The following is a 281269-nucleotide window of genomic DNA, read 5'->3' on the forward strand; positions in this document are numbered from 1 at the left end:
CCTAGAATAAATCAAATTCCAAGAAATTCCAAGACTCACAGACTGCCAACATGTTAATTGTGCGCTTTTTGGGACAGATAGATGCCCTAAACTTACTGCTTTGAAAAGCAGGAGTAACAGAGCAGAGCAGGCAGCTGTCCAGCCTCCCAGACCATGAACATATCTGCAGCTCTGGAAAAACAAAGCGCCTCCAACCTTGGTGTTTATTGTTTGATGAAAGATACATAATGGTGCCTGAGGAGTTTGTTTCAGGAGTCCATCTAATCACTTTAGAAGGCTAATTTATGAAACAGCTGGAAAATACCAGGGTCTTTGGAGTAACTTAACATGTATGTGTGCAGAGTGCTCAGAAACCCAACAGTATTAAAGCATAAAGGGCGAGAAAACTATTTGATAGTTTACCCATTACTTAAAAACACAGTAGATTGGAAATCAAGTTGTATTAGGAAAAACATACTCTGGTCTTTCTTATTTAATTTTGAAAACACAGACTGGTGGTAAAATGAATTAGTGGTAAAATCTATCGATTTACAGTCAACTGAGACTTTTAAAATGTAAAAATTAAATGGTTCTTCACTCAAACATCATTGATAAAGCTTGCTGGTGTGGGGATGCCCTATTATTGCTTTGCTTGGAAACAGTTCATGGAGACATTCTCAAAACTAAACCTTTTATCTTGAAACAACAGTGTTATTAAAAGTCACAGAGATGTTAAGGAAGAGGGACTCTGAGCTACAGAAGGGATTTAACTTTGGTGGCATTTCTCCATGGAAAGTAACAAGTTCAGGGGTGGAGGAGAAGTTAGGTGCCAGTTGCTGGATAACATCTCTTACCAATACAGCAGTGGTTGGACTCCATGATCTGAAAGGTCCCTCCCAACCAAGACAACTGATTCGATGGAGGAGGATGCACAGCAGGCATAGGAAACTCCTGCAGGGGCCTTTCTGCTGATTGAGAAGTGATCCACAGTGACTGTAGGATTAGGAGTGTGTGCCTGTGGTCCTGGAAGACAGTAAGTCCATGGCTGACAAGTGCAATTGTTGTGAGAACAAAAAAACGAAGACAGAAAGAACTCTAAGCCCAGCACAAGGATATTTCTTAGACTTTAAACAGCTCTTTTGGGGGGGTTTCTTCACTGCAAAGGGTTTAGTTTCTAGTTTTCTGTTGGCTTTGGTATATTGTCTGTAAACTGCATGACATTCCCACATATTTATAAAGAAAAAGCAATTGATACATCCATTTTTGGTCTTCTGAGAACCAACAAGCTCCCAGCATGTAACATTCTCTGTAGTGCATGTAAATACATCCCTCATATTCCACTGAAGGAGCCGCACAGGTTCCACTGGGGCTGGAAGGACCCAGTGCAAATGCTGCTCTCAGAAACAGTGTTTCTTGATGCACCACTGTGAGCCCTCAGGAGGCTTCCCAGGCTGATGGTGTCCTCACTATAGTTGGACTTCTAGATTTACAGCTTTTAGTGTAAAAACTCCCCCCCAGCCTTGCTATCTCCATGGTGACCCTTCTCCTTACTTGCTAATCATGTTACCCCTGCAAAGAATCAGGTAGAATGATTGGTAGGACCTTTTTCATCAGAGAGACTGGCAGGACGATTCACCCACCCTGGCTTTTATACAGGCCTGGGGAGGGGAGCGTTGTTCTTCATGGGCATTTTCTGCCCCATCTCATTTAATTTTATCACATCCCCACAGGAAATGACGTGCATGTAACAGATCAGATCCAGCTGTGACAATAACCACTGGATCTCCCCTTCCCACCACTGGAGGATTCCTTGTCTTCTGCTAGAATCTGGCCCTTGACTCCGTGTGTACACAGAACACCCCAAATCCCCAGCACCAGCACACCCACTTACAGAGTATTATCCTTTTCTCTTTTCCAGGAGCAGAGCATTTTTCCTTACCCCTGCCTGCAGCTCCTCCCATCATCAGCTGATGTGTTCCAGAGGTTTCCTTGGTTGTAACCTACAGAACCATTCCAGGGAAGGACAGTCCCACTCTGCCAACCCTGGGAAAAGAGAAGATGTAAAATGAATCTTTATTGATCCCACGGCTCCCCAGCGCTGTCACACTGTCAGGGTAAGGTGTCCTCCACACTGCCATGAGTAATTTACTACACATTTTTCTCTAGAGTGATGTTTTATGTGATACCCCAGCAACTGACTCTTTTTTGGGAGCCTTTGTCCATCGCTGCTCATTCCAAATCCCCGATGTACACAGTTCAGCACAGATACATCAATGTTTGCTTCACATGAAAAGTTACTTTAAAATAAGTGTAAAAGCATATTTATCCCCCATTACTACCAGATGTGTAGGGGCACAAAAGGCAAAGTAGTGCAGGAAAGCTGCCTCATGGTCATGCTAATTGGATGTTTTTCTGCAGAGCATACGTGTGTGTATTGGGGGGGGGCATGGGGGGCACACACAGACCCTCTGGACATGTATTCCGAGCCTGGGAGCTTGGTACTTTGCCTCTTTCTGTATGTGGTGTGTCCCTGCTGCTACATCATGATATTTACAGCAAGTCCTGGTAAGAGTTTGCCCTACATAGTGCCATGAGAGCTGGAACTTCAACATTCTGCATCATCTTCGAGTAATACTCCAGCCAGCCAGCCTGCTTGCAGCCAGCACCTTTCAGTGGGAGGCTGCTAACCTCATTTGCTACCATGTCCTTCCCCTGCTCTAGCCTGCGGTCCCACCCATGGCAGACAGTCCTCCACCAACTTCCCCAAGGGGAGTCCTTTCCCAGGGGGCTTCAGCCCCTCCCCTTCCACAGGAGCTGCAGGGAAACACTTCAAATGTCCTTTTCTCCTTTGAATTGTTTTGGCTCTTGGCAATTGCCACAGCAGCAGCAGCACAGATGCTGCCAGTGCACAGAGCACACTGCCCTTGCAGCAGTGTGCTGGGTGTCAGGCACTGTATCCTTCAGGGCCCTGGGGAATCCTGGGGTGAGGGAAGCAAGCCCCAGTGAAAGGACACAAAAATCAATGCTCTCAGTCTCCCAGGACAGCGGAGGCACGAGGCAGGCCCAGAGACATCACTCCTTACTCCCCTGCCTGGCATGTCCAGCCATGATTTCATTGGAAATCAATTTTAAGTGCTATCTCAGATGGAGCTGCTCCTGACTATGCTTTTCCCAAGTCCTTTGATTTTGGGGTTTTTTTTTCATGCAAGCTTTAAGAAAAAGAAAGGAGCAAAGTCAGTGGCTGACCTCTGGCAAGTGGTGAGTTCATCGGACGCCTCTGGACAAGTCTCAACGTTCCAAACCACAGAATAAAACCAATTCACCCAGGGGGTAAAAGTACCAGTTTTTGTAAAGAGCATTTTAGAAATTAAAGAACAAAGCATCAAAAGCCACGTGTCTGAGCTGCAGCAGTTGATGTCATGCCCTGGCTTTGCATCACGTTTTGGGAAGCCGATGAGTCACTGCACAGCTGCTGAGTGCATCTTCAGGGATTAAATTACAGCCTCCTGTTACGTCATACGCACACTGCGCATGAGGTGAAGTCGCTCTGCCTTAATCTGCTTTATCATCAACCACTACAGGCAAAAATTAACTACAGGAGCAGTTACCATACACACGGTTTTGTCACAGGAATGTGGGATGATGCCTGCTTGGTGTTTGCCTTTGCTAAGGAGTATCAAGTCCAAGGACAAGCCCCAAGGGAATCTCTATCGATTTGGGGTTTTTGAGGTATAAGCACCAAGAGGCAGCTCTGTGGTCACTGACAGAGGAAGAACAGGACTTAATTCTTCAAGGACTTGTCAGGGAGGACTGTCAAATTGGGCCACGCTACTTCGAAGCACCATTTGAGGTTTCTTTAATACAGTGTGTAACAGTCTGGCTTGAAACCATTTTTTTCAGCAAAGACTGCTGAAGACTTGAGGCTCTTTGTTCATTTCAGTAGTACAGGAGTCACTAACGTGCTCTGGAGGCTGGTAATAATGTGAAAACATTTGAAATTGTCCTTGGCCAGCAGAGAGGAATTTGGAAAATAAAAACTAAACCTGACCACTTGACTGTCAGTGTTCACGGAGAGAAAAGATTCAGCTTTTAATAGTCAGTAAGAAGTCAGCCTAGATGGCACAAAAATTACCTGGATGGCTTTCCTGGGAGAGAGTAAGGAGGCAACCTCTCTGACTCTGTATCTCTGCAGAGTGTCAGGTGAAACTGAAGAACCTCACTGTGCTAATGTCTGTGGGAGTGGAGCTCCAGGGAAGCTGGATTTTAAGGCAAGTTCAGTGATGACTCTGTGGAAATCCTCCTTCTCCATCTAGTTCAGCTAATGTCACCGGCTGGAACGGCTGAGGAAGGGAGTGGTGCATTCAGCATCCCTTATGTGTGTATTACCAACCTCCCACTATCAAGTGCATCACTGGTAAGCCCTCGAGGTACCACGTTAACCTGCAGAATGGTCAAGGCAGCATCACAGAACCAACACCCACCACTAACCTTCTGGTGTGGTTTTGCCTCAGCCAAGAGCTGAGCACCACGCAGCCACTTGTTCTTTAAGGGGGGAGAGGGGGGAATTGAGGGAAGGGGAAAGGGAGGGAGAGGAAAACCCAAGGAACCAAAATGTCACAGGGTGGGATAAGGAGAGTTTATACTGGGATAGCAGAGAGAGAAAGACAGTAACAGTAACAGGACTTTATAGCAAAATACTGGTGATGCACAGTGCAGTGTCTCACTGAGCCACACAGCTCAGAGCTGTCCCAAAACCAGACTGTCCCGAAAACCGCGCGTCCTGGAACCCTCCTCCCCCCACCAGCCCCCCCCTTTACGCTGAGCATGAGGTACCTGGCATGGGATACCCGCTCTGGCCAGTTCGGGTCACCTGTCCTGGCTGGGTCCCCTCCCTTCTCATTAGCAGGAAATATGAACACCTGAAAAGCCCTTGATTGCTTGGGAACAACTGGAAACATCCCTGTGTTACCAGCACTGCCTCATCCTAACTCCCAAACAGGGCATCCACCACTGCTAGAGAGAGATTAACCCTATCCTGGCCAAACCCAGGACACCTTCCTCTGCACGGATCTGGCAGCAGTTGCACCTTCCAAACAGAAGCACCAGCAAGTTTATCAGCTCTGGAGTTCAGATATAGCACCTTCCGCTCTCTCCAAGGTGTGAAAGAGGGTTTTGTGGGCTCAGCTCAGCCTGCTGCTGAGCAGCAGCTTGGGTACCCTGTAACTGCCACAACATTTAAAACAAAGGATCTGTTCAATGTTTGACTATTCCTGTTGTAACTGGGGCAGATGCAAATACGCTGCTTCTCAGGAAGGAAGAATGGCTCATGACAGGAATATAAAACCCGTGAGTGCTTACCTACTCCTGCTGACAGATGTAATACAGGTCACCCTCTGGCATAAGGAAATCAAAGCCCTGCAAGCAAAAAGGAAACTGCAGCTAGAAAGGAGCCATATTCTACATTTTCTTCCCATCATTGAAGTGTATCGAGAGAGAAGAGCGTGTGATCCGTGACAGTGCAACAAGAACCAGTGGGATTGAGTTCTCTTCTCTGCCTCTCACAAAACAGTCATGAGGGAAACTGAGGAATGGTTCCAGGCTGGGTGAAGTAGGGGGGTTTCTAACACAGTATTTTATAGCATGAGAATTTTTCTCTCCAAGTTATATTCTGGTTATATTCCCCCCAGGACAGACAGAAACAACGCTTAAGTGTGGTCAAAGTTACAGGACAAATTTGTCACTGACCAAAGGTGCCTTTTCATTTACACAGCCCTGTTGCTGCAAGTTTTCTGTGACTCAGCAAGCAGAGCAGCTCAGCTGTCAGAATAAAACAGTTTCACGGCACAGTGACAGAGTTCAGTGTTACCAGAAGCTAAAGTCAAGGAAATTTACAGCAGCAGAGTTTTCCAGCACCTCCATGACCTTGCTGGAGAAAGTTGTGTATTCAGCAGTGCTCACAAACGTCTCTCAGTGTTCAGAGGTTCAGTCTTCACCGTGCTTTGTATTTAGAGCACCTTTTGTACAGAAAGGAAAGGATGGAGCTTGATCTCATTTTAAATTCTACTCTTATGGCATACTGCAATATACAGAACCATCAGATCACAGACTGCTTTGGGTTGGAAGGGACCTCAGAGATCACCCAGTTCCAAGCCCCTGCCATGGGCAGGGACACCCTCACCAGCCCAGGGTGCCCAAAGCCCCATCCAACCCGGCCTTGAACCCTGCCAGGGATCCAGCGGCTCCCACAGCCTCTCTGGGCACCCTGTGCCAGGGCCTCCCCACCCTCAGAGGGAAGAATTCCTTCCTAACGTCTAACCCAACCCTGCCCTCTGCCAGCTTGAAGCCATTGCCCCTGTCCTGTCCCTGCACTCCCTGGTGACAGCCCCTCTCCCACTCTCCTCTAGGACCCCTTGAAGTACTGGTGATCTGCAATTAGATCTCCCCAGAGCTTCTCTTCTCCAGGCTGAACAAGCCCACCTCCCAGCCTGTCTTCATAGCAGAGGTGCTCCAGCCCTCTGTTCACCTTCGTGGTCTCCTCTGGACTCTCCCCAAGAGCTCCATGTTGTTCCTGCACTGGGGACCCCAGAGCTGGACACAGTGCCCCAGATTATACGCTGTAAAACCACTACGTACTGAACTGGTCTCCTCATCTTGCTTTATCAAGAAGTGCCAGGCAGCAGCTCTCTATACACATTCCAACAAGGGATCATTTGCTTTCTGCTGGAAGAAGCAGGGAGAAGCTTCAGGGTGCAGGAACCTGGCTTGTTTTTCTGGACACCCCATGCATTGCTTTCTAGCTGGAATAATTTCCACTACTTCATTATGAAACAAGTCCTTAAGTTCATTAAGGCATTTGCTTTATTTTCTGAAAATATTCTGGGGAATTAAAACCAGATTTTTTTAAATTCAAGAGGTCCTACTCAAAGGTTGCACAGCCTGGAGAGTGCAGCCCTTTTCAAGAGTCTGATGAAACAGACACTGTGTGGCTGCACAACAGCAGCTGTGGCTCACAGATGGGGTTTCTCAACTTCCCTATCATCTGGATGCTCTGTGGTCTCTCTCCTTAATGGGATGATTTCAATAAATCCAATACATGGCTCACAAATCAATTGGTGAGAAACGTCATCCCATTCCTGCCATAGAAACACTGCAATGGATGCCAGTGTTCCATCCCATGTCCTTGGAACCCATCCCATGCAGCATTTCATTACCTTTTCTCTTTCTCTAATTAACTTCACCTTTACCTAGATCATTTTCCCAGCTGCTTCAGCTGCCTGCACACACCCAACAGCAAAGCAGCACAGTCCCTTGGCCAGGGGAGGTGTCAGATGGTGTTAAGGGACCATGAGCTTTGTAAACATTGAGCCTGAGTGCCAAAATGTGTTCTGATCACACCCCTGCTCTTCGCTGGGAACAGAAGATACCTGCCAGAGCCTGGTGTCAAAAAGCAAAGACACGGATTTCAAAAGGGCTCTCTGCAAGATGCTCTTGTGGAGCCCCTGAAACAAGGCAGCCTCTCAAGGAGGCGAGCACAGAGTTTTCATGAATAATAAAGGCAATTAATATTCAAGAGCAAAACCAGCTTCCTTAACTCACAGCTCCTGCAGCAATTGATGCATTTAACATCTCAGCCTGAAGCAAACCAGACCTGGTTTGATGCTCTCCGGTGGAGAAAACCAAATCTTATTTTGAAGATAAGATTAAGTGGAAAATTATGGCCTCAGAACAGAGCATAAATATAAACATCATCTTCTGCACGACACTATCAGATGCATCTGCTCAGCCAGGGCTTGTCATATTCAGCAGCACTATGCCCACTTGGTCCATCCAGCCTGGAGATGCACTCTGAAGGGGGATCATTGCAGAATAAATAGGATCTGTGCTGCTGCTGAATGCATGGCCAGAGAGCAAGAGCACTTCAGGGTGAGATACTGCAATAGTTTCCCTAAGATCTACTTTAATTGGAGATAATTTGCTCTATAAAGTGAGCTATATAAATAATTTGCCCCGGCTGGCACTTCCCCTGCGGGAGGCGGGGCAGGTCGGCCACGGCTGCGGCCGGTGGGTCTCCCCAGTGCGGGTCCGGCCGAGCGCCACCAAACGCCCGCCTCGTGCCTGTCCACGGCGGGAAACGAGGGAGCCCCCGAGCCTCCCCCTCAGGCACAGCTCGGTGCCGAGGTCCCACCGTAGCCCACACCGCTGGTCTGAGGGACACTTTACCTCACGAAGACGCATACCCAGTGCTGCCTCCCCTGAGAGGCCGCTTCCTCACGGTAAGAACTGACTCGCCCCTGCTCCAGCCTCCTCCCTGGGAAGGAGCCCTGCCGCGGCTGCGATCTGATCCTCCGGTTAACCACCCGCTTCATCGCGGGGAAACTGTGAGGTAAAAGGGCCGGGACACCTCCCGCCTTTTTTCTCCGCCCGCGCTTTTGCTCCGCCCCGTAATGGCTGCCCAGGTGTGCTCTCCTCAGGCGGTGAGCGGGTTGCCCCAAGACCACTGGATTGCAGTGGCAGGTTCATAAAACGATGCCGCGGTTGAGAATGGAGATAAAAATCCTCTCCTACAGAGGTAGGGGAGGGTCTGGGTCATCTTGCTCACAGTATGTGCTCAGAATGGTGGCACATTGCGGGGGGAAGATGACAATGATGACCATGAGCTGACTCAAGGCAGAAATTGAGTGAGGAGGCCTCCTCCTGCCAGAGGGCTAAAAAGCATTTTCCCAAAAATCCAGTTCAGGACCTAAAATATCTTGGTTTTTTACACCAACCAGTCTCCTCAGACTGGGCTTTCTGAACTCCCAAAGGTGACTGACTGCCTGACCAGTCTTTTCGATTCTCAGGGAGACAGTGGGTGCAGAGTCATGAGGCGATTGCTCTACTTCAGCAGAGAAAATGGCGTGGCCAACTGTCCCATTTTGGATCTTGATTTCAGGAGTGCACCTGCAAACGTCAACAGGCTGCCTCTCTTGTTTCAAGTTATTCCAAACAACAATCAACAGCTTGTATCAGACATTCCATGTCACAAGTTTCCAGGAATAGGATCATGAACTGGGCCCACAACAAGAAATCATCGGGGAGCTGGAGAACTTAAGTCAGAGCAAAGTCAGGAGACAGACAAGTATGTTTAAATATTTAAATACCTGACTAAGAAGAAAAGCACATAACCCTCTCCCAACAGAGAACACAACATTTTAATTTATAAGAGGAAAAAAAAGTTCATCTGGTGCTAAAAGACAAAGGAGGAAAAGTGGGTTTATGTGGGCTGCTTCAGACCAAGGAAAGAAAAGCCTGCATTAACCAGCCAAAAACAGGTCTCTGGTCTCCACTCTCCCAGCTGCACCACAGTCCTGAGTTGTCAGTGCTTCAGCAGCAAAACACACATGCAGAAGATGGAAAACAGCTCGAGGAAATACAGGCTTTTTACTGTGCCATGCAGGAAAAGAGGCAGCACTGAAAGTAAGAATTTTTCTTCTATCCACGGAGAGAAGAGGCAAAGGGGTTTATATGCCATACGATATCCTGAAGCCAGATTTCCGTGCTCAAACTGTCTCAGGCACTAACAAAGCATGGAAGCTCATCTGGGAGGCGGGCTGCACCTACCTCTGACGGACACTGGTGAGATTTGTTTCTCTTGGATTTTGGGTGGTATCTCCTCGCCATGGGGGCTGGGAAAGGAGGGGGTCACTCATCACCTCATATTCTTTCCTGCCCTTGCCGTGCCCAAGCCCTCCGGAGCCGTTGGGAGCCACCTGCCCCTGACCCCCTAGCCCCTCTGCCCGACTCTGTAGCCTTGGGAACAAACTCCTCCTCCGGAGCCGATCATGTGCATGAGGGGGAGCCAATAAACGCTGTATTCAGCGTTTGATGTCTACGCAAAGTGACATTCAAAGAGCAGATTCAGTGAGAAACGCGGTAACTTTTTCCCATCAGGGCCGTGGCAGGGTGCTTTCTGCGGAGCATTCCCTCTCCCAGCAGCAGGTGCCTCTTTTGTTCAGTGTTTCGTGGGAGTCTGGGCCCCGAGCACCCCAGGCCACTTAGCTGCTTCCCGCAGCCACCAATTACACCCTAGGGACAGAATCCCTCGTTTCAGATCTAGTTCCTGAAAAACTTTTCTCCTATTTTTGGGAAAATCTCTGGGATTTAGAAAAAAAAAAAAACTTAAAAATCACTACAGGTTTGCCAGCAAGAGACAAATATGAACTTCCTGTGTTTAAAATAATCAATTCCTCCTGCAGAGACAGGTATGAGCTGTTCAAAGGATGGTGCACCTTTAGAGGACGGGTGATTTATGCGAGGAGAGGCTTTACTTCTAAATTACCTGGGCCATACCCACCAGCCATTTCAGATTTGGTTAAAGGCATTAATAATGGCTTTAACTGATAAATAATAATTTTATTTTTAAGCAGGGGGGGGACCCCGAAACAAACAGGAAATAAATTGTCTGAACCTCTTGCAGATTTTTTTCATGTGCCACATTACACATAAATATCTACAGAATTTGCCCAGCTTTTTACAGGATGAACTCAGACACAGGGCTGTGTCATCACAGCTTGTTGCGATGTCTGGCCTTACAATTAGAGCATCTGCCTTGAAGTGATTTACAAACAATTGTAAGAAATAGCTCAGCACAGAAAAACCTCTGAGCTCAGCAGATGAGGAGAGCAGATCTAAAAGCTGTGTAAGGCCGGATACGATAGAGATAAGTACTACACAATGCAACTGTTCAGGTCCTAGTAAGGGAAGCCCTTACAGCTATTGTATTACACTAGATAATTCCAGGTAGTTGTGGAATCTTTTACTAATTTAGTGATAGAATGAGGGCTCATCTTTGATGTCGCCATTCAGAGTGCAAAACAGACAGTTGTGTGGGAGGATTTATGGTAATCTACAGAAATCCAGGGGTTGTTACTGTTGATGTGGCCTCTGTTGCTGCAGTTATAATCCTTGTGTAGCAACAACCTACATGTTGTAAGCTTTTGGCAAGTTTGTTTCCTGGTTCTTGATTCAGACTCTTGTTTCAGCAGGGTGATTCTCCATGCCTTCCATCTGACAGGTGAAAATTCAGATGCAGAGAGAATATCTGCCATTCTGAATTCAAATATCCCAAATTCACCTCCTTCAGCTGTGACGGCACTTGTGCTCTCCTCGAGGGATAGATCTGTTCCTCACCTCGGCTTGTTGCTTTTCAGTTTGCTTTGAATTACTGAGAGACCCAGAGCTATTTTGTGCCAGAGACAATATTATATGGAGAGGCTTTTTCATGTCCACCAAAGAAAATTCTTTCTTTTCAGACTTGAGAAACAAGTGCCTTTTCCAACACAAAAAGTATGCAGATTCATGGATTTTGCAGCTTACTTCTGTTTCTCAGCTTTGTTCTTCCCTTTCCTTCTCAGATGTCTATCATGGCCTTTCTCTGTCTGATTTTTCTTACTGTACCTCAGGCCTGTCCAGAGAAGCAGGCTTATTCTGCAGCCTGGAAGGAATGGTGAATTCAAATCCAACCTGGAATCTGAGCAGAACCTCCCTGCGTAGCCCTAGGAATGTCTCTCTAGCAACAAATTTTGAGCATTGGCAGTTGATGGCAGTCTTTTTGAGGCCATACAGAGCCTTAATGCATGTTCCTTCATTTCCTTTCTTCTTTTAGATGCAAGACTGATATTTTACTGAGTTGAGTGGCTGGATATGTTGCAGTCAGCTCAAGCTGACTGGAGGTAAGTATAGAAAAGCCGCATTTTCTATTATTTAGTTGTTTCTAAGGTTTTTTTAGACCTTCAGTGGAATTGTTCCGCTTAAGAAGGAACGATTCACTTCTTAAAGGATCCTGGGCTAATTCAGGAGGGTTGTGTCTTTTGACACTTGTGTTTTGTTCCATCTTGCTGCAGATTTAGGTGAATGGCTTCAGGACTAAGGGAGAGAGGAAGAAGCTGGAACAGCCACTGGTGCTTGAAGGCCATCTATTATTATTTAAAATTCCTCAGGCTCTTCAGCTTACACAGAGCCCTGTCTGTAAGACAAAGAGTAGTTAGTCTGTGATAAAACGAGTGAGCTAGGAAAAAGAAGCACTGCTTTCATTTTACAGCCATTTCATGCTTTGTGTATGACCATGAGCAAGTCAGGCATTCCCTCTGTATCTGTGAAAGGTAGGAAGACCCACATTTCTATCCCCTTATTGTCCACCTTGCAAGGCTTTTCTTGCAAGACTCTCTCAGAAGCAGTTTGCACACAGCTAGAAATACAAAAGGCCACAGAAGCAGGAATGAATGCGAAGTGATCCATCGACAATTTTCAGCAAAACACAACCCACTTGGATAACTGGTTATACTTCTGCTCTTCTCATGTCTAGCTCTTGAGTCATTTTGGCATGTTCTCCTCAGAAGCCCCTTCAGTACAGATGAGATCTGCTTTATTTCATAAAACTTCTTGGAGAGAAGTTGTGACTTTGCGCTCTCTGAACTTACAGGGTATAAGTAAACAGAAGGTAGATTTGAACTAAGCATAACATTTCATTCCTCAGGCAACAAGACAGGAACAGATGTATACAAAATTTAAGAGCTGAAGTCCCTTTCTTTGATTTGTAGGTCCACCTTTAACCTGACTGGCCAGCTCAGGAAGCCAGGTAAGATCAATAAAACCTCTCTGATTGGTAAAGATTGTGCTTCTTTTCTGAAGGGGAAAAACACAGCAAATGCCCATTAACTAAACTGTGAAATGTTTGCAAATAAATCAGTGGACTTAAACTGGTGCAACTGGTAACTGCTAGCAGATGAGGGCAGCATTGCTCTGACGAACTTCATTTGCAAAAGAGACTTTGAGTGTTTGAAGGAATTTAGGACAAGTCAGCAGCCGCCAGCAAACAGGCAGTGCCTTTCTTGATGATAAATGCAGGGCTTGATGGTGAGATCTGAGAAGTGAAATAAATGGTAATTTTTCCTGCTTTAGCAGTGTAGTACTTGACAATTGAGGGAGAGTGTTCTGACACGACTGTATTCCATCTGTTTTCACGCCGAAAGCGTGCACAATTTGAATTCAAATACATTCTATTGCACAGACAGTGCTTCTCTGAACCCGAGCCTCTGCTACTGCACCCCAACAGAGACTCTCTCAGCTCTGTCCCTAGAGGAACTGCTCATAATTCCTTTCTTGTAGCAAACAGGGCTGAGATGCTTGTGCTATTTGAGGGTTTTGCCGGAGACAAGATGAGGAGAAAACGTTTCTATTGAATATTTTGAAATGTTTTTATGTAGGTGAACGGAGAATATTGCTTTATTGTGTTCAGCGCTGAAATCTGAACTACTCAGAAGAATCGGTGTTCAGCTGAAGCCCAGCAGTGCTCACCTGCACGTTGTTAATCCCACTTTCTTTATCGGTCGTTGCCATATGCTATTAACTTATCTTTCACTGCTTTTGTTTGCATTGCATCTGGCAGGAAGTTAAATCCCATGTGTGTGGGCTGGAGTTGCTGCTATCTCTAGTGTTCCAAAAATCCTTTGAGTGTTCCAAAAATGTCTTCGGGCATTTCAGAGAGGTTTTAGCACTGTGAGGATGGCCCAGACAGTTTTCTCCAGTGGGAGTGTCTGAGTAATGCAGACGGGAACTGGGTTTTATGAGCACCTGGCAGATTTTAAACTCCTGTGTGGATTTACAGCCTGCTGAGAAAGCAAGCACCCTATCCGGCAGCCCTTTTTGGGTGATTGATCAAACCTTTTTCCTTAGCTGGCCATGGCTTCCTGACATATGCAGGCACCTGATTGTGACCTTTTTAGAGATGGATTAACAGCGTGAGGGGATAGCAAACCTGGAAGTAGCACAGGGAGGAAATTATGAGCTTGCAACGATGACAGATTTGGTGGACTTGGTCATAAAAACAATCTCAGATTCTGCACCTGAAATGAAGCGCTGGAGGAGAAGGAAAACTACCTCAGAAGTTATACTGATACCTGTTAACCATCAGACACTGTAGGCACCATGAGAAATATAACTCTTACTGGGCCTGCAGACATTAGGTGTAGTGACCAACCTTTTGTATTGGAAAATGAGATAATCCAGAGAAGTACCTTTGGCTTATTAACACACTGGCGTGTTCTTACATGGTCTTAAATAGTCCTGATGGCTATGGATAGGAGGATGTATGGCCCCAAGAGACAGCTGCCGGAGCCTTAGCCCGTCTCAAGAAGGCCTGTGTAGGGACAGAAATGAATTGCTCTTTGTGGTGACTTGGAATGGGGGGTTTTTACAGTGAAACATTAGGAGTGTAAAACTACAGAAATCTGATTTGAGGTAGGCTAAAGGCTGAGCTCTGGATAAAAGCAATCTGTGAGCCTGACCAGGATGTGGAGCTAATGAAAACTCAGCCCCTGGGAAGGAAGCAGAGGGGACAAAGCTCAATATAAGCAAGGATTGAGGATCATCTACCATGAAAAATAAAGGGAGGGGCCTTTTTTCTGCATTCCTCTTCAGGACTCTGGAGAATGAGAGCTGGTTGGCATGGGGCAAATGGAAGGCTCTGGGGAAATGGAAACATCTTAAACGGGGTGGATATGAACAAATGCAAAGATCTCTGGTTTTAGTCTCACAGCTCTTAAGTGTTTCCTCCGCAGCTGATGATGGGTGTTGTAACAGAAGATCTTCAAAATGAGAAATGAAGGCACTAAAAGATCCAAAGTCTGGGCACCTTAGAGGCATAGGTGCTACTATTTGTTTACTCAGCAGGAAAGGGAGTGATCTGTGGGCTATGCTCTCGATCATCCAGGTCAAGGGCCGATAAACCCCAGAATTTTTGTTAACACCTTTCATGATACATGCTGTCAACACTTGTTTAAGTGATGAGCTGAGTGCCTAAGCCTACATGTAAGCATGCAAGGACAGATGCACCCACAGCAGTAAGTTCTACAGTAGTCATTGCAAAGTGCCTGCATTTTATGTTCTTGATTTTATGTGTTACTCCATACACTGGGAAAGCACTGACCTTGTATGATAATGTAAATGGGGGAAAGAAATATGTCCAAGGCAGTTGGTCGGCTCCACACAGAGGAAAAGCACTTCATGAGAGCCAAATTATTAGCAGTGCTGATTTGGCACAGGTCCATTGTATTTTCAGCAACTGGCAGTTTGGATTGTTACAATTCCTTGGCAAGTACAATAGAAAGATGGTGGTTTCCGGGGCCATAACAAAAGGGTGAGCCCCAGCTTTTGCACACTGCATTTTATAATTGCATTCTTGATGTGCACAATTGGGCAGCGCTGCCTTACTTGCCTTAATCCATCTCTCTCTCTCACTTCCCCACCCACTCTCGTAGCAGCAGTAGCTGCTGCGGCTTTGGCAGACTGTCGGGGAGAGCACGGGAAATGAAAAGAGCTGAGCTATCATCTTAACATTTTTCTGAAAGCATTCATTTCACCTGCTTCTCCAGTTTTCCCGATAGACTTTTTTGCACTTTTAAAATCCAATAAACAGGGAGTGATTTCACACAGGAATGACTTTCTCTCTCCTCCTCCCCCAGCCTTTATTTTTTTCTTTCTCTTTTTTTTGACAAGTCAGAAAATTGTGAAGTAAGTGGACAGAGTAACTGAGGGCCGGGGAGGGAGAAGACAGAAGGGGAGGGAGAAGACGCTTCCATTCTTTTAGTGCAGTGGGCTGAGGCAAAAAGGCCATTGTAATGGTAAACCGCACGCAGAAAGGAAGAAAAGACTGATAATCAATCACAAATGACGCATTCGTTTGGATTTTGGCAATTTGCTGGCCAGAGGCTTTTAAATTTATAAACTTTTGGGAGTTTATTCGGTTTTTGCCCCCCAACTTTAAAAGCACGGGTTCGATATACTGAAGACAGGATTATAAATCTTTACAAAGCTGTCATGGCCAGAATACCTGGGAACCCGGAAAGCAGAGTGCTGAAAAGCCAGTAAAACCTCACGACTCTGAAGGAGAAACAGCATGCTGAAATGTTGGAGGAAAACATTTTTAACCCGTCACCTTGGACTGCGGCTCTGAAGAAAAAATTTCCATCTCGGGCTCTTCTTGTTTCACGTGTCCAGGGATGACGTGTGGTGGGCTTCTGGGGAGTGTAATTTGCAACTCGGTTACTCTGTGATTGCCTGAGTGGGTTTTGTGCTTGTCTGAGTATGTGATAGGACAGATGAGGATGTTGGACAATATTAACAGCAGCTTATCGTCTCCAGAGCCCGGCATCGCCCATAAAGGAAGATACATCTACCTGGAGGCACTGCTTCAGGGAGGTGCTCCGTGGGGATTCACACTGAAAGGCGGGCTGGAGCATGGGGAGCCATTAATCATCTCAAAGGTATTTTTCTCTTTTAAATGAAACGCGAGCAAGTCAGGAGCGGTGCCCCATTTAAAGGGTGAGAAGCGTAAAATAAAGCTGAAGTGTTGCGTGTGACACTGCATTTGGCTGGCTTGCAAGCTGAACACTTGATTCGAGTCGGTAGTTTTGCACAGGAGCTACGTATGTGAGCAACATGTGAGAGCTCTCGGCATTGTTTAACTCTCCAAGTGCAGGTTTTGTCCCACAGGAAGTGTCTCAGCTTGCAGAAATTGGCTCTTTCGCTGCTGTGAAGGGGAGTGAGTGGGGGACTTTCATGAGGTGATGTTGTGTCACGTAGTTGTAGCACATCTGAGCGTGTTCAGTAATTCATCACAGCCTCTTCTGAAGAGAAAAGAAAGTGCCTTAAGTCACATGATATGATGTTGGCTAATTAGAAGTGTGTGGGGACACAGAATAATAAATACTCGAGCCTATTTGGTATGTGGGTATTATGCTATGCTAGAGGTTTTCTCACCCTATGTACTCTCTATATACTAAATGTCTATTAAGTTTGTTATGTCTTCAAGATTTTTATTATTCTAATTATTCACAATTGAGTATTGTCAGCAGGCAACTAGTAGCATAGCACACACGGTTATTTAGGGGGGAAAAGAACTGGAGAAAGAGTTCCTCCCTCTCATCAGATCTGGGCTGTTAAAAGCAGCCGGGTACCTCAGGATGCAGGTGCTGGATTTCCAGAAGTATCAGACTTTATTTATAACTATCTAAAATATGTTTGACCTGTAGCCCTGAAACTGTTTTGCAAGTGGGATGTAAGTAATTCTGAGATGTTACCTGTATTAATCACATTTCTCTGTCATGGGCCTGCATTCTGCTTGTTTATAGTATGGATTTATATAGTGAGCTGCTGGGTGCATGTCCATACTCATGTCTAATCTTACTCTCTCACGTAAGCTGGGATGTATGAGGGGAATTCAAGGGATCAGAACCAACATGGGCTAAAAGAAAATGCTGATGCTCTAAGTCAGCGTTACTCAAATCCTGCAACTCCCTGTGCAAGCATGTTCACAGGAAGACTCTCAGCTGCTTGCACAGTTCACCTGAAAGAAAGTATTTGTAACTAGTGCATCAAACAAAAGAAGGGAGACTGTCCTAAAAGTTCTTTCAGCATAAAGGGATTGTAGGAGTTTCACATCATCGTGTTTCTTGCAGGACCTGCTTGGGGATAGTTTGGCATAGCCACGTGAAACAGAACTAGCTTCACCACAAAGGGGGGTTATCTTTCCATTTTATAAACACGAGGGGCTCACACTTGCTTTTACTGGGACCGTTCTGCGTTTGTGAGGAAAAAGTTTCTTTTTGCTTTGACATTCTTTAGAGCACCACTTTCTTTTTCATTTTTTTAATTGGGGGCAGGGAAGCAGAGAGGAAGAGAGATGGCTCTGGCTGCTGAGCATTAATTAATCCGTGGGATTTGGTTTCCACAACAACCAGGCCCCTTAATGTCAAACACGCCTGGAGTGTGCGTAGTGCCACTGGGAGCTGTATGACTTGTGCCTGCCTTCTGTGAAACAGCACTGCAAAAACGTGGTGGGGTTTTTTTTTTGGTTGTCTTGAGTTTTGGTGTTTCTTTTTCTATTTTTTTTAAACTTCTAGCTACTGCTTGGTTTGTGCTATCAATGTTTGTGCCTCATTGTTTCTCTCATGCATCAGTGATGCAGAGCTGGAGCGCGTGAGAGCTCATGCAGCACCTATAGTTGTTTCCTGGTTTCCACTTTCAGCTGAGAAATTCCTCTTGTTTGAATTCATGATGTGCTCTTCATAAATCATTGCATATTAGTCATTTAACTAGTTAAGTATTACTCTTCTGATTATATGGTGATGAAGATCTGTGAGGAAATGATAAATTGCATCAAGTTACAGGTTAAATTCTGTACTTGCACAAGAGTACTGGTGGAATCATGATTTGGGTTGCAAGGGACCATTAAAGATTGCACTGCTCATGCATCTTAGCAATGATCCAATAACAGTACAAAATAGTATTACCTATAAATAGCAGAAAATGTGGGTGCTGGTTTTATCATTTCTGAAAATGTGGATGCCAGTTTTAAATTCCAGATCATTCATAATTAAGGTGGGAGTCTGACTCCCTATTCTGTTTTGGCAAATACATTCTATTTATGTCCACTTAACTGTCTGTTTGAATTGACAGAGTGGTGTTCAATGGCCCCAGTGTAAATAAAAATGTGGATTTCTGCAAATATTTAAGCTGGTACCATGACAGCTTGCAACATGGCTTGAAGCAGCCTAAGTAACAATGATGTATTGTTATAGAATACTAGAAAGAATTCAGACAGAATCTATTTGAATACAGTAGTTCTTTCTGGACAGGAGGAACTGCTGCTCGCTAGGGACCAGCAAGTGTTGGCCTCTGTCAGCTTCAGACCAGTGGCTGGGATGGAAGTTAAAAGCTCAGGTGAATGAATTTACTCAAGGCCCTGGATGCATGAAAACTGGTACTTGCAGCCCTGTGCAGATCTTTGGAAAGACAGATTTTTCCACCAGTAATATGCATGAAATTACCCAAAAGCAATGGGGGCAACAACTGGCAATGCAAAATGCAGAAGCCACCCGTGTGCTCAGCTCTCAGAAGGGGCTGGTTTAGAGATCTGATTACTGGAGTTTTAATGTCACCTGCAAAATAAGAACATATTATCTACCCCCTTTCAGTAGCAGCTCCTTTCCTGTGTAGATGTGTCACTGATTTCTCAGTCTGGGGGGGTGTTAGTGCAGAGATAGGGGCACTACAGTTAAACGTGCTAGTAAATGCTTTGCTGAATCAGCTGTGATGCTCAGCACATCATGTCATAGAATCATAGAGTGTGTGAGGTGGGAAGGGACCTTCAAAGGCCATCTAGTCCCACCCCTGCAGTGAGCAGGGACATCTTCACTAGAGCAGGTTGCTCAGAAACCCAGCAAGCCTGACCCTAAATGTTTCTAGGGATGGGGCCTCCAGCAGCTCTCTGGGCACCCTGGGCCAGTGACCCACCACCCTCAGAGTGAAGAACTTTTTCCTAATGTCCAACCTAAATCTGCCCTGTTCCAGTTTAAACCATCACTCCTTGTCCTATTGCTCCATGCCCTTGAGAACAGTTCTTCCCCAGCTCTCCTATAGGGACTGGAAGGCCACTATAAGGTCTCCTTGGAATCTTCTCCAGGCTGAACAAGCCCAAATCTAAATGAACTTGTCAGAAATATTGTGCAGCTAACACGAACTTAGGTAGTTAAAACAGATGTCCTGCTATTCTTTTTCCCTGTGGAAAGACAAACCTGTAGGGAAGCAGTTTCATGACAGCTAAATCAAAGTCCTGATTCTGAATGATGAATTGGGACCTGACTTCCTTTGGCATCAAAACCATGATAATACCTAGAAGAAGCAAACCCAGATTCCATTTGCATGTTACTTTTTTGGCTCATCCTGAGCTCTAAGGTCAGTATTGCATGAGTGAAAGCACTGACTGTTCCAACGGGTAACAGGAGTGTTCATTCCCTCTTGATTTCCTGCAAGAATGTTTGATTCAAGGCAATTACCTTTTTTCAGTCTCAATCCTTTTGGAGCCAGGCAAACTATTCTAGCCATCTGCTTCTCATTGCTCCACACAAAACTTTGGAATAGTTTTAGCTGTTGTAGGCCTCTGAAATGCCCTTTTATTTTGAGCTCCATGTTGATGATACTAACAAAGGAGTTGTTTGCTCTTGCCTAGGAATTGAAGCACCTAAAGTGTTTTTTTCTCTGATGGTGCCTGTGTGGGAACACTGTTCACATGCTGTGCTGCAGCCCATCGGTTCCCTTCACTCAAAAAGGATAGGTCATTTACGGGGGCCTCATGCCACAAGCATGACAGACTCAGAGGTTTACCTCTCAGCGGGGATGCAGGAAGCAATGGAAGTTTAATAATAATGGGAATAGCTCAGGACAGAACTTGAGAAATACTTCTGAATTCTTGTAAGGTGTTTAGACCTTGTTAGCAGCCTTTCTGAGAAACGAATAGCCCTCTAGCAAGCAGGGCTTACAGGACCTGGATCAGGCTGTCTTCCACAATGCTCCTGTGCCTGTGATACTTCTCTTTTCCATTATGATGCCTTGTTCACCTCACTTGGATGAGCTCATAGAACAGTTGGTGATACGTAACAAGAATTGTTCACCATTCTTGACAAAACAACCCGCAAAAAGGCCATTCTGGGCCTCAGCTGGCCCAGAGACACTTATCCCTGCCTCTGATCAAAACACCCAGAGTCAGTTTTCTCCCATTAGGTCAGTACCAGGAGCTTGTTGCTTTCCCCAGAATTCCCAGAGTCCCCATAAACAAAGTTAAACCTAGCTTATGTGCTGACAGGCAAAGTTTCTTTGCAGCCATTCCCCATATCCCTGTGTGTGACAAATGGCAATTTAGAAACTGCTAACCTTTTTGTAGTGGTGCAAGCCCATAAAAGATGGTTGATGCTCACGTTAGAGAGGCTTGTCCGAAGTTGGCAGAGACAGGAGACACTTACTTGCCTGTGCAAGAGGACCTGAAGCTGAGCCAGAGGCATGGTGACTCGTTCTGTGATTGTTGAGTTACTTGAAATTATTTCTATTTTGAAAGTTTCCACACGTACTCTTGTACTGCTTTATTTATTCTCCTCACTGCTGCAGAATAGCTCGGGGCCTCTCTGTTGTTTCAAAAATACCCCTTTATCTCCCAGCATCCTGTGAGTGGGCTGAGGAAGGTTTCCATTTCAAAGGCATTGTTATGCTCACCCCTTCTTGCAGAGCATTTTCTGCACTGGTTATGCATTTAGGGCCCTGGATAGGGATGTTGCTTATATATACAGAGGGTCGGTCCTTAAGACTGTGTTTTTTCTTGTGTAAGAGCTGCACCAGAATGGTGTTTAAGAGTCACCTTATTGCTGATCTTGTACAGTTTAACTACATCAGCTTACAGGACGTGGAGGGTCTGTTAGTCCTTCACTTCTTATATGCTCTGGGGAATGCAGTGAGTGAGTGAACATTAAGTGGGCAGTAATTTGTCCAGGACTAAACAATAATGTCATTGCTTGTGCTTGGTCTCAGTTGCAAGGCAGGTGGAAAAAGTGGTCCTGAGAGCAAAAAGAAATACAGAGCTGTACTGACCAGCATCCTGTGTGGGTTGTAGTGAAAAGATGAGACACCAAATCGACCTCATCAACAGAAATGATTTCTTCCTGATTCCCCTCTCCCTGCCCCCCAGGACTTCTTTTAGCTTGGGCACCTGAGAAAGCTGTGCTCTGTCTGCTGATGTAAGGGGTTCACTGTGCAAAGTCATCTGCCTGCACACCCGACTCCTGTTGCTGTTCTGTGCCCTGATCCTGGACAGCAAGGACACGTGGATGATGCAGACCTTTGCTTCCAGAGAGGCAAAAGGGAACCGATGCTGTAATTGTTTCAGAAAGCAGAGGGGTAGTTCCTCACCACTCCTCCTTGTTTCTCAGGGCTCAAATTAGGGCCTCACGAAAGATGGCTGATGCCAGTGTAAGGGACAGGATCATCCACCTTTCCTTAAAGCTGGGGAGCTGCTTGCTGAACAGGCTTCTATTGTCAGCCCCCTGCATTAGGCTGCTGATCGTTCTCCAGCACAAAACCACTTCTGTTCGCTTCCCCAGCGCTGAACTGGCGAGTGCAGACAAACCGATGGACTGACGTGAGCAGTGGCTCGCTGGGCACTGCTGCAGCACCAGCAAAGCCAGTGGGAGCTTTTCAGGCTGCAAATGGGCTGCCTGAAGGAGTAGGAGTAGTGCCAGTTGGTGATGCATCACCATGAGCCCATCTACCCAAAGTACTGTGCTGTCCTTATTAACAACAATCAGCATAGACACGTCCCAAGGTACACAGACAGCTCTGTGATGCAGCGTTTATGAATGTGCATGTGGAGGGAAATTACCCTTGAAAAAAGCCCTCCTTTTGCGCTGAGACCAGGTGGGGATGATGACTGACAGGTGTCTGTCTCCAGTTGGCCAGTCATGCTTTAGTTACCACCTTCCCAGAGATCGACACAAGCTACAAAGTTTTGGTTCAAATCCACAGGAATGGCTGGTCTGAAAGATCATTTCCCCACCTCTGCATTGCAAGCACCTGATTTACAGAGGACTTTATGCAGTGTAATAGCCTTCAAAGTCGCAGAAAGGTGTAATAAAAGAACTTTTTTCTTCTCAGGTTCTTGGGTAGGGAGGAATCTTGTGTGATTAAACACAACGTGTAGTCCGTAGGGTTAAGAAATGGACCCTTTGTAAATCCTGCCCTGGCTTTAGCTTACATGGAGATCAGACAGAAAAATGCCATGTATCCTTGTTTGCTTGGCTGTAGCAGGTGTAAGCAGAATTTAGATTTACACTGATCCTAGAATGAGAATCACAGAATGCAGTCTTTAAATCAGTGTTTGTGCAGAACAGGTGATTGCTTAGGAAAGGCTCTACGACATTCAACCTTTCCCACGCTTCTTGGGAGCCCAAGGCATAGAAAGAGAAACTATCATCGATTACAGAGCTGGAGCTGAGCTAATCTCATATTAAATTTCATCAGTATTTGCCTTCAGGATCTTTTAATGAAGCTGAAAACTGTGGAGCGTGAATCCAGTATGGATCCATTTTGCATGAACTCCTCAGACTTTGTGGGGGAGCTTTGAATGTGAAAATGAGCTGAGCTGTCATTTGTTTGCCAACAGACATAGGCTGTCAACAAAAAAACACCCAGAGGCCTTTGAAAATAGTCTGTTAAACCACAAAATCTTTGTCACCTACTCATGTATTTCCAAAGCCTTGAGTGGGTCACCATCTGGTAGCAGCAGACAGCACCCAAGGCCAGTGTCAGGAAACCCTTCCTGGCCACCCTGGGCACACTGCTGGCTTGTGTTCAGCCGGCACTCACCCAACACCCCCTGGTCCTTCTCTGCCTGGCAGCTGTCAGGCCGCTCTGCCCCAAGCCTGGGGACATGAGACCCTTGGGCAGCCCCAACCAGCACATACCAGTGATAGAGCAAGACTTGCAAGATATTCAGAGATTCCCTGAAAATGTGCCTTGGCTGGAGCAGGATGCTGATCACTGCTGTGTGTCAGGTGAATATCAGTTAGAAAGTGTGGATTTTCAGCGTACCAAATATGTTTCTCATTTCCCTTTTAATCTCATCTCACATAAGCTGCTGTATCTGTGTTTGTGTCTCACCCCAATCTTTCCTTCCTTCTTTGTAGGCCTGTTTAAAACCCCCAGCTTTGGCTCACTTACTAGGTCCCTGTTTCTGAGGGACATCTGGATTGTAGCCTTCAGACGGACTCGACAGAACCCTAGCCCTTTAAAGAGACTCAGCTCAGAAGTTGTTAAATGCCAAGAAGCATCTTTCCCCTGTGGAAATACAATCCGTGTCGGTGTGTCACACTTAGCACTTGGAGTGCAAAAACATCTTCCTAAAGGTTGCAAATCTCTTTTAAGAAAGAGAGGGCTTGTGTTGGCTCATTCACATGGCTGAGTTGGAAATAGAGTTGTGGACTTCCTATTTTCAGCCAGGCACTGCCTAAAGCTGTTTCCCAAGCTTTTGTTACATTGTCATGAACTTAAAAATACCCCAAATGAATAAATGATGCCAAGTTTCTTGGTCGAATGAAATTAGGAAAAGGACAACAGGAATAGACAAGACCAGCTTACCCAGGACACAGCTTGTTAACAACCTGACTGGTATTCAAGCATAATATTAATTTTTCACACTTGCATTAAAAAATCCCACCAAAAACTAAATTCAACCCCCAGTGAAGAGTGATTCCTGCTGATAAGAAAATCACTGTGCTTAAATTCATTAACAGAATAGGCTGTGGGATACATTTCAAAGCACAGGGTGAGAAATAAGCTCCCAAATCCCATTAAGAAATAACAGGATTTATGTGCATTCCTCCCATATATTAACTTTCCCCTCTGGAAACGTCTTGTGCTGAGTTGGTGCCGTTTTTCAGGCAGGTGCAGTGTTTTGCAGTTCCCACAGCCCTCTCCAGATAATCTGCCAGCCTGAAAGCCATTCCCCATTCTCACTCAAGAATGGGGATTTTCCAAGGCACGGATGACTGACGAGTTTGGCTGACAAATGTCGTAGCTCCCTGTGCTACAGGGATTCAGTTCCACATTCTGCCATGATTCCATACACAGCTTTGCCCTCTCTGTTTCAGTGGTTGAAATGCTTTAAACACCAGCCAGCAGAGACAGAAGAGAGAGTAGTTTTCAGTAGTGATTTTCAGTATGGAGTCATTTCTGAACAGGTCTTGACATATAGCGGTACAATTTCTGATACCCTGATCTTCAGGGACTTGGTTTGTATTTGTATTGGTTAGCTTGTTGGTTTTTGCTAGCAGGTTTTTCATCTTTTTATTGAAGGCAAGATTTTGAAAATATGACAGATCTTCACATTTGCTGTTTCTTCTAAGAGTTTTCAGGAGTTTGTTTCCTTTTAAGAGGCATGGATAAATGTCAAACGTTCATTCACATAAGGTAAAAGTATTGTGGATATATTTGCTGGAGAAATGACAAACAAATCCATTTCAAACAGTGGAAACAGCTTTGTGGGGCAGAAGGGAGCCACATGTGTCTCCAGAACCCCTGAAGAAGATGTGCAATGTAGCAGGAGGTGTTTCTTTCAGAAAAACTGAAAGAATAAGTTGCAGAAAATTTCCTAACACCTGTGGAGAACTAGTCCTGAACTACAGGTAACACTGATCAGAGTGTTACCTGTAGTTGTATGGAAGTGCTTTCCTTGGGTCGCTGTTCAACCTGTAATCAGTAGTTACTTTTTCCTAGTGTGGTAGTGCCAGCAGGTCACAGGTGAAAACCATGACCCCTTTATGCTGTTTATGAGCATAAGAAAAAATTCTGCTTCCAGGCATTTAGAATTTATAGTTGGTATCCAGTCATGAGGTGTAAATATAAAACCAGGGTGAGTCTGCAGGCCAGTGCTACCTCAGGTAACAGTGATGTTGCCTGGAGTTTATGCATTATTTAATGTTGGGTGTTCAGGTGGTTACAATGGCACAATAATCATGTCCTTGGAAACCTGCAGTAGTGCCGGGCACATGATTGCTGTATTTTAATTTGTCCTGGAAAAATGTGCATTATTTAAAAGAATGCTTCATTTAGAAAAGAGGATTGGTCCCTCATGTCAGACCTCATGTTTTCATACATTGATTGATGACCGGTCTTGCCACTGGACTGAGAGAGACCCACATTTCTCAAATGCAGTCTCATAGAAACTGGGAAATGAGCTGATGGAATTCAGACCAAAGATCTGGTTGTTTTCCAGGAGCAAATACATGGCAAGATGCATTTCCAGTTTCAAGAAAGAGGCTTGAAATGGAGAAAGAAATGCAAAACATTTAGACACAGAGGGGAGAATCTTCATTTTATCAATGATCCAGCTCCCTCCCTCCTGCCCTGCTCTGTTTCATGCTTGCTCAAAAGCAGTTGCCAGTGTTTGTTGAATAGTGTCAGCACAGAAGGGATGCAGCCACTGACCTGACTATAAGGCAACGGCAAAAGGTTAGTAGAATTAGTCTTGTACTGCAGACTTGTATTAATAGTTGTATTGTGGTGGTGTTGGCACAAACTCTGCAATTAAAGAAGTTGCTGGCACTCTTCCCTAGGTTAAATTACTACTGCTGTTCCCCCTGCTTGCAAGTCAATGAGTACAACACTTTTGGGGAGGCGAGTTCAAACATTTTTGTTCCTTGGGGATTCTGCACATTTGTGATTTTGAGCTAAGAGGTTTCTGTTGGCTTTCCAAGCAGACCTCTGCTGTTGTGCTGTCCCTGCTAACAGCCCATGCAAACTAATGCTGGGAGAACCAAGCAGAGGAGGAGGTGGGTGAGGGGGAAAGACACAACAAAAGACCAATGTAGAAACAAATGCCCTTAGACGGGGTCCTCGCTTTCTCTCATGCCCAGACCCACAGATCTTTCTTAGCACTGGGTTATTGTTGTGGAGGATTAGGTTTCCATCACAGCTTCATCAGAGGCAACTAACCCTTTTTATCAGTCCAGAAGGACAGCCACAGGGCGGGCTATCCCTGCCTATCCTTGCCCAAAATTGCAAAGCAGACACTTTCCAGCCCAAGGCCCTCCTTCTGCTCCTGCTTTAGTCAGTGGGTTTGATCTAGGGGCCCACGTACTCCTCTGAGCTGTTCTGCAGGGACCACTCACAGCAATGCACTTCCCCAGTCCTGCCTGCCAGAAAACTTTGTACTTACATTTATTAACAGTTCCTCCTGCTTTGGGTAAAGGAGTCCTCACGCTTCCTCCCAAATCTGTCTTTAATTTAGCAACAGATGTTGGCCTACCAGACAGTACCTATGTCTTCACCTGCCCGCTAAAGGGTAGATCTACAGATCGCTCTTCCTTGGCATGTCATAACTTTGTTCTTCTACACTGTTTCCAGTAAAGCTATGGAGTCACCTACAGCCTGACTTCTCCTTGTGACCTACATTAACACTAAGGTGCAGTCCAGTCCTTTGAGGTAGCAAACTGTAAATGTCAGACCCAAGAACTGGATGTACTTCAGGCTCTCATCTCCCCGTGGCCTGAAATGTGGCACGTTGGGGAGACTGTGCTACTTGCTGTATGAACTGAGAGAATGATTTTCTGAGAAACTGGTATTGTACAGAAAAATGTCTAGGGAGAAGCTTCACCTGTGCTTTCCTTAAGACTCGTGGTTATTTAATCGATCATCAGATGTTAATAACATTTAGAGGATCCCTCATCTGCCAGTGACATAATCTTTCTATGGCTTTTATCAATGATTAGTGGAGATTAATGGAGAGTGAGCCATTAGCACGTCAGTAGGAGTTGGAGATTGGGAGAAAAGAGTAAGCAGAAACAACAGCAAAAGTGCACTTGTGTGATCCTGTGTCTGTGGGACTTCTTGTGTATCTCATCAGCTACTAAAACAAAAGGTTCCTCTGCTGGTTAGAGCTGAAGAGAACCAGGGTGAGCATCTGTTGTTCTATATGCTTTATTATTCTGGGGTGTTTTTGTCAGCTCTCGTTAGCTTAATGGGTTGGACCATGTCACTCCTTGGATGGGAGACTCTGAAGCACAATGAGAAATGACACAAAGTGGTTTGGTCCATAGCCCTGCTCCCTCTGAGTCAGTGCTGAATCACTGACCCAGCAGAGGTTGAGGTGGAGAGGGTGCGATAGCACTGCCCTGTGATGAGATACTATAGAAGGTCAGGCAGTGGCATATTACACTGGGGGGGGAGGGGGAAACACCATCCCTTGAGTCAGATTCTGTTTGGGATAAACTGCACACCAATGCCAGCAGCGTTGTCTCATTTTGCTCTTGTTCTGGAGCAGCTAAGGGTGGCAGGTAGCTGGTGTGAGGCGCTTCGATAGCAGATGGCAGTGCCTGCAGTGAAGTGGTGTGTTGCAAGGCTCCCTACAGCAGTGAGATATCCTTGGCCATCTTCAGTAGAAGTACCTAGAAGTCTGCAAGGCAAGGTTACTGCACCAGAGTAGGTGTTAAAAGTATTTCCTGAAGTAGCTGGAGGTCTGAATAAATGCATGTTCTTAAAGTCAGAAATGTGGGAGCTAGGAAGGGCAGCCAGAGTTAGAAAGACACCTCTCTAGGCGTGAGAGACTGTGCCTTTCCCAACTCTGCATATATCCCTGCAACCTCCCTGGCAAAAAAAAAAAAGAATTAAAAAGAAGATGGACAAAAGGGAAGTGTAGTTGTCTCATAGCTGCTCAACAGGCAACTCTGAGATCCTTCTGGCAAGATCAACTGAAGCTGAATTTGTCATTGTTTGGCTTGTGTCACCCAGCTGGTCGGGTCAGAGAGCTTCTCTGACCTGAGTCCACAAGTGATGGACAGGTCTGTAGAGGGCATTATCACAACATAATCACATGGAATGAAAGAAAAACCGTGTGTGCCTTTCTTAACTTTTCCTCCCCTGTCCTGCAAATCTTTAGGATAATGCATCTTTTCTTATTTTACCCAGAATCTGTTAATGCTTCTGTTATGTAATAAGGTATTCACAGCAAAATATGGGCTGGAGAGCAGTAAATGGAGCTCTTCCAAGGACCCTCCAAGATGGGCAAAGATTCTGTTGTACTGCTAAAGGAAGCATTAATCATGGTCAGAAATATTTCCTGCTGGGTTGTAGTGCACTCTCTGGTTTCCTCCACCCCCCGGGCACCAGTGGAAGTTCTAACTGACAAGGAGGTGGGTTTGTTTTTTGGGTTTTTTCGGTTTTCCTCCTTTAAGTTAGCTAAATTGGTTTTGGAATAGAACAAAGGCTCTGTAAGCTCTTAGTGGTATTACCGCTCTTGCCAAAACCAGCAGCAGCCAGGAAGAAAAATGCTGGAAACCCAAAGCCCCTGATCAGAAAGAGACCAGAGGAAGAATACTGTTGGCCTGGAGACTTTGAAATTCCTCGTATCTCTTTGTATATCTGTACCTGTGTGTTGCTGGGTTGGGGGCAGACAAAAAGAGCAGAAAAAATTAGGGTTTTGTATAGAAATGAAAAGTTTTGTTCAACCCTGTAAAATAAATACAGGTGAACTTTGAAATGAAAATGCTAATTGGAAACAAACCTGAAATATTCCCCTTTAAAAATGCCAGAGTTAAAAGTTTCAGTGGTTTGGAGTTGTTCTTCCTTCCCTGCCTTTTAGGCATCAACACCATTTAAACACCGTTTCCTGCACTTAACCTGCATGTGGAAGCAGCCCTGTTCTTGCCACTCAGAATCAAACTGTAGCTACGTAATGATGCCCCACTCTCCTGAAAATACAGCTTTAAAACAAAGCTCTGCTTGAACATGGAGCATGTTGGACTTCAGATGACATGTGAATGATGTTCCTAGTTATCTTTGTGGCTTATTTTGGCCTTTTGTCTCCCGGTGAAACAGAGATGAAACTTCCCAGAATCCTCCTTTAAGATCTTTCCTTGATAGTCCCTTCCCAGAATCCTCCTTTAAGACCATTCCTTGATAGTCCAAGGGATATATTTCACTCCTAGGAAAGTTTAGGTAGTGAGGATGTGTTTTCATCGAGGAACAGATGGGGTAATATCCCAGGGTGTTATTTCTGGGCATTTTGTATTTCTAATGCAATTCTGATGCGTCAAAACACATCTTGTACAGGGGTATGCAGTGATACCCACCCGTTTGTGCTGTTCCTCCTTTTCCTCTTGTGTACAGCAGTATTAGGGGTGGATGGGAATCCTGTGTGCTGCGTAGTCCGAGCTGTAGCAGCTGCATGATGATGGCAAAGGCCTTACAGTCTTCGTACCTCAGTGTTACCATACCTAAAGGTGAATGCTTTTTACATCTCCTGGGCACATAGTGGACCAAAGATACATGTGTCCTGTTCTCTCTTCTTCCTGTGTTGGGAGTAAGGAAGATAAACATACACTGTCTTGTACCCTTTTGTTGGGAACAGTGTGGCATTGTATGCTTGGGAAAGATCAAATAAACACAAGACAGCAAAACAGCTGTGCTCTTATCCCACTGCCTTGTGTATGAAAGGCATTTTTAGCAGCCCTTCTCTGTCTGATACCATCCATGGAATTATTTCTGTAGCATAGCCATCCGAGGCTATCCTTGGCTGTCCATAAAATACCAGCCAGATGTAATGCCTATCCTGTCCCTGTATTGCATTGCCAGTAAATAGCACTGCCAAAAATCTGCAGGGAAGGTAGGGCAGAAAGATATTCATTTTTCTTTATTATTATTGGTAACAGGAGCTGAGTGAAAAATGGATTTTCAGCTTACTGGATCTTTAAAAAATATTTGTACTTGATCCAGATGGTTTGTTTCAATAACAGTTTTAGTTTTGATACTGCCCAGAAATGGCTTCAACTACTAAAACCAAATTAAACACTGACCTTTTAATTTAAACTGAAAATGTGAAACTTTTGTTTCAAAAATAGCAAGCTGTGGGCAGTTTGTTTTTAATGAGTATCTTATCAAAACCAGTATGTGTTTGGAAAATGTTGCTGCTAATAATATGTCACCAATTGGACTTAATCACCGAAGTCACGTAGGCATTAGAAAACTTGATGAGCATTCTTGAAAGAGATGAGAACTAGGTTTGTAGGAGCAGTTAGTGTCCAGGGAGGTTTCCCTGGTACTTAGTTGTAGGATTGAGTCCTCTTAAAAAATCTGTCGCTCTCACCCAAATTCCCTGCTGGCTACTGATTTTATTTGTTAATACTCAACAGCTCTCACCCATGGTCACCCAGAGGGGATACTGTGAATGCTGTGGTGGAGAGACGCAGGGAAAGAGAGTCTAGTTAGGTTACTCTGCTGTGATGACCATCGTCCCCAGGACTGCCAGAAGGACCCCCATGCAAGGACTGAAGGGCATGCTGCCTGACCTAAAAACCTCAGCTTTAAGCAGAAGGTTGTGAAGAACTGGGTAAGGCCAAGAAGGAGATGCTGTGTGCTCAGCATTAATGTTTAACCTCCCCTCACAGCCCCAGCTATCCAAGTATTATTTCAACTATTCCACATAACTTCTGGGATTTGCCTCTAACTCTGGGGGTAGCACTAATCCGGGGAAAGAGGTTTTGGTAGGGTAAGGCCTTGTCAGTAGAGCAGCTTGTGAGAGTGAAGCAGCTTTTCTTAAAGCTGGCATACATACACCAGCTGGGTACTCGGTGCCAGTGTGAGCTGGTGGCTTTGGGCTCCAATCACCCAGGTCTGCTCCGTTTGGATCGGTGCCGTATGCATGTGTTGGAGTGACATGGACACCCCAAACAGGCTGTAGCTCTCTGTGGCTGAGACCGGTTGGGCAACTGACACTCTGTCGTGTGCTTTGCCACTCTTTGCTCAGTTTTGCATGACCTCAGCCACTTAGCTCTGTCTCTGGCTGCACTGTGGGCTTCATGATTGGCATCTAACGACACGTCGCTGATTTTGATCAGCCTGGTGGAGCACATTACAGGAGTGTGAGTGACCTGGGTGCCTTTGCTCAACATAACCCTCCAGCAGCACAGAGCAGTGTCAGCTGGAAGGTCACGAGACTCGGTGTTTCTGCCCAGCCTTATTCTGGGTGAAATACTGAGATGGTTGTAATTCCCAGCACATGAGTTATCGCCCTCAAGTGCTGCCGAACTCCTCGGCTGAGGCGTCACGGCGTTACCCGACCGGGCCAGCTCTGGGGTTAACTGAGGACAGCTGTTGTACGCAGGATGCTGGCTTGCATCGCGCTGGCCTCGCGCATCTCCTCCCCACGTGAACCATGGGAACAGTCGGAACGCTATTTGAGAGGAGGATGGGATCTGTGCGTGTGTGTGCTAATGAGGCCCAGCGCTGATGCCAGCCAGCTCTCTCAAAATGTGGTTTGCACATGAGTGCACCAAGAATGCGCCAGCTATTCATCAGGAATAAGTTTTGATAAGCACACGTTTCTGACCATGTCAAATTTTGTACCCATTCAGCAGCTTAAAATCCATGGAATTTGACACTGGGGAAACAATCACATTTGAGAAGAGCTTGTACAAAGGGGAACTCACATTGCTTCCCAGCTAGAGCCAGAGCAGTTGATTGGCTTTTCTAACACAATATCACATATTTATTCCTTAAGCAAGATTAAAACTTTAGAAGAAGAAAGATTAGTCAGCAAGATTAGACTAGAAAACATTCTTAGAGAGTTATATTAACCACAAAGAACCATCTGGTCTCTACAACTGCAAAAGTAAAAGGAGATTTTTCTTCCACACTTTTGTATGGTAGAGTTCTACAAGCACACAAATGAGGCCTAGTGTGTTCTCAGCTCAGAAGTCCCATTATTTTCTCTAACATTACTTACTGGGTAAAGTAAAACGTGCTTAAGGGTGTGAATAAGATGAGCAAACAGAAAAGGATCTGAGATCTTAGTTTTAATTTCTAGAGATCTTAGTGTCCAAGTACCCAGGTGACTCCAGAAGATGCTGATGCTCAAGGGGTACTTCACTCAAATGTGGGGAATATGTTATCTTCTCCATTAAAAAAAAAGGAATCAAATGCTGCCTGCTATAGAAAATGACTGGTGAGAGAGACTGTACACATAAAGAGGGGACAAGGGAAGGGAATGGGGCCTGGGAATGAAGAGAGAATGGGGATCTGGGTGACACTAAAAAAGAAGAGAAAACCAAAAGCAAAAGTTCTCAGGCTTCCATCTCATTCAGGTGGGATGAACAGGCTGTGTCAGGTTTAAGCTGCTGTAAATCCACATCATTTCACTGACGTCAGGAGGCTCACCCTGGGGTACATCACCTCTTCCTACTTTTTAACACCATCTGGCAGCTCACATTGCTGCTCAGTACTGTCCATTCCTCAGTTTAAACCTAAATGCTTCTGGGCTTAAGTAGCTCCCTGACTGTGAGGCCACCATCACTGCACTAGCAACAAGGTGTAGTCCTTAAAGAGGCAAAAAAAAGCGCTTAGACTGACTCTGGTTTTCGTCCCCATGGCCTTCCTGAAGGAAGTACTGAAGCACAGGAGATGAATGTTCTGGAATCCCAGTTCCCACACTGCTAGCTCGGTATCAGTTACCACAATACCCGCTCTCCGGAAGAATAAACATTAGCTCAGAAGAAGGCAAACTACAAAACACAAAGAGATGAAATATTAAGGAAATTGTGAGCAGTCACTTGAGCTTGTACAGTAGCACTTAACTTTCTCACCCCAAGGGCTCAAGTGAGGTGGCCAGAGTTACTGAAACTCATTAACCATGAAGCCATTGTTCATGTTAAGCTTTGGTTCTGTGGGGTGATCGATACTTCAGACACTGCATGGGAACTGAAGGAAGGTCAGGAACAAATAATAAAAGTGAAAACATTGCAGGCCTGATCCTTTCTCCACTGTGGTTTTGTGCATTTTCATTCCTGGGCAGTAAGGAGAGGTCTTTTCCAACCCTGTGACTCTGTGAAAGCAGGATGGTTCAAGAGAAGGGGCCCTGCAAGATGACCAAGGAGCTTCTGCTTCCAGGCTGATTTCACATCTGGTCCCCCAGTCACACCATCTTTTGTCTCACTTTTGGTTTGGAGATGAAGGGACTCAGCAAACAAACTGCTCAGCTCTGCTGTGACAAACTGTATGTCACTGAGGACAGCATTGTGCAGTGCCTGCAGCAGTAAGGTGTGCTTTTTCAGTGGCCTGTGGTTTACATTGATTCATTTCAGATCAGATATTAGGGAAAAGTTCTTTTCTGAAAGAGCTGTGGGGCTGTGGCACAGGCTGCCCAGGGAGGGGGCTGCGTCCCTGGCCCTGGGTGTGTTTAACAGATGGGTAGATGAGGTACTGAAGGATATGGTTTAGCGTAGGACAGGAATGGTTGGACTCGTCTCTGACCTGCAGTCGCTATGTTACATGGCTTTAGTCTGAGTATAGAGAACCCCATGGCCAGCTTGTAGCCTTCTGCTGAAGCAATGGAGCTAGTCAGTGCAAGAACCAGTAGATTTTACAATGTGGGCTGGTTTTGGACTGATAAGGAAAATGTTAACTGGTTTTCATGTATTTTCCTATCACATGAGGTGATCTGGATGTATTTATTTCTTCTCCATCAATCAGATAGTCAAATTCTGATTTGACAGAAACATGTTCTGCTCCCACAGTACTTTAAAATCCACAAGGAATTGAAAATGCAGGTAGTATTTTGGTGCCTGACTCCAGACTGCTTTCACCTGCATGCATTTGGGGACCTGGGCCTTGATACTGCTCTGCACTGACTCCTTCCCTGTACTCCCTGGAGGAAAGAAGCTTTTATGAGGCTGTGAGAATATGAGATACTAGAGTATCTCGAAAGGCAGCAGACACCTGAATGTATTGTGAGCATCTGGGCAAAAGCCATTGTTTTAAACAACAGTTTTTAACACAAAGCAGTAGAATTCAGTTTTGCCAGAATATTTTGGTTTGGTTTATTTTTAATTGGGCCAGGAAAAAGCCATATTTGAAGTTGTAATAAACCTGCAGGTTATCTGGCTGTATTTCAGTCTGCCTGATCAGGGAAACTGGCATTTGTATTCCAGTTCCAGAAATGTTATTGTGGTGATGATGATGTGTGAGATGGAAACAAGACAATTAGTGTTTCAGACACGCCGAGCTGGCACTCAGACTGACTTACTCTAGCTCAAAGGGAACAAATCTGACATGGAGACCATTCAGTGTAAACAGCAGCTACAAAAGAGCAGTATGCCTTTATTTTCCAATCACTGTAGGTTAACAACTGCTTGTTAGTTCCAAGGTGTTCTCTCCTCCCCAAAAGTCCATTGCTTTGGAAAAGAAATGGATTTTGCCCTTATTACCCAATTTAAGAGTTTTGATCATGAATTTCAGTGATGAAACACGTATCACGAGCTACTGCAGCTTTACTGCTAAGTGCCAGGGCAAAGTTGTTTAGGGATCGTGAGCACAGGAATGGATAAGAGCCTTTTCATTTATTAAACACTTCAGTTCCCATCTGAAACTCAGCCAGCTGAAAAATAATCAGCTCTGGAGAACGGGCACAGGAGTGGAACACAGTCATAGCATGGTCTTGACATCTGCATTCTCCTGCCTGTGCTTCAGGAGGGTGTGCCAAGCTCTGTGCCTCGGGACAATGCTGAGAAAGTGTTCCTTATATGTGGAATGTTATTAACTGACTGGGAGACATTCTCTGAAGAACTTCAGTGAGACGCTGCCCATCCTGAGCCTTCATATTTTAAATCATGTACTAAATATTAGGGAAGGGGTCCCAGCCCCGCGCTGGGCTGAGGGCAAGAAGCACCTGGACGATGCCCTCAGTGCCAGCTCTGACTGGGCTGGGCTGTGTGGAGCCAGGAGTTGAGCTCCATGGGCCTGATGGGATCCTGACAGCTCAGGAGATTCTGTGATTCTCGGATTTATTTTATAAAATCTTTAATAGTTCATTGCCATTTTAGGGTTGCCACAGCCTGGTAGAAGTATGTTCATGTGGGCAGAGCAGTGCATTTGCAACCACATCCAAGAAGGCAGTTAGGTGACAGATACTGATCAGCCACACACAACTGTCCTTGTACCCAGGTTACCCTTGCTACTACTTGGAGTGGAGGGAGAAGGAGAGAGGATTTAAAACATTTTTGTTCATTAAAGTATGACAAAAGATCTTATTCTGCTCAGGCACACAGCCCACAAAGCTGTTTAGGGACTGAAAGGATCAATTGAGGCGATCCAGCGGTAGCAGAACAAAAGAACTCAGCTAGTGTAATTAGCTAAGTACTGCATGCTGTTCCTTCAGCCCGAACTTGCTTAATCAGTCAGGATACTGAGTGACCATACATATTTCAGGTGGACACAGAATCACAGAGTCACACATTGGGAAAAGACATTTAAGCCCATCGAGTCCAACCGTCCCTGTCCTGTGCTGACCCAGATCCCTGAGCACCTCATCTCCCCTCTGTTAAACACACCCGGGGATGGTAACTCAATCCCTTCCCTGGGCAGCCTGTGCCACAGCCCCACAACTCTGCCAGGGAAGAGCTTTGCCCTCCCAGCTGAGCTGACCCTGCCCTGGGGCAGCTTGAGCCCATTGCCCCTTGTCCCATCTCCTGTCCCCTGGCTGAAGAGACCATCACCCACCTCTCTGCACCCTCCTGGTAGGGCAGGGGAGGTGGGGAGAAGGTCTCCCCTCAGCCTCCTCTTCTCCAGGCTGAACACCCCCAGCTCCCTCAGCTGCTCCTCAGAGGATTTGCCCTCCAGCGCCAGCCTGGTTGCCCTTCTCTGGACATGGGGTGTCTCAAGGGGGGTTTATGCTGGCTGAGGTGCTGCCTCAGGGGGACGGATGGCAGTGTGTGCAGCGCTGAAATGTCATCACTTAAAAGGACCCTGCTAAATGGGGTGGGGAAAAAGGAAGCGGGGAAAGGGAAGTCCTCATATAATGAACATTTCCCCAAAAGGTAAGGTGGAGTGAGGTACCAGGAACAGGTTTGGTCCCTCGGGCTGCAGCAAAAGCACTCAAAAATGTGTGTTCCTGTGCTTAGGTAGGTAGCACAAAGCTGAGTGCAGTGATACATATCATCATGTGCCTTTGTTAGGTGCTCCGGTGAATGTTGCTGGGCAGCTGTGCCAGCTGTCCCACTGTGGTGACCATGAGCAAGTGGCACTGGAGACCACGAGAAGAAACTTAATTCCTTGACCCCAGAGCCACTAGCTGAACACGCCTGGCTCTGGCTCAACAAGGTCTATTAAAACCCATCTCTTTGTCTTACAGACTTGGGAAGGAGTTGTAGCAAGAGAGGAGGGCAGCTTTATGACATCCAGCTTCTGCTTCTCAGGGCTTTCTGAGGCAAAGGAAAGACAAGCCAAAGGGCAACCAGGAAGTTAAACATAGGGCTAGGACTGAGGAGAGGCTTGGTTCAGCTTCAGGGTGGCTTTGCAGGCTGTTTTATGCAGTCAGCAAATCCCTCACTCTGCCCACACTTCCACCCGGGACATAGTGTAACGCTACAAACCTGTCTGTGCTCCGCATGTTTTTTTGCCCTGTGAAGACACTGTTGGCAGCTGCAACTTTGGTTGGGATCTCTATGATCCACTGTTGTGCCAACAGGAACAGCCAAGAGGCCACTAACATCACTGTGCTGTTTCCAGACGTGGTGAGAAACTCCGTGTTTTGGCTGATTGAGGCATTAATCCTTGCACCTGTAAGGGCCAAAATGCAGTAGGGAATCAAACTGCTAAGCCTCTGTTTCCTGTCAGCAAAAGGGAAATTCAACAAAAAGAGGGTTGGGTGACTGGTCCTAATTCAGCTCGAGGAACAGATGCTGTGATGTCTCCTGTAACTGTTGGGCTGTGCAGCTTTTCAAAGGGCCAACACTGTACATTTTTAATTATTTTGTTGGCAAGAGTAAGAGTAAACAGCAACAGCTCAGTATTGGCCTCGACAAAAAGTCTCTGCTGGGACAGCTGGGAAGTCAGGCTTGCAGCTCTAAGGTTTGTTGTCCCATTTCCCTGGGATTTTGTTCTTCTCCTGCCAGGCCCTTTGAATGGGATCTGAAGCCTTTAAAGCTCATCCAAGCTTTTCACATGTTGGACACGGTCTGCTTCGGTACAGACTAGACAGTGCTTGTTCTTAACTCACTAGGTTAAAGACACAGCCTCTGAGAGAGCGGCTGCCTTCAAAGAGTATTGCCTCCATGAGCTACCCTGCTGCCAGTGTAGTGAGTGTGGGTCTGGGGTCACATCACTCTACACAGCACCTTACTCTCTGGGTAGTGCTGGTGGAGGGCAGTGGTGGTGCTTGGTGGGAAGATACCTGGGAAAAATCCTACCCAGGAGGTCAGTGGGACAGCTGACAGCAAGACTTAAAAGTCTTGTGAGTCGCTGCTCACTGCTCCTTGGATTAAGCCAGGCCTAGCACAGACAGGGGTTGCTTTTTTGAGGCAGGGGATCTGGCTGTTACAGAGAGGAGGCTGCAAATTTCTGGGTTCAAAGTGTGAGTTTGCTTTGGATTTGGAAGCCTCGAGGAATGGTTGCTGCTGTCTGTTGTCATAGCAGAGTGAAATACCCCTTCTGAGCCCTCTTGCAGTGGGAGGAATTCTTCTCTGAAGAATACTTGTGTAAAGGCTTCATCCAAACCCCATTACATGGAAAAGACACACTCTGAATTTAGCAATGCTTGGTCAGGTCCCCAGAAGGATGTTAGTTAAACTAATTCCAAACAGCCCAAGCAGCGTCTGCCACGATGTTTCTGCCTTGAGGTCCCAGTGTACTTTTTGTTCTTTCCTGTTAGAACTTTTACCCAAAGTTTGCTCCAGCTTGTTTGACTCAAAGCTGTTATTGCATAGTTGTTTGCCAGAAAGGACATTTTCATCATTCACAGGACCTATTTTTAAATTCCACAAAGATTTCTTAAGTGGGAATGATATCCCAGGGAGCTGTACAGGATGCTGTGGGTATGGCAGCTGATCTCAGGGATGCTGCCGAGCAACTTGGAGCTGAAACAACTGACCATATTCATGGAAGTGGCAGGGAAACCATAGGGAAACAGAATGTAGTTACCTTCACTGGGGTTTGGCCAGCGTCCCAGGTACCACTAATGCCTCTGCTCTTACAGGAATGTCCTGGGATTTTCATTAATGTAAGATTCAGCTTATAAAAACATGCCTGCTGCCTTAGCCCCTGGAGCTATGGCAGTTAAGGTAATGTTATTTATATTTAGCCAATGTGTAAGGCCTGGCTTTAACAGGCATATTCTCTTTCTTTCTAGCTCTTTCTCTTCCCCTCCCCTTCTTTCTCCTCATCCCCAAGATTCACAGGGCTGAAGGGGTTGGAAGGGACCTCCAGAGCCCATGGGGTCCAGCCCCCTGCCAGAGCAGGGTCCCTAGGACAGGGCACACAGGTCGGTGTCCAGACGGGGCTGGAATCTCTCCAGAGAAGGAGACTCCACACCCCCTGGGCAGCCTGTCCCAGGGCTCCCTCACCCTCACTGGGAAGAAGTTCTTCCCCAGATTGGTGCAGAAGATGCAGGAGTGAGGGTTCCAGTGCGTTGTGTGAACAGCTCACGTGGTGCGCCCTATTCAGGCAGCACTCTGAGCCCACAGTGTTCATGCAGCTTTCGTGGTCACAGAACTGCGCCCTGTAAAGTCAATCCAGTGAGTGGGGGGGGAGCAGTCTCTGAGATGGGCTGATCCTGGCTGCCAGGCTGACTTACCTTCTGCCAGAGAATGGGCCTCCCATGGGTGCTCTTGACCGCTCCCATCTTGTATGAAGCAGGAAGGTGATTTTTTTCAGCGCTTAGACTGCAGCTAGGAAATGGAAGTGGTTGTGCCATACTCAGATACAAACCACCCCTTGTACCCGGTCCAGCTAAGCCCGCTCCACTCATACATCACTTTGTGTCTTTAATGCCCATACCTCTGGGACTACATGCAAGACGGGACCGACAAGTCAAATGGGCCTTCTCATGATGCAGGAGTTGGGTCACGTTTTGTACGCTGCCCTGATTTAGATACAGAACTGGAGTAAGCCTAGCAGCACTCATGGAAAGCACAACTTTGTAATCCAATTCTGCCCGGAGATCAAGGGCCTTTCGCTGCCAGTAGCCAAACAGGCAGTTTCACACTGCCCTTGCTAGTGGGAACCGCATACTTGTTTGTCCTGTCAGTTTATTTTCCATGTCATTTTTGGAAACAGAAGAGGAGCAAACAAATGAGAGAACTGTGAGAAACCAGGAAATGGGCACCAAGTGCAGGAGCAGGCAGGAAAGGAATGCTTGTTTTCTGTTTGTATCTGAGACACTTGAGTTGGACTTTTCCCTGGCTCACAGAGCAGAGGAAGGATTTGAAACCCTCGCTCTAGAAAGGCATTTACATGTCCTACCGGTGGGTGTAAGCCCTGCATCAGGGCAAGGTGTGAATACAAGCTTCCACAGAGTTAGCAGCCATCTGGGCTGGACTTTGAGGTTTGTCTTCGCACAGAAAAGAGTTTAAAAAGCAAGAGCTCTTTGGCAAACAGGAAGGATGAAGGAAGTGGGCAGTGTGCCTGGTGTTTTTACAGGTATGTTCACTTCATCCACCTCCGTGGCACCTGACAGCAGCACTGGCTCTGAACACTTGGACATGCCTCAGCCTCAGCTGCCACTAAATTCATTTATATTCATTTATTTTAGCTGTGGCAGCTAAAAATAGTTTTGCCAAAAAGCACTTGGCCTGATAAATGAATAAAGTTGGAAATACAGCTATAAATCCCCTTCTCTAAATGAAGGGCTTGATAAGACAGCTGTGAGAAAAATGTAGCAGCTTCAGAGATGTGAGCAGGGAGGTTGGTGGGTGCCCTGCATGTATCTTAATGAACCTTGGTGCTCCTAGTACAGCTGGGATGGGAGAAAACAGCTGAACCTTTACAGCCTGAGCTGTTAACTTTATTTTCTGGGATGTATTCTGGAATCTGAGCTCCATGTTTAGGTCTTGCTACTGTCAGTCCTGTGCTAGCTGAGTTCAAAGTCACCCCTGTGCATCGTATGAGTTGCAACAGTTTGGGAAGCTTCTGTCTGCGGAGGGAGATCTTGAGGGGATAAAACTGCTGCCCTCTTGATAAAGGTTGGGCCTTAGCAAAACAGATGTTGTACTTTGTAAGGACTTCTTTGCTCTTCCCATGTGTCATCTGTCAGGACACCTGTAGAGACCAGGTGCTAGCATCTCTGCTTGTACTACCGGGAGGATGGCTTCAGGACGTACCTTTTTCCCTGTCATCCACATCTGATGGGACTTCTTCAAAGTAGAAGAGAGCAAAGGTGCTTCCTCTCATACCCTAGCAGCTTCTGCATAATTAGTGTCCACATCTGCAGTGTAAAGCTGACAAGAGTTCCTGGATTGCTATGAAATGCCTTGCTAATCACCATAGGCTGACATGTGGGCAGGGGATTCGGGGGTGTGCTTGGCCTCTTGGGCCCTAGTTAAAGAATTGATGTGGAACCCAGAGAAGGTGGATTCAGTTATCCAGTGTTTAGTAGCTGAAGGAGCTTTCAGGGCAAACTGATGGGGAACATCCTCAGAACCACAAGGTTAAGGGCACTATCAGGCATAACGTTAGTCCTGCAGAGCACAGAGACCACAGAGATGCTGGGTGGCAGAGCAGGAAGGATTGAAAAGTATCAGCCAGACAAGCTGAAGAGGTTAGGACGCATTTTCTCGGACTGCAGCATTCCCTGGTGAGTCTCACTGGGTTTTCAGGATCTAAATTAAGAAATAAAGTAAATGAAGTTATTTAACAGTTTGCTCTTGCTTTTCCATGGTATAAAATTTATTCACGCTCCTGCCTTTGAATTTGTTGGATATTCACTCTGCATTAAGTGCAGCAAGCACTTTGTTTTCACAACCACAGTAATAACTGAATGGTCTTTAAGATTAATTTGCTGCTCTGACATAACTCCTATCACTGAAAACCACAGGTCTGAAGGGTGACGTTCAGAGCTGCCACGATGTCATTCCTCTTCACAGTCATGCTACATGAGCTGTTCCTTCAGCCCATCATTAGAAGAACATCCCTCACGGCCGAGTCCCACCACCTACGAATGAGGTAGTGCGGAGAAAAGCAGCTGTCTCTTGCATTTCTCACTGCCGCAGGGTGGCAGCAGGGGACAAGGAGAGTGGCAGCAGGGTGCAGGAGCTGAACAGACCGACCAAAGCTGTGCATTTCCCTCGCAGAGTTTATTGTTTCATCTCCCTGACGCTCCCAGTAAGACCAGGAAACCCTGCAAGACATCCGCAAGGCCTGAGCAAGAACAGGCTCTTCAGCTTTCCATGCTTTGTCATTTGCATAGCCCAGTAGGACCCTGCTTAGGAAAACACTTGTGCACAGCTGAGACTGCGCAATTTCACATGGGTTGGTGGTGAGTAGGTTCTCAAATGCTTGGCCAGCCTGTCCTGGCACGAAGTCTGTGCAAGGACGTGTGTGCAGCAGTAGGTGGATGGTCATCAGAGTTACATGGACATGTTGAACTTTGAGATATTGTCAGGATTAGGATAGGAGGGCCAGGACAAAGCAGTTTATTATAACCAGAGTCCCAGAACTTGTACCTCAGTGCAGACCTGACCTTTGGAGACAGAGTCACAGAATGGAAGGGTTGTGCTTCCACCCCTTCATCGTCTTTGGGGCTGATTGCTGGTCTTGCTTGGGCCTGTCCAATTAATCACCTGTAACTAATTGGATAAATATAAAACTTGTTTGGAACATAAGAAGGACGTGGACCTGTTGGAGTGCATCCAAAGGAGTGCCATGGAAATGATCAGAGGGCTGGAACATCTCTGAAGACAGGCTGAGAGAGTGGGGGGGAGTTCAGCCTGGAGAAGAGAAGGCTCTGGGGGCACCTTACAGCCCCTTCCAGTCCCTGAAAGGTGCCTGTAGGAAGCTGGGGAAGAACTGTTCCAGAGGGCATGGAGCGATAGGACGAGGGGGGATTGTTTAAGCTGGAAAAGGAGAGATTCAGATTGGGTGTTAGGAAAAAGCTCTTCACTCTGAGAGTGGTAGGTCACTGGCACAGGGTGCCCAGAGAGGTGGTGGAGGCCCCATCCCCGGAGACATCCCAGGTCAGGCTTGCTGGGGCTCTGAGTGACCTGCTCTAGTGAAGATGTCCCTGCTCACTGCAGGGGGTGGGACTAGATGGCTTTTGAAGGTCCCTTCCCACCTAACACATCCTGGGGTTCTGTGAAATTGGAACTTGTTGCTCAGGTCCCTCCTGTGGTTTCACTCATTTCCAAATATTTGATTGTGATTCTTCATTGTCTGGGGGTTATGGTTGTACTGCAGAAAATACTGCCTTGGAATTCTTATCACGGGTCGAGTTGAGGTGAGAAGACTCTCACAGACAGTGTCCTGAAGTGCTCTTCACCTGGACACTGATCCCACAGGTAGCCATGACTTTGTTCCCCATGCTCCCGTGCTCCGCAGTGTGGGGCACCAGAAGCAATACAAGTCTGCTGCACGAATGCCAGTCTTTTAAGAAGAGCTGCTGTCCTTGGAGCTGTGAAGCTGGCTGTCTCAGCAGCAGTGCTGAGGACCTCAGAGAACTGGTAGTCTTCCTTTTGTCTCTGAGAGGCTCTTCCTTCGATACAGCACTAAAACACACCAGAGGTGCAGCAGGGAGAAGGGGGCAGGGAGGAAGGGTGACAAGCTGATGTGTAGGCAAGGAAAAAGAATCTCCGGGGCTGTGGGCCTGGCATCTCTCATGGCACTAAATTCACTTGAGAAGACTTTTTAATAATTAGGGAAGGCTGGGGAAATAAAGAAAGGGTTTGCCAAGTGTGATGTGCTGACAATGGCTGGGACCGTGACATTCCTCTTTTGTACCGGCACTGTCACTCTGAGCCGTGCGGTGTTGCCTTTATCTGGTCCGAGGGGAGTTCTGGCTGTGTCATTGTGCAGTGTGTGGGACCTGGCAGCGAGTCAGAGAGCAGCGCGCCGCCGTGCTGTGATGAACCGGCCCAGCTCCTCCTGCAGAGTCCGTTAGCGTTTCCTTCTCGTTACCTAGGGATGCCAGCAGTGCTCTCTTGCCCTGAAGGACACGTCTCTTGATGTTGAGCTGTGTTTTAATTGCTGCTCGCTGCTCTAAGCTTCTATCTTCAAAGAGGCTCTAAAAATTCTGATGTCTGATTCTCATTAAAATGAGCCAGAAGTGAATACATAAATCCCTTCGGCAGCTATTGGGTGCCTGGCAAGAGCTTCAGACAGTTCATCAAGCATGGCTCTGCTGCATCATCTGTTTTTCTTTCCTCTCAAATATAGACCATTTAGTGGTTATTAGTTTGTATTAGTAGGCTCAGGGTGGAAGGAGGAGCGTGGTAGGGAAGGGAATATAGGATGAAAGAATGGGAAATGATTGCACAATGAGGGAGAAGGCAACCACTAGAGAAGAATGATGACTGTGGAGACAAGTGGGTAGAGAGGAGGACATCTAAGAGCAGTTCCTCTCTGTTGTAGACAAGGGATGATTGCTGTGGGAGAAAATGGGGGACGTGGTAGAAATATTGAGGGGGGGAGGGACTCTCATTTGGCATCGGTACAGTGTGACCTGGCAGCTCCAAGCACTAATGTGTGGTTCTTTCTGTGACCCTGGAAAAGTTACATAAACATTGCTCCCTGTTTTATTCCTCTCTTCTTTGGGAACAATGCTTCCTGCTGTCTTCCCATAGCATTGAAAGGTCAAATTAACTAATGGAAGGAAAGTTCTCGAGGATCATTACGACTGTTGTCATTACTATTCTTAATAACATAATGACAGTGTTAATATTGGGGAGTGGAAATGAGGGAAAGAGAAGTGGGAAACATCAAAAGCAGTGACTGGCCATGCTCGGGCCAAGGATCTGTCTCCAGGAGAGATAAGTACTACCTGTTGCAGTAGCCAGAAAATCCTTCAGTTTTAGCTTTACCTAATTTATGGAATTACCTGATTGCAGGGCAGATTTTCTTGACATTTCTGCTCTGCCAAGGCAGGAAGTTCACTGTCTAATCACACAGTGAAAAAAACTCTCAGCAGCTGTACTTGGAGAGCCTGCTGGTTGCCTTCTTTCCTCTCTGAACCGATCACAGGTGCAGACATCTAGGTGGCATTTTCTTACACAGAGATGTTTTCCAGTTCCCAAAAAGACGTGATCCAAAGAAAGTCTCCTAGCAGTTGGTCACCCCGTCAGGATCCCACCTCTCGGGGTTATGGCAGTGTAGGTTGTAACTGCAAATACAGGAAAGCAATACAGAAGTCTGGAAAGAATGTAAAGCATCCTATAAAAAAGGGCACAGGGTGGTGCTTGTAACAAGGATCACGGGCAACTTCCAAATGTTGCCATTTGCTCCCTGGTTTTAGAAAACACAGGAGGGAGATCAAAGGGATAACTAGATTTCCTCCTGTGGCAGCTCCTGTGACACTACATTTGGCTTTCCCCAGGCTTGGAAATTCAGCCACAGAATAGTAACAAACATCATTTTGCAGACGCCTCTCTGACCGGTTTGTTTTCCTAGATGGCACGGACAGGAGGAGGGAGGGTACGTGAGGTCACGCTGCCAGAAGAGAGTATGCAAAGCAAAGGAAACTGCCACCAGCAAGGGAATGAAACCACGTTCCCATGCCTGCCCATGCACACACAGTGTGTGAGGTGGCGTTTCTTGATGTGGCCCTTGCACATCTTGTGTTTTGGCTTGGGAGCCAGCCTGCAGCCTGAGGAACCGCCAGAAGGGCTCTTTGGAGATGGGATTGGGGGCAGTCTGTACCTGTGGAAAGGGTTTGGGAACAGTTAATGCTGCTGACTGAAAATTCCTAGGGTTTGTAGAGTTCAGGTGGTGTCTTAACAGTACCTTACCTCAATTTTAGTAATTAGAACTATTCCCAGCTTTTCCTGGGACACGGCACTGGGTGAGAAGTGGCTAGTTCACTCGGCTTACTTCATCTCTGTGAGTAAAGCTGGAGCACGCTCTGTCGGCTCCTGCCACGAGGATCGGGATGGAGATGCTGACGAGGATGACAGGTGGCACCCTGCACACCCTGCACGCAATCGGAAGAGGAGTGGCTGGGAATGGGCTGTGAGAGGAGACCTGGCTTTGCCAGCCATCCTCAGCTGCCACGCTCTCCCAAGCTGCACTGCTGTGATGGACTGTGATGCAGTGACTTCAAAACAGTGCCCTCTCATATCTTGTGTGGCCATGTGTTTGATAGCCCACCTGTGTACCGGGCTCAGTGTCTAAATGTCATAGGAACTGGCTTTTTAATTAGTGAAACCTTGTGAGAAATGTGAGAAAGGACTCTGGAGTTGGGGGCAGGATGGCAACCCAGGCTGAAAAAAGGAAACCTTGGGTGGGTTGGGACCAGAGCACACCCTTCCAGCACTCTTTGACAAACAGCTAGTTTTAACTCTCACATTGCAAAGCAAATATTAACTCTCAGACATATGCAGTCACTGGCTTTGTGTGCTCCGGAGAGGGGTGAATTGTATCAGATACAACAGACTAAGAGGCAGTGAGTTCTTGTAGCCCCTTGAGCTTGTATCGCCCTGATAATCGCCGCAGACCAAACAGGATCGAGTTAACGTGGTGTCACCTGGTAATACACCCTCTGTGGCATGTGTGGAATGGATTGTTTGCAAAGACCCAAGAGCGGACAAAGAAGAGAGGCTCTCTGGTTCCCACGTGCACAGGTAGGGTGTGTTCTGCAGGCAGACCTCTCGGGATAAAAGCTGGCCTCAGGCAGGGAACTGAGAAAGAGCAGAAGAAAGGGATCCCTGAAGTTTTAACGCTGCAGAAGGGTGAGCGTTACTCTGCCCCCCACAGGCATCGCTCCCTCGTAGTCGCTGTGTCTGTGTCTGCGTTTCTCCCTGCTTTGCCTGATCTCCTTGCTTTGCTGGAGGGAAGGTAGGAAGAAGCATTAATGACGCCTGAGATACTGGCTCCCTGGACACCCTGACACAGAGCAGCAGGCAGATGAGTGCTGGACAGCCGGGAAAGAAGACATCTCCTGTCCTCTAACCACCTTTTCCTCTGGGCTGGCAGGAGGTGGACTGTTTGCTGCCGCTGCAAAGCATGTCAGAAGGTTGTTTTGCAGGGCACATCACAGCTGGCTTGACGCTGGCTGAAAACAGGCGGATTTTTCACCTACCCTGCAGCTGCTCCCACTTCCCCTTGCCTCTGGGTTCTGTCCACGTGTTGGAAATGTCACTGTGCAACTGTGGGCTTTGCTGCTGTCTTTCTGCTTGCCATTGCCACAGCTTTTTCACATCTCTCTTCCCTGCCCCTCTGGTTGTCTAACCTGCCCATTTATACCGCAGGGCTTGAGGCAGGAGCATGTTGGTGCCGTGCCTCGAAAGAGGGACCGATACGGCTCTAGGCGTTACCGTAGAGCAAACACAGATTAGTTCCTTGTCTTACATATATTGAGAGGGGTGGGGAAAACGTATTGTTAGTTTTGCCTCTTGTTACAGAAGAGATCCTGGAGGCTTCCTGAAGGTCTGGGTCAAAGCTTGCAGTGTGGGCCCATCTTCCTTTGGGCATCAGCTGAAAGAAGATTTGATTTTTCCCTGCCCCTTCCATTTTTAAATGTAAATATCTCTGTGGGACCCTAACAGTTCAGTGTGTAAGGAGGAGGGAAATTATTTTAAGAGCCAAAGTTTCTTTCTTCTGCTGGGTAAGGAATTCAGAGTCACCAAGAGGAGTCAGATGCAAGCTCACTCAAGCACATCTTCTTATCTCTTGTAGCTGAAGCTAGCAATCTGTTTTCCACTCGCTCCTTGCCTCTTTTTGCTGAGAGGCTGACTGCTGAGATTAACCTTGCTCCCAGGACAGGAAGCAATCATGCAGGAGATGGAAAGGTGTGGAAGTGTTGAAGCCTTCAGGGGAGTCCTAGGAATGACCTTGAATCCTCACCACTCGTCAGTAACTTGTATCTACCCTGCATGGCTCAGAGTGGCATTTCTGCAGCTGGATTGCTGCTCTGGTGCCCACAGCCCCTTTGCTCTGGTGTCTGCGGGAGCAGATTGGGTTCTTCAAAGAGCCTCTGCACTGGCACAGGGGCATTCCAGTGTATTTACTGCACTCCTGGTTTCCAGCTCATCTGGGTTTGGTGACCATGGGAGAACAGTCTGGTTACTCCTTTGACCCTGTGCTGGGTGTGTCCTCTGAAGTGGGGACAGCCATGTGCTCAGCAAGGCACTCTAAATGGCACAGGGTCAGTGATGCTCCCTGCTGTCCTGGGGTAGTGCATGTGCAGGCAGGGAGAGAAGGGGCTGGCGCTCAGACATCATGGGGCACTAGGTTTCCATCTGGGCCTGAAGCACTTGGTGGGGAACAGGCGTTGTTCTGCTGCTGTGCTGCTGCTGCATGTGCTTCATTTTGACTGGGAATACCAGTAACAGGTGGGGTCCTGGTCCCTTTGCATCAGAAGCTCTGTACCATTTTAACTCAGCATCCTGGACAGATTCCAGGTTGGGTAAATACAACTCTTACACCTGAAATCCCTCCTCTGAAAAAACCCTGAGCAGCTCCTGCTCATTCCAGCTTCCGTCAGGTCCGGCCTGAGGCACAGATGAAGGAGGGGCTGCCTCAGCACCAGAGCAGGGGGGCAGGAGAGGGGTAAATCCACGGGGGCTAGGAGTCATTTATCCCAACGGTGCCTTGAGGGAAGCTCCTCTGCCCCAGCGAGGGATGGATGGCCTTTCTCTCTGAGCAACACCTACCTTTGGCCACCTGGGAGTGGGGAAGGCAGCTTTGACAGCAGAAGTGCACCCCAGCAGTGGGGAGGGGAGAGGGAAGAGGCGGGGAGGCTGTGCTCCTTGGTACCCCACCTTCCTCTGGGCTAGCTGCAGCACTTTATCTGAAGCCAAGCACAGCTGCTGCTGGCAGAAGAGTCAAGAGAGGATGCTGAGCCCTTGCTGTCCTGACCTCTTCAGCTACCTGGGGTGGGCATAGCATTGAGGGAAGCTCTGCCACAGCCTTTTCACTGAGTTTTGCAACTTCTCATATTATATAGATTCTATTATATAGATCTTGCAGCATGAGCTGATGAATTCTGTGGAGGGGTAGGTGAGCTGATTTTGTCCTGACAGGTGGGAAAGAGATGAATCTGTCTGGCCCCAGAGACACACACACACTGCAAAGAAGCCATGAGCTGTCTGTGACAGCCTGGTGCAGCCCTGAGCTGGTGACTCCTCCCTGTATGGGGTCAAACACTGATGGTTTTCTCTGATGCTTTCAGCCACAAATCTGAAATCAGAGCTGGTGACTGTCACTGCCAACATGGTGAGTTGATGTCCCTCTAGATTTCCAGGGGTGCCTCTCTGATGTAGCATCTGGAAAACCAGCCTGGGAATGCTAGTAGTGTTGGAGTTGTGAAGGGTAGTTCTTCTAAGCCAAGCAAGTATATTCATTAACATGTTTCAGGCTGTGTGGAGGGAGAAAATAGCTGTTTTGCCTGAGTTAAATGACAGATTTATTTATTTTTTGAAGTGCAAGAAAGATTTCATAGCCTCCCAAGGTGATTTCATTCTATGTGAATCTTGGTACGACTGCTTGGAATAAATCAGACTCTCCACTATGATGCTTTGTACCTGGGAGCAGAAATGTTACTGTAGAAGCATCCTTGGCACTATGAGAAAAAAGCCCTTCCATGCTTCCCTGCAGAATAAAACAATAACTAATTTGGAAACACTTTCTTTGGCCTGGAGTAAATGTCAATAGCTAAATTCTCTGGGGATGCATGTCTGCATCAGGGATGGGGGAATCCAGCAGAGACACGGCTTCAGGGGCAGACCTTTGACTTAACTGAGTTTTTGATTGAATTGTCTTAACTGCTCTGTCACGCTGGCACAGGGCTGGGGGACAATGGGGAAGAATGTCTGTCTGCTGCATGGGGAACATTTGCTGCCCCTGAGTTGTGACATGGCCTTATGTCTGAATGAGGGGAGCAGGGTATTCTCTGCAGTAATTCAGCAGCTCTGCAGCTTTTTCTTTTCTGTATGAGAACCATCTCTGAACTCCACAGGGGCTTAAAAAGTCTCCCTCTCCAACATGAAGCCTAAACCAGTCAGCTACTCGAGGAGTTCACTGAGCAAGCCCAGTTTGGACCAGTGGGCCTCTCTGTGCGCTGCTCTGTACTGGGTGCAGTACGGGGCTGGTCTGATGTGGCTGTATTATGCCTGATGTACAGGCAGAAGGAAGACCCCAGATTCACCTATTCAGCATTTCAATTGCCAGTCAAGGGAGGTGATTGTGCTCCTGTACTGGGCACTGGTGAGGCTGCACCTCGAGTGCTGGGTCCAGTCTGGGCCCCTCACTCCAAGAAGGACATTGAGGTCCTGGAGCGAGTCCAGAGAAGGGCAACCAGGCTGGGGAAGGGGCTGGAGGGCAAATCCTCTGAGGAGCAGCTGAGGGAGCTGGGGGTGTTGAGCCTGGAGAAGAAGAGGCTGAGGGGAGACCTTATCACCACCTCCCCTGCCCTGCCAGGAGGGTGCAGAGAGGTGGGCGATGGTCTCTTCAGCCAGGGGACAGGAGATGGGACAAGGGGCAATGGGCTCAAGCTGCCCCAGGGCAGGGTCAGCTCAGCTGGGAGGGAAAAGCTCTTCCCTGGCAGAGTTGTGGGGCTGTGGCACAGGCTGCCCAGGGAGGGGGCTGAGTCCCCACCCCTGGGTGTGTTTAACAGAGGGGAGATGGGGTTGGTGGTACCGACCTGCTGCGTGGCACAGCTCTAGCTCATGTAACTGCTTACAAATTTGCTTACTTGCTTTTTCTTCCTCCCTCTTTTTATTGAGGAACTTCAGCAGCAAGTTTACAGTTTAGGAATCGCATCCGCCGTTCACAACATAAAGGACACAAAGAGGGAATAATCCATCTTAAGAGCTACGGAGAATTTGTTGGTACAAAAGCTCCTCAAAGAAAGGGGAAAGAGGAATAAATAAAGAGAACTTCTTTAAAATAATCAAGAAAGGCTCTCAGTTAGGCAGCATTCTCCAAACGTACAGTAACCATAGCAAGCAGAACAAAAGGCAGTAGTAATAAGTCTTATGTATCCTTGGTGATCAGCTTAAGCAACTTCTTGCTTTTACAGTAAGCCAAAAAAAAAAAGGGAGAACAGATGAGTTCAAAGTCTACTGCAGGATCTATTGAATGACAAGAAGCCTCCTCTAATACAAGAAAATGAACTGGGGTGTTCATGCAAAGCAGGACCAGGGGTGGCCTTTGGGATTTTCAGGAGAGGGCAGCGGGCTGGGAAGGCTTTCCTGTGGCAAAGGCTTTACTGAAGGGACTTTTGCATCTGCCCAAGGAGGCTGTTGAGGCGTTGGGAAGCGGGTGTGTTTCAGGAGAGGCTGGCTTGGCAGGGAAGATCTTGTTCTCTCCTTTGCAGACTGTTTGCCAGATATGCTTGTGGAATACAGAAAAGAAAGAGGTGTGGGAGAGGTGCTGAAATCACAGAAGTTTGATGGGATTGCACAGGAACTCTTGCAGATGGCTGGTGGAACATCCTCTGGAAGGTGGTACTTTCCTGTGGCCTGGTTGTAATTGGCACTGATTCTCCCTGGGGTCGGGGTCTGTGACCTAGGGATTCACAGAGATTCCGTCCTGGAATGGGAGCCAAGATTTGGATCGTCACCACCCACAGAGAGCTCACAGGTTAGACAGGCAGGATAGACAAGGGAGGTAATGTTTGTGTCCATTTTAGAGGCAGGAAACTGAGGCATGGAAACCAGGAGTCTTTACACCGCTGACAGATGTTCTGCTCTGCAGATGGTCCTGCTGGTTTCAAGGAGAGGGGTTCTTCCCCCACATGGCAGTGCAACTAGATGGAACTAGATGGGCTTTGAGGTCCTGTCCAACCCAAAGTGTTCTGTGAGTCTAGGATTCTATTATTTGCACGTATCTTTGCAAGCATCTTCCATCCTTAAATGCTGAGTGCATCCTGGACCCAGGGGATTCCCATCCCTGACTTTGTCCAGCCTGGCCTGCTGAAGCAGGTGTTCATTTAAAGGGGTCACACCTACGCTGTGTGGTGTGTTTGCCTTGTTGATAGTTGTTACACTGGAGAGCGATAGAGCTTTGTGTTCATAGTGTAGCTTGTTTTGTTTGAATCATTCAGTCCTCTCCTTGAAATATCACCACGCCTTAACCACAAATATTTTAAGAGGCATTCAGAGAGGAGATTAACGTGGAGCATCTGAGCGTTCCCTTGGGACTATTGTGGGAAACTCAGGACTCCTTTTGCCTCTTTTGCCTCTCTGAGTGGTAGTGCCAGCTCACAGGCTGTTGGGAACGTTTTCCTCCAGGAACTTTAAGGAATTTACCTCAGCCAAATAGATGACACAACTGTATCGAAGCAGTAGACAGATGAGAAAGCTGACAGACTGTGAACAGATGAGGTAACTGTGTAAGCAACACACGATCAAACTGTAGGTCCGTTCATATTCTGTCTGGGTACGTAAGTAATATGGTTTCAGTGCTGCCATCAAGAGCTTCTCATCTAATCTAAAGTGGGTCTTGGTTTGGGTCTTGGTTTAGGTCTTGTTCATGGATAGTTTAGATATACTAGAGCCAAGGAGATCATTCTCAGCCTCTGGCAGTACTTGTAGATGACTCTGTACTCGTGCTAGCAAGCGTTCCATAGAGGCATCCCTCACTATGGTGCTTTGGCTGGCAATGTGGCCTTGCAAGCTGCAGTTTAAGAATCCTTGGCATAGGCATAACTTGGAACACATCAGGATTTGCAGAAAGAGTTCTTTCAGAGCTGTGCATAACGTTAGCAACCTTATCAGAAGTATCGTGGGCTTCAGTCTTTCCTTAAAGTCTTTGTTTCCACATTTTTTATAAAGGTGATTATGGAAGAATCCAAATTTCTGTTTTCACTGAAAAAAGAGGAGAAGCAGCAGCGTAGAAGTGACTAACCCACGTGGCTGCAAAGGGAACCTTAAAACAGTGATCCAGTGGAGTGAAAACCCCCTAGAATGTAGAAGTGTGATTTGGATTATGAGAGGATAAAGCATAGATCACGATTTTGTTGATCTTTTTAAGGTCAGGGTTCATTGCGGCAACGTTAATACAGGTGCTTCTGGTGAGTAGCTCAGCCTTTGAAGTAGCTGGTGTTTGCTCTAGGAGACACTTTTCTCCACTATACGTGATCTAACGGAACAAAACAGACACAGATCCCTCCTGTTCACTACATCACAGCTAATCCAACCCATAGCATCCCCCTCGACTGTGATACCCACCTGTTTTCCCTCACAGCAGCAGCAACCCGGAGCAGCGCTGCATTTTCAGTCAGTTAGTTATTTGTGCTGGCAGTGGGGTTCAATGTTCCATCTCTCACCCTCCCTGGTTAATTGTGATACAAGGGCCTTTTCGTGAAGTCTCATTCCTGTGGTTTTATCCATTCTTAAGAACAAAAGAAAAAACTCATTCATCAGTGGAATGGCTTCCTGGTAGGGTGAATGACAATGGGGTTTACCCACCTTTGGAGGAGGTTCAGAGACTTTATTGGCTGATGTTTGGGGAAATCATATTCTAAGGTTTAGAATGAGCTGGAATATTGTTGTTCAGAAAAAAACAGACCAGCTTCACCTGTAAGAAGTCACCATTCAACACTGAAACAAGTGTTCTGGTAAAATACCTGGGCAGTACATCTACATGTGCTGAGTTACATGCCGGGGTTGTGGCTCAATTAACACGCTGCCTGATGTGACTTGCAGTGGAGGTAACTTCCAGAAGCACCTGGGCAGTTTTCCTGCTCAGGAAATGGGGCTCCTGCAAATAGCAACCCTTCCCTAGGCCAGATCAGAGTCCTAATCCGACTCAGATACACTTCCTGGTCTCAGGATGATGCCTGGGAAGGTGAAGGGTTGAAGAGCGAGGTTAGACTTCTGATGTGCCACAGGAGATGTTAAGTGTGGTTCACGTGACAGTCACTAACACAGGTCCCAGCTTCTGCTGAACAGGGGCTGCCAGGTGCTTTAAGTATCAGGCCTTCTGGTGGCAGGGTTTGTAATAAAAGCTGTTCCAGTTGCACCTGGAGCCAGCACTGCTCACAAGTCTCCAGAAACTTGGGATCTGCAGTGCCTTACCCCATACACAACCCAGTCATATGCTGTTCTAGTCTGCCTTTGCAGAGAGGTAGTGCACAAGGTTGAGATTCAAACATTCTGGCCCAAATGTTCTTGTCCTCTGCCTTGTCACTTTTACTTTTTTGCAGACTTGGTGTGCTTCTGCTGGCATGCTGATGGAGAATCAATGTGCATGGACCACACAAAGCAGAGGAAAATGCCCTGGGATTCTCCTTCTAGCTTTGCCACTACATAGCCTTGAGCAGGCTGCTTGCTTTCTCAGAAATGTAAAATAGTTGCCTACTTTCTTCAAATCCCTAGCTGAAAATCGCTGCAGAGGTGCTACAGGTCATTAGCTACACACACTTAGGTGCATCTGCTTTGTTGCTGGCCAGTAAGCAAGAAGTGTGTGTTAATCAGCCAGCTTGATCATGAAGAGGAGCCTGGACAAAAAAAACACATCCAAGCTCTTCTAAGCCCAGCTTTGCCCTTGAGCCTGTGCCTGGGCACTCTTATCAGGAGGTGTTCCATGGCTGTTCTGCTGGCATTCACTGCTTCCAAATACCAAAGACTTTTCTGGCTTATTCAGAACCATGCTTCTTGGCAGAGTTAATTTGGCTGGTGATCTCCAGCTTCCATCTATGTGAAATGTAGGGGAGGTGAGCACAGACCTTTGAGCGAGCTGGCTGGCAAAGGGAGACAACTTTTCTTGTTCAAAGAGCTGAGTTTGGGGCTGGTAGACCCAATTCCTTCACTGTAATGTATGCTTATCTCTGCATGTGATAACCAAACTGTGGCATGCTTCACTGTTTCTTTCTCCTCTCTCCCCTGTGCAGATCGAAGAGGGAGGTAAAGCGGACTCCCTGCCTTCCAAACTGCAGGCTGGTGACGAAGTGGTGAACATCAATGAGGTGGAGCTGAGCAGCTCCAGGAGAGAGGCCATCTCCCTGGTTAAAGGGTCCTACAAGAAGCTGAAGCTAGTCGTCCGCAGGTAGGCAAGATCCCGCACTCCTTCTCTCCTCTCCCAGCGTACAGGGTGTCCCAGCCGTTCCCCCTCGCACCTCCAGCTGAAAGCCTCTGTGACCCAGCCTGGTCTTGGCAAAAGCCTTGTTTGAAGCACACAGGCACGAGCCCAAGAGCAAACGTTTGCTCTTTTCAGCAGACATTTCTATGACACCTTTGTCACTGATACATCCGAGCATGTGAAGTCCTTATCCAAAGTATCCATACTCTTCCACCACTCCCCTGCCACATGGCAATCCAGGATTCCTGTTCAGTGACGTACAAGCCTTCCTATTATCCTTCGAAGTGCTTGGGGCCCCCAGTGAAGGTGTGGCAGTTCTGTACATAGCTCTTACCTCACTTGCTCTGTTATCACTGTTGCTGTGACAGGAGGAAGATTTCCACTGGCATCAGTGAGATTTCGAGCTGTTTCATGTTCTGTAATTGAAGAGACAGTATCAGTGCTAACCAATATTGTACTTGAGGTGTGGGCTGGGGGGAATAGATGCTTCACCTGCTTCATTTGAGCAACAGCCCTCGTGCAATCTCCAAATGAGCAGTGTCTCATGTATTCTGTGTCACTGTTGCCTGGCTGGTCAAGGGCCTTGTGAATGGTAATGAATAGTGACGCCAGCAAGCTGGGTTTGAGAGGAACTCAGCTAAGCAAATTCTGCTCATCCTCTCTGGTGGCATGAATAATGAATGTGTCTGTCTCAGGGTCAGGACACAGAACCTGAGTCTTGATGCGCCTATTGCATCAGAGGTGTTTGGTTCTGGAATTTGAGGGTGAATTTGAAGACCTTAACAGAGATGCTCCTTGTGTATTTTTCACTGGGGGCACATCCAAGGAGTTTTTTCTGTGCCAGTTAGGTGACAGCTGGTGTCACTTCATGGAGTGCTCTGTCCTGAATTTCCACACTTAGCCAGAAAGGAATCTGGGTCAAGATCAGCATAGCCAAGGAGCTGTCATTAGCCAAACAAAAGGTGTCAGCTTGGGTCCCTGAGTTGGAACAAGGGACTAACATCTGAGCGGTGATGCCGGAGTAGGGCAGGGATGAGCAGCTCATCCCTCCTGCTCACTGGGGTGTATTTCGTGTGTTGCTGGCTGTATTCTGTTGTTTGCCTAAAGCACCTCTAGGTACTGACAATGACCTCGTGGCAAATCCTGAATATTCATCAACAGAACTGTTAGATGGCTTGGGGAGGGTATTTGGGAGGATATTTGCAGAAGTGGTTCATTGCAAGTTGATTTGTTTTCCAAAAGTAATGGTTTATTATTTAAGACCCACGTAGATATCAGTCCAGCTGTACTGACTGGACAAAGTACTTGATTCAAACTATCTTAGAGAAATTGTGAACAGAGAGAGGACATGATACACTCAAGGACAACAGTGTCATAGTGAGGCCAAAATTCAGCAGTTCCTGTTATTTCTTTGGGAGAATCACAGGACCACATCTCTCAGAAAGCTTTGAGGCCTCTTTCTTCCAGCTACAGGAGAAAACAAGCCACTTTTCCATTTCCTTGACTGGTTTCTCACATGCAGCAGGACCCGTGAGAGGCAGGGCAATCCCAGTGGGCATCGATCATGTGGTTCTCATTACAATTGATGAGCTATTGAAAGCAGAGGTGATCCACCTCTGAAAATATCGACAGTCAGCAGCGGTTTATGTTCCAAAATTACACTTCACAGTGTAATGTAATAGTTTCTCTCTCCGTTATTTTCGAGTTCCCAAGACCTCTTCACCTTTTCTTCTCCTTTTTAATGACTGTGCAAGGGTATTTGATGCTTTCCTGCTTTGGAATGCTATCGTGGACTTGAAGAAAATTTGCTTCGGAGCCTTTCATGGTCTCATTTTATCACAGATAGAAAGATCAAGCACATCGACTTCAAGAGGTATTACATTTACATTCCGTTCCCTTGCCAAGGTACTTTAAGCCCTTCGTGCACATTTAAAGCTCACTGACAATCTATAAATGTGGAACTGAAAAACTGGGATTCAGAGCAAAGAGCCCAGCCTTCAGTTCAGGTAACCTGAGGCTGTCCCAGCCGAGCCTGTCCCAGCCAAGCCTCTCCCAGCTGAGCCTGCAGTGCTGGCACGAACACAGATACAGAACAACTACGTGAGTTCCTTACTGCTTTGGGGCAGCTGGTTACAAGGTTTCTTTCTGAACTCTCTCTGTCACCTAAGGCAACAAGACTCAGCACTCTGGCCAGCTGGTGACAAGGCAGAAGACAAAGATTTTGTCTCCATTGCTAAGAGAAGGTGGATGAATCACAGAATCACAATACTGTCAGGGTTGGAAGGGAGCTCCACAGCTCATTGAGTCCAACCCCCTGCCAAAGCAGGGTCCCTGGGACAGGGCACACAGGTCGGTGTCCAGACTGGGCTGGAATCTCTCCAGAGAAGGAGACTCCACACCCCCTGGGCAGCCTGTCCCAGGGCTCCCTCACCCTCACTGGGAAGAAGTTCTTCCCCAGATTGGTGGGGAACTCCCTGTGCTCCAGCTTGAGCCCATCGCCCCTTGTCCTGTCCCCACAGACACTGAGAAGAGGCTGCCCATGGCCCCCTGTATCCCACCCTTCAGCTATTGATACCCATTGATCAGATCCCCTCTCAGGCTGCTTCTCTGCAGGCTGAACAGCCCCAGCTCACTCAGCCTTTCCTCACAGGGGAGATGCTCCAGGCCCTTCATCATCTCTGTCCCTCCTCTGGACTCTCTCCAGGAGATCCCTGTCTGTTTTATCCCAGGGAGCCCAGAACTGGACACAACACTCCAGGTGGGGCCTGAGCAGGGCAGAGCAGAGGGGGAGGATCCCCTCCTGTGACCTGCTGACCACGCTCCTTTTAATGCCCCCCAGGATCCCATTGGCTCTCTTGGCCCCTTGGGCACAGTGCTGGTGTGAGAAAGGGTGCAAGAAGGATCCTAGAGGAGAATGGTCAGAAAGAGGAAAGCAGCAAGAGGAAAGTGAGCTTTTGTGTTAAATAAAATTTCCCACGATATGAAATGAAATTAAAGGAGTCAAGATGCAGAAAGCAGCTCAGTACAGAACCTGTTCTGACGCTGATTTGTGTATGTTGGCTGGAATGATGGAAGTGCAGTGGGTTAGGATTGCTTGCTGCAAATACCAGCAGTCTGAGAACTCATCGACCAGTCATTTGCAACCTGAATTCTTAGTCTGTGGCTTCAGCATTCACTCTTGCTTAGGAGTGACACAAATTCACGCTGACATGGACTTTACCCCTTAAAAGTCCTATGCAAACAATAGCAGAGTCTGCTTGGTGTCAGTGGTTTCAGTTCTTTCCAAAGCATATTCAAGGCCAGCATGTTTTTGAAGGTTTGATGTTTGTTTTTTCAAGTTAAAAACTTGGGACCTGTCTCCAGCAGTGTGCTGGTGACACCAGACCTTTCAATGGACAGCACAGATTTCTTTATTCAGTAGTGAGAGCATCAAACAGGACCAACAAAATACCAGCTCCATACAGCTGTGTAGCTCACAGAGCATACCCAGATTGCTGCTCAGTCTTGGTTTTTATTTGAGGACAAAGTGAAGCTTTCAGTACAGGTGGCAGCAGAGTGAGCCTCTGCTCCAGTACCAAGGAAAAACTGATGTCTCAGCACCTTGCTAGGTCTGTAGGCAGGCTGATGTCTTGGAATGCCATCTGCAAAGCTCAGTACTGATGCATCACTGTCAAGTCCTCATCAGTCTGTTATTGAGCAGTTTAGTGGAGGAAAAGAGTGGGAATAGTTTTGGTGAAGGGAATGGTTTAGTAGAGGACAGGGACAGTTGGACTCGATGATCTCAAAAGGCTTTTTCTGACCATGTGAGTTTGAGATTCTGTGAAGGGAAAATCCAGGAAAATTCAGGATGAGAGGAAGGACTAAAATAAACAGATGAGAAAAATTACTTTTCTCACAAGGATGCTCGATAATGATAAATAGGAATGGCTATAAATAAATAACCAGTCTGTCCATGAAGACCACAGTCTGCCATTCACTTCTCTGCAGATGCCCTGCTGACATCAGGGAGGAACTTGCCATAGGAGACATGTGAATTTGTGAATTGATGCCCCCTCTGCTTCCTTGCTCATGGACTTGGCAGGACAGTGGCAGGGAATGATCCAATGAGCGTTCCTGTGCCCATTAATTGGGAGATAACTCTGAAGGGGTTTTGATGGATGCTCTCTAGCTGCACTGTTTGTCTCAGCCTCAGCTCAGGTGCCCTCAACAGCAGCTTTCAAATGTTCTGCTTTCTTTGCTGCTTTAACAGGGCTGCTCCTACCTAACATGCTTAAAAGGCTGCTCCTGAAGCCGGGTCTGTTCTTCCTGCTCATTCCTCACTCTCTCCTGTACTTGTTTTGCCCAGTCATTGCCAGGGCAGTAGGCTCAGACACGTAGGTATTTGTTCCTCCTATGTATTTGTTCCTCTGTGCTATGAGGAAACAGGCTGATACTTCACGCTTGGTTGTGCTGAAGCCAGAGTAAGCCAGAGTGAGTGCTACCCTGCAGAGAATTACCTGCCAGAGAGTTAGAAAGCCTCATCAAGTGTTCCATAGGTGTGTTTTCCAGTCTCTGCCCAGTCAGGATTTTCTGCCTCGCCTACGCCTCTGCTTCTGTCTTTTGTGTGCTTGCTGCTGGGGAGGTGTGTCTGGCTTGGTGGTCTGTCCTAGTTCTTCTTCAGCCATTGGATTCTTAAGACCTTTAGATCCACAGCAATAAAATCACCTGGTTTTCTTCTTCCCCACCTTATAACACAGGGCTTTTCAGAGCACTTCCCTTTGCTGGCCCAGAGGAAAGCGCTTTCTTTTAGTTCTGAGAGCTTTCATACCTGAGCAATCAGGCTAAAAGCATATTGCTGCTTGGGTGTTCAGTCCTGCTAGCCAGATCAAGCTGTCTGGGGGAAAGAGAGTGAGCCTTTAAAATGACTGCTGAGCAGGGAGACAAGATACCATTGTTCTGAACAAAGGAGTGTTGCTCCACTGGTGTCAGATGATGGGAGCGAGCCAGAAAGCTCGGTCCTCTGAAGAGAGGTCTCTCCAAGTATCTCCCATGATTGTCTTCAGTAGAGCTGCATCACTGCTGGGGCCAAATGGCTCTCGCTGTGGGCATGAGCAGGGTGGGTTCCATCAAGCCTGAGGAAATCCACAGGATGATGCTGGGGAGATCCTTTTGCTCATGGTTTGCCAATTTGGGAGCAGTAGGTGTGAATCACTATGAGAAACTGGAGAGACCAGTTTGCAGCAGTGGGATGCTTGCCTACTGTCCTCAGCAAGACACCTTCCATAGTTTTCCATACTCAGTTGATCTTTAACCAGCTGTAGGTGACCAAGTGTGTGAAAGCTGAAGCTGCAAGCCCCAGAAATGAGGCTTAGCTGCTTAATTGTGAAAGATGGGTTTATTTTTCCCAACTTAGGGTTGTTTTCTGTTGCTTCCTAATCAGAGTTGGGCACATATGGAAAAGACCTGGGCCTTTTCAGTGGTATGGGCTTGATCTGATTGTGTTGTCCATGCTTCTGTCAGCTGAAGATAAGGCTCAAAATGTGGGCATTGCCTTGTCTGCTTTACAGCAACCAGAGTGGCCTACAGCGGTTGCCAAAAATAGACTTTGCCACAGGTCAGTAAGCAAGAATGGCTGTCAGAGCCTCACACTGTTTACACAGTTTTACATTCAGCCTGGTGGTAACAGCAGCAATTAGATCACTGAGGCATGATGGCAAATGTAGCCATTCGGGCAAGTATCGCGCTGAAGGACCCACAGTCCCGGGGACAACAACTCTCAGACACCCTTTTTAACGCCAAGGCTGTGGAAACTAAAGCCTCCTGCACGCCGTTCCGCCGGGCATTCGCTGCTGCCTGGTGCAGGGAGGGCAGAGGTGACAACATGAAGTCGTTCTTGTTGAGGTGACAGTATGTTGTGAGGGGAGCTTTTGCCACGGGCTGTTTGCTCCGGCGCGCTCGGTGGGTGTACAGCAGCTGCCTTGGCTTGAATGGGGTTCGGGTGAGTTACCTCAGGTCAGGATTCGGTCCTTTGATTCTTTAAAATGTTGAGTCGGGTAACGAATGCAAAGCTCAATGAAAATCTGCTGGGGGAACAGGGAGTAAAAATTCTCTGCAGGGAATTACCAGTGGTTTAGGCCCTTCCTCTGTACCGGATGACACAGAGCCCCGCAGAGCTCTTCTGGGGTGTTGGTTTTAGGGTTCAGGCCAGCACTTAGGTTCTGACTGGGGATGGGAGGGACGCTGATGGTGACACTTACATTTTCAGAGCCAGTGAGATCACATGAAGTAGTAATCTTGCAAGAGCTGTGGTTTACAGCAAACCTGCACACCTCCAAGACACGCAACATGTATGTTCTTAGCATATAGCTGATCAGACAGATACAAGCAGCCACAGGAAGCCTGTCTGAGTATTATTTACATAGTATATACAATATTATATCCGAGCTGAAGTACATTGTTGATGCCCTAACATCTTGGTGCACAAGCAACGTCAAGGTGCACAAGCTTAGTGCTTCTGAGACCACAGTGGCAAAATCCACCCCTCAGCCTTGGTCTCCTCCACAGCCCCCCATGAGCAAATCCTCTGCTCCCACAGACCAGTGGTAGTTGATCTGATCTGATGCTTTGTGCTTGATGCTAGCTAGCCATCAGACACTGCAGTAAAGTACACAGCTGCTGCTGCTCCTGATACTTGCTACAGCTTTACTAACAGCTTTACAGAATCACACAGAATCACAGAATCTTTAAGCTGTCAGTTTAAATGCTTCCATGTGCAGAAAACCTTCCTTTCTCCTGTTTCCCCAGTCCCCATCATGGAACAAACAAAACTGACCCCTCCACACAGCAGCTCTCTGGAAACACGCTCCCCCCTCCCGACGGAGCGGGGGCGAGTCAGCACCCAGTCAAATTCATTTCATTCACAAATCTTGAATTTATTTGATGCAATTTTTTTGGCACACTGACAAACACGATACAACATTACATTAGTGTCATAAGGATTAGTCCAAAGGGTTCTTTGAAGAATTGTGTTGGCACTTGGCTTTCTGTAAAAGTGCCAGCAGCTTCCCCTCTCTCTAGGAACAGCCCCTTTTCTCTCAGTCAGTGAGGGAAATCACTGCTCAGCGAGGGCCTGAGCCAAAGCCTTTCTGAGTCTGTGGGAATCTTTCCACCAATTTCCACGGGCTTGAATCAGCTCTGAGCATCAGATGTCAGCTGTACTGACATCTTCCTCCCACGCTTGGACACTTCGATAGGGTCGTTTATCAGGTAGAGTGGAAGGTTTGGGGTCTTTTTTTTTTTTTTTTTTATTTACTAAAGCCTCAGTTTTTAAAGCCTTCAGGGTCAGCTCAGATGGGAGGGAAAAGTTCTTCCCTGGCAGAGTTGTGGGGCTGTGGCACAGGCTGCCCAGGGAGGGGGCTGAGTCCCCTGGGTGTGTTTAACAGACAGGGAGATGAGGTGCTCAGGGATCTGGGTCAGCACAGGACAGGAATGGTTGGACTCCATGATCTTAAAAGTCTTTTCCAAACATGCGATTCTGTGACGAGCCCCTCCACAGCTTTCCAGCATGCCCTTGGTCATGTCTCCTCATTTCTCAACTCCCCATCTGCCAGGTGTCGCTGATGCTGTCGCATGAAATCTCAGGGCGGGGAGGGGGTGTTTTAAAGTGTGTCATTTCTGAGGTCTCCACAGCCTGCTCCCAGGTGAGTAAAGGCTTTAGAACTTCCTCACGTGTTGCATCAAGCTGGTAAAGCTTTAACTGTCTCAAGCATCAGTGTTTTGAACAGAGGTGAACAGCATTGAATTTTGAAACCACTGGCAACAGGCTTATTGTCTGGGATTTAATTAGCTACAGCTTAGGGCTGCCGGGCATTTAGGAAACTTGTCACAGTGAGTAGTGGGTGTGAGGAAGATCTAGATACGATTTTGGGGAGTGAAAAAAAAACTTGATTAAAATAACAAAAAAAGAAAAAGACAAAAAGATTCAGGATGCTGCTGGTGAGAGTGGGAAAATGCCTCAGGACAAAAAAGGCCATGCAGTGTAATGTGTTCAGCTACACAGGACCTTAAAGGCTGAGCCCTCACCTGGAACTGCTCTAGGAGCTGAGCAGCTCCTTGCACTGCTTTGGGTTAGCTTGTCTTCTTCAGGCACTTATCAGGCTGGGGGTCTGATTCTTCTGAAAGCAGCACTGGACAAGCTGGGCAGTCTCCTCCAGTGCTGTACCAAGTGCTTTTGGGTGCGAATCTCCTCCTGTTGGAGTTTCCCGAGGAGCCGGATCAGGTCGCAGTACCAGGACAGCTGGAACAGACCAGCCTGTGTTCCCTGGCGGGTCCACACCTCGCTCCTCTCTCTGTGACTGTGTCTCCCCTGTGACCTTTAGTCGATGGGGCGAATACCTGGGACCTGTTACCTGTCTGGTTCCCTGTACACGCACAGGGGTGGCAGCTTCGTCAGGCAGCTGCAGGGAGCACTGGGAGTAACCGAATTGCGTCACCGTTACGGGAAGAAGCTCCAGTTGCGTGACCCGACTATGAATACTGATTTAGGAGGGGGTGAGAAGTTGGGTGCCATTGGGACTTGCTGATAGATGCATCACCTTAGCCGGGTTAAATATTAATTTCTTCCAGATAAACTAGTTACCCAGAAATACCAAAGAATTTCTCAAAAATTTTTCCTGTGCTTTTCCTGCTTGATCCAAGATGACCTTCAGAAGGAAGGTGGAGTCAGGAAAGGCTAATGAATGCTAACGTAATCTCAGCAGCACAAGTGGAGCTTGCCTGGATTTGCTTCGGTCAGACAGATGTTAGGGTGAAGTGGTCACTGCTGTACCTTTTCCAGGAACGGGCTTCTGTGGGTCACTCAAATCCCGTGGCATTGTTTCTCCCTCATGGCTGGATAAATGGAATATCTCAGCTGAAAGAACAACAAAGAGCAGAGGCTGCACAGAGGGTATCAAATGATCTTTTACATGCACAAATCCTCCTGTCCATAGCAGAAGGCAGGCTAAGTCGCTCACACAAACATCGGTGGACAAAGAGTATTTACATGCACGCACCTGGCCGAAACTCTGGCTGTGCCTGTGGCTCTGGAATACAGATCTTTTCTTTCCAACACCCCTTTCCCCAGCTTGCTGACTCCTTTGGCTTTGGCGTTAGAAGGGAGGTGGGGTCGGTCTTCAGGACACGCATGGAAAATGTTTTCCTGGAGGTTATACCTGCAAAGTACACTGGTAGCCTTTTATTTCTATTGGAGAATGCCTAAGCTAATTAAAATTGGAAATATTGGTTAAAAATACATCTTTCAGATGCTGCAAAGAGCCAGTTAGCTCAGCTCAAAGTCACCTCTTAGCCTCCTGTGTTTACCAGGCTTCTTTAAAATTACTGCTCTTGTGAGGTGCAATTGCAAGAGGAGAATAGAGGCTGGAGGTGCCATTCCCTGTCTTGGGGAGGGAGGAAACTCCTCCAGGATGCTGGTGCCAGGCCTGGGGCACTGGGTTTGGTTCCTCCTGCTGATAGATACTTTTATTTGCTGTTACTCTTTATATTCACCTCCCTTATAAAACAGACTTGCAGCTCTCCTGCCTGTAGGGTGTCGGGAAGCTAAGCACATTGAAGAGGATGATGATGATTGAAGAGATGATGTATTAGGACTATTGAAGTGATTCATAGAATCGTCAAATCACAAAATCCTGAAGGGTGGAAAAGACCTCCAACATCATCTAGTCCAACTGTCCCCCTGCCACCCATATGCCTCACTAAACCACATCCCCAAGTCCCTCATCCAGCCTCTCCTTGAACACCCCGAGGGACGGTGACTCCCCCACCTCCCTGGGCAACCCCTTCCAATGCCCAACTGCTCTTTGGGAGAAGAAATGTCTCCTCATTCCTGACCTGACCCTCCCCTGGCACAACTCACAGCCATTCCTTTTGTGTCGGGATGGGTCCAGTGCATTGAGGGCCATGTGCTTTCCCGTGCTATTTCCCCAGACCCACAAGCCCACAGCCTTCTCCTCTGCCAGGGATCAGCCCTGGTCCTTTGGCACCGGCGAAGAGACGATGGGACCCGCAGAGGTGGCAACTGGCAGAAGGGAACCGCTGTGGGCTTTATTCAACACCCAGCCTGCAGCTGTGCCCTAACCTGTGGGCCAGCAAACAACAGAGACTGATATTCCTGCTATGCCTCTCCTCCACTGTGGGGTTTTATCTTCTACTCTCACTTCCAACCTGGAATGGTGAATTTCAAAGGAGCAAGAAACAATTCTAGCAGTCTGAAAGCACTTTTTATTGAATTTAGGGTTTTTTTCTCCTCCCTCCCCTAAAATCCCAGCGTTAATTATAAGAAGGGGCCAACCACCAGTCCCCTGGGGGTCAGGACAGAGCTGACTGGCACTTTCACTCTGTGGATTTCCCTTTCCCTCCTGCTCTTTGCTTCTGCCTGTCAGGCCTGCTGACGAGCGCTTGGTAGGAGGGCAGTAATCTGAGCTGCCTCTGCTGAGCAAACCTCCTGCTTTTGACTTGGGGATTAGTCCTGAGGTGCCTCTGCGTGCAGCACCTGTATCTGCAAACTCGTTATCTTAATTGCTCTGCTCCCCGTTTCTCCAGCTTCCCGGGGAAGCAGTGCTTACTCCCTCCTCCCAGGACTTTGCTCGCTGCATGGCAGGCTGCCTGCGCCGCGAGGATGGCAACACCTGAGACTCGCTGGGGCGTCTGGAAAGGTAAGCGGCCTCTCCACAGCCACAGCGAAGCACGCCAGCACGGCTGCGGGACCTTGCGGCGGGGCTTTAGGACAGGAAGGACGGGTGTCTTAAGGACCCTGTTGGTCTTAAACATCGCCAGCATCATAAACTTGAGAGCAAACAGGTGTCCAGGCAGCGCCAGAGGGGATTTTCCAGCACTGTTGTCAGCAAGCTTGCGGCAGACAGGGAGCCAGTGCTGAACTGCTGCTCAGCTTCTGCCACTGCTGAAGCTTTTGTGTGGCGTAAGCATATTGCTTGGGCTTCTGGGCTAGAAAAGTGCAGGAAGCTTGCAGAGGGGAACTGAGAGTCTCTGGAGTTGTAGAGTATGTTCCAGGTTATTCCCTCCCTTGGAGTCAAAGGGTGCTAATAATGTCACGGGCTTGGGACACTGAGTCTCATGAGTGGAGGACCCAAACCCCATCCATGCAAGGATGTGGGGGTGTGCTTTACAGTTTTATAGCCTGGAAGAGTCTCTGCTTAAGTAAGTGGCTTTCTTTTTGGCCTTCATCTTTTATAAGTTGAGAATTGTTTAAAGCAGGTATCAAACCGAGCCACCACGTGGCACTTGTGTTTATTACTGATGGGCTGGCCGTGCAGGCTGGGGTATGTTCTTGTCTGATTAACACGATAACGCCGCCGATACAGAATGCAGAAGAGACTCTGATTCTTAACAGATGGCAATCAGTACAGCTCCAGAGATGGCAATCAGTACAGCTCCAGGATAGGCCAGTGCAAATTTGCATCTGTTGTAGACCTGTCATATGTTACACACACCTCTACGCCCTTCTGGAGTGGTCGTGAATCATAAAACTAAGGTCATTGAACTCTGACTTTTTATTATCTCCTGAGACATTTACTCCTTTAATAAGCTCATTAACTGATCTTTAAACTCATCCCTTGTTCATTGCCATTAGGGTAACCTCAGGTTTGCTCCTGGTTGGTTGTTTTGTGTTGCTGTGGCTGTGGGCCAAGCCTTTAGCTGCTGGTTTCGGCTGAAATCCTGGTACCCGTATGCTGCTTCTGCAGTGTGAAATTTAGCTCTGGGCATGAAAACGAGTTAAGACAGTGCTAGTGGAATATTGGGGTCTATGTCCCTGTGCCCCCTCTAGGTAAAATGAAGTATTTTTTGTCTGCTCAAGAAAATCACCATGAAACAGCTGGTTCTGCAGTACAGGTGCAGCCACGACTCTGGAGTGCAGCACGCTGCCTTGCCTAACGTGTGCTCGTTACTCCAATATTTAACAAACAGGGAGATTTTGACAATAAAACTAGAACTGGTTACAGTACCAAATTCCCTGTATACTTTAGATTGCCCCAGATTTCCTCCTTTCACCTTGCCTGAGCCAGCTTTTTGGTTAAAACCACATTCAAAGAAGCATCTGGCCAGGGAAAAAGACTGTCCGTGTGCTGTCAGCGTCAGTCCTTGGAGCACCCCGCTGGCTTCTCACAAGCCAGTTGCCCCATCTGAAGGAGTGAGCACTTGTATGTCTCTGCCTGCCTATGTTTCCCTGCTCTCAGGAGTACACATTTGCTTAAGCACATCATCAGGGGTGAAGCTACTCAGCATGTGAGGAGCCCTAGAGGTTCCTGAGATAGAGACCCACAGCGTGTGGGAAGAGGTTGGTTTACAGCACACATCCCATCACCCTGAGCTGTGGCCTGATCCCTCCATGGATGGGCACGTTCCCAGGCTGCAGTGATGGGAAGAACCTCCTGTTCTTCACTAGAGGACCCACATATATTCGCTGCAAGGCTGCAGAGAGCTCTGCAAAGGATGGTCCTCCTGAGGGGGACTGCAGGGAGTATTGCAGACGAAGCGTTTGGCTATAAATTAGCATGGACAGTCATGTATGGGTAGGGATCATCTTGAGTCTTTATCCAGTACCTGTTTGAGGGATTTGACATCTCCTGTGGTCTTTATATCAGATGAACCAGATGTATTTCCCTCCTGTTCCTGGGAACAGCGTAAGTGGCGTGAGTCGGTGCTCTGTAGTACATTGTGAGGAAAGGTGATGTATGTAGGATCAGAAATCTGAAGAGATGCCCAAATTAAAGAGGTTTGGTGGTCACCTCCTTCAAAAATCAACTACGAGTGATGCTGCTGTTCACTGTGGTCTGGTTTATAGTCTGAGACTTTCTGGAGCCTTCAAAGGGTTAAAGGCAATACCTCCTAGAAACCCAAGTGGCTGAAGAAATACCAGATATATTAACATTTACTTCAGTTGCCAAAGCCTGGACGTTTCTTTCTGCTTTTTAGAAATTACAGCCTGCGGGGACCGTTTAACAATAAATCGTAGCAACTTGGCTGTTAGAGGGCAACACATGTGCACAGGCACTTCGGGGCCGTGCCAGCATCTCCTTTGTGCAACAGAAGTAACAGCAGGAATTTGATTAAAGACTGATAGAAAAGAGAGGGAGAAACATAGGAAAGATTAAAGAAAGAAAGAGCCACCTGGAAACTTCATTCCTCCTTTTATTTCTAACTTAAGCTCATAAATACCAAATCTAAACCATTGGGGGGAGAATTTCCTGCGTGCCTGCACCGAAAAGGCTGCACACACAGCCACATGGAATGACTTTCAGCAGAAGCCAGGCTCTTCTCAAACTTAATGCTTCGTCCTCGCCTGCACTGGAAGAAAAACAAACCAGAAAATAGCTTTATCCCCCCCACCCCCCGGTGCTTTGGAAGGACACCACTCAGGAGAGTCACACAAGTCATGGCCATAGAGGAGAGCGGAGAAGGATTCAGCATCACAACATCACTGAATCGGAAGGGCCCCTTGGGCTCCATCCTTTTGCAGCACACCCCCCCCCCCCCCCACACACACACACACACTCTTATGTGTAATCAGCAAGTGACAGGCAAATCCCGCTCCAATTCCATACCACAGCTCCCATGTGCCTGCTGTTCGGTGTAGGACACCAGAATGGTACGATTAAGCGTCACATAGTGCTGGGCTGACTTTCCTTTAGCCTGGTTGCACCCCGGGACCTGGGATGGCTTTGCCGTGCGGTCAGAGGCACACGTAGGTTCCCAGGCAGGATTCAGCAGGGTGCAGAGAGGAAGGCTGAGGTCATGAAGTCCCCAGCAGCAGGGGACTTCACAACCTCAGCCGTGGCCTCAGAAGAAAAAATGTGACATCTTGAGTATTTTGGGGGTTTTTGCAGGTAATCTTGCCCTACACTAGACTGGATGGAGCAGCGAGGCAGATACTGTACCTGGAGATTGTTGCTGCTTCTAGTGTCTCTCTCCTACAGATCTGGACATCTCTGCTGCTCAAATCATGCTTTTCCCCACCTGGTACTCCAGCTTTACATTGTTTTCTCTCTGCATACTCTGTCTCACACTTTGTAGCTGTTAGTAACACTCATTAGGCAACGACCTTGGCTTTGGACTGTGGTCTTCCGAAGTGTTTTGGACATGGTGATGTCCTCTGCAGCAAGGAGGATGTCTCTGCCTTGGTCCAGCCTTCTTTACCTCAATCTGAAGGTGCTGCCTCCTCCATCCCGGGATCGGGAAGATGCACAGCCCGGGTCTGGATCAGACCCGAAGGTGCTGTGTTCTCTCTCATGTTGGATGCAGGGATCAGCCCTGTCTGTGACTGAGCCTTCTGCTCACAAACTGCTTTCTCCCGGCCATTCAGACTCTCCAGAGATACAGCACTGAAACTCGGTGGTGGGAAGATGCAGGGACGGAGAGGGACAGTGAAAGGCAGAGGGGGTGGGAGGACTGGATTCGGCTCGCCGCTTGCCGTCCCGGGCCCCGCGGCTCGGCGCAGGCACCTCAAGGAGAGAGGTCGGTGGGGCGTCGAGGGGGACGAACCGCCCTGTGCCGAAGCGAAGCGGCGGGGCCGGAGGTATGTAGGGAATGCGAGTGGTATGCTTGAGTGGACAGCTTCAGAGCGGCGCGCAGGGATGGCTCTCGCTGCCATCTGTTGTGAACCCCGCGGGCCCATAGCAACAGCGCCTCAGGAATGGGGCTGCTTTCTCTTTTTTTCTTCTTTTCTCTCTCTCTCTTTTTTTTTTTTCCATAAAGCACCTCTTCCTTGCCCTCTTCCCTGCTCCCACATACGCACGCTCATGAATAAGCGGGACCGGCGCTGGGATTCCTGCTACAGAGTGATGCATGCTTCAAGGAGAAAAGAGTCTTTTCCAGCTCAGCTTGTATTTGGTTTGTGGAGGCATGTTCCTTTCTCAGCTGTGACATTGCAGGAACGTGTGCTGATGGGGGTGTAATTTATTGTTAATTGCCAAAATCTCATTCTATTCAAATCCTCAGTGGGTCTGTATCTGCCATGAGGTATGCTCAGTAAAGTCTCCAGTGCATGTGTAGCCACCTGATTATCCTTCTTGATAAAACAGAGACCGCTTCTGCCTAAAAATTACGGATGCCAAGGTTGTAACCAGTGTAAATAACCCCAGTGTATTGATTTGTCGTGCCTCTCATTGCCCTCAGGCCCCAGAGCACCTCCTGGTCTGGATTCTTGGAGGTTACAGATAGCTCAGCATCACCAGTGTAACCCAGAGACACAAACTTTTACACCAGGGAGCACTGTGCCATGTAAGAACCCTGTCTCCTAAAGACAACAGTGTCAAGATGGCACGCTGCCAGAAAGGCTTGATGTTGAAAGAGCCTTTCTCCAGGCAGCAGGAGTAGGAACTGTCTGTCTGAGAGAATACTTTACTCCTTCCTTTCCCCTGGAAGTTCACTTCTGAAACACTGGCTCCTCTTCTCCCTACACCTTGGCTATTTTTTTTCCTGCTACCAAAGTAGCCGTGGCCTCATTCCTGCAAATTGCTCAACCTCTCGCTGTGACTTGGCAGAGTGGATTATTTTTAAGCACGTAGTTTAATGCCTTTAAGACAAAGGATTAGATGTTGTAATTTTACGTGAGCGTTTCAAGAGGTTTGAGGTGAGACATTAAGAAGTCGGGGCTGTTTAACTTCTCCAAGCCCCACGCTGATTTCTTTAGTATTTCTGTGCCTGGCAGCTTGCAATCAGAGACTCACAGAGCTGCAGGGGTTGGAAGGACCTCCAGAGATCATCAAGTCCAACCCCCTGCCCAAGCAGGGTCCCTAGGACAGGTCACACAGGGCACACAGATGGGGCTGGAATCTCTCCAGAGAAGGAGACTCCACACCCCCTGGGCAGCCTGTCCCAGGGCTCCCTCACCCTCACCGGGAAGAAGTTCTTCCCCACATTGGTGGGGAACTCCCTGTGCTCCAGCTTGAGCCCATCGCCCCTTGTCCTGTCCCCACAGACACTGAGCAGAGGCTGCCCATGGCTCCTGTGTCCCACCCTTCAGCTATTGATCCCCATTGATCAGATCCCCTCTCAGGCTTCTTCTCTCCAGGCTGAACAGCCCCAGCTCCCTCAGCCTTTCCTCTCAGGGGAGATGCTCCAGGCCCTTCAGCATCTCCATAGCCTCCTCTGGACTTTCTCCAGGAGATCCCTGTCTGTTTTGTCCCATGGAGACCAGAACTGGACACAACACTCCAGGTGGGGCCTGAGCAGGGCAGAGCAGAGGGGGAGAGTGCTCAGATCTGTGTTGGGGACTGGACACACAGCCACAGTGGCTTGATTGCAGGGAGGAGGGTTTCATTTCAGTGAAAGCTGATAGGAGGGGGGATTTGAAACTCACCCTATTACAGGTATTTATTATCACTTGACAGCTGTCAGTTTGTGGTAGGTGCTTTGCCTTCCTGTCAGCTCCCTGAGAACTAGGCATATTTGCCTAAGGTTGTAGGGAAGGGTAAAAACCCTGCTTTCAAGTGCAGGTATCATTTAACCATGATAAGAAGGCCAGTAGAGCATTTCTTCTGCAAGGCGGCTCTGGAGAACAGGGAAGTAAAGTCTTTCTGGTCCTACTTGAGATGGGAAAAAACAAGTCATTAAAATCTGATACCTACCTGCTTTTAATGAGAGAAACCTTGTTTGAAGAAATAATCTCAGCCCTATCACCACCCAGCTATTTTCAGGAGCCATTAGCCTTTCACCTCCTCATATGGTTTTTATTTTACTTTTGATCTCATTCAGGCAGGGCTTCTGCAAGGGGAGACTGGGGCTTTAGCTTTAATCAGGAGCTCACTCGCTCATAACGATGCTCTTACAGCCTTTCCTTTCCAGTAAGTGACCTGCAGAAGATCTAGGGGAGAGAGGTGTAGCAAACAACACTGGGAATCAAGCACTCAGTGCTTTTAGTTGTGCTTAGTCCCTCGGTGAGCCAGCATGGCTATCTTTTTGTGGGTTCTGCAGTCCTCCCTTCACCTTTAGTCACTTCTTCCTGCCCAGAAACATTTCTCTCAGCAGCTTGGGGCCGTTTTCTGTTAGTTGCTGGCTCAAAAATGATCTGTCGTCAGTCCACGAGGGAAGTTTATTTGCTGAAGACAAACAGCGCCCAAGAATGTGAGTTATAAACGGGATGAAACATACCCACAGTGCTGCCTGCCCTCAGTTCTTGATTTCTTTTTCTTCCTTTTCTCTCTGGCTTATCAAAAAGCAGAGATGAAATGCCAGGAATGTCCTGTGCCGTGGAAGCGCTGCTGACAGTATACTCAGAGCAACCCACAGCAACAGCTGGATCACCCATCTATCTCCAAGCAGAAAATTGTACATCATCTGGGACAATGCGGCGCATTACAGCCCTACACAGGGGCCGCAGCGCAGTCACGGTGGGAACCCTCACTCCAGCCCCTGCCTGGCTTGTGGGCACAGGAATCACGGGTATAATATTGCTCTAACATAGCGCTTTGCATCTAATTTAAGCAATACTGGGGCTTTTGTTTGTCTTACAAGGTCGAGCCTAAAGACAAAAGACATAGTCCAGCCCGAAGGTTATGAGACATCCCCAGACATTCATGTTCACACATACACGCTCCGTCAGAGGAATTTATGGCCATTACCATGTTCTCTAATGAGTCCAAAATGAGACCGTTACATATTCACTTAATTAGTTTGACAGATTTTCATTTAAATATAAAAAGACTTCTGGTCTTTAGAGAACAAAAGGAGGGCTTTGTTTCCAGTGCAGTTTTTGACTCCGCTTTGCTGGAGCAGGAGGTTGGGGGTGACAACTGAAGGGAGACAATTTAGTGTGAATAATTCTCATCTTTTGATTTCATGTTGCCATTGCTTTGCTGCTTTTCCAGTTCCCCAGGAGCACCTTGAGCAGAGCTGTGTGATCTTCCCCTTTCAGTTGCAGCCAGGAAAGCTCGAGTGAGAACTTGGCTTTTCCAAAGCTTGATGGATGCTTTGAGATTTGGGGAATGGGGGAGTGGGTGGAGAATGTGAGGTGCTGTGAGCCCTAAGTGAACTTTTGTGTCCAAAGCTATTAGCTCACTCTGTCTCACTGCTGGTCTAGTTCTTTGGCCTAACTTCCATCCCACAGTATCAACGCAGTCGACTCCTGCTCTAATGAAAGTTGGGATCTGGCACTATAAGCTTGCTTGCAGTTTTATTGTGCCCTTCTAACAGCTCTGAGCATTACAAAGAGTTCCAGAGTACAGCACAAGCTTTGACACCCAGTAGACAAGCAGCGCAGGGACTTGATCTTTGTGGGAGCCCATTCATTTGTGCTCTTTAATTGGCAATGTTTTCTCAAGTGCCTGCTTCTGAAGAGCAACTGTGATTCCACGTCTCGTAGGATGGAGCAGGAGAAAGCACCATACTCTGGTTTCTTTGTGCCCTGGAGCGAGCGCTACCTTGGCGTGGGCCCCGCAGCTTTTGCTCATCTTTGTAGCTGTCCCTTGAGAGCATAAACCCCAAGAAGGTGAAGTTGCTGTGGGCTCACAGCCTGCTGTAAGGCGGGTTAGCCTGGACCGCTCCCAAGCCTTTCCAAAAAGCACCTCTGACGCTTACCTGTCGTAAGCGTAGCGGCATCGAGTAGTGTCCCGTGTCTTTACCCCTGTGTCCAGGCATCTCCTGGGTGGGATCAGACAGTAAATAGATGTGATGCTGGCTTTGGCATGCTTGAAGGTACCTGGGAGTGGGAAACATTTAGAGATCCAATGCTGCAAAACCACCTGCTCTCTCAGAAATATCGACGCTTCAGCCGAACCCCCATTTGTATCCTGTTCTAGAAAGGGAGGTGTCCCTCGTTCAGGGTTATCACTGAGAAGGGTGAGAGGTTGTTGGGTGACAAGGGACACGTCTTCTTTACCCCTCTGCTGCCGTTTCACTCCACGCAGATGGATCACGTGCAGCTCTCAGCAGCAGCAGGTCTCTGGACTTAAGGAAAGGACAAGTCTAACTCTTGTGTTGTGGGCTTGCAGCTTTCCCTTCAGTCTCTCACTTACATGCAGGTTCTCTCCAGCTCCCTGAAGGGGGTTGTGGGGAGCTGGGGCTCAGCCCCTTCTCTGATATACCCAGTGACAGGATAGAGGGAATGGCTGTGAGTTGTGCCAGGGGAGGATCAGGTCAGGAATGAGGAGACATTTCTTCTCCCAAAGAGCGGTTGGGCATTGGAAGGGGTTGCCCAGGGAGGTGGGGGAGTCACCATCCCTCGGGGTGTTCAAGGAGAGGCTGGATGAGGTACTTGGGGACGTGGGTTAGTGAGTCATGTGGGTGGTAGGATGGCAGTTGGACTAGATGATGTTGGAGGTCTTTTCCACCCTTCATGGCTCTGTGATTCAATGATTCTGTGGTAGATTTGGACTGGTTTAGGCTTAGCTTACCCTCCTCAGATCTGCCCTCTAGTACAACAGGTTACTGCCCTTGAACTGTTCAGAGCGTCTCTTTGGTTCCTGATGTGCTGTCTCTGGGCTGTTCACCTTTGTGTAACCAGCCTGTGCCCTCAGCAGAGCTGACAGAGCTTGTTCCTGCACTGGGGTTACACACTGGGAGCCAGGACTGAGTGCAGGACTACTTCATTTACACATCCAAATGTCTCCTGGTAAATTCATGGATGCTTGACATTCCCAGTGACATTTTAAAAACCAGCTTTTGTGCCAGAAAGTCTTGTGCCAAACACATACTGGCTGAGCCATGGTGACACCTCCCTTTAACCATTCAGAGCTTGTGACCCCATTGTCCTTTGGATTACTCTCAACATCCCATCCCAGGACGTGCCTCCCATGTATCGTGTCCAGCTGAGAGTAGGAAAACCCTTATTCAGGGGATATATTCATGGGGATAGAATACTCATGGAAATGGAGCTGTGAAGTTTAGAGGGAGCATGAGGTGTTTTGCCACTTTGGCGTGCTAAAACCTGGGAAGTGCCTGGTGTTTCTCCTCAGCTGCTTACCTACCTGTGACGTCCCTGGCCTTGCCTGGATGGGCTCTTTTAAATGAGCTAATGAAAAGGAGTTTGGGCCTAGTGATGAATTAGTGCTGTGGAATTCCAACTGCTCTTGTTCTGCAGTCTTATCGGAGAGTCTGTGCTTCTGGAAGAGGAACACAGGCTGCTCCCTTTAGTAAAGCTGACAAAGTAGGAAATGATCAGCCAGCCCTTGACAAAATTATAGCTGAACATTTACTCTGAGCCACAGCAGGGGAGACCCAGACTCATAAATCAACCTATTAAGCCTTCAGACACGAGTTGTTGGAACCTCTGAGGCATTTCTTCTTTCTGCTGCTGATAAGAAATCTTTTAAAGCCTCAAGCTTTGTGGTGTCACTGAGGGCAAGAGCAAGTGACGTTACTCCAGGCCTGGAGTCAAGGCAGCCAGGGGCCTTGCCCTGGTGTTTTGGTGTGCCTGAAATCCAGCCCTTGGATCAGGCCTGTGTGCAGCCTGAGTAGGGTGCTCAGCAAAGAGAGAGCAAGCCTTCACATGAGCACTGTGGGGTGAAGGAAAACACCAAACCATCAGCACTCACCATCATTTACATTTGGGAACAAGGCAGCTGGTAATATTCTTCCCTGTTTACCCAACTCTCATCCCCTTGGAAGCTTAAGGAGAGAATAATTAACCAATACCTACTTCTGAAACACCAGCAGTATTCCTCTTCCCTTACAGAAAGTGTTAAAATAAAGGTCTGTAGTTACATCATATGAAGCCTGATCACTGGCAGGAAAGGGAACTCACTGCTCAGGAAAGCAACTGTTCCAGACATCAGCAGCCCTTTGATGACAAATGGGGCCTGGAGTTGCAGAGAAACCTGTGTCTCACCCAGTGAGCTGGCTGGCCTGCAAGCTGATGCTCTCTTTCTCCCCATGGAGCAAGTCTTGTGTCAGCCAGACGTTTTAGCCATGTGTTGTTGACTCCTCTTCAGGCTGGAGGACCTGAAGGGATAGCCTGGTGTCAGTGCCTTCTGCTCTCAGCCTCTGTACTTGTAGTGGGAGCTGGGAGGAGAGCAGTAGGATAGGAACCAGAGTGGTGCTGCTGAGCAGAAAAGAGTTTTCTCCTTTATTTGGAGGTGTCAGGGAGAGATGAGCCCAAATATCTGGGGGTCGGGCTGCCCGAGTTCCCTTCTGCCTGTGCTGTGTGGTCACTGGGAGATGAGAGGTGTTTCCTTCCGTGCACGACGGTCCTTCCTAAGCCAAGGGATGTTGTGAGGTTTAATGACCATGTGCAAAGCATTTTGCAAAGTACATTGCACCGCTGAAGGTACGAAATGACAATTAAAAGGGGAAAACCCCCCAAAGTCTTTCTCTCTAATTTTCAGAGGAATGTCTTTGTACTCCCACTGGCTTCTCCTAACCACAGCCCGGGAGATTTTCCTGCTAAGTAGATGGTGAGAACCGCTCGTTAGCAAAAGAAAAACACTGCCTTCCTCAGCCCAGGGCACCCCAAAATGAGCCTTGTGGAGATAAAAAAAGAAACAGATTCTTCATCTTCTCCCATGCAGCCAGTGGGAGCCTCCAGGGTTTGTCAGCCCCGCGTGCCCAGGAGCAGGAATCCACCTGTTACAGGGGAGGACACGCAGGACATTCCTGCCCATGCTGAGAAGTAGTGTTTGAGCTTCATGTAGCTGGGATGATGCCATGATTGCAGTGCCCAGGAGGTAGTTCTGATGGCTCTCCAGAGCTTGGAAGATGGGGCCTCTGGTCGTGGGGTCAATGTGACCTTCACCTTTCTGCTTTCCCTCTTCCCTATTGCCTAAGGAGTTGTTCTGTCTTTGCAGAGGGGCTGGTGCCACAAGCACTACAGATTTGGCTCATAGAATCATGGAATACTCTGGATTAGAAGGGACTTCAAAGCCCCTCTAGTTCCAACCTGATGGCCATGGACAGTGACACCCTCACCAGCCCAGGCTGCCCAAAGCCCCATCCAACCCAGCCCTGAACCCTGCCAGGGATCCAGGGGCTTCCACAGCCTGTCTGTGCACCCTGTGCCAGGGCCCCCCCACCCTCAGAGGGAAGAATTTCAACCTAATGTCTAATCCAAGGAGTACTTCCAGTGCTTCTGAAAGTATGTGTAGTAATCAGAGCACCCCAGGTACCTGTAGCTCTCCTGAAGTGTTCGAATCTATGGGATTTTACCAGTAAAGCTCACACTGCCTGTGGTCTGCTCCGTGCAGCCCCAGTAGGTCACAATATTGCCTGGCAGTCTTGCCTCTGAACTCAGGATGTTGTCTGCTGAAAGGGACTTGGACACTTAGAACTCTGGCATTTCCCTCCTCATGAGGCTCCTGCAGTGCTTCAGGTCTCAGAGGTTCCCTGGAAAGGGAGAGCACATGGAGGTACCATCAGGCAGTCCTGCCACAGAGGAGAGCCCCGGAAAACGCAGCGTTGTACCTTCCTTTACCTCTATCTCTCTGTGTGGGAAGTTGAAGATAAATCATAATCCCCGGGGCTGGAAGCCAGTGTACAGCTCCTGGTGTGGGAATGGGTGGGTGTGGGTGTGGGCACACACACTGAGTAAACCTGAAGTAAGACAACTGTTTGCTTTGCACGCGCGGTGAGGAGATCCGTGCTGGGAAAGAAATGGTGAGGAGGAACAAGGGGGGCGTTTCCTTTGCTCTGCAGATTGTCCATCTGTCTTTTGGGGGTTCTCTTTGGTACAGTCTTTGCACACAGAAGTGCAGCTAGTGACTTCGAGCAGGTTGTAGGGAAAACTCACCCTTCCATGGAAGTTGTGAATGACCCACGAGCTTCTCCTCCTACGCATGCTGGACTCACCCTGGGAGGAGTTACACCGACCAGAGCCGGAGATCCCGAGCAGCTGATGGATCTGCAACACCGAGTTGGAACAGCTCTTGTAAGCAGGTTTTCCTGCAACACCTGTGTTATTCCCAGCCTCTCCTAAGGGTGTTTTTACATCTGTCTGCACGTGTGACGCAACGCCGCACGGTGACATTGCTGCGCCCCGCGTCTGGCCTCTGACGCATGTGGGCCAGCAGGAAAATGCCCACAGTTCTTCTCAAGGGCTTTTGTCTCACTGGCAAAGACAAATACTGGAGGAAAAGAAAGAGGAGAAACGAAGAGATGGACAAGGAAATGTGGAAGAGTCACAACAGAAGAAAGGGCTGCAAAAGTACAGCTACATGTGTCTCAGCACACGGTTTCCTCTGCTAAGGCCTCTCCTGCTCCTCCATGTTTACATGGGCACCCCTCCCCTCGTGCCTGCAGTGGGACTAATCAGCCAGTAAGGATTCCTCATGTGAGTAGAAGCTTGCAGACCTCAACTGCCAAGTGCTGCTCACACTCACGTTTGCTCTTCCCAGCACTGACCGCATGCTGGGATATGGGCAGTGGGGTATTTTTCCAGGCGCCCTCAACTTCTTAGCAGCGGTTGCAAGGTTAATTTGAGCTGTCTTATGACCTTCTGACCCTCAACATGCTCTGGGGTGAAAGGTGCTTTGTTCCTTGTCCCACTTTTGTCTGAGCATCTGAGGAACGGGCAGTCGGAAGAGCTAATGCGCTGTCCAGATAATGGAGAGAGGTCCAGCAGTGTCAGCGGTGCTTGGCGTTAATGACTGGCCCTGAGTCTCTGTGATGGGAGGTGGCAGGGTGGAGCAGCTCCTTGGCACTGTCCTATATCTTCCTTTATTTCTTTAATGAATGCCTTCATCAGCTTCGTGACCTGGTTCCTGCCCGGTGTTTGCTTTGGATCCTGCCTGGTCCCACAGTGCTGTGTTGAAAAGACGTAGCTGAAGCGAGGGGACCGAGACGAGCGGCGCGTGAGCCGGAGGCGACAAGGTGTGCTCAGTGCAGCGCTGGCCTGGGCTCAGAACACAGGCTTCTAATTACTGCTCTCTAATGAGCGTTACCTCCACCTGCCGCATGTCATGGGAGCCTGGCTCACGGGTTAGGTGCTTGTCGGCCTGAGAGCAAAGCGAAAGGTAGAGTCAGGCCCTCAGGCAGCAGGAATCTCCAGCCTTGCCCTGTGGTATCAGGCAGTCCTATCAGCCCACAAGCTCTCAGGGCCGTGGCTGCAGGACTGTGGCCTTCAGGGCTGATTTGGAAGGTCATGTTTATTTGCAACACGAGCGTGTTGTTCCCTGTGGAGTCCCAGAGTGGAGTTCTTTGGCCCCAACACCTTTATTTACTTAGCCATGCTCGGTGTGCAGTGTGTCTGTCTGACATGCACTGAGAGGTGTAGCAGCCTGTCTGGTCCAGAGAGCCCTTTGAAAGGCTGTTGTGGTCTTGACCAGTTCAAGAGATTTGTCTTGTGAAAGAGATGAGCTTCACCAAGTGCTTTCCATCCTTCTTCTTTCTCTCTTGTGGTAAGGAGCAAACGTGATAGCCAAATGTTGTTGTGATAATTGCACTTCTTGTGTCGTTTCCAGAGAACTAACTGGCAAATAAATTAAAAGATGCTATTTAACAGCCTCGTTCAGCAGGGATGCAGCTCTTTTAAAGTGTGGGGTATCACTTGTGCTGGTTTGGTACGTCAGGTTAGCTTGAAGCAGCACTAGGTAGCAGACAGTCATGTGGTTTCTTCCTTACACATTGATGCACCAAGGTGTGTTCTCCTAATCCCATCCACACCGACAGGCTGCTGTAGGGAAACACAGCACACCTATATCAGTCTATTCAGCATGATTGCATTTCATTGAATCAAAGGACCTAAGAGCTACACATTATTAGGGTAGACATTGGCAGGACAAGGGGGAATGGAGTGAAGCTGGAGGAGGGAAGGGTTAGATTAGATATGAGGGGGAAGTTCTTTCCAGAGAGAGTAGTGAGGGGCTGGAAGGGGCTGTCCAGAGAGGGGGTGGGTGCCCCGTCCCTGGGGGTGTTCAAGGCCAGGTTGGCTGGGGCCCTGGGCACCCTTGTGTAGCTCCAGGCCTGGAGGTTGGTGACCCTGCCTGTGGCAGGGGGTTGGAGTTCTGTGATCCTTGGGGTCCCTTCCAACCCAGACCAGTCTGGGATTCTATGATTCTTTCATAGTTAAGGATCCTCTCTCTTTAACTTCGAAGGCATTAAAATATTTCCTGTTGTGGAACTTAACAGGCAGGCATCTTTCACCTGACTAACCCCTGGGGGGGGGGTGTGCTAGGAGATTTTGTAACAAATGGCCTTTTAAAAGAATGAATAAGGCTTCGCAGTGACCATAAGCTGCCTAAGAATTCCGAAGGATCTTATCTTTTTAATGAAAATGACTCTAGTGTAAATCTTCTGCCAGCTCTCAGTTCATGCTGTCACACTGCACGTTCCTTACCCCCATCTGCTCCTAGGGGCTAGTGTTCTAAGGTGGACTCTGCAAGGATAAAATGTGCCCGATGAGAAGGGGGGTTTCTTATTTTTCAGCATTGCTGCCATTTCAGCTTCTCTCCAGGGACACGGAGAGCACGGTGCAATAGCTGCTGTGACCGCTTGCTGCCCGAACAAAGCAGCCACAGTTCATGCTGGAGGGAGGTCGTACGTCACTGTGTTTCTGTAAGGCAGGAGTAGGAACATTTGTAAGAGTATTCCAGGGAAAAAACATTCCCTGGTTACCTTTAGGAAGATTTCACTGTGATGGTATGCAGCCATGGGGCTCCATCACTGCCTCTGGTGACTCCTGTGTCTCCTCTGGTCAGGTACCCAAGCTCTCAGTAGTTCCTTCTTCTGGAGGAATAGAGAGGAATGTGGTACAGGCTGGATTCTTGGAAGTATCCCCATGTCTTATGCCCATGCCTTGAAAAAAACCCCAACAATTAACTGCTAGCCTAACCCCTAAGAGTTACTGTTACTGCTCATATCGATCACCTGACTCGGTGGGACTGGAGGGCTGTGGTGGTGTCTGTTCCCTCAGAGCAGGAGCAGGAGTCCTTCCTCAGGTCAAGGCACCAGTTTGCCTCTTTGCCAGATGGGAACCACAACCTTTCCAACCAGTTTTGTCAGCTCACTTATTTAGCAACCTGCTTTGTTTGTGCTGTAAAACCTGGTTCCTGCATGGAGTGGGGATTGCCTGAGGGCGCAGGAACAACAGAGTGAGTTGGTTTAAACCCTGCCCATCAGGCCTTGGAGGCACAAAGGGGAGGTTTCTCTCCAGCCCATAGATTTACTCTCAGTCACATTCCTGGGACCTCAGTGGAAGTGGCAGGCTGAGCAGACCTGGCAGGATACAGCAGTGGGGTTAGAACAGGGAGACCAAAACCCATTCCCCAGGGCTGGGGGGATTAGAGGCAGGCTGGCAGACAGTGGGGGCTTTAACTCCCTCCGGATCTTTCACCTGGCCCGCTCTTTAAAACCATTTGAGCCCTAAGAGAAACAAGGTGAACTAGAGGGAGATTTTCCTTGAAACCTGAGTTAAAGAGTTTTGAAGATGTTAAAACAAGTCATCTTTTGGTCAGACCAGCCAAATACGTCTCACAGGGAGTCCCCGTAAGTTCACTGAGCTGCTCCAGACCTAAGGGTCATGAAGTTTTCTTCAGTCTCTTTACTCACACGTATTGATGTAGCTAAAGGCAGCCAAAACCAAGCATGGTTTACACTGCAGCCTGGCTCTGACCTGTCCCAGGGTTTGGAAATCGCTTTGCTCATCGTTTCGTTGCCCTTGTCACTTACTGGGGACGTGTGTCAGGCTGCTGAAGCGAAAGGGCCTGTTCCCTGCCAAGAGGAGCTGCAGGCAGCTCAGTTCAGAGGCGCCTCTGAAGGCCGTGCTCCCGTGAGGGGGATCAGCGGGCCCGACGGGAAGGCTCCCGAGTGACCCGGTCCCGTGCGCTGCCAGGTATTCCGGTTTGATCCAGCAAAGCTTTTAAGATCATGATCAGCTTTAAGAATGTGAGTAGTGCCACTGACATGATCCGGATTACCCCCGATGCCGGCGTGAGGGCAGCACGCGGGGCCGAGCCTTGAGAGGCTGTGTGCTGGAGGTGGGGAGCGAGGTGGCTGCTGGTGCTCCTGTCACAGAGCAGCTCCCTGGAATTCGGGGCAAAAGCACATGGGACTTCTTTAATGCCAGTCTGCCTGCAGTCCTCAAACTGTGCAAGCCAGGATCAATGAAGAGGGGCTAGAACCTCCAACAGCCGCTTCTCTTACGTGCTGTGAAGGACATGGAGGTCCTGGAGTGAGTGCAGAGAAGGGCAACCAGGCTGGGGAAGGGGCTGGAGGGCAAATCCTCTGAGGAGCAGCTGAGGGAGCTGGGGGTGTTCAGCCTGGAGAAGAGGAGGCTGAGGGGAGACCTTCTCCCCACCTCCCCTGCCCTGCCAGGAGGGTGCAGAGAGGTGGGTGATGGTCTCTTCAGCCAGGGGACAGGAGATGGGACAAGGGGCAATGGGCTCAAGCTGCCCCAGGGCAGGGTCAGCTCAGATGGGAGGGAAAAGTTCTTCCCTGGCAGAGTTGTGGGGCTGTGGCACAGGCTGCCCAGGGAGGGGGCTGAGTCCCCACCCCTGTGTGTTTAACAGACAGGTTAGAGATACAGTTTAGTACAGGACAGGAACGTGTGGACTTGATGACCTTAAAGGTCTTTTCTAACCTCATGATTCTGTGATTCTGTGCTGACAGCAATGACAAACACAAACCCAAATTCTTTCTGTGTGTCAGGTAAGTCAAAGGCTGTGGAGTGCCCCAGAAGCAGATTCTTGGGGATTTATGTTCCATCAACAAGACGAGTGATAATTAAAGCCTGAATGTTGCTGCTAAGCTGGGAGACAAAGAAGAACCGTCCTAATTCCTTAAATTCCTCGTGCCAGGCTGTAAAATATATTCCATTCATGCCTGTGTCTTGCTGCTTGTTCTCTCTGTGCCTCTTTCTTTAGTATTCAGCCACCTGTTTGTAACCAGTGTCCTGCAGGTTCTCAGGGCGCCTTTCTTCACCGCTTTCCCTGCCCTTGGTCGTGTTGCTCTGACACTGAGGCCTTGTTGTTTGTGAGAGACGGTACATTCGAGCTCCCTGGCTTGCCCAGCTCCATAACTTCATTCTTGGAAAGTTTCTGAGTTTCCCGGGTGATAAAACATGAGCAACATTTGCTCTGACCTGAATCATTTCTGAAGGCATTCAGCCCTGTTTTGTTATGAAGGTGACTCGGGGTGGGTGGTGGGGCATGAGAAACCCCAGCCATGGCCATTCCTGAAAAGTGTCAGGAAGTCGCTGCCTGTGCCTCTTACGTGGGGTTGTTTTGATAAGGGTTTTTTTTTAGGGTTTTTTTTTAGCCTGTGCTGGAAAAATACATCAGATGTGCTGGAGGGTGAGACACCAGCAGAACAAATGAGCCGAGGCTGTTGCTGCCTTTACCCCAGCTCCCACCAAAAGAAAGGGGGGGGGGGAGAGAGAAAGAGAGAGAGAGAGAGGAAAGAAAGAGATAGAGATGAAAGAAAGAGAGAAAGAAGGGAAAGGGAAGGGGAAAGGGAAGGGGAAGGGGAAGGGGAAGGGGAAGGAAAAAGGAAAGGAAAAAGGAAAGGAAGGAAAAAAGTCCAAGCTCTGTCTCTGTATGTACAGCAGCTCTGGAACTGCCACAGATCACTACTGTTACATCCTGGGCTGGGTTACCATAATAGCAGAGTGTTTGCTAGACTTGTAAAAACCTCCAGTTATTCACCGGAGACCAAACTAATGAATCAAGCAGGACAGCATTGGAAACTCTTAAAAACCCTATAAAATTACCCCAAACCCCATAAAACAGCTCTGGAATGGTGTGGGTTGAGTGTATGGGATTTTGATTTTTCTTTTCTTTGCATCATTTATCCCCTTAAAATTAATGCTGTGTGTGTGATGGGTGGCTCAGCCTTGCAGAGCCTCACAGAGCAAGGTCACTGACACTTCTCCAGCTGTTCCTGCAGGGTCTGATTCTCTTCTCGTTGATTCTGGAGTATATGGATAGTAACTGCGCACCGCTTGTCTGTGTAGTACGTGCCAAGGAATAGTAACAACTTGTGTGTCCCAAAGAGAGATCCAGACCACTCCAAATACTCTCCAGACATTTTATCTCGTTTCCCTTATCTACATTTCCTGGTCTACAGACCGGGATCTCCTGGAGTGAGTCCAGTGGAGGGCTGCAAAGATGACACGTGATTCTGTGCCCATGCTGCTGCTCTGTGCTGAGTCAGACTTAGAAAGGGGACTTCTCTCCATAAGGGTCCTGAGTGCTGGATGAGCACGTAGGAGAACTTAGTGAAAAGTTGTGTTCTAAGAGTGTTCTTCTAATGACATCCTTTGAGTCTCCCTGCAGGTTCTCTTTACCAAGCCACCGAGTCAGTATCTGAGTACAGATCTGCCCTGTGCTCAGAACTTAACTCCTTGGAATCACATGTGTATCCAGGTGTTATCCAGGTGTGGGTGCACTTTATTTCCAGCACCGCGCTCCCCTTTGCAACTGCTTCCTACTCCACATGGCAAGGGTTTCTCTGCTGTGGTAGGAAGGATGGCTTGATGAGCATCAGCCGGTGGCAGACAGCTCCTGCTTTTCCTCCCACGTTATGGGAGTTGGCAAGTCTGGCCATGGAGCAGCCAGAGCAATGAGAGGACACTTCCCTGTCAGGACTGCTGTTGACAAGGGGTTTTATTCATGGTTCAAGATAGGGATGAATGAATACCCCTCCATTTCTGCCCCATCCTGCCTTACTGTGTAGTTACAGCGTTGCACAGAGACCCTGTGAGGTCTCCCCAGCGTGTGGATGGTTGATAATCCAATCGAGACAGAGTCTGAAGGCAAAATCTTAATGCCCACAGTGGTTGACAACCCTGTTTCCCATCCAGCAACCCATCTTGTTATAAAGTGTTAGCAAAGCCATGGTTGGCACCCACAGTGATGCTTTTAATCCAGGGTGTAGCTGCTTTCAGCATTAGCAGCTTCAGAGAGTATACGGTGAGGGGGGAGGAACCATACTTGGGTAATTTGACAGAGCCATCGGCTACCTGGCAGTCTAGTGACCCAATGTCATTAACCACACTCCCATCTCCAGCACAGGCCTTGTGAATCTGCCCTGGCTGTCTGTAATTAGAGAGGCTGAGTGGATATATTGGGTTTGGAGTGAGATTATTGGTACTTAAGGTGTCTGCCTCCTATTTTACGGTGGGATGTTCTTTGGGACATCTGGAGGAGTTCCGTGTCGGAGGGAACTGGGGAAGGAGCGGAGCAGGAAGCGGTGTGAGCAGGGTGAAGATCAAAGGAGAGCTCTGCCCTGCTGCTTGTGTACTCCTTAAAAAAAACATGTTGAATTTCAGCACGTTGTTAATGAAGCTCAAGGCAGACTGACCTGTTACTGATACAGTGAGAAGAGACAGACCCCTTGAAGGGGCAGGGGAAAAGAACCATAAATTCAGCAAACACACACCACACCAGGCCAGCACATGGGCAGGGCAGAGCTCACTTAGGAGAATCAGCCCTATCTATATGACAGGTCAGATCGTTCCTGCTTTCCTCAGGATCTGAGGCAGTGGGCAAAAATGCCCCTATCTTACAGGAAAATCTTATTTCACTTGCTGTGGCTGGGTACATGATGGACCTGAGCCACTTTCTTTCAGAATATAACAGAATTAAGTCCTTTCCATCAATGTTTTATAGTACCCTCTGTGTTAAAGTCAGTGGCTTGATAGGGTGGCACAAAACACGCATGGAGAGGTTATCCTGTGCGATTCCTTTTCTCAGAAGGATTCCCGTGTCTGCCTTTCTCTGGGGCTGCCCTGTGTGCTTCCTCTGTCATTCCTTTCTGGGTTTCCCTTATTAATTTCACCATACCACTCCCTGCTTTTTTCCATCTCTTTCTCCTCCCCTCTGGGGCAGGTGAGAAGCAGTAGCAGAGGCGGAGAGGGACCCGTATGACAACACCTTATCCGCAGTCCTCATCCCCGCAGTATCGCTCCGGATGGGGAAGCAGAGGTCTTTCCCAGGACTGGATCCCATTGCTAGAGGAGGAAAGGCAGTATCTGAAGAGGCACAATCTGAGCCAGGAAAGCCCAGGCTATTGCCCAACCACAGCCTTTAGTTCCCAACGCAAGGGCTGGGCTGAGAGTGCCTGGAGGAGTGGCTGTGAAACTGGCAGTAAAATCTGTTTCCAGTTGCTCTTCACAGGCATTAGAGATCAAACAGGGTAACTGATCAAATCACCAAAACATGGGAGAGCTGCTGGCATTGCCTCTGTTTCTCTGTATAGTTATTTCCTGAGGAGGCACACTGCAACTGAAATAGGAGCTTTTGTAGGTATTTGTAAGGACAGTTCAGGCTCTGAAGGAGGAGAGAAGGGTTAGATGAGATATTAGGGGGGAGAGTGGTGAGGGGCTGGAACGGGCTGCCCAGAGAGGGGGTGGGTGCCCCATCCCTGGAGGTTGGCTGGGGCCCTGGGCAACCTTGTGTAGCTCCAGGCCTGGAGGTTGGTGTCCCTGCCTGTGGCAGGGGGTTGGAGCTCTGGGACCCTTGGGGTCCCTTCCAACCCAGACCAGTCTGTGGTTCTATGAAGGAGGTGTCAGTGTGGGGTTGGGATAATATATATGTATATATTTATAAAGCACCTATCACCATATTGATAAACTTTCTCTGGAACCACTCTGACTCCGTGGTGCAAGTCTGTGGGGCAGCAGCTCTGACAGCTCAAACACCTTCCTAGCATATGGCAGTGGCTCTCCCAAGGGAGTCAGTGTCTCCTTCTTGCATCCCTTCTGCTTTTCCTTCCCTGCTTTAGTCACCTGGCTCTCTTCACTGCGGTCTCATCAGCCTAGTGCCTGCAGCGAGGGCAATTAGCGCAGCGCACGCCACGCTGCACCGCCTGGCTGCTGCTGAGCGGGGCTCTGTCATTATCACCGCCTGCTCGTTAACAGGGCGAGCGTGGCCGGCCCCTGCTCCCTCCCTGCCCCCGCCTGCCTCCCCGTGCCTTCCCCAGCACAGCCGCCGTGCCGATGGTGAAGGTACCTCACCCTGCCCGCGGAGAGCAGGCTCCTGGCAGAGCTCATGATGCAGGCCAACCTGCATGTGCTGAAGAAGATCCTGGCCTTCTGGACCACGTCACGACGGTGCGTACCCCAGCTCTGTGGGTCTGATGGGCTGGTGCAATTTTTACAGTCAGTTTGGGGTTTCACACCCCACTTGGGCACACGGGGTCTTCTGCTGCGGCTTCCTCGGCTGTTGTGAGAACTTCTGTGGTGACAGCTGATGGCAATTCACTACTATTTGTTTTGTGCAGTGTTTTGTGAGGGATTGGACACTAAGAGATGTGGTAAGCTGGGATACTGGGACATATCCCAGTCATAGTTACAGCCTGGGAGAAGAGCTCCTGGGGAGCAGCCCTGCTGAGAAGGGCCTGGGGGCTCTGCTGGGGGAGAGACTTCCCATGAACAGCAGTGGCTCCTGCAGCTGGGAAGGGCGATGGGATCCTGGGCTCCATCAGCAGAGGGGTGGCAGCAGGGACAGGGAGGGGATTGTCCCTCTCTGCTCTGCCCTCCCCAGCTGGAGTCCTGTGTCCAGAGCTGGGGCCCAACACAAGGAAGATGGGGGCTGTTGGAGAGGGGTCAGAGGAGCCACGGAGATGATCAGAGGGCTGGAGCAGCTCCCCTACAGAGAGAGGCTGAGGGAGCTGGGCTGGGTCAGCCTGGAGAAGAGAAGGCTGTGGGGGGACCTCACTGCAGCCTTCCTGTCCCTGAAGGGAGCAGAGGAACAGGAGGGGAATGGGCTTGTTAAAGGGCAGAGACTGGCAGGACAAGGGGAATGGAGTGAAGCTGGAGGAGGGAAGGGTGAGATGAGAGATTGGGGGGAAGTTCTTTCCAGAGAGAGCGGTGAGGGGCTGGAACAGGCTGCCCAGAGAGGGGGTGGGTGCCTCATCCCTGGGGGTGTTCAAGGCCAGGTTGGCTGGGGCCCTGGGCAACCTTGTGTAGCTCCAGGCCTGGAGGTTGGTGTCCCTGCCTGTGGCAGGGGGTTGGAGCTCTGTGATCCTTGGGGTACCTTCCAACCCAGACCCATCTGTGATTCTATGATGCTGAAGGTTTCTGTCACCTTTATCTTTTTTTCCTTGGCATTTTTTTCTTTTAAGCACCAACCTGAATGGGTCAGCCCAGCTGAGTGTCTTAGGTGTAGGAAACTGTTTTGCTGTGCAGCAGCTCCCCCCGGGCCTGTGAGCAGCAGCCTGCACACCGTGCTGTCAGCGGGCTGGTTTGCTCTCTGTCTCGTGCTCCATCCCCACACAGACTCTACACAGTCCCCGTGCTGTGATCAGTGTATGTTTCTGTGGTCAAACTGTTGTTACGGGTGATGACAAGTTGATCAGGACAGCATCATATCACACTGGGAGCTCGCTCACAGCTGGGCATCGCGGCAGGTAAAGCTGACCTAACTGGGAGCAGAAAGAAACCAGGTGACACTTGGAACTCAAAGGATGCTCCATCCCTCAGTCGGGAGAAACAGCTGAGCAAATTCCCTGTGGTTCCAGCAATGGAGTGTAACCTCCTAATTTACACATGCTGGAGTATTCCCAAGCACAGGAGAAAGTCTCTGAGACCTGCTGACTTGCAGGTAGGGACTGGATCCGTACAGGGGAAGCCAAACTTCATCCAACAGTAGAAAGGAATGTGGGGACTGGGGATTTTTCATCTGGAGGCTTGGGAAGTTAAAGAAAGGGAGGCGAGTTGAAGCGTGCCTTTCTGTGTGCGCTAGGGGCAGCTCTGCTTTCAGGAAGTAATCAGAGAGATGGCCCAGGGAGGACTAATAACAGGGCAGAGCAGAGTCAGGGCCCAGCGAAATAGCTCCGTGTCCTCGGAGTGGGAATAACCAGTAACGACTGGTGGCGCGTGATGCAGCCTGGTTACCACGCGCTGGCTCCTCTTGATTACAGACACACAACCCACAGGATTCCGGGTCTTGGGAGAGACTTGGAAGGAGCTCAGCCTATTCTCAGACAGGGCATGGAGACTTCCCTAAGGCATCTCCTAAGATAACAAACTGATTCATTGCATCACCCTCTTGAGGACGTCTCAGACCAAGTTCATTGCTGGAGAGCAAGCAGACCGGAGTGAGAGGTTCCCGTGGTTCTGTGCAGTTGGCCAATGGCAGCATCTTGTAAAAACATCCTTGGCCCACAAACCTGGGGGTGATTTTGCAGCTGAGGTTCTCTTCTTGGTTTTACTGGGTTGCACAGTGGTTACTTGTGAGACAGCACGTGAAGGAAAATTATTCTTCTTACCTGGACTTTGAGGGATGGATCCCAGTGTGCTTCAGCATCCAGGCCTGTTGAGTCTGGGCACGCCTCGGGCACATGCCTTTCCCTTTTGAGTAAATAATATCCCTCCTTTTGGGAAACAAATTCCAGTTGAGTTGAGAGGTGGTTGTTAACAGAAGTAGGGGTCTGTATATGCATGGGGCAACTGAGCTCCCAGCCCTCGTGTTTTGGCAGAGCTAGATCTGGATCAGAAGCTTCACACTCCCGATACCTTCCAAAGCCTTTTTCTTTCCTCACACCATTCCAAAGACACTTGGGTCTCTAAGTCTGGGCGATGGATTCGTGGTCAGGGCGCTGGGTCCCTGCCAAAAGCTACAGAAGGGGTGGGGACCTCATCATGAGCTTACGTCAGGGTTGTGCAAGCTGTAGTTAGCTGCAAATTGCTGGGTGATAAGAGGCAGTGCTCCTTGCTTGCTCTGAAGTTAGATTACACCTCTCAGTGAGTTTGAGGAAGAGGGCGGGAGAGATGGTGGCCACAAAAACATGCTTATAAAGTAGAGCCACTCTTAGAGCAAACCACAGGGGTGTGTTACAGGTGGAATGTGACACAATGCGCGTGGAACGGAGTCTGAAGAGGCTGTGATGGGGTTGGGAAGGTGGCCAGAGGAAAGAGGTGAAAGATACAGAAGGTTTTTGGCAGCAGGACATGGGCTGTGGGCTCACAGAGGGCTTATAGAGGGGTCTCACTCTGGGACTGCCCCGAACGAGCAGCTGCAACTTGATAATGGCAGCACAAGGGGGATGGAGTGAAGCTGGAGGAGGGAAGGGTGAGATGAGAGATTAGGGGGAAGTTCTTTGCAGAGAGAGTGGTGAGGGGCTGGAATGGGCTGCCCAGAGAGGGGGGTGGGTGCCCCATCCCTGGGGGTGTTCATGGCCAGGTTGGCTGGGGCCCTGGGCAACCTTGTGTAGCTCCAGGCCTGGAGGTTGGTGTCCCTGCCTGTGGCAGGGGGTTGGAGCTCTGGGACCCTTGGGGTCCCTCCCAACCCAGACCCGTCTGTTATTCTGTGAAACAGTTGGAGGCTGGGTGCTGTGTTTGATGGGGCTTTTTGCAAACCTCTGTCTTTCCTCACCTTGGAGATACTGTAAGGGCAAACGTGAGGGTGGGATTCTGTGCTCCTGTGGCTCTGCCTTTCTCTCCTGGTTTCCCTGAGCTTTGTCAGCAATTCGGTGTAAATGACCCCTCATGTAAGAATCAACTGCCAGCCCCTCTCATTAAACGCTGGGCTCCTGACTTGCCTGTAGGAATGCAAGGGAAAAACCCCTCTGTTTGTTTCTTAGACCTTTATAAAGCCATTAAAGCAGAAGTGACCACTGACCTAGAAATACGGCAGCTGCATCTCTGGCAATCACTAAAATAGCCTCTCGGTGACCCAGTTTCTCCCAGCACTGAGCATCACGCTGCACTGGTAAACTAAGGGACAAATGCCTCCCGCCACTGGGGTTTGGAGAGGCTGCAGATGAAGAGGTAAAATGGGAGAAACTGTGAGGCTTGGGAAAAACTGGCAAGAGTCCTTCTGTGGAAGGGAGGTTCTTGGGTGCCTGGGCAGCTGCTTTAGGTTCCAGTGACCAGGTCCCAGTTGTCAGGCACGGCCCCAGAGCCAGGGAGAACTGTGATCACTGGATGCTTTGGGAAGTGCTACCTCGTAACTGCTGTTTGATCCTGGAGCTGCTGCACGTTTGCTCTTCCAGCCTCAGAAATAGTCAGGAGGGAGTGGGGACCAGTGGCTTTCAAAATCCCAGTAAAGATAGCCCTGTTTTTCCAGCCCTTGAGACAACTTCTCTGGGTTTCCTCCCGCGAGGCTGCAGTGCGCAGAAGCCATGGAGTGAGGAGAACTGCAGAAGTCGATAGCCTGTCTGCTGTGTCTCTGATTTCCATTCTGCATCTCTCTTAGCCTTGGTAATGGCCTTCCCTTTCTTACACACAGCTATTAGGCTGACTTTTTCTCTGTGGTTAGCAATGCCATACATGAGATGGGCACTTAGGAAGCCCCTGAAGAAGCTGCCCAACCCAACTGGCACACCAGGGGTAAGAGAGCATGAAGTGCAAGCCCTTGGGAGCTCTCCTCTATAAGCTTCTTTTGTTTTAATTATCTTTTTTTGCTTTCCCATTTTGGGTTATGTAGAGCAACAGTGACATCCATTGGCCTATTAAGCTAATCAAAAGTACACACACCATGTATTTACTCAAGGTGGAGGTCTGTACCAGAGGCCTCCAGCATTACAGCTTCTCATTTAAACAACAGTTACTTGCTCACCAAAGCAAGAACCACTGTAGCAGCCTGACTGCATCCTCATTTGGGATACTGACTCTTTATTCCTGCTAAGATGCTTAAAACATTCTTCCTAAAATGCAGCTTAAAGCTCGGATTCCCTTTTTGTGAGAGATCCCAAGGCTCACAGGGCAAAGCTGAGTTATCCTGGCAGCTCAGAGCCAGCACGGTGACTCTCCTGTGTTTCAATTCCAGAAATACAGACCTGGTTTATTCTGAAAGCCGTGTCTTCTCTTGGAGACAGGAGGGTTTAGAGGAATCTCAGGAGAGAGAACTGGGAGGAACTGGAATATGTGGTGGAGGAACCGACAGGCAGTGGGTTGTAAAAGAAAAAAACAGTGGTGAATGAAAGACTGAAGTAGAGGATCCCGAGGCAAAAACCCAACCTGAATTACTCCTGGAGCTGGAGGATTCTGATTTCATTCCAAGAAAACCTGAAAACAATTCTGGTTATTTTTAACCCTATGGGTAAATCAGTAGATGTTTCCTGCAGACCTTTCATTGAGCAGAACCTGTGCCTGCTGGGAATCCCATTTGAAGGTCAGACAACCCTTGCCTGCACGGGACTCAGTTGGAGAGGTAGGGCTGAACTCGTAAGCCCACGGGCCCCTTCTCGTTGCCCCGTGGCACCGTGCACGGTGTGTGTATCTGCAGTGAGGTGCAGCCTCTCCCTCGTGACTGGGACAACTGGAACTTTACCCAGCAAGGTCAGCAAGGGTTTTTCCCCTTCCAGCATCACCAGAGATAGAGGGGAGGGAGAGGGGAAAGAAGTTATGCTGATTCATGCTATCTGATTTGGAGTTCATAGCTCTTAATTAGAAAGGTAATGGTAAGTGCTGTGCATCCTTCTTTGGAGCAGGGATAACTGAGGGGAGCTGGAGGTGATCAGCATAAGGTCTTCCGTTCATTTCAGCAGCTGTGGATCAGGCATTACTTCCACAGCACCTGAGATGAGGAATATTCCCTTTATTTAGCTGGGAAGCATTTCCTGGTGATGCTCGGTGCACTGGAGGATTTCAGACAGTGCCTGTGGGTGTGCACAGAGCCAGCAGGAGGGATGCCCATGGAGCAGCTTTGCCTCCTGTCCCTCTGAACCGGAATACATGGGAAATGCTTCCACCCCACGTACGTGATTTTAGCCCTCAGAGCATCTTCCCTGCACGTCTCTCCCGTCGCTGCTCCGTACGACCTCGCAGCTTGCAAATCCTTCTGCTGGATAGTGCAGAAACTGTCAGTTTACACAGCTCAATCCAGGCCATACCCTGCCTTCTCTGTGCCTGACTCTGGGCACTTCTCTGCAGAGATTCACTGGTGCTTTCCCTGCTTCCCCATCTCCTCCTGAAGTGCTTTTGTGCCTCTCCATGGATGGGTGGCTGTAGCTAAAGCCAGCGTGCCATCGCGGTGCTTTCCTGGACTGAAAGGAGAGCACATCACCCGGGGGTTTTTCCACCTCTCATTCTCTGGCTGATTCTCCTGTCTCACACACAGCTGCCGTACAGGTCACTCTGCAGAGCGCCTGGGTTTGCAGGGGCTGATCTTGCCAAGATGCTGGAATTTCCCGGCGTGTTGACTTTCCGATGCCTGCCGGGTTCCTGCTCTCGTTCTGCAGCGTGTGGTTTCGCAGGGAGTGGCTGGCTCTTGGCTCAGGTTTCCCTGGCCATATTCTGGGTACATTTTCCATGATCAGGGACCAGGGCCCAGCACCGGATAAAATCCTGCTGTGTGGGGATAACAGCGGATAACATTGTCACACTAACAGACATTTGCATAAGAGCCCTGAGAACAGCCCCATTCATACCCTCTGGGACGGGTGCTCCGTCTTTCATCTGCTCTGAAATCTGAGGTGGGTTGTTGCTGGATTGCATAAGGCAGCCCACATTGCCACAGCCTTCCGCAGGCTGCAGGTGCGCTGGACTTATCTGTCCTGGGCCAGCCTGCCAACAGCAGGAGGATAAGGATGGCATTCCTGCTGCGGCTGGAAAGCTCCCGGCATCCCGGGGGAAACCACAGGCAGCTTGTGGCTGTCTCATCTACAGGCTGAAAAAAGGTGTGAGGAGCATTGGCACTCCGAGTGGGCTCAGCACCATCCTTACCCACACAGTCAGGGTGATTTAGCAAGAAAAAACATAACTCCAAATGCCTTTTGGTAAGGGGTCAGTCAGAAGGGGGTCGTCTTTCCTCGGCAGATACTCATGTCCCACTGAAAAACAACAAACCCAAAACTGTGCTTGCATGCACAGCACCCTACAGAATCACAGGGGTTGGAAGGGCCCTCCAGAGCCCATGGGGTCCAACCCCCTGCCAGAGCAGGGTCCCTAGGACAGGGCACACAGGTCGGTGTCCAGACGGGGCTGGAATCTCTCCAGAGAAGGAGACTCCACACCCCCTGGGCAGCCTGTCCCAGGGCTCCCTCACCCTCACTGGGAAGAAGTTCTTCCCCACATTGGTGGGGAACTCCCTGTGCTCCAGCTTGAGCCCATTGCCCCTTGTCCTGTCCCCACAGACACTGAGCAGAGGCTGCCCATGTTCCCCTGTGTCCCACAAAAGCCTCTCGTTACACCTGGGAGACCTGCATTTACTGAGCCTTTCTGGTGGAGGCAAACAGGGTTATCATCATTCTCCAGTGTGCTTGCAGCCCACAGTGAAAGGAGGGCTTTCTTCCTCAGGGCTAAGGGGAACCAGGGTTGATGCTCTCTGCTCACACAGGGACCACCTTCTGACTCTTTGTCCCTGATTAATAACATCCTGTTCTGATTACCAGTGTCACACGGCAGCTTCCAGTGCTGCCCGCTCAGGTACTTCATTTTGCTTGTGCTGCTACACCTGGCTGGCAAAGTACAGCAGATTTGAGGCAGTGAGGAAGCTTTAATTTAGAAAATTCTCTCTTAAGTGGGATTCTTCTAGGAGATGCCAGAGGTGGCATGATGTGGCCCTGGCTGGGAGGGTAGGTGCCCTGGTAGGGCTGAGTCCCCACCGTGGGCTTTCATGGCTTGGTGGTAGCGATGGGGAACTTTGTGCTGGGTCTTTCACTGAGCTCCCCGTGCTTCCCTGCTCTCACACATGGGACCTGTTTGCACGTTTTCAGCAAGTGATGCTTTATCACCATCTCGATGAAAGGAGGAAGTCAATATATATATATATAAATAAAATAAAAAGAGAACATCTTGTGAACCTGCTGCTCTCAGATCTCTCCGATAAGGACAGTGCCGAGTGCGTGAGAAGTTTCCCACTCTGAGATTTATTTACTCCGGAAAGAAAAGCCACCTTCATCTCATTATTTTATTTTCAATACAGGTTTTAATTTGGTGAGAAAATATCTTCCCCATAAAGGCCCTATTCTGCCTCATTAACTCCTACAAAAAGCATCCCCCCAAGCTTGAAATGTTAAAAGAAGCATAAATTAAGGCTAAGTTTGTTGTTTGCCGCCTTAATCAACAAACAACCTTGAAAGGGACCCACAAAAGGTTCTGTAAGCTAAATTTATTAGTGAGCAGGAAAACAGGCCTTCAGCTGCAGCCTCCTCCCCTTCCCAGCCCCCCCAGTTTGGAGGGGGGTGAGGGTTGGGAGTGAGTGGTTTGGTTTATGGTGCCTTACTCTCTTAGGCAGGTTCTTTTGCGGTCCCATGGATCTCTGTCAGACTTTTGTGATGCAGCTGAACTCAAGTGACTTGGGCCAGAGTCTGTTAATTGGGTCGTCAAAGCCTCCTCCTTTTTCTTTGCTCTACAAATGTCCTTTTCTCCTCTTCTTCCCTGCACCCCCTCCCACCCCCCCACTTAATCTGCTTGTCAGTAAGTAGCTCCAAAGGAAAGGGGAGGTTCTCATGGCAAGGGAAAACAGCCATTGGTCCTGACTTCCTTTCACCTCCCCAGGCTGCCAAAGCAGGCCTGCGTCTCTCCTCTGCCCCTTTCCTCTCCTCACCTTCCTCTGTCTCCTCTTTATGCTATTTCTTATCACTTATATCTGAGGGATATCACTTATATCTAAGGAATATCACTGTTATCACCCATATCTCTGCAGAGAAGGACCTGGGGGTCCTGGTGGACGACAGGTTGGCCATGAGCCAGCAGTGTGCTCTGGGTGCCAAGAAGGTCAACAGCATCCTGGCCTGTGCCAGCAATAGTGTGGCCAGTAGGTCTGGGGAGGGGATTGTGCCCCTGGACTGGGCACTGGTGAGGCTGCAGCTCGAGTGCTGGGTCCAGTTCTGGGCTCCTCACTCCAAGAAGGACATGGAGGTCCTGGAGCGAGTCCAGAGAAGGGCAACCAGGCTGGGGAAGGGGCTGGAGGGCAAATCCTCTGAGGAGAAGCTGAGGGAGCTGGGGGTGTTGAGCCTGGAGAAGAGGAGGCTGAGGGGAGACCTTCTCCCCACCTCCCCTGCCCTGCCAGGAGGGTGCAGAGAGGTGGGCGATGGTCTCTCCAGCCAGGGGACAGGAGATGGGACAAGGGGCAATGGGCTCAAGCTGCCCCAGGGCAGGGTCAGCTCAGCTGGGAGGGAAAAGCTCTTCCCTGGCAGAGTTGTGGGGCTGTGGCACAGGCTGCCCAGGGAGGGGGCTGAGTCCCCAGCCCTGGGTGTGTTTAACAGAGGGGAGATGAGGTGCTCAGGGATCTGGGTCAGCACAGGACAGGGATGGTTGGACTCGATGGGCTTAAAGGGCTTTCCCAACCCTGTGATTCTGTGATGGATAGTCCCTCCTTGCCCTCATCTCCATGCTCTGTGGGTAGGTCAGGCTTGCAAACACCTCCTCAAAGGAAATCATCCTCCTTCCATGCAGCCCATGCCTTATTTCAAAGACTCATTTCCTGTGTCCATCCCACACCTTCCCTTCCTCCACCACCAGACCTGACAGGGGTCTCATGTTTCACACCAGCTGCCTGGTGCTTCTCCAGGAGTGGAGAACGGAACCACCATCGGTCCTCTGACAAGTCTCTTAATATTTTTTTCCCTTTGGATATGTTTCTGTTCATCTGGGGGTTTGGAGGACTTTTTGGCAGCAACTAGAAAGGAGTTAACTCCCAGGTACCTGTCTGTGTCCTTTGTTTCCCCACAGCATGGTTAATCCCATCATCTCTGCTGACATACACAGGGAAGGGGAGGCATACAGAGTTAGTGAGAGATGCTTGAGTGCTCTGCAGGTCTGGGCAGTTCTATCCACTTACTACATACAGGCATTGGGCCTCCTCACCTGGAGGGAACACGCTGTGCTTGTTCTTCTCACTCCAGCACCCGAGTCCATCGGTGACAGGAACTGAAGCAGGCAACATCTTGAAAGCCTCCACCCCCCTCAGGCTGCCCCCAGGCCACAATTTGACAAATCACAGAACCACAGAGCATTAGGAATTGGAAGGGACCTCAAAAGCTCATCTAGTCCAGCCCCCTGCCAGAGCAGGGTCACCTGTGGTCTGCTAACCAGAATGCTGGGGCTCATTTCAGGGTGAGTGAATTTACAGCATGCAAAGTGGGCTGCTGCAACCTGACCCTCAAGGCATCGAGGCCACAGGGCGACTCTCCCCTTACCACCCAGAGCTCCAGTTGTGGTGGCTCCTGCAACTGGTTGCCCACAGTTATGTGTAAGAATGGAGCAAACATAGCCTATGGGCATCTTCATCTACTCCCAAAGACAAACACACAAATGCACATTGGGGATGGTGTGTACACAAGGTTCCCTTAGGCCATCTTCCCCCCTGCTCCAGACCCAGCTGCTCTAGGGCTGAGGACAGCAGTGTGGATGCTGAGCTGGTCGCTGTGACGTGGGAGCTAAAGTGTATTCACCTGCCTGCTTCTGATCTGACACCCACCCTTACCAGGTGGGAAGGGTCAGTGAGCTGGGCAAGGTCTTCCCCACACCCACTGAACACTTATTCATCTCTGGCTCTGCCATATTTTACCCGGGTTCTCAGGCAACTTGCAACAGTTGGGAGAACCACATCAGGAAGCCCCCTGGTCACCGGAGAGTCCAGCCCAGCCCTAGTATCTTCAGTCTTTCTTTTAAGCCAAAGGACATAACGTTTCCAAGGGCAGTGAAAACCTCAGCAGCACCAAGGAAACTCTGCTCTACCGGTGACTGCAGTTTGCCAAGGGAGACCTGTGACCTCTGTTCTTGTGCTTAAACAGGATTAAACTGCCATTGGAAGCAAACACCAAGCAAGAAACCAGAATTCTGCAAAATAATCTTAAAAACATCCCTCTGAATCCTCCCTCTGGCTTCATATCGTCCTTGCAGGATCTGGCATTTCACAGCGGGGTCACAGGAGTCACCTGGGAAGGACTCGTGCTGTTACACCTTTGAGGACTGCTGCAGGCTCAGCCTTCAGCGTGTTCCCTGCTGGAAGAGGTCAGGGAGGTAGTTCAGTAGGAGCTGAGCTGTGCCAGAGAGGTGGCCCAGCTCCACGTGCTGGTGTGTGTAAGGCCGGTGAGGTGTCCTAGCCAGGACACTGCCACCACATCTCAGCAGGGCACCGGCCCCGCAGCCTGGCTGTATCCTGATGGAGAACAGTCCAGCTGTTCTGGAAAGATACCTCTGTCTAGGCCAAAATTGAAGTCGTGTCACCAATGCAGGAGAGGCAAAAGGGGAGCTGTGGACATGGAGCACCTCCTAGATGTGGTGTTCACCAGCCAGAGCTGCCTTGCAGCACCTCAACTCTCCAGTGGAGATGTTTGCTTGCCCTACGCCTCTTTAGTCTAGAAGGGAAGCTGTGGTTGTTGCTCCAGGGAGGTAGGGCTGGAAGTTGTGTTGGAGGTTTCCTTTGGTCAGCAGTATCAGCTTGTTATGATCCCTGAGAGTCAATTCCCACTGGGACTAGCTGCCTGTCATCTGCCTCGGGGTGAGTACCCGTGCTATCCTAAGTACACAACGCTTAAATAAATACTCCGAGGTTACGGGGAGCATCAGGTTCGTGCTACAGGTGGTTATTTTTTGTGTTGGTGTTGCTTTTATCACAGAAGGACAAATGCTGGTAAGCTTTTATGGTTTTATCCCAAAAAAGGACTTTGTTTCATTGCCTGGTAACTTCTTGGTAACTGTTTACCGCTCGGTATCTGTCAGAGCTGCTGGCCAAGATGCAAAGTACACGGACGGTCCTGAAATTCTCAATAAATCCACCTGGAGTCACGAAGCAAATTATTATGGGACCGTCTGGCCCCTGAATGGAACGGTCCTGCATGGGTGACAACCACTGCACATGCTGGTGTGGGGGAGTGCAGCGCTCTGCGCAGCTTTCCAGGCACAGCCAGAGAGCTCAGGAGAGGCGACACCCAAAGTCAGGCCTTTAAAGGAGTGACCTTTGCAAGCAGGAGCTCTGCTGGCAGCAAGCAGCCCCACTTGCTTCTGGGTAAAGCAGATACTAGCTGGGTGATGGGTGTGTTGGGTTTGGCTCTGAGAGGGAGGGCAGGTGTCGCCAGAGTGATCCCTCCTCGCCCCTGGTACCGGCTGTTTGATCCCGGTTCCAAAACCTGACCTTCCATGTGGTAAGATAGTGATGGAGAGCTGGTGAAATCATTAACCTGCTGGGATGGCACGTCCCCTGAGGGAGAGCAGGGGAGGAGTCTGCCCTTGTCTCCTGAAGGAGATCCGACCGTGATGGCTGTGCTGACTGCCTGGCCTGCCCAAAGCCATTGCAGATCGGGGCTGTATGTAGGGGTACTTTTCACTGGGAAAGGGTCCTTACTCTGCTGTGAGGGGTGCAGGTTCATGCTGTGTTCCATAACTCAGGCTCGTGGATAACTTGCTGCCTTTATAACGTCACCGTAACCGCTCGGTCCACATCTCACCTTCGGGTTTATCACGGGCTCTGTGATCTCCACATCTCGTTAAACATTAAGCATGGCAGGCTGGTGGCTGTGAGTCAGTCAGCAGGGAAAGAGGGATGTCAGCACGAGAAGTAGCTGACTGAGCGCGCTGTACCCTGCTCCAGGGGCACCTGTGTGAAGGGCCGTTAAGCCACTTCTCTTCTTTTTGGGGGAGTAGGATATTTTAGTTCAAATAAGACCAACAAGGGACCATTTTCTGCTAAGACAGAATAAGTTACTTATGAACTGGATTAAAACTAGCCATGAAACCTTTAATGGTAACATACCAGTGCATCTTTCCCACTGGAATTAAGGGCACATCCCTCTCCCCCCCTCTGACATCGGGATACTTTTGGATGGCCCTTGGACAATACTGGATGAAAGATCCATTATCAGTCCGGTGCTCACATTGTGAAGGGCAACTTTTCCAGCATCTCTTTCAGGCATCTCTTTGGGGTCAAAAGGTATTTTCTTTCCTCCAGTGAATATTCATCACTCTCCCCCAACAGACTCACCATCCTCCTTCTGCTTGGCTCTCCAGTGATAAAGGCTGGAGTAGTGTCAGGAGCTGGTACCGTATTCCCATTGTCCCAAAGAACAAGCGTGAACATGGAGCAGCCTCCCAGGAGGAAACAGCTATCGGCAAAAAACCCCAGGAGTCCTAAAGGAGGGTGGAGGGCAGAAAGGGAAAGTGTTAGGTATTGAAAGTGGGTGGCAAGTGGCAGGGAGGGAAAGCAGGAACCGACTTCATTTCACCTGCAAAATCTGTCATCACCTGGAAAGTGAAATCCCGTGGGCTCAGCCAGGACGATTCCCACAGCGCTGTCTGCCCACTGTAGTTCCTAGAGGTGAACCGGCTTGGCTTGGTGGCAGCGCCATGCCCCTTTCAAACCAGCTCAGAACAGGGCATTAGAAGCACAAATTCCTGATTTAAACTCTAACCCCTCCCCCTGCCCCTAACACAGATCATCCCATGGCTTGTAAAAGGGGGTGTGGGGGTTTTTTTGTTGTTATTCCTGGCAAATCAGAGACAGGAGAAGGGTTTATTTATCCCACCTTCACCCATCATCTTCCTCTGTGAGATACAATTCAGCTTCCTGTAGCTTTTCCATTCATTTCGTACAGCTTGTTTGCTGCTCCAACATCCCATAGGAAGCAGACCTGGCAGGTGACAGTGGGTGCCATTAGAGCCACCCTGACATCAGTGGGGCTCACTGTGGCTGGTGGGACCTGCTTTTGAGGACCACAGGGGTGGAATAGCTTGGGATCAGAAGCACCAGCAATGCAGCCCGATCCATGGGGTGGGGGGACTGGGCTTTAGCCAGCACCGGGCAGGGAAAGGATGGAGGGAGCCTCTGAGGTCTCACACACCCGCCACGACCGGACAGGAGCTCAGCTGGCAGCACAAACCCAGCGGAGCTCTGCGGGGAGAGACAGCTCCATACCCAGCCATGCTTTGGGGCGTTTGGGGGGCTGCGTTTCTGCCCAGCCATGGCAGCCATAGGACGCACAGGGCGGCGTGAGCTGGTATCGCTTCCCTGAGCCCCGCTGCGGGTTCCGGCTGCATCTGGCGCAGGCTGTGGCGACCCGCGGCCCGGCCGTGGGAGGGTGCAGCGGCCAGATTCGGTGCGCAGAGCCGCGGGCCGCCCCTCGCCTTCGGTTCCTCGCCCCAGCACCCCGCACCGGGCAGCAGTGGGGGGGCTCCGGACTGCGGCCCCCCCGCCGCCCCGCCCGCGAGGCCGCTTCCTCCGGGGAAGCCCCGGGACCGGCTCCCCCGCGCCGGCGGGGCGGTGCTGGGGGCGGGCTGCCCGCCGCGGCACCTGCCGGGGGCGGCCGCAGGCTCCGGCGCCCTCGCCCGGGGCTGCGAGCGCGGAGCCGCCGGCGCCGGGAGCTGCGGGCGCCGCGGGGCACGGTGAGTGCGGCTGCCGCCGGCGGGGACCGGGCTGTGGGGGGCACCGGGCAGGGGGACGGGGCGGCACCGGGCTGTGGGGGAACGGGCAGGGGGACGGGGCGGCACCGGGCTGTGGGGGGAGGCGCGGCAGCCGGGCTGCGTGGCGGGCGGGCTGCGGACGGCGATGCGCGGGGACCGAGGAGCGGGGGAGGGATGCGCGATGTTCGGGGTGCGCTGAGAGCGGGGTGCTGGGGCGGCGGCCCGGACCGAGACCGGGCTTCGCGGCAGCCGGGCTGCGGGGCTGCTGGGCGCCGGGCCGGGCAGGGCAGGGCAGGGCGGGCTAACAAAGGGCGGCGGCCCAGAAGCCCGGCTGGCACCGGCGGAGCTTCCCAGGAGAGGGCGGTTGGGGGCGACCGCCCCCTCCCCTTCCAGGTGTTATCCTCTTGTTTGGTGTATTTGGAACCTCTGGATACAGGGAAGGAGCCGTCAGGGAGGGAAGGGGTGTAGGATTAGAGCCCTGCTGCCCTCTGTCCGCATGTGGAAGCTCAGAGCGATTCCCCAGGTGGGATTTAAAGCCCATCTTTCTGCTCTGGTCACACACATCTCTGGGACCACATGCCCGGAGCACCCTGCCTGTGCATGGTGCAGCTGGGCGAGTGCTGCTGGGTTTGAAGGGTGCCTTTGCGGCCCTTCTCTAGAGGAAGGTGCTGGGCATCTCAACAGCTGGGGGTTCCTTCTCTTCGTGCTGCATGGCTGGGACATGTTCCAGTCAGTAGTGTTCTTGGGGGTCGTTCTGCTGGCGTGCACCTTGCTGTGAGGTACTGGGAGGGAAGCTGGGGAACTGTATTGCCTGGTTGGAACGACCCACCGACTCATGAAATTGCCTGAGACATCATCAGCCTGAATCTTTCTCTGTAACTTTGTGAGGAACAGGACCCACAGATCTCTTTCACCTTCATTCCAGTTCTCCTGTTTCTTCTGCCCAGAAGGCCCAGAGATGTGTTATTCTCATTCCTTGCTATAATGCCTGTTCATTTGCCCACACCCAGCCTTACATGTCCTACCCCTTTAGTGCTCCCTGCCCATTAGGTGACAGCAGCCACTGAAGCAGGCACATTCTTCACCCCAAAACTCAGCCAGGCTTTGCTTTTTCTTCTTCTTTCTTTCTCTTTTTTCCAGCAAGCAGTGGGGTGAACCTCAGCCACCCACTGTGTTTTTTCAGCAGTGAAGATCTCACTCAGGTCCTGCTAGGTGCTTGTCAAGACTTTCCTTGACTCTATCAGGAACAATGTTAAGGAAAAATCAATGTCCTGAAACTCCTTTGGCTAGGAGTGGTGAAGTCCAAGCCAGCCTACACGTGGGAGAGAGAAGGGTGTTCCTTCAGGTCCAGAATATGGGGATTTAGGGGATTGAGAGCTTGCTGGCCCATACTGAACAGTGCTTGGCACCGTGGTTCTTAAATGAAAGAGAGAAGTTTGGTTGGACTTAATTAAGGATTACTCTAATTTTTATGGGAAAGTTTAATAAGTACAGGGGCTTTTCTGCCAGAAATCAGCAGACCGATAGTTTAGGGGTAAAACATTGCTGAGAAGCCAACAACTACACTCACACTGAGCTCTGGGCTCCCTGGCATTGCTGTGCAGGGAGGGCTGCTGCCACAGCAGGTGGGAATCCTCCCCCTGGAGACATCAAGCTGCGAGTCTGCAGCAGCTGAAAGCCTTGTCCAATGTCCCTGTGTTCCAGAGGTGGCAAACCAAGGGACCTTGGATGTGGTGGAGAGTCCTTCTCCCTCTGAGTCGTGGCCTAGCTCTTGGCAGCAACAGGAGAGGAGCTGTGCTCCTTGCAGTGGGATGTGGTCAGTGAGCAAGCAGGTGGACCTGAGGAGGGGGCTGAGGGAACGGCAGCGATGGGGGTAACATCCTCCCCGTGTTTCTTTAGTCTGGGAGGACTCTGTTTTCAAAGGTAGACCCTCCGGATGAGCAGTCATCCTTCACTGCGGCCTCCGCAGGACATCCAGCACGGTGGTATCTGCTCCATTCCTGGGCTTCCTCACCACAGTGACTGTATAAGCAAACAGGTAAGCAGGCTGTGCTCTAAACAGGGTATTTTATAATGCCACTCTTCTTTTCCCAGCCCGACGTGATTCCCACCAGAATCTCTAGCTCCCTGACATTTGTTTAGACAAAGCGTTCCCGTGCCCAGCACTGGGACTTTGGTACCCAGGGCTCAGGGTTGGCCTTTGGACATCCAGGTGGAGTCTGTGGTACCTCTGCTTCTGGCAGCAGGAGAAGGGCTGAGGCCCTGTGTCGAGGGCCCTGATTCAACACATGCTCAATTTGAAACCTGGGGTAGGCTGACCTGACTCTTAGTGCGGGTTTCAGCGGGACTAACGGGGTGATGAGCTCTCCATGCTCGGGGTGGTGAGCTCTCCATGCACAGGGTGGTGAGCTCTCCATGCTCGGGGTGATGAGCTCTCCATGCTCGGGGTGATGAGCTCTCCGTGCTCACAGTGACAACCTGGCTGACTATAAAGGATGTGGGAGCAGAGAACAGCTTATGGCCAGCAGGATCAGCCCTGCTGTGGCCAGGGTCTGTACGATACCAGCATTCAGATGGGAAGGGAAACCTGTTAGTGACATGGAAATGCAATGAAGCTGATTTTTGCCAGCTGCAGAACTGGCCCCAAAGGCATTTGAAATGAGGAACTAATTGCCTTATTCTTGACTGTCCCCAAGTGGAAGCTTATTTGTGCTCTGGATTCTTCTAAGAGTGCAGTTGGGAGACTCGAGCCTTACCACCCAAGGACTACCTGTGTATCACTGGGCATACAGGCAAGCTGCACAGGGGGATAAAGTGTACTGCCCTGCCAGAGGAATATCTGGAGCTCAGCTAAACTCCTGTAAACTAGGGGAGAGATGGTGACAGTGTTTCCCAAATTCTTGTACCGGTTTTAGACAAGCCCTGACTCCCCTCCAAAAGTAGGATTCACAGCTTCCCACTGCCAGCCATCCTGTCTGACAGCCTCAAGGTCTGGCAGTCAGAGCATGAGTCGCCCTTCTCCTCTCACCACTCTCTCTCTCCTGGGGATGCAATGGGGATCATCCTGTCCCGTGGAGGAGAGCAAAAGGGATGCAAACCATGGCTTTGCACACTCACCTTCACATCTCCATTTTCCTGGCGAGTGCCGTGGTGAAAATAGGTAATTCACAGAACCCCAAGTTGCAAGAGGATAAAGAGCTAAACATTTCTCTAAATACATAACATTTTGCAACACCCAAGTGGAAAGAAGAGAGCTAAGAGAAGACTGCGGTGATTGAGGAGGGTTGTTACCAAGTTTAGCTGAGGGAAGAGCTTGGCTGGCTGTGATGTGATGCATGCTTGCCTGTGCTCAGCTGCCAGCCACTTCCCTAATCCTTTACATTCTAGTTGCACCAGACCTTGGATTAGTGTCACTGTCCTTTGGGTTTAAAGGAACACGAGGAATTTCAAGCATGGGTTGTTCTTGATGGAAGAGGACTGGGTGGGGTTTTTCTGATGGAGCGGCAACTGCTCTATGGGCTCAGTCCTGGTGGTAGGGAGAAGGATCAGGAAGGGTACATTTCTGCCTTTGAAGGAGGAATCTGATGAAAATTAAACCAACCCACTTCAACCTGATTAGATTTCATCATGTTGTGACTTCAGAATGCCTTCAGCATCCTGGTAACCGGGGCAGAAATTTCAGAAAGGGCCAGAAGTTAAAAGGACAGAGTTCCTTACAGACTGCCAGCCTGTCTGCTTTAAAAAAAACCCAAAAATCTCATCTTTGCTATTCTTTCAGCAGCTTAAAATGGCATTGAAGTATTTGGTCAGACAATAAAAATAGCCAAGTGCACTCCAGTGGTGACCTGATCCCATCTCGTGTGTTCTGGAGGGCACAGATTCCTTTGCAGTTACAGCCAGACTCTGAGCTGCAGACAGGCTCCATTTCAGACTAATTTAAGTAAAGGACGTGATGATAACTGATGGCCAGCTCACTGTATGCTTACAGTGGGGACAGGATCCATCCTGATCATGCTTCAGTTTCCCTGGAGAGATGGGAGCAAGTCTGGGCTGCAAAGCATAGCTCCAGAAACTAAGCTACAGCCCTGATGGAAAGATCAAGCCTGGAGCGTGTGTGTCTTACACTGTGTCTTCTCATCCCGGCAGGGAGAAAGAAACTGTAGTGTTACACAGCTCACAGCTCCTTTGGAAGCAGATTTCCCACCCATTGGTCTGTCAGGGATGTGCATCAGCCCTGGCTGTGCCAGGCAGATCATTAGATCCTGGGTATGGAGGTTGAGGAACAGGGTAGCAGTTGTTAAAGAGAAACAAGGAGACGTGGGGTAAGAGGAGTCCCAGCAACAGCAGGGAAGCAAAACCCAAACCTGGCCTCTGTGTCAGGTGAGGGGCAAAGAGAAATTCAAATGTCTTTGCTGAGCTGCATCAGTCAGAAGACCTGGCACCATCCTTGTGTTTCACCCAGTGTGGACAGGGGTGCAGAGGAAAGGAGAGCTGGGTGTCTTTCCAGGCCCTGGCACAGGCATCTTCAGCAGGGTCATCGGGCAGAGCCTGAGCTGGGCTGGTTCCCTTCCCTGATCTCCAGCGTGGCTGCAGGCGCGGTGCTGTGAGCACACCCAATGGGATGGTGTACCTGTACACCCAGGAGCAGGAGGGATCCCCAGGGAGAAGGAGAAGCTGAAAGAGTTTTCAGGGCCTGGAACAGGGAGGGGGTTGAGTCCCCAACCCTGGATCTGGGTCAGCACAGGACAGGGACGGTTGGACTCTACGATCTTAAAGGGCTTTTCCAACCCTGTGACTCTGTGATTCCATTTGTAGCAGCAACTATGTGGAAGAACTTCTTCCCAGTGAGGGTGAGGGAGCCCTGGGACAGGCTGCCCAGGGGGTGTGGAGTCTCCTTCTCTGGAGAGATTCCAGCCCCGTCTGGACACCGACCTGTGTGCCCTGTCCCAGGGACCCTGCTTGGGCAGGGGGTTGGACCCCATGGGCTCTGGAGGTCCCTTCCAACCCCTGCAGCTCTGTGACTGAGGAGTCTGCCTTGTGAAATCATCTTTTTATTTGTTTGTCTTCCTGGGCAGGTACCTTCTGCCTGGCATCTCTCCCAGCTCTGCTAATTCCAGTGCTAACCTAGCGCAGAGCGGTGCAGACCTCAGGACGGTGCCGCTCTGTGTCGGGGAAGGAGCAGTTGAGGCAGCACAGCCTCTCCAGACTGGAGAGAGGTGTGTTGAGAGGTAGATTGAAAAGATTTTCTGGGGGCTGGTGGCTTTGTTGTGAAGGATGCCAAACCTTCAGGCTGGAAACCACAGGCTATCACTGTGCAAAGTGAAAAAGGAGCTTAGTTTCTAAGTGGCTAATGAGTTTACTACCTTGTTTCTGTCAAGGGTTTTGCAGGGGTGATGCTGATTAATGTCATGTCCTTTCCCCAAGGCTATCCCCTTCCGCTTCCCTCTCACCAGGCTCAGTCTGACACCATTTATTAGGCTCCTTGCCCCTGATTTGTAAGGAATAAATATTGACACTGATGGCTGCTTAATAGGATTTGGGTTTGCTGTTCGCTCTGTGGAAGAATTTGGCACTTCTGACTCAAGTGACAGTTTCTCTTTGGGACTGGCTCCACCAAGGCTTCGTTTTGGAGTGGTTGTGTTTCTTTTTGACGAGGATGGTCACAGCGTGTCCCCTGTGTGAGGAGAGGCTGAGACTGGGAATATGTGTGGCTCCCCTTTTTCCTACTGACACGCAGAGCAGAGATCTCCAGGCCATTGATAACAGATCCCTGCCTGTCCCTAGCGAAGCTCAGGCTCCCTTTGAGAGGTGTCCACACTGGGGAGTAAGAGTTCTTCATGTGAACTCTCTTGCATCAACTTAATGGCGCCCATGAGGAAGACTTTAAGTCAGACTGATGGTTGGCCTTGCAGGGGGAGGTGGTCATCTCCTCTGAGTTTCTTGATGTGCTTGGAGCTGCTCTAAGGAAGAGTGGTTCCTGCTGTTTCCAACAGAATGGTTTGGGGTGGATTTGTAAGATGTGTCTTAAGTGACCTGTGAGGAAAGTCCCATTAAAAGCTGGTAGGCATTTAGGCTAAGTGGGGTTTTCTGGGGGGTCCCAAGAGCTGTGAAAGGTTCTTTGCCTACACATCAGCACCTTCATGTTCCTGGGAACCCAACAGGAGTTGAGATGTTTCCTTAGAAATCAAAGCCATACCCTGACCTGTGGTGTGATTTCTCTTCACTGTTCCTGGGGGTACCTTGTCCTGTTGGTACTTGAGGGCAGCATCACTGGGAAAGCCCCTGACCTCATCTAGGTGAGTGTGTGAACTTCCCTGGCCTCCACAGGCGCTAATCCAGCCCTGCAGCACAGCATCCCAAGTCCCAGCCTTAGTCTGTGTGGCACACAGGGGGACATGGGCAGCCTCTGCTCAGTGTCTGTGGGGACAGGACAAGGGGCGATGGGCTCAAGTTGGAGCACAGGGAGTTCCCCACCAATCTGGGAAGAACTTCTTCCCAATGAGAGTGAGGGAGCCCTGGGACAGGCTGCCCAGGGGGTGTGGACTCTCCTTCTCTGGAGAGATTCCAGCCCCGTCTGGACACCGACCTGTGTGCCCTGTCCCAGGGACCCTGCTTGGGCAGGGGACTGGACCCCATGGGCTCTGGGGGTCCCTTCCAACCCCTACAGCTCTGTGATTCTGTGATCTTGCTTTGAGCCCACAGGACGATTTGGGTCCCGACTTGGGCTTTTTGGAGCAACATGCAGTAGATAAGGTGACAGGGAAGAGTTTTGCTGTTGGGAGGTTGCACAGAAGAGCCTCCACACACAGGGCTCTACCAGAAAGATGCTTGTGGTATCTTTCCAGCAGGAGGAAGGCAGTAACTTGTTACACTGTGTAACAAGTGATTAGTCCTGAAATTTCTAGATTCTCCAGTTAACTTCATGCATCAGCGAGGATGTTACTGTCCCTGTATCTACCAGGGGCTGTATACAGCTTCCTTCTATAGACAGAGACAAGTTAACCCTTTCCTTAGCCATGCCGTTCAGAAGCCCACGGAGGGCTGAGGCCTGGCTGCTGGCAACTCAGGAGGGTTTTGTGGCCCTGCTGTTAGCTTCTCATCCATCTCCATTGGGCACTAATCAGCAGACTCCAGCCCACTTGTCTCTTCCACCCTCACAATGCTTCTGCCGCCGCTGAGGCTGGAATCATCGCTTCAGTGGGGCTCACAGTCCTCCCTGCTCTTCACTTCCCTCCTGCTTCTTTAAAATCAGCTGCTTTGTGCACATTCCCTGAGCATGCCCCTTACCACCGGCAGCGGACCGTGGGGCGGCGGGGCTGCCTTTCCCCGCACCCCAGCACTGGGTTAGGGGTGGCCAGGCCCCCACCGCCCTGCGCGGCAGCTGGGTCCGCAGGGCCGGGCTGGGTGGCCGGTTCCTGCCTTTGCTGGGGAGCTGCAGGTGCCAGGGCCTCCGTCACTGCCGGAGCGGAGTCGGGCAGGCTGGTTCCCCTTTGAGGGGCTGTGTGAGCACAGTGGGGGTGCCCTGAGGCACAGCGCCGGGAGACAGAGGCCAAGGGTTCCCCTCTCGTCTGACGTGTCTTGTCGTGGCTGCAGTCCTCGTCCTTTTCCAGACTCCTCTCAGACACCACTCGTGTCTCTGCCAGACCAGCAGGTGCTAGAAGTCATTTAGATGCTTGGGCAAACCCACTGTACTTCTAAACCCAAAAGTACAAGGAGGTGATGGGCCGGGCTGCAGCTCTGCTCTAATTATCAGGCTTTGTTTGCTCCATGCTTACACCCTGTATGTACTCAGAAAACTCATTTCCCTGCCGTTGCCAGGCTATTTTTGTGGCCTCCATGGACCAGTACCCTGTTTTTCCACTGGGTCTGTCCACTAAATGTGATTCACAGGAGGTATGAATGACAGTGTTTCTTGCCTGAGGGATGGAGGGGCAGCTCATGGGCAAAGCAGCCATAGAATTTTCTCTTTGCATTTCTACACTCCAAGAGCTGCAGGTCTCAGAACTCGGTGCACAGTGATGCTGCAGGTGCTGCAGAGATTGCGTTTTGTAAAGCAGCTGGCCAAATCCTTCTCTTCTTACTCAGTCTATGCTCATTTCTCACCAGACCTGAAGTCCTGAGGAAGTAAACAGATGCTCTGTTGAGTAAGGGATTCAGGAATTTGTCCAGGAAGAGGTGGGTGATGAGGATGGAGCAGCAGCTCATACAGAGTAGCTCATATTCTGGGGATTAGGTGTTGCTACACCCATGAAGGTGTTTTAGGTAGGCCTGTAAAATTCACCCCACCCAGCAAGCTACTGCAATTTCAATCTGGCATACCAGGAAACACTGCAAAATAACCAGGTCAGAGAGCAGAGAGGCAACTGAGCTGCAGAGCTTGAGGCAGTTCGTGCTGCTGAGCATCCACCATGCCCATGACAAGTGTGACTATGAGGCTTTTTCATAAACACTCAGACCATCACTCACCCAGCACCAACCTCTGGGACCAGTTTTTCAAAATACAGCTGAGCTACTGGTCCCAGCACTTCAGGAACATCCAAAGGAGACCTGCTAGGGTAAAAATTCAGGATGTGTTCCTTAAAGTACAACAAGTACACAAGCTAGAGAGAGGGGGAGAGATCCAGCTGTGCTGGCGGAAGAGATTAATGCCCTCGCTTGCTCATCGGTGCCAGAGATTCATCCATCTGCCACTGGGACAGTTCATGCAAGCACTCCCTTAATCTTTAGCTTTAAACCATTTAAATTGCTGCTCTGCACTGACCTAGTTTGCTTTGCCTCTAGCATATTAGGAAGCGCTCACACAAACCACTGCCCCAGCAGATCCAGTCTTGCCCCAGCTCCAGGGAGCTGCTGGGAAAGCTTCTTGCCTTTCGGGTCTCAGGTCTGCACCCCGTTGGGCCAGGTCCCAGGTGGGGCACGTCTTGCCTGATGTTCAGGACAGCCCTTTTGTGTCTGGAAAATATCATGGTTCTGAAGGGTGAGTGTCCAAAGAGTGATTCTGGGTGATACCTTCTGCTTACTGACTCTCGCTCCGGGGACGTAACTCTTTTCTCAGCTTGGAGGGCTTGTTGTCTCTTCCCATGGAATCATTTTCATTCTCTAATCATAAAATGACACCCAGTCCTTATTCTGTATGACTTTTGCTGCTTTTTCACAGCTGCCTTTCTCTGTAGGAGCTGCAGATAGTCGCTTCATTCACACTTGTCCTTTACAGCCAGCTTGCCCTTTGTTTTGTGTTGGGTGTCATGGTGTGTACAGAGTGACTTTTGATCAGCGTGACTCTGCACCTGGATACCCCAGAACCTGTAAAGATCACCTTACTGGTTCACCTGTGTGAGGTAATCATGGGCCTTAAAGAGACAGATGCGATAACAGCCCTGCTTGCATGAGCTCTTCATCATCTTGAAGATGACGAGTGGCTTTCTACAGTGGAGCGATTGCATCAGTGGACAAGGGAAGAGCTGCGCATGTCTTCTGTCTGGATTTCTGCAAGGCCTTTGACACAGTCCCCCCAACATCCTTCCCTGGAAGTTGGAGAGATATGTCAGTGGATAAGGAATTGGCTGGATAGTCACATCTGGAGAGTGGTGGTCAGTGGCTCCAAGTCCAGGTGGAAGATGGTGACAAGTGGGGTTCCTCAAGGGTCTGTGCTGGGGCCGGTGCTGGTTAATGTCTTTATTAATGATACTGACAGTGGGATTAAGTGCATCCTCAGCACATTTGCTGATGGCACCAAGCTGAGTGCTGAGGTTAATGTGCCTCTTGAGTCCAAGGTGCAGGAGAGCATTTCACTCCCAAGCAGAGTCAGGGTGCGTTATATACCACAGCCCGGGCTCTGGTGCCTGAGCCGACAGGCTCTCTGGGTGGGACTGTCTCACAAGCAGTAAGCTTTACTGGAGTACAACCGTAACCTTCTGTTACAAAAGGCCTGGAATTGGCATGGGATAAAAGCTAATTTCCCAACCCTCCAGGTTGTTCCTTGTAGCCAGGGTCTGGGTCTTTCTGGCAGGGCCATGCAGGGAACCGTGTGCTTCGACAGCACATGAAAAGGCTGTTGGGCTTCAGGGCTGCGTGCCCGGCTGCCTGCCCGCCCGCTGAATTCACAGGGGCTGTCTGGGGGCGAGCTGCTCATGCAAAGCAGGGCAAGACCTGCATTTCATTTGGGGTGTCTTTAAAAAAGGGTGGCAGTCTCTGGGGTTGAGGCCTGGGTGCAGTGGAATGCCTTACTGTCAAAGGGAAAGACCAAAGCGAACCGCTACATATTGTGGACCCGAATGCAGCTGGCACCAACCAAAAATGTGCATGTGAGTGCCTTTCTAAGCACCCAGTAATCCTCCGGGGCAAACCGAGGATTAGGGCTCTCTTCCCAGACAAAGGGGGAGTTCATTTTCTCAAAGATCCCTTGGCCAACACCGAATGGAGCCAGGAACCCAAATGAATGTGAATCCTCCTTTTCACAGCCCTTCCTGCAAACAGGTAACGGCGCCGAGAGCCGCTCGCTCCAGCGTCTGAGCGGGACCGTGCACACACAGTGCAGCTGGATGGTGGGATTGAGGTCAGGTCAAACAAAACCCCATCCAATCTCAGCGAAAAAGGGAAAGCCAGGGACACACTGGACAAGTAGGGCTAGGCAGTACCACACAGTTCAGATGCAGTCTCCTTACTCCAGGCTTTTTCTCGGTGGACCTGAAGGTGAGCGCTCATCGAAGGTGTTTAAATTGGAGCTGCCTAAGTGAAGAGCCCTCCTAGAAGGGAATCTGTGAGTCTGAATGAATTCCAGGTGACTTCTCGCCTTCTGTGTCTCTTTGCCCTCAAATACGTTATGCTTGGCATGAGGAGCCGTTGGATAGAATGAGATGGATGCTTAAATCTGAGATATATCCATCTAAAAATCACCACCCCAAGAGAGCTCAGTTATTTCTGAGCTCTTTAATTTGCCTCTGAACGACTACCTGTGCATTTAGAAAAAAACAAACCACCTCTGCACTGTTCCCAGAAAATTTGTCCTTGTCCCTTGTGGTGATTGGCTTAGGGCACGAAGCTCAGCTCTAGTAATCCTGCCTGAACAGATGTCAGCATGGGTATGGCCGGGATGCGCACAGGGAATGTTTGTGTGGAGCAATCCTGGTGTTTGGAAGCAGCAGCCAGCAGCGTTCTGGATGATTTTGGGCTCTGTGGGATTTTGCTCCCTGAGCTTTACTGCCCCACCTGACCCCAAGACATGGATATTCTGGTTTCTACTTGATCCTGCTGCAGAAATGTGGGAAGCATACCTAACCCCAAGGTTCCTGTGCCCGATGAGCCTGAGGGAGGCTTCAAACCCTGTCTTGCTCTGCGTTAGGGTGACAGGGCCCTTCCGGGGGATTTCACGGGTAGAACCTGTTACATTTTGTGGTGCCCATGAAACAGCCTTGAATTCCTTATCTGCCTGTGGATTTATCTGTCTGTGGACTTGTACCTGGCTCTCCCCTATCCCAGCTGAGCATCCTAAGCGTCAGGCTAGGGATTTTACCCAGGCACTGAGAGACTTTTTCCAGCAAAACCTTTAGTCCAAACTGTATGCTTTCCAAGGAGAACTTTTCAGTTCAATTGATGAGAGTTTTCCTGATGAAAACTTGTTATGCTCACATACTTCCAGCCAGTTCTGGCTCTCTGTCTGGCTCAGGGGTCTCATGAGCACAGCCTAACAACCCCAAACCCATCCCACTACCAGCTGAGACCCACACGCGCCCCGTCCGGACCCTGGGCCTTTGTGCTCTGACACACGGGGTGCTTCCACTCCAGCTCAAGCAGATTCTGTGAGCGTGATGGATATGTGGATTATGGGCTATTTCTGGACCTGCCACAGGAGGTAACAAAGTAAGAACTACATAGGCAATCCAGTCTCTTCACTTCAGGCCGAGTGGGAGGATCTGCCCAGTGGTGAGTGCAAGGTCCTTCTGCAACCCTGCCTGGGGTGGGGAGCCCTCTCCCTGACAGTGTGGAGGAGGCAGGAAGGCCGAGAGGTGGGGGGAACGTTTTCATTTACAAGGAGACGTAATTCCAGCTCATCAGCTGCCGACAGCTCGCGTGTAGCCTGCTGGATGAGGATAGCCAGAGGTGAAGATGCCAAACTCTCCTTATGTCACTTGGCTGAGCCGGGGATCTCAGGAGCCCTGTGACATTGTGTAACATGGGGGTGCCATGAGGATAAACCAGCAGCCTTAACTCCTCCATCTCTCTCCTTGCAGGGCTGTCAGAGCCAAGGTCTGCTTTGCTGCTGCTTCTTATTTCTGTGGCTGGGCTGTGCTTTGGCTAGTTCTGTAGCAGAGGAGGGTCGCTTCTTACATTCCTATTGAAGACAAAGGGGGGAAAAATCTGAAGTGAATAAAATGCCTACAAATCCCTGTGGAACTTGGAAGAGGAGTTCCTTGCTTTCATCTCAATTTCAGAAGCGTCAGCGTGTGAGCAGTTTGTTTTCTAGGAAAGCTTTTTACTCTGATAGTGGTTTTAAACACTCCTGTTGATCCCAAATGATTTAAAAATCAGAATCTAAGCTCCATCCTCTCTTCTAGGAATAACACTGGGCTTAGAAGTAATGAGACATTAAAAATTACTAAACCTATTAACATTTGGGCCTTTGATCCTCTGGGACTTCGGTCTTCTGTTACCATGGCAGCAAACCTGGCGTCTGTTTAAAATAAGTGCTCACGACTCTGAGAGGGGAAACCATTAGAAAAATAGCCATTTAAAAACAAAATAATTAAATTAAAAACTTCAATCATTTCTAAACATAGTTCTGGGTGCTGTTTATGGGTGATCTCAGCCATATCCTAGACTCATACCTGGAGGTACAGCCAGTGAAGCAGAAAAGCAGAGCACAGGGTGGTGGCACAGGCAGGAGAAGTGTGTGGGTGATGTGCTGGGAAATGAATGCTGTGAGCAGACAGAACCTGAGGAGTTTGGTTTTGTACAGCTTCCCTGTGTAAAGTCCCTCTCTGCCTTGGGAACTGTTTGCTGGGTGGCTGAGCTCATAGCGCAGCGTTTGCTCAATGAGAGCAAGGATTGCTGCTGCTTCTCTTACTCAGGGAATGATTTTTTATGAAACATGGAGTATAATTCATTGAGGATAATACCTCTGTGGCCCCTGGCTGAAATTGGTCAGCCCCTCCAGATGTAATTGTTGGGGATCTGCTGGGCAGAAGCACCCCCACCCCTTCCCCCTGTTATTGTCTTGGCTTGATTTAGGAAACCACTCAGTGTTGGAATGTGAAGATTATAAATAAGGATAACGGAGACCAAAGAAAGTGAGAAAGAGGAGCCAAGAGCCCAAAAGGTTACGATAAATTGTATGAAACATTTCAAGTATGCAGGTGACGGGAGGTCAGCCCAGGAGTCAGATAAGGTGGCCGAGGAGGTCAGAGGCATCTGTGGTCAGAAGCAAAGGATCTCCCTGAAACAGCGAACGAGTTCTGCGGGGGACTCATGGCAGCTGGGGGAGGACGTGAGCCAAAGCAGGCTTGTGGGCAGTTAGTTGATAGAAAATAAGGCCACCCATGCTTTCTTGAAGACCTCTGAGAAGGGGATGGTAAAAAATCAGGATATGTTTGGCAGATGCTCACTCGAGAGATGGCAGTGCTGGATGCACAGAGGGGATGCTGCCTCTTGCTGCTGGTGCCTGGTGCTCTGTCTGAGGCAGAGGAACCAAGCTGTGGGTCAGTGAAACTTCTGAGGAGCGTGCTCTCCTCCATAAAAGGCTTCAGTCCACTGTACCATACGCCTTCACTGGCTGTCAGATCCGAATAGGCTGTATTTTTAGGTGAGGGAAGAGCTGGGCCGGGGTGTCTGTACAGCCACTCATTAACATGTGTGGTATTAAATACTGAGGGCACGCTGGAAGCAGCAAGTATAAATAACAATTCATAATTAAACATGAACTTGGCAGAAAAGGAAAGATTTCAGAGGCAGCTGCCTGCCTCAGGTGGGAGGTAGAGGAGTTTTAAATAGGCCGCGCTGGCTTTCCTGTCTCCCACTCGAGCTGTACAAATGGCGGGCTAACGAGAACAACTGCAGGCCGCTCCCTGCTGGGAGTGCTTCTCAGCTCTGGGATTGGGAACAACATCCTGACACAAAATGCAGCCTGGACCTTAAAGAGCATCCCAGCAGGCTGGGTGCCGGCGTGGGGCCCTCACGCCGTGCTGTCCCAGAGAGCGGAGCTAAGGAGAAGGCCTGAGGGTCAAGACGCAAGGTAGGCCTTCCAGACCTCTGCACGAGGGCGGCTGTTGCCATGCTGTGGTTGGAGAAGGAGCTGTACAGAGGTTAGTGGGCTCCTGATCGTTAGGCTGAGCTGCCTTGGGAAATGATTTAGGAAAGTCTTAGAGAATCTTGGTGCCAGGTTGCTTGAGTGAGCCTGAGGCAGAGGGTTGCAAGGGGAGGGAAGGTGCTGGGCCCTGTCCGGGTGGATCTCCAGCTCTGGGGCTGCAGTGCCAATGCCAGGCTCAGGTGTTGCTGGGCTCAGGGAGCTGTGCTCTCCTGGAGGCACCCCTGCGTGGGCATCGTCCTCTCTGGGAAAGCACCGGGCCATGGCGGCTGCTGAGGAGCTGCTCTGCTCCATCCCTGACGCGTGTGTGCTTCTCCGGGAGAAGGATCCTCGTCTCTTCTGTTCCCCACTGGGCTTGATTAATGGTGTTATTTATAGACTGGCTGATTAGTTTTCAATGTCTTACTGAGCCCGCCGTTCCACACAGAGCTCAGTAATTATAGGGGTGGGTTTTTTTAAGAGGCTCAGGGAAAAAACTCCACAGCATTTCCTTCTTACCCGCCGAACAACACCCCCAGAGCCCGTGCGGACACTAATTAACGTTCCTTTGTCTCTGTGAGGTAAACCCCAAAGTTATGCACGCTGGTGAGCACGGGGTTCTCACTGTGTGGGGTGGGGGGGAACACCCAAGCTGCTTACCCTCCTGCTGCCTTTCGGGAGGGTGGGATCTGTGTGGATCTGTGTGGAAGTTACTCAGAAAGCTGCGCTCGCGGCGGGGTTCAGTCTGTGTTGCCTCTTGTTTTCTTCACGTGATTCAAAAGCTGTTTCTTTTTTAGTTAAAAACCAAAAACTAACAAAGACCTTAAGTGCTGAAAGATGGCTGGGCTGCAGTGACCGGGAAGCCGTAGGCACTCACTCCTTATATCAGTTTCTCAGGCTGCTGATTGATTGCTCTCTCAGTGTGTCTGGCACAGGGGCAGCTTCCCAGTCCCGATACCGTCACCGGCTACTTTGGAGATAGCTGAGCGGCGAGAAGACACGAGCAGCTCTGCTCACCGCAGGGGCACAGCTATTGTGGAGCCTGGCAGGGCCCAAAGCTGCTATTTAGGGAATGAATAGGGGAGTTGGGACTGAGCACTGACGGAGGCGTGTTAGGAAAGTTCATTGCTGGTCCCAGACACCTCCTATGAACATGGCCAAGATCATCTTCTGCCGTGTCAGTATCTGCTTTCAGACAGGTTGAGACAGCACTCAGAATTATCTCAAAGCAATCTCCCTGTCATGATGAGGTTTGTAGCATTGTGGCAGCACTTTGAGGCACCCAGATGCCTTTCCTGAAAGGGCTCAGCAACTGCATTGCCCCCCCAGTTCAGTGGGAGCCCCAGACATCAGAGCTTCTGCAACACAAGGCTGCTAGGCTGCCCCCCCTGGGGCGAGGGTACCCCCGGTCAGTGAGGTAGGGTCACAGCATGGTGCCTGTTCTTTTCTCCCCTCTAAACTGAGGTCGCATCACCCTGACGTGGCGCTGCCTGTGAAGCATCTCTAGGTGAACTGCACCTTCTCTTCACGGCATCCTGAGCAAACCAGGAGGGTGTAGGGGGTGGCCATTCCCTGTGTGGGAAACGAAGCCAAGGTGGGGAGGTCATGGGGTGCCCAAAGTTAAAACAAGTGGCTCTGCTGAGATCCATTCCCCTCTGATGGGGTCCTGCTTGCAAGACACCTCATTGGGCTTCGGAGTGACACGCAGCAGCCTCACCATGAATTTGAGCTGTGCTTAGACGCTCCCTGGGGGCTTTTTGGGGCCCCGTGTGGCACAGGTCTCTCTCAGGGCTGGTATTATAGGGGCTGGGACCATCCCTCCCGTGCTTCTGTACAAAGCCATAAACAGAAGACTTTTTGTCCTCTAAATGCTGCTGTTGGAAAGACAGTTTGCTTACAAAATTGTGTACCTGTTTGCATATATTGATTGTTTATGTACAGCCTGTAAATCCTGGGCTGTAACAGGCCAACTGTCCTTTATCTCACAGCAAAACCCACTCTTAAAAATCTGTGATTTGTCATGGTAAGCAAAGAGAATCGGAGTGCTGAACGCTCCTGGCACTTCACTGCAGTAAAGGAGGCTGTGCTCCTGGTACATAGCGAGGCCGGTACGGGAGCAGCAGGGAGGGGGATCTGTCCAGTCAGATGAGAGGCTTGACATCATCTCAGGAGAGGGCTGGCGGAGACAAAGCAGCCCGGGATTTGGCAGAGGGAAAGAGCAGGCGTTTCTGAGGCAGGATTTGGAGGAAAATTTGGATGAAGATAAGTGGGGTGAGCAAAAAGGACCGTTCCAGCCCAGTCGCTTTCCCTAATCTAGGTGAAAGTGCTGCCGCGCTTCCCTGCTACATCTCATCCGCAGTGTGAGGCTTAACATTCCTGCCTGGCACGTGGGGGCTTGGGGAGGGAGCGTGGGGGAGGACCCAGCCGGACACAAAGACGGCTGGCCTCTCACCGGAATGGCATCCAAGCCATCTCAGCTATCCAAAGCCCCAGATGCCGGCATGTGCGCTCAGCCCGCAGCCGGCTAAAGCACACAACAAGAGGCAATTACAGCGCTCAGCAGCTCGGGCCGCGGCCCGCTGCGGGCCGAGGGGGGCTCGGAGGGGGTCCTTTCAGGCGCGCTTTTATTCGGCCTGGGGGGTTCCTTCAGCAAGCAGAAATTTCAAATCTCTCCCGCGTTTCAGTGCTAAAAAGCCCCGGGAGCGATGGGGAACAGCGGCTCGTTTTGGGGCTGTCCTGCGCCTGCGGGAAGGAAGGAGCTGAAGTGATGCTCTGCACCGTGTTGCATGTGGTGAAGTGGGGTAAATATTTATTTGCTGACGTTGGGGAATTAGCAGTAGTTGGGCAGGAGGAGGGGGGGATAAGCTTCTGTTTTGTGCTCTCACCGCGTGGACCTTTCTTTAAGCTTTACTCGTATGTGTTCAGAGCGTTCCCGGAGCTCTGGTGGAGATGGTTACAGGTGGGGAGGGGGTACAAACCCTGAACTCCACACTTAGGGATTTTGAGTCCCAAAGTGCAGGTGTTTGTTGCCCTGGATGGTACAGCTGATGTCTCTCCTGCGTGCTGAGCAGCAGTGCTGTGGTATTGTACAGCTCCTCCACGGGGAGGCCAGATAGAAAGGAGAACAAAATCCCCCTCCTCTCGCCGGCTTGGGCAGCGACACAGAGAAGAAAAAAGACACATGTGGCTTTTCTGTGACATCTTCACACTTTTTAAATCTCAGCTGATGCCCCTGCCTCAGCCCCTGGGTCTGTGTTTTACCTTCTTTCCTAAAATCCGTGGAAAATTTAAGATACAAGGGCTGAGGGGCTGGTGTGTCAGTGTTTACATGGCCTTGGTTTCTTCTGACAGGGACACACACGCAGCGAAGGGATGCTCCGACCTGGCCCCCAGCCCGCTCACTCCAGACTGTGTGAACACGGACTTTCAGCCCAGCAAAGCCACGTGGTCCGGAGGAGTTAAGCTACGGCTGAAGCCCAGGTGAGAACGTGTGTGTCTGTGTCCCTCTCTGCTGCGTGTGTTTTGTGGCCAGTGTTGTAGGTGAGCAGCTGGCCAACTCCACTCCTGGGAGCTGTGGGAGTTGTGGGAGCAAGGGCAGCAGCAGTGCTGGAGTAGAGCAGGAGATGTGGCCCAGAGCCTGTGGCCCTCCAGCTTTGGCTGGAGCACTGGGTTCAATTCCCCTGCTTGTTTACCTTCAGCAGACTCACCCCGGGTAATGAAGGTGGCGGGTCCTGATGGGTTTCTAAACCATGGGGTGATGCGTGAACATCCTTAGTCAAAGGGGGGATCTGGAGCTTGGGACCAATCTCTCAGGTGTTGGAAAGGAGAGCACAGCCCCAGGCTGTTCACCCTCCTGAGCGTGCACACCACGATCCCTCAGGAAAGCTTGCCTCCTACCCTCCACTGTGCAAAGTAAGCAAGGCCGGGGTGGCACTGCCAGCCAGTGCTGCCACAGTACTACAGCTCTCCCCATCAGAAAAGGGCGAGCTGAGATGAGAAGGGGGGAAGAATTAGGTCTAGAAATCCAGCTGCAGGGGGATCCTTCGCCAAAAGGAAATGGTTATTCTCAAAGTGATGGAAAGTTGCTCGAGGGAGGTGCCAGGTTCACGGGCTGTTCTGCAGCTCGAATTGGGTTGGATCGCTGCAGACTTACTACTCCACTGGCTAAGGGAGCACTGCAGACTTACTACTCCACTGGCTGAGGGAGCACTGCAGACTTACTACTCCACTTGCCCCGGTGATGTGAGTTCCAGTGATACACTCAAGGAGAGCCACCTATCTCACCTGCTCTTTGCAGGAACAGTGGGAAGGCGAATTCCCAGCCAGGAGTAAATCTCGAGTTCACCTGATGTACTCCAAGTCTGAACTCCCCTTGGTACCCTTTGCTTTTTTGTTCCTGGCAGTACCTCAGCAAGCAGCCTGTGAACAGCTACCCAGCCACACAGCATATACGTGCATACACCGAGTGTGCTTGCCCAGAGGACCTTCTCCTCCCCTGTTCAGCATTTGGACACAGGCTCCTTGGTGTTGAGTTTATTAGCGCCGCCTGTGATTTGTAGCCCGGTAACTCAGAGGAGAACCCGGCTGCTGTCTGAAACCCTTGCCCTGAAAATCCCCTTGGTTACCTGCCGTGACTCATTGTCCACGTTGGGTTTGGATAATCAGGCTCAGAGGGCAGCGTTTCTCCTGCCAGCCTCCAAGTTCCTCCTAAGCACCCAACGAGAGGGGGAAAACACATTCCTTCCATTGTTTTCAAGTCTCTCCTGTTGCAAGTTGCTGTGTGTTCGATACCAGGGTGCAGAAGCATCCCAGCTATGCTTGTTTTTCCATCTTTCCAACTAATTTACTGGCTGGAGAAGAATGAGGAAAAAATTATTTGAATTAAGCCCGTTGGGCCAGTTCATCAGTACAGATAAATCAGGGCAGCTCAGGGGCTTCTGCAAAGCCATGGGCAGGGGAAGCCAGCGTAGGGGCTGGCTGCTGAGATTCTTCTGCCCGTGCTCCCAGAGATGCTGTGAAAGCCTGGAGAAGACAGGAAATAACAGGGTCCTTCTCAAAGACTGTACCTTAGGGTTTTGGGGTTTTTCCTTGTATGTTCTTTATTTTTTGCCAGCAAAGGAAACAGAGTGAATTTGTAGCAGGAAGAAAGTTGCAAGAGGGCCTTTAATCCCTGCTCAGCAGCTCCTCGCTCCAGCCTGCCCATGCCCCCAGCACCAGGCAGAAGGCTGCCGTGACTTCCACCTGTGAGCAGTGCAGGTGGGACTGTCCTGGCAGCAAGTGCTTTCCCAAAACAGAGACCCAAAATAACTCCTTGTTTTGCAGTTTAAATTGTGCTTCTCATGTTACTTGGTAGGTGTGGGGAGGTGATTGTGCCCTGCACTGGGCACTGGTGAGGCTGCACCTCGAGTGCTGGGTCCAGTTCTGGGCTTCTCACCGTCAGAAGGACAGGGAGGTGCTGGAGCGAGTCCAGAGAAGGGCAACCAGGCTGGGGAAGGGGCTGGAGGGCAAATCCTCTGAGGAGCAGCTGAGGGAGCTGGGGGTGTTGAGCCTGGAGAAGAGGAGGCTGAGGGGAGCCTGTCAGGCACAGGCTCAGGCACAGGGAAATGGGAGCACCGGCACACGGTGCAGCTCCCGGCCCCGTGCTCTGCGGGAGGCCTGGTGGGTGATGTCTGGTAAGTCACTTCACCTCTTGAGGCCTTTGTGTCCTTTTCTGGAAAATGGATAAATGCCTCTTCATGGATAAGGGAGCCTGGGGGTCACCAGAGAAGTGTGATAACACAGGGGCGTGACGTGCAAGGCCAATCATCATTAATTACAATGTTTGACTGTTCCTGAGTTCAACGAAGGAGCGACTTGCTCACAGCTGCCATCACCTCTGAGCGATCCCAGCAATCCTTCTGCAGCCCAGGGCAGAGAGCAGTTCATCAAATCACGGAGCTGTGAAGGTTGGAAAAGACCTCCAAACTCATCTAGTCCAACTGTCCCCCTGACACCCATATGCCTCACTAAACCACGTCCCCAAATCCCTCATCCAACCTCTCCTTGAACACCCCAAGGGATGGTGACTCCACCACCTCCCCAGGCAACCCGTTTCTTTCAAGAAAAGCCACCTCTGATCTCCTGCAACCCCTGGCAGGTTGTTCTGCTCTGGGCTGTGCTCAGCCACCTGCATCCTGTCCTGCAGCGTGATGAACATCCCCGCGCCCTCGGTCAGTCCCATCTTTCTGCACTGCTTTCCCCTGACCACTCTTGGTGCCTCTGAGTCTGAAGTGTCACCTGGAAGCAACACACAGACATGAGTGACATCTGTCTATGCCACCGGGAAAGGGGCCGGAGAGAGAAACGAGGCCAGACTGGTCTGGGGCAGAGCCCCGAACTCATCTGGGGTATTTTGCTCAAGGTTTGTTTCTCCTGTGGTTTTGTTTGAGAGTTTTGTTTTTTTCATTAAGACAGAGACTGCTAAAAACTTTTGAGATCCCCTGAAGGGATTCCCTGGGCAGGGAGTTGTCCTCTGGAAGCTGCAGAGATCAACCTATGGAAGGGTGTGTGCTGGTATGAGAATATTCACGAGTGTGTTCTGAAGCCAGGGGTTCTGCAGTGGCTTTTTTTACTTAGGGAAAGTTTGAATCTGGGCATAAAGGGACTGGAGGGGAAGAGGTGCAGCTCTCCGTGTGCTTTATAGGTGAGGAAACACTCTTGCCCAAGATCCACGACATGAAGTGTCATTTCAGGTCTTTCTAAGAAGTTCTCCTCCTTTTAAGACAGAATCGTGAAGGGGCAGAACTCACTCCAGATCCCTCCTGCCCCAGAACTTACCAGAAGGGCTCTGTCAGCCTAAAAAGACAGATTCAGTGAAAGACACATCAAGCTGAGGCCGTTGTGGTCTGACTTCTTTCTAATTGGCCTCGTCTGTTATGCTTATTTTTAGAACCATGACTGAACCTTAATTGAGAGCGACATCGCTTTGAGCAGATTGCGGCCCCGCTCTGGCGAAAGCCTAATAGGCTTCTGAGTGCTTTAGTCCTTCCTTCATCTCCTGCTTAATAGCTGGGCATAGGGGCTGTGGCAGCACGTCAGAGTGTCTGTAGAATGTCTCCTTTTAGATGTGGCCATCGTGGAGGCAGGTCCACAGCGGTGACAATTCAGATGGCTGCTTGGGCCTCGTGTTTCTGCAGGTACACAGACACCCTCGTGCCTCAGACTGGATCCGAGGGGCACGAGCTCTGCACTTGGGTCCAAAGCTCTCTTCTCTTCTAGAGGAGGAGGATCTCTGCTGCAGGGTCCCCTGTCTCTCTTTCCACCCCCCACAGATGACCAGGCCAGGCCATGGCTATCCCTTCCAGCTCCCCAGCCTCCCACACAGCCACCTGCACCGCGCGGCTGCCGGGGAAAGCTGATCCGCGGGGATTGCGGTGCCCTGCGGCGGCACAGCGGGACCCTTCTGGCCTTAGGTGTCTCTTCTTTATTTCTTCCCATCTCTCTCGGGTACATTAACACCAGCAGCTGGTCAAAACTATCTCTACAGGTCATGGAGAATGTGTTCCAGTGACTGCTGCTCCTGTCTGGAGCAGCAGATGGATTCTGCTCCTAGGGAGAGCTGCTTCCCCTGAAAGGTTTTGCTGCCTTTATGTCCGGTGTTCCCTGGCTCTGACAGGAGGAACTTTAGAGCTGGCTGGGACAGAGCAAAAACGAGCACAAGGTCAGTGGCAGCAGCAGAATTGTTCCCAGATGGTCCCTGTTGAGACACCTTGGTTGATGTGTTTGCCAACACGATGCTGATGGATACTTTGCTCCCCACCAGCTCTGGAGGGGTGCTGCAGTAGAAATAGATGGGTTTGCTGGGGCACTGATGGCTTTGAATTGCTAATTGGTCAGCCACAACATCCCCTCCCTGGCCTTCACTCCTTAGCTTTCTGAAGGGCAGATTTACATCCTGTCACTGTCTGCAAGGATAGAATCCAGCCTGCCTTTTCTAAGTGAAGGTGCTCACGAAATTCTCCTCATGGAGCTTCAGCAGCTGGCTTGATACTCTCACTCTGTGTCTGCTCTGCACAGCAAGTGCCTCCCATGATGTGCCCCAGGATCCTGCTCTGTGACAGGCCAGGACATGACATGGGAGGGGAGGGAACTGCTTCCTTCCTGCTTCTCATCCCAAGGTCCAGTAAGTTGGGTGAAGGATCCTCCTGCAGTTGTGGCAGCAGCAGCAGCAGTGGTCAGTATTGCTGTTTGCTGTGCTCCCTGACCACACTGAAACGTGGTGCTGGCAGCCAGGAGGCTGCTGTCAGAAACCTGGAGCACAGGAATCCGCAGGGGTTATCTGAGCATCTTCTTCTTTCTTTCTAAAACCACTTCACTTGGAGGTTCAGTGTCTTGAGAAAAGAAGCCTGAGAGGGGATCTGATCAATGGGTATCAATAGCTGAAGGGTGGGACACAGGGGGACATGGGCAGCCTCTGCTCAGTGTCTGTGGGGACAGGACAAGGGGCATTGGGCTCAAGTTGGAGCACAGGGAGTTCCCCACCAATGTGGGGAAGAACTTCTTCCCAGTGAGGGTGAGGGAGCCCTGGGACAGGCTGCCCAGGGGGTGTGGAGTCTCCTTCTCTGGAGAGATTCCAGCCCCTTCTGGACACCGACCTGTGTGCCCTGTCCCAGGGACCCTGCTTGGGCAGGGGGTTGGACCCCATGGGCTCTGGAGGGCCCTTCCAACCCCTACAGCTCTGTGATTCAGGGAAATTCAGGACATTTTAAGCAAATGTGGAAAAAAGAAACTGGCAAATTGAAGGAGGTAGGTTCTGTGCTTTGGTTAAAAGTGGGACTTTTCACACAGAAGGATCTGTGTGCTCTTGGAGGACACTGGGCTGGAGTGCATTTGACTTGGGAAGTGCTCAGGCTGCCCTCTGGCAGGGGTAGGGAACGATGTGAAGAGCAGCAGTCAGGCTGGATACATTGCTGCCAGCAGCTTCGGGTTGTAGCCTGGGGGCAAAGGTGAAGTGACCTTTCGCTTGTCCTGTGAAGAAAGCTTCAGGTGGTGGTTCTTGAGCTGCTGGTTCATGTGTAGAGTCAGTGCCAAGGTGTCTTTATAAAGGCCCTCAGAAGGGTCTGTATGGTCCTTGCAACCCAGGCTGCATCAAGCTTTTGCCAGGCTGGGTTAGAGGAGACCACTAATGGTCCGGTCACATTTCTGCCTGGAAATGCTGTGACCAGTATAACAACTAGGAACACCCAGGTAACAGCAGCTGGGCAAGAAAAGACTTCTTTTCCCTGCGGTTTTCCCAGTTTCTGGTGGGAATTTGGCAGTTTCTGGTATGCTGGCAGTGTTACAGGTGCTGTGGAGGCCAGGGTTGCATCCAGACCCACTGACTTCTCTGGGTACCCTCACTCAGAGGCGTTTGTCCTGATGCCAACCTGACCTGGCTGCCCAGGTTACCCAATCGCTGGAGCTGTCTGTGAGGAACTGGGAGTCTCTTTGCCAGCCCTGGCATTTACAACACCAGGATCACTTTCTCATTACGGGAAACAGAGAGGTTTTTAGTGATAAGAGTGTCCAGACGTTTCAGAAGCGTGGTACTGGTGCAGCCCTTGAGGAACTGGTATGAAGAGTAAGGGCACGAGGTCGTTTTGTTCTCCCTGCTGTTACTATTGTTATGGTTCTGTGTTCTGAAACCCTGCAGGCTCCTGTGGAACCAAGTGTCAGCTGAGCTACAGGTTAAAGATCTCCTGATTTCTTTGTCTTCACTTAAGTCAGGACTTAGCTGCTGTGTTTGCAAGTTCCATCACTGACTTTGTCTGGGATGAATTGGGATCTGATGCTGTAGGCTTTACACAAACACCTCTGCCACACTTGCCCCAAAATGTTTAATCTTGCAGAGGGTTTTATTGCTTCCTGAAGCTCTGCACTGGAGCAGGTGTGACCAAAAGCGGTTGCAAAACTGGCTTTTGAACCCCTTTCAGCTCCCCCACCGTCTGTAATCGGAGGTGTGCTGCTCACCCTCAGTTCCAGGCCTTTTCCCTAATTAGGCAATCCTAAGTATGAGCTCAGCTTAAGGAAGTAGGGTGAAGCAAGGTGCTGTTTTCAGAAGAAGGAAGGTAGGAGCTTCTCGGTGTTCCCGGATGCCCACACACAGGCAGCACTGGCTGTACCTTTCTCTCCCAAGCACCGAGCTCCATCCCAAGGAGAGTCATTCGGTTGATTCGGCGGGAACTGGATCAGGCCCCTCTCTTCTCTGGGTGAGCACAGAGACCCTCAGCACTCCCACCCCGCCGCCTCCTCGGAGATCACCTGCCAGAGTCTGCAACCTGAGCTGGAGATCATGTGTCCCGCAGCGCTTCCTCTCTTGGCTTAAGCTGGGCTGGGATTGGGTTACCCTTAATCCAGGTTTCCAGGATCAGGTAGGTGTGGAAACAATGCGAGGTTATCCCGCTGAGCTGGAACGGCGTGTCTGCGGCCTTGGCTTCACAGCTTGGCTGCTCTGGGGCTGTGCTGTGTGAGGCTGCCAGCCCAAAGGGTTCAACACAGCCCTGGCTCTGGAGAGCGGCTGCGCGGCTGCCTGGCAGCGTGGCCGCTGACGGGCTCGTGCCATCGCTTCGCTCATGATCATCTGCTTCGCTGGGCATCAGTCGGGCTGCTTTGCTGAGGGAAAAGGTAATGCCAGGGGCTGCTTGAAAACACACAAAGGATCTTTAAATCCCTGCCCTGGAACAGGCAAGGCTGTGGGTTGTTCTCCATAAAACAGTTCTGTCAGCTTCCCTTCTGGCAGCGCTCAGCTTCCTCCTCTGGGCTGGGAGCTGAACAAAAGAGCTTTGTTCTAAGCACACCTATACGTGATGGTAAAACAGCGCTGAGGTCAGCTCACCCTCTGCAAACCTCCAGCCCAGCTTTCTGTAAGACAGTCACAGAACCACAGAGTCACACAGAGACCTTTAAGCCCATGGAGTCCAACCGTCCCTGTCCTGTGCTGACCCAGATCCCTGAGCATCTCATCTACCCGTCTGTTGAACACACCCAGGGTTGGGAACTCAACCCCCTCCCTGTTCCAGGCCCTGAAAACTCTTTCAGCTTCTCCTTCTCCCTGGTGATCCCTCCTGCTCCTGGGTGTACAGGTACACCATCTCATTGGGTGTGCTCACAGCACCGCGCCTGCAGCCACGCTGGAGATCAGGGAAGGGAACCAGCCCAGCTCAGGCTCTGCCCGATGACCCTGCTGAAGATGCCAGGGCCTGGAAAGAGACCCAGCTCTCCTTTCCTCTGCACCCCTGTCCACACTGGGTGAAACACAAGGATGGTGCCAGGTCTTCTGACTGATGCAGCTCAGCAAAGACATTTGAATTTCTCTTTGCCCCTCACCTGACACAGAGGCCAGGTTTGGGTTTTGCTTCCCTGCTGTTGCTGGGACTTCTCTTCAGTGAATACCCCACGTCCTTCTCCTCAGGGCAGCCCTCAATCCACTGTCCCCCCAGGCTGTAGCTGTTCCTTGATTGCTAATCCCCTGCTGCGCTTTAAATACCAATGACCTCCATGTGCTTTAAATAAGTTGTTAGTGGGGTTTTTTATTCCTAGGAGCTGGTGGAGGCCTCCCTTAGTGCTGGTGTCTGAAGCAGCCAAAGGCCAGCTGTACTGCACTGCAGGCACTCCCAGGCTGCCACGCTGCAGGGGACAGCTGGCTGCTGCAGGACCGAAGGCCGCGCTCGCTGGCACTTGCCTGTCGTGTCTCTTCCTGCATTTTTGTCACCACGGAGGAGAGATCAAAACGGCCCCGTGCAGCTTCCACCCCCTCCTGGCATCCCATTCTCTAGATGGCTTTGCCAGCAGTCACTGTAAAACCAAGGGAGCCTTTTGAGGAAAGGGCTCCTGCAGCATCACGAGCAGCGGCCCGGCTTGGGCATCGCGTGGGAGTCCGCAGGCAGCCCGGGGTCTGTAAGCTGATCCCTGGGAATGGGCCCCCAGGCTCATCCCCAGGGGTAAAGGCTTCTGGTGAGGAGGCAGAGGGGAAGAACCCCCCCCATGCAGCAATAACCTGCCTGTCTGCAGATCCGAGGGGGACGCGTGTTGTGTGATTCCTGTGGGGTTTGCTTGGAGGGGACAGGAACGTAGCAGTGGATCAGAAGTGAGCCCGAGCGATTTCCAGCATGGCTGGTGATGTCACTTCACATTCCTCTTCCTTGGAAGAGCCTGTTGCTGATGTGCCAAATCCTTCTGCTTTTCCCCAGGCGGAGTGAAACTCCAGGCCGACCTCACTCCTGGCATTCAACCAAGCTTGCGGAGACCCAGCCCGATCCCAGCATGATGCAAATATCTCAGGGTACGCTTGGCACCCCCTGGCATCAGTCCTACCACTCCAGGTAAGCACCACTCACCCATGGTCCTGTGCTGCGCAGGCAGAGGTAGAAAGCAGTGTATCTCATATCACCTGTCCTGTCTTCACAGTCTCCCATGGATGTAGAAATCAGGCTCCCAAGCTAGTGTAGCTCTAGTCCCCAGTCCAGTCCTTCCTTGTTTCCAGTGTCGTGCTGGCTTCAGAGAGGCTCTGCCTCGTGCCCAAGGATGTGTCTTGATGGTACTGACTGCAAGGTCAGGGCCTAAATCTAGAGTGTGGGAGTGAAGGAAGGACAAGTGTCCTTCCACCATGAAAGATGTAGTGGAAAAATGTTACTGGTGGCCTGCATACAGCTGGACAGGTTTACAACAGCCAGGGTACCTTATGGATCGTAAGTTACCCTGGCTGCTGTTAAAAGACGGTGATGGGATGCACCTGTGGTTTTGGCTGTGGACCATGGAGGGGCAGGTCAGAAGCAATGATGGGATCTGGTAAGTTGGGGCTGTTTCTGTGAGGCAACACATTGTGATGAGTGTCAGGAGAGCTGCTGGGGCAGTCATACACCTCAGCTACCCCAAGCAGCCCTAAAAGGTACGTGGTAGTGGCAGCTTGAGAGGGAACAAGCTTAAATCCCACCCTTGGAGGCTTTTCCCTGCAGAGGCAGAAGGGTTTCAGGAGCAGGAAAGGCTCCTTATAGCCCTTACTGGGATTGAAACATCATTCCTTCCACAGGCGAGCCTGAGCCTTGGCCGAGCAAGGGGGGAAGAGAGAAAGAGAGCATTGAAAACAGGGAGGAGATTGTTTTGGAATCCCCCCTGCCACGTTTCTGTCTGTCCCCCAGCACAGGCCGTGCTGTACCCCAGCCACTTCCACAGCGCAGCTCCGGGCAGAGCCTGTGGCTCTGTCTGCGGCGCTTCAGGAGGAGCATGGGGAGCATCTAGTGGCCAGCTGGCCGGGGCTCTGCCGGGCACTGCCAAGGAGATATCTGAAACTAAACCAGAGTGGTGTGTTTGAAGGAGTGGGCCGGCTCTGTCCTGAGATTCTCCGTAGCTCTTTCTGCCCGTCTCCATGTCCCTCTGCAGCTCCCTGCTGGCTTCCTCCCACCTTTCTTCGTCCATAGCAGCCTTCTCTCCTGCTCTCTGTCCTTTGGGCTTGTTGGCAGAAGTGACTGTGGCCAGGATGTGACCTGGAGCAACCTTGGGCTCTGGTTAGATGCTTGTTAGGAAGCGGGGCTACCAAACACACCTGCTGCCTCCCTGATTCCCAGGGCTGCTGCGCATCCCCAGCTCTGCAGGTGGCAGGTTTGGTTTGCTCATCCCAGAAACGGAGCTCACCTTTCCCTGTGCCAGCTTGAGGCCATTCCCCTTGTCCTGTCTCCTGCCACCTGGCTGAAGAGACCATCGCCCACCTGTGGCAGGCAGGCTGCTACCCGTGCCCGTTCCCAGCTGCGAGCCTTGCCCTGCTGCCCTTGGCACGGCACAGCGCCTGGTGCTTCCGGGTGGCTCTGCCAGGACAGCACACGGGGGCACACAGGGAACCAAGGAGAGTAATAGCTAAGGGAAGGGAGCTGGGAACAGAGGGAGAAAAGGTGACATCTTCAGGCTGCACTCCCCAGACTGCAGTGTATTTGCTTCAGTCCAGGAGGAGAGGTTATCCCAGGGTAAACCCCATGTAGATTTGTGATATCCCCTAACTGAGGCCGGCACAAGGAGCTCCCTTCCCACTGATAGGAAGGGATAGCCTTCTGTTTGAAAACATTTCTGTCTTCAAAAAGGACTTAAGAAGGACATGGAGGTCCTGGAGCGAGTCCAGAGAAGGGCAACCAGGCTGGGGAAGGGGCTGGAGGGCAAATCCTCTGAGGAGAAGCTGAGGGAGCTGGGGGTGTTGAGCCTGGAGAAGAGGAGGCTGAGGGGAGACCTTCTCCCCACCTCCCCTGCCCTGCCAGGAGGGTGCAGAGAGGTGGGCGATGGTCTCTTCAGCCAGGGGACAGGAGATGGGCCAAGGGGCAATGGGCTCAAGCTGCCCCAGGGCAGGGTCAGCTCAGCTGGGAGGGAAAAGTTCTTCCCTGGCAGAGTTGTGGGGCTGTGGCACAGGCTGCCCAGGGAGGGGCTGAGTCCCCACCCCTGGGGGTGTTTAACAGAGGGGAGATGAGGTGCTCAGGGATCTGGGTCAGCACAGGACAGGGACGGTTGGACTCTATGGGCTTGAAGGGCTTTTCCAGCCTTGTGAGTGTGGGATTCTGTGGCCCCAAGTCCTCTTTTGACACACGTGTGTCTCGGAGCTGGTGCCATGACGTGCCTGCACCTGCTGAGCTCCACGAGGAGGTGGCTCTGAAGACTTCCTGGGCCATTTTCAAAGTGCTTCTGTTGCTGCACACACCCCTCCCCACACACTTCCCTCCACGCACAAACACATGCATCTCTTCTCTGTCTTGTCAGTTTAGTTTTCTCACAGCAAACAAACTATCCCTGGGACAGCTGAATTTCCAGGAAGCCTGCCAGGACATAGCCTTCATCTCCATAAAAAGAAATGAAATGGGGAAAAAAAGAAAGAGATTAGATTCCCTCCCCCCCAAAACGCCTCCCGTGCTCTCCTCCTCCTCCTCCTCCTCAGTGGAGTCTGCACTCATTCAGCTTTCCAAGTGCTTTGGATAGGTTTGATGGGTGGGGTTGCTTCTCCCTGGCTCCAGAGATGCGCTGTCTGTCTGTCTGTCTGCGTTTCCCTCCCACCCTTCTGTGGTAAATAAGAGCCATGTGTTGCAATGTCAGGCAGTTCCTCTTTGTGAACTGGGATGACTGCGAACAGGGGATGGAGTAAGGCCCAAATATGGGTTTTCATCTGCACTTCCCAAAACTAAACATCTTGCTTCTGAGCTCACTTATAAGTCGTTGTGCCTCTCCTCTGCTGACAGTGGGGTTTTATTCTTCTCTCACTCTTCCCCAGCTCCTCAACCAGCGATCTCTCTGGCTATGAGCATGGCTATCTGAGGAGGAGTCCTGACCAGTACAGTTCCCGGGGCAGCATGGAGAGCTTGGACCACTCCTCCCCTGGCTACCATCCTTGTCACCTGTCCCCAGCCAAATCCACCAACAGCATCGACCAGCTCTCCCACCTCCACAGCAAGAGGGACTCTGCCTACAGCTCCTTCTCCACCAACTCCAGCATCCCCGAGTACCCCGCTGCCCCGTTCAGCAAGGAGCACTCCTGCTCCACGGACAGCGTGCAGTCCCGAGGCGGCTGGCAGGAGGGGATGAGGCAGGCTGACATCAGGTATGTCAAGACAGTCTACGACGCCCAGCGAGGGATCTCCGAGGAGTACGAGGTGAAGTCCTCCGCCTTGCTCCCCAGCAGCGAGCCCCGGGCCTCGCTGGATGGCCGTGGCCACAACAGGCTCCACGGCTTCAACCGGCCCAGCGCAGCTCCCTCCTGGGCACAGCCAGGCCCTGGCTCCTCAGACAGCAAGACCCAGCCCCCCAAGGGACCTCCCTTGCCTCCCGCTCGCAGCGACAGCTACGCAGCCATCAGGCATCACGAGAGGCCCAGCTCATGCACTGGCCTTGATCTGAACAAGCCTGGTCGAACCCAGCAGAAAGGGACTTGGCCTCCGCTTGCCAGCACCCTGACCCAGGGGCCGCTGCTGAAAACCCCCTTTGGAGAAGGGCAGTTGCACACTGTGGTGGAGAAGAGCCCAGAGAGCAGCCCCACCGTGAAGCCCAAGCAGAGCTACTCCCAGCCAGGGCAGCCCCTGCTGCCTACTGGTGTCTACCCAGTACCTTCCCCAGAGCCGCACTATGCCCAGGTGCCCCAGCCTTCCGCCAGCAACAGTGGGACACTTTATCCTGCTCTGGCCAAAGAAAGTGGGTACCCCCCACCTCTTCCGGCCTCTTATGACAAGGCCATAGCCAGCAGCACCCTGGGCTTTGATGAGAATGGAAACCAAAGCACTACCAACAGATCAACCATCTTCTACCAGCCTCAAGCGGCCGAGAGAAAGCACGATGCTGCAGCCAAACCTCTCCAGCAAAAGCCTCCTGGCACGGCAGGCCCAGAGCTCTGCCTGACCACGTCGAGGAAGGAGGAGCTGTTACCTCCTTACAAGGTAGCACACAGCAACCGTGAGACCACGGGTACTGCACAGGCCTCCAAACAGAGCTTTCAAGCTCCACAGCCCCAGTTGAGGGATGCCAGTGAGAGAAGAACCCATTACCAGCCCAAAGAGGACTGGATGGCTGAATCCCAGGAGGACAAAAATGGCAATGCCCAGATAAATGAGAGAGATGCTGCTGTTCATCACCAGTGGGGTCACAGCAAGGCCAAGCAGTACAGCTTCTCTTCCTTGCAGAACATCCTGGAGAGCTCCAGGAGGCAAAGCAGCTCCAACCTCAAAGAGATGCAACCAGGTGAGAGTTACTCCAACAGCAAACTGTCCCTCTTGAACGGCAGCAGCAAAGAGGAGAAGGATCACAGGGGACAGGGGCACCGGCAATGGAGTGATGTGGACCCCCAGGCCTTGGCCAGGCAGGAGGAGGAGGGCACAAGCGTGACTCCGTTCCGCGCTGCCGAGCCAAAGTGCGAAGAGCCCCCTTCTCCTCAGCACCCAAAGACCTCTGACTCCGGGAGGAGCCGGCTCAGCTCCAGCAGCACCCAGAGCTTTCCCTATGGCAAACCAGACGCCAGCAAAGCTCGCTGCTCCGTGCTGGAGAAGGTCAGCAAGTTTGAGCAGCGAGAGCAAAGCACTCCCCGGCCCCAGAGCGCTGGCCTTCCCAGCTTTGGCCAGCACTACGGGCCGAGCAGGACCAGCCAACCCTCCAGCACAAGGTGCTCTCTGAACAGTGTGGAGGACATGAGGAACAAGCTCCATGAGCCCAGCCAGTCACCCAGTGAGCCAGGCAGGGTCTCCAGCCCCTCTGTCAGGAATGGGAAGCTGGAAGAGGCTGACTGGCGCCCCGTAGAGCTGCAGATGGCAGCTTCGGCCAAGCAGACAAGACTCAGTGAATACTACAGCTCGGGGCCTGAAAATCAGGTGCAGATAAGGGCAGCTCAGCTGCCCAGGAGTAAAAGCACGTTCCAGCTGGGAGGTGAGCCTGAGAAGGAGATCCTCTGGAAGGACAATGTCCAGGATGCCCACGGGTCGCAGCTGGACACCCCGTTTAACAGGGCCTACAGGAACAGCATTAAAGATGCCCAGTCCAGGGTGCTGAGAGCCACCTCCTTCCGTCGCATCAGCCCCCCGTTTGGGAGCACGCCCAAGAGGACAACCCAGAGGCCTGCCTCAGCCCACGTGGGCATGAGGAGCACGGCAGCATCTCCCCACACCCCAAAGGAGAGGCACAGCGTCACACCAACAGAAGGCAGCCTCTCTGCCCTGGACTACACCAAGACACAGCACGTCTTGCGCATCGGGGGCCGAAAGCGGCTGACAGCAGAGCAGAAGAAGCGCTCTTACTCCGAGCCAGAGAAGATGAACGAGGTGGGCATCTCTGATGGGGAGCCATCGCCTTTCTCCCTCCAGAAGAAAAGCATCCACTTCGTCTTCCCAGAGAATACGGTGGCCGACCGGCGTAAGATCTTCGAAAGGGATGGCAAAGGCTCTTCCACAGCCAGCCTCTCCAAGCCAGAGCTCAAGCAGCTCCAGCAGAACGCCCTTGCCGACTACATCGAGCGCAAAACAGGGAGACGGCCGTCCTCACAAGATGCAGGGCTGCTGAGGGAGCGCTCCCACAGCTCCTACCTACAAGTAGGTGGCCCAGACAGCCAGAGCCTCTCCTCCGCCTCCAGCATGAATTCCCTCCAGGACCAGAACCTTTATCGCCGGAGAGAATCTCTAGAGCGGATATCCAGGACGGGGCGGGTATCCTCTACCCTTCCTCCTGGGCTGATGGGCTGCTTCGACAGGAGTGCAGATGAGAAGAAAGGGCGCCTGGACAGCTCAGTCACGAGCCGACCCAAACCAGAGAGGTGCTGGGATTACAGAGCCAGAACGGAGCTCACCAAAGGCACGCAGACGGACCCTCTGGGCATGCAGGGCCAGCCTTGCTACGGGAAGCAGGAGCAGGTCTTTGAAACACCCTCCTCTGCCAGGAAATCTGGGAAATCGGTGTCTGTAGAAGACTTGCTGGATAGGTATGACAATCAGACAGTCCCTGTGCACATACGTTCCAGATCGTCTCCCACAGCTGATAAGAAACACCAGGTATGTGGAAACCAGATCACGGGTACAGGCAAGCAGGGTGCTGGGAACCAGGGAAGGAGGGGGTGTCAGAGGACAAGCTGACATTTGGTGTTCGCAGTGACTCCCCTGGCCTGAGAGAGGTTAAGCGCCTGTTGAGACAGAGCCCATTCTCAGGGGTGCTGCTTTCAAGGCTTACTGCTCCTGCTCAGCTTTCTCACTGCTGGGGCTCCTTCAGGGATTCTGGAGACGCTGGGATTTCAGTGCCTATGCTGGCAGCGTGCTGTTTCCCTGCTCCTCCTGACATCCCATCTGAGGTGTCCTATTCTCACCTCGCCAGCATCACCGGAGAAGCACTGAGCACCTCTCCGGCCGGGTCTGCCGTTACAGTGGTGATACTCTGGCAGTGCTGCTTTGCCCTTGCCTGCTTTCCTGCTGCAAAAGTAGAGAGGACTTAGGGCTGCTTGAAATTTCCCTGGCTCCCACTGTGCCTGACAGTGCTGGGAAATGCTCGGCAGTGGCACCCTTAGGTTTTGCCTCTGGCCCTGGGGGGGAACCACTGCACTGGGGGGGACCCTGGCTGCTCAGTCCGTGTCCCCTGCTTGGCGGTTGGGAACATTGCACTGATGGCACAGATGGGGAATCTGACTCACTCTGATGATGGTAAATAGTAGAAACAGGCTGACTCCTTAAGGAACAACTGCCCAGGCCAGCTCTTCAGCAGGCTGAAATCCCTTCAGACCTATTTAGGGAACTGCGGGCGATGGAGCCGCACGGATTGAGAGCAGTCTGCTGCCCGCTCTCCATTTCCATGCTGTTCACCAGGGGGGAGGGAGGGAACAACCAGAATGTGTGGACAGGCTCCTTGCTCCAAATAGTCTGAGTGTTTGGGCAGCCTCACATATTTACAGGGCAGCTGAGACCCAGCACATCTCCTTCTACTCTTGCTCTTGTTACTGGCCCAGAACAGATTATCTGGATGCCACGAAGCGGTACTGAGGCCAGTAATGTAAAAGAGGCTCCGGAACAGGCCAACCTGGGGTGCGGGGGGAAGAAGCCACCCTCCCAAACTACTTGTGTGCTTCATTCCCAATGTCCTCCCTCCACAGAGCTCAGATCCCACGCTGTGTTTTTAAATAGAGAGAATGTCACAAAGCAGCTTGGTGCCTATCGAGTGACCGGAGTGCATTCCCACAGCCACTCGCTGTCTCGTCCCATCGCCGGTATTTTTCCACACCGGCCGGGCATCGGGATCATCTGTCCAACTTGCCAATCAGGAAGTCTCTCCTTCAGTGAGAGGACAGTCTTTAAGAAAGAGTTAGGGTGAAGGCCAAGCTCTTTCTCTGCCTCCTGGAACACTCAGAGCGGCAACAAAAATGGGCATCCAGAAAGAGGAAGATCTCTGGGATGCACATCCGAGGCTGGACGATGAGTGGCTGTAGGTTGTTTTTACCCAGCCCGTTCTTTGGGGCAGGGGATGCACAGGGTGGGTCTTGAGATCTTTATTTCCCCCTTGTTGCTCATTTTCAATCTTGCAATCATTCAGCAACCAAACTAGAGCTTCTGCCTGTTGGAAGCTGGCTTGAGGAAGACAACAGACAGCACGGCAGACCTGCTCAGAGGCTCTCAGTTCGAGCATAGATGAAGCAAGAGGCAACAAGAAACAGCAAGTGCTGTTTCTCAGAATGATTCAGCTGTATCCCCTGCTGGAATGAGGATTCAGTCCCTGAGGCAGGAAGGCACTTGTGAAAAATCCTGTTAAGTCTTAAGAAAGCGTGTTTGACTTCCAACATATGCACCAGTTCCTAAGTGTCTGTTTGAAAGGGAAGTCTGTCTTTAAGTGCTCTCTTAATCATGTTTGTTTCTGATCCGGCTCCAATATCAAACCACAGCTATAGAAGTGGGAGACAAAGCCAAAGCAAGAGGGGGGCTTGTGAAAAAGCCCTTTTCTTCTGCCTTTTCAGATATTTTTTTGGTGGGAAATGAGTATTTCCAGTGTAACACCAGAAATCTGTGCTTGGCTGTCTGCTTTTCAGGGCCTTGGGTATGGTGCATCATGTTCCTTTAAGGCTGCCTATAAATCACATTGCAATGTCAGTGCAGGAATTTGTTTAAAGATATAAGGAAATTGATAGCTGTGTGGAATTAGGGGCTCTTGGTCTTCAGAACACATTCTCAGCCTGCCTTCTGCTCTGCCTTTTCAGTCTGTCTCAGCCCGTGGATCTCCCAGGCTCCTAATCAAGACACCCCCTCTTACTCTCTGTAGTGACACCACCCAAAAAAAGCAAATTACTAAGGCTGGGTGTGGGGAAGGGGGGCAATGAAATGCTCTCTGCTGGAAAGATGGGATGGGAGGACGTGCCCAAGCTCTCCAGAAGCAGGGTTAGCATTTGCCTTCACATCTCTGAACAGCCCGGTGTGCCGCAGCGGGAGCTCCAGGGCAGCGAGAAGTTCGCAGATGTATGGCAGCTGCCTGGTTTTAGTGACACCAGTTCCTACAGAGGAGGCAGCTCCCATGCCTTGGTTTTCAGGGAGAACTAAGTGCCAGGCACCACAATGTTCTTTAGCAGCTCTGCCTGTGGCTGGAGTTTCCAGCATCTCTGCAGCGTCTCGGTCGTGTTCTGGCACTGGGTGCAGATGGTTCACTGTCCAGTTTGCCCAGTACCAACTGGGTGATACAGGCTTCAGTGACATCTCAGTTTCCCACCTGCATATAAACACCCAGGTCCCACCAATACCATTGAGCAGGTCCCACTGATACAGCTGAGCATGACTTCAGCAAGGACCTGCCGAGAGGTTTTGGAAGCCCACCCCATTTCTCTGCCTTCTTTGGCCTCTTGGCCCACAGGCCACCCAGAAAATGACAGGCAGGTGCTCGAAGCAGGACTAGGGTGCTGGGGGGTGGCATGCCATGCTGGAGTCTTCTCTCCCACTGTCGTGGCACGTGCTGTGCCCTCCTCAGGCTCGGAAGCAGCCGTGTGTTGTGCTGTTGTTTTGCTCTCTGCTTGCTGCTAACGCTGTCTCTGCCCTGCAGGACCTGCTGAGGAGGGACAGTGGTGAATTTGGCCCCATGACGAGAGATCCTTTCTGTGTGATCTCTGCAGGAGCCAGGTGGGTATCTGTGTTCATGTCCCCTTTGTCACTGCAGGATCAGCTCTTGCTGTCCTGCAGCCAGCAGCAGCTGTCACACGTTGTCTGTGTAAAGTGATGTGTTGTCACCAGCTACAACAACCATCTGCAGGGGAACAGTTCTGGGGTGCTGTGCCCAGCAGGGGCAGGAGCAGTAAACTGCTGTGAGCTTTGTTGGGTTCCACCACAGACATTAATTCACTATCAAATCACAGAATCACAGGGGTTGGAAGGGACCTCAAGAGATCATTAAGTCCAACCCCCACCAAACCCAACTCGTCTCATTCCAAACTGCGTTTGACCTGCTGTCAGAGCTCACATTCAGATGCTGTGGCAATGGGAAGATTCTCAGGGAAAGGAATACCTTGGGAGTGGTGAGGGGCTGAAGGGACTGCCCAGAGAGGTGATGGATGCCCCATCCCTGGGGGTGTTCAAGGCCAGGTTGGATGGGACCCTGGGCAACCTTGTGTAGCTCCAGGCCTGGAGGTTGGTGTCTCTGCCTGTGGCAGGGGGTTGGAGCTCTGTGACCCTTGGGGTCCTTCCCAACCCAGACCAGTCTGGGATCCTGTGATTCTATATTAAAACTACAAGAAACAAAATAAGACTACAACTTCATGAGCTCAGAGTGCCCAGCTGCCCACCAAGGATTTACCAGGGCTGAATTCCTAACGTAGATGTAGATGTCCTAGGCATCTTCCAGTGTGTGGAAGAACTTCTTCCCAGTGAGGGAGCCCTGGGACAAGCTGCCCAGGGGGTGTGGAGTCTCCTTCTCTGGAGAGATTCCAGCCCCGTCTGGACACCGACCTGTGTGCCCTGTCCTAGGGACCCTGCTTGGGCAGGGGGTTGGACCCCCTGGGCTCTGGGGGTCCCTTCCAACCCCTACAGCTCTGTGAGTCTGTGTGAATCTGTGAATGTCCCACTCTGCTTTTCTCCAGTCCAGGATGCTTCCTCCCACAAAGCAAGGGGCCATTTGTGTGGGCTCAAAGCTGGAGATTTCATTTATCTGGCTGAACTGGGAGCTTGTGTTTCCTTTGTGCTGGCAGCACGTTTCACTCAGCAGGAGGGGAAGAGAGAAATGCTTTTAAAAATAGAAAAGCATAATCCTAAACCCTGTAACACTGGGACTTATGTAACTACCCCTCAGCCCTGGGCTGTTTGGAAGTGCACTAGGCCTGAAGTTGGTCTCGCTGTATTTACATTTAAATAACAAATAGATGTTTGCTCTCCGCTCCCATTCCCGAGCAGCTAACTCCCATTCCAGTAAAAGCCATGGAGAGGGACTGAAGGAATGCTTCACAGAGCAGCTCTGTGGCCCACAGACTGGGACTGAGCGTCAGCCCGCTCTGGTGTCCCAGCAGGATTTAACTCTGCTGTCTCCAAAGGCTTCACCGCGCAGCTCTGGGACAGGCAGCTGGAAGCAGAGGAAGGCTCCTTGTCTAGCTGGAGCTGACTCCTGACTGGTTTGCCATCTTGGCCCCTGAAAAGCCAGGGATGTTGTTGTAGAGGCCCTCGCTCTGCCTCAGGCACAGCCTTTTATGATCACTTCAAACACACCCGTTTCCTTTCATCTCCAGTAACTTCTCCCATTGTTTTCCCTCAGAGAACAAGACAGCTGGTTTAGTTCATCCTGCCTCCCCGCTTCTTCTAGAGATGGAGTTTCATCCTTCCTCCCAGTAACTACTCCAGGCTTCCTTTTATTTGCTTTTTTTTCCCCCAAGCTCTTTTCCAAGTGAGGGGATTGAGCCCCCAGACCCAAAACCAGTTTATTAGGGCACGAAATGGAGATTTCTCTCCACCATGGGAAGATTATGAGCAGTTCCTTGATACTTCTGCTGTGCAGGCATCCTGCATGTACTGCAAGCTCACTGTCTCCTGGGAGACATGAGGTTGCTTTCCCTTCTTGATCAGAACAGGATCTCCCAAAAGATAGCATGGAAGGATGGGAGAAGCCAGGGAAAAGCTCTGAGGACACAGGGTGCCACCACCCAGCCTGGAAATCACTCCTTACAGCCTCTTCTGTTTCCTTACGGTGCTCAACCTGAATGAGGAAGGGTGGGCATCGGTTTTGGGAGCCAGAGGGTACTGGTCGTGCACTGCTGAGCCCAGAAGTTTGACATGTGAGGATGAGATCTGGATCCCCTGCAGACCGAAAGGCAGGTTAGGACTGTACCCCTGCAGCGGGGCTCCCAGGAGTTCCCCTGCCCCAGTGGGAGGGAGTATTTCATGTGGGATCACTGCAGCATTTTTAATCTGTCCCTTAAGAGACGCAGTCTTTGTCCTGTGATCATCAGTCCTCTGCCATCAACCATCACCAGCCTGTCACTGTCTGCAGCTCTACTCCACGTGCAGGCCCTTCAGGGAAGGCAGCAGCAGTAGGAATTACACTTCTTGGGCTCCTTGGGACGCAGCTGCTTGGCGTGCTCTCACTTAAGGAGGAAAAGTGTCAAATATTACAGAACCCCTGGCCAGCAGGCACTGGGTCTGGCCACACATGCTCCTAACCAGGTGTAGCTGTCCCATAAGTGCTGTTAGGGACAGTTGTTGCTCCACCAACTTTAGACTCCACGATTGCTTCCTCAGCAGGACAGATCCCACAATTAGAGAATCACCATCTGGTGTTCCTGACAAACACTGAGCATCTGAAAGGAATACACACTGCTACTGTCCAGGAACCACAGACAATACCAAGAGCAGTCTGTCTGAGAAGTTTCCCCACCCCCAGGCAAAGGCTGCCAAATTCTACTCCTCAGTTACACCAGAATAAAGCTGGAACAACCCAGGTCTTTGACAGTTACTCTTCGTTTGCACCAGTACATCTGAGAGCAAAAACCGGGGCCAGAGTCTCAACCATCACAAGTTGGCAGCGCTGGGTTACTGGAACAACGCATCCCAGGATCAGAAAATACACCAGCAGTGGAGTTTTTATTGGGTTTATTTTGTTGGGTTATGGTATGGCCTCATGTTTCCATGGCATCTTCTCTTGTATCTGCCAGCACTGCTACTACTGCTCATCTTGATTTCCAGCTCAATAGCCATAAAAAGGGCTGGAGCATCTCCCCTGTGAGGAAAGGCTGAGTGACCTGGGGCTGTTCAGCCTGGAGAGAAGAAGCCTGAGAGGGGATCTGATCAATGGGGATCAATAGCTGAAGGGTGGGACACAGGGAGACATGGGCAGCCTCTTCTCAGTGTCTGTGGGGACAGGACAAGGGGTGATGGGCTCAAGTTGGAGCACAGGGAGTTCCCCACCAATGTGGGGAAGAACTTCTTCCCAGTGAGGGTGAGGGAGCCCTGGGACAGGCTGCCCAGGGGGTGTGGAGTCTCCTTCTCTGGAGAGATTCCAGCCCCATCTGTGTGCCCTGTGTGCGCTGTCCTAGGGACCCTGCTCTGGCAGGGGGTTGGACCCCATGGGCTCTGGAGGGCCCTTCCAACCCCTAATCCTCTGTGAGTCTGTGATTCTGTATGGACAGGTAGGTTTGGCTGTGTATTCGGAGCAGGATCCTCATTTCAAAGGCCAGACACTTTCTCAGACTCACATGAGAACATCTGAGAGGATCTGGGAGGAACAATTCTATCTGCTGGCTTTGCAGCCTTCACATCAGTCTGCAGCAGAAGTGGCTTTGTGTCTCGCTCCCCCTGCCTGAGCAGAGCTGTTTTTCTAGCAGGATTCCACGGTTGTGAGAACTTTTCTAAATTTCTTTCTCTGCAGTCAACATTTTTTTGCATTTTTTTGGCCTCCCTTTGTTCCTGTTGGATCATTTTAGTGGCACCTTTCCAAGAGGAGCAGATAACCTTGTGGGAATTTCTGGCCCATAAAGCTGAAATTCTTAACATGATCAGCAACTGAGAATGGGGTTTGATGATAGGTAATGTCAAGTAGGTCTGTCTCACAGCAGTTGCTACTGGCCCCATCTGTTCCAAACAAATTCAAAGCAAGGCTGGAAAGCAAGCCAGGAACTTTGGTTTTCCTAAACTTTTATCTATGAAATTATCAGTGTGATGCTTGCTACCCGTGTGCACGTGTATGTGGGGTCTAGCACAGCCTGGAAATGACAGGAGGTGGTCACTGGGAATGAATCTGGCTCTATGTCCCTAGCATTTGTACACTGGATTGTACTACCAGTTTCAAAGCACAACTGCACCTCACCTAGATGAGCAGGCACTGCCCCAGGCCCCTGCTATGGCTGCGAAATTTCCTCATTAAGATGATGCACAGTAGCTCTTCTCGCTCCTTGATTAATTCTTAATCTCACCATGATCTGTCTCTTGGTGTTTAGGTCTTCCAGCAGGCAAGAAAGAAGCCTCTCAGAAAAGCTGTCACTCAGGAGTTCTTACCCCCATCCTCACCGCAGCAGCGAGGCCGCCACCGGGTCCACCGCACTGCCTGAGACCCGCAAGCGCCCAGAACTCTCCCGATCGGATAGCAGGACTTCTGCCTTCGCCCCGTCCCCAGCAGAGGCAAGGAGTCCCTATCCTGAGCAGAAGCAAGGCTTGAAACCCTTGTTCCTTAACCTCTCTGCTCCTGGGTCTGCTCAGCCCTCCTCTAACACTCCTAACCAGGCCCCCTCAGACTTGCAGAGTGCGGGTGATGGCCAGGCTCTGAGACAGCACCATGCCAAACGAGAGGCAGCTCCCCCTGAGGGCAGCAGTCATGCCCAGGCCCAGCCTTTGGATGCGATCCAGGATCGATCCCCCGAGACTCCCGTGGAGGAAATGATGTGGAGAAGGAAAGCAGGGCTGCTTCACAGACCCCTCCCACCCAAAGCGGTGTGGGCCCAGCCAGTCAAAGACAACAGCTACCCGAAGGCTACGGTGTCTCCTCCAGCAGCTGGGCCAAAGTACAACCAGAGGCAGCAGTCCCTGCTGACCCAGAGCAGCACTTCTTCTGACCCAGAGACTCCTTCTCCCCAGGGGATGACCCATCTCCGGATATCGGAGTCGGGGCTGCAGCTCACCCCCCCATCCTTGCAGGACGATGAAGATGACGAGGTGTTTGTCATACCTCCCCCACCTGCTGTCGCCGCTCCCTCCTTCTCGCCCCCACTGCCACCCCATCTTCCCCCCGAGCTGAGCACTTGCACTTCTGCATCCCCCCCGGAGGAATTCCCACCTCCTCCCCCGCTGGCGGTGCCTGGGGGGAGTGGGGCAGCTGGAGACAAACCCACCAGGCTGGCAGAGGAGGCCAGAGTGAGGTAAGGGAGGGCTGGGCCTGCTCAGGGCCATATACAGTAAGATATGTGGGGCTCCGGACCCGGAGCAGTGCGACTGCGCCCCGCAGCCCCGCCTGCCACGGCCACCCCCCCACAGCTGTTAGGGAGCGAGGGGCTTGCAGGGAAGGGGAGCAGGACAGACAGACAGACAGACACGCTGCTGCTCGTGACTGGCAGACAGTGTGGCCAGGCTGGGCACAAAGCTTTGCCACCCCTCGGCAGAGGCACTGACAGATGCTTAGAGCTGTCAGTGGGGACGATGGGTGCAAAACTATCCCAGTCTAGATTCCAGTGGGGTTGCTTCTAGCTCCAGCTACTGGTTTTTGGGGAGAGAGCTATGAAAATCTGTGATGGTTTTTCCCAAACCCTTAGAGATTCCCAGAATACATTTTCACCCTGGCACAAAAGAATGCTGTTATGAAACAGTGACCATCTGCCAAGGAGTGACAACACAAATATGTCACAGTCACTCTCTGGAGGGAGTTTTTCCTGGAGGATGGGACTTTGGGCTAGGTGCCCAGCTGGGTTAACTCGGCACAGCTCCCCTCACTCCCAAGGAGCTGCTCTGATTTCCAACCAGGAAGGATCTGGCTGTGGTGATTGACTTGTCCAGTATGAAAAGGACAAGTATAAACAGCTCGGGATGGTTCTCCCACGTGGTGAGACACGATGTCCCCAGCCGGTGAGCAGAAACCAGGGTGGCTTCTCACTCACTAGTCCCTTCTGTGTTGGAATGACAGGACGGCGGTGTCCAGGGTAAGGGGACAATGTGCTGCTGGTGCCAGCAGGGTCATAGTGTGGGCCCTTCTGGGCTGAAATGAGAAGTAGGACACAAAGATAAGCAAGAGAGAAGGAAAACTTGTCTTAGGCCTTCACCATGTGTTCACAATGGTCCCGTGTGTAAGTTCACCTTCATCTCACAGAGTTTTTCTGTCCATAGCAGCTTCAAAAGTGTTCCCAAAGCCCTGGCTGAGAGGGAGATCACAGGCTTGGGCAGCAGCATCGGTGACAACTGGCCCCTTTCGCCGCCTGCGTCAAAGAGCACTGGCTCTCCATCTGCTGCTGCTAAGCAGCACCAGTTACCTGCTGCTTCTGAAGGGCCTCACAGCACTGGTAGGCAGCCTGTGACTGAAGGTGACCACAGAGAGCCTGCAGCCATCACTGGAGAGTCAGGAAATGGCAGCCTGGACTCTGAGCTCCACGGTGCAGCACCTCCAGTGAAGACAAAGACCCCAGAGGATATAAAGTCAGAAGCTCTAGCAAAAGAAATTGTCCATAAAGACAAGTCTCTGGCTGATATCCTGGATCCTGATTCCAAAATGAAGACAACCATGGACTTGATGGAAGGGCTTTTCCCCAGTGGAGCCAGCTTGCTGAAGGAGAACATGAAAAGGAAGATGATGCAGAAGGCAGCTAGCAGGACAGCAGCTGAGGATGACATGTAAGCACTGCTTGTTGGGGTAGCGGGCTAAAGGCAAAGCACAGCTCGCTGCGTGCTTGCCTGCTGGTGCTGAACTGCTCTGCAGCTGTATGGGTGGATGCTGGGGGGGGATGAGTTTGTCAGTTCTCAGGCGTGAGGCCTGGCAGGGCGTTTCTGAAGCCCTTTCTCACGAGCTCTCACCCCTCTGGGCTGTGCAGAAGACAGTGCTGAGCTTGGTAATGGGGCAGGAAACATTTGATTTTGCTGCCTTAACCTTTGTGATCTGCAGTAGGTCAGGGCAAAGCGCAGTAGCAGAGGTGGGAGCTGTGCTGACTGACCTCCAGCAAGGCCCTGATCCTGTCTGGAGCTGGTAACCAGGCCACATTTAAGTGGAGCAGCTGTGCTGTCTGCGCAGGGGAGAGACAGGAAAGCGGCTGACAGGCCCCCTCTGATGGCAGGAATCGCCTTGTGCCTGTCTGGCTGTTAACGCTGGGAAGGTGCTGAAGAGGCACTGCTGGAAAGCCGTGGGTCTAGGCGTGGGGAAAAGTCAGGCTCAGGCTGAACAACTCCTTTTTCTTCTCTGTGGTGCAGGAGAGAAGAAAAGGAAGCTCCTGTAACCCTGGTCACCTGCCCTGCTTATTACAGTGTTTCAGCACCCAAAGCAGAACTGCTGAATAAAATCAAGGACTTGCCAGAAGAAGTGGGTGAGGAAGAGGAGCTGCTGGACATCAATGAGAAGAAGGTAAGTTCAGCTCACACCTGTTTGCTGGTTGCATTCCTGAAGCACTCCCAGGCCCTGCAGTGAAGGGCATTGCCATTTGATGGCAGCTTTGGGAGTGCCAGGTCGCGTGGGCACCGGGTGCAGTCAGGTCACCCATGGAGCTTCATTAGGGAAGAAAGCTGACTGCAGGTCTGAGTGCAGACCTTGCACAGCCCTGAGGCAGGCCTGTATTGTGGCACATTCCTTCCCTGTCCCATAGGAAAGGAAGGAAGAGGGAGAGGTGAAGTAGGTTGAGGGAGGACAGCTGAGGTTAGAAACAGGAGCAGAGTCCAGCTGGTGACCTGCACCGTCTCAGCACGAGAGGTTCTGCCCTGGGGTTGATGGGTGAAGCCAGGTCACCCATCTCACCTGCTGTCTGCACTCACTGCTCCAGAGAAACATCACTTCCTCTTTCTTCCCCCGTGCGTTATCGTTTCACTGACCTGCCAAAAGTCACACACACCTCAGCAGCTCGGTCACTGCAGTCTCAGTGCCATGACTGAGGCAGGGGAAGGGCAGGGCAGGAGAGGAGGAGACACAGGGGGTCTGGAGGTCCCTTCCAACCCCTTCTGTGAGTCTGTGATTTTCCTCCCTCGGCTGAGGAGCAGCCCCCACAGTCCTTGCCGTAGGCTTGGCTGCTCTGTCTTCCAGGGCTTTTGCAGGGCCTACTAATTTGCCCCTGCAGTTGTCTCACATCAGTTACCTGGTAATTACAGGCGTGTTGCATAGCTCACAAATCCTGAGGAGCCACAGGCAGGTTCTTGCCTGACTGAGAACTCCCTTCGTGCCCCGAGCAGCCGTGTGTGTGCCTGGGGAGTGCAGACATCCCGCGGAGCGCCAGAAGGAGTCGCACTGCCCCTATTTCAGGCTGTTTGGACAAGAACTGGCCGAGTTTAAATGTACTGAGGGACACCCGTATTTGTGTGAGGCCCAATGTTGTGCATGCCGTGCTTCATTCCTCCTGCAGCGAATTCAGGCGTGGATTTGAAGGAAGGAGTGGGGAGAATTCACATCTCTCTAGCACAACTTTGAGTTTTCTCTCTGGGTCTCATCCCAGTGTAAAGCAGCAGAGAAGATGTGAGGCTGAGGGGTGTTTGCTGAGTCTGCAGTTTGTCCCACAGCCCCGACTCAGGGAGCTCACCCTTCCCTTTCCTATTCCCCTTCTGTTTCTGTCCTTGGTTTTTATCTGCCAAGCAAAATGTGCTCCCAGCCAGGCAGTGACAGCTGGGATGGGACCTGCATCAAAGCGCTGTGACACAATTTCTGAGTACCGAGTTGAAGAGCCTTATTTTGGGGAGCATCTGAGGGGCAGGTAGGACTCTGTCCCAGAATCACAGAGTCACAGAGCTGTAGGGGTTGGAAGAGCCCCCCAGAGCCCATGGGGTCCAACCCCCTGCCCAAGCAGGGTCCCTGGGACAGGGCACACAGGTCGGTGTCCAGACGGGGCTGGAATCTCTCCAGAGAAGGAGACTCCACACCCCCTGGGCAGCCTGTCCCAGGGCTCCCTCACCCTCACTGGGAAGAAGTTCTTCCCCAGACTGGTGTGGAACTCCCTGTGCTCCAACTTGAGCCCATCGCCCCTTGTCCTGTCCCCACAGACACTGAGCAGAGGCTGCCCATGTCCCCTGTGTCCCACCCTTCAGCTATTGATCCCCATTGATCAGATCCCCTCCCAGGCTGCTTCTCTGCAGGCTGAACAGCCCCAGCTCCCTCAGCCTTTCCTGCCCCACACCATCAGTTTTGGAGCATCCAGCTTCACAGGTGATCGCAGCCCCTGCCGAGGCTTCCATCGAGTCTCAGGGTGCTGTTCACTTCCCAGCCAGCTGCCTGCTCACACCTCTGAGAAAGGTAGGGAGTGGTCAAACGAGAGGAGGGTGCTGCTCCAGGGAGTCTGTGGACGTGCTGCAAGCATCTGAGAGGCTTGCAAGCAGAGGGCAGCCTGACGTGGAGGACAAGTCCCAGGCCTCAAAGGGAAAAAGAGGAATAGACAGGAGCGGTTAGGCCAAGGCAGCAGGATCTGCCCGGCGTGTTTGTTCATGGTCTGTGTGGAAGAACATTTGCATAGGCATTATCTGAGGAGGCAGCTACTCTGAGAGGTCATTTGGCAGAACCGAGCTCATTTCCATTGTAAGTATGCAAAGGAGCTAAATTGGTTGGCATTTGGGATCTCCTGAGAGTCACTGATTAATGAACACAAAGCCAGTGTTTCACAGTCCCTGTGCAGCTCCCATGCCTTCAGAAGGAGGAACGAATGTCCCTCCCAGCAGCGCCACAGCTGCCTGCTGTGGTTGGAGGGCAGGTCTGCACCTTGAGCAAAGCTCCCTGAGCCGGGAGGAACAGCTCCCAGTTCTGAGCAGCTCCAGTGTTAACACAGGACTTTGTGTCCAGCCCAGGGAGTCCTGCTGGACACAATGATCCCCCTGGCATCATAGTGATGGAAAAGGGATCCCTTCTTTTGCTCCTCGGAATTTGGTCCAGCACTCAGTTGGTAAGGACCTTGGATCTCCCTTTTGAAGGTGGCATTAGCATCATGGGCACAGGGAAGGGTGAGTGTTGGTACCTGTCTCTGGGTGCTACCCATCCATCCAAGTGCAGGAGTTCTGGTTGCCCCTTACCCAGGCAGGCGGATTCAGTACCCTGAACTATGCTGCTGTCGAACGGTGTGACTTAAAACCACAGAATCACAGAATCACAGAACGGTTTGGGCTGGAAGGGACCTTAAAGGTCATCCAGTCTGACAGGCCACCCTTGGGGGCTAAGGGCCACTTGAGAGCAACCCCCAGCCTGACCTGGGTCTGAAGATCCTTTCTCCTTTGAAGGAGACTGGCCCCCTGCTTGACAGGATCCTCAGTTTTGATGGAATGAAGATGAAGACAGAACATCTTCAAGCAACCTTGTGGTTTGCTTCTGTCTCACCCCGTGGTGCTTGTGTGCAGAGTAGATTAACACACACATGTCAGGCTGCCTCAGCGGTGTGTAAACTCAAGAGGCTGAAAATACCCAGGCATTGCAGGAGGGGCTCTTCCTGCTCTCTCTGCTGCCTGTTCCGAGTAAATGGAAGCAAGAACTGCAAGCCCCGGGCCACAGGCTTCTCCTGTTGCATATGTCTGTCCCCTAAATCCTCAGAGAAATTAGGATCTCCAGCACACAGGCAGCATTGCTGCCTCTGCAGTCCCTGAGCCCTGGGGCCCTTCTCTTCTTCCACAGTGTTTGTGCAAAATGGGTGCGTGCTCTCCGTGCCTCTGCCCAGTCGCTGAGTAAATTTAGAGCATCTGTGGTGTAAGTGCTCTGTGTGAGGCAGTGCCTGCGCGGGGCAGGGAGTTTTGGCCACAGCTGAGTTTGGGGCTCGCACCCCTACACTGAGACTGAGCAGTCAGTGGTTCCAGGGTGCCGGAGAAGGAGGAAATACGTAGCAACTCCTTGTTTCTTGCTAAGCCAGGTGTAAGCAGTATGTGTCAGCTCAGCCTCCTGTCGTGCCACTGATACAGCTGAAAATCAGGTTGTTTTGTGCAGTTCTGGGTCATAAAACCTGGGACATCCAAGCAAGACATTTCAGGCTGGGGCAGGGAGCGAGGAACATGCGGCAGATGTGGCCGTAGCTCTTCCCACTCAGAGACTTTAGAGAACCTCCATCTTTCAGCTGTAGGTAGCTGGGACTCAGAAATCCAAATCAGATGGCAGAACAGCTCCATCTTCATGAGCTCTGGCTGGGTATTCAGATTACCACCCACACGTGGAACTGCAGTTTTCTCTGGTTCCTCCTTAATGCCATCTTGGTCACCTGTGGCCGACCTGACCCTGCTCCTCAGGAACTGTAGCCATATACTCTTCCTGCCGTCATCCACATGACCGGGGTAATCATGGCTGATGTGGCAACATGTTTCCCTTCTGACAGGCTGAGCTCATCGGGAGCTTGACCCACAAACTGGAGATCCTGAAGGAAGCCAAGGAAGGCCTGCTTGCAGACATTAAGCTGAACAACGCTCTGGGAGAGGAGGTGGAGCTGCTGATCAGCAAGCTATGCAAACCTAACGAGTTTGACAAGTACAAGATGTTCATTGGCGATTTGGATAAGGTGGTGAACCTCTTGCTCTCCCTCTCGGGACGCCTGGCCCGCGTGGAGAACGTCCTGAGCAGTCTGGGGGAGAACGCCAGCAGCGAAGAGCGGGTAGGTGTCTGCTCAGCCTCCTGGCTTTGCGGGGAGCGGGGCAGCAGCAGCCACATGAACCTGCTTGTGTCAGCCAGGACCTCCCAGGGCTCACGGGAAGAGCCTGTGTAAGCAGCAGCAAACATGGTTCTGTCCCTGGGAATCTTGGTCCCAGCCTAGAGAAGCATCTCAGACCCTGGAGCTTTTGTCTTGAAGCAGGATGGCTGTGTCCAGGACAGGGTGGCTGTGTCCAGGACAGCATGGCTGTGTCCAGGACAGGATGGCTGTGTCCAGGACAGCATGGCTCTGTCCAGGTCAGCACAGCTGTGCCCAGGACAGGATAGCTGTGTCCAGGACAGCACGGCTGTGTCCAGGACAGGATAGCTGTGCCCAGGACAGGATAGCTGTGTCCAGGACAGCACGGCTGTGTCCAGGACAGGATAGCTGTGTCCAGGACAGCATGGCTGTGTCCAGGACAGGATGGCTGTGTCCAGGACAGGATGGCTGTGCCCAGGACAGCACAGCTGTGCCCAGGACAGCATGGCTCTGTCCAGGACAGCACAGCTGTGTCCAGGACAGTATGGCCGTGCCCCGCGGCTGTAGGAGGGAGAGGCCACATGGTGTTGTGAACAACCCCACTGCCTTTTGCCGCAGATGAAGCTGCTTTGTAACACCCTTTGGGTGGTTGTGAAATGCACAGGCAGAATTCCTGGTAGCTGTTGTTTTCCAGCCAGTTTTACTGACTTTCTCAGAGCACTTTCTGCCCCGTATTGACTAGAACATTCAGAGTCTGGTTCCATGGAATCCACGTTCAAACCTTGATGAGTTCATCCTCCTCCCCCCAGGCTTTTGGCTGCGTGTCTGAGAGCTTAGCAGCCACCCCACCTCACCCAGAGGTGGCAAACATGGTGTCAGGGGTGGGGGGGAAAGGAGAGGAGGGGAGCAGGGGGTTTGGTGCTGCTGATACTGAAGCACTCTCTCTGGTGTGTGCAGAGTTCGCTGATGGAGAAGAGGAAGCTGCTGGCTGGCCAGCACGAAGATGCCCGGGAACTGAAGGAAAACCTCGACCGTCGGGAACGGGTGGTCTTGGAGATCCTGGGCAACTACCTCTCAGAGGAACAGCTCCAGGACTACCAGCACTTTGTAAAGATGAAGTCGGCGCTCCTCATAGAGCAGCGAGAGCTGGACGATAAAATCAAACTGGGCCAGGAGCAGCTCAAGTGCCTGATGGAAAGCCTGCCCACTGACTTCACACCCAGGGATGCAACAGCAGCAGCTGCCCTGGCTGCAGCACTTGCTACCTCCGCCGGGGTGGGTGGTAAAACACCCCCAGCGGTCTGCTCCTCGCTCTAACCTTTCCCAGGTGGACCCAGGATAACAGCCCTCCCACTCCAGTCTATTTAATCCGAGTACTTGGCAGACAGTTCTCTACAAAGACAGGTTTAAACCAAGATTCTAATGAAGGAAAAAGAGAAAAAAAAAAGCGATAATAAAGGTTTTGTTTCCCTTTCCTTCCACCTCTGCTTCCTGGAAACTTGTATCAGTGTGGAGGGAAATCTCCTGCCAGAGATGAGGAAGAGTCTCGAGAGCATTAAACACAGTACCTTGAATCAAAACCGTGACCTCCCCTCTTCCCTGCCTCCCTGGCACCTCATTAAATAATGAAGGATCTGAAAGAATGAAGCCTTAAAGATAAAACCAACCCGTTCTACTGAGCATTACTGATATTTATATTTTTTAAAGAACAAGACAGAATGTGTAAGTTTTTGTACAGACTCTGAGCAGTGACCCGATTCCACTTTGTTCTGTATGTAGGAAAAGACATTTAATTTTGTATTTTGTGAAAACCTTAACAGAAAGAGGGAACCCCAAAGATAGGTAAGCATTAGCTTGGAACATCTCCTCGTGGTTTTGTTGCTGATGTTGTTGGGTTTTTTTAATATAATAAAGGGCTACCAGAAGAAGCTTCACCCTGTTTTGACACACACTAAATCTGCTGTTAAGTGGCCTTGTGAAGGAGATTTTGGCCAGGAAAATTTTGACCGTCTTTCCTCTTCTAGATCTTGTGATTCTCTGATTGTGGAGTGCAAACTTGCTTTTATGAGAGCCTGCATCTCAGGAGTCCAAGTTAGCAGGGAGTAACAAGCTCAGTTCTGGGCCGTGCAGGAGCGTGGGGGGAGCCTGTGTGTGTTCTGAATAATCCATGATCCAGCCACAGCCTGAATGTGTTTTCGTGAGTCGGGAGAGGGATCTCTAGTGATGGTGTTGATAGGCCTGGTTCTTTGAAGGGATGATGCACACTAGAACTGTGTTCATACAGCACTACCTCATTTGTCTGAACCCACCTCATCAGGAAGTGTTTGACAGACTAGGAGAGGCCTTAACCTGAAATCCAACGTTCTCTTCCTCCCCTCAGAAATCCTGCTGGGCACTGGGGATGGGCAGACAGGAGCCCAGAGTAAAAAACAGCAGATCATTTCCTACTCAGGGTAACCTGGAGCCACTGAAATTCCCTGACTGAACTTCACCCTATCATCTTACCAAGTGGCTAGAGGATTGCTGCCAGTCTGCTGTCAGCAGAGTGGAGTGGGGCAGCCTCCCTCTTTCCATATGGAACCTGCTTTCCTCTCTAAGGAGCCACATTGCCCTCGCAATGAACTGGCTAGAAGCTGCATGACCTGCCCACCACCACAGCTGATGAGCCAGATTTGGGTCATCTCTCTTCTAACCTTGCAGAGATTTCCTCCTGCAGCAGCAGTTCTACCGTCTCCTTTCTCCAGGGTGCTGCATGGCTCATCCCATCCCATTTTGCCACCAGGACCAGAGCAGAAATTTCAGTCACGTTGGGTTTAAGTCCATTTGTTTTGAATTTCAGCTCCAACACACGACTGGAAATTCCAACATCTGCTGCTTTCAGTGCTGGGCTTTCCTTTTCTTGAATAGCTCACATCACAGCCTTTCCACGGGCAGCTTGACCGACTGAAGAACATGCCCATGCCAATGTCAGACCAAGAATCAATCCTCTGATACCCAAAAGAAAATCTACATGGTTTTGTAATGCTTGTTAAAGCAGCCAGCCAGGTAGGCGTGATGACAGCAGACAGATCCTTCTCCTTACTCCTGAGCTTAACTGCTGCTGAGCCATGTACAGCATTTCAGGAGAACCCGGCACAGGGGAAACTGATTTTTATGGCTTAATACCCGAGTCAATAGTTGTTTGAGGGAATTTCAGAAGAACAGTGGGGGGAGCTGTTTCAGCCAAATCAAAACATAAAATTTGTCCTAAAAAGAAAAAAAGAAATCCTACTTTGGTTTAGTTTAGCATATTTAACAGTTGTTTTAATTCAGATTTATTTTTTTTACAGCCACCCTTCCATCCTACACTTACCAAAACAGAAAGACTTGGCAAACACAAGGGCCTTTAGTGCACAGCTCGAGCACGGCCAAGGGTACATTTGCCATTTAGCAAGTTCTTTCCTGAAAAAGAACGTTCTGCAGTCTTCCCTTGGGCCAGGAGGAGCCTCCCATCCAAGGAGGGGGGGAAGGTCTGCCTTGTTTTCTCCGGGAACCAGCACTGATGTCAAGGGGAGTGCGCTGGGCTGTGCAGGCTACGAGGTCCAGCTGGCTTTGCCTAGGGGGATGCAGGATGGATGGCAATCGTCACTGTATGCTGGTGTGATGCTGCAAGTCAGGTGTTTCCCAGCAGCAGTGGTATACAGGGCTTCACTAAATACCATGTAAAGGAGTTTATCGGGTTTCCAGCTAAAATTACTGAGGTTAAGGGTTTGTGGTGGTTTACAGGGAATTCAGCTGTTTGGCATGGTCATGGTCCAGCAAATTGGGGGGTGAGGATGCTCATTAGAATCACAGGCTGGTCTGGGTTGGGAAGGACCCCAAGGAGCACAGAGCTCCAACCCCCTGCCACAGGCAGGGACACCAACCTCCAGGCCTGGAGCTACACAAGGTTGCCCAGGGCCCCATCCAACCTGGCCTTGAACACCCCCAGGGACGGGGCACCCACCCCCTCTCTGGGCAGCCTGTTCCAGCCCCTCACCACTCTCTCTGTAAAAAACTTCCCCCTAAAATCTAATCTAAACCTTCCTTCCTTTAGTTTTAATCCATTATCCCTTGTCCTGCCATTGTCTATCCTTTTAAAAAGTTGAATCCCCTCCTGCTTATAAGCTCCCTTCAGGTACTGGAAGGCTGCAATGAGGTCCCCCCACAGCCTTCTCTTCTCCAGGCTGATGAAAGTCCCGTGCGTGCTCCTGCTGTGTGTACACACACACCAGCTGATGAGGGAAGTGACAGTAACTTCGATTTTTTTATAACTGTTTAGATCTTTGGGTGCAAAATGAGTCAAAGCCCATATTTTTGTTCTAAGTGCCACAGAGTTTATCATCAGGGAAACTCTTTGCACAGTTCACTTTGTTCACCAAGTGCTCTCCTGACTGCAAGGCTGGCTGAGCTTGGCAGAAGCTGCTCACGCCCTGCACCTAAACCAGGTGTCACAGACCTCTTGTGTGTTAGAAGGTTTCCCCAGGGATGCATCACTAAACAAACATCGTTGGTGTTGTGCAACTGAATGTATTTAGGTGGCCAGAGTGGTCATACTCTAGTAGACAGGCCTCTTCTGCCTGGTCTGGCCAAACTCTGCTCTTCCTTTCCAATATGAACTACAGAAACAGGCTGAATTCAGGGTATTGAGTAGCCTAGAAGATGTCTGCCAGGCACTCGTACACACACATCTTATGCTGTTGGTTATTATGAGGTAACGCAGCCTCTCCAGCTGCAGCTGTAGCTTTTGTGCAGCGTGCTACGTGTTAGTGCTAAAAAAACCTGTCAGGAACCTGCTTTGCTATCGCCTGTTGTAAGATGGCGGGAAGCTGGAGCCAGCCGGGCTCAGCACCCCTTGCTTGGGACGGAGGGGCATGTCAGCACAGTTCTGCCTGCGCTAGGATTTGGGATCAGGAAAAGGGTTTGTTTTCTACTACACCATAAAGAAAATAAGGTGTGAGCCAGGCAGCGTTTTCCTCTGTGATTTGCAGCCTGGGAACATGGCTTTCTGCTAGGGTGGCTCTGGGAGCAGCCAGGAGAAACACGAAAATGTACTTCTTCATATGCATATTACCACGGAATTAATTTTTAGGAGTGAAAAAAAACCCAAAACACAAAAAAACACAAAACATAGATCAGCTGGTGAAAATGTGACCAAATCCTGAGGAAGCAGCTCTCCAGGGACCCACTTTTGCAGAGTTCCTTGTGCACAGGTATTTTTCTGAGCCAAGTGATTTTAAAAAAAAGAAAAGATCCAGGCAAGCTTGGAAAATACGGCATTTTAAACTGAGAAGCTGCTGCAGGAAGTTTTGGAGGAGAAAGTGGCTTCCCACAGAAGTTTCTCTCGGGGCTGGTGGGGAGACAGGCGCCATTTTGTCTCCCGAAGGGGCTGGTGGGGAGACAGGCGCCATTTTGTCTCCCAAAGGGGCTGGTGAGAAAACTGGCGCCATTTTGTCTCCCGAAGGGGCTGGTGGGGGGACAGGCGCCATTTTGTCTCTCTCAGGGCTGGTGGGGAGACAGGCGCCATTTTGTCTCCCGAAGGGGCTGGTGGGGAGACTGGCGCCATTTTGTCTCTCGAAGGGCTGGTGGGGAGACAGGCGCCATTTTGTCTCCCGAAGGGCTGGTGGGGAGACAGGCGCCATTTTGTCTCCCGAAGGGCTGGTGGGGAGACAGGCGCCATTTTGTCTCCCGAAGGGGCTGGTGAGGAAACTGGCGCCATTTTGTCTCCCAAAGGGGCTGGTGGGGAGACTGGCGCCATTTTGTCTCTCGAAGGGCTGGTGGGGAGACAGGCGCCATTTTGTCTCCCGAAGGGGCTGGTGGGGAAACTGGCGCCATTTTGTCTCCCGAAGGGGCTGGTGGGGAGACTGGCGCCATTTTGTCTCTCGAAGGGCTGGTGGGGAGACAGGCGCCATTTTGTCTCCCGAAGGGGCTGGTGGGGAGACAGGCGCCATTTTGTCTCCCGAAGGGGCTGGTGGGGAGACAGGCGCCATTTTGTCTCCCGAAGGGGCTGGTGGGGAGACTGGCGCCATTTTGTCTCCCGAAGGGGCTGGTGGGGAGACAGGCGCCATTTTGTCTCCCGAAGGGGCCAGGCCTCACACACAGTCCCTGTGTGCAGCCTGGGGAGGACGCACTGGAACAGCACCTTATCTGTCACCAAAAATCTCCGAAAAAACATAGCAGGAGTTGCAGCCCTCTGCTCCAGGGTGGGTTTATAGTTAGCACCTGTGGGGTAACCGGGGCATACAAGGGACAGCAGGGCTGGGCAGCAGCCCACAGCCAGGGCACCGTGAGAGGGCACGCTCCTCAGCCGGCCAGAACAAGGTGAGTACAGACATTTTTACACGTTTTCTTCTTTGTGCAAGAAGGTTTTGCAGCCTGATTGCTCCTGCTGTGCAGTCAGCGGGTTGAGGGGAAAAATGTGGGTTTGGAAGAAAAGGGTGTTGAAGGGGTATCCTCAGATGGAGGGGCCCTGCCTGCAGAGACAGAATGGCAAAGGGTGCCAGGGGCTCTCTGTCTGCAGACAGCTCACCAGTTTCAGGTGATGCAGCTTCTTAGCACTTGAGACTTTCTAAATTATGTGACAAAAGTTCCTTTTGTTTTGTAAATGTTGAAACCGGAGCGAGGTGAGGAGACTGAGGAAGACCATGACTGTCAGCACAGCCCGTGCTGTTGCAAAGCTGGCTGGTGGTCATCTCTTCCCTTTGTACAGCAGCCACAGCCACTGTTTGCAAGAAACAGTCTTGTACCCTTTTGCTTGAAAATTCCAGTGGGGAGCGGTCGGGGGCGGGGGGCGGGGGCGGTGTCAGGCGTTCGGGGCTTCCCCTCCCCTGCCACCCCCTCTGCTTCCCTACCACACGCTGCACCTACTTACACTGTGCATAGTTTCTGGGTGCACCCTGTCTGAACACTGTGACATGCATACTTGTGTACCTATAGAGCGAGCAGGGTGGCCTATTTCTGTCAAGTGAAGTTAATGTGAACTGCTCAGGGAGAAGTTATTTTTTGAGACGACAAAGCTGCTGGTGTTGGGCATCGCTCCTCATGCGAGACCTGAAAGAGGTGTTAATTTGTGTCACATCTGCTGTTTCCAAGCTTGTATCTGCTGCAATTGGTACTCGTTCTCCTCCTAGATATGAGGTGGTAGAATACATTGATTACTTTCTGTTCATGGAATCAGTGAAGTCGGAAAAGATCTTTAAGAGCAGTAAGTCCAACTGTGAGCCTTACACTCCCCATCCACCTCTAAACCATGTCCCCAGAGGCCACTTCTACACAGCTTCTAAATACCTCCAGGGATGGCAGCTCAGCCACCTCCCTGGGCAGCCTGTTCCAGTGCTTGCCAACCCTGAAGGAATTCTTTCCAATATCCCATCTGTATCTCCACATTACACCACCAAGCCTGCCAGCCCTTCTGCAGGGGTTGAGGTCCATGTTTCCCTCTCTGATGCTGTAAGGAGATACAGCGGTGCAGCTTTGGATTCTGGTGAATAACCAGGGATGGTAGCAAACTTGGACGAGTCAGGAAATGCATCACCCTTAACAGTGGTGTCCCCCCCACCTCAGTCTCAGAGGGGAAAGGGCAGATTCTTCCTGTCAGCCTTTGGCTTCTGTTAGGATGTGCAGCTGGACTGCAAGGCTGCCTATACACAGGGTTTAAAAAAAATAAGGGAAAAAAAGATAGGGAACCCATACCTTTAGGCCATGCTGTGGTGCTTTCTGCTTCCCTTCCTTAAGCAAGCAGGGCTCAGGGGCCTCACGGGGATTCTGACAATCCACATTCACCTTGCACTTCCAGAAGACCACGCTTGGCAGCGACAAGCCCTGCTTTTCCGTTCACCATGCCCCTCTCCCTGCAGCAGGGCATAACATCCTTGCTTTCCCAGTTTCTCTGGCAGGGGACAGGTCTTGTCACCGCTCCAGGAGCCAGCCAGGGCACTTCACATTTACTCTGCCCTTTCACCACTGTCACTTGCGGGAGCAGGATTATTCATAGCTCTGGGACACAGGAGAACAAAACTCAGGAGGCAGGAAGCACTGGCAAAGGCAGGCTTCCTTCCTACCCTTTCTCCAGTTTCATGGTGTCCTTTGCGGTAACTGCCAGTGATCAAAAGCAGGATAAGCCTAATTAACTCTTGCAGAAAGTACAATGGGGGGGCACTGTTTGTACCCTGAGCAGAGAGGTCAGGAAGGCTCATAGCTAACCTACTAAGAAGTCAGGACTGGCAACATAAGAGGCAAAAACGAGATCAGCTTTACTCTTGTCAACCCTGAGACATCACCTCACCCAACCAGGGCAGCCAGGAACAGGGACAGCAGACAAGCCAACTGGAACCATCACATGTCTCCACAACGTAAAGGGCCTGGTAGTTTTAAAGTCCTTCAGCATTTAACTTACCTTCAGTCAGATGAAAGGCAGGGATAGAAGGGGGAACAAGACAGAAGCCATCTTTTCCCCAGCACCCCACCCCAAATACAAACAGCCTTTGAATAAATAAAATCAACAGAATTTGAGACTTACTTGGGAAGGCAAAGCATCAGGAAGGCTTCTCTCATCCTTCACCTAGTAAATGCATCCTATGCTGTAAATACTGCAGCACATACAGGACAGGGATTACAAGCACCATTACCTGTGCCCCCATTAGGGTCCTGCAGCAAAGCCAGGCTCCTGCTAGCGCTGGCCTTAGAGAGGAGTTTAGCAACCCTCTCCCCACCCTGCCAGCAGGGACACAGCAGGAACTCGTGCTGAACCTCGGCATTGCAGCAGCCTTTCAGTGCATTCCCCAGATACACGTGTCTCCCTAGAGGAAGGGGTGCCCAGGGAGCCTCCTGCTAATCTGTGCAGCAAGCCCCTTGCTATCTTTAGCTGCATCGTTAGTTTAGCCTGGAGAAGAGAAGGCTGTGGGGGGACCTCATTGCAGCCTTCCAGTACCTGAAGGGAGCAGAGGAACAGGAGGGGAATCGGCTTGTTAAAGGGCAGAGACTGGCAGGACAAGGGGGATGGAGTGAAGTTGGAGGAGGGAAGGGTGAATTGAGATATAAGGGGAAGTTTTTTTCCAGAGAGAGTGGTGAGGGGCTGGAAGGGGCTGCCCAGAGAGGGGGTGGGTGCCCCGTCCCTGGGGGTGTTCAAGGCCAGGTTGGCTGGGGCCCTGGGCAACCTTGTGTAGCTCCAGGCCTGGAGGTTGGTGTCCCTGCCTGTGGCAGGGGGTTGGAGCTCTGTGACCCTTGGGGTCCTTCCCAACCCAGACCAGTCTGGGATTCTGTGATCTCTGGAAAGCTAAGAGGAAGGGCATTGGCTGCCTACCTGTGCCCATAGGGCAACTGGCAGGTCACAGCTACAACACACACCCTTCTGGCTCCACGAGAAGGCCTCCTTTTGACAGCAGGGAGAAGAGGCCATCACTAAAGGAGGAGGGCCCACCCTCTAAAGCAAATGCCCATCACCCATAGGGATCCTAGCTCCCAGGCAGCTGTTGCAGTACAGATCTGTGCAGCATTACTACCACACAGCAGTTGTACTTACAAGAAGGCAACGGGCTTACAGCCTGTTGCCAGACTCTCCATAAAAAGCCTTCAGCTGGCTTGGGCCAAGCAGCTGGCCCAACTGCTCAGCTGTTCAAGCAAGCAGCAAGCATGACCCTAGTCCAGAAGAGCCCTGCTGAGAGAGATGAGCCAACAGGAATCAAATTCCATCACTCCAGCAGCAGGGTTTGGCCAAGGCAGACCTCAGCAGCACAGTCACCGGCTGCACTGCGCTGGGGCAGCACTGTTGTAGGTTCACCAGTCACAGCACCAGCCCCCCAACCCCAGGCAGCCTGCCCAGGCTCCCTGCTTTCCACAGCAGGCAGGACTTTACCTTTCATTGGGTCCCTCGAATCCTGCAGCAGGCCCAAAGCTCTTGGAGAGGCGCAGCTGGGGAGCAGCAGTGGCAGACACACTCCAAGACACAGCCCAAGCAGAGCACAGAGGTTGTCAGCAGAAGTGCGCTTTTCCTTTTCTACACCAAACTGCAACTAGTTGGCCTTGGTGTGCTCAGAATTTAATACCTGTAGTAACCCTGTTCGCTACAGCCCTCAGGCTGCATCTCTAGCTCAGCAGCCAAGCATCACAGACGCTGACTGACTTACATGGAGCCTCTCAAGATCTCACTATTGAATTTTTCTGTCAGGCTTCACCTTACACCTCACATCTTGTCCCCCAGCAAGTGCAGCTGGCACATTTGCCTGCTCTTCTCTGCTCCTGAAGTACATTAGTGTCTGGAACACGCCCGGCTGCTGAGTGTGTTCCTGGAAAGCAAAGCTATTTGCAAAAACTCAAGCCACACCCCATCCCCAGCGAGGGGATGTGAGCAGCACTTCTTGGGCAGAGATGGCTTAAAGCAAGCCCAACACACACTTGGGCTTCCCTGGCTGCAGCTAGTCCCAGTTTAGAAACCAAACAGCCAGGGACAGAAAGCAGGGTCAGGGGAGCAAGTACTGCTAAGGTAGTGTTAGTCCTTGTACTGGGAAAGTTCCAGTGCCCTGGAACTCAGCACTGGTTGCAAGGCCACAGCCAAAGGAGGCACACAGGTGGACAGGCACCCCTTCCCACCCTATAATGCACACAGGAGCAAGCAGATTAGAGCACAAAACAGCTGAGAAAGCAGCCATTGCGAACTTGCATTTATTTCACCAGGCAAGGGGAGGAGGGAGGGAGGGGCAACACACAAACTAAGCTGTAGCAGTTAGCTGAACTTGATGGCTTTCACTTTAAAGTCACCCTCCACTGCCAGGTACTCAATTTTCTCCATGCCCAGCCGATTAGGGAACTGGAATTCCGCCTCAGGCACCTTCACAGTTACCTCCGTTTCACTGAAGGAGATGCAAATCTGTAGGGAGCCACAAGAAGGAAGGCTAGCACATCCATGCCCACAAGCCTCACACTCCCCTCCCTCCAGCCACCTTCACGACAGATGAGGTGGTTACTGGGGCATCAAGGCCATGCTAACCAGCTCAGCCCCGGTCCTGCCCAGCAGAGCCATGAAGAGGAGCAATCTTGTTTGCTCTGCCCCAAGGTCAGCTCCTACCTTCTGCAATGAAGGGATGAGCAGACCCAGACCGAAGCTCGGTCAGCACTGTAACTGCTTTTGTCTGGCTTGCAGAGGAAGGTCAGAGCTGAACACTAAGCTGAGCTGTCAGGTGTTGGCATAAGCAAAGCAGGTCTAGACCTTTGGTTGACTTAAGCTCCTTCCTCAGGGCTTAGACCCCTTTCCATACCTGTTCCTCTCCACTGGAAGGACGAGGCAGCGCTGGGGAACTGCACCCTTGGCCTATCAGTGCTCCGTGCCAGGGCCTTGCACACACCCCTGGGGCCTCACCTCAATCTTTTCACCGTGCTGGAAAGGGAAGTCAGCCTTCCTGTCCTCCTCACCCCAGGCACCATCCTCCTTCGAGTTGCACACAACAGTGTTGACATCCCCGTGGCAGTTGAAGCGCGGGTTGAAATGCAACAGCAGGGTGCTGCTGTCCTTCCCCACGTTCACAGCAAACCTGGGGAAACAGGGAGGCAGCATGAAGGAGGTGCCCGCCCAGCCGCCCCGAATACCCACTGCTGACAAGCTCAACACACTGGAAGCACAGGCTTCCCCAGCACCACATCAATGGCAGCCCATCCGAGGGAACCTGCTTTGGCAGGGGGTTGGACTCCATAATCTCTGGAGGTCCCTTCAAGCCCTACGATACTGTGAATACACACACCATCTCCTCACTCACCCTTCGCCATCAGACAGGATCTTCCCTTTGACCTTGATGCACTCGCCAGGCTGGATGTCCAGCTGAGTAACCACCAGTCCCTGCAGGGTTAAGCCAGAGGAGTTAGTCTGTCCTGGGGCAAGCCCACCCTACCAGCAGTGCCTGGGCCAAGGCACAGACCAGCCCTGGCAGACCCCACCGCATTTGCTACATGAAGCACTGAAGCACACCAGCTGCCTGTCTCAGCCCCACACCCAGTTCAGGGCCCACACCCCACTGGGGTCTCCCACTGTAGCAACTGATAAATCTGGTGAGCAGGTGGTTCACACCAGTGTAACCAGACAAGGGGCAGGCACCAATTTACCAGCTGCTACAGAAGACAGCCTTGCAAGCACGCTTGCACCTTCACATCCACAGAAGCCAGAGCCCTTAGCCCAGGATCCATATACTTAGGAAGCTTTTCTAACACCAGTTCTCCCCCTTCCCTAGGTGGGTCTCCAGGCAACACAAGCCACCAAGAAAGTTTCTTGTCTTAGAGCACAGAGAGGGATCAGTGGAGCCTACTTCTGGCTGTAGCCCAGTAAAGCAGAACAAACACCCCCTGGGAAGCTCCCATGGGGGAGAACAGGGCTTGATCCTTTTCTCAGAGCCAGGTTCTTAAGTCCTTCTGCCACACTCCCCCCAAAATAGTACTTGACATCACCAACATCCCTTAGCTAAGAGGAAGATGTTTGTTGAGGTCAGACAAAACTCAAGTCATGCATTGCTGCCTGTACTCCAGGCCCAAGAACAACGATGCTGAGCTCCACCAATATGCCAGATGAGACAGGGCAACTGATTTCCTCTTAGTTATATTATTTACTTGGGCTAGTTCTGGCCTGGCTTGTGCAGGTCCATGCCCAGGACTGCAGCCCAGCCTCACGATACTTGTTCTCACACTTACTCCCTGCTCTGCCCACGCAGACCAGCTGCGAAGGGCAGCTCTCCCCCCGTCAGCCACTAAGCTGCTTATCATCACAACACGGCTGCCGGCTCTGTTTCCAGCTCAGTGCCGGAGCACAGCCTGGAGCAGCCTCGGTGCCCGGGGGTCCTTCTAGGAGAGGAAAGCCAGGGGCTGGGGTGCAGAAGGAGACTGAAACACACGGCCGTCCTGCTCTCCTCTGCCCCGGCATCAAGAGCTGCCCCAGGCCTGCACCCGGAAGGCATTATTCCAGAGGGAAAGCACAAAGCTTAAGGAAAAAAAAGTATAAGAGGCATTCCAAGCACAGAGTTGCAAATGACCCCAAACCTTCAGGGTACACAAGAAAACAAACAGCCCCCCCGCCCCACTTCAGTAACACGGGAAAGAGAAGGAGGACAAGAAAAACTGCTGCTCAGCCCTAACGATTCCTCCCACAGCCATATCTCTGCCTAGCACTTCCAGCCAGCTAAATCCTTCTCTCCTACCCCTAGCACCAAGCCCAAACCCCACAGGCAGCCAGCCCCTGGTCCTGATGGGCACTCCAGCCCATCCCGGCCACTCACTTGCTTCATCCCGCAGACACCAGCCCCACCAGGCAGGACACCCCTGAGCCCCTGCGGCACAGCCCAGTGTGAGTCAGCACTGAGCTCCGGCAGCTTAAATCACTTGGGCAGGACCATCACATGATGGACGGGGGCGGGGGGGTGAAGAAGGGGATCGATTGCAGCTGTTCGGGGGAGCTGGAGCTTTCCCAGCCATTTAAAGCGGGCAGCAGGAGATCTCAATCGGCATTGTTCTTTGCAGGCAGGATGGGGTATGGTTTTTGAAAGCTGGCGGTGGTTCGCTTCAGCGTGATCCTACAAATCCTTACTGTAAGCTCTTCTGACCGCTAAGCAGTGCGTGTTTGGCTCTTATCCCAGGAGCCCGAGTGTGGCTCTGTGCCTGCAGCGAGGTGGCTGCTTTTTGTTAAGCCATCCCTGTCTAAAATTGGGGTCGGTGTGCTCTTGTTACCGCTGCAGAGCAGCTGCCTCCGTGGAGATGCACACACACATCCTCCTGAGCTCAGCTTCGTGCCTACAACGAGCCCGAATTGGTGGTAGTTCAGTTAACTTCAGTGAGCTGCGTGCAGTTAAACGAAACCAAAGAGTTTGCTACACCCCATGCCAGCGTTTTAAAAGTGCCTGAAACTTGAGGCTGTTTGTGCGGGGCGCTGTTAAATGCGAGAATTCAGGCTGCAGCCTTTGAAAAGTAGTTGTGATCTCGCTGGTTCCATGCCAGTCGCAAAAGGCTCCGGAGGGAAAAGAGAAATGCTTTGTTAGTGGAGGAAGAGGCCAGGCAGGGCTGAGCACAGCATCAAGAAAGGAGGCTGCTTTCCCAGCTAGTCCCTAACCCTTGCTTTTCCCCCTTGTTACCTCACTTAAAAGCACATAGCGTGAACACCCTCAGGGTCTTCGCAGAGCAGGGAGGTGAAGGTGGGAGCAGTTGCAGTGTTTTGTGGGTCTGGATGACCACATCAGTCAGGTGCTGCTTGTAGCTTTGGGTTGGCCTCATCAGGACCCTCAGGCCCCCGTGCCTCAGTTTCCTTCATACATGAAGTGCCACTAATGGCACACAGCTCCACAGCCCCCCTTGTAAAGCGTCAGAGCTGCTCTGTAAACGCAGCACACTGCTCCTGGGATAAGCCATGCTAGCCTGTGAGATACCCATCTGCAGGTAGCTTTAGGAGAGGCTGCAAGGGGGCAGCTTACAAACCGTGCAGGAATTTATGGCCAGGTAGCAGTAGGAAACGTGCTGCTGGAACTTCCATTAGAGTGTACTCGCTGCTATACCAACAGCATCCTGACTCCTGATGCCATTCTTTGCCCCAGATATGTCCCCGGACCCCGTTTTCCCAACATTCATGTGGCATTTTAGCATCCCACGTGTCTCCGGGTGAATCAAAGCTGAGCTGCTTTTAAACTAGAAAGTCACAAGCTGGAGCTGGAGCCCTGTGACTGGAGGTGGATGAAAGAGGGCAAAACGCTGACAGAGAGCGCTACAGGGGAAATCCCGCACACGCTCTGGTCTCCAGCTAACTCCCGGCCGTGCCACGCATACACGAGAGCCACACCAAAGCCAGGAGTCAACTGCAGGGGCAGATTTGGTGCGGGTAGGATATGCCACCAAGAGCAGGTCCCTTCTCGGACAGCTTGGAGAAAGCTCAAGTAATTCCACCTTAAGCTTTCCCCGGTCCCCGGCACGATGTTAGCCGGGATCACGTGCCTGAGTCACTGTGCAGTTGCTCCCCCGGTCGCTGCCACGTGTGAGGGGTTAAGCAAATTGTATTTGGATTTTTGTATTTGTTCTCTGTTCAGCTCCGTGTAACCCCTGTAGACTTCTGCTTTTGGTGCTGCAGGAAGAGCTGCCGATGAGGGGGGCGTTGTGGTGCCAGGGCCATGCAGTGCCACAGCACCAGGCACACCGACTCCCCTCCTAAAACACACATTTCTTGGGATTTTCTAGCCTGAAACCTCATCCTCTGACCTTTCCATTCAGACAGGGGAATACCCTCCTAATAACACACAGAGACTGCGCCGGTTGTTCACCTCGAGAGCCTTGCATGGGCTGCGTAGGTGGTTTAGCCACAAGCCCTCTGGTCTTGCCCCCCATTTAAAGGACTCCTGGTCTTACCCCCTGTGAAACCAGTTGTTTATTCTCAGCCTACACTCCTCAAATACCCGACTGCCCTCACATTTTTCCTAGGGATTAAAGCCAACCATGGGGAGGCAGAAGAACAAGCCTCTTCCCTTTCGTGGCCTCCAGTGGGAGGAAGCAGGAGAAAATTCCCCTGTGGGTCTCCTTTCCTTTTAGAGGGTTTGGAAAAAGAGACAAGCGGCAAAACGAGGTCCCGCTGCCCACCCCACCAAGCCTGACCCCAGCCCCTCAGCACAACACAGAGAATGCCCAGCACCACCCACAGAGAAGGGACTCGGGCCCAGTGCACTCTGCTTCCTGGGACGGGAGTTTTATGCCAAAGGCAAAATCTAAAGCCTGATGGGAGCCCAGGTTTGGTTTCTCTGGATCATGGCAAGGGATTGCAGTACATTCAGGTGCTGAGAAAGAGTGGTTGGGTCGCACATAGCACGTGTGCTCCAGTTTCCAGGAGTTAACGCTCTCCAGTGTTTTGGGGAAACAGGCTGCAGCCACCAGGCAGCTCTGGCAGGAACAGTGAGAGAAGAGCCATCTCCTACTCGTCTGGACGGTGATGCCCAGAGGAATTTTCCCCAGTGGGGAAAATGTGGGTGACCTCCCAGCATCAGGTCTCATAGGCTTGCTTGAGGACACAGGGCACTGCCCAGAACCTGATCCCCAGATCAAACTCTTACTTAATCTCTGGATTTGCACAGGCAGAAGTCAGACAAACAATCAGTCCAATTTACTCGGGACTCCCTAGAAATGCCCCAGATTTTCTTTAGGAAAATGTAAATACCAGAAGGATGCATCATGCTGATGGTTACTCTTTTTAATCTTCAGTAGAGAAAAGACACCCTAGCCCTCAGCAAGCCACATCCCCAGCTAATCACTCCTGCCATTAGAAACTGCTTACCCCTGGTTTCAGAAGGTATTAGAACACACCTCTGCTGCTGGCTGGCTCTAGTCTGCACGGACACAGGGTGCAGGGGCCAGCACCGCTGGCTCTTTGCTATCAGTGCTTGGCTTGTGCCGAACCTACACACACTAGTAGCTGCTGATGCTACATATCCTAAGTGATTTGTCGCTGAGAAAGAGGAGCCACTTCCTTGCTGAAAGAACAAATAGGAGCTTTCTCTTCTTTTGGAGCTGGTATCTGGCCTCCACTCCAGCACAGCCCCTGTACTGGACATTGGTGAGGCTGCACCTCGAGTGCTGGGTCAAGTTCTGGGCTCCTCACCGTAAGAAGGACATGGAGGTGCTGGAGCGAGTGCAGAGAAGGGCAACCAGGCTGGGGAAGGGGCTGGAGGGCAAACCTTCTCCCCCACCTCCACTGCCCTGCCAGGAGGGTGCAGAGAGGTGGGCGATGGTCTCTTCAGCCAGGGGCCAGGAGATGGGACAAGGGGCAATGGGCTCAAGCTGCCCCAGGGCAGGGTCAGCTCAGCTGGGAGGGCAAAGTTCTTCCCTGGCAGAGTTGTGGGGCTGTGGCACAGGCTGCCCAGGGAGGGGCTGAGTCCCCACCCCTGGGGGTGTTTAACAGAGGGGAGATGAGGTGCTCAGGGATCTGGGTCAGCACAGGACAGGGATGGTTGGACTTGATGATCTTAAAGGTCTTTTCCAACCGCGTGACTCTGATTTCTAATTTCTGACAGCCGCGCTGTACATGTGCTTCCCTGGGAGGGCACCACTGCTTCAGCCATCGCACCAGTAGGAACACGCACCTCAGCTGCTTCTGCTGGCCGGGGAAGGGAAGACACCCCTCCGGTTCATTTTTGCTGGTGCAAGAATTACAATGGTGAAATACCCAGGAGTAACTCTTCACTCAGCCTTTTGTGAGCTGAGGCTTACAGTTTGCTTTAAGCTCAAGGCGGTTGTTTCTTCCCCCACTTTAAGGAAGATCTGCTCTTGTCTCCAGAAGTTCATTCGCAGCTCATCAAGCAAAGGCAGCATCTTTCTCTTGTGCTGTCCCTAGAGGACATGGGAGTCAGTAGTGTCTGAATGGGATCCTGGCCTCAGCAGCAGGATCAAGAGGTTGCTCTTGAACCTAAATATTACAAGGTTATAGCATAACAGATACATACATTATATATACACACACACAGCTGGTTTCTGCTGCTTAGAATACATGGGGACTTCAAGTTAAGCAATCGTTTCCTACTGCTGTTGGTGAGCGATTCTTCCCATTTCTCCCACAGCACATTTATCTCCTCCAGAATGTTCCTGCCTTTTTGCTCACACCGTCCTAACACCCCAAGGAGTTTTGCTGCATATGGTTTGTCTGGACCCTTCTGCACAAAAGGGCCTTTGCTTGACTTGCAGTACTCCCAGCCCTGTGATATCCATAGGGAAAACTTCAGGGTTGGTCTGGAGACAACAGGGGAATAGATAGTTCCCCCCCAAAAAAATCCTTAGCCTGCTCTTAAAAGACAAAGGAGGATTGTGGGTCCAGGGTCAAAATTGGCAGGAGGGTGAAAGGCCCTCCCAAAACACTGCTTCACAGGGAATTGTGTGGCAGGAGGAAGGGCTGAAGGTTCAGTCCCCTCGATGCCAGCTGGGGTTACATGGCCACATGTTATTACAACATTTTTATCCCAGAGGGTTTCCTGATTTCATCTTTCCCTACATGAGAAGGGAAGCAGCTCTACTCCAGGTTACTTATAAATTAAGTTAATTATAAAGAACTTCTTGCAGTATCTCAAAGTGATGAAAGGAGTTTGCTGATCCCTTCAGTGGGTTTTAAAGTATGTCTCATTTTATTTCCCTCATTAACACTGACCCAAGCTGACAATCCCTGTGCTTTTCATCTCCCAGTGGATTAGATTTAACGAGAGCAAGTTGTTAACTACCCAGGAGAACCAAGGCTTTGTTATTTTGCACTCATTTCGCTCCAGCACCTCTCCATGTAACTTAAGTTTGCAGGTGGCAAACATCTCAGAGTCTGGCTCATCTCAGAGGAGCCATTTGCATTTGTTCCTGTTTGGATGTTGCCACTGCTCTAGGCTTAGGAATCTGGGTACAGGAAGATTCCTCTCTCCTCCAAAGCCATCGTACCTCTGAGCATGCAGTAGGAAGTGGTGTGCTGACCACTTTCTCCCATTCCTTATGGCACTGAGGTGCGAGGCCCACGTCACCCCGGGCAGACCTACCCTCATACCCTGTGATGTCATGCCCCAAACAGCAAGGTCCTGCCCTGCAGCTGGAGGCCACAGCAGCTGCTGCAGTGTGAATTCATAGCAGAGCCCACAGGTTCCAGACCCTTCAAGTACACATTTTCCAGAGCTCTGTCCACTCCAGCAGGTTTAATTATTTATTCTTAACAACCTTGTTGTTTACTTTACATCTGTGACCACACTGCCAACTTCTGCAGATTCTCCCCTCACACCAGTGGCTGACAAAAAGAATCATCTCTTGGTCCTTTCATAAGGTTTTGCCTTATGTCGCTCTAGTTACACAAACCCCTTGAGCCAGCATTCTTCCTTGTGCTGAAGGACTGCAGAGAGTGGTTTGTTTCAGGGATCTGCATGAATCAATGGGGAAAACACCTCAAACTGACTTTGAAGAGGGAGGGACCAAGCTTTCTGCACCAGCCCAGTGTCCACCTTATGCTGGACTGATTTAGCAGAGCTCTCCTCTAGTCTGACAGATTGCACATACGCCATGCCAGGATGGTTTAGAAACTCAAGCCATCTGGAGTTCTTTCCCACAAACACATGTGCACGCCAGCACTCGTCTCCTTTGAGCCACCCACAGTGAGAAGGGATTGTATTAAAGCTGGCTCAGATTCCTCAAATTCAATTTTAGGCAGAATAAAATTGTCAATAAGTGTTCAGAAAACACTTTGGAAAGAAGCAGCTGATAAAAAAGTAACTTTGAAGAAATATTAACACTGCCCATTCTGAGCCCTAAGATACTCCAGATCCTTCAAAATTACACTAATTGGGGTGAAGCTCCTTCCCCTCCCTGCCATCTCCCTCAGTGTTTTATCTGCCAGATGCAGGGTTTACCCAAAACAGGTCCTGTATCACAAGGGCTTCAGAAGTGAGCTCAAATCTTCTGCCTGTTGAAGTACAGTAGGTCAGGATACACTCAGGTCTGAGCCTAATGTTGCCAGATCCCCTTAATAGAACAGCCATGTCAGTGTCCAGTGCAGGCCGATTATCCGACTGGCTTCCACGATTGACAACAGGCCCTTTCTCAGCTGGTTGGTAATGGGCAAAGAGTTAGAAAGACACACACACACACATTGAGAGCTGCCCTCAGAGGCAGTGGTTAGAGAGTTCTGCTCAGAAGCACAAGCATCACGAGCAGGCGCTGTGGGGGGGGGGTGGAAGCCATGCTCCCAAATCCCCCAAAGGCTGCCAGCTCTCACCTGGAGCTGCTGGGCGAGTCCCTGAAATACAGACTCTGGCCACAGCGTGACGCAAGGAGGCGGGACGCAAGGGGAAAAGGAGGGTGACAAGAAGCAGGAAATCCTGAGAGTGTGACTCACCATGGGACATGCCCTCAGGCCCCACAGGAGAGCACAGCCTGACCCGCTACCTCAACGCAGCCACCACCACATTAGTTGGCAAAAAGCAGCAGAGTCCAGCAAGGCACAGACCTCCCTCAGTAAGAAGGGGTCTGCAGTGAGGGGTGCTCAGCACCAGAGAGGAAAGGGCACACAGCCTGGCACAGCTCATCTGCATGTTGGGACGGCACCTTTGGAAAGCTCAGTCCAAGGACAGAGCAGCAGCACACCTGCCAACGCCTGCACAGTGCCAAAGTCTGCCCTCCCCTCCAGCCACAGGCAAGGCGAGCGGGCCTTTGGGGATGCTGCAGATGGGGCATGGACAAACGGCCCCACGACTGGCTGCTGCTCACCACTAGCACAGGCTGCCCAGCAGCCAAAAACCAGCATTAAATCAACAGGCAAGTGCTCTAAGGAACAGCAACCCCGGGCTTGATGCGAGGCAGCACTGAAACCAAGAAGAGGGAAGAGTCTCAAGATGTGTGCTTAATTCAGCTATTCAGTATTTATAAAGCAGACAAAAAAATCCAAATCAGATGCAAATAACTCCCAAACCAAAAAAATCTGCATTTCCCTTGAGCATCCAGCAGATGAGTAAACCAGTTCTATTGTTTATGCAAAGAAAAACACGCAACTCCTCTTGCCTGTGCCCATCTGCGTGCCTTAACCTGGAGGCAAGGCTGCCAGGCTTAGTGACCTCCTGCACATTAGACTTACTGAGGCCACCCTGCCTTGGCAAGATCGTTCCACTGCTTTTTTTGCACCCCCTCCCCCCCAAAATGCTGAAGCTGCATCCAGTCAGGGAGATGGAGTGCTCTGTGCAATGCCATGCAGCGGCTCATCTTCTGGCAACAGATGTGTTTTGACATATACAAGCTATATGTTGCCCAACAACATTGCTCATCCCCCCATCTCGACTTTATCTACATGGATTCCTGACAGGGCTTTGTCAGCTTTCCCCATTTGCTTTAAGCTAGCATCTCCTAGCACAGTGGTATGTTCCTTGTAATGACCAGGACTCAGATGGGGAGAGCAAATCCACACTAACAGCCTTGTGGTTACAAACCTCTAGGAAAAAAAATATGCTAAAGCAAGATTCAGGCTTTACCTTTGTCACTGACGTTATGACTCAGACAGCAAACCCAGCTGAGGAAATAATTAAATACAAGAAGCTGTCTAGGAAAAGAGCAGAGTGTTTCCTAACATGGTTGGACTGCCTCATACACGTTTCCTCGTACAGCGATGAATCCCCTTCCCGTGTTGGTAGGGCTTCACGTTTCACACCCTTGAGTAATATTCAGCATGTGCTTAGCAAAGGGCTTCTTCCTTCAGGGAGACTTGATGCCACATGGCACAAGCACAGGTGCCATAGGGGGGACACACAGCCTCACCCAGACACAGGACACACTGCAGTTTGGGGGGTCTCATGAGGATCACACCCCAGTTACTCAGGCTGTGTACGTACATAGTTGCATTTGTGACCTGAACTGGAGGCACTGGCTGGGCCAGGCAGGGATGTGGAGCAATCCGGGCACAGGCAGGCTTTCCCTTGGGTAAAGTCTCAAGGAGACTGAAGCTGCAAGAGAGTAAGCCACCAGTGGTAATGGGGAAGGAATGCTGCCACCCCCCAGCTCCCTGCAGCCTCTACCAAAGCTGCAGCAAGCAGCACCACTTGCTTTTCCCTTCAGCTTTTACTCTGGAGCCCCACTCTCTTCCCTAGCAGGCTTGCAAGCCACCGAGCTCTGAGCACAAACCCTGCCCTCATGCTTATTAGCTCCCCATTTTCTTCAGGACCAGGAGAAGAGGCAAACCACACAGTAGAATTGTGAAGGTTTGAAAAGGCCTCCAAGATCTAGTCCAACCATCCCCCTGCCACCCACTAAACCACATCCCCAGTACCTCATCCAACCTCTCCTTGAACACCCCGAGGGACGGTGACTCCCCCACCTCCCTGGGCAACCCCTTCCAATGCCCAACTGCTCTTTGGGAGAAGAAATGTCTCCTCATTCCTGACCTGACCCTCCCCTGGCACAACTCACAGCCATTCCCTCTGTCCTGTCACTGGGTATCTGTGAGAAGGGGCTGAGCCCCAGCTCCCCACAGCCTCCTCTCAGGGAGCTGGAGAGAGCAAGGAGGTCTCCCCTGAGCCTCCCCTCCTCCAGAAGAGTACAAAGTTCTGGCTCATGGAGACCAAAAGAGGAAGGCTGCAGCCTCAGGCACCCATTTACCTCTGATAAGGAAGCAGCCCAAATCCTTGCACTCCAGATACCATCACCAGAGATAAGGAGGGCAGAGAGCTTGTTACTGGTGGGAGCACAGCTCTGTGTCCCAGGGTAAGAACACTCCCCATTAAGGCCCAGGAGTGCTTCTCATCCTCTCTGCAAGCAAGACTCAAGGCCTTCCCATTTCCCCATAGCAATCTCTTCTGTTTACTGCTGGCATGCAACTCCCATGTGGACTTTGGACAAGCCGCGATAACGCCTGCTCTGTGCTTGGGCAGCAGAGGATTTGCTCCCTGCTGCTGAGTTAAGGGACTCCCTGCCCAAGACACACTCATGCAAATTCTTTTAATTCCCACTTTCACTAGAACATCCCAGGCTGCATTAAAGACCACTAACTACCTCTCCTGGTTTCAGATTCATCAAAACATTCCTCAAGTCTAGAGCTGTGCCTCAGGAAAACCGAAAGAAAAGGCTTCAACCAGTAACTGTTTTGGCAGAGGGCCCATGGCAAGGGGGAAGCTGCTGTGACACATCTGGAAGAACTTTGGTCATTGCTTCCCATAGCAGCATTACAAACTCAACCCCAGACCAGTCCCCACACACTGACACGCTGTGCAGAGGAACTGGGGAGTAGCTCTAAGGGCGTCTCCTTCACAACAGAAACCATGGCTTTAAAAGAAACAATGTTTTGCTCAAGTCCAATACAGATTTAAAGTGCCCTCATCTTCAGCTTGCTGAAACCACCCAGACACAGGTCAGCACAATGGGGCATATTAACTGCTCTAATCAAAGGGTCAGGGTGACCTGCACAAGGTCACCCATCCCCATCTTTTCCCAGCGCTGCAAGTTGCCATGTTCCATTGGGTGCTTAACACAAGGTTACCTCAGCACCAAGCTTTCTATCCACAGCACTTCATGCCTCCAAGTGCTGAGCTACAGAAAGCTGCAGCACTTCCCCCAGAGTCACCCACGACGTGCCCTTCAGTCAGACAAAGGGCTGCACCCCTTATTTACCACTCACTGCCTCTTAAGAACAGCTTAGAAGCTCTCTACTCTCCGTCCTTTGCAGTACTCTCACTTGTTTCTAGCACATTTAAAGCCTTGCTCTCCCTCTCACTGCTCTTCATTAAACAACTGAGCAGCTCATGCAAAGCGTTTCCTCGTCCTACATTTAGTCTTTTTGAGCTTCTCCTAAAACTACTGCAGAATTATCTCATTTCATAACAGTTTAACACAACTGAACCAGAAACATATTCCCCCAACCACAAAACAAAACTCAGAAAAAGTACCTAAATGCTTCTTGCTTTACCACCCCACTGCTCTCACCCTCATAAGAAAACACTTGTGATAAGAACAGAGCCCTTCCCAGACTCCTTTTAAGCAGGTCTCACCCAGCACTGAGGCTATATAAGGGTGCAGGAACCCTTATTTCCTTCAAGTATAGAAGTTATGGCTCTAGCTGAGGATGTGTAGGCTAGGCAGTAACAGTTTTAAGTGTTCCTGGAAGTTTTGGAGGTGTTGCTGTACTGGTTTGTGTCAGTGTTTTTTTTGTTTTAAAGGCAGGCAGTTGGGTTTAGTTGATGTTTTTTCACATGCATTAAAGCCCAGCATTTTGGCTGGTGTCTTTGATACTCTGTCGATAAATGTTTTTGCTAAAACAGTTTAAATTCATATCTTCTCTGGTTTTATTAACAATAAACCAAAAATAGTTTCCTTAAATACCCTTAAACTGGGGCTGAGGGATATTACTGTAGTTAAACTCAGCGTTCCACCTGTGGCTTTTCCTGATGTGACTCAGTTTCCAAAGACAATACCTTTTTTTTGCTCCTCCTGAAGGGTCAACAATTCTCATCTTAATGATGAAACATCAGCTGGAGGAAACTATGGTTAATTGGTGGGGGTGTTTTCTTGTAACACCCACCCTGCTACCCTGCCATCTGGTACTGCTTGCAGGAACTGTAGTCACCAGAAACTCCAGCTTTAACAAGGTTTAGTAGTGATTGGTGTGGTCCCATTGCTTGTTAAAAGTGTGCAAGACGTTCCTCTTGCTGTGGAGCTGTATAGAAGCTATTTAAGACAAACAGTGTTGTCACAGTAGGAACAGCTCAGCCACAAAACAGGACTCAAACTGGCACACTCCTCCTTTTGTGCTGGGCTTACCCCATCCAGCAGAAAGGATGGCTGGTTTAACAGTAGTCTTGCAAACTCTGCCATTCCCTTGGGCTTGAGTGGCAAAGCCCCCATAATCACTCATAGACAGTCAGTGATTAACAAAGATACTTCATTAGGAGCTGAGCAATCACATCAGGCTGCCAGCTCACCCCTGCAACTTCTGTTAGTAAAGGCTGGAGCGTCAGCCTAGTCAGAGCTGTGATTTGGGAGCGTAATCGGGAGCTTAACAGAAGCCATGTGAATAGAGATCAGCATCCAGCTCTGCTGCACTGCCCGCTTTTAGCAGTAAGCGTGTGCCCCGGGAGCAGGGCAGCGCTGAAAAGCCTGGGCTTCCGGGGTTCCCTGTACCGTAACTCGGGGCTCACGTGTGGTGGGAAAAGGCTGCTGCGTGAAAGAGCTCCTTAGATGGACGTGGCTTTTGGAGCACAGAGCAGTCGGCTAGAGATAAGCACTGGAGAGCAGAGGGAGGGTGGACTTTATCGTCATCAGCTGTGGAGTGGGAGGTGTGCTCTCAAAAGCAATGGGAGGAGAGGGCAGAGTCCCGCGGCGCGTTAATCTCTGACATGTCCTGTGTTCCAGGGTGGTGCGAAGATCAGATGCCGGGATTGGGTGTGAAGCAGGGAGACACGTCCACCCACAATGAGGAAACGGCGGCATGCATGGGTGTGGAAGGGGCCAGGCGGGCTGACGAGTAAGTAGCGAGGGAGGTCAGGAGCGCTCTGACACAGAGGTGCTCAGGCTGCGTGCGTGTGCATCCGGGGCTGGATTTTTCCTGGGGACTGGACCTGTGACACCCATATCACCCCTGTCTGATGCACGAGGGTGGCAGGGGGATTCCCTCAGGTATGGCTGAGGAATGATCTGACCCTGCCTTTTGCAATGGATTGCACTCTCTGTTGCTTATTTCACCAGCAGAAAACTTGGAGGACAGGGCTTTCTGTAGGTTAAAAGAGTGGTTGCTCCCAGAAGCAGTGACTGCTTCTAAAAACTGGTGTAGCAGTAGTATTACCAAAGTTAGCAGCCCAAGAACTCACAAATACTGCTGGGTTGATAAACCAGAGTGAAAGCACACTGATCCAACAGGGAAAGGTTTCTTTGCAGTTTGAAACCTCTTTTGATCAAGAGTTGCTTCAATATTTAAAAATAGGAGATGGCATCTTGTTGGTGTCATCTCAACAGGTGAGCAAACAGCGGTCACTGGTTCCACAACCTGTTAGGCTGTGGAATTGAATAGCTCCTAGGGAGGGGAAACTGCTCTGAAAAAGATGGCAGAAAGGGCAGCAGCACACAGAAAAAAGGGTTACTTAGATTTGCGTCACGGAGAAAGGTCATAGAAAGGCTGTAAAATGAGAATCCCGGGGTAGCACTTGCTGTCCTTGTCGGTCTTTGTCTTGGCAATGCTGGCGATAGTAAGGTGAAAACCTTATTCTTGGGAAGCTGTGGATATCCATGGAGCCAAAAGTACGTTCCCTGCTGGACAGCGTTATCCAGCTCGCAGAACTATTGCGTTTGAGGTCTCCTTCTTGAAGCTCGCTGTATGGGACGGCTCTGGTGGCATCCCTGATACCCCACCAACAGGCTGCTTTTAAGAGCTTTGAGCCATGGCTCACAGAGAGCTTTAGCAAGCCCTTTCCTGAGGGAGCCTGGTGCCCACTGTGAACCACAGCAATGGCGCTGCGGAGACTTAAGCATCTTACCAGGCCACAGCCACTGGGCATGTTTCTGCTGAGGTACGGTAGCACCTCTAGCTGGATCTAAGGGAGGTACATAGGATTTCTCCTGCTGTGCGGAATTCCAGGGTGGGGGGGCCCTCCCTGTGTCCATGCAAATGGCTCAGAGGCCACATCAGAGCTGAATTTATGAGTTTGAGACGGTGCCTCTTCAGAGAGGAATGATGAAAGGCACCGCCTTGGTTTACTGAGCTCTTTCCTTTGTGAAAGGAGAAAACCAGGGTGGGAAAAGGCCACAACCTTTTGTGGCCACAGAGTCAGGCAGAGCAGCTTCCCTTCCACAGGAAAGAGTTCCTCCCTCAAATAAACCCCAAGCAAAGCGGAGACCTCAATTAGTGCTTGAGCAAGGACTCGAGGCATTCCCCGGCATTCATGTTATGCAAGGGTCAGGTTCTGCTGCCCTGATTCCCATTCCTCCCCGAAACTCCCAGCATTTAGGCACATGCCTCAAATACACAAGCAGTCTCATGTCCTGCACTGGTCTGCCCCAAAGCATCCTGCCAAAGCAGAGCCAGCAGCTCTGGTTTCGCAACCACTGACGCCCACTGGTCCTGTGTCTGGGGTCACCCAGCAGCAGAAGCATCAACCAGGCAGTGCTGTACCCCTCTCTTGTGTCTCGTATCTCTTCCTGCCTTCATAAAGCATCTATAGGAGAGCCAGATGAGGTGCAAGGTTACCCTAGTACATTTTTGTTCAGTTTAGAAGCCAGTTTACGCTAAGTAAGTGAGCAGAGTTCAGTATAGGACCCATATAACCCAGTGAGATTCATAAAGCCAGCTTGTTATTCGTAAGCTCTCAGGAATGACTGCACTGGGCATCTCTTCCTTCCACCTGCACCCCCCAATCCCACTTAACTCCCACATAAACACTTAGGAAGCAAGTTAGGGCTGGGGTCTCTGGTTATCAAACTGCCTGCAGGTCCATACAAGTCTGGGACCTGTACCTCAGCACAGCTCCTTTTCATCCCAACCCAGATTCCTGTGGCAAGGCTTTCTGTCCCCAGGCATGGGAATGGGGTTCTAGCCACAAGGTACCACTTCCTAGTCCGGCGACATGAGGAAGGAGGGGGCGGTATCGGTGCTGCGGGGCAGCCCGGGACAGTCGCGGGGAGGAGTAGGGCTGCGCTGCTGCCCTGCATTCCTTCCTACATGGGCCAGTGGGCAAGACAGGCTGAGAAATGGAGTGGGTGTGTTACGCCCTCCTCATCTCTCCAGCTGCCACCTTCTGCCACAGGCAGTCACATTCTGAGGACTTGTTGGAAGGCTGGACCTCCATCAGCTGCATTTTTAAAGGTGAGACTCATCCCTAATCTGCTGGGATTAAAAAGGGATGCAGTCTTAATTACTCCCCAGAATTCAGGCGACGTAAACAAGTGTTTTGCAAACCTCAGAACCAATAACAATTTTTTTTCTGTAAGCAAAAGCAAGTGCTCTGCCCTGCTTGAGAGCTTCACCCCAGAGTCCAGGACCCCAAACCCAAGGTCCCACTAGCACTGGTGATTCTGGCTGCACCCAGCAGCTGCTGCCCTCTCTGTGGGGTGCACAGGACTTGCCTACCAAGTGTTCAGGTGTGCTTCCAAAAGTCACTCCATCCTCTTCCTGTCAGGAAAGAAAGAAATGGGAGGGGGGCAGAGAGACTCAGACAACAGTTCATGGGATTAATTTAAAAGTACATTCTTCAATAGGTTCAGTCTGTTTCACAGCTTTTTTTTTTCTGCCTGCCTGGCTTCCTCTTGTGGGATGGCCTCTGAGGTCCCATCTCCACTGGCAGAGGATGCCAGGAGCTGTCTCTCAGTCACTCTCGCTGCCAGTTCGGTGGGATGCCGCCCCACGGACATGCTGTGGCCTGAGGCAGGCAGGCAGCGCTGACTTGCCAGCAGACAGCGAGACCTTGCTGACAGATGACACGCTGTGGGCCAGGGGCTGTGTAGGGAACATAATCGTGCCTCGGGGTGCCTCCAGAAGCTGCCAGATCTCCCCCGAGGTGGAGCTGCCCAGGTACTGCCAGGGCTGTCGCCCGCTGCCGTCCCGTACCTGCACCTGGCACCCCATCTGCAGCACCAGCACCTTGATGACGAGCTGGTGGCCGTGTATGGCAGCCAGGTGCAGAGGAGTGTACCCGCAGCCTGAGCGGGCATCCACGTCCAGGGCCAGCCCGGCCTGCCGTGCTGCCCCTGCCAGCTCCTGAAGGCCTGGCCCGTCACCGTGCTTGGCCAGCCAGTGAAGGACTGTGAAGCCTGTCATGAAATCCCGCTGCAGGGCTAGCTCTGGCTCTTCCAGGAAGAGCTCCCGCACACGAGCCCAGCTCCCCGCTGACACCGCCACGAGCCAGGCGTGCTCCCGCTGCCCCAGCGGTACCCGGCTTGAGACATTCCTAGGGGAGCTCTTGGAGGGCATTGTGCGGGGCTGCCGTCCACAGTCATCTTGCAGCGATGGGGTGATGCCCTGCACCTCCAGCAGAGCAAGCTGGCACCTGATGCTCCTGAAGACCCGTGGCTGTTCTGGAGGGCTGCGCTCTGGGACCTGGGACCTTTGTACTGGCAGCAAGGACTGGGATGGGGGCGGCCTGGCAGGGGGTGGCTGCGGGGATAGCAGTGCCTGGGTGGTGTACTGTGGTGAGGATTGGGATGGGGGTATCCTGGAGGGAGAAAGCACCCTAGGACCTGATGGCAGTGGCAGGGTTTGGTAGGGGTGCAGCGGGAGGGTTTCAGATTGTGTGGGTCCTTTTGGGGTCAGTACCCTATATCCCCTCGGTGGTGATGGGGATGGCCTGGTGGGGAGTTGCTGCAGGGACCTGGACTGTGATGGGGGTAGCTGGGTGGAGGGTAACACATCTGAGCCTGATAAAAGTGGTGAGGATTGTGGGGAGCTGGCAGGGAGTGCCTGCAGGGACCTGGACAGGGGCAGCACCCCTGGGGTGGACAGCAATGACAGGGACCGGGATGGGGGTGACTCAACAAGGGGTGGCTGTGGGGACACAGGTAGAGGCAGTTCAGTGGGGGACAGCACCCTGGGGCCCAATGACAGTGGTGGGGACAGGGGTGGTCTGGTGGGGGTCTTCTGCCTTGGTCTTGCTGCTGGTGGTGAGACCTTCAGTAGGGGCATTGCAGTGGCAGTCCGTGGCACAGAGTGGGGCTGAGGCAGCCTGTCGGGGTGCAGCACCCCAAGGTGCTGTGACAGGGACTGGGGTGGGGGTGGTTGTCTGGGGCATTGTAGTGACCGAGGCCCAAGTGGGGCCGATACAGCGGAAGGCAGCACCCCTGGTCCCGGTGGCGGGGACCGGGGCGGTCTGGCAGAGGGTGGCTGTAGGGGTTGGTATGGGGGGGGCTTGGCGGGGGGCGGCGGCCGGGCGGGGGGCAGCACCCCGGGACCCGGCGGCAGCACCGGGGGCTGGGAGCGGGGTGACCCGTCGGTGCGCAGCGTCCAGGGACTCGAGGACAGCGGCCGCGTCCGGTACGGGGGCGGCTGCGCGGGGGGCGGCGGGGAGCGGGAGCGGGGTGGCCCGGCGGGGGTCAGCGTCCCGGGGCCCGGAGGGGTGGCGGCGGCAGCGCGGCGCGCCCGGCGGCACTCGCAGCACGGGCCCCCGCGACCCCGGGCGGCACAGCCTCCCCCCGCCACGGCGGTCCCCGGGGGCTGCCCCCCGACGGGATGCCCTTTCGCCTCCGCCTGCCCCGGGGAACCCCGCCGCCGGTCGGGGTCGCGTCGGGGCGGCGGCTCCCTCTCTTCCTCCTCCTCCTCCTCTTTCTCCCGCTGTTCGTCCGGCGGCGGCAGCTCCTCATCGAGGAGGTCGCGGTACCTGCGGCGGAGGACGATGTCCTTGGAAGCGCCGGGAGAGGCGGCGGGGCGGACGGTGGCCAGGGAGTTGACGAGGCTCTTGAAGTACTCGCGGCGCTCCCGCCGCTGTTGCTCTGTCAGCGCCGGGTCCCGGAGGAAATTCTGGAAGTGGCGGAGAAGCGCCGTGTTGGGGGCTCGGCCCCCGGACGCCCATAGGAAGTCCAGCACGGCCTCCTGGCTCAGCTCCCGCGCCATGCTCCGCGCCGCTCGGCTCTCCTCTGCGCTCCGGTTCGATGCTGCACCGTCGGTGCTCGGCGCTGTACCCCAGGTGCGCGGCGCTGCCGGGCCGGGGAAACCCGCCTCCTGCCGCGCCGGGCCTCTCCGCCTCCTCCTCCTCCCCCTCCTTCTTCGCACCCCAGTTGCCTTCGCCCGGGGAGGCGGCGGTGGGAACGGACGGTGGAGAAGGAGGGGAGTGGGGCAGAGTTAGTGCTCCGAGAGGTGCGATGGTAATGTCCTGCCATGCGGTGAGAAGAAAGACGTTTTGTCAGTCCTTGTGTCAGAGGAGGGGCAGCAGGCAACGGGCACGAATGGACAGGCACGCGATTCCGTCTGCGTACAAGGAAAATGTCTTTTACAGTGAGAGTGATAAGGTGCTGGAGCAGGTTGCCAGGTGGGTTGTGGTCTGCATCCTCAGGGACATTCTAAGCTCCTCTGGACACAATCCTGCTCTGTGTGATTGTGCGGAGCTGGGAGCAGACCAACTCCAGAGCTGCCTTCCAGCCTGAACCCCTCTGTGACTCTGCGACTTCCATGGCACAAAGTTGCTCCAGGGCAGGGTCAGCTCAGATGTGAGGGAAAAGTTCTTCCCTGGCACAGTTTTGGGGCTGTGGCACAGGCTGCCCAGGGAGGGGGCTGAGTCCCCACCCCTGGGTGTGTTTAACAGAGGGGAGATGAGATATGGGCCAGCATAGGACAGGAACAGTTGGACTTGATGGTCTTAAAGTTCTTTTCCAATCTTGTGATTTTGAGATTCTGTGACTTAGAGGAACGAGCAGTAAAGATCTACAAGAAGGTGATGTGGTTCAGGGCAGCTGTCATTACAGGTGGGTGGGATTGTACCTTTCTAGGAGAACCACACACAGCTACCAAGGCTGCCTGAAGCCAAATTATATCTCGTCTCACCTCCGTATTGGCTGCCTGGCTAACACAGGTTGGACACGCAGCGTGCTGGAGCGGGCGCCTGATGCTATTCCGGGCTGTCAGTGCCGCTGTCACGGGTATGTACGTTACAGCTGAGGGGGATGCATCAGATCAGCAGTGGGCAATACGCCCTGTATACACCAGACAAACGGGACAGCCGCAGCCCTGAGGTGTTTGGGGAGCAAATAATGAGTAGAAACTGTGGGAGAGAGAGTGTGCTGTTTGATCTGTCTGCAGCATGGAGGGACTGAGCTCAACCTGTGCTCACCAGCTTTAGACAGGTCTGGATCAGGCCCTAGGTCACACTTCAGAAACCATCCCTACTACAGGCTCCTGGGTATCCATAAATACCTGGAATATCAGCTCCAGCCAGCTGCAAACCCAGGGGAGTATGAACCTTGGCAAAGCCCGGGGCAGAGATTGGGATAGATGGTGTCTACAGGCTCATGATTTCTATTCCTTACGATAACTTCTGGGGTTATCCACACATGAGAGCGGGTGCATTGCTCTCACGTAGGGAAGCCACAATGCATGCAGGGCCGTGCTTTCAGATTGCGGGCTCTGAACTCTCCGCAGGACCTTATCCTCCAGATTTCCAGGGCGGATTCCTGCAGGGAACTGCGGGAGTGCTAAACTGTAACCACTGGAGTGTGGGAGCAGCCCTCAAAGAAACTTTGTAGAGTTTCTAAGTTGGAAGTTACAGTTTGGGCAGTGTGTCAGGAAGGTCTTTGAGTGTGCCAAGCCTGGGGTTGCTGGGGTGGCACAGCGAGAGTAAGGGCATTATGTACTCAGCCACATCTTGCTTATGGTTTTCCCTCCGGTGTATGTCGTAGGAGCGTGTGGCTCCATCCCATCGGTAGTGTTCATCCGAGCAGGGTGTGGGTGCTGGGAAGAGAGTAAGATTCCTGTTTGGGGTTTTTTTGCAGGTGCTTTTGATACAGTTCTTAAAGGCATGAATGCCTTTCTCCATCATCTTCTGATCAGCCCTGAATTGCAGCCACAGCTGTGTGTGACAGCAGCACGCTCTCAGCAGAAGCAGATGAGAGGGAATGAAGGAGCATAATGGTACAATCGTGATCATAAATGAGAGAGGAGGGTAGACTCTAAAGATAAAAAAAGCCAACTAAATAACAGTGGTAAGTGACAACGCTACTGTGAAATTGTTGGTTTAATGGCTAAGGTGTAAGCAGGAAGCTTCCCATGATGGCATGTGTTCATTTAAATACCCTTGGAGGTATTATCTTGCTTACTATAAGCTTAGCTTTGACCAAAAAAATAGAAAAGAGAGCTTTTTCTGCAGAAGAATGTCAGCTCTGCCCCACTAATTTTTTCCTTGAAGTTACTGAGACGCTCGGTAACGTTAAGTGATGGCTGAAGGAACTGCGGGACCCGGACTGGCACTGAATGCTGATGTTTTGCATTGCTGGGGTCAGAAGAGCCTTGCTGAGCTTGATTGAGTGAGATGGGTTTAGGTAACATGCCTCACTTGAGTCACTGCTGGTGGGAAGGGTGCTGCTTGCCAGGCAGCTCAGGTGACAGACCACACTACAGCACTCGGTCGTCTCGGTCGTAGCTCCTTCAGTTGTGACTGCCCATCAATCCCCTTTATAGGCAGATGCAGAAGCCTGCTGAAAGAGCAGCTCACGCTGATTCGGAGGCAGACCAAGTGCTGGCACGCCTCTCTCCCTTACAGCCTGAGCTGCAAGCCTCACTGGGGTGTTAAGGGGGTATAATGGTGCCCACAGGCCCAGAGAAGTGCAGCCTGGAGTTGAGTTGGTGCCTGCTTCTTGCTAAGAGCTTCAAAGAGACTCTTGTTTCCCCTTGTGCTCTAATGATCTACCCTCCCTGTAGTTTGGTTGTGGGTAGGAGTATCCAGAATGGCAGATTTTCCCCTGGCCTTGCCCTCCTTGGGCTGAGCTCAGGACACAGCAGGTCTCTTGATTCGGGGGTAAAACCTGAGTAAGTTGTGAGTAGTCACAAAATGGTGGGATCAGGCCTTATTTCATTCAATGACAGAGTCACACAGTTGGAAAAAGCATTTAAGATCGAGTCCAATCGTCCCTGTCCTGTGCTGACACATATGCCTGAGCACCCCATCTACCTGTCTGTTTAACACATCCAGGGATGGTGACTCAACCCCCTCCCTGGGCAGCCTGTGCCACAGCCCCACAACTCTGCCAGGGAAGAGCTTTTCCCTCCCAGCTGAGCTGACCCTGCCCTGGGGCAGCTTGAGCCCATTGCCCCTTGTCCCATCTCCTGTCCCCTGGCTGAAGAGACCATCGCCCACCTCTCTGCACCCTCCTGGCAGAGCAGGGGAGGTGGGGAGAAGGTCTCCCCTCAGCCTCCTCTTCTCCAGGCTCAACACCCCCAGCTCCCTCAGCTGCTCCTCAGAGGATTTGCCCTCCAGCCCCTTCCCCAGCCTGGTTGCCCTTCAGTGTTACAAAAAGAAGCAGCAAGCCCCACTGCTCAGCCTGGTAGCAGTGTCCTGTTGGCGTGTGAAAGACGTTCCCTTAGGGAGGTGCACACCCGTGTTTGTGTTCAAACAGGAGGTGAGTTTACCCAAGTTCTGTGTGTTCTTGCCATCTTCTCATCACTCCATCTGACGTTGCCTCACAGCTGACACAAAAAGTTACTGAAGCACTGGCCCACTGTATCTACACAGAGATGCAAAACCAGCTTTAGAAAACTGGAACCAGTTCCTGCAGGATGTCTGGAATGAGGGACCAGCAGTGCCCTTTGCATGGGTGCCCATCTGTTCGCAGCAGTTACGAAACTTTCAGGAGTGAGGGGTCTGCTTCTTCCAGCTGGACTCTAGGAATGCAAGGAACTACACTGCCTGAGATCCAGAAAGATTGCAGGATATTTCTTTGTCTCGATGGCTGGGTGGGTTTTTTCCCCCTCTACTCTTCCAGCACCAACAGCCATACCCAGGAAGGTCTGTACACCTGACTGCCGCAGAGAAATCTCAGCCGTGGCTCTCCCAGCTTCTCGCTGAGGAAGGGCAGGGTGAGTCACGTCGGGGTTTTGCAAACACAGATCTCCACCTTAGTTACGTGACGCCCATGCAGGAGTATCCTGCGTGCCTCATTCAGAGAAGGGGAAGCTGTGTCTGCCTCACCCACAGGTGAAACAAGGGCAACTCCTGAGATACCATCATCAGGTTCCCACTAGAGGCTGCACTGGTCCGAGCACATTTCCCAGTGCTGGCAAGCTCAGCATCTCCTCACCCGGAGCCGGAGCCGTGCATGCAGGAGGAATCTGCTAGGGAAGCACAAACACTATCTGATAGAGCAGCTCCTTAGGATACTGGCAGTAATGCCTAACACGTTAGTGTAATAGAATCATGGTGTTAACTATGCTTGCAGCATCTTACTAGTAGAAACCCCGCTCGTTACCCTCGTTTGCAGAGGCAGCTTAGCTAATGTTGGCTGCACCTGTGCCCAGTTAAGTGCTGCAGACTCAGGTGCACATCTTCAGCCCAGGTGAGGAGCAGTGCTCTTCCACTTCTTGGGCTCTCAGGCTGGGAGCAGGTATGGGTGGCTGTTCTTGAATGTTGGCTTCTGAGTGTTTCAAAACACGTTGTAAAGAGCTGCGGAAAGGAAATTCTCAGACTTTGTAGCCTTCTGCGAACAGCCGTGTGTTTCCCCACAGCGGTACAGGAGTAGCTCTTGGAGTGGAAAGGTAAAAGCTTTGGGTTGGAGGGTGTATGAATGGTAAGTGCGCTGTTGAGGTCTATTTACTTGCTACTTGGGGTCATTTGCTTGTAGGAGGTGCTCTCAGCTCTTATCTCTCTGGCTTTTTTCTTTTGGCTCTGTGAGTCTTCATGTAAAGGGGTAGGTGTGTGATTTATGTATCCTTCATGTGTGCAACAAACTGGGTCTCTGCCTTTAGGGTAGCCTTTTGGGGTTTGAAAAGCGCTGCAGGGCCAGACCCGGCTCTGCTCTTCCTTTGCCGCTGCCTTGGTTGAAGACTTGCGAGCAGGCAGACTGACTCCAGCCTGAGCCTCTTGCCTTTGCAGGTAATGGGGTGCTGTGCTTCACATCTGGCTGTGAGATGTTTTGCCAGTTGGGAGCAGCAAGGAGCCAGCTGTGCTTTGTTTCACCCCTGGAAACCCTGCGTGGGAGAGGGAGAGCAACTGGCTGCTATGGCTGGGTGTATGTGGCTTGTTTGGAGAGGGACCATGGGTTTGGCAGATAGGGAGAGCCCGGGGAATAAGCTGCCTGGCTCTGTCCGCTGTGCTGTTGTACGAGGGGATTAGGGGCTCCTGTTGGAAAACAGCCCCAGGTGTGGGGGCTCCTGTCTGACTCCCAGTTACAAACCTCTCTCTGCCGAATCCCCATCCTCCCCGTTAACCCAGCTGGCAGCGGGAGGACCTGGCCATCTCTTTGCGAGGGCCCCTGAAGCAGATGAGGCTCTTAACGTTTGGCTGACCCCCCATCGTTGTGGGGCCACCACAGTCGGCGAGTGATGCTGCCATGGGGTAAGGGGATGGGTACGAGAGGCCGGGCTGGGGGGAGCGGGCAGGGAGCAGCCCGAGCTCCCCCTCCCCAGGCCAGCCCCACCGCGGGATAGAGCAGCGCGGCCCCTCTGGGAAGGGCTCTCCAGGAGAGGGATTAATTGCGATTACGTCTGGGGATTGACCGAATCCTGCTGTCAGCCCCCTTGGGGCTCCAGCCTACTTTTGGGGCTCCCGGAGACCTTAGCTTCGCAGCCGGCCGGGTCCGCGCCGGCGGCCCAGGGGGGAGGGCCGGGGGGGGTCCCGCCTCGCCGCCCGGCCCCTTTGCATTGCGCATGGGCCCCGCCGGGTGGCCATGTTGCAGCCCTAGCAGGCGGCGCAGAGGCGGCGGCGGCGGGCCGGGGAGCGCAGCGCACTGCACCGCGATGGCCGTGGCCGTGGGGAGACCGGCGGTGGGTGCTGCGGAGCTGCTGGGCGGAGGGGCGCGGGGCCGGGCCGTGCCGGGCCGGGGGTGAACCGCCCCCGCACGGCGGCGTGCGGTGCCGGGGAGCAGTGGTAGGGGTGCGGTGCCGGGGATGCTGTGTGTGTGTCGGGGGGTGCAGGGGTGCGGCGCCCGGGGTGTAACGCGGAGGGTTTGTGGGGGCTGCTGTGCTGGAGGGGACGGCGGGCTCGTCGGGGCGGCGTGCTGGGAAGCCGCCGCCCGTGCCCGTTCCCGGGACCGGGCCGGAGGGAGGGGGGAACCCGCGCAAAACTTTTTCGCCCCGGTTTTGGGCCGCGGCTCTTTGTTGCGGCGGGGCCGGCGGCGGCGGCTCCTCACGGAGCCCCTCGCTGTGAGCCGCGGGGAGACACCGGGGGCGGCCCGCGGGCTGCGGGGGCCGCGGCTGGTGGCTTGTCGCGGGTGCTCCTGCCCCGTCGATTCCCGTGAGTAGGGAAACTTGGGACCGCGGAGGGCTCTGCCTCGGACGGGCTGGGCGGGCGGGGAAAGCACCCGCAGCCCCTGGGGAGAGGCTTTGGGCGTTCGGCTGCGGGCTTGGAAATCCCGGCGTGGAAGTCTTGTGAGGGCCACGCGTCTTTGGCATCTTTCAGTGTGACCGTTTTTCCTGGGAATATGGTGGCCAGGAGTGGGGGTTTTTTATGTCCCCGTTGAGAAAAACAAAAGATTTCCCCTTCACACAGAGAAAGGGGGGGGGAGAAAAAAACCAAACCCACCATCCAAACCCAGAACCTCCTCCCCACCCCTCCAACCCCCCAGCCCAAAACCGAACTGCTGCTGCGCCTGAACAGTCTCCCTTGGGTCCAGCTTGCGGAACCGTGAATGAAATTCCCCCCTAACCAGGCTGAATGCACTTTTGTGTGTCGTCGGCCGGGGCAGAGGAGAGCCTTGACGGGCTTCCCGGGAACTTTTTCAGTGCTTGAGTAGAACAGATGTTGCCCCCTGATTGAAGGACCTCAAGCTCCTTGTAATAAGGAAATGGTCTGTGTTCAAGATGTGACCAGGATGAGACGGTTCCCTTTAGCTTCTATTCATGTGCTTGTGGATCTGTGGGGCTCTCTAGTTCCTCTGATGTGGCAAAGCAAATGTATGAAGATGAGGGTTAATGATGTTAACTGGAGGTGGGGAAATTATGCTGCTGAGCAAAATAAGAGCTGCTGTTTGTTAACAGAATACCTATAAATTATCCCAGCTGTTTGTAAAGCTGCATCTGAAAGCATTCCTTGGTCTTAAGGTCTAAATCTTGCCTAGAAATTGAAGTTTGCCTTTCTGTGTAAGAAGATGCGCTAAAACCACTACTTCAGCTGAATTTTCTTGGCAGTACTCTCCAGCCTGCCCTAAGAGCTGCTCTGCTTTGTCGAGAGGTCAGCACTCCGCACATGGACAGGCTCTGGAGCGTGGCTTGTCACGAGATGCTGTCGCTGTTTGATCTTGTGCCTGTGTTTTTGCTTTTAGTTTTCTGTCATTACACGAGACTGATGCCGCTGCTCAGCCTCTTGCGTTGTCAGTTAATCCAAGTGTGTGATGAGCCCCAGAACAGCATCTGCAGAGGTTTGGTACCAGTTGAACGTATTCCTATTTGTGTGCCACTAAGCACTGACAGTGAAATAAAGCACCCCCCAGCTTGGGGGGCGTGCGAGGGCACTCGCCTTCCTCGTGAGCAGCTGCTGGGCAGACCCCAGAATTTCAGAACTGGTGCTTTTTGGAGCAAAGAGCTGCTTTATCTTGGGGTGATAAAAGAAGAAAGGACAGCGGGCTGGTAAATGGGTAGATGCTGTGGGCGTTTCATCTCGTGTACCTTCTTATCTAATCCTCTCTGCTGCCCTGCTGTTGTGTTGCTGGGGGGTGGTAGGGAGCTTGTAGAAATAGTTAATTATACAGTAGGGTAAGGCTGATGAGCGCTTGCTTATCGAGCTTTCAACACAATAATTGTATTTCATATGGGCCCTGAGTGATATGTATCTTGTTGGAGGCAGCATGGGGTGGAATTAAAGGAAGGGGGAAAGAAGAGAGAAGGAATGAAAGAAAAAGCAAGTCGGTTTGACTGAAAACTGTGATAACATTCCTGAGTCAACCTTGTGCGTCCTGGCAGGATATGACATTATGTTAATTGTAAAAGCATGCATACAAAAAATAACTCCAGCAAGCTGCTCTGAAGTGTCTGTGTTTAATTGTAGCTGAGCAGGGTGTGTTTTGGTGGGATGGGCGGCTTTCATTTTAAGGCCCTCAGCCCACAGATGTGGAGGCAGATGTGTAATGTGCTGCCTGTAGTTTCATTTGACTTAACAGAGACTGAGCTCCCTGTGGAAATGGGAGGTGTGCATAAGCAAAAAATCTTGGCAGGATTGGTGCTGGGAGCTGCCACAGGACCCCTCAGCTGATGGGAAGCTATGCATATGTTTGGACATGCACCAGGGTGGAAGGATGCATGTGGTCATCTGGGCTCCGTGAGAGATAAGCCACTGGCAGTGTGGGAACTGTTGGGATGTGCTAGATAAGGGACCCCCTTCTTCCTCCCTAGTTCATTCCTAGCATCTTGACCAGGGCTGGCTGGTTTCTCAGTAGCTCAGAGCATGGAGGAGAGCTCTGGCCTCCCTACCCTGCTCTTTGTTTATCCTAAACGTTTACAGACTTGTAGCCTGGTCTAGTTAAAGGAGCAAAACTAATGTTTACACATATGTATACACTAATGTATGCTCCTCTCCAAGGCAAACAAATTGATGGAAAATGAAGCTGGGATACAAATTTTTACGTGGGAAACGTTGCTGGAGAGATTAGAACAGCACAGTGTATTCTTCCATCTGTTTTAAAAATACTTGCTAATGAGAGACTGACAGTATCCATGGAGGGGAAGAAAGGAGAGGGAGACGAGAAGGTAGAGCAGGGTTGGCAGATCTGAAGAATCTCTGCTCTGTCTTTATCTGAGCATCAGATCATAGAATCTCAAAATGCTTTGGGTTGGAAGGGACCTCAAAGCCCCTCTAGTTCCATGGCCATGGGCAGGGACACCCTCACTAGCCCAGGGTGCCCAAAGCCCCATCCAACCCAGCCTTGAACCCTGCCAGGGATCCAGGGGCTCCCACAGCCTCTCTGGGCACCCTGTGCCAGGGCCTCCCCACCCTCAGAGGGAAGAATTCCTTCCTAATGTCTAACCCAACCCTGCCCTCTGCCAGCTTGAAGCCATTGCCCCTGTCCTGTCCCTGCACTCCCTGGTGACAGCCCCTCTCCCACTCTCCTCTAGGACCCCTTGAAGCAGTGGTGGGCCAACATTAGGTCCCCCTGCAGCCTCCTCTTCCCCAGGCTGAACAAGCCCAGCTCGTTCTACCCAATCTCTCAGATCTACTACCACCCACTGGGGTCAGTAAGAAGCCTGGGGCAGAGCCTTAGGAAAGCCATGGGTGTGTATGATGGTGGGTTACTGACTGTAGGCAATGGGATGGGTGCTGAGAAAGGGGAGTCTTGCTGTGCTCTTGCTAGCCTGGTGTCCAGTCACCTTCACTGATGGAGGTGCAACTGGGTGGGAGAGGAGCTGTTGCGAGGGGAGAGCTGAGGCTGGGGATGGGCCCTCAGGGAGGGATTGTGGATTGTCGTGCTCTGGGTGTGGGTTGGCAGTGCCCTGCATACTCTGCACCTTGCTGCTTTCCAAACAAACTGTGAGGCTGAGCTGTCTTGTACCCTTCAGGGAGCATTGTGGGGCTGCGGGTTCTCTGAGGAGTGAATACAGAGATGGGTGTTGTGGGCTTGGTGGCACTTGGGGCTGTGTGTGTGGCTGGAGCATGGGTTTTGGCTTCCTTGCCTGCTTTTGGCTGTGCAGTGTGACTCTGGGCCTGGCCTGGCTCAGCTGCCCGTGCCAGGGAAGCCCTGGGTGGTGCACACAGGACTGGAGTATTTTAGTTTGTGAACTCCTCGTTTCCTCTATTCGCCTCGGGGTCTTGTTTGCAGTAGGAAATTCTTTCAGACAATTCTTGTTGATGTGAACAATGGTGGGAACCTGTCTCCTCTTTGCCTTGTTTTCAGCACCGCCTCGCTTGTGGGGCAGGTTATGTGTCCAGCCCATGAGCTCCGGGCCTCTGGCTTTTCCAGCGTGAAGTGAGATGACTGGGAGTCAGGATCACAGCATTGGGAAGGTTGGAAAAGACCTCCAAGCTCATCTAGTCCAACTTCCCCCACCACCACCCATATGCCTCACTAAACCATGTCTCCAGGTCCCTCATCCAGCCTCTCCTTGAACACCCTGAGGGACGGTGACTCCCCCACCTCCCTGGGCAACCCCTTCCAATGCCCAACCGCTCTTTGGGAGAAGAAATGTCTCCTCATTCCTGACCTGACCCTCCCCTGGCACAGCTCACAGCCATTCCCTCTGTGCTGTCACTGGGTATCTGTGAGAAGGGGCTGAGCCCCAGCTTACTGCTTATGTCTGTGTAGATGAGATCACGGGGAATCAATTTTACTGTCTGAGTGGGGCCTCTGCAAATAATGATGGGGATTGATTAAGTAAGCAGCATGAATCTGAAGTAAAATATTTACTCAGAGCTGAGGCATGTTTTATATGCCCCCTTCCCACCCCTGCAGCCCCTGGGAGATGGCTTGGCTGCCTGCCTGCTCTGGGGAGATGTGAGGGTTGTCGCTCCTCCTGTGCCCTTGGTATGTCTCTTTCTCCTGGGATAATGCCGGGAGTGTGAGGTTGCCCATTAGCTTGTGGCCCGGTTTGCAGGGGAGATGCTGATGGGACAGGGTCTTCTGTTGGCTTGGCGAAGGCTTCTACTTCATCCGTACTCTTCATTGGCTGGGTTTGGCTCTAGCCTTCAGCCTTCAGCATGTGTAGCGGCTCTTGTGGGAAAAGATGCTGAAGCAATTTCAGCTCAGAACGCTTGGGTGCAACCAGGTGATCTTAAAAACAAACAGAAAAAGCCCCACAAATAGTACTTGAGGCTTTTTTTAGGTACACTGCGTAGCTGCCTTTGCTTCCAGCTCTGCGAACAGCGCTCCAGCCTACTGTAATCAGTGATGCGTAATAATGGTTCAGGCAAACACCGCGGTGCCGTTAGCATCCAGCCCTAACGCTGGCAGAGAATGCTCCAGATCAGAGTCTGAAAACTGGGTTCAGGGTCTTGGCTTGGCTAAGAGCAGTGATAACAAACTTACCCAAACGTTCTTCTTTCTCCCTGTACTGTAAGTGGTAGCTTGCATGCTATCTGCAGTGCGTTTCCTGAGATGGGAGTAAGGGATGCTCTTTCTTGGCTGCTTCATTCCATCTGGATTCCTTCCCTCCCTGCCTCTGACTGCAGTGACGGAGGGAGATGAACATGGGGCAGGACTCACCAGAGCTGTTTTCATCCACCAGGCAGGTGTAGAAAAAGCCAGCTTGGCCAGCCCGAGCCAGTGGAGAAAGAGCCCTGAGAAGGAGACGAAGCTCCTTCTGGTTCTCCGTTGGTGACACCCAGCCCTTCCGCAGGCTTTGTCCCCGTGGCTGTGCCTTCCGCTTGTCCGATACGAGTGGTACCCACTGTTGGCATGAAACACACTCCAAAGGCTGTTACTGCCATTTCACTGGTAATTGGTTTGCTGAGCTCTGCAGGTGAAGTCCTGAGCTATCCTTGGGACTCTGTGTTTGACAATGCCGGCTGCACCCGTGTCTTGACAAGCGGCGAAGTTGCCTTGGGATCTGGGTTTGCAGTTAGAGCTTTGAAGCTGCTGAAAACTGGGAGGAAGAGAATCTGGTTCTTGCAGACTTTGGCTTTTTGTTTTCTTTGGTAGGATCCTGCATAAGATGTGGGATTCATAAAAGCATCCGTAAAAGATGTGGGGCTGTTGGAGAGGTCAGAGGAGCCACGGAGATGATCCGAGGGCTGGAGCACCTCCCCTACGAAGAGAGGCTGAGGGAGCTGTGATCCTTGGGGTCCCTTCCAACCCAGACCAGTCTATGACTAATCTATGGTAAGGTGATGGCAAAGCACAGGCTGCTACTGGCTTTTGGGTTGGTTTGGGGTTTTTTCCCACCTCAACATACGGCTTCCTTAGGTCTTTCTGTTATCTACTTTAATATTCTGTTCCTGTTTCTGCATTCCAAATTTATTTTTGGATGGGATCTAGCTGCTGGAAATATGTTCTTGAAGTACAGTAATTGCAGGTTATTTCTTTACCAGATCTAGTCCTGAATACTTAGCACAAGCCAGAAGCTTGTTTTAGCAACACTTTGGTTTTGCCAGGGACGCTGCCTGCTTTGCCAGCAGCTCCTGAGAGCTGGTCACCCTACACAGCAGTGGTTTGACTGTGAGTGGTTTCTGGAAATCAGGATGTCTTGTGCGTTGCACTCTGAAATGATGTTAACCTATCTTGTGTGATGGGAGTGGAAGGGGAGAAACAGGGGTGTTGTAAATGAGTTACAGGACTGTTGGGACTGTCTGTGGATGTGAAGGTGTCTGTGAACTTGTTTTCAGTCTGCTCTGCACAGGGTTCCTTGGGTGCACGGTGAAGTGCGGTGTCCTGCGGAAGCAAGAGGCTCCACAGAATCTGTTTCCCAGGAGTGTGCTGAATGCGCTGCATGTGAGAGCTGCTTTTCTTGGGCACATTAGTATGGCTTGAAATCAGTTGCTGATGGTGGCAGCTTCTTTTTGTCTGTAAAGAACATTAAGGTGGGAGAGGAGCGAGATGGGAAGACAGCTCGGTGACAGCACGAGCTTGTGTTCCCCTCTTCAGCAGGGCAGTGCGGTGAAGTGCAAGAGCACAAAGTGCAGCAGAGTTTGGATTCCAAGTCCAGCTTTACTCTTTGGATAGAAGTTCCTGCTGGCAGCCTCGCCAAAGCCCACAAATCTTCTCCTGTGAAAACCCATCTCCTCTGATCTAAGTCAGCCCAGGGGCTTTGGGCAGCTTTCAGGTGAACGAAGAATAGCAGGTGGATGGTCCTGGCTCAAGTTTTATTTTCTGGGAGAAAACTGAGCAGGTGACAGCCTAGCTTGGACGTGAGCAACCTGAAAATGGGAAGGTGTCTGGTTACCCGTGACGCCTGTTCTTGGCATCCCCCTGCACTGGTGGGGATTACCTCGCATCAAGAGGTATGTGTAGGAAATGCATGGGTTTGCAATAATGAGGATGTGCATAAATGTAGCTGGATTTTCCTTTTCGTGTGATTAAAAGATTATTCTTTTCTGTTGTCTCCTTTTGTTTTGCTAGGATGAAATTTCTTGGCTTGCTGTGGGACAAGCTTGGGGACATCATGCCTAATGATGTTTCCGTAGTCTTTCTGGTTTGTTTCTAGCCTGAGATGCTAAGAGTGATGCAGTCAGAGATTAAATAACTGGAAATAGTTCTCACTTATTCACAGCTTTTATGGCCAAGAGATAAGGTTGCCCTACTGCGAGCAGGTATATTGCTAGCTGTAAATGCTAGCAGTGATTATACAGCTTAATGCAGCCATCTGGGACTGAACACATGCACAGGCCTCGAATCTTCATGTCAGGACCCCAAGAGGAGCAGGGATTTTTGCCAGGTCGCCTGGTGACTCGTCCTGGTGGTAAATCACCACACTGCTGAACTGCTGCATCTGCTGGCGGTGGGTTTTTCCTCCCCCCAAATCTGTTCCGTGTCCAGGTTTTGCTGTGGTAGGTCTCCTTGCTCCTCTTCTTTCTTGGTCAGTTGCAGGTCTGTGTTAGGCCACAAAATTTACTACTCCCGACTGGAAACTGTCTGCCCTTTGAACAAGCTGATTCCCCTCCTGTTCCTCTGCTCCCTTCAGGGACTGGGAGGCTGCAGTGAGGTCCCCCCACAGCCTTCTCTTCTCCAGGCTGACCCAGCCCAGCTCCCTCAGCCTCTCTCCCTAGGGGAGCTGCTCCAGCCCTCTGATCATCTTTGTGGCTCCTCTGACCCCTCTCCAACAGCCCCACATCTTCCTTGTGTTGGGCCCCAGCTCTGGACACAGGACTCCAGCTGGGGAGGGCAGAGCAGAGAGGGACAATCCCCTCCCTGTCCCTGCTGGACACCCCTCTTCTGATTTAAGATTATTTGTAATTAAAACTGAGAGTGGTTTTGCTTGTTTCCTGTATATTGTAGGTAATTTCCAAGCTGAGACAAATCCTTAATGCGTTTAAGCCAAGGCTCTTCTACCCAAAAGTATTTTTTCTCATAGAAAATGCCAACCTAGTCTCATTCTGTTTCATCTCTTCATTAATATTGAATCCATGGCACTTTAATGTGGCAGCCAGAGCGAAGCAGGGAATTTCAGCTAATATCTGACAACAGCAAGCTGAGATTAAATGACATCTGAGTGCAATCTGCTATATATAATGTAATTGGCGTTTTTCAGGAGCATTTGACCTAATTTATGGTGTGGCTTTTTTCTCCCCCTGCCCCCTCAAATCTGTCTTCGGAGGTTGGTTATTCATAAGGCTTTCTGTGCCTTCAGCCTGCTTTTGGGAAGATGCTGGGTGCCAGCCAGCCCTCTGAGCCCCTGTGAGGGGGAGAGATGCTAAGCAGGTTTGGGGGAGATCTGGGGTTAGGCGCTCCTCTAGTCGGTGGCAAGGCTGGTGGGTGAGGGGTCCCCGTAGGGACCTGCTATGAGAAGGGTCAGAGGCTGTTGCCTCTGTACCTGTGAGTTTCCAGTGTGCTGTGCCCATTTTCAAAGTGGTGACGTGAGTCTCTGTCCAGAGAGGTGTCCCCCTTCCTGGCTTTGGGTGAGCTCTTGCAGAGCATTCCTGTCTTTCTCATAGGCCTTGCTCAGTCTCGTGGGGAACGGAGGGGGTTGGCAGTGACAGCACCAGACACTGGTGTCCAGGGTGGGTGGCAAGTGGCACCAGATGTGGGAAGAACCTGCATGTAATTCTCCGCTTTGGCCCTGCGGCAGCTCTTCAGTGAGATAGTAGTACAACCTTCCAGAAGCTTGGAATTGCAAAGGATGAAAGTTCATAAAATTACAGAGCATCAAGTTCCAACCCCCTGCCATGGGGGGCGGTCATGAAGTTCCACCCACCTCCACTAGCCCAGGGTGCCCAAGGCCCCATGCAACCCAGCCTTGAACCCCACCAGGGATTCAGGGGCTCCCACATTAAGAAGAAATTCTTCTTTGCAGCTGAACACCTCTCAGACTCATTGGGGTGTGACACCACTGGGGTTATGGAGCAAAGCCCAGAGAATGGACGAGTACCTCACCCTCTGGGAGGTGCAGTTGATGGTCACCGAACAATGGCAATGACCGGCTTCGGTTTCAGATATGTGGTTGCCAAAAAGTAGTAGTGCCAGAGGACTCTGGGTTTGTGTTTGCAGGTAGCTGAATACCAATCCTGCTGGAAACCACCTCAGCTAGTTGGCGTTTGGAGTTATGCAATTATTCATTATTAGCTCGTTAATTCCAAGAGCCGCTTGGGATCGGGGTTGGTGTGGCTGGCGTGCTGCAAGGGTTTCGGCTCCTGGTTGTTGGGCGCTCTTGGGCAAATACCTTCATTTTGGTGTTGGCTTTTGTTTCCTCCACACGCAAAGCAGATGATGCTTCCCTTCCTTGTTGTGTAAGCTGCAAAGCCACCACCAATTAAATAAGTCACCTTTACGAGCCCTATTGTGCTGAAACCAGCGAGATCTTGTGGCACAGAACCATTGCTAGACCAGTGCCTTTAATTAAAAACACCTTCAAGAAAATAACTATTCAAATAAGGTCATATGCAAGTTATGTTTTCAAGGAGATTTAACGAGCAATTTCAGCAAGAAGAGAGCAGTGTGAGTAACTCTGCTGACCTCGTTTCTCCAGGTTGATGTAAAGGTGATTGAGGGCCACTTTCAGATAGAACCTTCTTGAGGCACAGTGCAAATCCAGCTCTCTCTCCTGGACAGTTGTGAGAGAAAAGAAGGGCTGGGCATCAGCCTTCCTCTTCTGAAGGCTTTTTGAGTTTCTGGAGAGGTTATTATGTACCTGTCAGACCCCGGTTGTGCTGGGGTACAAGCAACCTATGCAGGGCTGTATGTGGCTTTGTGCAATACCTACTGCTTTGAGCGATGCGGAGGTGGAGACTGCTGCATCTCCAGCCTTTGCAGCAGCACTAATAAAGAATATGCAGCAGCACATCCCTTCCTTTGGTATCTCATTAAATAACTTGAGCCAGGGGCAAAAACATGCTCTGCACATGGGAATTGTGCTCCAGTTTTGGGATCAGCAGGTCTGCAGCGCTTGGAGTTGCAGAGCGTGTTGGAGCAGGGAGCTCCTGCATGTGAACTCATCCTGCAGAGTCCTCTGCAGGAGACACTTGCTCCAAGCAGGCTGAATTTGCCTTTGGGTATGTTTGTCTTCCCTGAATCCCTGGGTCTGGCTCCATTAAGTCGTGACAGGATTTACCTGCTCTGACAGGCCTTTAAAGCCTTGCTGCTGTGGAGAGATAAAGCATCCCTGCTCGCCTGTCACAGCCCTTCTTGCTCTGCCATCAAGTCGTGCTCAGCTATTGTGTGCTATGTGCTGGTGTAGTCAGTCGGCCAAGCTACGCAGCTCGGTGCCTTTCTTAGAGAGGTGCTGGCTGTGCCCTGCTGCCTGTCCTGGTGCTTCCAGGAGACACAACCCCAGAAAGGAGTGGCGATAGAGCCTAGAAAGTGCGATCTAGTATGGGCAGCCCATGTGGGACCCTGGCTGATGGGGCCGAGCACTGGCCTTTGCGCATCTTGCTGTGGGAGGGCAGCCTCTGCAGCGGGATGGGAAGTGGTCAGCACACTGACCACTACATCAGGCTTCTTCAGAGTGACACCTTTGGGGGGGGAGTGGGAAATCTGAGTGATGTGAGTATGCCGAGCCACAGCATGAAGTACCTGCCAGGGATGCAGCCTAGTGGCAGATCCCCTTACTCACAGCATCCATCTTGCTAAACGGTTCATTCTTCCCTTCCAAAAGTTGTCCTTGAGTTGTCCTTTGTGTGTTCCAGCAAAGCGCTGTTTGGTAGGTATTGTCTGTACTTGTGTGGCTGCAGGAGTGAGAATTCTCCCAGGTATGGCTTAGCTTGACTGGCTGGGGGAGGTCTGAGCAGCAGGACTCTTTGGATGGTTAATGCACTATGGAATTCCTTCTGTTTGCTTCTGGGGTGTATTGGGGAATGGCATTGGAAGTGTGGGGTGAGTTTAGCTCGAGTCAGCTACGAGCACTGGCAGGTATTGCTGGAGCAGGGGCCTTGACAGGAGGGCAGGAACGAAGAATAAGTCTGGATCCAGCTGCTTGTGCTTTCCTTTAAATACACGAATGTGACCAGGGTGGATGGGCACAGCAGAATGTGGTAGCTGACGTTAATTAATCTGTGGGGTGGATGCTGGCTCTGGTTTAACCTTTCAGCTGGGCTCCACAGACAGCTAATGGATGTTGCAGCAGGCTGTGTGTGGAATAATTCATGAATTTGGAAGAAAACGACTCTAGTGAGCACGTGGGTGAACGCCAGTGGCTCATGAATCTGACAATGGTCTTGTGAGCGGTGGGATGCTGCAAGGAAAAAACACCCCATTGGGTGGGCTCAGGGTGTTGGATCACAAGTGTTGCTCATGGCTCCGGGAGAGGGGCTGTTGCGCTCTGCAGAGGATCACAGAGAGCTCTAGGGCATCTGTCCTGAAGGAAGCAGGAATGTGTTGAATACTCATACTTCTGCATGAAACAAGAAGTGGGAAGCAGTGCAGGGGGGAGATGTTCTTAACTACCAGGTTTTCCCAAGCGACCTTCTTGGTCTCTGTGTCATCCTGGAAGAAGTTTCACTTTGTTTCAAGTATTTGGAGTGCCTGGGTGAATGTCAGGTCTCTTGCTCTCCCAGCAGCTCAGTACCGCTGCAGACCTGATCTCTGGCTCAGGAGCTCAGTGGTGTGAGTGTCTCTTGTGCAGCTGGAGAAGTGGAAGCCCTGCCCCAGTGCCAGATGTGAGCCTAACGCACTGCCCTGCCTCTCCTCCCAGCCTCCTGCTTTTAATTAAACTGTCGCGACACTGCCGGCAGAGCAGGGACCGAGATACCAGGAGCCAGAGGTCCAGCTCAGAGGCGTTTGGGAGCCCTGCCATGCAGATGGGAAGCCTGTGATGGTGTGTGGGGCAGGGCCTGCCTCCCACTAATTGTGGCTTGTTCAGCTGCTCTGCGACAGGGCTGGAAATACTGAAGTCTTGGAGAGATGGCAAAGTGTGTCCTCATAGCTGAGGAGCACTTGAGATGACGGCTGCCCCTCAGAACATCTCACTCCTGCTGTGAATGTTCACCTGCATCATTTGTCTGCGAGAATCTTTGTTGCCTTGAGAATAGTTGCAGGTGGCTGCAAGCAGACTTGTTGTAGTTAGTGTGTTACACAATTGCAGAGTTGTAGGGGTTGGAAGGGACCTCAAGTGATCACCCAGTCCAACCCCCCTGCCAAAGCAGGTTCCTGGGCTGACTTTTCACACTATGCCTCCAGATGTGGTCTTGCAGCGCAGCAGTGATTGCATCAAGCAGCTGAGCAGCTGCCTTCTGCGAAGGGTTTCTTGTGGTGGTAGAGCCCAGGGGCTTTGTTACAGCCTGAACTGCTGGAAGGAGGAGGCGTGACCTTTGGACAGGAGTGTGCAACTCCTCTGTCGGGTTTGCTCTCGGAAGGTGGGCTTTGGAATGAGCAGTGGAAGCCTGCCAAGTAGAAACTCCTCCATGGCCTATCTTTTAGCTCACCCTGTAGTTATCCCTAAGGAAGGGCCAACAGAGAGCACTGCTGGTGAAGCAGCAGGAGCCTCTGTGTCCCCCATACTGGAGGGGTCAGTGACCAGCTCAAGTGTGGGTTCATTGCTCTCTGGTTGAAGACCCCATGTTTCTGTAACGCATGTAATAATTTAAATAACACCCAGTGTTGCCTTGTCCCTTTTGCAGGACACTGATAACTAAACTGTGTTTTTACTGCAGGCCTTTTCCTGGCACACTCTGGTCCTGGGAAGCATGATGAAGTGTTTATGGCCGACGGAGCATTGCCAGTAAATGTCCCGTTCCATAGGAAGAGAGATGACACGTGCAGCTACCCCATATAGTTCTGGTTCCACAGCTGGCGTGCGCAGTGAGGAGCACAGCTCCTTCCAGCTGGGGATACTGGGGGCTGCCCAGACTTGGCTACCCTGGCAGCTGCTGCGTTCGGAAGCCTTGGATAGCTGCTTCTCTGTCCTCATGGAGCTTTGTGATGAAAGCATTTCCCCTCTCATTGTCAGGCCAAGCATTGTTTCTGCTCCGTGTGTAAATGACTGTGTATCCCCTCTCTTGGAGGAGATGTTGGTCTTGCTAGCTGAAATGCAATGTGAATGATCTGGAGCTTTGAGATACACTACCAGATCTCCTGGGGCAGTGTTGGGATGGACAGCTTATGAAGGAGTTATGGGAAGGCGCTTTCTGGAACTGTACTGTTGGAAAGGGAGGCCAAACACAAAACCTCCTTACTGATGCTAATAGGAGATGGGGAAAAAAACCACCAAGGGCTAGACAGGAAGTCATCTTAGTTTGGGAGATGCAAGCTTCTGTGCTGTGATCAGGTCACAAGGTATAAAGCTGGATGTTCTGTTCGGTAGTAGGTTCTAAGGGGACTTGTGTCTGATCTCCAGGGCTCAGAGAGTAACCAAATGAGAACTGCCCCTCTATGGTCTGTGGGGTTATGGGCCTTGATAAGACACTGCAGTCGGTACCTTGGCAGGAGGTTCATCAGAGGGATCTTTGACTAGTCAGGGGAAACTAGGCAGAGCACAGCTGTGTCTATAAGGCAGTCACTCTTCGTTAAGTGAATTAATTTGATGGACTGTATATGATAGTGTTAACAGAGGTCTGCTTTCTCCCATGGCTGGGGACAATTTATAAATGATTTATAAATCATTTTGCTCTTCTCTGCTGTTAGATATGTGACTGCAGCATCTTTCATCACCTTACTGCATGGATGATGCTGGATGTGTTCTTGGAGTGTGTGGCAGGGGCTGGTCCCTTTGCTGACCTGAGGGGAAACTAAAGGCTAAGCCCACAGAAGACAGAGCCCATGCCCTGGGACTGGTTCCTGGGATGGGGCTTGCTGACATTGGGGCACTCTGTATGGGAAAACCTTTGTGGGTTTTGCCAGGTTAGTGTGTGACAGGCTTCCTGAGGCTGTAGGCTTGGGGTTTTTTGCCTTTTTCTTTGTTGGGTGGCTTGTTTGCCTGTTTTCCTGATGGGATAAACTTTAAAGGGCCCAATACACCAGCGTACAAAGCTACTAGGAGGTTTTGGAGCAAGACTTCAGGATTATGTGTCAGTAAGAATAGGATTTTATGGCTACAGGATATGCTTAATTAGCATCTGGAATTTAGCCACTAACCTAAGCCTGTTTATAGAAATGCCGTTACTATTTTCCTTTCAGAGCTGTTTGGTTTTTTGTGTCCTCCTTCAAAATAATACCCAGTGCTGATAAAATGTAACAGCAGCCGAAAGCAAAATCCTTTTTCTCTCACTTGTTCCCTTATGCAGTGGTTCCTGTTGGGCTCTTTTAGTTTTGGGGGGTACTTTCCCTAGAGCAAAGATTGAAAGTTGTCCACCCCTCCCCAAAAAATCAAGCGTCTCAAACCACACCACTTGTCTGCAGCTTATGGGGCTCATAGCATCTGGGCCTACTTGTGTAAGGAGAAGTTTGAGGCCTTGAAGCTTTGTTTATATATTTTATTTCATGTTGGACAATCCTTAAGATACTCCCTTCCCTCCCCCCCACTTTCCCAGCCCTGGGAATTTGATGCGGTGCTTTTCCATGGCTGCTGCTGCATAAGGGGTGGTGTTTGTGGGAAGTCAGACGTGGCATTAGTCTCATCTCCTAAAGAATGAGCTTCCTCCCCTGAAATCTAGCTAGGGTCCTTAGAAACCTGCTGCAGGTATGCCCCAACTGCTGAGCTTGAAGTACGCGCAGGGGGATTGCAGGCTGTGAAACATGAAACTGCCTGGAGCAAGCGGAACTCCAGCGATGGCTGGTGTGTGCCAGGTCTGGCATAGCAATGCCATGGGGCTGTGCTTCATTCCCCAAGCACCTGAGCCTCCGGGGTGCTCCGTGGCAGCAGGGAGTTGGGTTTGGTTGGGCTGTGGGAGGCTTTGCGCTCTCCTCCTGATGCCAGCTTCCCCCAAATCCTGTAGCTGTCACTGGTGGCCTGGCAGGACACCCCCAGGTCCTTCTCAGCAGCTCTCCAGCTGCTCTGCCCCCAGCCTGTAGGGCTGCTCGGGGTTTTTATGTCCCATGTGCAGGTCACACTCCAGCCTGGCCCCCCCATGGGGCCTGAGGCAATGTGCTTTACTGGCTTCTCCATGTTCTGTGCAGTCTGGGTGAGGAAAGAGAGCGGCAGTTTTGCGGGTGAAGTGCCAGCACTGAAGGACACTACTCACCGGGATGTCTCTCAGAGGTGTGCTGTTATCTGGCTTTTTCCCCCTCCCCTTTGAGTGGCAGCTGGCAGGCAGTTTTCAGATGTCCAAAACTCTGCATGTGTTTGCTCAGAGACCACAAATATCCTGGGACTGGAGTGGGGGATGCAGAATGGAATATTGGGTCCGGTTCTGAACGGCTCAGATCAAGAGGGGCATGGAACTCCTGGAAAGAGCCCAGTGCAGGGACACCAAGGTGATGGAGTGGAGCACCTTCTTTATGAGGAGAGGCTGAGGGAGCTGGGCCTTTTTAGCTTGGAGAAGAGGACACTGAGGGGTGACTTCATCAATGTGTATAAATAAGTTAAAGGATGAGTGTCAGGAGGACAGAGCCAGGCTCTTCTCAGTGATGGCAGCGTCAGGACAAGGGGCATTGGGTATAAGCTGGAGCAGAGGAAGCTCCCTGTGAATGTCAGGAGGAATTTTTCCCTGTGAGGGTGAGGGAGCCCTGGGCCAGGCTGCCCAGAGAGGCTGTGGAGTCTCCTTCTCTGGAGACATTCAAACCTGCCTGGACACATTCCTGTGGGATTCAGTCTGGGTGACCCTGCCTGGCAGGAGGTTGGACTAGATGAGCTTTCAAGGTCCCTTCCAATTCCTGATGTTCTGGGATTCTGTGATAGTGAGCTCTTTGAGCTCACTTAGAAATCGTAGCCTGACAGCAAGTACAAGAGACCTGGCAAAGTAGAAGACACAGGTGGAGAGCAGGGTAAAAGTCGTTTCTGAGCTCTGGCTGTGACCACTAGTGTTAGTTCCTGATACCAACCCCCTTAGTCATTGCCCAGTGCGCTCATGGCACTCAAATCAGGTGGGGTGTCGCCACAGCAGTTAGCGAATGACAGGTTTGTCTGCATGCTGGCATTTGGCTGGGAGGCTGAGGCCTGCATCTGCCCCAGCTGGGGACACACTGTCATTTTGGTTGCCTCAGTAGCTGTTCCTGACCCATTACAGGTAAAGGTGCAAGTGAGGAAAGGCAAATCATGTGCCCATTTCTCATTCTGGATGCTGCGGTGTGCAGCAGGAATTGTGTGTCCAGGGTTGACCCTGCCTTCCTTAGCAAGCTGGGGGTTCTCATGGAACCACCAGCGCTCTGTGCTGGCACAGACCCACTGCTAGGATCTAGCCCTGGGGTGGAAGCTGTGCTCAAACAGCTCCTGTGCCTGGAGCATCCGAAGAGCTACGCTGTGGCCTCATTGCCTGGGAGCCTGGAGCATCCGAAGAGCTACGCTGTGGCCTCATTGCCTTTATTATATATTCCCAGTTGCACCAACGAAACCATTTATTTAATTCCCCAGGAATTCCTGCCTCAGTAATAGAGCTGCTTGGAAAATAGGTCCCTGCAAAAGGAACTTGTTGGACAAGCCTGACATTAAGTGTCAGTGCCTGTAATTGGGGGGAAAAGATCCCTCCTGGCTGTGCCGGGTGCCCAGGCTCGTTTCCTTCGGGGAAGCCCCGTGCTTGCATTGGGGTGATCCTGTCTGCCCAAGCCACCTTTGGAGGTGGGAGGGCCTGGAGCAGGGAGGGAATGGCGTTGCTGTCTGATTTGTGAACAGTCTAAAGGTGTTTCTGTGAAGAAGCCTCTACTTTCTTCCACTTTTCCCCACCAATCTGGGGCAGAACTTCTTCCCAGTGAGGGAGCCCTGGGACAGGCTGCCCAGGGGGTGTGGAGTCTCCTTCTCTGGAGAGATTCCAGCCCCGTCTGGACACCGACCTGTGTGCCCTGTCCCAGGGACCCTGCTTTGGCAGGGGGTTGGACTCAATGGGCTCTGGAGGTCCCTTCCAACCCCTACAGTTCTTCCCTAGTGCCTTTGGAAGGATTTGGCCTTGCTAGCATCCTGCTCCTTTTCATCCCTTCACCGTGGTGGGTGAAGCATGAGATGAGAACAGCTGCTGATACAGGTTCCTCCTGAGTTAATTAGCAGATGAAGTCAATGGTAGCTGTGCTTTGCTGTCTGCAGTCATGGAGACCTGATGTACAGGGGTTGATGGTCTCTCTACCTTGGTGCTGGCTGGTGCTAAGAGGAGATGGGATTTCATCACACACACATCAGCCCTTGGTGTGTCTGCATGGTGTGGAGCATCTCTAACTTTGTAGCTGGCTTGTCAGGCTGGAGGGTGCAGGGAAAGTCATGGAAGCTGGATTTCTTTGCTGGTCTGTTTGCAGTGAAGGCTGAGGATGTGTTTTGGGCTATTTGTGCTGCATAGAATCATGGAATGTGTAAGGTTGGAAGGAACCTTCAAAGGCTATCTAGTCCCACCCCTGCAGTGAGCAGGGACATCTTCATTAGAGCAGGTCACTCAGAGCCCCATCAGCCCTGACCTTGGATGTCTCCAGGGATGGGGTCTCCTTCACCTCTCTGGGCAACCTGTCCCAGTGACCCACCACCCTCAGAGTGAAGAACTTCTTCCTAATACCCAACCTAAGTCTCCCCTGTTCCAGTTTAAACCATCACCTCTCATCCTATTGCTCCATGCCCTGGGAACACTTCTTCCCCAGCTTTCTTGCAGGCACCTTTCAGGGACTGGAAGGCTGATACAAGGAGCTTCTCTTGTATCCCTTGGAACTTCTCTTCTCCAGGCTGAACCAGTGCAGCTCTCCCAGCCAAAAGAGACCTTGGTGGCCTGTGCTGTGGTGGGGACTTGTAATTCTGTGATGTCCTTCATGTTGTGTTACTTGTGGTCAGTGACAAGCAGCAGGAGTGCAAGGAAAGCCTCTTTTGGGGTGTAAGCCTCTCTCCTCCTTTGGGGTGTGGGCAGGAGTAGCTCAACATAAGCTCCAGTGCAGAGAATAGGGATGGGGCAGAGAGGGGCTCTTCATGCCTGTGGGGGTCGAGTTCGATCTGGGAAGTGAAAGGCTTGTCTCTGCCTCAACCCAAAAACCAGAGCAGTAAAGCTCATGCTTGGATTCCTTGTGAGCAGAGAGTTAATCCTTTCTCCTGTTGCACCAAGTGTTTATTTAGCTGTCTCCCTTAAGCATTTATGGAGTTCGAACATTCCTTGAGTGTGTGTTGGGCAATGGCTGGTGTCCTGTCCGGGGATTCTTTATGACTTGGAGCATCCCCAGGATTGCAGCGGTCACCAGAAGCCTCTGTGGTCCTGCCCCTTTGCGAGCGCTGGGTGCAGGGAGGGCTGTGGGAACCGTCCCGTCCGGGGGCGGCTGCGTGCGGGAGAAATGTTCTGTCTTGCACGGCTTATCGCGTCTGGAGATGGGAGGTGTCTGCAGCAGCCTGGCTGCACAGCAGCGTGGCGAGGGGATGAAAACCCTGGTGTAGAGCGGCCTTCTCATCCCGCCTCTTCCTGACCATGTCAGTGCCCTGGACATAGATCCGATGTGCTTTTCTGTGGACGAACTGTGGCCACTGAACTCCTGCAAGGATGAAGCGCAGTGTTGCAGGGCAACCAGGAAAATTGGGAATTCATGAGGTGGAGGGAAGGAAGCACTTCAGCTGGAACGGGCCAGTGCTCCTTAGAGCAACGTCCTATTTGTGAAAACTCGTGTATAGGCCTTCGCAGGAAGGCCAAGACTTGAGGAAGGCAAGTGGGGAACGTTGCTGCTGTTGAGTGAGTTGAGAGCCTTCTGGCTGCTGTTCAGGACCGTCAGCGGAACGGTTCAACAGCCCCTCGGTGCACAGATGCAGTTAAACTGAATTCCACTTTCCCTTCTGCTGAGGAGGGAGAACTGCACGCTATTTGTGGTCCTGTCTGTGCTCTGATTGCTGACCTCTCCTTATTAATGATGTATGACTTCTGGGGTGCCCTAGAAGAGCTCCGTGTACTGCAAGGGGCGATGCACGTTCCCTTTTCATTTTCTGGCCAGGAAATTAGAGCAGACAATGAACCCATTACAGCCTGGCTTTCCTGCTTCATTTTTGTTGGTGCACACACTGGTAGCGAGAGTGAAAGCACTTGGATTGTCTAAATATGTCTTCTGGCCTCTTATTTAATACCCTTAGTGCTGTATGTTCGTGTCGTGTATGAATTTAAGAGCCTGACCCAGCTCTTCCCATTCAGTTGATAGTGGATGGACACTTCCCAAGCCCTGTCTGGATGCTGACCTGTCCTAGGGACCCTGCTTTGGCAGGGGGTGGGACTCTGTGAGCTCTAGAGGTCCCTTCCAACCCCTGTAATTCTGTGATTCCTCCCAGTAAAGTTTCCTTGGTAATTCCAGTGTGTATGTACCACTTGTTGGGACCCTAAAAGTCCTGGTAGGGATTTTCCAAGAAATGCCCTTCCCTACTCCATCTCGATCCTCCCGTAACACCAAGCCCAAGACAAGTTGCCACTCCACTGACCATGTAAAGTCACATCGCTGGGTTAATATTTCAATTCTTTTTGTTTCAAATCAAGACCCGTTTGTATTTGCTGCTGTGGTAGCTGGGCATTGAGGAAACCATGTATGTATTCATACCAGCTTTGTCCCAGAGCTTTGATATGAAGGCAGCTACTGTGATAAACCTGGACTCTTCAGTCCAGACTCCAGAGAGGGAGTAAAGAGATGCTGTGAAGTGATACACCTTTCTAGACACAGCTCTGCCTGCCCTACTTGGAAACTGGGGCTGTGCGGGCAGCTGTGGCACATCCGCGTGTGGGGCAGCACCATGCCGTGGTGTCCCCTGCCTGGCTCCAAGCAGGGCACAGGAGTACTGCCAATCCTACTGCTAGTAGGTCCCAGGGGTACTGAATTATCCAGAGCATGATACAGTCCTGGAGGCTGCCAATGGGAGCTGACAAAAACATGCCCTTCATGTGTGACTAGAGCTCGTCAGGAAAGAGAACGTGGGGTTGAGAGGCTGCCCTGCAGCACTTCCCAGGGAAAGTTTGAGGATGACACCAAGCTGAGTGGTGTGGTTGGTGCAGCAGAAGGACAGGAAGCCATCCAGAGGGACCTTGGCAGGCTGGAAAGCTGGGCCTGGGTGAACCTAATGAGATTCAACACTGCAGAGTGTCGGGTGTTGCACTTGGGCCAGAGGCATCCCAGACATAGATACAGCCTGGGAGAAGAGCTCCTGGGGAGCAGCCCTGCTGAGAAGGGCCTGGGGGCTCTGCTGGGGGAGAGACTTCCTGTGAGCAGCAGTGGCTCCTGCAGCTGGGAAGGGCGATGGGATCCTGGGCTCCATCAGCAGAGGGGGGGCAGCAGGGACAGGGAGGGGATTGTCCCTCTCTGCTCTGCCCTCCCCAGCTGGAGTCCTGTGTCCAGAGCTGGGGCCCAACACAAGGAAGATGTGGGGCTGTTGGAGAGGGGTCAGAGGAGCCACAGAGATGCTCAGAGGGCTGGAGCAGCTCCCCTGTGGAGAGAGGCTGAGGGAGCTGGGCTGGGTCAGCCTGGAGAAGAGAAGGCTGTGGGGGGACCTCACTGCAGCCTCCCAGTCCCTGAAGGGAGCAGAGGAACAGGAGGGGAATGGGCTTGTTAAAGGGCAGAGACTGGCAGGACAAGGGGGATGGAGTGAAGGGTTAGATGAGAGATTAGGGGAAAATTCTTTCCAGAGAGAGTGGTGAGGGGCTGGAACAGGCTGCCCAGAGAGGGGGTGGGTGCCCCGTCCCTGGGGGTGTTCAAGGCCAGGTTGGCTGGGGCCCTGGGCAGCCTTGTGTAGCTCCAGGCCTGGAGGTTGGTGTCCCTGCCTGTGGCAGGGGGTTGGAGCTCTGTGACCCTTGGGGTCCCTCCCAACCCAGACCAGTCTGGGATTCTATGAAAGCTGCTGCTCTTTGTTTGCAGTGGCCCTTAATCCGATTCAGGTATCAGAACAGTGCTGCCTCGTTAGGGTTTTATAAGGAAGCCTTATGGGCTGCCCCCCTTTCTAAAATAGTATCAGTGTTTTGTCCTCCTCGTGTTCACAGCCCGACCTGGGCCAGGGCTGGGGAAGCTTTGAGGAAAACCTGCCAGTGGGATCAGGTGATGTGTTCCCAGGTTCAGTTCCTGTGCCCAAGCTGGGTGTCCCGGAGAGCTCCCTGCAGACACCTCTGTGTGAGTGTTAGCAGAGGCTCCCTGAGCTCGCTCACACCACACTTCCCTCTGCGCCGAGCCCCACCTTGTGCAGAGCATAAACCCATTTGTTTAACGGCCCGCGGTGCAGCTGTTTGGGAGCTATTTTAAGTGCATGACAGTGGAGTACAGAAGGAAATGGCTGTTGTTGGCTTTTTCCTCTCTGCTGTGTCTCTGGACTACATCTGGATCTGTCCTGGTGTGGGACTGCAGCCAGAAGGGCTGGAAAGGGCAAGAGAACAGGGAGGGGGGGGAACAACTGTCTGTATGCAACATGCCTTCCCCGTCTCCCTGTTAGCTTCTGCCCTACTGCTCTGAGTTGGTCTTAACTCTTTAAGGCTACACGTTCTTGAGTTTAACCAAAAAACTCCACCTTCTCCCATATTTGCTGGTGTAAAGTGGCCTGGTGTGACCGGCTGACCTGTGTGCTGTATCTCCATGCACAGTGGGCCGTGGTCCCCACTGAAAAATGGGGCTGGTGTTTGGGGCTGGTGGGGGATGCTAAAAGGGATCTATCTGCCCTTCCTTGCCTGGGGCACCTCGCATGACAAAAGGCAGGGAAGCAGCTGGATATCATGGGATGTGTTTTGAAATGGGAGGAGCAGACCATTTTGAGCTGGGGAGCCTGGCACTGGAAAACAGCTCCCATTTTATTTCATCGGCCTCATGTGAGCGGTCAGAAAGGCAGCTAGTCCCACATCCTTCTGTCAGGAGAGAGACTGGCCAGAGGAGCACAGAGCATCTGGTTCTCATTGGGCTCTGCCCCTGGATGGTCTTCATTCTTGTTTGTCACATTAGGTCTTTTTTCTTTCTCTTCCCCCTTCCCTTCCTCTTTTTTCCCTCCCTTCAGTGAGTTTACAAGCCTTGCTGGAATGCACATATGGTCCTTATCATCCCTGAAGTCCAACTCTTGTAGTTTTTTCTTCGCTGGTTAGCAGTTTGTGACATCAGGGGGCTGTTAGAGGCATTAGTCACTTCTACTCCAAATAAAGGTCCGTGGTTTTTGGAAACTTATGGAGGAAAATGTCTTTTATGTCAGTTCTTGGCAGCAGTGGAACTGCTGGTGCTCTGAGCTTACGCTGCCCAAACGTTTTGCCTGGAAGACAAATGTTCCTTCTCACTCTGTATGGCCGCTTCTGACTTGTCAGATTTTGCTGACTTCCCTCTTCCCAGAGGAATGTGACCGTATCCTTTCCCTCCATCCTCCCGCCGAGCTGCCCCAGCGTGCCAATGTAAGCAGCTCTCCCTCCGCAGGCGCGGGAGCGCCGGCGGCTCCGTCCGCTGCGGGAACGCGCCCTTGCTGCGTGGCAGGGGCTGGAGCTCCCAACTGCAACCCGTTAATGGCTGGGGAGTTGGTGCTGCACGGCAGGGTGATGGGCCTTGTGCTTCCCACGCCGCACTGCCGCCTCCGTGCTTGGGGAGCGTGGATTGAGGCAGGGGTTTTGCTCTGGCAGCTGTGGGCTGGAGTGGCTTGAAGGGACTGTCCCCGAGTGTCATCCTGCCGTTCGCGTAGGGAGAGAGCGTGTGTCCTTCTCGGTTGCTCCTGCGTGCCGTTCCTGTGCCCACGTGAGCGTGTCAGGGTGTCTCCTCGGGGAGGGGGGCACCCTCCTTCAGCCTGTGATTCCCCAGATGAAATTTCAGGTCTCTGCAGAGCAATATTTCACACGAGGAGAAGCAGCACCCACCCCTTCCCTCCCCTGCCTCCTGCTGCTGAGTGCCACGTTTGCTTCCAGCCAGAATAGCTTCCCTTCAGAGTAACTCTTCCTGCTATCCTGATTCTCTGGGACCAGAAGGAAGAACCCCTGGAAGGAGGCTGTGGGGAGCTGGGGCTCAGCCCCTTCTCTGATACACCCAGTGACAGGACAGAGGGAATGGCTGTGAGTTGTGCCAGGGGAGGGTCAGGTCAGGAATGAGGAGACATTTCTTCTCCCAAAGAGCGGTTGGGCATTGGAAGGGGTTGCCCAGGGAGGTGGGGGAGTCACCATCCCTCAGGGTGTTCAAGGAGAGGCTGGATGAGGCACTTGGGGATGTGGTTTAGTGAGGCATATGGGCGATAGGGTGGCAGTTGGACTAGATGATCGTGGAGGCCTTTTCCACCCTTTGTGATTCCAAAAGCCTTTTTGTGTTCACTTTGACCTCTGTGGTTGCTGAGCAAGGGAGCTGGTGTTGCTGAGAGCAGGGAGATGACTTGTAGGGCTCCTCGTTGTGTTTTAGACATTGCTGGAGGGCCTGGGCAGGGGGCTCCGAATGACGCAGGCTCTGTTGAGAAGCTGTGTGCCCCACAGCTGCTACAGCCGAGCTTCGGAGCCAGGAAGAGCAAGGTAGTGTACCGAGGCCTGGCCCGAGGGGCGAGAGCTGGAGCAGTGAGTCGCTCTGGGATGGTGGCTTCAGCCTTCTAGTTTCCTCCCTCTCTCTGATGAGTCTTCTGGCTTACTTCCCACGTTCAGCTATGGGAGGAGTATGTACATCTCCCAAAGGGGTTTGCTCTCCCTGATCAGAGAGAAGGAGGGGGAGGAACCCCCAAATGACCTCCTGGACTTCAGTAGCTTATGGAGACATCTGCCCCAGTCCACAGCCAGTGGGAGAAACACAGAGCAGGAACTCCCCCTCTTCTGCTGGTGACACTGGTGGTTATCCAAGCCTCAAACAGCAACAGCCCTTCCTCTCCTCTCTGGTGGATTGCCATGGGCTGTTTCCCAGTGGCATGGCTGCCCCGGCTGTGGCACGGAGGGAAAAGGAACCGTGCTTGCTTTTGGTTTCCCTCCTGTACTGTTGTGCTCGAGTTGCCTTGTCCAAGAATTCAGGGTTTAACCATCGCCTCAGTCTGTATAAGGAAAGGATGGGGGTTGTGGGATGCTATTTCAAGGAATTTCAGCAATGAGCTTGGCCCTGGCATAGGCTCAGGGGAGGCTTTGTGCCCCATCCGCAGAGACCCCAGTTCCCGGGTTTGACACACGATAGACCCATCGCTTGCCAACTGCTCTCTGCTTCTGTGCTCCTCACTGCTCCTGTCTGAGTAAAAGTATCCCTGAGGTGGCTGGTTTTGGATGTAGCATCTAAGATTACTTCAGAAACATGGGAACATGCTTCTTGTAATGGGGCAAAAATGTAGCTGGCCTGAGCCACCGACAACAATAAAAGCTTTCAGAATTCCTTAAAGGTGCCTCCTAAGTCGTGTGGCCTCAAATAACTAAACACTCGCTTCATATTTGTGGTTGAGCTCAATATTTTGCATACCAGCACTTTTCCCTCTTGAGTTTAAGGCTTGTTTTTGTTTTGTTTAACTCTTTGGAGGCCATGTGAAGCTGACCCCCCCCCACCTGACAGGAGCAATGGGAGAGCAGGGTGGAAGGGAAACATCCTACCAACGACCTTAAAGCAGAAGGGGCTCAGCCAGGAGTTTGTGTGGGCTGAGGGAAGAGCTGTCAATGTGGTGAAGTTCTGAGTGAGGAGAGCAGACTGGGCAATAAATGCTGATGTCCTTGTGGACCATCCCTCAGGGTTTTAGGAGTGACATGCTCTTTTTCTAGGAGATGAGGGACTTAGCTTTATTTCAGATCAGCTACCAAGCACCTTCTGAAGTGTAAGACAATAGTCAGATCTATTACCTCAACCTGGTGTGCCAGAAAACCTCTGGAGAAGTGACATGTTTCCCATCACAGGACTCCCCTTTATACCCACCTCCCCATCCATACATGGGCCTGCTGTTGCTGGCTCCAGGGAGGAGAAGTTCCTCCTTATTCCCGCCAGCTCTGCCAAGCTGCCGTGGCATCGAAAGAACAAACTGATTCTCTGTTTTATAGGCTGCCCAGGGGGTGTGGAGTCTCCTTCTCTGGAGAGATTCCAGCCCCATCTGAACACTGACCTGTGTGCCCTGTCCTAGGGACCCTTCTTGGGCAGGGGGTTGGACCCCATGGGCTCTGGGGGGCCCTTCCAGGGAGCTGCAGCTTTCCCTGTGCTGATCTCGTCCTTGGCTACTGCAGCGGCAGGCGCGGAGAGGTGCTTGGCAAGCAGTCGTGCTTTTGGCACGTGTCAGAAGTCAGTGCTTCCAGACACACAGACCTGTGCCCTCAGCCCAGCTCAGGGCTGGGACCCCTTCCCTGGGGAGCCTGTGCCAGCACCCAACCCCCCTCTCAGCACAGAACCTCTTCCTGACACCCAGCCTGACCCTCCCCTGGCAGCTTCACGCTGTTCCCTGGGGTTCTGTCCCTGGTCCCCAAAGAGAGGAGACAGATCGGCGCTGCCCCTTCGCTCCCCTGGGCTGGCAGCCACAGAGCCCATGAGGTCTCCCCTCAGCCTCCTCTTCTCCAGGCTGGACAAACCCAGGGCCTTCAGCCTCTCCTGCTAAGCCTTCCTCTCCAGATCTTTCCCATCCTCAGTGCCTCCTCTTGACACTCTCTGATAGTTTTGTGTCCCTCTTGTCCTGTGGTGCCCAAACCTGCCCCCAGGACTGGAGGTGAGGCCGCCCCAGTGCAGGGCAGAGTGGGACAATCCCCTCCCTGGACCGGCTGTGCCGGGCTGGATGCACCCCAGGATGTGGTTGGCCTCCTGGCTGCTGGGGATCTCTTAGGACTTTGTTACTGTGGGTGACAGCTGGGGCTTTGTTGTAGTCCAGGAGTGCATTTAGGTGTGGTGTAGGAGAAATAAGGAATGCCCTGGGGAAGAAGCTGGTGAGGCAGGGTGATGGGAGGCCTTTCCACTGGGGCTGCAGTGGCTGAGCAGCACTGCTGCCTTCCTCTGGAAGAGGTGCTCCATGCCAGGAGGGATAAATGCTGCAGCATTGCTCCCCGGCACGTTGGGTGCACCCAGGAGCTCTGGGCTTGTCTCAGGGTGGGGCATGAGGCTTTGCTGATGTCAACCTTTGGCCACCCTTCAGATAGAGGTGCCTTGGTAACAGGGAATGACTCCCTTGGGATCAAAACCCAGCCCCCTGACCCTTCCCAGGAGCTTGTCCCAGCCTGAGCAGCGCAGCCATCTGACGTAGCAGCCCCTTGTTTCTAAAACACGTCTGTTTGGCCAGACTGGAGGTGTGACTCACCCGCCTGTGCTGCTGGCCCTGCGCTGAGCAGTCCTGCTGCTGGCTCTGCAGCTGAGGTACCCCCATGGATAAAACCTGAGCTCAGGAGCTTCCCAGGGTTCCGGGTCTCGCCCTTCTGCAGGCAGCCCCAGGGCCGCAGGCTGGTGAGCTAATAAAGCCAGAACTGCCCAGTCCAACACGATGGGGCCAACTGGTGAAATTGCCTGTCCTGGTTTTGCTGGTGGGCATCCTTGGCAGGCCTGGGCTAAAGGGACCACGGAGCCTTGTTGGGGGGATGGGTCTTGCAGCTTCCAGGCTGCTGTCCAAGCCTCTGCTGCATGGAGAGCAGAGAAAGGCTGGCTTTTCCTCCCTGTGTCAGCATCCTCAGGGATGGGCAGGAGCCAGCTGCCACCTCGAAGAGGGCAAAAGCGAGACCAGAGGCCTGGTTGGCAGTGGTAAGAGGTTGTGCAGTGTGTGTGCCTCCCTCTAGTCCTTCCCCTCAGAGAGTGGCAGCCTCTGTATCCCCCAAAAAAAGTGCTGGCTCCCCAAGCCCTGCAGGCCCTGGAGCTGGCTGGTGCGTTGCACTGCACTTTCATTTGTGTGTTGGAGGGAAATACCCAGATACACCAGGTGACAGGACAAGGGAAACAGCCTCAACCTGCCCCAGGGCAGGGTCAAGTCACATGTGAGGGAAAAGCTCTTCCCTGGCAGAGTTGTGGGGCTGTGGCACAGGCTGCCCAGGGAGGGGCTGAGTCCCTACCCCTGGGGGTGTTTAACAGAGGGGAGATGAGGTGCTCAGGGAGCTGGGTCAGCACAGGACAGGGATGGTTGGACTCCATGGGCTTAAAGGGCTTTTGGAGCCGTGTGATTCTGTGAACTCAGGTCCCTTTGGCTGTCTTGCTCTGCTGAAGTCACGCATCCGTGATGCTTGGGCGGACAGGCGTGGACCCACTCCTCTCACAGAGATGCTCTGTGGCCTGGGGAATACCAAGGGCGGGGAAGGCTTGGATTTGTGTTTCATCCCTGCCCATGCCTTGGGCCTGACCTTTCCGTGAGCGTGTTGAGGTTTTGGGCAGATACTGGATGCTGTTTCTGCCTCCTGTTACCCAGCCTGGCTTGTGAAAGTCCCATGGGCATTGGACAGAGTAGGGCTGGCTTTTGGTTATTCCAGTGTTGATGTTTGCCACCAGCAGGACCAAAAAATAAAGGGGGGTGGGAGGAGAATTAAACCAGCAAAGGTATGCAGCAAAAAATAACTGACACAGATGTAGGAGATGAGTCGAACTCCTGTTCCTGCTGAGTAACTGATGATGGGGCAGCGCTTGCTTTCCTAAAATACATCCAGGGAAGAGATACTGGTGCTGTGCTGAGAGATGTTCAACACCCACGGCTTTCTGTGAAGCCTCTGAGTCACAGACACCTATTGCTTTCTGGGATCTGCTCCCAGCTCCCTGCACTTAATCACAAACACGAGCCCACTGGTCTCTTAAAAATACTAATGCTGCAAATGTGGAATTTAACCCCTTCACATCCTGCATAAATCCCAGCGTCTCATTCCATGACCTGGAGCTTTTTCCTGGAAAGTCAGTCTGGATTAAGTGAGGTTGATGGTATCTCTGTGTCTTGTTTGCTGTGTTGGTTTGGGGTTTTTTCTGACTTGTTGGAGAGGAGCTCTGGAGAAGGACCTGGGGGTCCTGGTGGATGACAGGGTGGCCATGAGCCAGCAGTGTGCCCCAGGGGCCAAGGCCAATGGGATCCTGGGGGCATTAAAAGGAGCATGGCCAGCAAGTCAAAGGAGAGGATCCTTCCTCCCGCTCTGCTCTGCCCTGCTCAGGCCCCACCTGGAGTGTTGTGTCCAGTTCTGGGCTCCCTGGGATCAAACAGACAGGGATCTCCTGGAGAGAGCCCAGCAGAGGGTACGGAGGGGGTGAAGGGCCTGGAGCATCTCCCCTGTGAGGAAAGGCTGAGTGACCTGGGGCTGTTCAGCCTGGAGAGAAGCAGCCTGAGAGGGGATCTGATCAATGGGGATCAATAGCTGAAGGGTGGGACACAGGGGACATGGGCAGCCTCTGCTCAGTGTCTGTGGGGACAGGACAAGGGGCGATGGGCTCAAGTTGGAGCACAGGGAGTTCCCCACCAATGTGGGGAAGAACTTCTTCCCAGTGGGGGTGAGGGAGCCCTGGGACAGGCTGCCCAGGGGGGTGTGGAGTCTCCTTCTCTGGAGAGATTCCAGCCCCATCTGGACACCGCCCTGTGTGCCCTGTCCTAGGGACCCTGCTTGGGCAGGGGGTTGGACCCCATGGGCTCTGGAGGTCCCTTCCAACCCCTGTGATTCTGCGATTTGTTAATTACCTCTTTTGTGACACAGCAGTAGCTGCCCAGCATGGCGAAGAGTCCGGTGTGCTGGGTGCTGTTAATGCTTCAGACCAGCCTGGGTCAGATGTTTAAAAATGGTTCGGGTGTCAGGCTGTGTGTGCAGCACGGCAGAGATGCCCTTTGGCCCTTCCGCTTCCACGCAGTGGTGGCACAGACTTGGACACTGCCTTTTTCAGACAATTTCTGTGGTTTTGGGGCAGTTTTTTACCTTTAAATCTGAGCTGCATTTTCATCAGAGCTCGGCCCAGATGTAACTTCATCCTGCAGTTGGTGGCTGGTCTGTGTGTTTGGAGGTTGGGATGCTCAGCGGTTGTGCAGAGAGCAGGAAGTCCTCCTCTGCTTTTGGTGCTTATTTTAACAACCAAAGAGTGTCTTTTTTTTTCCCCTCCATGTCTCATCCAAAGCCTGCTGATTTTGTGGAAAACAAAGCTGGTGCTTCCAAAATCTTTAAACTTGGCTGAGGCTGCCCATGGCTGTAATTTAGCTCAGTGACACAGCCTAGGTAGAGCGGCTGCTGGGAACACTTGGGTTTGGAGACAGGTTAGTGTCTTCATCTAAGGACAACAAACCTTTGGAGGAAAACACTGTGTCAAATAACAGCAGAGCCGCTCTTGGGCTGCTGAGGAGGTTTTTATTCTGTTTTTTTTAGTCTCTGCTCAGGATGTAGGCTCAGGAGGTAAGCATAACTGTGGTGTGCTGGGGGAAAGATAACAGGGCTGGCTGCTTTTCCCAAGCCTCCCTGCGAACCGCTGTCCATCTGTTGTGGAAAAGGCCTAAAGAAAGTCTCTTCCAACCCTCACGAGGTTGGCACTGCCCCATCACCCTCTGCAGAACAGCCTGGGGGTGGGTGATGTTACGGGAAGAGGAGAGCGGGTCAGGAGGGGCAACCCGCACCTCATGGTGTGCCAGCCCTTTTCCCTGCTGAAGGCACAGAGGAGCAGCGTGGTGGGCTTTGTCAGTGGTGCAGGAGTGCTGGGAGCAGTGCCCTGCGTTCTCCCTTCCTGTCGGATGAGGCTGTTTGCAAACAAAAGCATCTGCAGAGCATCGTGCCTGGCTGCTCCTTCCCTTCCAGCTGAGACCTGTGAAAGCTGGAGAGACGTTCAGCTGGCTCCAGAGGGGTGATGCCATCTCAGCTCCGTCCTGCTGCGGCCAGGGGTTGGGAAGCACAAGAGTGGTGTGTTCCCTTCGTACTGCTGGGAGGATAGAGCAGGCCTGGGAGAGTGCTCCGTTCCTTCTGCAGCCTGAGCCAAGGAGCGCACGAGCTTGGCTCTCTGCTTGCCTGCACGGGTTTCTATCGGGAGCAGAGTTTGGAGCCACAGCCAGGGCTACGTTGGAACCTGTGCCAATCTCCTGTGTGCTGTTTGGGGAACTGGCCTTGCTGGGTGGTTTGGAGAAGCTCCCGTGCTGCTGTGGGGGAGTCTTGGAGGGAGGGGAGCGGAGGTTGGCTGGTTTCTGCCACAGAGCTGTATGGTGGGCACAGAGGAGGTGGACTCCACCGCTTCACCAGTCAAACAGGAATGGTCTGCTCCGAGCTGGGACTCGTTCAGTGTGTCCCTTTGAGGTGCCTGCCAAAATAATGGTTGGGTAAGCCTCAGGAGACGGGACTCTTGAGCCCTCAGAAATGATGTTTGGGTGTTGCAAATTGGTGCAGAATCATGGTGTGATAGTCTTGGGCTCCAGGAGAAACAAGGGGTGGTGTTTCGGTGCCTTGGGGATGCTTTAGCTCCTGAGCCCCAGAGCAGAGACCTGTATAGAAGTAAATGGAGAGCATGTTTGGGAGGCAAACCTAAGGCAGAGAGAGCTTGTGTCCCAAAACCTCCCGTGTCACTGCTGTGTGGTTCTGACAGGACTCAGTGCAGCCTTTTCTCTCACAGCCCAGTGTAATGCTTTTCTTCTCTTGTCTTACAGAATGATGACCTTAGGAACCTGTCCCTCTCTGGCCACGTGGGCTTTGACAGCCTCCCTGATCAGCTTGTCAACAAGTCAACGTCGCAGGGCTTCTGCTTCAACATCCTCTGCGTGGGTAAGTCCCTCTGAGCCCCTGGGTGGTCAGCTCCCACCACGGGGTGCATCTGTATCCACAAAGCCTCGTGTCCTCCCTCTTCTGAAGAGTAAGGCCTGAGTCATAGAATCAAGAGTGCTCTGGGTTGGAAGGGACCTCAAGGGTCACAGAGGAAACTGAGCGAACTTGGGAGCTGAAATGTATTTTTAAAAGAACATTGACTTGACTCTGCCTTTCCCTGGGTTGGGTGCGGAGGCTGTTTCAGTAACTGGTGTTCCTTCCCTTCCAGGCTTTGCCTGCCTGGTTATATTCTTAGCTTCTCCAGTTGGAAGCAATGCTGTTTTTAGTCTCCAAATGATGTACTTGAGAACAAAGCCTGTCACCTGTTCTCTGCTGTGTTTAATCTGCATGCTGCAATTTGGGTTGATAGCCTCAGCTAGTAGGTCTCTTCTGAACCCCTTCAGGGTGTGACATACAGGGAGGCAAGTCTTTCTCTTGGCAGCAGAGATATCCAGGCTCTCGTGGTGCTCTGTGGATACCACGCAGTTGGAGGTCTGTTGCTCAGCCCTAGGGAGCTCTGTGCCAAACTGGTGTTGACCTACTGGTGGATCTCTTCAGGATTATCCCAGAAAACCAACAAAACCCGTGGGTTTCACTCGTAGTTTGGTAAAACAGGCTATAAACATTGTCTGTGGGGGTTGGACCCGATTGAGGTCCCTTCCAACCCCTACAGTTCTGTGATTCTTTCCATTCACTGTTCATTTAAAACCGGGAGATTGGAGTATTGTCCCTTCTAATTAGTTATGTTAATTAGCTGGGAAAAAAATATCCCTAGCCCTCTGGCTGTGTTTTATTTTAAAGCAAGTAGAGAATCTGTCTGCAGCGTGGGGTGAGCTGTCTGGAAAGGGATCTGGTGACAAACCAGGCTCCTCTCCATAGTGTCACGTGTCGAAGAACGGGATAAGAGAATAGTTCTAGCCCATTCCAGCCCCTCACCGCTCTCTCTGCAAAGAACTTCCCCCTAATCTCTCATCTAACCCTTCCCTCCTTCAGCTCCACTCCATCCCCCTTGTCCTGCCAGTGTCTGCTTGGCTGTCTCTTTGGCTGGAGCTGCATCAGGGTGTTACTTCAGCCCCCCGGCTCCCAGCACAGGTTGCAGTAGCGGTTTCAGGGTGTAATTACTAAGCAAACACTTCTTGACTTCAAAATGGGATTTAGGCTAATGCTTTCATCCACGTTACTAATTGCACTGGGGATTAGTGGACTGTAATAGTTTTAAAAGTTGGTATTTAAGCAGTGTGCTAGTTTAGATTTTTTTTTAAAACCTTTTTATGTATTTCCCTGTCTGAATCTGTTACTGGCCAAGTTCCACTGTGGAGCTTTTTGTGGGTTTTTTTGAAAAGGAATGGAAACCGAGCTGGGGAGGAAAAAGAAGTGGCATAAAAACTAGAGAGACTCAGATATCTCATTGGGAATCAAATTGAGAGAATTTACCAAGGAAGTTAGAGCAGAACTAGGACTTACCTGCACTATGCAGAAGGAAATTAAGTATTTCTGGAGTAAGAATGGTTCCTTGCTGTCCTGAACACAGACATTGCTTGCAGGGTGTGAAGGGTTGGGGTTCTTCATGCTATCAAGCAGGAAGGGAGCCTGTATCACCATCGTGTCATACCAGTGTAAGAACCATGGGCAACTTCAGCTCTTGCCCATGATTCTTACATCAGTATGACACAATGGTGATGCAGGCTCTTACACTGGTGTGACACAATGGTGATGCAGGCTCTTACCTTGGCATGAGATGATGCTGCTGTCCCAGCGTTTCTGGGAAAGAGGTGATTTTTCTCTGTCTTGCACTGCTGGTGTAGCAAGCTCAGTGTGTGGGTTCCAGGAGCAGTAGGCATTTGCGGGTTCATGGTGGAAGGAGCCCTCTCCTTTCTCCAAGGAGCAGAGGAGTCATCTGACAATGTCTGTGTTAACAGTTCTTAAAATTGTCAGGTTTATTTTATTTTAAATTCCTCTCCCAGTCCAGTGCCTCCTCATTCTTCTGTTTCCATGGGGAATGTGAGCAGAACTGTTACTGGGAAAGGCCGTGTGCCAGTGCATGTGAAAAGAACCCCCTTCCCTTCCCAAACCAATGGCAAGTCCCCGAGGTCAGCGGTGCTGGGTATCTCTGGTGATGCCTCTTCTGGTGTCCTCACTTGTGATTGCAGTACACCTCCCTTGAAAACCCAGCAGTGGGTGGCCACTTTGAGCTCTGAAGGCATCTGGGTTAGTTTGATGCCTGCCAGGGGTAGCAGCTTTCACCTAGCAGGGGCTTCTTTCGGATTCACATCCCCAGCATGTGGTGCTTTGATGGGGTGTGTCTGCAAGGCGTGCTGCCAAGACGGAGATGCAGGTGGCGTGACCTGTGGAGATGTATTCAGAGCCTGGCAGCAGCAGCCAGAGCTGCTCTCACCTCCCAGTGTCTGCAGAGTCCCTGCTGCAGTCCTGGGGGATTGGTAAAGATGGAGACTGTCTCCAAAGACATCTGTTCCTGCAGGGATTATTTTGCTGAGCTGCGTGCACATAGCCTAATTCCAGTGCTGCCTGGGTGGAGTAACTCCTTAGCCTGCTGAACACAGTGGAGAGGGAGGTGAGGAAGGGCAGCTGGGCTGTACTAATGTTGCCTTTGTCTGCTTAGGCGAAACTGGCATCGGCAAGTCAACCTTGATGGACACTCTGTTCAACACCAAGTTTGAAAGCGAACCCGCGACACACAACGAGCCTGGTGTCAGGTTGAAAGCCAGGAGTTACGAGCTGCAGGAGAGCAACGTCCGCCTGAAGCTCACCATCGTCGACACAGTTGGCTTCGGCGATCAGATTAACAAAGATGACAGGTAACTTTCATTGGAACTCACACTGTAGCACTCCCTGTTCACACCATCACACGCTGTTCAGGTTGAACTGGGCTTCAGTGTTGTACCTGGGTGCTGATTGTCACGCTGCTGGCGGGATGTGAACGTTCCGGGCAGCCTGTGCAATCCCTTGTGTCCATCCACGTGGACTTTTGCTCTAGTCAGTCCGTGATCCTGGCTAGGACACCAGTTAATGCATTTCCCATACGTTAGGGCCACCCATTCCCTTGTTGCAGTAATCCCAGTTCTCTCTGGAGGGTTGTTTGCCACCCTCATCTCAGCCCCTTGCCAAGCAGGGGCACGCTGTCTGGCCAAAAGCTATTAGGACAGTAGGTAGACAGACAGCATAAGCTCTTGGGAAACGTGAGCTGAACATGGACATCTCCACTGAGATCCCTGTGAGCGTGGAGATGAGTGGGCTCAGCTGCCCATCACGTAAGGAAACCTGGAGGTCTCTAAAAAAGGTTTTAAGGTGCATTTGGAATTCTGCTCACCCTTAGGCCAAAAGGCAGCTTCCACCTCTACTCTGCACCTCCCATGCCTGGCTAACCCTGCAGAGCCTCAACAGCGAGGGACACGTGCTGGCAGGGAGAGCTCTGCCTGTCAGACACTGCCATATGCTCTCGGGAGCAAGCAACAGCGGCTTGGAGCAGGTGCTGGGAGTGGGGACACTGCAGCTTGTCACTGCTGGGTCACTGCTGCCTTCTGCAGACGAGAAGAGCTGGTGGTGGTGGTGGTGAAGCCCCTCCAGCTTCTCTTGCAGGCACTTGGGGAGAGAGGCAGGGCTTATGGATGCTTTGCCCTGCTGTGTCCTGTCACACATGGCTGCAGTGGGTAGTGGCTTGTCCTGCTCTGAGTCCTCCCAGTCCTTTATTCCACTGGGGTTTTTTGTGGTGCTTCCTCTAGTAGGATCTCCCATTGCGAGGCCTTAGTGCTTACTTGGCAACGTGCCTCTTGCTGAGGTTTCTGAGGTCTCGTGGTCAGAGGTGGGCTCTCCAAAAGCAAAGAAACCAGAGTGTTGGTGACATTACAAACCCACCTAGTCCTGCTCGTGATGCCTCCCTACTGAGCAGTGCTTAGTACTGCCTTGTGGCTCTCCCGTGCAGCACTGCCCTGCCTTGTGCTGTAGCTCTGGCTTGGTAAACCAAGCAAGAGCCTGTCCTAAGAGCCTGTCCTGCCCCTCACCAAGGGTCTTGAGCAGCTGCTCCAACAGCTGCACAGGCATCTGGAGCAGAGGGTCCAGACCGGAGCCTTGCTGGCTGCCTGTCCAAAGGGTGCTTCTGGAGGGATCTGAAAACTCCTGACAGCCTGTTTCCTTCCTCCCCTTGAGGGAGGGCACTAACACCATTGCAAATCCAGTGCCAAGGGCAGAGGCAGTGTTGTCTCAGCGCCCTTCCTCAAGAGATGCCTTGGGCTGGAGATCCTGTAGCTGCCCTTGGAGGGAGGGACAAGCAGAAAAGTTCCCTTTCTGGTAGCACAGTCAGTTAGATCAGGACTTGCCATGCTGCACAAAGGTTTTTTCCTTCAACAAAATTGTCCCCCCAAAGCGTGCAGACGATGCTCTTTGCTTGCAGGCTTCAGCGCCTGAGAAGCCCCTTTTATCCTTTTCCCTCTTCAGATCACAAACAAGGTTTTGGCCAAGCTAGGGTGAGTGGTGGTGGCTTCACGTCCAGATGTTCTTGGAGGACTCCCAGTGACGCTGGCAGAGCAGCAGCTCAGACTTTCAGTGGAGACACTGCAAAACACGTTTCTTTTTCAGGGTAGGAGCCTCGAGGGGCTTCCATGCACCTCAAGCCCAGGGGCTCAGCTGCTTTATCTCACCAACGGGCCCGTGACACTCTCCCCACACACCAGGTGGAAACCCACACATGTGAAGGGGGGCTCTAGGTTTGGGGGGAGGATCCCAAGAGCAGCACTTGGCCCATAACATAGAGAGCACCCAGGAAGCTTCTTCCCGAGCGCTGATGGGTGACCCATCAGCTGCCCCATCAGCTTCGTGCTGTCCCAGCGCGAAGGCTCTGGTGTTCTCTGTGCCCTGTTTTCTCTCCTCAGCTATAAGCCTATAGTAGAATATATTGATGCACAGTTTGAGGCCTACTTGCAAGAAGAGCTGAAGATCAAGCGATCTCTGTTCAACTACCACGACACCAGGATCCACGCCTGCCTCTATTTCATTGCTCCAACCGGACACTCGCTGAAGTCCCTAGACCTGGTCACCATGAAGAAGCTGGACAGTAAGGTACTTGCTGCTCCTGTTACGACCCTCACATGGCTCTGGTAGTGCTTCTAGGATCTCACTGCAAGCTTAGTTAAACCTGTTGAGAAAAACACTGTCTGTGGGGTGTTGCAGAGGTGCCCTGTGAAAACTGTACCTTGGGCTGGCTGCTGGAGTGGGTCGTTACTTGCTCCTTCCTATGCCGCAGAGATTTGTTAAGCATTTGGTCTCCTGACCTCTCCCATCCTGTCTTGGGTTGGGGAACTTGGCCGCTTGCTCCACAGCTGCATGGCCATCTGAGAGCAGGAGCAAGGCGTTAGCATGCACCTCTTCAGGAGGATGTGTTAGGAGACCACCGTTCTTCCGTTCCTGTGGTTTGATTCAGCCAAGCTTGCTCATGACCAAAAGATCAGTTGGCAGTTGGAAAGAGAGGGAAGTGTGGTTTTCCTCCTTAAATAAGAGTGTGAAGCTGAGCACTGCTGGTTCCAGCACTCAAGTGCATGGCTGTCATCTCTATTTCACTTTTTATAAGAACCTAATTAATCTGTCAGACAAAAACACCCAAACCACCACCAACAAAATAAACCCCAAAACCCCACCCACAACCCCCCCCAACCTGATTTGTTGTGTGTGAGATAAGAAGTAAATGTAAACTGCTTTAGGTCATCTTACTAATCAATGGAAATCAAATCAGAGTGCTGTGTCTGTGTGCCCTGACCGCATCCAGCTCGACACAAGCAGCGATTTGACTGTCTGTGGCAAATGTAGCATCATTCTGACCAGAAACAGGAAGAATCTGAATAAATAGGTTACTCAGCACGTGCTTTTAGTCATCAGGAGGGCCAGGAGCCCAGCTCGGTTTAAACTGTGGTTTCTTACTAGACACTTGCAAACAGGTTTCACCTCTCTACTGCTGGGGAAAGTAACGGGGTATTTGAACTGGGCTTTCTCTGTGCTGCTTTACATCCTGATGAAGCAATTTGTTGGAGTCCACGTTGCACCTTTGGCTCATCGGATCCTGGTGCTGTGGAGGATAAATGATGACAATGGCTCTTTCTGTATCCTAGAGTGGCCTATTGATTGGGTTTTATGCAGTGATGGGGAACTCTGTGCTCTGCTCTAAGGAAGTCTCCATAACCCTATTTTAAGTAAAGTGAGCTAATTGGCATTCACGTCCTCTCCTTTGGCAAAGAGGGATTTCATAACTTCAGGCCATCCTCTGAGCAGAATTAAATGATGTAATATAAGAGGATTTTCAAGTACTGTAGTTAAAATCCCTTCGTGTAGCTCAATATCAGCATCTTCCTCACTACAATTTCTGCCTGCTGTCGCAAGGAAAAGCAAATCCTGCAAGATCAGGGGAGTTGTTCTGCTGGAGGGAGGAGTAGAAAGGAAAAGGAAGTGGGATTCCTTGTCCAAGTGTGTTCTTGCCCTCTCCCAGCAAGGCAGACGCTTGCGTGGCCACTCTGTGCGGTAATCCATGCTGAGGGCCCCGTGCTCTGTCCCTTCCCTTGGCCCTTAGCTGGTGTTGCTGTTTGCCATGCTGCTTCCCATGTAGGAAATAGCCCATCTCAGGAAAAAGAAGTGGTAATTTCCACTTTTTTCTTCATTTTTGGAACAGCTTGTGGCAATCTGAGAGCATTTCCTGTCCAGCCAACTCAGATGAGGGGAGCAATGCCACAGGGCAGGAAACAGCACGTTGCCAAATGGCATTTGACTTCTTTTGAAGGCTATTACTACTGCTGCCTGAAATTGTGCCTGTCACCAGCAGCCCTGGGAAGGGGCTTCTGCTGGGGGAACACGGTGGCTGGTGGCACTCAGAGGGCTGTTGCTGCGGGCTACACGCCGCGCTCAGTCCTCTCGCACGCCGCGACGCGTGCGGCCCTGTAACGCAGCTGCACTGCCCTTGCCCTGCAGGTGAACATCATCCCCATCATCGCCAAGGCTGACACCATTGCGAAGAACGAGCTGCATAAGTTCAAGAGTAAAATCATGAGCGAGCTGGTCAGCAACGGCGTCCAGATCTACCAGTTCCCGACGGACGAAGAGACAGTTGCAGAGATAAACGCCACCATGAGCGTAGGTTGCTTGTTTTGGGTTGTGTGGGCCCATCCCTGAGGGCCAGGCACATTCTGCCGTGTTTCTTTTGGCTTTAAGACTAAGTAGACTGGCCAGAAGGCTTTTGGATCTGGAGGTACTTGTGGTGTGGGCTGCTTGGCTCAATCCTCTCCACTGAACGGCAGATGATTCTCCTCCAAGCATGGTTTTTTCTCATATCCTTTCCCTACTGTGGCATTCCCACCTCGGGGAAAGGAAGAGGATGGAAGGCAGGGCCCTGCTGTGGTCAGGGCAAAGGGCTTGAGGTTTGGGTTTCCTGTCCCACACCGGCCACTTGCTGCTTAGTTGGGGGGTGATTCACTCCTGCCTTTGTTTCGCCTTCCGGTGGGTGAGAGCGGGGCCGTCGTCAGGGATGCTTCAGCTCTCGGCAGGGCCGGTGGCCGGCAGCAGCGAGGGCTCTGCTCTTGCCTCCTTCCCTTCCCTCCAGCGGTAGGGGTGGGGTTGGAGGGCAGACAGGGCTAGGGTAGACCAGACATTTCAGTGGGATTTACAGAGGGAAGGAACCGCTTCCTACAGGCCTGACTTGGAGTGCAGGGGGAGAGAACCTCAGCTCAGGGTTTCTGGCCCTGACGTGTACCACAGTGGTGCTGACAGGGCCCTTGAGTGGCTTTAGCGGGGCATGTAACACCACAGGGCATGTGCCAACCCTGGAGCAAGCCCTAAGGAACCTGCTCTGGCCAGGGGGATTGGGCTCGATCTCTGGAGGTCCCTTCCAACTCCTACAGCTCTGTGAAGTGCACTCCAGAGCCAGTGCAAGGGCGATGGAGTGAAGCTGGAGGAGGGAAGGGTTAAATGAGGTATTGGGGGAAGCTCTTTCCAGAGAGAGTGGTGAGGGGCTAGAACAGGCTGCCCAGAGAGGGGGTGGGTGCCCCATCCCTGGGGGTGTTCAAGGCCAGGTTGGCTGGGGCCCTGGGCAGCCTTGTGTAGCTCCAGGCCTGGAGGTTGGTGTCCCTGCCTGTGGCAGGGGGTTGGAGCTCTGTGATCCTTGGGGTCCCTTCCAACCCAGACCAGGCTGGGATTCTATGATTCCCACCCTGCCTGTGACCGTGGCTTGGCTGACACAGCACCTGCTCCCAGAGCTCAGGCCCAGCCTTTTTTTGGATGCTCTGAAGGCAGGGAGAGCACCAAGGGGGTGGGCTGGCAGCAGGAGCCAGCTCCCTCCTGGCAGAAGCTGTGCTTCTGGGAGTAGATCCCAGTTTGCCACCACCACACCCGCAGAGAGACTGGGATGCAGCAGAGCTCGGTGACTCAGACACACCAGCCCAGGGCTGGGCTGCCTCTGCTCTTCCCGTTGCTCACAGCTTCGCCCTTTTTAAAAGGAAGCACTAGCAATTATTTCTAGCAGCAAAAATCCCCCGCCTTTCTAGGCCACCTTTCTTGGAAGGACCTACTTGATTGTCCTTTTCTTAATTGTTTGGCAGTTATTTTTCCCCCTCTGTGTTGAGTTCCAGTTTGTAAGACTACTTCTGTGCTTGAGAGAATCGTGCTTTGTAAGTACAGGAAAAAAGAACTACATCTCTTGAATTTTTAGGGCTTTTTACCCTTTTTGGGGTAGGTTTCTCATCCAGCCTGTCCTGTCACTCTTTGTAAAGCACCAGAAGACTTGCAAAGGCATTCAAGTGAACTAAATCCAGCACTGCTGCCACAGTAAACAGCTTGCTTCCGAAACAAGCCCTGGCAAGGCAGCAAAGGAAATCCCTAACCTTATTGTTCCTTTCCTTTTATAGGTCCACCTTCCTTTTGCTGTGGTTGGCAGCACTGAAGAGGTGAAGATCGGCAATAAGATGGCAAAAGCCAGGCAGTACCCCTGGGGTGTTGTGCAGGGTACGTTCCCCAAGGTGTGAATTGAGACCCTGATGAATGGTGGACTGGTCTGTGCATGGTCCTCATCAAAACCTGTCTTGAGAAAGCCAGAGTAGAGCTCCAAGACTTGTGAAAACCAGGGCTTTTCTGTCTGGATCTAGATGTGGAGAGGGTTTGGTGGGAAGGGTGGTGGTGTCAACCTAACCGTTGGCCTTGGGAAAGAACAGGGTAACACTGGGAGATGCTAAATAAATAATCAGCTTGGGTAATGAAAACTTAGATCTCCATTCTCTGGTCTCCATGCCTCTCTGCCAGCAGAAGAGGTATGAGCAGCAGGGAAGGCTCAGGCAGCCAGGGGGCTGGGGTTGGACCTTTCACACAGGCCTGGATGCAGCTGTGTAGCGGGGGGGTTTGGGGTTGGTTAGTGGGGGCTCTGCCCTCTCATCTGGAAGTGGGAGAGCTAATTCAGCACTGCCTGCTTGGTGTCATCAACTTGCAGCTTTGGTGTGCAACCCCCATAAAGTCCTGCAGAAGCTCCTTTCAGTGGAGAGCAGAGTTGAGTTAAGGCTGGGTGTGCAAGCCAGGCTGCTCCGAAGCTGCCAGAGAGAGGGCTGGTCCTTGCTCTCCCACCAGGGCTGAGATGGTGAGGGTCTGCCTGTGTGTCCTGTTGGGGAGCGCCCGGAGAGCCCCAGGGGAGCATTTGCAGGGCAGTTCCCCAAAACTCACCCAGTTCTTCTCAGTAATACCAGCTGGTCCTGAAGCAGCTTCAGACGTACTGTCTTCTGCTGCTTGGACAAGAGGGTAAGGCTGGGGATAACTTCAAATTAGGAAAGAAATTGATTGTAGAATCACAGCATGATCAGGGCTGGAAGGGACCTTGAAGACCATGAAGTCCCAATCCGCTGCCATGGGCAGGGACACCTCTCACCAGCCCAGGCTGCTCAAGGCCCCATCTAACCCGGCCTTGAACCCTGCCAGGGAGGGGGCAGCCACCACCCCCCTGGGCACCCTGTGCCAGGGCCTCACCCCCCTCACAGTGAAGAATTTCTTCCTAATATCCAATCTAAATCTCCCCCCTTCCAATTTAAAACCATCCCCCTTGTCCTGTCACCACATGCACTGTTTGGGAAGTCTTGGACTCGGCACGTATCCTGTTCACTGTTCCCAGGAAACTAGGACCAGATAGTTGAGGAGATGCAGTTGGGCACAAGGGAGACTTTGGAAAGGGTCAGTCCAGGAAGAATGGACCTTCAAAGGCAGCTGCTCTGCTCTGAGGGGGGAAGGAGTAGCTGGAGCTCTCTGCTGTGTCCCCAGAGGTGAGCTGCAGCGCTTTCTGTTCACAGCAGAGACATCTTCCACCCCTTGTCTTTAAGCAAACCCAGAGTGCCTGCGCTGAAGTGTGCAGTGCTTTGGCCACAGGCCCTTCATGGGCTGAGCAGCTTGCTTGCCCCAGGGCTGGCAGTGGCACACCAGACCCTGCTCTGCAGAGGAGCGCTTCCAGGAGCCCATGGTATGCTCTGTGTGCTGCCTCCCTGTGGTGCCAGGAGCAGGGGTTTAGGGCTCCTTTGGAAGCTTAGCTGGCATGGAAAGGGTATGGCATCTCCAGGAGGGTCTTCTCATCACCTTTCCTTTCGCTGCTGGTACAAGCTGAGGCTTTGTTGCCCACCTGGGCCCCTGTCAGAAATGGGATGGAAAGTGAAATCCAGTGTGGAAATGGATCATCCCTATGCTGGTGTGGAACTACCTGGAGAGACAGGAGCTCTGTGACAGATGAATCACAGAGACACTGCAAATCCAGTGACGGGCCTTGAACTGGTACCTGTGTGTTGGCATTGGTGGCTCCACCCCGAGTTCAGCGAGGCGTTTTGGTACAGGCTGACCTGGGGCCTTGTGGGCCTGAGGAGCTCTCAGGCCGGCCGGGGGGACCTGGCCTCTGGGTTTAACGTCCTTGCTGTGCGGGGTTTGTCTTCTCTTGCAGTCGAAAATGAAAATCACTGTGACTTCGTGAAGCTGCGGGAGATGCTGATCCGAGTGAACATGGAGGATCTGAGGGAGCAGACGCACACCCGACACTACGAGCTGTACAGGCGCTGCAAGCTCGAAGAGATGGGCTTCAAGGACACGGATCCAGACAGCAAGCCCTTCAGGTATGAAAACGAACCTCAGGCCTCGTACAGCCAGAGAGTGGGGAGTTGGGGGTTGCTGATGTTTGCAAGAACCAGGGAGGGAATAGTGCTGCTCACTCTGAGCAGCCGAGATCTGAAGTGTGTGGCTGGGGAGGAAAACCTTGTGCGATGCAGCCTTGCCCTCAGGGCCTAGGACTTGTACAGGAGAAGTTTGGGTGGCTGAGATGGCTAATTCTTGCCTTCATATTTTGATAACCTCTGCAGCAGGGCCATACAGGTTCTCTAGAGCCCGCAAAATGTCACCAGGGTGCTTGAAGGTGATGTATTTTGAGGGCAGGCTGTGACCCATTTCAGACTAACCTGGAAAGTTTACAAGAAGAGCAGGTCTGCGAATCTATCCCATGCCCTGTTGGTGCAGGTGGAGTGGTTTGCTTTGCACCCGTTTCCAAGCATCCCTTGCTCTGCCACGTTCAAATACAAGCTGCTGGCCCTCACTCACAAGCACGTGCCTTTTAGTCTGTCTCCAGCATGTTACCCATCACTCGGTATGGAGAGCAGTTCCTCACTGGGCTCCTCAAACTGATTTTGCCATCCAGGTTTGAAACTGACTGCCCTATGTGGCTGAGAGGCTGGTGTAATGCTGAGCCTGCCATGAGGGTCACTACTATCCCTTGGTGTCTTTGTGTCCTCGGTGTAGTGGAAAGGGGCGTGTTTTCACACAGAGGCGGTGGGAGAGTTGGTGGCAGTATGCCATCAGGGCTTGTGGGCATGTCTGGGAGCAGTTAGCATGAGTTAACTGCTCACACCGACTCTTTTCCACCTGGGAGAATCTCACTTTGAGGTTGAGAAGCTGATTTTTATTTTCTTTCTTTTCCTCCACCCTTACTCTTGCTTTCCAAAGGCCTCTGAACTGTCCCACCTTAAGTGAAGCTTATGCTCACGTTCCTACCAGCAGTGCAGCTTGCTTCACGGGGACTTGAGTGAATCTGCTGAGCAGCAAGTTTGCTGATGGCTGCAGAAATTCCTTGTGATACTTTCTGGGCTCAGAGAAGGGTAGGATCTGAGCTGGGCAGGTGATAGGTTAGTGGCCCCTTTCCTCCCCTCAGGCTCAAGTAGTGTTTTACAGCCAGCTGGCTCAGCTGCAGGCTGGGGCTGTGTGTGATGGCTGGGCTTGTGAAGCGGAGCCGTGTCCGTGCGGAGATGAAGGGACTCGTGTTGAGGTAGAACTGGTTACCAGCACAGAGATCCGGGGAGCCACCTTCCTGTTGCCTGTCCTCAAGCTTGTCACAGCTGGTCTCTGAAGAGGGTGCTGTGGTCTGATGCTCAAGGCTTGGCTTTTTACTACAGACAGGATTTATGCTGCCTGACAGCTTTGTTGGTCCAAAGCCCAAGTCGTTAGCCAGGGACAGCAGCTGTGTGGGAATTTGGGAAGGAGTGTTTGTTTTCTCCTTCGTTTCCTGTTTCCCATTCCCCTCCAGCTCTTCCCCACTAGTCGCACCCGCTGCATCCCACGCTCCTCTCTACCCCAGGGGAAGGCGGTCAGAGTTCAGTGTGTGTGGACGTGGGGTTACCCCCGTAACACAAGTGCCAGTCCCTGAGATGGAAGCCCTGATCCCCACAGGTGAGGTTCTGGTCATTGCCAGGAGAAAGCTGGGTGGGCTCTGGAGCAGAAGGCAGGGTGGTTTTGTTCCTGGGAAGCGGCACTCCATGGTGAGCCAGGCAAGGGCTGCGCTACGACACGAAGCTTGTGCTGGGTCAGGGGGATTTATTTGTGACTTGCTGAGTTTGTGCAGCTGCATCTCTTCTGCAGCACAGAAACTGCTGGAATTGCTGGAGCCCAGTTCTGTTACTGAGCCCAAGTGTGAAGTTTTATTGGATTTCCTTTCTGGAGAGCAGTGGCTTAAGATGGGCTCAGCCCTTCCCTTTGAGGAATGTGAGGAATTTCCATTGCTTCCTGTACACGAGGCCTCTTTTGACCAAGCTGTAAGTAGAAAGGAAATGAAAACGTACAGAATTCCCCCACATGGGACGTGCTAGTTCAGGACTGTTTGCTCTGGGTGCCTCCTTCCTCTGAGAAACAAACCAACCCCATGATCCCAAACTGTTTGGCCAAAGCCAATGCATATCTGAAGCCAGGAAAACAGTAAGTTTGATCCTTTCTGTTCTTCCTTCTGGGACCAGGGATCAAAAGCTGGATCAAAAATTATCGAAATGCTACTTCGTTAAATGAAAATTAGTTGTAAGGGCATCATGTAGTAGGTGGGTGGGGAATGAAGTTACTCTTGTAATTTAGGTTCCAATGTTTGTGTACTTAAAAAAACAGATTCCATTTTAGTCTGGGAGAAGCTGTAGGGATCCCAGTTGGTTTGGACTGTTTGTTATTCCTTAGGGCTCTAAGTGGGACTTTTGCATGGGCAGCCTGAGGTTGCCAGGCCACTTTCTTTGAGAACTTGCACAGAATCCCAGACTGGTTTAGGTTGGAAGATACCTTAAAGATTGTCTAGTTCCACCCCGCTGCTGGGGGGTCTCTGTCCCAGAGCGGAGCAGAGGGGCAGAATCCCCCTTTCCCAGCCCTGCCTGTCCCGTGCTGGGGATGCAGCCTGGGACACGGGCGACTTTCTGGGCTGCGAGTGTGAATTGTTGGATCCTGTTGAGCTTCTCCTCAACCAGCACTCCCAAGTCCTCCTTCTCTTTACTTCTCTGGATGTCAGAGTCACTTAACAGGGAGTTAAGCTTGCTGGCTTTGGGGTGCTGGCCTTTTTTAAACTTGAGGTTGGGATTAGCATTGAACCTGGGATGATTTAACAGCAAGCCCCTGCCACCATCCTCACTCCTGCCACCTTTTCCTGCTTGCCCCTCATTTTGGGGAATGGGCTTTGCAAGAAATTGTCAGCTGTACAGGATGCAATTAGCAGTGATTTAATTTTGGTCCTTAAGGCTCTGCTGCTCCCTAGTACAGCCTGTCACTCATTGCAGCCTGTCTTTGCTCGCTGAGCTGTGAAGGCTCATCTGCCCTCTGGGCTTTAGCCAGACCCTTCAGAAGGGGTTAGGAGTTTGAGTTTTAATGTCCATGCTCAGGGGATTAAAGCCAAGACTGAATTTTAGGGATGTCTTGATTGAGTCCCCTGATCTCTCGCTGCTGTGAGCGTGCTGGGTCTCAATGTAGTTGAGAAGCCGAAGGCGTGTCTTGCTTTTGTCTCCCATGAGAAGATGGTTGTTGGTTTTAGATCTGGTGCTTTAGCTTTAGGCTGTGGGAAGCTGGTGTGTTCAGCTGGAATCACACGATCCCCTCAGGGCAGCCAGCACTGGGCATCCCCTCTGTGGAGTGCTTAAGGAGGCTGCTGAAGTGCCCATCCATGAGCAGCGTTACACCCAAGTCTTGGGTTTAGTCTGTCAAGTTCTGTTCCCCACTCAACACCCTCACACCCCCTCTAAAGACCCCTAATGAACAGAGCCAGACAACGCAAGAGCTGCCAAAAACCCCACTGTGCCCAAGCCTGGCACTAACAGGGTGAAGGTGTTCCAGCCCAGTGGGTAATGTGTTCCTTGGGCACGTGGATGCACCGTATCCCCGTGGGTTTGCTGTATCCATGTGACATCAGTCGGGTTTTCATGTCAAAAGCACACTTTCCAAAAAGCATCTCGGGGGAAATAGTTATCATTCCCACACTATCATTCCAGCTGACATATCCAAATCCATTTATGGAATAAAATGAAGAGGAATTTGGTGTCTGAGTTCCCAAGAGGTCCTCAAAAATGTGAGGTGCGTGGACAATGTATTTCGTGTCCTGAATCTTTGCTGTGATATCTCAGTGCTGGGGAAATACAGGAATGCTGGGAAGTAGAGGGGGAATAAAGGAAAGCAGAAACCCAGCACTGTGGTTATGTGGAGGAGGAAAGCTGCTGCTCGTTTCCAAAGGCTTAGCCTCCCTCCACACCTAAAACCACCTTGGGAGACCTCTCTTCCTCCTTTATCTAAATGAAGCCCCTCATCTGAATCCATTAGCAAAGAGTAGTGGGAATTAGCTTTACTCTGTGCTTAATAAAGCAAAACAAGCCAGATGTCACGCTCTGATGTGCCCATCTCTTCCATAAATCTTGCACCTCAACTGGAGAGGCTCAGGACAAACTGGGGGAGAAGCAAGGAGGTGTGACTGCGATCCCGAGCCACGTGAGTACTGGGGGTTGCTGTAGATGCTGACGTAGCGGCTGCTTGTTTCTGAGGGTAGTCATCCTGCCTGCTGAGTGGATTCCCAGGATCCCCAACAGTGTGCTCAGTTTGGCTTGTCTCCCTCTGCTGCCATCTAGCAAGCTAGGGCTGAGGGATGTGATGGTGCCCGTGTTGCAGTCAGGACCTCTGAAGATGTTTTGTGACAGCACAACACAGGGAGGTCACAGAGGGCTGGAGACTCGTGGCTCTGCTTGAAAGGCAGCTCTGACTGTTTGGTGTTTCCCATGTTTTTTACAGTCTCCAGGAGACCTATGAAGCGAAGAGGAATGAATTCCTGGGCGAGCTCCAGAAGAAGGAGGACGAAATGCGGCAGATGTTTGTCATGCGAGTGAAGGAGAAGGAAGCAGAGTTGAAGGAAGCGGAGAAAGATGTGAGTGTGTCGCAAGTCAGAGGACTGTGTGTGAGGCTTTGGGATGGGCTTATTGCGAGAGCGCCCCGAGTGCATCTGGATTCCAGCACCAAGCCTGAGGAGGTGCTTGTGTGCATGAGTGGTCTGAAGAAGCAGATGGGAACCCAGTCCCTGGTCCTGCCATGGACTTGTGGTGTGACCCTGTTGCACAAGTCCTCTGCTGCTCTCCTGTGCCTCTAAAATGGAGTGAGAGTATTCCCTGGCTCCAGGCAGCTGGACAAGGGTATGTGCTGTGGGGCAAGCAGTGCCCTGGTGGCTAAGAGCCAAATGGGGTCCTGGGGGGCATCAAGAGGAGTGTGGCCAGCAGGTCAAAGGAGGTGATCCTCTCCCTCTGCTCTGCCCTGGTCAGGCCCCATCTGGAGTGTTGTGTCCAGTTCTGGGCTCCCCAGAAAGCCGGAGGTGCTTGGGCCAGGCCAGTGACTTGTTGGTAATGCTGTACCACCCCAGTGTCAGCGAAACCACGTCAGGCTCCCTTACCGGTAATGAGGAGGGGTGGGGGGTGGAATGTTCCTCTCTTCCCCTCCAATTCTCGTTCTCCCTGTCCCGGCAGCTCCATGAAAAGTTTGACCATCTAAAGAGGACTCACCAAGAAGAGAAGAAAAAAGTGGAGGACAAAAAGAAGGAACTTGAGGAAGAGCTGAACAACTTTCAGAAGAAGAAGGCGGCAGCACAGCTATTACAGTCACAGGCTCAGCAGGCAGGTTCTCAACAAACCAAGAAAGACAAGGACAAGAAAAAGTAAGCAGATGGCACCCACGTCCTTTGTGGGGTTTGTAACACTTCGGGAGATTGGTTTGGGGTTTTTTTCTCTCTTGCTGCATGTCTGTATTTGCTTTTTCCCCGTTACCAGACTGGAAACTTTTTATCAGCCTGATCAAATAAAGTATTTTTTTCTAAAGGGTGGGCCAGGGGAATGATCTTAATTTTTCTCTGGAGAAATACCTCCAGGTTTTATGTCAGAGACTGCCTGGTGTGGGACAGCAGGATGGTGCAGGCTTGGCCTGTGATCCGTCCAGCGGCTTCTGGAACAGCTCTGGGACGTTCTGAACTCAGATTTACCTGCCTGAGCCAAAATAATTCTGGGAGGGGGAGGTCTCCATTCTTCCTTCACCTCCCATTCCTTCAGGTTATAGGTAGAAGTAGATCAGAAACCAAAACCACTGTGTTATTTTTACATGGGAAATGCCAGTGCCAAAAGGTAACACTTGGAAGCTTGCTTTAATTGCAGGAAGTTTTGATGCTGGGGTGGGGATTTTGGGGGGGACTGGACCGGGGTGGGGTTGGTGGGTGGGTTGTTTTTTGGTTTGTTTGGGTTTTTTAAATGCAAACTGCTCCGGTACCGTCACTGCAGGTAAATGGCACCTGTGGTCGTATCAAGCTGGCTTAATAAGCAAAGAAACCCACGGCGTTTAGCAGAGAGAATGGCACTGTTATTCTGTGGTTGTAAGCTAGGAGTGTTGTCCTGTACCCTCCAGTACTCTGAGGTGCCAGCAACGTAGTAGGCACCAGGCTTGTCTGTGGACAGAGACTGTCCCGTGGTCGGTGTTTGGAGGAGGCCTTGTCAGGTGTGCTCCCTTTGGACCTCGCTCTGCTCCCGTTGAAACTGGAGGACTGTTGTGGTTGGCTCGGGCTCAGAGTTAAGTAGGGGAGCTGCTCCAGCCCTGACGACCTTTATGGCCTCCTCTGACCCCTCTCCAACAGTCCCACGTCTTCCTTGTACTGGGGCCCCAGCTCTGGACACAGGACTCCAGCTGGGGCCTCCCAAGCGCAGAGCAGAGGGGGACAACGTCCCTGCTGCCACCCCTCTGCTGATGGAAAATACTGGCTACTCCACCACCCTCTAAAAACCAGAGTGCAAGGTCAGGTCTGCTTAGAGATGATGAGGTACAGTGGAGCCAGGCAAAGCTTGCAGAGGTGCAGTAGGCGCTGTGTGACTTGTTTGTATGGTGCAGCGGGCTGGGCTGCAGTAGCAGAGGCTGCCTTGGGGCCTGCTGTGTCATTTCCATCCGCTGCTTCTGTATCGAGGCCTTTGTGGGGCATCTGTGATAACAGCACTAGTCAGTAACTGCGGCTGGGGAAGCTGTGGAGATGATCAAGCAGCAAACATCACTAGAAAATGCTGCTTTAACCTCCCACTCCCCAAACAGACAGTTCCACACTCCTCTTCATAGCCAGCAGCAAAGGGGCCTGTTCCTTAACAGACTTCAGCAGAATTCCTGCGTGATTAACACTGAGCTGCTGCTGTGGAGGAGCCGGGATGCCAGTAGGGATGTGATGTGGACACGTCTGTCCCCCTTGCTAATCTGAGCCAGGTCCGAGCTGCCTCACAGCACGAGCCCTGGGCTCCTGTTGTGTCACACACGTACAGGGACGCTGTTACACCCTGCCGAGTTTGCTGCCGCTCGCCGTGCGTGCCCTGACTCTGCTGCTGGTTCGGTACCCAGTGCTTGGTGCTTCCACCCCGGCTTCCCGGGGAAGGTGTGGGGAGGGTGTAGGGCTGGTTCCTCAGCTGATGGAACCTGCGTAGCTCCTATGTGTGGAGCCCTGCTGCTCTGTGCTAACTGAGAACTTGGCCTTTGGTGCCTGCTGGAGTACAGAGTGTATGTGAGCTGCGTGCTCTGCTCGCGGAAAGAATCGCTGAGGCTAATCGGTGTCCTGTGGAACTCTGGCGTCAGGCAGTCGGTGTTAGCTCGTGTGTGCTGCCGTGGAGCGGGCTGGCACGCGCGGTGCGCTGGCTGTGACACACGGGTGTTTCTGGCGCCCGTGGCAGGCAGGGATTCCACTTTGCCAGTGGATTTCCCTGAACGCAGCCACGAGGAACACGCGTGTGCTGCAGCGTGCCGTTCCTGTGCGGCTCCTCACCAGGTGCTCTAACTGCTTCAGCTGTTCTTTAGGGTCTGGAGTACTAACGGCAGCTTTAAAGGCGAGTGCCGATGCTTCTGCCTTGTGGGAGCGCACCCTGGTTTCTCCAAAGGCTTTAAGCTCCTCCTTGCTCACTAAGGAAAAGCCACGGTGCTGGCGTGGCCTGTGGTGGCTCTTGTGCAGCTGCTGGAGGAAATCCCCTGCTGGGTGCAATCCTCACAGCATCCCCAGGAATAGCCCACGGGAACACGCGCGCTCAGCTTGGGCAATGGAGACGTCCCACCGTGCTGTGCAAGCCGGAGGGGAGGCTCAGGGTGGAATCTGCCCCTGGCTGAACTCCATGAGCACAGACCTGCCCCTGTTGATTCCCAGACTGTCCTTTCGGGCTGGAGCTCCCGTAGCTTGGGATTCCCATACATACCTTGCGGGTGTTTCATCTACAACTGTGGCAGCTCTGCTCTGGTGACAGCAGCCACGTACTGAGTGTCTTCCTGAACGTGGGGCTGAGCATATGTACCACGTGCCTGCCACGGTTTGAGGCCGGGGCCGTGCTTCAAACCAGAACTGTTGGGAGATGGCTCTTGGCAGTGGGCTTGGCAGGGCTGCCTGGGAGCAGCACAGCCGCCTGGTGCTTGCCTGTCCTTTGGTAGATGGCCACATGCATGCCTGAACATGTGCTGCTGTGTTACTCGCTCATCCTCGCCTCCCCCCCAGCCCCAGGAGCCGGGACCATCTGTTTGGGCCCCAGTTCTGTTTATTTCAAGCTATTTCTGAAAACCACATGAAAAATTCTATTTTTTCCCCCCTGTTTCCTTCCCACGTAACAATTTCCAGTCCAGTGTGACTGGTCTGGCCCTCGGGGGGCATTGCTTAGGCCCGAAGCAGACCCTGAGCTGTAACACACAGGCCGATGGCGCAGCCCGGCCTGACTCCCTGTAGAAACAAGGGGTTTATTGGGGTCTGAAGGATCTGACTTGGTTCTGGAGCTGATGTGCTGGGAGACATCAGTGGTGCCTGGGTCTGAGACACCCAAATTTGGAGGCTAAGCAGACGCCTGCTATGAGAGTTCCCGTGTTAAGTGACCCAAACCAGACCCCTACAGCCATACCCACCCTGGCCAGGCACAGCCTGACAAAAAATAACCTCCAAAGACCCCAACCGCTCTGTGGTGCCAGCCTGGACTCACCTGGGGGGGTTGGTTGTTAAGGAGTTCTGCCCCCCCTCAGGTTTTCTTTGTTTTTGCCTGTTGGAGGGTGGAGCAGAGCCCAGCCCTGAGGTTTAATGTCTTTGTGACATCATCCATCTGCATGCCCACCCACCAGAGCAGGTTGCTGGTGTCGCTCTCCCAGCTTGCTTTGATTTTTTTTTTGGGGGGGTTTGGTGTTGTTTTTTGTTTTGTTTCATTTTGAGTTCAATTATTGCTAACTTTTTTGTTTTTTGTTCTTTTTTTAACTTGCAGTGCAAGCTTCACATAAAGCCTGGCAAGCCAAGGATGTTCCTGCATTCACCTGCTTTTGCAGTAATGTGTCTCTGCCATCTCTTGTCTTTTTTTTCTTTTATTTTTCTCTCCATTTTTTAACACCAATAACTATTAACTCATCTAATAACATAGTGGGAACAAGAAGGAAGAAGGATTTGGGTACAGGACTATGCAACTGGAGACTCTCAGGGGTGGGTAGAGGGGCACAGTAACGATGCCATGTATTTCTCTTCTCAAAACCAGCAGCAGTAAATCATCCGCGGCTCCAGACGTGGACCCAGGGTCAGGGCTGGCTGATGGGCAGCTCGGGTGAGCATCGCTGACTGGAGCAGGCCCGGGGTGCCGCCAGCCTACCTGGTGCTTGGAGAGCCGCGGCCTACCTGGCTCTCAGAGCTGCTTGCAGTGGCCCTGTGCTGAGCCAGGTGGTCCCTGGCACTGCAGAAACCAGCCCCAGGGATCTCCTGCTGTAGGAGGGTCACAGCCCAGTCCCTGGGGTGGCCAAACCCCCCGGTGTTCCATCCCACCCCTATTCCTTTGTTAGTTAATGCCGGGGGGGTGGGCAGGGGTGGGTGGGCATGTGTGTGTAGATAACAAAAGCTTAACCGCCCTTGCATGCCCTTACATTTGCATGATGGTTGTAATCAGTTCCTGGGGTTTTGATGTCTTGACTTGATCCTACCGGTTGGCTTGGGTTTACTGTCGTGCGCTGGCGTATCTCTACAGCCGCTCTTCCAGCGGGGTGTAGTAGCCACCTGCTGAACGCTGCGCTGGGAACCAAGCAGCACCACGGGTGCCCCGGGAGAAGGACCATTTCCCGTCCCTGCTTTCCATGTTCCCACTTGCCTGACCTTGTGTAACCTTTGAGACCTCACTTAAACCAGTACCTGGCTCCAGTGTGCATCATCTTAGGAAGGCTTAGCGGCCCTTAAAGAGCAAAATGCCTGGTGGGGGGAGCAACACAGTCTCAGTATCCTCTTAGAATCTTCAAGGAGGGTTCCTGTACGAGCTTAGACCCCCAGAACTGCAGGGGGTCTCCAGAATTCCATGTTGAGGAGGGGAGGGCAGGAGGGTGCCTGGACACACACGTGGACAGCACTGGGGATGCTGTGCCATTCAGGTGTCCCTTGAACGTGCCAAGGAGCCTTAGCGTGAGCCAGGCCTCAGGCGGTGTGGCAATGGGTGTGCTTAACGCACGTTCTCTGTGCCGTTGCTTTCTGGACAGAATCTTTCCCCTCCTGCCCCAGGAGTGGCGAGCCATGCTTACCCTCTGACCTCTGCACTCTGTCTCTGCCGTGATGCGCAGCCAGCCTTTCCTCTGCTGATGGCTAGGTACTCTCCCGTTCCTTCCTTTAAAGCACTCTAAACCCCCACTTAAGCCTTGTGAACTGCAGTTTGCTTGTTTCTGGGATGGAATTTCCTGCCTCTCTGGAGGAGGGAACAAAACCAAGGCAATTACCACCTTTTCTGAACCCTTGGACTGGGAAATGTGTTTGGGGCTCAGCTTTTGCCTTGTCTTGCCTTTTAATCCTCACTGCATAAACATGGCTTTGGGAAGAGGAGATCCAAGTAGGGTGTCTTGGAGAGATGGGAAAAATTGGTTTGGGATAAATGGGCTGGAAATAAAATAGCAGAGGCTTTTTTTTTTTATACTGATGGGTTTTTGTTGGGGTGGTGGGGGGTGTTTTTTAAAGCTAAACCTCCTGGTCTAACCAGCCACAAGGCCATTTTATTTTCCTCACACTTAAAAGAGGTTTGCTGGGGAGTTGTTTGGAATAGTGAAACTTCTTGTGGCTTCTGGCAAACTCAGCTGTAAAGTCTGGAGTCATCAGGGGAGAAATTTGGGTTTGAGCTTGATGATCTTTGTTTGCAGTCGCATCACACGTACATCACTCCCTGCTTGTGGCAGGATGCTTTGCTTCAGCTCTCTGTGCGTGGCCTCTTGTTAATTACCAGCATTTTGTGCCAAGTAGAGAACTTGATTTTAACAGTTATTTGTTCTGCCTCCTTGAACAGCCCTCCAAGGGGTGGGTGGCAGGGGAAATCAGCTGAGTCTGGCTAGTTTATTTTTAATTTTTAACCTTTTTCTTTTGGACAGAAAGCCATGCCCAAGTGCATTAACGTATCACTGGTTTGAGTTTCTCCAGCAAAAACCCAGGCTGCTGTGGAGAAACTTGGGAATAGACCATAAACTCACAGAAATTGAAGGTACTGCATTGGTTTTAAAAGTGAAGGAGAAGTTCATGGGGACTTTTTCCCTCCTTAACCCCCCAGGCCATGTTTAGCTTGTTACTGCTTCACTTCCTTCTTGAACACCTTTTCCACCAGTATCCCCTGATTCTGCACGGAGTAAAGGATGCTTGGATGTGCTTTTCACCTTCACTCCCCCTTTCTGCCTCACTCCTCAGAGGAAACTGGTTGTGGTTTTGGGGGGTGTCTTTAAGTCCACTTTCACTTCCAAGCGGCGTCGTTAAACCAACTTCACGACTTCCTGAGACAATCTGCTTATTCTGCTAAGGTGTTGGAAAAGGAGCCGTAGGGAACACAACGTCCAGGGCCTGAGGAACCCCTAAGCACCCCCACTCAGCTTCTCCCTGTGCTTGGAGCTAAAGAGCTGCCTGGTTGCATGGGCCAAGGGCCCTTAGTGTGGTGAGACGGTGCTGATAACCAGCCGAACGGCACTGTGTGTCCTGACAGGGGGGGTTTCAAACCTTGGGATCACACAGAAGGAGCAGGGAAGCACACAGAGACGTGTGTTTCTGGGGTGATGGTATTCCCAGGGCATGGAATGAATGCCTAGAATGGGAACACAACCAAAATCCAGGTCGCAGAGAGGGGTGTGATTGCTCTGGAGAGGCGGGCAGGGTGTGCTTGGCAGGGAGCCGAGGCGGCGGAGCCCGAGGGGGGTTTGCTCTCCCAGAGCCTTGCTGGGGCTGTGCAGTTGCTTTCAGGAGGGACAGGAAGTAGGAAGGTGCCTTCTGAGCTCATGGTTGTTAAACACATCACCTGGCATCTCCTGCGCTGCTGCCAGGGAGGATGGGACGGGGGAGCAGCGGCTGGCACCCCCCCCCCCCAAGCCCCTCTGTGTCACCCCCTCTGTGAGCTTTGGATGGCCTGAGACCCTGTCGGGGAGATTTGGGTGCCTGTGCCCCTCTTGCTCTTGGCACAGCCAGTGTGTCTCCAGGTAGTGCTCACTCTGCAGCTCCCAGAACACCCAGGCGAGAGCAGAAAGGTCTTTTCTTGTGTGTGCCCATATCAGACGTGTCCGTTTGAACCCCCTTTGCCCTGCTGAGCCCCTAGGAGAGCGCGTGTCTGTCCCGCCCCCGAGCAGCCCGGCTGTGGTGGCCGATGCCCGTGGCGCGCTCGGTGGGTGTCAGTGTGGAACTGTACAAATATGAAGGGTTTTGTGGCTTGTTTTTTTATGAATTAACAGAAAATAAAGCTGTGAACAGCTGTAGAAGTACTGCATTTGTATACGTTTTTAATATCCTGACTGCCTTAAGCTGTAGGTGTGTAGAGCTTTTCTTACCCCGCTCCCTGAGAAGAACCGTGGTGTGTGTAACTGAAGCGTGTAACCTCCGTGCGGTGTTACTGTGGATTCTGTGTACATCTGTCAGACATTGTCACGGTGTTTGGTGTTAAAGCTGCCGGCTTCCAATTACAAACTGTACCAGAACCTTCCAGCACAAGCTCAGTTGTCTCTTTTACGCGCTTGTAGGTTACGTGTGTGGGTAGCGCCGGCGCTTGGAGTGTGGAGAGGAGGGTTTACCCCCACCCTCGGAATCACAGGATGTGTTGGGTGGGAAGGGACCTTCAAAGGCCACCTAGTCCCACCCTGCAGTGAGCAGGGACATCTTCACTAGAGCAGGTTGCTCAGAGCCCCAGCAAGCCTGACCTTGGATGTCTCCAGGGATGGGGCCTCCACCACCTCTCTGGGCAGCCTGTCCCAGTGTCTCACCACTCTCAGAGGGAAGAACTTTTTCCTGACACCCAACCTAAATCTCCCCTTTCCAGTTTAAACCATCATCCCTCATCCTGTTGCTCCATGCCCTTGGGAACAGTTCTTCCCCAGCTTTCCTACAGGCACCTCTCAGGGACTGGAAGGCCTCTGTGCCTTTCCCATTCTGTAGTGGTGTGACAGGAGGGGGTGAGGCAACATGAGGTTTCTTGACAGGTTGTTCTGTGCCTTCAGGGGGCCTCCAGAGATTCTGGCTGGAGTTTGTTGGGCACTTTCTGTGGCGGTTGTGAACTTGTTCTCTGAATCAGGTGTCTTGAAGAGGTCCAGGCGTGTCTGGTGCCGCTGGTTTCTCTGCCTCCACAGCGTGCTCTTCCCTTCCTGCCTTGCTGTCTTTAAAATGTTGTTCCTCCCTCTGTGTGTGTGTTTGGTTTTGGTTTTGTCTGTCTTGCTTTTTCATCCCAATTCTGAACCTCTGTTTCTTCTGTTTCTTTCTCTCTCTGTAGCTTCTTCTTTATGTAACCGTCATCTTGCCAAAAAGCCCCCACACCCCCTCTCCCAGTGGATAGTAGGGCACTGGAAGAGCCCGTGGCTACGGGCACCCCTGCCAGGAGAAGAGCCATCTCATTCTTCCATCACGTCCGCCCTCCTCTCCTTACCTTTCCGTGTCCCACCTGTGCGTCCGAGGGTGCGCTGTGCTGTGTGTCTGTGCGGGATCTGCCCGCTCCCGGCGCGGCTCCGGCAGGATCCATGGAGGTAACGGCTGGAGGACAGAGCTTGGCCATGATGCTGCACTGGGTTAGGTGTTTGGGGGGGGTTCCTTCCCCCCCTCCTCCCTGCTGTCTTTCCTTTTGCCGTGTGTTGCGATGACAAACAGAACGTGACAGACCTGCACGCGAGGGTGAGCGTGCGGAGAGACTTTGTTTCTGCCCCTGAAGATCTGCCGTGGGTGCTGCATCTTCATCACGAGCACATCCCGGGCTCCTCTGACACGTGCTGCAGATAAGCCCTGAGACCTGTGTGGCTTTGTGGTTTCAGTAGGTGGGCACAGATGGCTGATGTCGCCCAACATCACGTCGGAGGAGCCTGTTCTGGACCATCAAAGCCTTACTCCTCTCTGGCTGATGTGCCTCAGAGCAAAGTACGTGTATCTCCCTTTGTGCAGCCCAGCTGCACGGATGGGGACTTGGCCTGAAGGTTTTGTTTTCTCTTTCTGAAGCCTAACCAGGGATCCCTTCTTCTTAGTGCCCTGGAATGTGGGATAGTTGTCTAACTCTGTAGCTCATTTACTTTGGAAATGAATTCAGCCAAAAAACCTCCAGAAGTGCCAAAGCATTGCTTGAAGGTAAAACCCAAAGCTCGTAGCCTTGTGTGCAGTGACCTCTAGCTGGCTTGGGATAGATGGGAGGAGACAGCAGATCTTCTGAGTGTTTTCCATGTGGGGAGATGCACTTCTGTTTGGATTTTCAACCGAATACTCGTGATTTTTTTCCTTATTTCCTTCTCATCTGTAAACCTTAAGCAAAGAATTCACCTTCTTCAGCCTGCAGAGGAAAAGGTCCCATTGAGTTGCCCTGGAGTTGCCTCTCCCGACCGGCGTGTGAAGCACAACGAACGCGCTGAGGGGCTCTGCTGGAATCCGCTCGGTTCTCTCCAGAAGCACAGTCTTCCTCAGTGCCCTTCGGCAACGGGCTCAGGTCATGAGAACCTCCTCCCCACCCCATCCTGCCCAGGTGGCTCACTTCCTAAAGCAGCAGAAGCACCAACACCAGAACCAGAGCCTGTGGTGGGTTTGGGTGATGGCTGCTGAGCCTCCAGCACTTACCCCTGAGATAAGCGGCTGCCAAACGCCTTCCACACTCAGGCTGGTGAGGACACAACGGAGCCACTAACGCCTCGGAGGGTGTCGCTGCCTTAAACCTTGTCCCTGCTAATTCTTCTCTCCTCCTGCTGATGGATCCATCCCTGTGGGTGCTTTGCTAACAGGGAAGAGGTTCCCAGAGGGGGAACCCTCTCTGTGCTAGGGCAGCAGTGCCCACCCCATCCCTAGCAAAAAGCGCTGGGTCAGGCCCTGTGTTTCCTGAAGCCAGTGGTTACCTTTGCAGCCCAAGGGCTGCTGAGGGATTCGGGCCGTGCTGGTCCTGGAGTCACCCCTGTGCCTCCTGCAGGACACGTGGCCTCTCTGGCCCCGGGTTCTCTGTGCAGCATGAAGGTGGTCAGTGGTTACTGAGGAGATGTCTTGCTCATTAAAATGCTGGGTTTGAGTGCTGTGTTTCTCTTTCACTGTCAGTGCCTAGGCCAGTCTGCAGTGTCCAGGACCACTGCCTTGGGCATGGGGTACTTGCTGTGGCTCAGCCCCTTCTGTGAGAGCCTCCAACCCTCCTGGTTCCTCGCCCAGAGGTCAGCTCACCCACTGGACAGCTCCTGCAGCATCCTGTGCAGTGAGACCCTCCCCGTGTCAGGGGCTGAATCCTCTCCTCCTCCTCTTTTTTTCTTAGACTCTTTTGGTTTTTTTCTCTCCACTTAAAAATTGTCATCTGGGTCGATCTGGTGGTAGTGGGAGTCTGCCTGCAAAATCCCTTCCTTGTGCTATCGGTCCTTTCTTACAGTAGTGATGGTTATGGGCTTGTAGGGGTTGGCAGGGACCCCCAGAGCCTATGGGGTCCAACCCCCTGCCAAAGCAGGGTCCCAAGGACAGGTCACACAGATCGGTGTCCAGACGGGGCTGGAATCTCTCCAGAGAAGGAGACTCCACACCCCCTGGGCAGCCTGTCCCAGGGCTCCCTCACTGGGAAGAAGTTCTTCCCCACATTGGGGGGGAACTCCCTGGGCTCCAACTTGAGCCCATTGCCCCTTGTCCTGTCCCCACAGACACTGAGCAGAGGCTGCCCATGTCCCCTGTGTCCCAGCCTTCAGCTATTGATACCCATTGATCAGATCCCCTCTCAGGCTGCTTCTCTCCAGGCTGAACAGCCCCAGGTCACTCAGCCTTTCCTCACAGGGGAGATGCTCCAGGTCCTTCATCCCCTCCGTACCCTCTGCTGGGCTCTCTCCAGGAGATCCCTGGCTGTTTTGTCCCAGGGAGCCCAGAACTGGACCAACACTCCAGTGGGGCTGTTGTGGCATGTTACCATGGATGGCACAGAGCTGTGCTGCTGTGCTGGACCTTGTGGTGGGTCTCCTGCATTGGGCTGATGATGATTTAGAACCCAGCTTCAGTTGCAGGTGGCTGAGCATCTTTTATGGCAAGTAAGGAGGAGAAAACTGAGGGGGGGGGGGGGGGGGGGGGCTTTGTCTTGCCCCTAACAAGAAGCTGAGAAGTGCTGCTCACCCCCATCATCTTACCTGTGTCACTGTGCCCTGTGACTCTCCGTGACATTAAGAAGTCGGGACCAAACCTGCAGCTTGGCAGCACCGAAGAACCGCTTTGGATCCCTGGCCACTAGGTCAGCCCTGGGCTTTTCAAGGGCCTCTCAGACCTTCTGCTTTTGGGGCATTTCTTCTGCCCTTCTCGAGCGCTGGGCCGTGCTGGAGGAGGATGCTCTTCATCTGCTGGAGGGGACAGAGGCTGGATGATGCGCTGGTCGTGCTGCTGCGCCAAGGAGGTTTGAAAAGGGGTGAGACTTTTTTGGTTGGTTGACTAGTTCTGAACAGCAAGGAGAATTTTTTTGGGGCTCATGTGAAGAGCAGCAGGTAGGCAGCAGCCAAACGCCAACGCTTACTGAGATGCCTTTACTTTGCAGCTCTAGAGTTCTGCTGTGCCTGGTGCCTCGAGCCCCGCATGCCGTGTTGGACTTGCTGTCTCCAGAGGGACGTAGTGGAGTTAGAGGAGGGCACTAATGCTGAGTGGGATGGAGCAGCAGCTCTGCCAGGTGAGACTGCAGAGGCTTGCAGGCCTCAGCTGGGAGAGAGAGAGGCTGAGATGAGAGAGGCTCAGACCTGCTGTGAGCCTGCAGGTTGTAGCAGATGCTCTCTAGAGGCCCCTTCCAGCCCAAATTAATGCCTGAGCCTGTTACCAAGGCCCTGAGGGTGTGATGACTGTGGCTGCAGACAACCTGTGTCACTAGAACCAGAGGGGCTACACGGCAACCTGCTCCAACATGGAGTCATAAGGAATTTAAAGGGGAGGGAAAACCAGGTGGAAACATCTTGACATCTGCCACCTGGTTGTGGCAGGCACCATGGCAGAGGGAGGGGGACACTGTTCCTGGGGTGTCAGCAAGGGGAGGGGGCAGCAGCGTGAGACCTGTGGTTGGACAGCCCCTGGAGTCCGTTTGTCACTCGGTGTCACCAAATGTCCCTAGCAGAACCAAGAAAGCTGCTGCTTGGTCTGCAGGAGTGAGCTGGATGCCTGAGTTTCAAGCTGTGCTTGTGGTCTTAACCCTCCTGTCAGTGCTGCGGGGTGAAACCGCAGCATGGGGGTGCTGTGAAGTGTGTGGGAAAGGCACGGGAATGTGAGGAGCCCCAGGCAGGGGGGTGACTCTCCTGGGCATACCAGGGGGCCCGGGCAGTGCTCCAGGACAGTCCCGTGCTCTGACAGCAGGAGCAGCGGTGCAGGTCGGAGCCACGTTTGGACTGTGTCACTGGGGGGTTTCTTTTTGTGGGAACTTGGGAAGTGGGAAGTGTTCTCTCTCTCTGGCAGTGCAGGTTGCTCCCAGGGGCCTTGCTACGTGCAGGGGCTGGTCTTGCTGGGATGTGGCTCCTTTTCAGAGGCAGGCCTGTCTCTGAGCTTCAGAACACTGTGAATCTGTATGCAGGGCAGCCAGTGACGTGGCCCCGTGTCCCCTGGGCTCCCAGCTGGACTCTGCTGGCCTGGGACGCTCTGGTGGCTGCAGCAGCAGGAGAGCTGCAGAGCTGAAGGCCACCTCCTGGCATTGCTGCAGCCCCCTGTGAAGGCCTGTGTGCCAGCCCTGGCCTCCCAGGCCCGCTCCCCAAAGCCCAACTCTTCCCCATGGGTGGTGCCTGGAGTCTGGCTGGTTTGGCCTTGGCTCCAGGGTGGAGCTGGGCACCTGCACTGGGGGCACAGGTGGTTTGGGAAGCTGATGGCTCTCAGTGGTGCAACCGGGTGCTTGGGTGCATTGAGGCACCGCAGGCACAGCTGGGTGCTTCTGTGTGTGGTGGTGGGTTGGGAGGGGGCGTGTTGGAAACAGGTTCCCAGCAGAGGCTGAGAAGGGAGGACTCAGCTTTGCAGTGTGGAAACGATGGTTGTTCCCTTTGCACCTGAAGAGCAAAAGGTGTCAGGATGCTGCCGGGTGGTGCAGCTGGGGCGCTGCACGAGCACCCCAGGGCCTGTGTGGGGACAGCCGGACCCTGCAGAGGTGTGGTATGCCTGCCAGAAGGGGCACGGGGCAGGGAGGGCTGGCTGGCTCCTGCCGAAGGGGCAGGAAGCAGGTGAGACAAGAACTGAATCTGTATCCATCTCCTGAGCTTCCAGAAGAGCAGAGATCCAGACTGTACCAGCCTGGTAAAGCTGACCCTGGACTCGGATGGGAAGCACAAACCCAGACTCAGAACCCAGGACAACTTTCTTTATTGCTACCAGAAGGCTTTTTCATCAGTACAATGGCTCCACATGCGATACCTTCCTCAGGGCTGCGGAGAGAGAGCTTCTAGTTGGGACAGGTCGGTCTGAGCAAAGGAGGCGAAACATCGACGAGACGAGTTCTGGGAGGTTTCACTCTCGGTGAGGAGTCAGACAAACACAAAACTCAAGGGGTGGGGAATCGTTTGGTTTGGTTGTGTGGCTGATGTGACCCACTCTTCAAACATGGGGGGTACCCAGCACCTCGCCGAGCTTGGAAACACATGGGGAGGGAGGGAAAACATCCCAGACTGCGGAATTTTAAGGTTTACACTTGGTGCTGGGAGGGTCAAGCGCTGGTGAGAGTAAATCCACACTGAGTGCAACGATGAGAAGGGGAAAAAACAAATAATAATAAACTAATACCGGTTTTGTTAAAGAAATACAAAATCCCTTAACTGCTCTGTGTGTCTGAAAACACACTGTTGGAACTCAGAGGAGCTGAGTGATCTTTGGGAGTATATTCAGGCTCCTGTGGTTACTGAAGCACAGAGCAGCTTGCCAGTGGTGTGTCTGTGTGTGGCAGGGGGCTGTTTGCTCCCCACTAACCTTGTGTTAACCAGGGGTTGGTTTTTAATTCTCACACTTCAAACACCAAAGCGCTAACGAAAGGGAAGAGAAAAAGGTCTTTTTCCTCTCAAGAAGGGAAAAAGTGGTGTTGGAGATGGGGGAGTACAGAACGTCACACACCAGCGTGGTGGAGAATGGGAAGAAAGAGGAGTGAGCAGAGAGCGAGGAGCAGCTGGAACTGGGATCGGAGAGGTGTTAGGTGGCTGGGAAACCTGGACCAGCTCTGCACGACTGGTGTGAGTGAGCTCGTGGGCACGGAGATGGGTTACGATACACAGGAGCAGAGAACAGTGGAGCTGACAACACTAGAGAGAAACAATCTTTCGCTACTTTTTTTTTTTTGTTTGGATTTTTGGGTCTTTTTTTAGATTTTTTATACTTTTTTGTGGTTTTTAAGTGCTTAAATAGTGGCACTAGAATTAGCCGCACAAGAGAAACAATTCAAAAGGGGGTGGGAATTTTTTTTATGATTTTTTGGTTTGTTTTTTTTTCCTGGTTTTTGGCTCCCTTCAGTTCAGCCTGACAAGGTACGGCCCCTCCTTCCCCCACCGGGGTGCTGCCGCGGTGGGAGCGGGTGGCGAGCGCTCCCGGCTACATTACAGACACGGGCTGTAACGGGGGGCACGGGGACACGCTGCCCTCCTGCCTCGAGACGTCGGCGCCGCAAGCAGAGCCCATGCTTTCCAGAGCCACCGCCTCCGGGGCCGCGTCTTCGTTGTACAAACGCTTGATGCCGTCGTAGAAGTCGTCCACTTCCATCTCTTCCACTTTACGCTTGGCAGAGGCTTGTTTGCAGCCGGTGGGAGCTGGCAGACGCTGGTAGAGCGCGGCTGTACCTGTGACGGGCGCTTCTGGCCGGCCGTTGTCCTTGGAGAAACCCGGCCCTGGGACAGAGGAGGGCTGGCGTTTGAACGCTCCTCTGTTACAGGTCACCAGGGTGTGCTGGAGGGGACTGTAGACATATACAGAGTTGGGCGGCAGAGAAGACTGCAGAGTGGAAAGGTGATGTGCCACGAGCTCCCGGCAGTGGATCAGCTGCGAGCTGTCCATCTGGAGGGGGAAGACAAGAGAGAACCAGTGTTGTGGGATCACCGCTGCAGAGCAGAGGGCTCGGAACACACCGGCCACCCCTGCACCTCACTCCTCAATGATACACTGGATGCAGGAGAAAGGAAGTAATGAAAGGACTGGAAAAAAACCCCAACACAGTAACTTCACGAAGCGTGGGGAGAAAAACACCTTCCCAATACTGGAAGGTCTCACCATGTCTCTCAGCAGCTGGGGTGTGTGCCGTGCTGGTGCCTGTCAGACCAACCCCTGTGCACGAGCCACCAAGCCACTAACAAGGATTTTCTCCCCAGTGCAGAGCCTGTGTCTGTCTGTCTGGGCACGCGGCTCCTCCCGCAGCCACCTACTGCCTGCAGCCAAGGTTGTGCCTTTTGCAGGACTGTGCTAACAACCCTTCCTGCAGGACTGGAGCTCAACCACCCTCGCACAATCAAGAGTGTCACGGAGCTGTAGGGGCTGGAAGGGACCTCCAGAGCCCATGGGGTCCAACCCTAGGGCAGGACACACAGGTCGGCGTCCAGACAGAGCTGGAATCTCTCCAGAGAAGGAGACTCCACACCCCCTGGGCAGCCTGTCCTAGGGCTCCCTCACCGGGAAGAAGTTCGTCCCCAGACTGGTGTGGAAAGAGCATCACTGCATGCAGGTAACGCTCCCAAAGCCCTGTCTCGCTTGGACCGCCAGAGTACTGAGCGAGGTGCAAGCATTCCCCAGCCTCCATCCCCTCCAGCCGCACCATGGGGCCCAGCACCCCCTCACCTGTGCCTTCTGGAGCAGCTCGATGATGAGAGCCAGCCAGTCAGGGAGCAGCTTCTCCAGCTCCAGGCTGACGATGGCCAGCGCCAGCATGGAGCCCTTGAACTGCAGCAGCTGGTAACAGGCCATGCAGTGCAGCAGCTGCTTGGTGAGGGCCGCCACGTGCTGCGAGGGGCTCGGCTTGGGCAGGACGGTCAGTAGCTGAGGCCTGCTGGACACCACAACTGCGTGGAACTGGGGAGAAAAAGCACACGGGCAGCTGGCGTCACCGACAGGCCAGCCTGCAGGCAAGGACAGGTCAGGCCTTGAGGATGGCACAGGGCATCTTGTATGCGTGGAGGGACTCCGAGCTTAACCTTCAGGGCAATTTACATGCCTGGGGGGGGGGGGAGAAAACCCACCCCTGATGCGTTGGACCCACCACCAGGTTGGTGAAGCTTTTATGGTGGGACCTGCTGTCTGTCATACCCATCATCTGCCTGAGGAAAAGACTTCTTGGGGCTTGGAAAAAGGAGTCTATCCCCTTCCACCCTTCTCACTCAAGAACACAGGTCAGGCAGCTCAGGGCTCCAAGACAAAAGCTTCTCAAGTGAGGGAGCAGAGAGCAGGAAATTCAGGAGGACCTCAGGACATGTTGCTTCCCTCTGTCTTACCCATGAAGGTGGTTCTCTGGCCGTGCCTTTCTGTGCCACGTGGGGTCTCTTGGATCTACTTACTCAGTGGTCCTGCTCTGCCTGGCTCGCAGCTCTGAGCAAAGCCACTAGCACCTAAGACTTAGGGGGAAGGTTTTCAGGAGTTGACACCTAGCAGGTGGCTTAACTTGCCCCAAAATGGGTCAGGGGCCAGGCCCATGGTTTGGACACTGTGCCCAAAGCGTCCCAGGTCTGCTGGGAAATTCTTTATTGAAAGGCTTTTACTTTCAGAAACTGCCTGTACTACTTCCAGGAGGTGTAGGAATTAGAGATGCGCCCCGAGGCCGTGGCTCCCCAACGGGCAGCGTGTCTCTGTGGGTGCATCTCAATGCTCTGTTCACACCACAGACACCAGTAAGAAGGTAAACGTCCCTTACAATGTGCAGGAAGTCCAGCGGCGTCGCCATGTGAAGGTCCCAGTTGAGTTTATCCAGGATGATCTTCTCCATTCTGCGAATTTCAGCTGGAGAACAACCACAGAAGCTGTCCCGAGCCAGCACCTTCAGAACCGGAATCCTCTGCAAAGAGCCAACACGGGCAGCAGCCAGCGGCCACACAAAGCTCCTGCCCCTGCCCTGGCCAGCGCCGGCCGCCCCACGAGCCCAGGCGGGGCTGGAGGGCCCTGTACTCCAGCAACGCTGCCGGAGCCAGACCCAGCACCTTACCTCGTCCTCCTCGAGGGTCTTTGCAGCGAGGAAGAAGCAGCTGATGGCGATACAGTTCAAGTACTTTGGACGGGCCTACGGGACAGAAGAGCAGCAAAGACTCTGTGAGGGTGGTGCAGAAGTTATGTGTATCCTCCTCTGGCCTCAGCCATCCCGAGCCCCCACCCACCCACCCCAGGGTCTCAGCTGCCCTGAGCCTCCCGACTGCACCACGGCGCTGGCGGAGCCGCACCAAGCAGAGGTCCCTGCTCCGTGACATAAGGCATGGCCGTTGGCCAGCCCCCCTGTGATGGCAACTGGGACCCGCTGACGTGCAGCACTGGAGGGGGGAGAGATCGGGTTTAGGAGCCACAGCAGAAATAGGAAGGAGAAAAACTGGAAGGATCAGGTTGTCACCTGGCTAAAAGAAAACCCAAACCCCTTTCCCCTACGTTCTGCCTTCAGCAGGGCTCTGCTGTTAGTGCTGCTGGGGGCCTGGCCTAGAATAGGAAGGACAAGGAGAGAATTTGGAAGAGATGTCCTTGCCTGGGAAAGTATCAAACACAGAATCACAAGGCTGGAAAAGCCCTTTAAGCCCATCGAGTCCAACCGTCCCTGTCCTGTGCTGACCCAGATCCCTGAGCACCTCATCTCCCCTCTGTTAAACACACCCAGGGCTGGGGACTCAGCCCCTCCCTGGGCAGCCTGTGCCACAGCCCCACAACTCTGCCAGGGAAGAACTTTTCCCTCCCAGCTGAGCTGACCCTGCCCTGGGGCAGCTTGAGCCCATTGCCCCTTGTCCCATCTCCTGTCCCCTGGCTGATGAGACCATCGCCCACCTCTCTGCACCCTCCTGGCAGGGCAGGGGAGGTGGGGAGAAGGTCTCCCCTCAGCCTCCTCTTCTCCAGGCTGAACACCCCCAGCTCCCTCAGCTGCTCCTCAGAGGATTTGCCCTCCAGCCCCTTCCCCAGCCTGGTTGCCCTTCTCTGGACTCACTCCAGCACCTCCATGTCCTTCTTGGAGTGAGGAGCCCAGAACTGGACCCAGCACTCGAGGTGCAGCCTCACCAGAGCTGAGTGCAGGGATCACTGAGAGAGAGAGAGCGCGCAAGCATGCCCATCTCTTGTACAGCGAGTTGGTTCAGGCAAGGTAAGAGAAATCTGGAGAGGGAGAGGGTGGCTTTTATCCTGTAAAACCTCATTTCACAGGCCTTGCTGTGAGGGGGAAAGAAGGATGCACGGGCAGTCCCTGTGATGGACCAGGCGCAGCCCGGGCTTGGAATACAGCGCGTCTGGTGGAGTCTTTGAGCCATCTGTCAATCTGACCCCCTGACAAAGGATTTTGCTTCCAGCCAGTGAAAGCCACAGGGTGGGTACATCCTCCTGCTCCAGAGTGGCTGGGAAACATGGAGGGACTGTTCCCAAACCCCAGCACAGCCAGGCGAGAGGATGCCCACAGAGCCGTGCCCCCACCCCCAGGAGCAGCCTGGCCCCTCTGCCCACGTTAGCAGATTCTGAAGGCAAAGGTAAGCGAGAGCCCTGAACTGGGTGCAAGTCACTGGCACCCTGGCAGCAGGTTCTTGCTAGGGGGATTTTAGCGTGTGCTGGTTGAAGGGTGAGATGCTGCACTTCACACTCCAGCAATGAGCTGCCAAGAAACCCACACCACCAGTTCTGGAAAGTAACAACAGAGGAACACAGGATCCTGAACTGAAGATCTTTCCCTGCCTTCTGTCTGAGGTATTGAAAAAGGACCCTGCTGGACAGCTGTGGCTTTTAAACTTTTTAAACTGCCAGGTGTCTGGAGCAGGCTCCCACCCTTGGGGAACGTCACCCTCCCCGTTACTGTTAACGATGATTTTGCCTCATCTCTTTTCCCCCAAGTGCATCCCCTCTAGTGACCTGGCCTGGCAGGAATGCCAAGCCACACACCTCTCCTGGGGTCCCGGAGGAGCTCTGACCTGCCTTGCAGCTCCTCACGCACAGGTGGGCTGTGAACACAGCTCTGCTGAGGGTCAGAGTGCGGCACGGCGAGTCCCAGAGCCCCAGCAAAGGATGCTCCGGGTGCGGGGAAGGACTCGGTGTCTCAATAATCAAACCCATGCAGCAGCGCTGGGTGAAACATGGGAGTTGGCTGCATCGGAGGAGTAATGGTGGCAGGGAGAGGCCTGAGGCAAAGCCCTGAGCAGTCTGAGCAACGCTCACCCAGACAAAACACCTTCCTGTATTCCTGCCTGAAGCGTGCAGGGGACCCTTACTCATCCTCGTACTTCCTTTGCAGGCTCCTTGGCTGCTGCAGATTACTGACAGGAAGAGGGCACTTGAGGGCACTGGCTGTCGAAGGATCTTACCTTTCCTCTCTCAGTAAATCTGCTACTTCAGGGTCTCCTTAGAAACCAAAACCTCCCGTGGCTTGGAAGTACAACCATTATGGGTGTTTATTACTATTTAAAGGGCAGGTTGGGGGGTGATGTTGCTGGAGATGCGAGCCCACGGGCAGGGAATGCGTTTGTTTGCTGAGGAGCCCCACACCGTGTCGCTCACCTGACGGTGGCGATGAGACACGGCGCATGCGTGAGGAGCCAGACTTGCTGAGTGCAGGATTTCAGCGTGGGGATGCAGTAAGAGGCAAGACTACCCACAGCCTGGCTTAAACTCAAGGCCAGATACTTCAGGTGGACCTGCAGTTCATCCAGCCATCTGCGCAAGTGTGGAAGCCCAGCCCCTCCACCTTACTTCTGTGGTGGCTGTACAGGGACTGGAGAGCAGCAGATCCCAGCTGCAGGCAGCCCAAATCCTGATTTTTTACCTTGGCTTTCTCACACACAGTTTCTAACAGCCTTAAACCCCAACAGCCACGTGTGTGCCCTGCTCCACTCAGCGGGAGCAGGCAGCCTGTCACTGTGGCCTGTCCCCCGGCTTGATTACCTCGCCGTCCTTCACATCTGCCTGACCTGGACGTGAGATTTAGGACTGCCAGACCTGGCAGCGAGCTAGCAGGTCAGTAGTGAGCTATTCCCCCAGAGGCAGTCGCTGTGTCCTCCCCCTGGTTTGTTTTCTCACTCCCCAACACTGGCATGCTTGCCAGTCCCTCAGCATGTCCACTGATGATACAAGCTGGGAGGAGTGGCTGACACACCAGAATGCTGCTGCCGTCCAGCGAGGCCTGGACAGGCTGGAGAGCTGGGCAGGAAGGAACCAGGTGAGGCTTAGTGAAAGCAAATGTAGAGTCTGGCATCTGGGATGGAGTAACTGCTGCAATCAGTACAGGCTGGGGGTGAGCTGCTGGAGAGGGGCTCTGTGGAGAAGGACCTGGAGGTCCTGGTGGGAGACAGGTTGACCATGAGCCAGCAGTGTGCCCCGGGGCCATGAAGGCCAATGGGATCCTGGGGACATCAAAAGGAGCGTGGCCAGCAGGTCAAAGGAGGGGATCCTCCCCCTCTGCTCTGCCCTGCTCAGGCCCCACCTGGAGTGTTGTGTCAAAACAGACAGGGATCTCCTGGAGAGAGCCCTGCAGAGGGTACGGAGGGGATGAAGGGCCTGGAGCATCTCCCCTGCGAGGAAAGGCTGAGTGACCTGGGGCTGTTCAGCCTGGAGAGAAGAAGAAATGCCTATGGAAAGCATCTGCCTCCAAAAGTTCCTGGTGGCAGCGTGTGCTGCCAGTTCCACAACCTGAAATGAAGCTGCTGGAGTAGCACAGGTACCAGCTGGCAGAGGTGTGAGACAGGCAGAGGGGGGGGGGGGGGGGGAGTGTTTCCGTCCGGCAGCGCCGCTCAGACCGCACACAGACAGAGCTGAGTGGGTGGTATAAAAATCTATTTCAGTTCACAGATGTGTGAAATATTTACCTTTACAGCAGCTAAAAACCTGTCCAAAAGGCTGATGGCCAGGGCGAGCGTTTCTGGATAAAGGTGGAACTGGTATTTGAGCTTGGCCAGCCACTGAATGACTTCATCCCTCTGCCTTGGAGAAATGGCTACATCCTGTGGGGAGAGAAAAACAAACTGTTCTTATACCCAGGCCCAGCGAGTCAGCAAAGAACCAAACATTTTACCTCTGCAGGAGTTATTCAGCATGGAAACAAAGCCTCCTTTGGAAAAGCAGGGCCTGGAGCCAGGCTGAATCACCACCACTTTGTTCCTGCAGTTACTTACCCCATCCTGAGCAGTGTGCCCTGGAAAAGCCAGCTTTCCTTGCTCTAACCTCAGTTTATCACCCAGAAACGTTACCGTGTGCTGGGGAAGAGCAGAATGGTGCCTTGTGGCTTCCCCAGCGTGTGTTCCCCAGCACAGCTCCGAGACACATTGTTGGGTCCTTAGTCCCACACAGATACCCAATCCAGGCCGTGCTGCAGGAGCCAGGCTGCCCAGCTCCTGACACAGGCAGCAGGGCAGGGAATGCAGTCCAGGTTTCCAGAGGAAAGGTTCATTCTTAGCTTGTGTACAAAACCAAGCCCTTCCATACAGTGCACATGAGAGCTCTAGGTTAGAGCCAGCTGGGAGCTGGGAAAGCAGGTACAGCTGCACCTAAAGGAAGGGTTGTGTTTAATTTTGGGGGGGGGGGTTTAAAACCTTTTGGCCCAAGTCAGCCCCATGGAGCTGTCTGGGCTGTGGCTGAACGTGCCCCACACACACAGCTCTGTCACCGACAATGTTTACAGCTCACCTTCCACTCCCACCAAGCCAAGTGTCTGGCTTGTTTCCTCTCCTGAAGCTCTGCTGGTGGCAGCAGGACCCTGCCTGATCCAGGCATGTCTCTGCTCTCAGCTGGGACCTCTGCGTGCCCCCTGCCTGCAGCGTGGCTTTTTAAGAAGCACCTACCACTCCTCTAGGAGAGGAAATGAAGTTTTCCTTCAGTCCCAGAAATAACCATCCTTCCTGAAACTGCTGGTGCGGTTTCAGGGTGGAGTCTGAGCACCGATCCCAGGGATGGTGGCTCCACGTGTGCTGGGAACGTGATGAATGCACCACAGGGCGTAAGGAGGTTATTTTTGGGCAGCAAAATCTGGGGACAGAAACAAGCAGTGCTACATCAGTCACTGCTGGGCCTTATGAAGCATCTTCCTCCTGCAGCACAGAGCAGGCAGCACAGCTGCAGCCAGCAGGCAGAGGACTGAGAGGGGGGAAGTTCCGTAGCACTTTATTCATCACACTCTTGTTTTCTGTTTTTAAGTGGAAGGAGAGAAAACCCTGTGACAGGGCTTGTACCCACGGCAGGCTGGGCAGTTCTCTGGGCTGCAAATGGTGTCGAGCAGCTTACAGGGTTGTTTTGGAGCTGCAGTATGGGGGTGAGCCCAGCAGGTAAGCTCTGTGTGTACCTGCTAAAAGCCAACACGAAGTAAATCTGACACTGCAAACCTGCTGCCGACTCCTGAATCACGGCCCTGGTCCTGCTGCAGCAGCTTCACAGGTGAAGCCAGTGGGAACGGGCTTGGGCAAGAGGCACATGGCATCATCAGTGCACTGCTCATCGGTGCCTCTGTGTGCCTTCCCTCCTGCAGCACATCTGCTCTGGGCTGGGGGGGGGTGAAATGGCATGTGTCCCTCTCTTTGCTGGGGCAGCAGGGCCCTATGTGCCTCCGGCAGCATGGGGGGAACTTCCCATCCCCTTCCTTTTCCTGGCAAATCCTCTTATTACAGAAATGGGCATTGGGTCTGTCCCAGTGCAAGGGTTTTTCCCTGTGCCTGCCAAAGCAAAAGGTTAGGCCTTCTAAAAACAGCACAGGTGGGAGGGTGCGATCGCCTTCCTGTGCTGCTTCTCAGCCTCCAGTCCTCCCAGGATCTCACCACCCTCTGTGCCATGCTCGAAGCCAAAAGGCAAGAGCTGAGAGGGGAGTTAGTGGCAAAGGGCAAGGCCGTGCCATAAGCCCCAGGCGAGGCACTGCGAGTGCCTTAACAGCCGCCCTGGCTGTGTGGAGGGGAAACTGGTGCTGGAAGAACAAAGGTGAACCTGAGCAGGAGACAGAAACCAGCTGCCCCAGAGAGCACCGTGTCCCTTCGGTGGGAGGAACAACTGCCCAGTGACCCCATGCCTGGTTACGTGCACAGGAGATGTTGAGGCTTCACAACACCACCTGGCTTCTGGGGAAGGAGGGGAAGCTCCCTCTGGCTCTTCTACACAATCACATCAACCCTACAAAAAAAGTGCCCATCTGCTCCAGTCTGTAACTGCACACGAAGGAGCATGGGGGGGAAAGGGGTGGGGGAATTCCCTCACACGTAGAGTCCAGGGGAATTAAAACTTCCCCCTCCCTCATCAGCACCAGGGAAGTTGGTTACTGACCACTCTGAACCAGGCAGAAGGATCAGGAACTGGTCCCACCGCACCACCAAACCCAGCTGCTGCTTCCAGGGAGGGTCAGGAGCGTCCCCCAAAAACCTACCAGCCTTTGTCCCTCTCACTCGGGGTGCACCCAGGTCACCCCAGTAACACAAGTCAGGAACACAGCGCTGGGAAATTAATTTCGCAGCAAGGTCACTGGTCAAAGAGCTGTAGGAGCTGGAAGGGACCCCCCAGAGCCCATGGGGTCCAACCCCCTGCCAAAGCAGGGTCCCTGCGACAGGGCACACAGGTCAGTGTCCAGACAGGGCTGGAATCTCTCCAGAGAAGGAGACTTCACACCCCCTGGGCAGCCTGTCCCAGGGCTCCCTCACCCTCACTGGGAAGAAGTTCTTCCCCACATTGGGGGGGAACTCCCTGGGCTCCAACTTGAGCCCATCGCCCCTTGTCCTGTCCCCACAGACACTGAGCAGAGGCTGCCCATGGCCCCCTGTGTCCCACCCTTCAGCTATTGATAACCACTGATCAGATCCCCTCTCAGGCTTCTTCTCTCCAGGCTGAACAGCCCCAGGTCACTCAGCCTTTCCTCACAGGGGAGATGCTCCAGGCCCTTCATCCCCTCCGTACCCTCTGCTGGGCTCTCTCTAGGAGATCCCTGTCTGTTTTATCCCAGGGAGCCCAGAACTGGACACAACACTCCAGCTGGGTCTGAGCAGGGGCCTGACCTCGTCCTTCGTTACATAAAAGTAAAAGCAAAACTGAGACTGAGGTGGCTCAGAGTGACAAACAGAAAGTCCCTGTGGGGCTGCAAAGCACAAGTTCCTCTTTGTGTAGGTACTTTCCCACAGACGTTACTCGCTGCGCCCGCCTGTGCCCAGCCCTTGGGCTGCAGCACAACTCCACCACCCGGCACAGACCCGGCCCCGGGGAGCGCACGGCAGCCCAAGGGCCAAGGCTTTGGTCAGGGAGTAGTAACCCCAGCCCAGGGGGGCAGATGGGATGCTCCAAGACAGCCCTAACCACCGTCCTCAGGACTCACAGACAATCCATGTCCTCTGGCTGGTGCCCCCCCCCCCCCCCCCCCCCCCCCCACTCCACCCCCCGTGTGCTTTGGGAGGGGAGCAGGGCCTGCCCTACAGAGCTGGTTGCCAGTCCCAGCACTAAAGGTTAAGAGCTGGGCGCATGACTCCTGCCATCAATTAAAAGCCTCAGCGCTCCCAGCTCTCCATCTGAGTCACTGCCTGGGGCCACCGTGGGGGGCCAGGACCCCCAGCTGCTGCGGGGGGGACACCGTGTCCCGTCCCCCCCCACACCAGCCGCCGGGGCCGGTGTGGGTGTCAGCGTGCTCTCCTCCGGGCTGGCACCCTGCACGCACTCGGCCCTCGCCCGCGGCAGGAGGCCAGCGTGGGACCGGCACTGACATGTAATGCGGCCGGCTCAACGCCCCCACAAAGGTCAAGGTCAGCCACTGGCTCCTTTCCCCTCTCCCCAGCCTGCTTAGTCCTGCTTGGCACCTCCAAACAGCAACAGACGAGGTGTGCACGGCTTTTCTCCCATCTCCTGTCTGCAGAGGCTCACGGAAACACCTCTGTCCACGGGAGGAGCGGCAGGACCCGCACATGGAACGGCGCACGCTGGGCCCAGCACCAAGCGCGCTACCCGAGGAGCGCAACGGGCCCACCCAAAACCCACCCCGAACCCACGTGTGAGCAGCAGGCCTGCAGCTCCCTCCCCAAGCAGAAGCTGTTGACTTTAATTCCCACATCAGGTTTTTGTTAATAAAGCACCTGGCAGGAGCTACAGAGGTAGTGGAACGCGGGGTGGAGGACAAAGGGGGAGTGGGAGGATGCCAACTTCTCCCTCATCCTTGCGTGGAGCAGGGGGACGTCACACCGTCCTGCTTCCTGTCATCATTTGCTTGACGACTCATTCAGAAACAGCCTGTCACGTACTGATGAGCTGCCAGGGAATAGGAGGCTCCTATCAATGAGCCCGGGCAGGCCGGGCCAGCCAGCGGGCCAAGGCCGTGAAGGACTAACGGGTAACGAAATGCCAGCACCACACTCACCACGTCTGTCCTTTTACCCCCTCCCAAAGTGAGTGATGGCAGAGGCCTCCAATTGTGACCAATTCTGCCCCAAATCAGAGCCCCAAACCCCATCTCCCAGGCATTCTGCCTGCAAGGCCTTGGTGATGGTGCAAGGCGCATGGAGCCACTGTCCCGCTGCCCCTTTATCCAGAGCAAAATCACCTTGTCCTGGCCCCAAGAGCCCTGCCCCAGGGCTTGCTGCGTGAGGCAGGAGGGCTGGAGGCCCTGACTCAGGCTCCAGGATGTGAGCACAACACAAATCATCTCAGAGAGTGCCCTGAGCCTTTTGCAAAATGCACTCTACAAAGAATATTATCTGTGAAGTCAAACATGACTCACCTTTACTGCTGCCTAATCTAGGAAAAACACTTCACCTGATAATTTTTTTTCCCCTTCAGCATCTGCTGTCCCAGGGAGACAACTCTGCTCTTTCCCCTATTTGTTTCTGCTGGTCCTGCTGTGGGCTCCCTGGGGAGCAAGCAGGTGATCTCTATTTTTATGGTTTAGCTAGGACAGGAGCAGGTGGACTCAATGATCTTAATGAAAGGGCTTTTCCAACTCAGTGATGTGGTTCTATCAGGACTTTGGGGGCTTCTCAAAAGGCCAGCTGTGAACGGCACAGCCAGGCAGGTCCTTCCCTTGGGTCTCAGGAGCTTGTCTGACATCCCTGTGACCCCACCGGGTCTCTTCTCACTCTTGTACCAGCTGGGTATTAGAAGTGCTCTCCTGATACCTATTTTTGAGGCAGGGCTCGCCCGTGGTTCAGTGGTGGGGCAGAGAGCTCAAGCAGCACAGCCCCTGCCAGCCACAGGGTGACGTGCACAGGAGCTGGGGACAGGGACTGCGGCGAAGCGAAGAGCCGGACACGCTGCCCTCACCACAAACACCACTAAGTCAGGTGCCAGTCCAAGCACAGGATAAAGCAGCATCAGAAGGGTCAGTAAACCCACCCATGGTTGGGGTCGTGTGGCAAGGCAGTGGGAACTGTGGAAATGAACAGAGTTCTCCTCATCCCTCAAGAGGTAGGGAGAATAAATGAGGAGACAGGGTTGGAACAGGCCAGAAAGGAGAGAGGCGATGCTGTCTCTAGAAAAACATACACCAGCAAAAACTCCTGTCTCACTACACCTCCCTGCTGCCAAGTTACTTGGTAACACACAAGGATCGCCCTTTGACCAGTCCTTGCAGCTCGGTTTCTCAAGCTGCAATCACATGAAAGCTTCTGAATGTCATCTGTGGGTTGTAAAACCCAAGGGGAGGGGGGGAGGGAGAAAAAGAAAAGAGAGAAAAAACCCAACCCCAAAGCTCCAGGAGGGTTCCAGGCTCAGCCCACCTGGTTTACTTTCAGGCTGAAAAGCCCCTGTGCCAGCTGGGAAATACCTGGAGCCAAGGGGCTACGTCTGCAGGAGGGAAAGGAAGGGGAATGCTCGTGCTGGGGGTGTTTTCAGAGAAATAAAAACGAAACAGAAATAAAAATCCCAGTGTGTAATCAGGACCAAAGTCCCCAGCAGAGTCTGGATCCTGCACTGAAAACGTGACGCCTCCCTGTTCCTGTAACAACAGGTTTCTCTCCTCCTTTCCTTCCTTTCCAAGATCCCAACTCTGACATGTGGTTAGAAACTGAGTTTGTCCCTTTTTTTTGACATGAGGACCAAAACTGTCTCCTAAAAGATTCAAAGGCCAGAGCTGCTTCCCACAAAGCACTCGGTACCTCCAGCCCCATCAGCAGATCCCTGTGGGCACGCTCGGGACTCTTCTTGTTAGTGAAGCTTCGTTACAGCCCCTGCTGTGGCCAGCCCACCTCTGCAGGCTGCCCCCTGCTAGCAAGGGATGTAAGAGCCACATGCTTCCAGCTGCCACAGCCCATACGGAATCACAGAGTCACTAAGTTGGAACAGACCTTTAAGGCCACCAAGTCCCCAGCCCTACTGGCCACACTATTCCTGACACAAGCCAGGATGCCCTTGGCCTTCCTGCCCACCCAGGCACACTGCTGGCTCTGTTCAGTCACAGTCACCCAACACCCCCAGGTCCTTCTCCCAGCAGCTCTCCAGCTGCTCTGCCCCAGCCTGTAGCGCTGCCCAGGGTAAATCAAGCGCAGCAAGGCTGGTCTGAGCCCATCAGCATCGTTATTTCTGCCCAACCCAGCAACAAAGCACCAGAACCCCTGTGACTGCCATCCCCACGTTTCACATCTTGTTTTAAACAAAACTCTGTGAAGTTCACAGGCATCTTTTCCTTTGGAAGCAGAGTACAACTGCAGTTTGGGATGGGAAAGGCCCTGAGCAACCTGGCCCAAACTCCCAGCTGGCCCCACTGCAAGATGTGAGCAGGAGGTTGGACTCCAAACACCCTGCAGTCCCTTCCACCTCGGGTTTACCTTGAGAATGTTCCTCAAGTGGAACAGGCCAGCACCTGGCTCTGCTCCCCTCAACACACCCTGCCCCATAACTGGCGCTTTTGGGGGCAGCGGGCTTCTCCCTGAAGCAGACTGTGCTTTACCAAGTCAGCTCCTCCTCTGGGTTCAGCCTACACAGCTACAGCTGCCCCGGGAGAACGGGGCTGATTTACCCCAGGGAAGAATCTGGCTCCGGAAGGGGAGCAGAGGCGAGGTCAGGAGCCGTCAGGGAGAGGGCTGAGCGGCACTGGGGGTCACGGTGCGTGTGAGGAGGCGCCGCTGCATGTGGGAAGCAGTCGGCACTTCACCGCTGCGAGTGTAATCCAGGGAGACAAACTGCTTTTAAGAGCTGCTGCAGGGTCGGTCCCCACTAGAAACGTGCCTTAATTACCTCCACAATTTGTAAAATGAACTTAATGAAGGCAAGGTACGGACGTGCTCTCACAAGCTGCAGCAGGGTGTAACGAGGCCTGCTGAGGAGCCTGTTCGGGCTCCTGAGTCCTTCAATTAAAACTGTAATCACTCACAGCAGAGGCCAATTTCCAGGGTCTCAAGGTAACCTCTCTCCCAACAGCTTCAGTTCCTCACACAAGCACACCCCAGAGGCCAGCCCCCTGTCTGTACCCAGGTGAGTGATGCAAAGAAGAGACATTACCTGATCTGGCTGAATTTTCGGCACATGTGCTTTCCACATTTGAGCTTCCCTAGAGATTGCCGTCTCCAGAAGGAGAGACAACCTCTGGCTCTCCAGGGGTCCTGAAAACTTCATGGTAACCCTTGGATCCACCTGCCACCCAGCTGGATACAGCTACCTGTAAAACCAAAGAGAGCCTGGTAAGGTACTGAGCTGCGGCGGGCGGAAAAGAAAGCACAGAGGCGACTCAAGCTGCGAGAGCCGGCATGGGTTTATCTGCAGCACAGACAGGGATCAGGTTCTCACCAAACCTGCCCAAGGAAACCCAAACCAGGCGGCTCAGCTTCAGGGGAAACCAGGCCAAAACCCTCCACAGGCCACCAACACCTCTAGGTAAGTCCTGCTGCTTGGAGGATTCCTGCTCCTCCGTCACAAGCAGGGAAGACCCCCTGTCCTGTCGGTGCCACGGAGCTGGGGTGTTTTACTCAAGCCATACTTGAGATGGGGGAAAGAGCTGTCTGGTGGGTATAAAGGGGACCTGGGCCAGCTGGCTGCAGGGGCCCAAAGCTCGCTGAAGTTAAACCAGCCTGCCCATGGCTTCAAGGGAAGGTAAGGCTGGCACCCAAACGCGTGCAAACACCCCAGCGTGGTTGTGCCAGCCTTACCCAGCACCCTGGGCAGCAATGGGAAGCTCCGTGCGGAACAGAGGAACCCTCAGCTGAGAACTGGAATGATTCACAAGCCGAAACCTGAGGGAAAGATGGCTGTTCACCCCTGCTGCAGGGCATGGCTCCGTTTGTGTTTCCCTTGCGATGCAGATGTACCAGGGAGCTCAGGACGAGCCCTCTTGGGCCGTAAGCGCTCCGAAAACACCTGAGCTCTACAGAACTTCAGGGCACATCTCTGGTTTCGGACAGGAGATGTGTTTTAAAGGAGGGAAGAAGCAGCACAAGCCCAGTGACAGCCTCTGCAAGGCATGAACTGACTCTTGAGACGGGTTAAGCGAGAGAGAAAATCTCCCAAGGCAGCTCAGAACCCCCACTTCCACTGACAGCACCGATGGCAGAGTGCTTCGCTGGGCTCCAAACAGAGAGAGGGGGTTCTCCCAGCCCTGGCACAGCAGGAACAATGCCTGGGGAAGCATGGAAATTCCAAAGGAAAACCAAAGCAAAGCAAAACCAAAACAGAGGCAAGGTTTTTTTACTTCGTTTTTTTGGGAAGACAACAGATTCCAGCACCCGCTTCTCAACAGAGGGGATGCTCTGATTGAAAAGGTCATTCAAATTATTCTACTACTTCCTACCACTACTCTGGATGCGAATTTCCTGGTGGAATTAAATCACTTAGGCAAAACAGTTCAGCCCTGAAGGGAAAAATCCATGGGAAAGTCGCTTGAACGTTCAGTTCCTTCCGCGAGCTCTCGGGAAAGCCAGTGCCGGTGGGCGCTGGCCCGGCGCTGACCGGCCGCGTTGGGACCCCGGCGCGTTAACACCGCGGGTTACACCGCACTGACGGGAAATGAAGGCAACAGCTCGAGTCAGAACAAGCCACCAACACTGCCAGTGAACACAAGCAGAGAACGGTCAATGACAGCAGCCACAGCCCTGAACGAATGGCGTGGTGACTTCACCAAGGAAAGGTGGTTTTTTACCAGTCTGCAGGATGGATTAACGAAACCTGCTCGAGAAATAAAACCAGTCCTCAAGCTCCACTTTACAGCCAAGCAGCTCTGAAGTGGCAAATAAATGTCAAGCCTCTCGAGTCTCTGGGAAGTCTCCTGGAGAGAGTCCAGTGGAGGGGTACAGAGGTGCTACAGGTTTCCCTATGCGCCAGGCTGGGCTGGGTCCCAAAGGCCGGGTTCCCAAAGGCTGGGTTCCCAAAGGCCAGCTCACCCACCATTTCCAGAGCCCTGGGAAATGAGGACAGTGGTGGTGAGGGCTGCACCCCCCCTGCACAAAACCAGCTCCAACTGCAGAAGTACCCCACCCAGAATGCTGGGTCCAGCTTCAGGGTCCCCAGTGCAGAAACGACACGGAGCTGTTGGGGCGAGTCCAGAGGAGACATGAAGATGATCCGAGGGCTGGAGCAGCTCTGCTGTGAAGCCAGGATGAGAGAGCTGGGCTGGTTCAGCCTGGAGAAGAGACACTCTGGGGAGACCTAATGACAGCCCACCAGTACTTCAAGGAGTCCTACTTAGAGGAGCAGGAGAGGGGCTGTCACCAGGGAGTGCAGGGACAGGAAAGGGGCAATGGCTTCAAGCTGGCAGAGGGCAGGGTTGGGTTAGACATTAGGAAGGAATTCTTCCCTCTGAGGGTGGGGGGGCCCTGGCACAGGGTGCCCAGAGAGGCTGTGGGAGCCCCTGGATCCCTGGCAGGGTTCAGGGCCGGGTTGGATGGGGCTTTGGGCACCCTGGGCTGGTGAGGCAGTGGAGAAGCCCAAGCCGGGGAGCAGAGCTGAGCACCCAGAGCCAGTGAACTCTCACTCTCTATTTATCCCAACCACGTCTCCGAATATGAAGTATCAACAGCTCACTCCTTGGCTCTGCAGGAACAGGAGAGCAGTTAGCCACCCTTCAGCTCAAAGCATGAAGAATTTCATGGCAAGGTGAGCATCCCCAGGCATCTTTTATCTCCTTTTCCTGCTGTGCCTCATAAACATTCCCACCACGTTTACAAACAGGTTTCTGAGGCCTCTGGGTCCAGGAAAGGTCTTTGTGTTACCCCGAGTCCTCTTTAGGTTGTCCATGGCTGGCCAGTGGCCCCAGCAGAGAGCTCCGGGGCACCCCTGGAGCACCCTGAATATCCACGGCCCTGCAGGGGACATTTTTAGTGAGCAGTGATGGGAACTCTTCTGGAGTTGCCAAGGGGAAAGCAACCTCTCCCTTCCCAGCCAGGGAGGAAACCCAACAGGACCGAGGCACAATAACCTTCATAAGGACAGAAAAGAAGAGGGATGACGCGCTTGAACATTTCCCTTGGAGCAACAGTGGTGTGCAGGCTTTTCCAGCACTGAGAGCACACCAGGCAGGTGGCCAAGCACCCTGAGGGCTGCAACGAGTTTGCATCTGAATTTACATTCTGTGCATCAGATAAGCACATGCCATTTAAACAATAAAAATGCCAGCATGCTGTACATGCACTCAGTGCTTCACAAACCCCAGGGAGCCAGCCCAGGGCTAGGACTTCTTCAAGAGGACGAGAAATGGATGGCCAGCACAGCTTCCCAAAATCACAGAATGACTATGTTGGAGAAGCCCTTTAAGTCCATCAATTCCTGTCCTGTGCTGACCCAGATCCCTGAGCACCTCATCTCCCCTCTGTTAAACACCCCAGGGGTGGGGAACTCAGCCCCCTCCCTGGGCAGGGAGGGGCGCAGGCCACAGAGGGACCAGACTCCCTCCTCCCTGCTCAGATGGAAGTGATAACCCCAAGCACTGCAGAACAGCAACGTCAGAGCTCCCGTCAGCAGCAGATACTTGTCAGTGTAGCAGCATCTCTGTGGGGAACAGCAAAGATCAGCTTCAGCCAGAAAACCTGCATGTGGTTTTCTGTGGCTGAGCCCAAGGGACCCAGGGCTGGAGGAACTGCCAACTATGATGGTCACCATCAAGGACCTCACCCCAGCTTTCTGTGCCCCGGATTTTAAACTGCACTTTAGCTCCAGGATGGTGGTTTGTAGGGTTGGTTTTGGGTTTGGGGTGGGGTTTTTTGTTGTGGTCACTTTGGGAGGTTTTAAACCACCACTGAAACAGTTCAAGGTTCTTCACCAGCTACACTGAAGTGTCTCAGAGGACAGCTGGGAAGTTAGTAAGGGAGAAGCAAGCTGTGGCAAAGGACTGGCTCATCCCCTGTGAGGAAAGTCCCAGGGCTGCACGCTGAATCTTGTCCTGAAGCTAAGAGAGTCCAAGCTTCTCTTGAGCGGTTTTTCACTTGCAAGAGGCATTAAAAATGTCCATTAAAAACACCCTGACTTGGTCCTTAAAATGTAACCCACTCCCAAAGGTCTCCTCCTGATCCACACTCCACTCAAAGAGGCACCTCCAGTCTGCCCAGAGAAGTTCTGCCCTGCAAAGAGCTGCGAGCCACAGGTCTCAGAAGCAGGTTTGTGTCTGCAGGAACTGGGGCACACAGCTACCTGCCCAGGAACGCTGTTTAATTTGGGGTGGGGGGTGCAGGGGGGCACATGCTTGTGTGTGGGTTGCAAAACAGCCCGTTTATTTCTTTTCAGGCTTTGTAATCCCTGGTGGTGCCAATAGAAAGCGGCTCCTGCAGACAAAGGCGCAGTACAGGAAGGGATTCTCCCCTGGGAGAAGCAGCTCCCAGCACAGCCCCATCTGTCCCCGCCTCCGGCTGGGATTCAGCTCTGCCGGCACCATGAACAGGATCCCCAGAATCAGCCAGGGCAAGAACAAAAACCTCCCGTTCTGTTGTAGGTTGGGGGGTTGGTTTAAATATAGATCATTTCATAAGCAACCGACAAGATTCCTCGGAGCAGAGACAGCCTAACAGCCCCTAACCCCCAGCTCCACTATCTGCATTTTCCATGGGAATCCAGGTGGGGGGGTGGGGCGATTCCAAGGGAGCTTCAGCACCAACTTGCGTTTCCACAGGCCCTGTAAGCACCTTCAGCGCCAGAGCAGCTCCAGCTTTAGCAGGCTCTAGTGCGATCTTACACGTGACCCTAAACCAGACTCGCCGGGGCGATGGGGGGAAAGCAGGAGGAAGAGAGCAAGGAAACCGACCCCCTCCGAGCTCCAGCCAGCCATCTGCCATCCCCAATGATCCAAACACAGCCTGTGCTACAGGGGACCATCTAGCTCCAAGTTGTGATTAGAAATTGCAAAGCTGTGGGCAGCAGGAGAGGGGGTGGGATGGGTGTTAATTTTAGTAGGTGAGGCTTGGTCTCAGCTTAACTCCCTCCTTGACCAGTGCCAGGGAAGCAGCCTGGGAACTGATTCCAGAGGGAAATGCCTGCAGCGTGGCTTACAGCTGAGAAGAAATGAAAACTGCTTTCACCATTTCACATTGTTTGTGTGTCACGTAGCAGCAGTAAGGGGACAGAGTTTCTCTGGTTTGGAGTAACATTTCCCAGCAGTGCCTGGCTCCTGGGAATCTCTCAGCCTTCCCAACTCTCCCAAGCACAGCCTGACACGCCAGCGATAAGCAGGGACCGGTGCAGAGTTAAAAATCAACTGGTCTGAGGTGCAGAAGGTGAATCGCGTCACAGGCTGGTCAGAACAGCTCAGCAAAGCTGAGAGCCACCCTAAGCTCCTTCTTCCAAGTGAAACGTCTGGGAAGATGTTTGGGAATACAGCTTCAGGTAAGTGAGTGAGCATGAAACAACAAAGCCATCTCCATGGAACGAGTGCCCCACTGAAACCAGAACACCCCAGCCAGGAACACCCCGGCAGCAGACACAAATACACCTTTAGAGTGCCTGACGTGTACAAGGAGCCAACGGAGCTAAATTGGGGAAGAGGTGGGTTTGTTCAGGCTGGGGAGCCAAGAGGGCCCTCACCATCTGTAGGCATGACTCACCCACCCACAGCCTGCTGGAAGGCAAGGCTGGGAGGTATTCTGGCAGCACCCTTTGGGCAGGATGCCTGCAGGCATCCTCCTGCACATCTTCTTTCCCTCCCAGCCAGCCCTTCCCTGGGAGCTGGGGTAAAGCTGCCCTCCTTTTAGTGCTGCTTCTCCAATCCAGTGTTTTTCCTCACGTTTTAAGGAAACCTGCCAGTTCAAAGCACCAGGCCTGCAACTGCACAGAAAAAAGGGACCGTGGAGCATGTTTTGGGGGGAGGGAGGTTTTTAAGACACAAGCAGGAGCTGTTCCTCCTCTTTTTCCAGCAGTTTTGTAAAACCCAGGCCAGGGCTGCCCAGCTGCTTCTCTGCTATACCCAGGGACCGGGTCAGCTCCACAAAATCCCCATGCCTGACACCAGGGCTTTGCTATTTAAGGGAAGCTTAAATGGTATTTTCCAAAGCAGGGACTTTAAAAATAATTAAAAAAGGAGAAAAGCAAAAAAGGCAAGGTAGAAGATGAACTCCTGACCCAGCGTCCAGACAATGTCCCCATTCTTCCCTCCAGGCCAGGCAGGCACGCTTCCAGAGCCATGCCGGCCCTACCCCCTTTTTGGGAGGAGGTTTGTGTTTCCCTTTTTCCCTCAGCCACTGCCAAGATGAGCCTGGCCAAGCAGCATTCGCCCAGGAAGGCTGGGCTTTGGTGGGCAAGGGTCTAGCTTTTCTGTGCCACAGCTCGGGGTGCCGCAAGGCAGCTGTCTCAGGCACAGCCCCTCCCCAGGCAGCCTGTGGCAACAGCCCAAGCTGGGCTGTGGATAAAAGGTAAATTCAGGATCTGCCCCCAATAAACCAGCTCCAGCTGCAGAATGGATGTGTTTGATGGGGAGAGGAGATGAAACCCAATATACTTTAATGAGCTCTGCTTTGAGATTTTGGTTTATTTGAACCTAAAAATCAAAGGAGAAGTTATTAACTGATGGAGGCTGTTTGACTGTGTGGATTAAATTAAGGGAAACCAAAGCCCTTGCAAACCAAAGCCCCTCTATGCCATTTCATGAAGGTTTGCAAAGGAAATGCTTACATTTTATGAAGGTTTGCAAAAGAAATGCTTGTGTTTTACACTCTTTCAACAGTGTGGGCTCATTATCTGGCTGCCAGCATGTACACAAGGTGCCTCCTGAAGATGTAAACTCCCCACAACCCCCATTCCAATCAGCCACGGGGCTCAGGAGGACACCTCAGTAGGAAGGGGCCCTGCTGTCCATCGCTCCTCTCACACATCCCAGCGCTCAGTGGCTGCCTGGCCAGGCCCAGGAGCCTGTACTGGGTGTAACTGGGGCACTGCCCCAGGGCTGGGCAGCCCTCACAGTGGACAGTCTGCAGCCAGTGCTGCCTCCCCGTGCAGCAGGACAGAGGGACAGGGCAGGGACAGAGCAGCTGTGAACAAGCTCCTGGCAAAACCACCACATTGTTCCCATCGTTTCACAGCACCACAGGGCTGGAAAAGCCTGTCAAGCCCCATGGAGTCCAACTGTCCCTGTCCTGTGCTGACCCAGATCCCCGAGCACCTCATGTCCCTGTTAAACACACCCAGGGGTGTCTCCGGACAAGGTCCAGGATCATCAGGGAACACCCAGGAACCCCGTGAGGAACTCCTGGGTGCTGCCATGGGTAGGTAAAGCTGAGGTAAAGAGCTGCAAGGGCCCAACAGAGCTCCAGCAGGTTCTAAGGAGCATGCTCAGCTGCCTTCTAATTAGGGAGGGTCAAGCACCCTTTCAGACAGCACTTGGGCGAGGTCTATATAAGAGCCAGGCTGGAGGCACCTGACAGTGTGGAGGAGGCTGCAGTGGGGGGCTTTGGCTTGGTCTGCTCCAGCAGGCTCCCAGGTACAGTGCTGGCAGCAGGGGCATATCATGGGGCAGTTCCCCCAGTGGGTGTTGGAGCAGCTGCCCCTGCTAGAGTAGAGGTTTTGGGTGAAGGCAGAGCTTTGGATGGCTGGCTTCAGGTTCAAGAGTGTGCCTAGAGCCTGTCTTGAGGCTGGGAGAGGTGGCCCTTTGTCCTGCAAGGGGTATGTTGTCCTGGAGGGCAGTGGTGCCAAGCCAAGGAGCTAGAGGAGGAAGCAAGTGGACTGTGCAGCACTGGAGAAGTTTCATGGGTCACACATACGATCTCTGCTGGGACTCAGCAGCTGGAAGAGCTCCATGTGCAGCAGAGAAGCAGGTGGTGTCCACCCCCACGTCAAGGTAAGTGAAGCCTCCTGACAAGGGGAAGGATGGAAGCAGGCGAGTTGTGGCACTGCAAGGGGTGTGAGTGATTGTAGTGGGTGACTGTTTGCTGCAGGGGACAGACCTGCCAGCCCATCATCTAGAGAGGTTTGTTGCCTGCCAAGGGCCTAAGTCTGTTTTGGGGGGACTCCCTGGGCTTGTCCAGCCTTCTGACTGCTACTCTTGCTCCCCTTCCCTGTGGGCATCAGTGGTATCACTGGGGTGCCCTGGAGGGTGCTAAGTGACTACAGAGATCTGGGGGTGGCAGCCAAAGGCTTGGGGACCCTGGTGAAGTCCTCCACGGTGCAGGTAAATAGCTGGCTGCAGAACTGGTGTTGGCAACAGGGTTTTGGGTTCTGTGATCATAGGATCCTGCTTGTGGAGCAGCATCTGCTTGGGAGAGATGGGATCTGCCTCACTGAGCTGGGCAGCACTTGTTGTAACATCAGCCATTCTACTGGCAGAGGGCTTCATGCTAGGTGTGACAGGGCTGGGGCAGAGGGACCAGGAGACCTGTGAGAGTGGCAGATGTGAATGATGAGCCCGGAGCCTCGGGTGGCGTTCCAGGAAGGTACCAAGACATGACAGGCAGGGTCACTCCCAGCACTTGCATGTGAGCAAGGCCACACCTGGGAGGTACCACTGCGGAGCAATCCCGAATCCCTCCTGGGAAACAGGCCATTGGGTGCTGCTCTGGAGTGTGGGTGTGCCCAGGAACACAGCACGGCCAGGCAATGTGGGGAGAGGTCTGTGTGCACCTCAAAGGCTGCGGGGATCTGGTGGGATCAGAGATGTGGCAGGATGGATCCCATGGCTTGCCACACTTGGGAGCGTTGTAATGGAGGGACACAGGCTCCAGAGGGGAGAGACGCTGGGAAGGGGAGGAGGGTGGAGCTTCCCTCCCTGTGAGACCAGCTGGAATGTGTGGAGATTTGCCTGGGGGTGGATGAGGAGCCCAGAGGGTGCTGCTGGCTGTGGATTAAAGGGCAAACAGTTAAGGGTGACACTGTAGTGGGTAGAAAGTGAGTGGGTGAAGCCGCCTACCGCCAGCCTGAGCAGCCTCATGTCTGCAGAGCTGGCGGCCTCCAGACACCATGATCTATGCAGCAGGACAACACAGCCCAGCAGGAGCTCTGCAGGGGGCTCCTGGAGTGGGCTGATGGCACATCCTGACCCGAGTGCTAAAGAGAAATCTTCTGGTGGGCCCCATGCTCCCTTACATGGAGGTGCCGGTTTGGGATGTGAAGGTGAAAGGCTGCCTTGGCTGCAGTGATCATGGGACAGGACCCTAAGGTTTGGGTGTAAGGTAAGAAGCAAGCTCACAGCCCTGGGCTTGAGGTGAGGAGGCTTTGGATTCATCAAAGATTTGCCTGGAGGAGCCCTGTGGGGCAAGGCCCTGAAGGCAGGAGGGCCTCATGCTGGCTAGTACTCAAAGATTGCTTCCTTGAGGCTCAAGAGTTCCATCCCAACAGATCCCAAGTCAGGCAGAAATGCCAGGAGGCCCGTGTGGGTAAGTATGGAGCTTCTGCAATCCTCAAACCCATGAAGTGTGTGTTACAGAGGGGAGAGCAAGGGTGGGTAGCTGGAGAAGCACTGAGCAGCTGGGGATGAGGCAAGGGAAGACAAATGCCAGCTGGAATTTGGTGTGTAAGAGGAGGGGTTTGAGTAAGTACCCAAGTGACAAAGGAAGGCTGGGGAAAGTCCAGGTGTGCTACTGAGAGGAGGGGCTGGCTGAGCAGTGAGGTGGCTGAAGGGCTGTGTCCAGAGAGTGGTGACTGGTGGCACAAATGATTACTGGTGTACCCCAGGTGTCAGTACTGGGTCCAGTCATGTTTAACACCTTTGTTAGTGACCTGGGGGATGGGCTGGAGGGTAGTCTTGCAGGTGACACCAAATGAGGAGTGGCTGATAGGCCAGAGGGTGGTTCTTCCATCCAGACTCACAGTGTCAGGAATTGGAAGGGGCCTCAAAAGCTCATCTAGTCCAACCCCTGCCAGAGCAGGGTCACCCAGACTGGATCCCACAGGAACACATCCAGGCAGGTTTGAATGTCTCCAGAGAAGGAGGCTCCACAGCCCCTGGGCAGCCTGGCCCAGGGCTCTGCCACCCTCACAGTGACAAAGCTCCTCCTGACATTCCCATGGAGCTTCCTCTGCTCCAGCTGCACCAGAGGGGCCTGGACAGACTGGAGAAATGGACTTAGAACCTCATGGAGGGCTAACTGCCAAGTCCTGCACCTTAGGGAGGAACAACCCCAAGGCACCAGTACATGCTGGCTGGAAAGCAGCTCTGCAGAAAAGGTCCTGAGGGTCCTAATGAACCATGCTGACCAGAGCCAGCAGAGTGTCCTCAGGGCACAGAAAGCTGATGGTATCCTGGCTGTGTGTTGCCAGCAGACTGAGGGAGGTGATCCTTCCCCTCTACTTGGCCCTGCTGAGGCCACTCCTCAGTGCTGTGTCCAGCTCTGGGCTCCCAGACAGTGCAAGGGAGACATGGATGTGCTGGAGGGAGTCAGTGAAGAACAGGTGATACGATTAAGGGACTGGAGCATCCCTCCCAGCCTGGGTGCCCTTCTCTGGACACACTCCAGGACCTCCATGTCCTTCTTGGAGTGAGGGGCCCAGAACTGGACCCAGCACTCGAGGTGCAGCCTCCCCAGTGCCCAGTCCAGGGGCACAATCCCCTCCCCAGACCTAGTGGCCACACTATTCCTGACACAGGCCAGGATGCTGTTGGCCTTCTTAGCCACCCAGGCACACTGCTGGCTTGTGTTCAGTCATCAGTCACCCAAGAAGGTGGGTAATACTACTGATTTATATAAATACCTGAAGGGAGGGTGTGAAGCAGGTGGGATCCAGGCTCTTTTTGGTGGTGTGGTACTCAGAGGCAAGGGGTACAAAATGAAACAAGGTGTGTGCCCTTTAAATGTCAGGCAAGCTCCCTTACTGTGAGGGGGGATGGACCAGCCAGAGGCTCCCCACAGAGGCTGTGGAATTTTCATCCCTGGAGACATTGTAAAGGCATCTGGACATGGCACAAGGCTTTTGGTGGCTCTGCCTGAGCAGGGGAGGTTGGATAAGGTGTCCTTCAGAGGTCCCCACCACCTTCAACCACTCTGCAATCGTCAGGGCTTGGGGCTCACAGCAGCACAGTTGTGATGTGAGGCTCAGCTGTGTGCCCCGAGCAGCCCATCCGTTCTTCAGGCTGCAAATGCTGAAAGCAGAGCAGGAAGGCTCTGGGGTTTTTAAAGAATTGAAAAAAAGGCCAAGCAAACCTGGCATTATGTAATGTCTCACTGCTATAGCCTCCTGAAAGCGACGCAGCAGAGCATGAGTCACTCCTCCCAGCACCAACTGAGGCTGCTATAAATCAACAGGAACTGAAGGAAGTCACTCCGAGGGAAAATCAAGCTCACTGAGCAGTCATTTCATCTACAGCAGGGCCAGGGGCTTTCAGCCCCATACAGGCAAAGGCCAACAGGCATTCTGAATTTAAGGCACCACGTACCACCTCTCTGAGTAACCTAATTCCCCTGAAACCAAGTAAATACAACACATCTACAGGCAAACCCACAGGAACCAGGTCTGGGCAGCAGTTCTCTGTCCTTCGGCAGCATGAAGTGCAACAAATCCAAACAGGTTCATACCCAGCTCAGCACCCACAGCCAAAAAATAAGTAGCTACAACTACTTGGTGCCTGTTGACAGCAGCAAAGGATTTTATCTGAAAGCATAAATGCTCTCCCAGGCCAGTGTTTGGCTTTGCAGACTGATTGGCTTGAGGGTGAGTTCCTGGTGGCTGCAGCAGGCACTATGAAGAGATGATTGAGGAAATGAGGCATTATCTGCTGTTCAAACAATAGATCACCGCTGAGGTGCAGTGAAGGTGCTGCAGAGCAGCATTCTTAGCCTCTGAGGGTACTGGCTCCTCTTTCTCATCAACCAAAGAGAACCCACAGTTATAAAGCTTAATTATCCTCCAGGAGCTTGAGCTTGCTGACTAATTAGCCTCTTGTTGAGACAATACAGAAAAGTGCCTAATTTAAATTGTCCACAACAATAAGGATGGCACGGGAAGAGTCCTGGCTCTTATCCACATACTTGTCTCTGGTGCCCAACATGAATGGAACGGCCTGGGTATCTCCAGCTCTGGGCAAGGTAAAATCAGCAGTGCTCAGCCTAAGAGAAAGTAAACCCAGGGAAGGGAGCTTTGGGAGGTGCAGGTGTGGCTGAGGCAGTGTGTAATGACAGGCAGAGCTCTCCTGCTTCCACAGAGCTGCTCATGTGAAGTCCTGCTTCGCTCCTATCTGGACAAGTACAGGCAGACAGGCCAGGCTTTCATGAACAGAGATGGAGCTGCATCCAATGGTCATGTTACTCCAGCAGTTGCACCCTCAAAGGAAGCAGTTTTCAGCTGCACAGAGGGCTCATCACTTAGACTCCAAGTCAAAATTGCTAGAGGGTAACGGTTGGTTCCTGGGAGCCCAGTCTAACCACCAGCTGTAGCTGCTGCAGGTACCCCAGCCAAGAAGAAAGGATCTCACTGCATACAGCCAAAAAGAACCCCACCAAGAACAGCCCCCAGACCTCTGGCAGAGGGGTTCATCCAGCACCGCCCACCATGCTGGTAAAGCCAGTGTTTGAGGAGCAAAGTGGAGTATCTGCAGGAGCCTGTTACCCCGGGCGGCCAAGCGCCACTACCCCCGGCAGCTCCTCAGCCGGGCTGGCGGTGTTTGCAGCCAGCAAGCACGCAGGAGGGGACAATTCCAGACCACGTCTGCTTGGTGCCAACACAGCAGGCACCTGAGATCTCCCTGCCACAGGAATGGCTTCCCCCTTGCTTGCTCTGGCACTGGCAAACAGCTACCATCACACTCAATTCTCCAAGTACCTGCTTTCTGCTCTCAGTGAGCCAGAATCCCCCTTCTGACCCGCTTCCTTCATGGCCGGCCTGGAGCTCCTGCTTCCCCGTTGGAGTGTCCTGGGGCTAAGTACCTTCCCTGGCACTGGAAAACCATGGCAGCAAAGGAAAACAGCCACAATTGCTTCCTGCTCAGGTTAGTTCTACACATCTACATCTTGCAGGGGAGGGCCTTCGGGCCCCCCAGCCCTGTGGACTCAATCTGGAGAGACAGGGCTTCTCCTTTACTCAAGGTTTGCTGTAATTTGCCAGCCAAAACACAATGCCCAGTTCTCCCAAAGCCTGCATGGCCTTCTTAAAATATCCCCTGGCAGGCTAGGGAGCAGTGTGAAACAAACCACAGGCTGCATGTGTACCCATCTGGTCACCTGCTTTTTAGGGGGGGCAATTTACATCTGCATGCCAGCTCTACCAACCTGCCCACCTAAAAAGCACCATGTAAAACCACTACAAACCGTGCTCTGAGACAGCCAGTTCAGCATGAGGCCAGGATTAATTACTGCATAACCGGGCACGCTGCTGGGGGAGAGGTGCAAGGGAAAGCATCTCACACACAGGCCCTGGGGGAAGGCACGTTCCACCACCCCACACTGCTCACTCTCACCTGTCACCTGCACAAGGTATGTTAAGCAGCACTGAAAAGCCAAGAAGGGAAAACATAAGAGGCTGTTAATTACAGGGGAGATGCTCAGAGACGTGAAAGACTCCACACTTGAGTCCACCAACTAACTAGATCCTGGGGCAATGACAGAGGTGAAGGTAGAAGCTCTGCACTGCCTCGTGCTCGGACAGGAGCAGCCTGTTTGAGCTGATAAATGCCTCTAAATATCACTAACTTGTAAACAGGGAAATAACACATTTTTAGCAAGGAAATGTTGATCCTATGGAGTGTTAAGGTAAGATGGCAGGCAGCTCAGGACACTGCCTTGCCCCAGAGAATTGTCTCAACACCTGACTTGCCCATTGCCTCAGAGTCATGCCAAGGTGCCGAGGACACAGGGATATGGACCATTGAACTCCCTAAAATTAGAACTGAACCCACCCAGGCTGCCCTTTCCTGCCTGGCTGTGTGGAAGTTGGGAAGGGAAGGCTGCACTGCCAGCTCTTATGGCAAAGGCCAGGGCTGATGGTGGGGTCACTTCAACCTGTGGGACCGAGGGTGAGTAGCCCAGCACCCAGCCAACCTCACCCCACACTGAGGTGCATTTATACCCTCAAATGCACACAGGAACAGCTCCCAACAGCAAGGCTGGAGACAGAGCACAGCACGAGAGAGCTGCTCTGCTCATCACTGACTCCCATCAACACTGGCTGCAGCCCTGGCATTTCCCACACCAAACGTGAAGCAGTGGGAAAGCCCAGCTCCAGCAAGCAACTGGTGAGGACTTCAGGAGAGGGTCCTGACAGACCAAGGCTGCTCTTATGTCAGGACAGGTGAAATCTGAGAGTATTTTAAAGTAAGGACCCAGAGCAAACAAAGCACCACACTCCCAATACAGAACAGAGACAGTAAGAAGTGTCTAAGACCAGTTTTGCCATATCAAATTATATGCAAGCTCTTGATGGGGATGAAGGATAATTAGAAGTGTGTATATATATACACACACACCCCATGTGAAAGTTCAATTCCTGCTGGGGAGAAGCCAGAAGATCAGCTTCCCACATCCCCTGCCAAGGTCTGTGCAGGCACAGATGGGAGCAAGCTGTCCCCTGGCTTCACAAGCCAGCCAAAATACTTTAAAAGCAAAAACCAAATCGTCTGCAAGGGTCCACAACCAAGCCCTTGAGACAAGGAAAAGGTGTTGAGTTGTTTTTTGGGAGACAAAGTTCCTGCTCAGCTTCACTTTACAAAACCCAGGCTCTGTGTGCACACACACGTACCCACTGGCTTTGTGCTGGGGCACAGGCAGAAGCCAGGGTAGCTGTGGAGGCTGAGCTGCAGCAGCATCTGCGGCCCCTGGCAGGGAAAAGGCGAGGTCTGCTCTGTAAGGGGGAGCTTTACAATCAGGCATTTAAATGTTTAGTTAATAAAAAGAAAAAAAATTCAGCCTTCTGTCTTTAAAAGGGGCCGTGTATGTACAGGCTGCTGTGGTGCATGGGGAAGAGCCTGTGTGCGAGCGTGCAAAGGCTGGGGTTGAAAAGGAGCAGCTGAGGGAGCTGGGGGTGTTGAGCCTGGAGAAGAGGAGGCTGAGGGGAGACCTTCTCCCCACCACCCCTGCCCTGCCAGGAGGGTGCAGAGAGGTGGGCGATGGTCTCTTCAGCCAGGGGACAGGAGATGGGACAAGGGGCAATGGGCTCAAGCTGCCCCAGGGCAGGGTCAGCTCAGCTGGGAGGGAAAAGTTCTTCCCTGGCAGAGCTGTGGGGCTGTGGCACAGGCTGCCCAGGGAGGGGCTGAGTCCCCACCCCTGGGGGTGTTTAACAGAGGGGAGATGAGGTAGATGGTTTAGGAGAGGATGGGAATGGTTGGACTCGATGTTAAGTATCTTTTCCAACCATCTGATTCCATGAGAAGCACTTTTAGGTTCAGGCCCCAAGCGAGCCACCTTCCAATGCTCCTGCCTTCAGGAGCAGGGAAAGCGCAGGGTTGCTCCTTGTTCCCCTCCTTTGTGGGGTCAAAAGGGGAGGAGGGGGTAAGAGAACGGGACTTTCTGTGCCCAACAGCCAAGTTTTGAGGAGGGTTCCTCGCCAGCCCTGCCCCCGGCATGACATAACCGGCGGCTGCCTCCCTCCCTCCGCGTCCCCCGCTTCGGATACTGATTTCCACAACCCACCATCGCTCCTTCGAGGGAACCTCTTCCATCGCGGCCGGGAGCGCAGCCCGGCCCGGCCCGGCGAGCCCAGCCCGGACAAACCGGGGTGCAGCAGTGCTGCGAGGGGCAGCCGGTGCAGCGCTGGGACCAGGCGGCGGGCTGATGGGCCGGGGCACCGATGGGCTGCGGGGCCGGGGCCTGACGGGCTGAGGGGGCCTGACGGGCTGAGGGGGCCGGGCCCGGGACGGGGCCTGACGGGCTGAGGGGGCCCCGAGGGGCCCTGACGGGCTGAGGGGGCCTGACGGGCTGAGGGGATCCTGAGGGGCCCTGACGGGCTGAGGGGGCCTGACGGGCTGAGGGGATCCTGAGGGGGCCTGACGGGCGGAGGGGGCCCTGACGGGCTGAGGGGGCCGGGCCCGGGACGGGGCCTGACGGGCTGAGGGGGCCCTGAGGGGCCCTTGACAGGCTGAGGGGGCCTGACGGGCGGAGGGGGCCGGACCCGGGCCGGGACCTGACGGGCTGAGGGTCCTGACGGGCTGAGAGGGCCCTGACGGGCTGAGGGGGCGCTGAGGGGGCCTGACGGGCTGAGGGGGCCCTGACGGGCTGAGGGGGCGCTGAGGGGGCCTGACGGGCTGAGGGGGCGCTGACGGGCTGAGGGGGCCCTGAGGGTCCTGACGGGCTGAGGGGGCCGGGCCCGGGCCGCGCGCGGATGAGCGGGCGCGCGCGCGGACACACACACACAAAGCGCCGCTCGCGGGATCAGCCCCGCGCGCACGCCTCGCGCAGTGCACGCGCGCCGGCCCCACCGCCCCCCCGCGCCTCACGGCCGCGCGCGCCCCGCGCCTCACGGCCGCGCCCCCGCCCTCGCGCCCACCCCCCCGCCCCCCCCCCGCCCTGTCGTACCCCCTCGGCCCGGGCTCACCTCCCCTGCGCGGCGGCGGGGTGCCCGGCGGAGCCCGGCCATCAGCACCCCATGGTGGGGAGACGGCGGCGGGGCTCCTCCGCGGCGCTTCAGCACCGTGCGGGCCCCATGTCCGGGGCGGCGGCGGCGGCGGCCGGCGGGCTCATGTCGCCATGGCGGGGCCGCGGCGGAGGAGGATGAGGATGAGGATGAGGATGGGAGGAAGGCGGGCCGCCGCCGCCGCCGCGCGGGGTGGGGAGGGGACGGGGGGGGGTAAAATAAAACAAAATAAAAATTAAAAGGGAGGGAAGGGGGGGGAGCGAGAGGCAGCCCGCAGCCAGCCGCTCTGCGGGGGGAGCGGGGAGGGGGGGGGGGGAAAGAAGGGCCGGCGGGGCCGCCCCCCCTCCCCTCCCCTCAACCCCGCCCCCCGCGCGCGAGGGGCGGCCGCCGTTGCTCAGCATGGCGGGGGACGGGAGCGCGGGAGGCGGGTGCGGCCGCGGCGCCGCTTCTCTGTTCTCTCCTCTGCCTCGCACACGCTGCTCTCGGGCGCTCTCTTCGCCCGCCTCGCGGCAGTGGGGAGCAGCCGCTGCGGGAGGCGGCTGTGAGGGGCTGGGGCACACAGACGGGGCTCTCCCTGCTGGCCGGCCGGCGGAAGGATCGTGGGGAAGTGCGAGACAACAACCGCCTCCCCGCGGTCCCTCCGCGGCGCCTGCGCGGCAATGGGGCTGCTGCCGCCGCCGCCGCCTCAGTGCTGCCGGGCTCGGGTGGCCCCCCGCCCGCCTCAGTCCCCGCGGCTCCCCGGAGGGTGAGCGGGAGCGGCGGGAGAGGGGGAGAGGGGCTGCCTGGCGCCCGCGGCGGCTGCCCGCCTCTTCGGCAGCCCTGGCAGCGGGGGAGGCTTCGCTTCGCCCGCCCTTTCTGCCGCCTGGGCGCCTCCGAGTCTCTCCCAGCCCCTGTACCGGGGATTTACCTTCTCCTTCCCTGCCCGGCGTGGGCCCGGCCCCGGCCCCAAGGCCCGCAGGAGGGTTTCATGGCCCTTCTCCTTCTCGTTTCCAGGTGCCGGGCTGTGCCTGGCGGCCCCGCCGCCTCAGGAGATAGACAGGGATTCCCGGAGTGCCAGGGAGCCCAGCTGCTTCCTCGCAGCTCTACTCACTCCTTCTGGGTCAGCTCGACTAATCCTGTGAGTGTTCAGGGGGTTTATAAGTATTTTAATGGGGTTTTGGTTGGTTTTTTCCCCTGAAGGGTCTGGGTGTGTGCTGTAGTGCTGTGCAGTAAAGGCCAGGCAGGGAATAAACACCTGGATGAAAACCCTGGCGCTGAGGAAGAGGAGTGGCAGAGCCTTGCCATGCCCCTGGAGGTTGAGATTAGGAGATAAAAGCAAGAAGCAGAGAGCAAAGGCAACGCGTTTGCTTTAAACTCCTTCCAGTGTCTGTAGTTATTAGTTCTTCAGACAGCACAGAGGAGGATTTCCTCTGGAGATAGTAAGTACAGTGACATAAATCAAGCATAGAGAAGGCACAGAACTCTATTTATTTCCTGACAAATTCACTCTGAATCAGTTTGCTAAAAGCTCTTCTGTCAGAAGTTTTTTAAACCCTTTCTCTAGTATCTCTCTCTGGTATCTGAGGTCTGAACAGAAAGGCTATTTCTGCTGCAGCAACCAGACTCTGTGCTTAGGGTGAACTGCTCTTCAAGCCTGCTGTCTCCTGCTCCTTTCCATTGTTCTTCTTATCTCAGAATCGGATATGCCTTTTAGAAGGTGCAGAAAAGGACTAGTCCCACTGGAATTTTATCTAGCTTTCCCAATCTCATTCTTCTGGGTCTCACTGGTGCTTAAGAAGCCTGCAGAGCTGTTAAGAGTTTTCCAAGATCAGTTGGCCTGCTGCTGGTTTGTGGCAGTGACCAAGTGAAGGTAGCTGAGCTGATGGGCCCAGCTGGGAAATTCGTGCTGGAGCTCTGGCCCAGACAGCCCTGAGCTCGTTCCATTCCCACTGTTAGGGCAGATCTTGTGTTTTCTAATAATTTGCCAAAGGGATTTCCATTTTTCCTAGAACATTTCACATGTCAGTGCTGGGACCCTGAGGTGGTGCAGCACATCCTCAGACCAGTGGAGTGTGGAATTGATGGTTTGGCAGGAACCTCTAGTGCTAACATACCACCAGGGAGTTCCTTTTGTCCCTCTTGTGCTGATTGTGCTGGGTACATACATTGACAGCTGGGTACATACAATTACAGTCCTTTGTCCTCAGAGACAGTAGGAAGGGGCAGTTAAGCCAGCACCCAACTGAGATGAAATTAGTACAATAAACCAGCCAGCTACTGGATCAATACTCCTTCCAAAGGAGATCCTGGAGACTGAGGAGCGAGTGAGTCTGGCACAGGAGGGACCTGGGAGCAGATCCTCTAGCAGAGAGGTGGTTTGAAGGTGAGGGAAGTGGCTGCCAAAGGATTTAGAGAGGCTGCTGAGAAACAGACAGGGGCAACTCTTGGGCCTGTGGGCTGGGGAGAAAGCACAAGAGGCAGAATTAAACCTAGGAAGAAAGGAACCTGCTGAATGTTACAGAGTGTGCTTGGAGCAAGGCTGCTGCATGCAGGTGTTCTGCACGCAGGGACTTGACTTCATTGTACAAAATGTGAGGCCTTGGAACAGTATAAAGACCCCAAGTGCCCTGTCAGCCAAGGAAAGTGGACACTCTGGGAGCAGGGAGAAGGTCTGTTCATCCCTTACAGGGATGTGGGTGGCTCGGGTCGTAGCAGGATGAAGGGCATCCCAGCCTGGCTGCCAAGGTGGCGCGACAGCATGCACGTGTAACTACGCAGGCAGCCACTGCCTTGGCACGTGCTAGGCTCTGGGGAGGTAACAGACTGGTAAATATTCAACCACTGAGAGATCCACATTAGTGGAAAGAAGAAAATCCCACATACAAGGTGTTGTGTTACCTGCCCACAGCCTACAAATGCCTGATTTTTCCTACCCCCGAGCGGAGTGGAAGCAGAGATGCTACCGGGTTCACAGCCGAGTCCCAGCACCTGGAGAGAGGAAAAGCCTGTGTCTTAAGCACCCTTCAGAAGGGAAAACAGATGGTCTTGTGGTTTGGCTCTGCTTTGGAGACCCAGTGCTGTTTGCTGCCTGACTTCTGGCCAGTCAGTTAAACCCACAGATGCAAAGGTTAATCCTAATCTTCATACCCACCCCACTTAGGAGCACGCGAAGCCCAGCACGGGCAGCGAGCTAGATGTGTCCATGTGCATGTGCAGAGAGCAGCTTCAGAACAGGGGTGAGTTTACCCTCGGGTCAGGCTGGTTGTGCAGCTGAATTAAAATATTTGGCAGTGTTTGAAACTTCTAATAATGGCTATTTGGATTTAGCTGGTCAAGGTGAGCATAGGGTGGCAGAGTAAAGCTAGTTACTCCTGTGTCTGTGCTTATCAAAGCAATCAGAGGTGTGTCAGCTGATCGCAGCGAAGAAATGTCCTACCCAGGCTTATGCAGGGCTGGGGAGAGTTCTCTGCTTGGGGTGGGAAACTCATTTTTTCAAAGGCTGGAGTGAAAGAGATTCCCAGAAAGCTGCAAAGAAAAGTTGTGCTCTGTGAGGCAGGGTTTGTGAATCGATGTTGTAGAACGTTGGGAAGAGCCACAGAAGGAAACAAGGAGAATCCTAAAAGCCAGGGTTTGGTGCAGTGACTTGATTTGCTCCCAGGAAGCTGAGCAAGGTGCTTATGGAGTAAAAAACATCAGGACAGGGAAGAATGAAATGGGTTTGAGCACTGAACTCGCTCTCACCTCCATGAAAACTGAACTACCCAAAATCACTAGTTATTTTACAGATCTTACCCTTTCTGTGCAACAATCAATCAACAGGATGTTAATTATCCAAGTGAGCAGGGTGGAAGGCAGTGCGTATGAATTACAAGACTGCTCTACCTTGTAAGTACATTAGTTGTGCTTGTTTTTACCCACAGTAATGAACTGCCCTTTGGGAAAAAATAAATCTCAGATTCCTGAAGTAGCACATGGAAGGGAAAAAGGAACTAGAGGGAGGCTCCTTCATTTCTTCCAGCTTGCGGGGCAGATTTCTGCGGCTGTGGGACAGACCAGCCTGGCTGCAGTTTCACAAGCAGAGTTCCATGCCTGAAACCGAAGCTAAATTCTCCTGGTGTGAAACAGGAAGGAGCATCTGGCTGATAAGAGAGCCTAGCAGCACGCCAGCCCCCTTTCCAGGGTACTCCAACCTGCTTTACTTCTTCCAAAACGGGAGAGAAATGAAACCAACATAAATTCCTTGTCCCAATCCTTGTCACCTTTCCCAGTCCTTGTCACCTTTCCCAATCCTTGTCACCTTTCCCAATCCTTGTCACCTTTAAAGGCAAAAAAAGAAAGGTTTTTTTTTTAAAAAAAGAAAATCAAATAACTTGCACACTAAATGTCTCAGGCACCTAACTGCATTTTAACTGAAGATAGCAGGGAGAGGAGCCGTGGCTGCGTGCAGCACGCAGGGGCTGTGCAATTGTGTAGCCTGTTCTGTCTCTCCTAAATCAGTTGTCAGCTTTAGTGCTCCCCCTTATCGGAAGCTATCACCTGTCAGGCAGGGAGAGGCAGCCTCAGGGACGCAGCCAGCTGGCTTTGATTGTTGAAAGGAGCCTGTTGACATTAGAAATCATCATAAGCTGACTCACCGGAGCACCGGATCAAATGCAACATCTCCCCAGCCTCTTAGGGCTGCTTCCCAACAGTCTCCTGCGACTTCTCCCTAACAGCAGGGATATAAATTATTTACCTGGGAAACCAGCCCTGCTATTTGAGCTGATGAAGATTCCCTTACTGGCTGTTCCAACCGCAGAGCTGCTTGAAACAAACACACACTTCTGCTTTCATCCAGAGCAGTGAAACACACGCTTCTATTTAGGAAATGAAGTACCTCTTTCACTTTCGGTGATTAATTTGGAGAGGAGAACTGCAGGCACTAAATTAACCTTTCCACCTGATTTATTTTGTACTAAATAAACGGCCCCATAATCTAATTTCCTCAAGCAGAACAGATAATTTCTGCAGTTTGCTTTACTGCTTGGGAAACGGTTCTATTCTACTCCATTTAACCTGGTAAAACCTCCAGACTGCATCCCTCACCCCTGGGGATTGTGCCTGTAATTCAGTCATTCTTCCTAAAAAGTAGATGGCTGGGCAGAAGTGGGTGTTGTGACATGGGAGAAGGGGCATACCTCCTCCTCTGTGGCATTTCCAACTTTACCCTCTCAGTACTGGCAGCCTGGATGGCAGAGCAGAGCCACTAGCTGATAGTAACATTTCATGAGCATTTCTCCTTAATTTTGTTCCATGTCTGTGATCCACATGCCTGAAGTCAAATTTACTGTATGGAAAAGAATCTTCATTGGTTCAACTGTGTACCCAAACCTTGACCTGCCCTTCTGAAGGATAAAACTGCCCAGTTTTCAAAAAACCCGCATGAAATAGTCATCACCTGCCATTAAGTTTAGTTCTTGCAGAATGTGATTGAAGAGATGCCTTTTTTCCCCTCAGA

General features: G+C 52.2%; 5 protein-coding genes and 1 long non-coding RNA gene across 6 annotated transcripts in view; 3 read left to right on the forward strand and 3 right to left on the reverse strand.

Moving 5' to 3' along the window:
* Positions 1–16115: 16115 nt before the first annotated feature.
* SHROOM3 (shroom family member 3) lies at positions 16116–149245 on the forward strand (the record flags this gene model as incomplete). The annotated part of the gene is made up of 11 exons (XM_084262730.1): positions 16116–16280; positions 54137–54291; positions 118098–118226; positions 126953–127084; positions 130003–133252; positions 136263–136339; positions 140632–141546; positions 142505–143005; positions 143576–143726; positions 147640–147912; positions 148885–149245. The coding sequence occupies 11 exons, from the start codon at positions 16116–16118 to the stop codon at positions 149242–149244; spliced, it is 6108 nt and encodes a 2035-aa protein (XP_084118856.1). The 3' UTR covers position 149245.
* A 9343-nt stretch (positions 149246–158588) lies between these two features.
* Positions 158589–161266, reverse strand: LOC311190834 (16 kDa beta-galactoside-binding lectin). The gene is made up of 4 exons (XM_084262870.1): positions 161196–161266; positions 159693–159772; positions 159299–159470; positions 158589–158809 (listed from the first exon to the last, which is right to left on the reverse strand). Exons 1-4 carry the CDS (start codon positions 161202–161204, stop codon positions 158666–158668), a joined length of 405 nt encoding a protein of 134 aa, XP_084118996.1. The 5' UTR covers positions 161205–161266; the 3' UTR covers positions 158589–158665.
* Positions 161267–175596: 14330 nt separating this feature from the next.
* Positions 175597–177961, reverse strand: SOWAHB (sosondowah ankyrin repeat domain family member B; the record flags this gene model as incomplete). The annotated part of the gene is made up of 2 exons (XM_084263292.1): positions 175597–176512; positions 177176–177961. 2 exons carry the CDS (start codon positions 177959–177961, stop codon positions 175724–175726), a joined length of 1575 nt encoding a protein of 524 aa, XP_084119418.1. The 3' UTR covers positions 175597–175723.
* Positions 177962–183773: 5812 nt separating this feature from the next.
* SEPTIN11 (septin 11) lies at positions 183774–231246 on the forward strand. The gene is made up of 9 exons (XM_084264058.1): positions 183774–183814; positions 214490–214604; positions 217264–217459; positions 219530–219716; positions 221610–221771; positions 223538–223634; positions 225592–225760; positions 230208–230340; positions 230930–231246. Exons 1-9 carry the CDS (start codon positions 183788–183790, stop codon positions 231119–231121), a joined length of 1278 nt encoding a protein of 425 aa, XP_084120184.1. The 5' UTR covers positions 183774–183787; the 3' UTR covers positions 231122–231246.
* A 12940-nt stretch (positions 231247–244186) lies between these two features.
* On the reverse strand, positions 244187–276008 carry CCNI (cyclin I). The gene is made up of 7 exons (XM_084264059.1): positions 275755–276008; positions 259402–259558; positions 251829–251963; positions 248003–248077; positions 247715–247855; positions 246649–246879; positions 244187–245874 (listed from the first exon to the last, which is right to left on the reverse strand). Exons 2-7 carry the CDS (start codon positions 259513–259515, stop codon positions 245416–245418), a joined length of 1155 nt encoding a protein of 384 aa, XP_084120185.1. The 5' UTR covers positions 259516–259558; positions 275755–276008; the 3' UTR covers positions 244187–245415.
* Positions 276009–276815: 807 nt separating this feature from the next.
* The window catches only part of LOC311191817, a 10937-nt gene continuing 6483 nt past the window's right edge, over positions 276816–281269 (forward strand). The window contains exon 1 of the long non-coding RNA XR_014617307.1: positions 276816–276910. This is a non-coding gene — a long non-coding RNA (uncharacterized lncRNA). The remainder of the gene's footprint in view (positions 276911–281269) is intronic.

This window comes from Gallinula chloropus, assembly GCF_964237585.1.
Source record: "Gallinula chloropus genome assembly, chromosome: 4".
Classification (NCBI taxonomy): Eukaryota; Metazoa; Chordata; class Aves; order Gruiformes; family Rallidae; genus Gallinula; species Gallinula chloropus.

What these genes read in the sequence shown, in the direction of transcription:
- LOC311190834 (XM_084262870.1), bottom strand. An exon ending in ATCCTGTCTGATGGCGAAGG is followed by an intron (nt 159,471 to 159,692) that starts GTGAGTGAGGAG and finishes CTGTTTCCCCAG; the next exon opens with GTTTGCTGTGAACGTGGGGA. An exon ending in AGCACGGTGAAAAGATTGAG is followed by an intron (nt 158,810 to 159,298) that starts GTGAGGCCCCAG and finishes GGCTCCCTACAG; the next exon opens with ATTTGCATCTCCTTCAGTGA.
- SEPTIN11 (XM_084264058.1), top strand. Translation starts at nt 183,788, where the DNA reads ATGGCCGTGGCCGTGGGGAGACCGGCG. An exon ending in TGAAGAAGCTGGACAGTAAG is followed by an intron (nt 219,717 to 221,609) that starts GTACTTGCTGCT and finishes CTTGCCCTGCAG; the next exon opens with GTGAACATCATCCCCATCAT. An exon ending in CCCCTGGGGTGTTGTGCAGG is followed by an intron (nt 223,635 to 225,591) that starts GTACGTTCCCCA and finishes CTTCTCTTGCAG; the next exon opens with TCGAAAATGAAAATCACTGT.
- CCNI (XM_084264059.1), bottom strand. Translation starts at nt 259,515, where the DNA reads ATGAAGTTTTCAGGACCCCTGGAGAGCCAGAGGTTGTCTCTCCTTCTG. An exon ending in CGAAAATTCAGCCAGATCAG is followed by an intron (nt 251,964 to 259,401) that starts GTAATGTCTCTT and finishes CTCTCCCCACAG; the next exon opens with GATGTAGCCATTTCTCCAAG. An exon ending in GGTTTTTAGCTGCTGTAAAG is followed by an intron (nt 248,078 to 251,828) that starts GTAAATATTTCA and finishes TCTGTCCCGTAG; the next exon opens with GCCCGTCCAAAGTACTTGAA.